At 46.9% G+C, this 288,358-nt stretch overlaps 2 protein-coding genes and 1 pseudogene across 13 annotated transcripts; 2 read left to right on the plus strand and 1 right to left on the minus strand.

The window, feature by feature from the left end:
- The first annotated feature begins 48,074 nt into the window (after nucleotides 1-48,074).
- Nucleotides 48,075-198,827, plus strand: BLK (BLK proto-oncogene, Src family tyrosine kinase). 12 transcript variants are annotated; one of them, XM_043542111.1, is made up of 14 exons: nucleotides 48,075-48,378; nucleotides 130,856-131,060; nucleotides 155,917-156,034; nucleotides 157,916-157,964; nucleotides 164,742-164,835; nucleotides 166,204-166,302; nucleotides 168,030-168,133; nucleotides 182,017-182,166; nucleotides 182,906-183,058; nucleotides 186,367-186,546; nucleotides 187,070-187,146; nucleotides 192,985-193,135; nucleotides 196,507-196,638; nucleotides 198,033-198,827. In XM_043542111.1, the coding sequence occupies exons 3-14, from the start codon at nucleotides 155,918-155,920 to the stop codon at nucleotides 198,239-198,241; spliced, it is 1,515 nt and encodes a 504-aa protein (XP_043398046.1). In that variant the 5' UTR covers nucleotides 48,075-48,378; nucleotides 130,856-131,060; nucleotide 155,917; the 3' UTR covers nucleotides 198,242-198,827. The 12 variants fall into 12 exon arrangements, with proteins under 12 accessions (XP_043398046.1, XP_043398039.1, XP_043398042.1 ...); XM_043542104.1 differs by having other exon boundaries at nucleotides 48,151-48,378; nucleotides 164,739-164,835; XM_043542107.1 differs by lacking the exon at nucleotides 48,075-48,378 and adding an exon at nucleotides 130,213-130,708 and having other exon boundaries at nucleotides 130,843-131,060.
- Nucleotides 70,290-104,021, minus strand: FAM167A (family with sequence similarity 167 member A). Its single transcript, XM_037893861.2, has 3 exons — nucleotides 103,538-104,021; nucleotides 87,021-87,575; nucleotides 70,290-74,320 (listed from the first exon to the last, which is right to left on the minus strand). Exons 2-3 carry the CDS (start codon nucleotides 87,390-87,392, stop codon nucleotides 74,057-74,059), a joined length of 636 nt encoding a protein of 211 aa, XP_037749789.1. The 5' UTR covers nucleotides 87,393-87,575; nucleotides 103,538-104,021; the 3' UTR covers nucleotides 70,290-74,056.
- LOC114018227 lies at nucleotides 112,944-118,595 on the plus strand (annotated as a pseudogene).
- Nucleotides 198,828-288,358: the final 89,531 nt, after the last annotated feature.

Raw genomic sequence — 288,358 nt, forward strand, 5'->3', positions numbered from 1 at the left:
GAAAAAGTTTTTCCTAATATCCAACCTAAATCTCCCCCACAGCTTAGTTTAGGGTGTGACGTTCCTCTGGTGTTATCTGGACCAGCGATCTGCTAGGTCACTCCAATCCTTGACTCTGGGAGCCAGCCTTACCCTGCTCTTCTGTGAGAAACCCCACTCCCGGCCCGTTCACGCACAGCCTCTGCATGTAAGCTGCTCCTTGGATTGTGCAACCGAATAGCACTAGCCAATATCTCCGGTCCCAAACACAACCCTAGGAACCTTCATCTTGCAGTGTCCAATTATGCCCGCTGGACACTGCAAGCTTATATGAGTTTGTCAATTTAACAAAAAAATTGATATGTTATCCCAAGGGGAGTCTCTGTCATGCTTCAAACCAAATGCGCTGCTTCAGGTAGAATAAACAAACAGATTTATTAACTACAAAGATAGATTTTAAGTGATTATAAGTCAAAGCATAACAAGTCAGATTCAGTCAAATGAAATAAAAGCAAGGGAAATATTACAATTACTTTAGAATATCATTGAGCTATTGCCCATGAGTCCACCTATCATGCCAGGAAAGTGCCTGAGACTTGGACCTTCTCTCTAAATGCAATTAAGGACTGGCAGAGTACCCCCACTCCTGAACATATTGGAGCTATGATGCCTCCTGCTCCAGAATTGAAGCAAGATGATGAACCATGCCAAGAAATGGAAGCAGGACCTGACAATGGACTAGTGATAAATCGTGAATGTCAGTTTATGTATAATAATATATAGGGTCAAATGATACCTGTAGTAGTGAATTTAACCAGTTTTACATTACCGTAGCAGCTCTGTCTTGCAAAATGTGTGCATTTCTATATGCAAATGCTAGCAAAAGTGGTGCAGAAGTTCAGACAATCAGTAGGTGGAGTCAAACTGGAGGAAATTTGGTGGCCTGAGAAGGGAAAGAGTAAGGGAAAGAGAGAGAAAAGAGATGTAGGAACAGTACTAGTTGGGGTGTTGGGAACATCAGCATGGAATCATATGGATGTCACAGTATTGTGGGAGGAAAACCAAAAAAAATGAGAAATCAATCACGGAACTTGTTAACAAAGTTAAATAAGCAACAGAATGAGGATATAGGAGAGGTTTTAAAGGGTGTTCAGGATGTGAGGATAACAAAACAGCTGTGTAGGGAATTGTAAGCAGCAATCAATGAAATGGGAAAACTCATGAACAATCCTAATGTAAGCAGAATCTGAATGAGCTCTCCACTGACATGTAGTGGTGAGCTATGGAAAAAGACTTCAGAAGCTGATCTTGTTTGCATGGACACACCCACCCTGCCTAGGTGCTCAGCATGATGGGATTGCTTGCCCAAATGATCACTTGTGGCTGGTGTTGGATCCCCAGTCTCCATGTTACTGGGGCAGGAGTAATAAAGCGTTGTTATCCTTGTTGTGTGAACCAAGGGCAGCAGAATGGTACCTTGCATACCCCGATGGAGGGACTCACCCTCAACTGAATGGAACTTGCTAGGCAGGGGATGTGGGTTGAGAGCTGGATATGGCTTGAGAGCGGGTGGGGATAGGTACTTGTACCTGGTGGTGTGGGTCATGTCATGTCATGTTTAAGGGTCTTAGACACCATTTGACCCTTCCTTTCTCCATGGTATAATAAAAAAGCTAGTTTAGACTCAACTGAGAGTCTTGTTACATGCTGCAGAGCTGAATCACGGATACCTAATACTTAGACCTACTTTGGGACAGTGTCTCTATAACAAGAGACTGCCCAGTGTGCACCAGCAGTGAGGCTCCCCCACTAACAGCTGCAATCATGGAGAGCTGTATTAAGTGTGGGGGGCCTGAAGACATCTTGGCGAGTGGCCACCTGACAGAGAGGCACAGCAAGTGGCCAGCAGGGTGGCTGGCGGAGAAGCATGGCAAGTGGCCAGCAGGGTGGCTGGTGGAGAGACGTGGCAAGCGGCCAGCAGAGAAGCTGGTGGAGAGGGCCAGAGCAGAGCCCCACAGAGGTGTGGCAATCAGCCTTTGGGGTGATGAGCGAGTGCCCCAGCAGTGCAGCATGTAAGGTGCCTCCACACAGGGTGGGAGGTGAACTCTGCAGCTGAACCTCTGAACTCTGGGGCTGCACTAACCAAGCACAGCAACTGTGAGTACAGAGAAGGGACAGACACGTTAAAGGGACTTTTGGGTTACTGGACTTAAGAACCTGAGGGGGAAAGGACACTGCCCAACTTACTTGGGGGTGGGTCTTTTGCTCATGGTTTGTGTTTATGAACTCTAGTTGCGGTGTTTTCCCAAATTAATGCTGAGTTACTTCCCTCCTTTTATTAAAAGGTTTTGCTACACTCAGACTCTGTGCTTGTGAGAGGGGAAGTATTGCCTCTCAGAAGCACCCAGGGAGTGGTGTGTAATTGTCCCAAGTCACTGGTTGGGGCTTGAGCTGGTTTTGTGTTGTATTGTTGAAAAGGAACCCTAGATACTGAACCTGGCCCTTGTTGCTGCTAGCTCCACCCTGGCTCCACCTGGCCGAAGGGTTACACTAATATAGCAAAGGTGAATTACCTGTTTGTGGTATGGCAGCTTCCTGATTCAGAAGCTACTGGTAGGACTAAAGGAAATTCAAGGCAGGGAAATGCCTGGATTCATAACCAATAAGATGCTTGGACAATGGACAAAAATAAGAGTAGATTGGTGCAGAGCACTGCTCATGGCTCTATTATGCTGGTAAAAGGTGCAAGCTTGATGAAATATGGATCCTTCCTAGCAGTACCAGGACTAAGTGGGTCAATGAGAGTGTATAGTATCCAGGCATGTTGGACCCTAGCATCATGGGTTATATTTTAAAGGACTGTGTCACTCATCCTCCGATCATGGTAAGGATGGGGGTGGGGAGAGGGGGAATGTCTGGAGAGCCCCAGATACTTCACGTTGGTCCAAGAGGCATGGCACCTGGCTACGTCATTGTGACTGCTGCAAAGTGCATTACTGGCATGTGGGTTCACCTTGGATGAATAAAACCCAAAATTGCACAGTACGGCTGAGGCAATGGGGGCAAAGTCAAGCCAAAGCTGCAAAGGCTGGAGAAGGCAAATATTGGGTAACCTCATGGATCGGACACTTCCAATATGGGACGCAAACATGCAATTGTGACTGGCCAATGTTCTGTTTAGTTCTAAGAACGGTTATCCAAATAGGGGATGAGGTAATTTTTCCAATTCCCCAGCATGTGATCCACAGTGTATTAGTTGATGCCTTTCTCACTGGCACTGCCCAAGACTCTGTGGGACAGCTAAGCCGAGTCATGCCACCATTGCATTTAAATGTGCAGGCTTTAATGAGCAGACACCCAGAACATTTGTTGACCTTAAAACAGGAGAGTCAAAATACTCAACGTGACCTAAATACAATGGGAAATGCTCCTGGTGGGGGTTAGTGTACAATATTGGGGAACATCCCTGGCTACGCATGATATCAGTGGGCTTTGTAATTGTGCAAGCCGTACTAGTAGTGGTAAGTGCATTGATTTGGAAGGTTAGGAGCTTGGCGAGGCAGTGGGAAAGACAAGAGATGTACATGAAATACAGGCATCCATGAAGCTTTAGAAAGGATCCTATGGCTTTATGGTGGGGAGCTGGGAGCAAAGGCATATTGAGGGCCCATAGACACCTGCTCTGAAGTTTTAGAGTCTGTTCTGATAATGTTTAACAGCGTAAACATAAGTAGGACTGCGTGTGCGTCAGAAATTGCTGAGTATCATGTTTGTGAGGAAAAGAGAAGATGATGTAACTAAAAAGCTAGAAAAGACCAGTCTGAATTAACATTAAATCTGTCCTGACGGAGGAGAGTTAACAGGGAAATGAGAGACCAACGTACATATATGAAAAGATTAAAAAGTTATCACTAAGTGTGTGTAACAAAAGGAGGTAGAAGCTGCCTTGTCCGGTGCTGGAGGCGACTGCGATGAGATCGTCCTGATGAGCTTCCTACTTGTAAGTAACTGATCAACACTTGCTGAGTCTTTTGCCTTAAAGATCTGTTAGACCCATCTCAGTGCAGCAGTTTTAACCCGTAATTGTTTGGTTTCATCTCTAATGGAATCTCTTATGGGAGTGACCACTAAGGGGCACTCTGCCCCCGCATGTGGGATCATCCGAGCTGGTTCAGGAATAGTGAAGGTGGTGAGGAGTGCGCCATGCCTTCAGAGAGCGCACCATGTAGCTTGATGATCCAGAGATCACTGAGTAACCAAGACCCCCCTCTCCAGTGCTAGTTCTTTCATCCTCTGACCAGAGAACACTCCTTGATCCAGGTGGCCTCTTGTGGCTGGTTTGGCAGCCAAAAGCATTTTCCCTGCCAGGACTCTCCTTTTGGACAGATACAATAATACATAGATCTTCCCTGGTGCCTTTCATTGGAGGATCTCAAAGCACGTTGCATTTGTTGATTAACTCTTCTGCAGAATCCTTACAGGAAAAGACCTATAGAATTTGAATAGGGATGAATCCAGTAGCATTCTGTTGAAATTCCACAGCATCCTGTGAGATAAAGTAGTGTGTGGTGTCTGATAGGTTTTTTAATTATTCTGGAGCTGGGATATACAGCCATTCTCTTACGTCCCATAGGGTGGAGGAGGAAGGACTTGGAAAGGGGCCTTCGGTATCTTAGATGGATAGAGAAACTCCGTAAGGCTTCCTTTGCAGAGCTCTCCATCGCGATGAAGGGAGCTATGAAATTCTGATGCTTTTGTTTTCTGTCCGCTGCACCTGTAAACGTTTCTAAGAATACTGCCCGGCTACAGAAACAGCAGCTTCATTGTTGGTAGAAGTGACATGTGCCCCGCACTGTCTCCTGCAGGCTCGACTTCCATTCTTTCTCTTCCTGAATCTACAAGAAAAGCCATGTGAGGCGCACGGCTTGCTCTTCTGTGCATGGGAAACAGCACCCGCGCATTGGCCTTTGGGAGGAAAGGATTCAGGAATGGAGGACCAGGGGTGTCGACTCCCAACCCTGCCCTCCCTTGGGGATCCCAGGGATCTGTGGGGAAGGACAGCCCCGCCCCAAGGGAGGGGATTGCCTGACCTGGGCCCCTATTGGCTGCTCTTGCACTATTCACCCCTTCGGCAGGAATTCCCCTGCTGTCACCGATGCTTTCAGAGAGGAGTGTGCTGGTCGGGGTGGCTGATGCATGCTTCTGGGAAGGAGCCACTGCATCCTAATCACACAGAGTGCCAGGGGATGACAAGTTTCATGGGACCCTCCCCCCCCAGAGCATGGGGAAATGTTCTTTTGCTTCCACTCCTGCCATTCCCACCCCCTTTCACTTCTACCTCTCGCCATGCAGAGCAGCACAGTGTCCCTCCCAGGCCCGCAGTTCACTCTGGGAAGCATGAACGACTGAGTTTCCAGCAGCACACACCTCCAGTCTAGATCTCCCGGCAGGCCTGAATGTACGGGCCTGTCTCCCTGTCAAAATCAATACAGCACAGGGAATTGTCTCGTGGACCCAAGTGGCAGACTGGCAGTTGCAGGAGTTCCAGGAATGCTTTTATGTCACTTTCCAGCAGAAAAGGAATCTCAAGGTTGGATTCCTGACTGGGGAAATGGAGCTCAGCTCTATGAGAGGCAAAAATTGCAAACAAGTCCCTGGCCAGCTAATCATTTTGGGCCAGAGATGAGCCTTCCTGCATGTCATAGGCTCTTTGGGCAGAGACTTCCTCCCCTGTGTTTGTACAGTGCCGAGCACAGTGGGGCCCTGATCTTGGTTGGGTCCTAGATTAATAAACCTGATTAATAATAATGTCCTGGATGGCACAAACTAGGAGATTCCTTATCAGAGGAGAGGAACAGCCAAGGTCCCAGCAAACTGTCAACATTTCTCTACTCACCAACATTTCTGATAGCATAATCAATGTTGCCAACTTTTATGGAAGTCATGGGGGATCTGGTGTTTGTGTTAAAGTCCCAGCTGCTGGAGTCTCAAGATTATGTGAGAATCTTGACTTTCTTTTTTTTTTAAGTAAGGTTTCAACCCCCATCATTGCAGAGAAAAGATGGAAAAACAATTATAAACCCTAAATGCTCAAATATCTGAAGGCAAATAAAAAGAAACCTAAATTTATTATTTTTTAAAATCTCATGATTTTGGGGGCATGATGACTCGTGATTTTTGAATGGGCGGTGGTGCTGGCTGTTTGTAAATACTGGGATTACATTATAATCCCACACATACAGCGGATCAACAGTTTTCAAATTTTGATGAAATGTTCAATCCATGGTTTCTGCTCAGGGTCTTCTACAGAGCAGCTCATCACCCTGGTATCCAAGAACTGTTTGATTAGATGGGATCAAGGAGGGGATTGACGGTATTTTCATTCCTCAGGTTTAGAAAAGGATCACATCTGTGTTTATTCCAAAATGGGAATGCATTTTTTAAATAAAAAATATGCATTTTTGAATTTTTCCTACCTCCCTTTGGCTTCCCTTTTCCCACACTGTGCCCAATTCCCCACCTGCTTTCTCTAGTTTGCCACTGAAAAAAGGAGCCAGAAGGAAGGAAGGGAAAAACAATAAACCAAACAAAGCAACTAAATTTTTCCATTTTTTCTAATTTTTACTAAAAAGAAAACAAATTTTTTTTTTAATTCTTGGGGTGAAAATTTACAACTTTGAAAAAAGGCTCTTTTTAAAACTCTTCTCTTCCCCCGAAAAAGAACGGTTTGTTTGAAAAGTTTGCACCACTTCGGTGCGAGATGCAAAAGGCTGATGAACTCTCACAGTGACCAAGTTTACTTTGGCAGAGTCCAACCCGCCCAATTATTTTTGGAATTGAGATGAAATTAGTTCAGCCATGGCAGGGCAAGAAGAGGTGCTGGCAGCTGGCTAGAGCCATGTCTGACTTCTGGCTGGCAACCCAAGCTTAACCTGTTACTGTGCACTGAGCAAAGCAGGTGAGTCCCAGCCCATCCCACAGAGCAGCTGGGATCTCCGAGATAGACAAGAACATGTGGGAGGCTGTATTAAACATCTACGAGTTTGCCGAAAGACAGGAGTGTTTCTAGGAATTGGCTTGCTGTGAATTTCTCTGTAGGAGAATGGCCCAACCCACTCCAATCTACAGCAGGGATTTTGAATTTAAAGTGCTAACAAAGTTGCAGATGAGTTGGAATGTACATGGCCCCTTGGCTTCCTTCTCCCATTCCCATTCCTGCTTTCATCCATGCTGACCCCTACACACAGAACGATCTGCCCACACCCCAGCCACTACCCTGGCCTTATGAAGAGCTCTCCTAAAATGTTACCTCTTTCGAGAGTGCCTCCAGGAAATGACTTCACCTCCCCCCCGCCATCCTTAAGATAACACAGCCACCATGACATTTGCTTGCCTAGACTGAGTAGCCTGACTGCTGTGGCCTACCCCCCTTTTATTTGATTAGCTTCACTTCTGCAAATGAAGTGTAAAAATATAATTAGGAAGGCCAAAAAAGAATTTGAAGAACAGCTAGCCAAAGACTCAAAAAGTAATAGCAAAAAAAGATTTTAAGTACATCAGAAGCAGGAAGCCATTCTTTTTAGGTGACAAATCTGAGAAATTGTCCCAGATTGAGGTGTCCTTAGAGGAGGTCTTGGAACAAATTGATAAACTAAACAGTAATAAGTCCCCAGGACCTGATGGTATTCACCCAAGAGTTTTGAAGGAACTCAAATGTGAAATTGCAGGACTCCTAACTGTAGTCTGTAACCTATCATTTAAATCAGCTTCTGTACCAAATGACTGGAGGATAGCTAATGTGACGCCAGTTTTTAAAAAGGGCTCCAGAGGCAACCCTGGCAATTACAAGGCTGTAAGCCTGACTTCAGTACCAGGCAAACTGGTTGAAACTATAGCAAAGAACAAAATTGTCAGACACATAGATGAACATAATTTGGTGGGGAATAGTCAACATGGTTTTTGTAAAGGGAAGTCATGACTCACCAATCTACTAGAATTCTTTGAGTGGGTCAACAAGCATGTGGACAAGGGGGATCCCATAGATATAGTGTATTTAGATTTTCAGAAAGCCTTTGGCAAGGTCCCTCACCAAAGGCTCTTAAGCAAAGTAAGCTGACATGGGATAAGAGGGAAGATTCTCTCATGGATTGGTAACAGGTTACAAGATTGGAAACAAAGGGTAGGAATAAATGGTCAGTTTTCAAAATGGAGAGAGGTAAATAGTGGTGTCCCCCAGGGGTCTGTACTGGGCCCAGTCCTATTCGACATATTCATAAATTATTTGGAAAAGGGGTAAATAGTGAGGTGGCAAAATTTGCAGATGAAACAAAACTACTCAAGTTAGTTAAGTCCCAGGCAGACTGAGAAGAGCTACAAAAGGATCTCTCAAAACTGGGTGACTGGGCAACAAAATGGCCGATGAAATTCAATGTTGATAAATGCAAAGTAATGCACATTGGAAAACATAATCCCAACTATACATATAAAATGATGGGGTCTAAATTAGCTGTGACCACTCAAGAAAGAGATCTTGGAGTCATTGTGGATTTTCTCTGAAAACATCCACTCAATGTGCAACGACTGCCAAAAAAGTGAACAGAATGTTGGAAATCATTAAGAAAGGGATAGATAATAAGACAGAAAATATCATATTGCCCCTGTATAAATCCATGGTACGCCCACATCTTGAATACTGCGTGCAGTGGTCGCCCCATCTCAAAAAAGATATATTGGAATTGGAAAAGGTTCAGAAAAGGACAACAAAAATGATTAGGGGTATAGAACGGCTTTTGTATGCGGAGGGATGAATAAGACTGGGACTTTTCAGATTGGAAAAGAGATGACTAAGGGGGGATATGATAGAGGTCTATAAAATCATGAGTGGTGTGGAGAAAGTAAATAAGGAAGTGTCATTTGCTCCTTCTCATAACACAAGAACTAGGGGTCACCAAATGAAATTAATAGGCAGCAGGTTCTAAACAAACAAAAGGAAGTATTTCTTCACACAATGCACAGTCAACCTGTGGAATTCTTTGCCAGAGGATGTTGTGAAGGCCGAGACTATAACAGGATTCAAAAAAGAACTAGATAAATTCATAGAGGATAGGTCCACCAATGGTTATTAGCCAGGATGGGCAGGGATGGTGTCTCTGGCCTCTGTTTGCCAGAAGCTGGGAATGGGTGACAGGGGATGGATCACTTGATGATTACCTGTTCTGTTCATTCCCTCTGAGGCACCTGGCTTTGGCCACTGTTGGAAGACAGGATACTGGGCTAGATGGACCTTTGGTCTGACCCAGTTTGCCCGCTCTTATGTTCTTGTGTCAGGTCTAAAATTTCCACTGTGAGCTGTTCAGGGCAGGGACTTCAACTCCTGCTTCTTCCATAAAGCACTCAGCTCACCAGTGGTGTTGTACAGAGAATAACAGGCTGAACTTTGGTCACCCCTGGCTTTAGAAACAACTCTGTGGTGAATAAGGGAACAGGTTCATTCCCATTAATGGTGCTAGTTGAGGGAAGAAAGAGACATAAGATGAAGGAAAGGAAGATAATTATCTACCTTGATTGCAAGATACGTTATTTTCAATCATTTTTATTACAATAGCAGCCAGAAGCCCCAGCAGAGATCAGAGCCCCATCATGCTGGGTTCTGTACTGAGCTGCTGAAAGAGAGTCTCTGCCCAGAGGAGTTTGCAATCTGCACAGACAAATGGACACCCTGGAAGTGATGCAACATAGTAACCACTCCTCCCGGATGTCTCAAAAACGCCTGCAGTAACGTAACCCCGAGGCCAGCGTGCACTGACCTCTCTGGGCCTGAGCCCCAGAGGTTGCCTCCAGCTACATTGGCTGGGTCTTTGGCTCAAGGGGTGGCAACTCCTGCTTTCAGCTCTGCAGCTCTCTGGTTCTATCCTTGGTGGGGGCCCCAATGACATTAACTCTTTCAGTGTTCGCCAGGATATCGCCTCCCTTGTTAAACTCAGGCACATTAACACCCAAGGTGTTTCTGCGGCGGAGCTGGCCGTGTAATCTCCAGCTCAGCTAGACATCCCTGTGCTGGCTCTGATCAACCTAGTGCACAAAAGGTAGCAGTGTGGCTGTGGGGGAGGTGAGAGGGGCTGGCAACCTACCGAGGCAGCTAGCCCATCTCACCGTCCGGGCAGCCGAGGCTATGCTGCTATTTTTAGCACTCTAGATCTGGCGTGGGTGTGTCTACCCGAGTGGAAAATTACACCTCTGTTTAGACACCCTACAGAACCCAACAGGGCCTAATTACAAACCTTAGTAAAGGACAAGGCAGACTCTGGGCCTGCTGAGAGGTTTGTTCTACCTCCTAGCCAGTTGGCTCTCTGTTAACGTGCTATGAAAGTGATGGGATCTTGTATGACGGGTTCGTCCCGGCTGGTGTCCTTGCTAACTTGTCAGGCCGTGGCAAAGTCCCCGTCTGGATGTGTGAGGACTTTCCCAGGAACGGGACTAATCTGAACCCTGTCCCTATGCAGGCATGTCGGTGGGGTATCGGTTGTCAGACATGACCTCAGCATTCTTCCCGCTGCTGTTTGTGATGGGTGGCTTTTGGCCTTGTCGGGGAGCCAGTCCTCTTCAACCCAGTGACTTCACTTGGCTTGGGATTCCTGTCCCTGTCTTTCCTTTGACATCTGGCCATTCAGAGGTTAGCTGGTGCAATGGGCTTGGGAGGGGAGCTCTAATCATCTGGCCAACCCCTGCACGCACAGAACTCACGTGCAGCGATCCAAGCACTTTGTGTATGGCATTGCAGCACTAAAGGTCACTGAATATTTCATTTGTTTGCTGGGCAATGATGTCACCTGCTGGCAGCACAGAGTTTAAATCAAAGCCAAAATTATATCTTCCCCTAGTAGAAGCTCAGTGGTGTTGTGAACGGACTGTTTGCTCAAGATAGTAGTGAGGTCACATTGACACCCATATCATCAGTGGTAGGTGAGGCAACCTTGCCCTCTGGAAACTTTCCAAGAGTCCCTCCGGCTGCAGGTGATGAGGGACAGCATGCTAACTTGTGCGAAAGGGAGGATTTCATGCCTTTCCTTTGCGTCTCTATTAACTGTTCTTTGCACCAACGCTGTTGTGAAAATACCATGTGCCCTTCCCCATCTAATAGGCAGAGTTTCTGCATGAGCACGACTGGGCAGCCAGAGGGATTAGGGCAGCAGGCATCTGGACACTTGATTAGTACGACAGCACATACAGGCCCCAGTCAAGATCAGGGCCCCATTGTGAAGGTGCGGTATATACTCATAGCAAGAGGACATCCATACCTCAGAGAGCTTACAATCTAAGTAGGCAAAGGGTTGAAGAAAGGAAGGATGATTGTCCCCATTGTACAGAGGGGGAACTGAGACACAGAGGCTGGGATTAAGAGCCTAACAAAATTAGGTGCCCAACTCCCACTGAAATTCAATAGGAGTTGGGTGCATAACGTCTCAGGTCCTTTGGAAATCCCAGCCAGAGAGATTAAGTGAATTGTCCAAGGTTACACAGGGAGTCTGTGGCAGAGCCAAAGCTTAAACCCAGGTCCACCAAGTGCTTTAACTACAGGAAGTAAATGGTTTGGCCTTGCTATCAACCCAGTAGAAACCCTCTTGTTTGTCTGCCAGCATTTTTTGTTGGACTTTGGAAGAGACTGTATGATCTTTGCTTAGATTGTATCTTTGGGGGGCAAAGGCTGTCTTTGTTATAAATGTGTGCAGTGTCCGGCATAAAAAGGTCTTTAGCTGCTACCTCAATACAAATTGCATTATTAAGTTTGAATTTAATTTTTATTTGAAAAAAAAATTAAGAGTGCCTTGTATTTTTTATCCAGTTTTAGCAGCTACAGCAAAATATGTCTACCGTACCCTTCAGTGCATTTAAGAATCAGTCTTTCATTATACAGATACATATCTGGTTCATAATTGTTAAAAATCATCAAGTGCTTTAAGAATCCATTGGTATTTAATTAGCACAGAATTAGCATTTCAGTCAGATGTGCTGTGCGTTTGAGGTTTAGTTGGACAGCTAGTGTCTATCATTGAAGTGCCCATGGATTATTAAAAGCATGCTTATTTATAGTTAATAATTCCATTTGAGATACATGTTCATTGAGACAAATCCTCTCATCAATATTCAGTCGGGCTCTTCATGTGGTTTTCGTATCTTTGGTGCCAGGTTGTAGAAAAAGCAAAACTCTGAATAAATAGAGCACCCAGGACAATTAATCTTGCAAAACACTTTCAGTCACTGTGTATAGGACAAGGGGTTGTGCATCTGGGTTCAGTTCCTGAGTCCGTTACAGATTGCCTGAGAGACTTCCCCAAGATCTTACACTCTCTCTGTGCCTCACTTCCCCATCTGTACAATGGGGGTAATATTCCTTTCACCCACCCTTTGTCTGTCTTGTCTATTTAGACTTCAATATGTGTGGGCCTGGGATTGTCTTACAATATATCTGAACTGTACCCAATATAATAGGGTCTGGATTGTCACTGGGGCTTTTAGGGGTTACTGGAATAGAAGTAATTTTAAAAGAAAGCACAATTATCTTTTAAAGAGGATAAAGTAAAGCTTGTAAATTGCTAGTGGCTAAGTAACTGCAAGTGACCATATGACATATGGGCTGTGTCTGCCATTTCTGTTAGTATTTGGAAACAGTCTACACACACACACACACACACACACACACTCAAGATTAGGTGCATTTCATAGAATCATAAAAGATTAGGGTTGGAAGAGACCTCAGGAGGTCATCTAGTCCAATCCCCAGCTCAAAGCAGGACCAACACCAACTAAATCATCCCAGCCAGGGCTTTGTCAAGCCGGGCCTTAAATACCACTAAGGATGGAGATTCCACCACCTTCCCATTTTAATTGGTCAAGACCTTTTGGACAAAACCTATCCATTCAAAAGTGGTTTTATTCTTTAAAATGAAGGGGTTTTTTTGGAAAAAAAAAAAGTTGATATAATTTTAGGGTTGTGGGTTTTTTTAATTTCATGCCTTTATTTTAAAAAAATTCAATATTTATATAAAAATGTTAAAGATTTACCAAAAACTGGGTTCAGTGGGTGAAAACTTTCAATAACCATTTTGATTTAAAAAAAAAAAAAACCACCTGAAAAAAAGGTATTACAAGATTTAGTGAACATTTTTTAAAGAGCAAAGTGAGCCTGTTTCCAACCCTTTGAAATGAAAGCAACTTTAACCAGTGTTTTGGGGGGGAAAAATCTTACCAGCTTTAGCTTTAATAAAATAAAGATCTAATACAGATTTGTTTCCAGAGGTGTTTTAGACCCGGCCAAAGTATTTGCCTCATGCTTTGTCGAGTGCCTCATGCATCTTTTTAGTTGTGGTTGTGTCCTAGCCAGTTGTTACATTTTCAGTGATCTCAGTGCCTGGGCCACCTGGGCACTGATTTAAATTACCTCTTCATGCACAGCCCATACAAATGACACCTCAGTCACTTTAAGCCACTCCTGTGAGCCACTACAGAGTGTGTTTCCTCCCCGGCACTGGGCAGAGGGATCTCTGCTGAAGTGGAAAGAGTTTAATTTAAGGCATGACTTGCTTTCTTCCAGGAAGTCATTTCCAATTAATTAATTACAGCATCCTTTGGTTTCAAGGTGGATGATCATACGCTTGGCACTGCCAACGAGCTGTGTGTGTGTAGCCTGGCCTCTGACGGATTCTGGCTCAGGCATTCCGAAAGCAGTTTTAGAGCCATAGGGAGTCAGGTATAGGGCAAGTGATGCTCAGTCGGGGGGTGGGGGGTTAAGCAGAAAGCTTGATGTGGCTGAGGAAAGAAGGTCTTGTAATTAAGATATGGATTCAAGTGTGGATTTGATTCCAGCTGCAGAGTTCCTGTGTGACCTTGGGCGCGTCACTTAATCTCTCTGCAATTCAGTTCCCCGGTTGCAAAACAGGAACTATTACTACCCCCTTCTCCTCCTTCTTTTCTGAGACTGATCTCTTTGGAAGAGGGACTGTCCCACTGTATGTACAGCACCAAACACAATGGGGTCTCTAGGTGCTACCGTGCTACAAGTCAAAAACAACCAAAACTTGGTTGGAACAGGGATCCAAGAATCAGGAGACTCCTAGATTCACATCCATCTCTGCAACTAACTCACAGTGTGGCCTTGTATAAGTCCCTGAACTTCCTTACCTTAGTTTCTCCACCTAGAAAATCGGGGTAATAATTCCCTAGCTCACAGAGATGCTGTGAGGCTTAATTTTTGGTAAAAGTCCTTTGAGATCCCGGGATATAAAGTGACTCCACACCATTAGCAGAGGGTTTTTTTAATTTAAGCAGGATCTGCTAGAGAGGAGAAGTGTGTATGGCAGATTGTGTATCTTATACACACACCCCTTTGTGCAGTAGGGCAGAGTTTCTTTTCAAGATACCATCAGACACCTTGGACAGGGCCCAGACTGTGCAGTTTCACTTTCTGTTAGCAAAGCCCTGTTATTACCAGACCCCCTCAGCCAGCCTGTGGTGACTTTGTAGCCAAAGGTTTTATAATCAGAGGTTTCTCCGGGAAGGAGAGCCCTGGGCAGGGCACCCGCTGGCAAGGCCCTTTTTGAAACATAGCTGTTTAATACCTTCTGATTTATGTTTTTAATGTGTCACGTGCCCCCTGTAGCCCAGATTTGGGGGGCAGGGAGTGCATTATATGACAGCTGTTTGATAATACTGAGCAACAGTTTTCAACAGTGTCTTCCCCGCCCTCACCCCAAGAGAATTGGCTTTTTTTTTTTTTTGGTGGAAACTGAGACATGTTCCTTCCCTCCCTGCTCTCCCGCAAGACTTTGACAGAAAACAATGAAAATGTTAACAAACCGGGAAGAGAGCTTTTTAATTTACCCAAAATCAGGCTTTGATGACCCCTTGGATTAAGAAAATTACAGAAAAATTGAAAGTAATAAAAATGAAAAATGGGTTTATTTTGAAACTGGTTTTTGATAAAGACGGCTTCTCATTTTCCATCCAGCCTTGCTGCTTGGTTTCCTTTTTTTATATTTGCAACCCCCTGTTAGCAACCTGGCCCTGTGGGTGTACAATTAATCCCTCCATCTCTCAGCTGCCTCCATCACTGTACAGGCATCGGTGCGTCCCTCCTACCTTGTGAGCAGGAAATATTATAACAAACTAGCTGCGTGCGCCAGTATCCCAGTCAGAAGCGGGTATTGAGTCCAGTGGTCCTCCTGCTTTAGGAAGAGATTTTCAGGGCCAGATCTGCAGCTGGGGTAAATTGTTATCGCTCCTCGAGGTACAACATTTACATATTGATGTAAATTTACATACATTTCCATGAGCTGAAGATCTGATCCTCGGTATCACAAAAGGCAGTTTGAAACCCAATGGAGATTAGGCGGCTCACTGAAGTTTGTGCCTTTGAAAAACCTCCCTCATCTGTTAGTTGGAGGTCGGCCGTTCTACTGACTGGTCTGAGTCACTCCGGAGAGGTGACTGCAGGCACTACGCCAGTGTGTTACTCCTCATAAATCCATGAGGATCTGTAGTAGATTGACAGCCGTAGAAGAAGAGAGGAAGGGAAGCAGAGGGTGTAATCAATTCCAAATATATCAAATACTTTATATTGTGTCTCACCAAATCTTCCCAGAAAAAAACTAAATCAAGCTGGATTTGACCGGAGCATGGCCATGAAGACTGAAATGCGGCTGAGAGAGTAAACAGAGAGCAATGGTTACCAGCAGTGTATCAAACTGGGGGGGAGAGTTACTGGGAGGTAGCACAAGTATAGTGTTGTTTTGGGTTTTATTTAAAGGGACACCATCCATACGAAATCTAGTCAATTAAAAAAATATATTTAAGCTGTTTTGGGTCCTGCACCTGTCCTCAAATCCCCTCCCAGTTTGTAGTCTTACCATCACATTTAATTAGAGAGAGGGTGGTTTGGGCATGAAACCTGGGTTCAGTTCCCTGATCTGCCACAGACTGTGTGTGGGCCCTTGGGCCAGTCAGTTACTGTCTGTGTCTTGCTTCCCCATCTGGAGTATGGTGAGGATAAATAGAGCTTGTGAAGCTCTTTGAGATCCATTGATGAAGAGTGATCCACAGGAGGTAGGTAATATTATTACTTAATTGTTTCTCTCCCTTGTTGACTATGTAGGGGAAAGAGGCAAACTGACTATTCACAGAGTAAACAAACAACCGAAAGTGTCTCCCCACCCCCACCCTCTGTAACTGCTTTCAATTCTAGCAATCTCGGGTGTTACTCTGAACAATAAGAGGAAATTTCAGACATAAGGGCCAGATGCTGCTTGTTTGAGGTTAGTTGATATCATCCTTTCATACCTTCATGAAGGGATCTGGAAGATAGGTAGCTATTTGTGCTATTAATAAAAAGCAGATCTCTGTCCCCACCTGCTGGGAACTTCCGAATGTCAGAGCTCTTCAAAATTCCACTAACCAGCTGGGCAGAACATTGGGGGACGCAGCTTGTTTCAAGATTCTTTCCTGTGCTCGTTGCTGCTGCTGCTTCTGGTCCTCCCCTGGTTTTTAACCACATCCATAGTTCAAGGGTTCCATCTCTGTCCACCTGCCTCTAGGGCTTCCTTCCTTTCACCCCGCTGCACTCTAAAGGGTAGATTCTCAGCTTGGGTAAATCAGTGTAGCTCCATTGACTTCAGAAGAGTTATACTGATTGACACCCGTCAAGGAGCTGATCTCAGCTACTTCACTGCACTATCTCCTATAGCCAGTAGCTAATTCATCTATCCTAAGGATCATAGGCTCTTTCTCTGCCAGCCATGCCATCCTTCTCTAAAGCGTGGTGTGTAAGTTCTTTGGAGCAGGGACCACATTGCTGGTCTGTACGTGTCCTAGCACTCATCTGGGGCACTGTAGTAACACTCACTATAGTGGCGGGAGGGATAGCTCAGTGGTTTGAGCATTGGCCTGCCAAACCCAGCATTGTGAGTTTAATCCTTGAGGGGGCCATTTAGGGACGTGGGGCAAAAATTGGGGATTGGTCCTGCTTTGAGCAGGGGGTTGGACTAGATGACCTCCTGAGGACTCTTCCAACCCTGATATTCTATTTTGACAAGTTTCAGAGTAGCAGCCGTGTTAGTCTGTATCCGCAAAAAGAACAGGAGTACTTGTGGCACCTTAGAGACTAACATATTTATTAGAGCATAAGCTTTTGTGGGCTACAGTCCACTTCATCGGATGCACAGAATGGAACATATAGTAAGAAGATATATATATACATACCGAGAAGGTGGAAGTTGCCATACAAACTGTAAGAGGCTAATTAATTAATTCTATGATAACCCTAATACCCCCTGTGACGGGTTGACGCCCCCAGGGTGCATCTGGGAGCCGTGAGAACCTCTGCACCCCTCTAACCACCCAGCAGGGCTGGCCCTGCTCACACTGCTTTGTTGGAGACACATAGCCAGCCTCTCCAGGCCCTGTTGTCACCCAACACGACAGCAGGTGGCGCCACACACCCAACTGAGTTATCTGAGTGCTTTACCTAAGCCACTCAAAGAAAGACAGGCAATTTCCCACCTCCTAAGGCTCGCACTCCCCACTAGAGTATAAGCCCAGAATTATACCATCTTGCACTGCACAGGGATCTGTACAAAGTAAGCTCATTAATAAAGTTCACCTTCCCTTCAATGTGGGAAAGATATGCAACAGCCTTTGCTCACAGAGCTGAGATTTTCCTCAGACACTTCACTTATCTCATTAGACTGACCTAACACTTGGTAAAGCAACCCACATCCTTTCATGTATTTATACCTGCTCCTGTATCTTTTACTTCATACATCTGATGAAGTGGGTTCTAGCCCACGAAAGCTTATGCCCAAATAAATTTATTAGCCTCTAAGGTGCCACAAGGACTCCTTGTTGTTTTTGCTGATACAGACTAACACGGCTACCCCTCTGAAACCTGTCACCATTCAAGTCAATGGAATTTTTGTCCCACTTTGTCCCATGTTTTTAGCTCTTTATTAACGGTATCACTGTGGTTGGTGCAAGAGCTTTCTCCACTTCAGCCCCCATAGAGCTACAGAAAGGTTGTTTCAGACTGTCTCATTACCAGCCTGTCTCGCATCACTTTCTCCCTTCATCTCTCGCCCTCCAGCGTTTGGCTCCACGAGTGAGCGATGTAACTTTGCAAAGCATCTGGGCCACAGTTTGTTCGGAAGATGCTAGAGACAGTGAATTATGGGTGAGGGTCTCAAAAGTGCTCAACATAGATCAGACTATGCGCCCATTAAATGGCAGTTTAACCATCGGCATCAGTGACAGCATAATTAGGCCAACACCTCGCACTTTTGAGACACCGTTCTCAAGTATAGGAGTATGCCGGACAGACTGCAAGCATATAACAATCCATACTCAGTGATACTGTAATAAATGGAAGTATTCTGGGATTCTTCCAGGTTCTGAGGCACGTTATCTATCTACAGCCACGCATTACGGACACAATTCAAAGGCATTGTGTTGCGGTATTTGTATATTAGTGTTCTGAAGAGCAGGGGGAAATGGAGACAGACACTTTGGCCCTGATTCCCAGATGGTGTAAGTTAGAACTGGTCCATCCGCTTTAGTGGAGCTGTGCTGTTTTCATAGAATCATACACCGACTGAGTACCCAGCTCTGAGCGTTTTGTTGCGTATCTGAGCAGTGCATGCTGCAACAACTCAGTTGCCGAGAACACGCAAGTAGTCACAGCTGGAGGCAATAAAAGCATGTGGATAATTGCAGCAGATAATTATAGGTGTCTGCAGCCGCTGATCTGTGGTGGGCATTTGAGGTAACACACAGCAGCCACGTCTTTGGATTGCTTCTTCGGTCAAACTCGAGCTGCTCAGAAAAGTGATGTCTCTGAACCACATTTGCAGCAGGTATATGGGAAGCCAAGAAGCTTTCCTTACAGCCACTTTTCCAGAAAGAGACAGCGCTGTGTAGTAGACATGGGACTGGTCTGGGAGTCAGGAGACTTGGGTCCTATCCCCAGCTTCTGTGTGAGCTCAGGCAAATCACTTTCTCTATGCCTGTTTCTCCATCTGTCTTTCTGTTTAGACTGTAAACTCCTAGAGGCAGGGATGTGTCTGTACAGTGCTTGTCTCAACGGGGCCCCAATCTCTCTTGGGCTCCCCAATCTGAACGTCACAGCCCTTTTCCACCTCAGCACAATCTCCCCACAGTTTCTCCATACTCTTTTCCCCTCAGAGGGCTCATGGGAATCTCTCCTACCTTTGAAATGTCTTGGGAGGGCTGGTGCAAGTGGCCCTCTGATCTTGGTCATGGCTGCTATTTTTATGTTTTAGAGTAGCACCAGAACAGGCGTGTGATAAGAGCGCCTTAGTCGCTGTGCCTCAGTTTCCCCTCCTCCATCTCCAGCCACTTCAGTCTCCTGCTTTTTGTTAGGCACATTCCAGTACTTTAAGGATTTTTGCCCTCCATCCAAAGTCCTACTTCCCGGGGATGGTCCAGATAATACTCAGTCCTAGCTCAGTGCAGGGGACTGGACTTGATGACCTGTTGAGGTCCCTTTTAGTCCTACACTTCTATGATCCCCCTTCCAGAGGGAAGCAAGAGATCCAACAAAACTAACAATCATCCAGCAACCAAATACTAGGGTTTCATCCCAATTCTGCGCACACGAGACCACCCCTCACATCAGGGGGCTTTCACATATCCTTCCTCAGTGGGCCTGTAGAAGAACCCGGGCCCTCCTCTCCTCAGGGTTCCAGTCCAGGGATCCTGCAGCAAGCAACAAAGATCCCCCACACTCAACCCATTCTTTCATCTCCCTGACCTGCTTCCAATCAAGCAATTTCCGTAGGTCTCACCCACAGGCCCTCCTATACTCTGTCTCTCAGCTTCTGCCCTGGGACCCGCTGCAGAGAGCCTCCTAATGCTTTGACATCATCCGGCTCTACTGCATGAGAGCTTTCCTGCACATACTCCCTAACCTGTATCCCTTTCAGGTCGCTCCCCTTCTGCTATGCAGGTCCCTCATCCAGGAAGCCATCACCTTGGGACGCAGTGAACTAGGTGCTGGTGGGGCCGAGCCCAACCCCAGTAAACAGGAGAGTAACACAACCAACCATAAACCCTCCTACACAGGGATCAAGCCAGATTCCTCCCTTGCATACGCTCTACTGGATTCACTAGTGTTACACCAGAGGGTCAATCTGGCTCATTTTGCTTTCTGTCTTCTGGCTAGTTACACCGTTTCTTTGATAGAGACAGAGGAATGCACTTTGGGACTCGATACTTTTTCTGCCTGTGCTTTGGCCCCCCCTGGTGGTCAATGGCGAAATGTTTTATGGTTCCAGAATGAAGAGAGCCCATAGTTGTACTTAGGAGTAGGAGGACTCTGCCCTGAGCAGCACGAGTGGTCAGTGTCATGCACAGGTATCTCAGGGTTTCACGGCACAACTACTGTGGATGAACATATGGTCTGAATAGCAATGCTGTCAGCAAAGGTAATGTAAGCGTGGGGTCTTACCCCTCCGGAATCTTTTCATCGGTTCGTGTATTTAACTTGTTTCTTTCACAAACAACTCAATGATGGAGAGAATCTGAAAAAACAAACACAAGGGACAAGGCCTGGCTTCAAAGTCCAGATCCGAGAGATTAAGATCTCCTGGGCCACATCGGGTCAGTACAAGATTGGCCTCTCCAGCATGTTCTTCATTTTTTGTACCATTCAGTTGCACATGAATTGAGCACTTGGAGTTACATCACTTCCCCCGGGAGGTTATCCCGCTGTCAGAGACCTCGCTGCTAGGAAATATTTCCTCACAACTTGCTCCTGCTCTTGTTCCTGATAAGTACTATACAATTTTACTACTGTCTGTGGCCCGAATAGCCCTTTGCTCCATTCCGGCCCTGTGACAGGGCCATGATTTAAAATCCCAGTAAACTCGGGCTCTAAGGTTAGTGTAAAATAGCATCAGAGATCAGGGAGTACAATCCTACCCGCTTCGGTGCCTTTCCATAGGATCTCTGGGTTTCCTGGATACCGGCTAATAATTGTATCAAGGCAGGCCAAATAAGTATTGGGAATTATAACATACAAGAGAGGTACCCACTCCTGGTTGGCCAGTTCATTTGCATGACCCCTAGCCCTCCACCACCAAGCTGGTTGCAGGTTCCTGCATTGATTTGCTTCCTCCTTGAGCTCAGAGAAAAATGGGCCAGGGATAAATTGACCCCAGATAGGTCAGTCTCTAGGGGAGTAATCTGTAACCCAAGATACATGCAGTAAAATCCTGCCCCACTGCAGTCAATGGCAGTGGCATAAAGGGGGCCAGGATTCCATCTCGGTTGTTTTAATCTGACCATTTACTCGCGATTGCATCTGTGTCAGTGCTATTTTAATAGCACTTGGGAGGGAACCACAGGAGGTAATGTTCCTAGCTAGTGTGAGAGCCAATCACTTGTTTGGGAGCTCTCTCTGCAATGGATCAGACCCAAACACCCCGACCCTTAGGAAAGTTCAAGTCCAGATTAGGAGCTTGGCCCTGGAATTTGGGCTGGTGCCCATTGTGACATTCTACACCTTGGGGGAGTGCCCTGTAACCCCCATATTCCTCATTTATATATAATTGTGACCTTGCATGTAAAGCAGGCCATGTGAGCTATCGGGGAAAGGTTATGATCTGCTGAAAGTCACTGTTCTACTTAAATATGTATATCACTAATGCATATGAAGTTATGAGAATCGTGCTGTATGGGTTTTCACTCAAATACGCTCAGGGTTTGGGAAGCACCCAGATACTAGCTCTTCAAAGACAATGACAAGGGAGGTAACCAATGCCTGGATGGGTGCTGAACAGACATCACCAGCCATTGTCCAGCAGAGGAGTTACAATTCAATGACTCACATGCATAAGACCACACAAGGGGAATTGGTCAACCTTGCCTGGTGACTCAGCAATGCCCACCAGACATGGCTGGACCTGTGTTCTCCAAGCACATGGACTAAGGGTATAAAACTGAACACAGGGGCCCACTGCTTTGCCTCTTCCTACCCCCACCTATGCTGCAAGCAACAAAGACATTCAGAAGACTGAAGACTCCAACAGAGGGGACTGGCCCAGGTTTCAAGGGTGAAACCTGTGTACTATGAACTGCAATATCCAGTGGGGTGAGAAAAACTGCTTAATTTAGATGTTGCCCAGTCCAATAGGGTTGAGAGTTCAAACTGTGTGCTTATATTTTGTGGGGTTTTTTGGTAACTAACTCTGACTTTTTGCCTATCACTTATAATCACTTAAAATCTATCTTTTGTAGTCAATACATTTGTTTAACTGTTTATTTTTACCAGTGAGTTTGCCTAAAGTGTGGTAAATCTGCCCAGGTTTACAAGGCCAGTGTATATCCACTTTCCATTGGTGAAGTGGTGAATGAATTAATAAACTTGCACTGCTCGTCTTGAGCAGGGCAAGATGGTATATTCCTCAGGTCCAAGGCTGGGAGCTGGGGGATTCAGACGGGCGTCTTTCTCTGTCTGATTCATGAGTGGCTCTGAGAGCGTTCATGCAATCTAGGTGGGTGCGGGGCTCCACATGTGGTTGTGCTGAGTGATAACAGCCCCTGGAGGAGTTTGCTGCTGGTCGCTAGCAAGGCATTGTGTGAGTCAGCCCAGGCTGGAGAGTTAAGGGGGCACAGTGGTCCCACAGTCCCAGGCTGCACCCTGGGGATCCCCTCACACCCATTTCTGTTCCTCACCTTGAACAAGTCTCCTTCCCAGGCATTAAGCTGGATATTTAAAAAGAAAACTGCCAGCAGAGGGCCCTAGAGTCTCAATTTTGGGGATCTGTCACAGGAGCCTTGTCTGGGTCAGTCATTGAACTCCGGCTCCTAGATAGAGCAGAGGATTAGTTTTAGGGGTTTTTAAGTGGAACAAAAGGCTTTGACTTAAGCATAATATGGATCATTTCAAAACTCTTTCATCCCTGCCTGCATGAGGAAATAGCTCTTTAGGACAGGGACTGTGTCGCACTGTGTGTTGTACAGCGCCTGGCACAATAGAGCAACAATCTTCAGTGGGGCCTCTAGATGCTACTAAAATGCGGATGATAATGTTTGCTTTTGTGTGTGTGTGAGAGAGAGAGAGAGAGAGTTGCATCTTGCTTGTAGGTAGCTTCAGATTGACTTTTGAGACTTGCATTCAACTTGCTTGTCTTTTCCATATTAATAAAATAGCAGATAGTGCCACTTATTGCACTTTGCTGAGGTCAGTGCTTGCAAATGCCCCTTTCCAAATGCCCCAGCAATGAAGGAAAACATCCAAGAACTAATGGAAGCCTCAGTTTGATGCTGTTCCTTCTTGGCTGTTGCATATTTAATATGGACACCGGATTTTCAGCTTCCAGTTTTTCACTTGTCTGATCCCTCTGAATTTAAAACAAACTAGGAAAGGTGTGGTGGTCTCATCACAACCCTGGTGGGCATTAACATAGATGCCAAGGTATTTCTATGGGGCCATCAAGGTGCATGGTGCTTCCCAGACCAAGAAAATAAGTCACTGCCCCAAGAAACTCACAATCCAACTTAAAATAGGATGGCAGAAGGCATGAAGAGAATGGGAGGTGGGAGCGAATGGGGCTTGGTGGCTTGGCTGGAATTTAGAGGATAAGCTGGGGAGCCAAAAGGTAGGAGAGGGCTAATTTACGTAGGACTTTGAAGGCAAGGACAAGGAGCTTGAATATGGCTCCATGGGGCTCTCTGCAGACACAGGGATCCACACAGAGAGAAACGTGCGGGATTTGGGGCTACGTAAAACCAGGACAATAAGAGGACTTGGCATAGAGAGGGAGTGGGGTCTGGGTAGGACTAAGGCGTGGGAAATAGGACTACACGATCACGTGGCAGGGGGCTGGCCTGCACAGTGTGTTGGTTATGCTCATATTTGTTTAGTTTTGAATATGGATTTAATTGAAGGTCCTGGGAAATGAACTTGCCTGATGCCAAGGGTCAGATAACATGGACCCATGAGCTCTTTGCCAGCCCTGCTGTACATACTACTAGCACCACAGGTGTTAGAAGAAAAGGACACTTGCTTTTCAGGATGGCAAACAAGAAACAGCTGAGCGCCTCCGAGTCAGAGCATGGCCTAATGCAGAAGTTCCCCTTTGGCCTGGACAGTTTGCCAATATTTCCATCAGGAAGAGAAATAGGTGACACGAGTCAGGTATGTTCTTGGTGTTATCTTGTTTATTTGCAAAACAAGAGCACGCAGTCGAAACAAACAACAGCAGGTGGTTTCCTTGCGCAGACATCCCCAAGCCTGCTGCTCCAGGCAGCTCTGTGCCCAAAGAGCTCTGTCCATCTGCTTCCTCTCAGGGTCACGCTCACCCCCACTTCTCCTGGTTTTCTGCCACCAGCACACCGTGCCTACAACCAGTCTCCTGGATGCTGTGTATGCAACCAAGGAAACCGCTGTCACCCTATTTGGGCTAGCTGCAGCCTGCTATGTAATCTATTGCCTTGGGCCATCACCCCATTGTCTGCCGCTGTTCTGACCGAAGAAAGGGTCTGTGAAGAGGAACACTCACCAGCCATGCTGCCTAGTGATCAGGCCAGAATGTGGCAGGTTGTCTTCTGGGTATTCCCCTTCAGAATCTTCCCACCTAGGTTCCCCATCAAGGGATAGAATTCTGTCACTGTCCCCTTTCGAGGGCCTGGTAGGGGAGCCTAGGCCCACCCTCTGCACTGGGCTCCAATCCGGGGCCCAATGGCAGGCAGCTAAGACCTGCATCTTGGGGAGCTATGTAGCTACCTCCCTAGATTGCTTTCCACCAGACCAACCCCCTTCCTACAGGAGAAAGTAAAGAACCAAACACAAAATTAAAGTTTCTGCCCTTCAGAAGGCACCAGTCCCTCCTTTTCAGGCTTGGTCTGCTCAGTATCTCCAAGCCTCAGGTAACAAGAGCTCCTGGAGTGCTCCTTCCTGAGAAGGCAGGGCCCTTCCACTGCCTCCATCCCTCTGAGCCACTCTTCTTCCCTGTTTAAGTTCCCACACATGCTTTGCAGGTGTGGCCGGGCAGGACCACCTGGGCCCAGAGCTGCTCCTTAACCCCTTCTTCTCCAGTGTGGTGTTTGTATACCCCATCACAGAGTCTTGATTGCTCCTTCCATGGAGCCTGAGTGAGCTTGGCACCCGTGGGTTTTAATAACAATATTGTACATAAGGGAACAATTTTGCACTGGCAACGGACTAGTCGTACAAGGAGGTCTCAACCTTTCTAGAACAACTGTCGTTCTGTGAGGCCTGTGGAGGGACAGTAAGAGAAGGAGAATGAAAGGTGCGGGCACAAAATAGAAAGACAGAGCTATGTCCTGTGTGTTCACAAAATGTTCTCCCACCCATAACACCAGCACGGAATAGCCCGGCTGAGTTGTAGCAGGCTGATTGTGCTGACTGTGAGATGTTCATGGAGGGTCGCTCTGCTCACTATAATTTCTTCTCAATTATTGATGCAGCTTATGCATTATTCTATAATTAGCTTGCCATACCTTTCCGCAAAGGCCCTCGCTGGGAACAAGTTCTCAGTAGCTCTTCTCCGGCTCGATATGTAAATCAGCAGGGAAGAGGGGTTGTTGATGGAAGGGAACATCTGCTGAAAGTAGGCTCTGGAGAAAAAAAAACAAACAAATCCTGCAAAGTTTCTAAAGATTTCAACCTCATGGATGCCTTTGAAACTCCTGGGAGGGTGAGGAAGGGCTTAGGATACTTTGTTCATTGACAAAAGACAGACTGTGCTCAAAAGCATCATGTCTAAGAGGCAAAGGGGTCCAGTGGAAGGGTGGGCTAGTGGATAGTGCATGAGGCTGGGACTCAGGAGAACTCAGTTCAGCTCCTGGCTGTGCATCCTGCCTGCTAGGTGCCCTCCAAACAGAAAAGAAAGACATCTCTGCTCCAAGGAGCTCTCAGTCTAAAGACAAATAAATGGAGAATGTCCCTCCTCTTTGGTCCGGATTGTGCGCTCTTTACCCACACGGGGAAGTGGCTACCCGAATGGTCCCAGTAATAGCCTTTGAGACCAGAAGAGGGTGATACAATTATCTCCTGCACAACGCATGCCAGAGAGCCTTACTCGGTAACTTCTGCAGCGAGCCCATTGTTACTGTTTGAGCAATCACATCTCTTTTAGAACCTTGATGTAAAGACTTTGCATCCAGTTGTTCCAATGATCATTTCCCCTCATGGTTTAAATGTTTGCACCTTATGTCTAGTCTGAATTAGTCTAGTTTCAGCCTCCTGCCACTGGAGCTTGTGAAGTCTTTGCCTTCTAGATTAAAGGGCCATGTGCTATCAGAGCTCTCCACCTGGGTAGGTGCTACTCAGAGATCACCACTGAGTCACCTCTTAAGCTTCTCTTCAATAAGTGAAACAAATTGAAATCAATGGCACTGATACGTTCATTGTGGAGCAAGGAGTCTTGCAGCTCCCCCCCACCCCACCCCACCGTGTATCACCAGTTGAGAGTTGAGCTTGGGGTATGGGGGAGGCTATAAACATAGGAGTTAAAGACAGCCCTGTGGGCTCAGTGGCTGATCCAAGCAGGACCGAGAGAGATGTCTGCTGTGAGGGCTGGGTCCCTGAACCTGTGCCACTTTGGATACAGGCTTCAGATTTCTCTTTCCCCAACAACTAGGGACCCATAAGCTATTAACCCAAGAACTGCTCCCTGCAGAGATCCCCAGTTTGGGGAATGTGGTGTTTACCTACCATGCCACTGCCCAGCCTGGACCACCAGAAAGGTTAGTTTTCTCAGGTCTTTTTTTAACACTATGCCCCTGGCTGACAGGGGTCTGAAGTGTTGGACAGGACTGGGATGCTGCCATTCTTCTTGAGCTCTGAAGAGTCCCTGTGATACACACTACATATTATGACCATCTTATGAAGACTGAGAAACCATCTCTGAAAGATTGAGGGAAGGTGTTTAGCTGCATGTGAACCTAGAGAGACGAGGTGGGCAAGGTTACAGTGGCGGATTAGCCACTGGGCCCATGGAGCCCGTGCCTAGGGGTCCCAGCCAACAGGGGGACCCCCAGCTTCCACTGCCCAGCGGAGCGGCTGGGGGGAAGCCCTGGCATCCCACAATTCCATCCCTGGAAGCCCTCCCAATGCCCTCAACCCCATCCCAACAGGAGCTGCAGGACGGGGAAAGCTCCCCGTGCCCCCTTCCTCCTTCCCTAGCAGAGGAACCCCCCAGTGCACAGAAGAAGCCACAGGGCATCAGGGGAAGCTCCCACGCCCGACTCCGCTCTCTGGCAGAAGCACCAGATGGGAGGGGCAGGAGAAGCCCCAGTGCCCCGACCCTGGTCCCCTGCAGAAGTGCGGGGGTGGTGGGGGAAGCTCCAGCACCTGGACCCTTGCTGCGGCCCTGGGACTGTAGGAGCTCTCACTCCCCACTGTGGCCCTGGGACCATGGCGCGGGGACAGAGCTTCTCCAGTCTTAGGGCCGCAGTGGGGGCAGGGGAAAAAGGAGCCAATGGGTTGCGGGGCGGGTGGAACGGGGCGGGCCCCTAGGTGGAACAGGGGTGGGACCCCTGAGAAAGTGCAGAAAGGGGTGCTTGCTCTGGACCAGGGCCCTGGGAAACCTTAATCCGCCTCTGGCGTGATCTTTTATTGGACCAATAATGAACGAATATCTTTTATTCGTCACCTTGTCTCTCTCACCAACAGAAATTAGTCCAATCAAAGATATTACCTCAGCCACCTTGTCTCTCTAATATCCTGGGGCCAACATGGCTACCACAACACTGCATGCATGTCGGAACCCGGTAACCGCAACAAAAGAGACCGTGTGTCAGGAGCACCGGTAGGCTGACTGTCTAATAGCTTTTATTTGAAAGTTACTCAGAACCCCAGAAAGTTACCTCAGAACTATTTCCACTGCTTTGTGTGTATTACATATTTTTCACTAAGAAACCATGGTACTCTCTGAAGCTTACTGTGAACTAGTAACACCTACTTAAATATAATAACTCTGAGGGTTAATATATATATAGTAAGTCTGTGTAATTAGCACACACAGGAGCAGAAAGTCAAGAGGAAACCCAGCAAGGGATGCAAGCTTATTGAAGCCTACAAAAAAACCAACATGGAAATCCTGTGCCAGTGACATCAATGGAAAGGAACAAAGTACAGCCAGTAACGTTAAGCGGGGATCTGAAGAATATAGCTTCTCTGTTGTGCTGATCTCCCAAGGAATAGGATGAGCTATGGGGAGGTTAAGGAACAGAATAAAAGATAGCTCTGAAATGTTATAACCGCCCTCCTGGGTAGTGGGGGGAGTGAATCTGCTATGTGGTGAAAAGCCTGGGGCACACGCTGTCTGTGTGGAAAAAATATACCTTGCCCCAAGAGACGATTAGAACAAAAGCAGCAGCTCAAAGGCCCTCCTGATTCCAGGAGCATTAAGTGGGGGTTTCATAGAGAGAGGAACATCCTTCTGAGCCCTGCCCAGGGATGGAAACATGCAGCTTTGCACTATCGACTCCTCACAGCGTGACTGTTCAGCGTCTCGTGAACAGCCCCGCCTGGAGACTTCCGAACAGAGTCTGGGAACCAGTCCACGGCTGACATCTGTTGGCAGAGACGGGGGCCCAATCCTGCAAGAGGCAGAGCACCCTCAGCTCTCACCCGCTTCAACAGGACTGTTGAACCTCTCTGTGGATCAGGTCCCAAAGCGGTAACCAACGAGTGAATGCAGGAAATGACCACTATTTTTAGAGTATTTACGTACTTTCCAGCAGGGCCTGATGCTCAGTGAATTTCCGTGCTTGGAGCACAGATGGAGGAGGGGCGTATGGGGGAGAAGTGGCTTCATGCCCCCTTTGCACTGTCTGTATTCGGGGGCTGTACAGGGACCTGTCCAGCCCTGGTGTATGTGAGAAGAGCCTCAGGGCTGCTCTACCCTGTGTGCAGCTTCTCATGCTGCTCTGGGAGCCAGGGAAGAGTTGAAGCACAGCGCATACCAGCCGCAGCCTCGACAAGCCCCCTCCGCCTGATCTACACTGCGGCTGGCAGCAGGCGAAGGGAAATCCCTTTCACTTGCTCCACACCAGCTGCAGAGCCCCCCTGCCCAGGCAGTAATCTCAGGCAGCTGCTTCTGCCCCCTTTAAGACACCTCACTCTGCCCCAGTGCTGAAGCATTAAACACCCTGGGTGCTAAGTACTAAATGGGGGAAGAATCCATAACGGGCCAATGGAAGATGTGTCAGTCTGTGCAAGGGATATTAGAATGAGATCTTGGTTGTTAAATACTCTGCAAACCTGCCAGGCCTGTTTGGGAACCTAGTTCCACAATTAAGCAGTTATATCTGAAATCAAAACACAAACCGGAGCTGAGCTGGTTTGTGTCTCAGGGCAGGGGCTGGGTCTGTTCTGTGTTTCTGCACGTGCTGCCAGCAATCAGCGAGTGCTAAATAAAGTGGGATTAGGGTGTTTGAAACAAGGACAGTGGCATGAGAACACAGCACTTTTCCTAAAAAGTTTCTCTCTGGATCAGAGGAGGGGAGCAAGGGCTCTATGTGTATGTATGTGCTAAGTACAGAGTGGAAGGATGGTCCAGTGGTTAGAGCCCAAGCCTAGGGATTGGGTACTACACCACAGACTTTCTGCGTTACCTGGGACAAATTGCTTAGCATCCATGTGTCTAGGCTGTAAAAGAGGGATAATACTTCTATACCTTATCCAGGGAGCTCAGATCCTCTGGTAATATGGACCCTACGGGTACCTAGGAAAGATGATCTGGATAGAAGATTAGGGTATTTCTTCTCTTTGGCACAAGAACTTTCATTACCAAATGCCTCCCAGCATTATATGCACAGACATATATTAAATGTGTAATGAAGTACTTAATTCATAGCACTTTCACTATTAAAATTATATATATATATGCATGAATCACTGAAAGCCCATATTGTTGCACAGATGTAATTTATGAAGTCTTACGTGTTTAAAAAAAGCTGAAAGTGGGGGTGGGGGGCAGTTCTTGTTTCCGTGTGCTGTGTTCCAGTGAGCAATGTTCCCCAACGTTTGTGCACAGAGCTGCCCCCCGGCTGCAGGCGTGAACTCCTCTTTGTCACCCTGTGGAGTTGTTCCTCCCTCCTTTATCTGATTAATTGTCACATTGCAGCTGCCACGGAGCCTCTGGACTCCAGCACGCCAGAGGGTTGTCACGGGGACTGGAGCTGGTGACATTCGGAACAAACGGAACTCCCAGCCAGGCTTGTTGCTGTTTCCATCACTTCACACTGACTCAACAGCCATTCTAGGCTGTTTGGGATTATCTTGTGTGTGTGTGTGCTGTGCTGTGCTGTGCTGGGAGAGATATGTGGGTTTGTGCTGGGGGTGAATGAGGCCCGTGTGCTGTGGTGAGGGGCTGTGTGTGTTGGGGATTGTCGGGTGCTGTTTGTGGTGTTGTCGGGGTAGTTTTGAAGAACTGTGCCAGTTGGACCAAATAATCCACTATCTCTGCAGTCTCCCTCATACAACCAATGAAATTGTTGCATGCAGATTGGCTGTAGAGTACGGGCATTGATTGGCTGAGCTACTTCTGTCACAATGATCCAGGAGGCTTGGCATGGCATAGATACATGCAATACTGTCACATGGGTGTAATTTGTACAGACCTAATGGCTGAGAACTGAAAAATTGGACAGTAACAGACCATGAATCCCAGTGATAATTGAACCTGGTCATATTCTGAACAAAAGGAGCTCTCAATCCTGCTTGTAACTGTTTCCATCCCTTCACACTGACTCAACAGACGTTCTAGGCTCCAGAGCAACAATCCTGGAATCTTATAATACCGATTTATTAGGTAAATGAAAAACCACGAAATTCCGTGACTGCTTGGACAAACTTGGCCCCCAGTTTGGAGTCTGCAATATAATCCCAAACCACTGGGAAACCATCTTGTGTTTCCTTGCAAATTTGCACAACCCTACTGCTCGCTGTATGTTAGAAATTACATACAACAAGGCATTTGGTTACCTGGATGCCCTCAGGCCTGATGCATCACCATAATAAATGCCTTTAACTGTTGGTGTCAAGTTCAACTGTCCTTCTATAACACATCTTTTGACTGCACATGTGGAGACCCCACAGGTTCCTAATGGGGATGGAGCCTGGGAGTTTCAGCACCGAAAGCACAAGCTCCTACATCTTGAGCTAACAAAGTTTCCTGATCAGTTGTTGCTGAATGGTGAGTTCTTACCCTCCCTGAGGCCTGGCACTAAAAGAGAAATGTCTGCATGCACTAAGGCACTGATTTAGAAAACCATCGCAGCTCAGCACTGAAAAACATCTGCTTAGCTTTAAGTACATGGTTTAGGCACTTTCCTGAATAGGATCGGACTGAAGTATGTGCTTAAGTCTTTCTAGAGCCAGAGACTTTCTAGAGCTGTCTACACTGTAAAGTTGTACCGCTTTAACTGTACTGCTCTAGTGAAAGTGATACAGCCCTGGGTCTGCCCCAATGTGGTCACAGCTATAGGAGTCTAAAAGTACTTTATAAAGGTATAGATGTTACCCTATGGGAAGGGGGATAACTATACCAGTATAAGGCACCCTTATACCAGGTATAACTTCATTCACTGTAGGGGTTATAGTGGTATAACTATGTCTGTTTAAAAACAAAGCTGTCACCCTAGAGAGGAAGTGTCTAGTAGATAGAGTGCTGCCCTGGGACACCAGATCTATTCCTGGGTCTGCCACTGGCCTGCTGATGATATTGGATAAGTCACTTTCTCTCTCTGTACCTCAGTTTCCCCCATGTGGAAAATGGGGATAATGATCCTGACCATCTTTGTAAAGTGGTTTGAAATTAACTAGCATTAATCTCTACTATTCACTATTATCGCTACTATTTTCAAATGTAACCCAGATAAGTCAGCATAGCATACTTTCCCCGTGACACAAGCTAGTCCTGAGGAACAGAACGTCCGCAGGAGTTCAATTCCCAGCTGAGGTGCTAATCTGTAATAGGGCTGTGGCTGGGTGCACACGCTGCCGGCTGTGATCTAGCCGTTCCAGGGCTGCGGGTGTTTCCTCTTGCAGCAAAGGTTGGATCTCCACCGACAACCCCCGTGTCTGTGTCTGTGGTCACAATTTGCTATTCACTCTTGATTTCATCAAGTGTACTTTGCTTAGAGACACGGGTTCATGCTTCAGAGTTGGGAACTGGATCCTGAATCACACCAAAATTTGGCTCATCCCGTATAAAGAGAGGTGGCCACTTGTAACATTTGGATCTGGTCAGGAAAATTCCAGGGTCTGGATCTGGATCGGGTTTTCAAACGTCCCCAAAGTTCTGTCATTAGGATCTAAGGTCAGGATCCCCATCTCTAGGTCTGCTATCTATTTTTGGAACAAATGACGAATGAAGCCTGAGCTGCATTGATACAGAAGAGAGCTGGGAAGTTACAACAGTCTTCAGCCAGTGATTCTTTCTTCCACCATGCCGGCTTTTATATTAACATCCTTTCTGCATCCATTTAATGAATCTTATGTTCACAAGGTCCTTGAGCGACAGATGCATTACTTTAGCTCTAATGCTGGAATAGGAATCTTTATGGCCTGTATATGAATTGGGTACTATCCCTCTAAATAGTTTGCAGACCCTCTAAGGGTGCTCACTGGGTTCTGTGTCTCAGAAGCAGTCTGTATGTGGAGCTAGACCTTGCCTGTTGTTAGTATGTAGTTAATAAACATGGTTATTTGGACCCCTCTGTGCCCATGTGGTTTCTTTATAGCCGTGATACTCAGACCTCAGTGGCAATCAACGTTACCCAGAAGAACCACAGTAATGTGAATTTATTGTCGATTTACTCTCTCTCTCTCTGTATATAAAACATTATTCTCACAGCAAAATGACTGAGCAAGTATTATTATTTTATCAACTACAGTTGGTTAATAACACAGTAAAAGCATCCTGATTGGTCAATAATTAAATGACACCATATTTTAATATTGTGCTGCAAAGAGCCGCGGTAGACCCATTAAAGAGCCGCCTGCGGCTCGCAAGCCTCAGTCAGAGTATCACGGCTTTATATTATGTATGTTGTAAGAGCCAAAGGCCCAAGCCACCTATCGTGGGTATTTTTATGACCCCTGTAACAGGGTAATTGGCCCTTGAAAGAAATTGGGTTCAGGACCAATAAAGAGAGCGCATCAGCGAAGGGCCGCCCCTGAGGAAGGCAGTGGTCAGATGTCCCTGGTTAAGTAGATGTCCCTGAAAGCAAAAAGCAGTTGGAGATCACCTACAGAGGATGCTGTGAAGGCCAAGACCATAACAGGGTTCAAAAAAGAACTAGTTAAGTTCACAGAGGACAGGTCCATCAATGACTATTAGCCAGGATGGACAGGAATGGTGTCCCTAGCCTCTGTTTTCCAGAAGCTGGGAATGAGTGAGCGGGGATGGATCACTTGATGATGACCTGTTCTGTTCATTCCCTCTGGGGCACCTGGCACTGGCCACTGTCGGAAGACAGGATACTGGGCTAGATGGACCCTTGATCTGACCCGGTAGGGCCATTCTTATGTACAAACTTCCCCAAGCAAGACAGCCATGGCTGGAGAGGACTAAGGCTGACAGCAGCAGAGGGAGATGCCTGCTGGTTCTGTGAGCCGGATAGCTGAAGCTGGAGGAATGATGGAGAATTTAGCCCATTGGTGTCTCTGGGCAAGAGCTGGAGCTGTACCTGGGAAGGAAAGAGGGTGGAGAAGCACCCCAGCTAGAGGGACTGGGGTGAGCCGTGGTGAGAGATGCTTGAGCTGTATCTCAGGTTCTAAGTAGGGTGGGTCAGAGACACTGAAGCTGTACAGGAGAGCTGGGGCATGATGAGAGATGCTGGAGCTGCACTTGGGGTGCTGGGATTTCAGTGTATTGTTCAGTCTGTGGTGGGGAATTCTGGACTTTGGCCGTGGGATTCTTGGTAGTGAATGAACCTCACCAAGGGCTGCTTATATTCAGAAAGTTTGTGCGGAGTTACTGGGGATTCCAGGAGAAAGTAAGGGTATGTCTACACTACGAACTTAGGTCGAATTTATAGAAGTCGGTTTTTTAGAAATCGGTTTTATATATTCGACTGTGTGTGTCCCCACAGAAAATGCTCTAAGTGCATTAAGTGCATTAACTCGGCGGAGTGCTTCCACAGTACTGAGGCAAGCGTCGACTTCCGGAGTGTTGCATTGTGGGTAGCTATCCCACAGTTCCCGCAGTCTCCGGAAACGAGATTCAAAAGTTTGCGGTTCTTTTCCTGTCTACCTGGCCAGTGCATCTGAGTTGAGAGTGCTGTCCAGAGCGGTCACAACAGAGCACTCTGGGATAGCTCCCGGAGGCCAATACCATCGAATTGTGTCCACAGTACCCCAAATTCGACCCGGCAAGGCCGATTTAAGCGCTAATCCACTTGTCAGGGGTGGAGTAAGGAAATCGATTTTAAGAGCCCTTTAAGTCGAAAAAAAGGGCTTCATCGTGTGGACGGGTGCAGGTTTACATCGATTTAACGCTGCTAAATTCGACCTAAAGTCCTAGTGTAGACCAGGGCTAAGGCAGGTGCACTCGTCATGCTGTGGCCTGCTGCAGGAGGGTGCTCCATCTTACGACATGATAGTGGAGAATGTGGGCAGGCGATTGGCCCTGGGGAAGAGGGAAATGCGAGCGCTTGGAAGAGAGAAAATGAGGCAGGGGGCTGCTTGAAGCGCCATCCTGGAGCCACAAGGGGGGGCCCTTAAGGTGGCTGCACTAACACAATTCTCCCAACATCCTGGTGTCTCCCATTTGGGGGAGAGAGAGGCACGGAGAGACCAGATTTTCAAAGCTATTTAGGTATCTAAAGATGATGGTATTGGTGCCTAATGCGATTCTTAAAAGTGAAAGCAATGGGAGTTGAGCACATTTGAAAATCCCACTCGGGCCAGATAGTTTCAAATGTATTTAGGCACCTAAATCCCTTTAAAGTCTGGCCCTACGTGCCTCCCTTCATGTTTAGGCATCTTCCTTTTTAGGCACACTTGGAAAAATCTGGTCCTCCGTCCCTTGCCACGGGTCACGCAGGAAGTCTGCACAGAGTGGGGAATTGAACCCAGGCCATCCTTCCTCCCCTCCTGTGACCCCCTTCAACAGTTTTAACTCCACTTGGTTCAAGAGTCAGACACTTAGGAGAGGAATGTAGAAGTTCAGCTTCGGGGGCCATGGGAAGCCCCTGTAAATAAATACCGTGTGGTTAGAAAGTGCAATAGGCTGCATCAAAACTGTTCCCTGTTCCCCAACACCCACATGCCCCGGCAAGCTAATTAGGCTGCCCAAAGCCCTTAAACATCCCCTGACGGCCCAAAGGCCCTGAGCAAGGCCAGTGTGACACGCTGCAGAGCCGTTTCGGGGCCCGCCTTTGTGGCAGCTTCCCTTGAAGTCGGCTGACTGGCCCCTCCGCTTGTGGCAGCTCAAAGGTTTCTTCGAGCACCTCAGTTGCTTCTCTTCTTGCAGCTGCCATAATTAGCTGCGTATGTAATAACCCCATTAGGGAAGCGTGGGTTGGCCTCTGAAGAGCCCTGATTACTGGTCCCCCCCATAACTCAGACGTCATGTTTCCTGAAGGTCAATGGAATCTATACAAGCTGGGGTCACATTTAAGAGACCGGGCTTACGCATGTGGAGAGCAAAGTGTGGTTTCACTAAGACGTGAGAGGCATTCCCACTTCCTGTCCTGGGTGTGCCAGGGCAGACGTCTCACTAAACCATCTCTCTGCTCACCGGAGAGCTGCGTGGCGCCTTATTTGCCAAGGAATTAGTGCCTTTTGTCCTGTATGGCATGTAGCTATCACACGTTGGTCAAGAAACAACAAAAGTAAAAGCTCCATCAGAGAGTGAGAGTGCGTGCGTGTGTGTGTGTGTGTGTAAAATTAAAGGTCTCCCCGTGTCCTGTTATTAGTTGTATTGTGGTATCACTTGGACCAGGACCCCATTGTGCAAGGTGCTGTACAAACACACAACAAAAAGACAGCTCCTGATCCAAATCTAAGCTTGATTGGAGCTTCCAATCTAAGTAGATGCATCCACCACAGGGTTAAATTCTGCTTTTGATTACTCCCCATATAACCCTGCTGTCTTTTTCTAGTTCCGTGTTGGCACCTCTATGGCCCTAATCACGTAGAATCTGAGCCGCTCACAACCACTAAGGGCTTTTGTTCTCACAGTACCCTGTGAAGTAGGGAAAGCCGGTGGGGTGATGGGGCAGTGAAGACAGAAATGGGCCCAGTGCAGCAAATCCGTTGGTCATAAGGCACGTGATGGGGACTTGAGAGATCTGGTTCAGTTCCGGTCTCTATCCCAGATGGTCTGTACATGTCATGTAAATATCTCCATGCCTCTATTTCCCACCTGGAAAGGGGTGCTGTAGGCACTTCTGTCCCTCCCAGGTGTGCTGTGAGAATAAATGGAGGGGGCGAGAGGTCCTCAGATATTACAGTGGAATAAGCAGAGCGGAAGGATTTCATGAAATCACAGGCAGCGGAAATTATTGCGTACTTGGTGAGAAGCCCAGAGGTGACCCTGAGGAAATGACGTATGGGAAAAACCAGCTGGGTCCTATCTCGCGCGAGCGTCACTTTGCGACCTGCGGCACTCCAGAAATGTCGTGCTCTGGGGGAGCTGGTGCTGCATGTTGGCATCCTGCTGGCGTACGTTCACGTTTACTGCCAGCATCTTTGCAAATGAAACTTGGACCCGTTTCCTGGGGATGTGGGGGAGCTGGACGGGAGGGTGCCAGCCCCTCCCTGGGTTAGATCCTGCTTCCACTGAGGGCAATGGCAAAGCTTCCATTGATCTCAGCGGTGTAAGATCGGGTCCCATGTGCACAAGGAGGGACAGAGTGGTACATGGATGGGCAAGCCCTGCATGGGGGACCAATCCCACCTTGGCCAGTGCCCTCCCAGAGTCCCCAGCTGTGTCAGTGAGGATCGGGAAGTGTTCTCTAGTGGTTGGAAGACAGGGCTAGTTGCTGTCACTCATGAGGTCTCTTCCCAGCTCTGTCACACGCCTGCTATGGGCAAGTCACGTCACCTCGCTGTGCCTCAGTTTACTCCCCGGAGAAGCACTGAGCTCCCCTGGCCATTGTGAGGTTCCATGCATGCAAATCTGAGAAGCTGAATTTCCCAGGGGGTTCCTCATGCCACCCTCACAGCTCCAGTCACCCAGCAGCTGTCCTGCGTGCTTACAGCCTGGAATGAGCAGACAGTTGCGGCAGTGTTTACTTTCCAGTTCTGGGAAGGAAGGGCCTGATCCTTCCCTTACGCTCTTTTGTTTAGCATGGAAATCCGGGATGTTATTAATGCAAAGCCAATGGAAGCAAATAAGGTTTGCAGTCAAGACAGCGTCTCTGAGCTGTGACCTTCCCGGCGTGCTTTCCTGTCCCGGCTCTTCACCCTGTCGCACTGTAGGGCTGACTGGCAGCCATTTGTTTGCTCCGTCTGTAGGACAAACGGAGAGCCACTGGTCTCAGAGACCTCGTGCATTTCTTGGCTCCAGATGCTGGCGGTTTGCATGGCAACCTGAAGCAGCAGCTCATTTTCCTAAGAGACGCAGCCAGAAATCGATCCAGGAAGTGAGGCAGGGTAAATGCTCCGAGGCTGAGTGTGTCTCGCTGGGGAATGATCTGGGTGTGGCCGCTTCTGCTAAGGCAGCAACACTGAGGCCATGTCTCCACTACGGGGAATGTAACAGCATAGTTACAGTGCCCTACCCCGTAAGGGGTTTTCTGTCGCTGTGGAAACTCCACCTCCCCAAGCGAGAGGGTAGCTAGGTCGACCGAAGCATTCTTCAATCAGCCTACCTGGGTCTACAGCAGGGGATAGGTCGACGTAGCTCTGGTGCCTGGGGTGTGTGTATGTGTGTGTGAATTATTCACACCGTGGAGTGCTGTAGTTATGTTCAGTGTAGACCTGGCCTGTGATTTATCTAAGGGCGGGTCCACACTAAAAATGACACCAGCATAGGTGTGAAAAAAACCACACACCAGACCAACACCGCTATGGCAACAGGACCCGAAGTGTAGACACAGCTATGCCAACAGAAGCTAAGGTGGTTCAGGGAGGCGGTGTTCCTAGCCTGGGAGAAAAACCCCTCCTGCCGATTGTAGCCTGCGTCTACACTCTGCCAGCAGAGCCTCCGGCGTGTAGACCAGCCTGAATAACACCAGGGTATCAAACTCCTATGGAAATCATCTTTGAAAAGCCCTTGTTCCTCTCACCCCTGGGCAAGCTTGGCCTGAGAAATGTAGCTCAATGGCAGTACAGTTCTGAGTTGGGTTTTGTTTCTATTATCCTGCAGACCCAATAATGTTTTTCAGGACTTAAACCAAGGGCAGCAGCTAATATTCATATTTGCTAAACGAAGAAGGTAAACCAAGAAAGGGGAGATGTGCACAAGGCACCTGTGCATACAAGTAACACACCTTACTTGTTTGTTTTTTTTTAATAGCGTGACAAGCTGCACAAGTATAATCAAGGACAAACCCCTCCCATGGCTGGAGGGCTAGGTCTGATCTGTGCAGGGCAGGGCTTGAGCTCCTTTCTCACAAGTATCTTTTTCATACCAATTTATCTCATGTTCATATTAGCCCTCGATGCCCAGGGCTGGATTCTCCAATCACACCAGTTTTATACCTTGTGTAATTGAGCTGATTTCAATGGAGCTACTCCTGATTCTCACCACTGTGAGGGGAGAATCAGGTCCTTATTACCTATCTATGGGACGTAAATGGCCTCTGTTACCATAGGATCCGAGCTGCTCCCAACAATCTTGGGAGGCAGGGCAGTGTTGTTATCCCCATTTTACAGAGGGGAAACTGAGGCACAGAGAGGCTGAATAATTTGCATTAGGTCACTCGGGAAATCTGTTGCGAATCAGGGAATCGAACCCATGTCTCCTAAGTCCCAGGCTAGCCTGACCATTGCACCCTCCTTCTTCTGCTATGGAATGAGCTCTGTTAACTATGGGGCTCTCACGTGTCAAAGTGAAAGGACGCCACACCTAATAAACAGCCCCTGTTTGAAGTGACCCCTTTGAAATATCCCCTGTGGTTTCCAATGCAACTCTGTTCAACCTTTCGTTAAAGACCAACCTTTATGAGGGAATCGGTTTTTGCTGGTCCCGTGGGTGGCTGCTCAGCAGAGGCCGGTGGCATCTGAAAGCTGACGGATGTCACTTGACATACAAAGGTTTCCTCAGCGTCGATTTGCAGCTGCAGGTAAATGTGATTAAAGTCTCTGCTTCCAAACAAGGTAGTCAAAACCAGGCCTGTCTGGCCAGACAATGTCCTTTGCTCCCAACAGGTTACACTGTATAGGGCAGCACCTAGGCAGTCCAACCTAATTCTCTGCCAGAGGTTTTGCCTGGTTTTTCTCAGCCGTTTGCACTGCAGTCAAGTCACTCCCTAGCAGTTTGTCTCCCTCTCTGTCTTGATCATATAACAGAGCAATAATGTTAAGTTTGTGACATCAAAATAATTTCCACAGCAACAGGCTATGATGTCATAAGCAATGGATTCACTAATGTTTATAAGCCAGAGTGTGGCCTTCACTTGATGTGTGAAGTTCTCTAAGAAATTTGTGGTCACTTACAACTTCACAGTTGTTGCCATGCTGCATTTCATGATCACAGAGACAGTGGGAAACTGAATTCAGATCCTCCTGCTCCACAGATCCAGGTCCGGATTACGGGGGTTATGGAGAATCTCCATGAGCTGTCAGTGGTATAGGGGCTAAGACACATGAGTATGTTCAGATTCCATCCATTAGGGGGCAGTAATATTCCCTTCCACCCCCACACATACACTGACTACCCAGTTAATTACAGTATTACCATCATTCTGAGACTTAAGGAAGCTCAATCAGAAAAGATTGAGACGTGCCTTGTTTACAGTATCTAAATACCTTAATGGGGAAAAAAGTATCCAGTGCTCTGATCTAGCAGAGAAAGGCAGAACAAGAACCAATGGGTGGAAGCTGGAGCCAGACAAATTCCAATGAGAAATAAGGTTTAATGTTTGTATTTAACCCCTGGAATAAATGGAAACAAGGAAATGGTGGCGTCTCCATTTCTGAATAGCTTCAGATCAGGACGAGGCACCTTTGTGGAAGATTGGCTTTAGTTAAATACAAGTTACTGGGCGCAATGCAGGGGTAAATGGGTACCATTTAATAGCCTATGCTGGCCAGGAGGTCAGACTAGATGATCTAATGATCCTTTCTTGTCTTAAACTCTATGGGTACATCTATACCGCAAAAAAACCCAAAACCCACAGCCGTGAGGCTCAGAGCCTGGGTCAATGGAGTCAGGCTTGCAGGGCTCACACTATGGGGCTAAAAATAGTCATGGAGCTGTTCCCACTTGGGATGGAGCTGAGGTTCGGAAGCCAAGCAGGAACAGCTACACTGCTAGCCCAAGCCAGTTGACCTGAGCTCGGAGACTCGCAGCCATGTCTGGTTGGTTGATTTGCAGTATAGATGTACTCTGTGAATCTAACTTCGGGGCAGGGTCTGGCAGAAGGAGAAGTTGGTCTGAGCTGGAGAAAGCCCTTACTGAAACATGAATGTTATCAATAAGAGCAAAGGCAATGTCTTGATTCATGGGCCAAGCTCATTTCTTTTTATATAACTATTTTCCCCCTTCCGCCTATCCCCAGCTTTGGTCCAAGGCATTTGACTAGCTAGACCAGAAGATGGGCACATTTAAACTATGCTAATAAACACATATATCAATTAACATTGCCGGCCAGAAAGGAGTTCAAGGGTGGGTGCCCTGGAAAGGTCTGTATGGCTCTTAGTTTGCAACTGAATTCAGACAGTGTGTTTCCTTATTCTATACACATCAATTCCTTGCTGCAGCCATGCGCCCTTAGAAAAACCCTGTTGTCTTTCGTGCTCCATCGGCTTTACTGGCTCTGTACTATTTCAGTCACATTCTCCTTTCAGCTCTTCCTTGCTCCGAGCCATCAGTCCCTGGTCCTAGAATTTCTCCCAAACCCCAGTGCATTAGTTCCCTCCTTGAACTCACCTCCTGTACAGCCGAGCAAAGGCTGCCTCAATGCTCTTCACTGGAAGAAATTGACCCTTTTATCCCCAGTCCAGCTCCCTGTGAATTAGAACAAAAGGAAGGGAACGTAGAGAGGTGCAGGATCTTTCCAAAGGACTGAGCGGCTCCTTTTGTCTAACATGGCAATCTGGGGGCATGTGAATGGGGTTTATTGAAACAGAGCAGTCGGGAATATTGGACATCATCTGCCCCTGGTGGGAATGGTAACAGGCTCAGGCTCAGGCCCAGGCCCATAGGAACAGTCAGACTGGGGCAGATCACCTGTCTATCCAGTCCTCTCTCCTGTTTTCCGGAGAGGCCCATAGCTAAGGTGGCCAATAGGAAAAATAAGGACCCCTGTCACTCTCCACCTATTGAAGACCCCTTTCCTTTTCTCCTGGGTTGGTTCTATTGGCATGGGCCTCCTTAGAAATGCTGCTGTCCCTGGGGCTGGAGCGAACGGCTTCCCAGAGCAGAGGGAGTGTTATGAGCGTAAATGGAAAGACCTCCGTGTTCCATGGCTGGGCTGTGGATTTCTGGTTCGATTGATGAGAAACAGGACAGGCCGGGGAAAAAAGCAGGGTGTTTGTTCACTTTACTCATCAGAGCTTATGCTTCCGACAGGGGTGAAACTCCCATATAATGCCCCAGGCCAGGTAAGAAATCCTGCCTAACGGAGATTTGAAAACAAATCTTCCAGATCCCGAAAGGCAGATCAGTTCACGCCTTCAGTCATGAGGCTTGGTTTCTCCTGCCCGTCTTATTATTTGCCCCCAGCCTGCAAACGTTGAACGTCCATGACATTACCCAGATCTTTTCAAACTGTAGCTGCAGCATGTTTCTTGCCACAAGTGGGGGATACACCAAATTAAAAAATTCTTCTTCCTGTTGGACCAGATTTTCAGCTGGGATAAACCAGCATAGCTTCAGCGCAGTCAATGGAGTGATGCCGCTGAGGATCTGACCTGGTCCTTCTATGTGTATTGCTCTTATTTCTGAGTAAGTACCTAAGAAGCAGGATAAAGAGAAGAGACCGATGATGGATTTTCACTATGGGTGAAATTCACCCCAGTGCAGAGAGCCAGCTCAGGGTGCAGATACCACTTCAATCCCAGTTACTTCCTGGATGGGGTGAACTGTGATCACCAGCACTGGAAGCCAACACAAACAAACACCAAATGTCCCACACACTGCATTTCACCCTTGTTTCAAAATAGCCAAATTGTCAGTTGGCAGAGTGGCTCGTCTTTCATATTAGGATCTGCTTTCACAGGTGTCTGTCCTGCTGAGGAAAGTATTCAGGAAGCCATCTGGTGAATCTGAGCGGAGTCAAAATGATTCATATTTCCATGGTGCATAATCCACTCAGATGCTCCTAAGCTAAGTTTCTAGATCAGGGGGTCACAGCTATTTCAGGCATCTGTGTCACTGTGCCGATGACTGCTTACATTTAAGGGGATACCTCCTCTGTTGAGGCCCCAGGTGGTTGTTTAAAAAATAAGTTAGAAACATATTTATTTAAAAAAATAACTGAGCATAAGACTAATGCCCTGATTTCTTTGCCAGCTGTTTTGGTGGTTTTCAGAGACTACATGATGGCTGCTGAATATCTCCTTCCAGGATGAACAACTGGACCATCTATAATAACTAGCACTTGCGCTCTATGGAGGTCTCCAAGCACAGTGATGTTGTCTCTATTTTACAGATGGGGAAACCAAGGCACAGAGCAATTAAGTGGCATGATCAAGAGCATAAACAGAGTCATTGGTGGAGCTCGGAATAGACCTAGGAGTCCTGACTCTTAGGCCCTGGCCCCATTTACTCTACCACACAGCCTCCTCTCTGCCACCTCTCTTCTGAGAATATCAGTACTTTCATCCATCCAAACCATTTGGAAGCCGGGAAGCACAGAGCTGGGACCAGAACTAAGGAGTCTCAGCCCCTCCTTTCCTACACTCACTCTTCACCTCTGCCTTTTGCTAATGGCCAGCGCTTGTCAAAGCTTGTTAAACAGATGAGGTCTTTGTCCATAGCAGCCTCATCTACTCTCCTTCAGAAACTTCCTTCTGCTTCGCGGCTAGATCAAGTAGAAAGCCGAAGGACAGGCTCACCACTTTTTTGTTTATTTTTTATTTTTTTCCCCCTGGAAAAATCTGAGGGTAGAGGTGGGTGTGGAGTGGCACTGAATAAAAAGGGCAAATTATTCCCTCCCAATGAAATTTGTCAAAAAAATCCTCCATCTCCCAAAGTTGTTCCAGCAGCTACCTCTGTCAGATTTATCTCCACAGGCCCTCTGTGATAATTGGCCCCCTTTGTTAGAATACATGGTTAGTGCTTTGTTTGTTCCTTTCACAGGCATCTTCAAGTTAATGATGCCCAAAGCCCAGCTGTTTACATAGCGCTCTGTTGTGCATGACCCTTTCCAGGTAAGATCTCTGCCCTGAGGATCTTGCAGTCTCATTGATACTGGTTCTATAACATCGCATCATACTTCAAAGGGGAGGCAAAATAAGGGGTGAGGAGTAAAGCTCTTGAATTATTGGGAAGCTCAGTTGAAGCCATTTGAGATGGCAAGTCATGGTAATGGCTTGGCTTCTTTTCATGAATTCATTGCTTGTATTTTGAATGAAAATCTTTGGGTGAATGAAAATCCCATTACATAGTTTGAATGAAAATCTTCGAGGTTGAGATTTTCAGTGCTGCCTTTGGGATCTGGACTCACGTTTTAATGGGACTTTCATTCACTCAAAGATTTTTCCTTCAAAATATAAGCAATGAATTCTTTAGCGGCAGTCCCCTCGTGAAGTCTTGAGATGCGCATAGCGTCCGTTGACCGCTTGCTGGGATGTCTTGAGCTGCTGAGCTTCTGGGCCTCAGGACAAAAGTTGCTGTCCTGGGGCTCTCCGCTCTCTGCAGGTCTGTCACACAGGATAATCTTTGACCTCAGAGGCGTCAGGGTATTAACTGAGAGCTGGACTGTGTGGGACTTTCTTACACCCAGAGGAGGGAACTGGTGTATCTTCATCACTTTTCTTCATGCTGCTGAAATGACAGCGTGGGTGCCTCAAGTCCTCGGTCCGGGCATTGGACTGCAGCAGTGTAAGCTCACCCACCACCAGGCCTGGACCTGACCTGCAGGGACTGCTTCTAGAGGGGAGAAAGCAATTTGCTCTCCAGGCCTGTCTGGTCCTTAGTCTCTCTGGTGACCTAGATCATGCCCTTAGGCGCAACCCCTTTGGGGCACCATTCCCACCCTGCCCCCTTCATTCTTGAAGTGGGAAGTGAGTCACCCCAGCCATTGAAAGGATGCTACCATTCTGCCTGGCCAAGCATTTGGTCTAGAAAATTGGAGGGGAGCCAAGGTTCCACCTACAGCCCATTCCTCCCTCAGTTGCTCTGCGGGAGGGATATCTGCAGAACAGGGGCTGAGCTCCACCCCAGACCCAGGCAGGTCCTGCTTCGGGGAGTGAGGAGGCCTCGTTCCCCTGGTTGAGAACAAGAAGAGCACAGTCTAGCTCTGATGGAACTGTCTAGGAAGCAGTGAGTGCACGCTTGAACCTGCTTTTTGGGATGTTCATGTTCACACACTTGGGACCAAACAGAGACCACAGCCTTGTCTACACTGGGATTTCAGCCACCGATGTAGCTTAGTAAGCTTCGGGCCCTGCGGTGTATCAGTAAACGGTGTGTCTACAGTAGGGGCTTGGAACAGCACAGCTACACCAGTGAGTGGAAACCCTGGCGAAAGGTCATTCCACTTCACGGAGGGGTTTGTTAGCTCAAAATCAGGTTTATGTGAGTTTGGGATGACAGTAAACGCTTCCAAATTCTCCATAAAAAGGTGCAGAGCGCACGGCAGACTGCTGGGGGCCTGCCCTAGAGCCACGCACCCTGCGAGCCCAAGCTATCCTGGAGCCATGAGCTTTGGAGCTGGGACTTCCAGGGCTCCCAGCTCCCCATTAGTCCACTAGGCAGACTAAGGAGCTGGGAGCCTGGAATCTCTGGGACCCAAGGCTGCCAAGGAGCGACAAGACTGGGAGTCAGGGCTTCCAGGCTCCCCATCAGCCTGCGTAGTGGGCTGCTGAGGAAGTGGGCCAGCTGGCTGGAAACCAGACAGGTTTCCCAGCAAGCAGGTTTCCTACCTGAGCTCCACTGGAGCCTTTTCAAAATTGAACCATCTCGGTGAAATGTTGCCATTTTGATGAATTTGCAAATTCCAATGAAAAACAATGCGTCATCGGTATTTTTCTGACCAGCTCGGTCCAGGGTGGACAGGGCCTAGAACTCATTCCACACAGGGTACACTCCAAAGAGCCATCAGAAAGGAAGGATGTTGAGCCACATTTGTTGCATGTTTGCCCGTGACCTAGAGAATCTTTCCCCTTTACCACTCCATCCAATTATCCTTCCAGTTCGTGCTTCGATTGCTTTAAAGCTGGGCTGTCATGCTTGGAAGAATCTGTGGTGATCCATGTTTAAATACTAACCCTTGGGGGAATAATATCACTTTTCAGCAAGAGATCAGCTCAGAAATGCAGGTTTTACCTTTCAAAAACCACTTTAATATATAATGGGCCCTGGTTCACATTGGGTGCAGCCTCTGTCTTTTTTCATCTTCATGGATAAAAAGAGAAGGTGTTGGAGCTCTTTTCAGAAAGGATCAAGTCCTGCCTCTTCTTCAAAGGAGCCACTGGGGCTCACGATCCTTTGCAGCATCTTCATGTTCATCAGACATAAAGTTAACAAAAGAGCCAGCTACCAAATCTGCTTTGCATGCAGCTTTTATTGCAGAGCAGAATTTCATTTAAGTTAGTTTCTTTTGAATGTCTGGGAAATTTTGCTAATCTGGTTAAGATAACTCTGGCGGTGTCTTAGCAACTGGAAGTTACCAGGCTTTAAGATGGTGCATATTTCCTTTGCACCAATCTGAGTTCAATAGAGTTTTTGAACTCTCATTCTGTGGTGGAGCTTTGGATGATAGCTGCTTTCTGTAGGTTGGAAGTTGAGTTGATTCAGTCCAAGCAGACAATGCTCCTAAAAGGGGAGGGAAACTGGCCTTTTAATGGTCAATGACTCTTATTAGATTCCATATTGTGGAAGTATGTAAAGCCTGATCCCTTGAAGTGCTGGACAACATCGGCTCCTGTTGGCTTCAGTGGACGGTGAGGTGACTCAGCACACTGCAGGATTGCACCCTTGGCATGGAGGAAGTCACTGAGTTCAAGTAATTTGCAAGATTCAAAAAAGGGATTGGACATTTATAGCAAGAATATCTTGAGCAGTGGTGGGCAACCTGCAGTTTGTGGGCCGCACATGGCCTGTCAGGGTAATCGGCTGGCGGGCCACAAGAGAGTTTGTTTACATCGATCGTCCACAGATACAGCTGCCCGCAGCTCCCAGTGGCCGCGGTTTGCCATTCCCGGCCAATGGGAGCAGGGGCTAGAGGTGATGGGGGGGAGTGGAGGGATGAGCCCGGGGACTGTAGCCTTGCACCCGGGACCTCGGGCCAGAGGACGCAGCAGGGGCCAGGAGCACTAGGTGTGTATGTGGGAGGGGGGGTAAGCCCAGTGCCAGCACTGGCACCCACCGTCTCATGGCTGGGGCCCCGGCCAGAGCTCACAGCCCAGTGGCCAGGGGCCTGCTACCACCATCTTGTGCCCGCCGCCATCTTGTGCCCACCGCCGAAACCCAGGGCCAGAGGACGCAGCGGGGGACAGGGGTGATGGGTGGGGGATGGTGACCCCGGGCTGGCACCCGCTGCTGCACAGCTGGGGCTGGATCCCGTGGCCCTGCAGCTGGAGCCTGGGGGTGGAGCCCAAACCCTGCGTCCTTCATGCAGTGTGACCTCACTCGCACCATACATGCAAGGTCACGCTGCAAGGAGGATGCCATTTTACGGAAATGGAAACTGAAGCACGGAGTGATTAAACAAGCACAAGGCCACGCAGCCAATAGGAACGGAAATTAGAACTCTTCCAGCCATTGGATTGGTTTATACTTTTTTCAGTTAGAATTGAATGGGCTCTTTTCTAATTAAAGAGCCCATTATTAAATAGCCATTTCTCAGGTAGGTATTTAGAGACTGGAATCAAGTCACCACTTTCTCTTTGTTAAGCTAAATAGACCAGGTCATGGACCAGGACATTGTGCTAGGTGCTGTACAAACACAAAACAAAAAGATGGTCCCTGCCCCACAGAGCTTACACTGTAAATAGAAGCCATGAGACGACAGATGGATACAGACAGACGGGGGAGTACAAGGAAATAATGGGATAATATTGGTCAGCATCATAGACTCAGCACATCAGCAGCTGAGCTGTTGTCATGTTTATCCCCATTTTACATACTTACTTGCTGCGGACTTTACATAGGGCCTGATCCTGAAGTCAATGAAAAGGCTCTCAAGGGCTTTGGGTCAGGCCTATAAAGAACAACAATTAATAATTAGTAAAGACCTTAGCTCTAAGAGCCGTTAAATAATGAAGGTGTGATGCAAGATTGCTATCATTTTTATATTTATTACTTTTCTATATTTATTCCATATTTCTGCGGAGGGAGGACAGACTGGATGATCTAACCGGTTGCATGGGGTGGGGGAGCGGGTTTGTGTGTGTGTCCCTCTCCTGGTTCTATGGTGCAAGAAAACTTAAGGTAGGGTGACCAGATGTCCTGAGTTTATAAGGACAGTCCCGATATTCAGGGCTTTTTCTTATGTAGATGCCTATTACCCCCCACCCTCTGTCCTGATTTTTCACACTTTCTCTCTGGTCACCCTAACTGAAGGACAAAATCAATTTGACTGTTTGGGGCAAAGGAAATGAGTCTCCCAAATCAAGCAGAGACTTTCTGTGACCCCAAGGCTATGTCAGCACTGCCAGAGCTGCTCAGCGAGGGGCTGCTGGCAATGTTATTCTGAACAGAGACCAGAGGAGGAACATTTGCATATGTTTCAAACGAGTGACCTTATCTTTCTCTTGCAGATGAGGAAGTTCCAGAGAAGAAACTGAACTGGATGGAACAACTGTCAGTGAGCTGGGTGAGATGAGCTGCGGGGGAGTGGGGAGAAGCAAATCTGGAGGAAAAAAAACTAAGTGGGTGAAATCCACCCCTGCGGAGAGGATCTGCATCTGTGCACCGCATTGTGTCCCACGCAAGTCCTCAAAATAGGGTGGAAATGATGCCTTTAATGGTGCATTGGGCTGGTCCTTTGCATTTATCCCAGTGGGAGAACATCTGGCAAGCATGTATATGCACATCTACCACCTGTCATCTACAGAGCTCAAAGCACTTTCTGAAGGTGGGTCTGTTATAATCCCATTTTACAGATAGGAGTAATGGGGCCCACATAGCTGAAGCAATTTATCCAGCATCACACAGTACATGAACACCAGAAAGATTGGGTGGGTAACAGGTGAAACAACTCTTTATTGTTCTCAAGACTGTTTTCTCTGTAATGATTTTGTCCCAAGTAAATGTGCCATGCTTAGCAAAATTATTTTATATATATATAATTTCAGTGAACAATATTAATGTTTATTTTAAGCCTTTACAAATGTTATTGATTTAAATTGTCATGGTTGCGGAACATTATGGGAAGGTGTTGGACAATAATTTAATAACAGCAGATGCTGAGATACAAAAAAGTTAAAGGTTTCAGAGAAGCAGCCGTGTTAGTCAGTATTCGCAGAAAGAAAAGGAGGACTTGTGGCACCTTAGAGACTAACAAATTTATTTGAGCATAAGCTTTCGATGAAGTGAGCTGTAGCTCACAAAAGCTTACGCTCAAATAAATTTGTTAGTCTCTAAGGTGCCACAAGTCCTCCTTTTCTTTCTGAAAAAAGCTAAAGCTTTCTAAATTGTTAAACCAGAAATTATCAACACCACCTGTCAAAACAGACAAAGTAAATACTCTTAAATCAACCAGTCCCATCTGTTTTTACTATTTGTTCACTAGCTATGTATTCATTTGCTACCGTTTCTAACAAGCCTAACTGAAAAGGCGAAATCATTGGATTTTGGCTCTAATAATTCTCAGTCCACATTTTTTGTACTGTGCCTGTCCGTACATTTTGAGTATTATTGATGGAAATATTTTTTGGTTGGTTTGTGTGTGTGTGGTGAAATTGACATTTACCAATACAAAATCTAATCCTTCCAAATCTACCTATGTGCAAGCCTGCCCTATCAGGTGCCACCCATCTTCCACATGGAGACCTGGGGCCCTTTAGAGTTCTTCAAACCATTCCAGCAGGATCTGTCCCCCTAGTGTCATGTCAATTCTTGGTGTCAGGGAGCATGATTCCCCCTCTATCCAGCTGTCCACTTTATACAGTTCTCAGATCTTTGTCTGTGTGGCCTCTTGAATCCAGTCTAATCAAGTTTTTGAAATTTCCACCCACAAGGGTGGAACTTCTGCAGACTGATTTTCCTGTCTCCAGATTTGCATTTGTTACCCCCTAGAGATGTTAGTTCCTGGTAGTTCTATGCCTCAGGTGACTTCCTCTCAATCACTCCACTTGTCTTGTTTCAAGAAAGAAGTTAACCCCTTCACTCCCACCAGGTAACACTACTAAAGTGAGGGGGGAAATTGAATCACACATATTCTTTCATCAAAATAAGTCCGAAGTTTCCCAGTTCTTAACATCAGGGCGTTACAACCAATGTACCGGTTAGAGTCCAGTTCGGATAATTACTCTGCCTCCCTAAATTCCCCAGTTTGAAACAGCTGTTCTTTAAATCCTGTCCCAAGCCATTGTGTAGCGCTGTTGTGAATTAAGGCACCTCTGTGATGTCCTGTCCCTTTAAACGTTTGGGCACTCATTCCCCTCTCCCCAGTGCAAAGCTTCATTTTTGTGTTAGTTTCTACCATGCTGCCAGCAGAATAACGTCTCCCCAGCAAACAGCTGCGTTTCTTACTCCCTCTGTGTCTGTCTATCTCCTTCCCTGCTGGGTCCTCTTATAACAACCTCCCTCTCTCTGACCTTCCTTTCCTGGGAGCGTTGCTGATGGACATTGCAATGTGACAGCTGGGCTGCAGGGTGGAGTTTGCAGATTTCTGAGACTGCCGTGTGTCCTGTAGTATAACGCACAGACATTGCAGTTGCAACTGGAGAGCCTGGCCCAAACCCCGTTGAAATCAATGGGCTTTTTTTTCCCTTGACTTCAGTGGGCCTTGGCTCAGGTCCATGCTGAGCAACAGAGCAGATAAGTGAGGCATACACGTGCTCTGTGCTGCGTAAGAGAAGCCAGATGCAGAGAAAAGACAATGGTGCCGTAGTACCTTTGGACCGTGGCACAGCACACCGCAAAAAACGACCTGCAGAGGTGATCTCTCAAGGCCAGGTCCTGCACCCACTGACCTCTGGGATAAAACTCCCCTTGCCTTTGAAAGGAGCAGCCTGATTGTGTGGGAGACTGTGTCATTATACAGGGGACATAATTGCCACCTGAATGATTGCCTGGCACTGGCAGGAGCGGTGACTGTCTGCAGGAGTCAGACCTACCTGAATAACAGGTCAAACCTGCGAAGGTGCCGTGGGCCTAGGATGTCTGGTCTAAGGCTTGGCAAAGAGCTGAGAGGTGCAGAGAATTGACGGGGGTTGCACATTGAGAAGGAAATATACTTTAAGAGCTAGCTCCCAGCAATAGAGCACGCACCCTCAAAGGGGACCCGAATTCCCAGCATACAAACCCTCCCCACTCTCTCCCCTGCTACAGTCTCCAGTTATTTCTCATGTCTATCTGTTGATTTTCCTTTGCACCAGCCCTCTAGAGAGGTGGCCTGGTCTCTAGCGAGTGAGGGCATAGCAGGCAGAGTTCTAATTTCCATTCCGACTGGATGCGTGGCCTTGTGCTTGTTTAATCACTCTGTGCCTCAGTTTCCATTTCTGTAACATGATGGTACAAGTATTAGTCAGCTCCCTCGCAGGGCTGCTCTGGGAGATGAAATAGTTTGTCTTTGGTAATTGTTTGGCTCTGGATACAGATTTTTGAATCGTTGGAAACATGCCTTTAGTTCAGTGGTTCCCAAACTTGTTCCACCACTTGTACAGGGAAAGCCCCTGGCGGGCCAGGCCGGTTTGTTTACCTGCCGCGTCCGCCGTTTCGACCGATTGCGGCTCCCAGTGGCCGTGGTTCGCTGGTCCAGGCCAATGGGAGCTGCTGGAAGCAGCGAGGGCCGAGGGACGTATTAATTTATTGCAGTAGTGCCTAGAGGATGCAGTCTGAGATCAGAATCCCATTGTGCTAGGCACTGTACACTTATAACACCCAGACAGGCCCTGCTCCAAAGAGCTGCCAGGCTCAGTATAAGATGAGAAGCAACAGCCAAGCACAAAGGGGTCTTGATCTATTGCACAGGGCTTCTAGGCACTAGGGTAATATGAAAAAATAACTATAACAAGTGGATACAACAAACAGACTGAGGGTTGCAAGGTAACAGTGTGGCAATGATGATCCATTTCACAGCTGCATTTGGAAAATGTGGATCTGATTCTGGATTTGGATTGAGTGTCCTTGTACCCGCTGAGAGTCCAGGCATGTTCAGATCTGAAGTCTGGGTTCATGCCCCTCTGTATTTACTCTAAAAAGACAATAAAAACAAAGATGTGATAGTTAGGCTTGGCAGGATTCAATTTTTAAAATACTTTTATTGGCTAATATTGATGTTGATTTTTAAGATATTTTTTATTTGTGTCCATTGATATTTTCATAGTTATGGGAAATTATGGAGAAGGGGGGTCAGACAATGGGGGGCCAGACAGTGATTATTTAATGACAGTAGATATTGAGAAGTGAAAAGGGAAAGTTTTATAACCATGAAAACGCAAGTTGACACCATCACCTATCCAAAGATCCAAAGTAAATATCCTTAAATCAAACTCTAGATGTTCTCAAGCAGCGTTTTTCTTTCTTTGCCGTTGGTACATTTCGATTAATATCGATGGAACATTTTTTCCTCAGTTTGTGTGTGTGCGGAGAAATCAGTGTTTACTGACATTTACCGATTAAGTCTAATCCTTCCAAGCCTAGTTATCGTTACACACACAGAGAGTAGGGGCCTTAGATACATTTAATTGCACAGAAGAATAGCCTCAGACTGAAGTCTTTTTATGTGTCCGAGGCCAATTAATACTTTTTGGCAGGTCCTTAATAAATTATAATCCCTTTATTCCAGCGCATGAAGCGTCAAGTCCTTTCATCACTGATTACCTTTCCTCATGCTTGATCTTGGCACTGTCTGCTGTATAATCAGCTGGCACCCCCTTCCAGCTGTCATTCCCTCTGCCAGTCATCCACTGTCTCCAGACGCCAAGCAAGCCCCCCACAGCATGGTCAGCTGGCAGGAGTCTGGGAATGAGAAGCCCTTGTGTTACCAAGCCTACCCTCTGACTGGCACTGCTGCCACCTGCATGTATCCCCCCGCAACCCCTCGGGCCTCTCTTTCTTGCCAGGTTTATGTGCTCCTTTTGCGTGCCATCAGCCTTTGGAAACGAGCAGGGGAAGTATCCGTTTATATGACACCCTCCCATTCTCTGGCTGGAGCAGCCTGGCACCCTCATTCACCTTAGTCAAGGGCTTGGTCCAAAGCCTGTTGACATCAGCTTCTGCTTTGCCTCAAGTGTCAATGGTGATGTTTTGAAAAATAGGTTATTATCCCAGGGTTCGGCCCTGTCTTCACTGGGCAGCAAACTGCTGCCCCAACGTGATCGATAGTAACAACCACAAGGGCGATAGCTAAACGTGTTTCTGCCAGATCCAGACTGGAGCGCGGTAGAGATGAGTCTGTGGTTTCTCACTACATTTCTCTGCCATGGAGGGGATATCAGATATCATGCTACCCTGCAGCAAACATACAGGACCTGATCCCCCTCATTCGCACCAGAAATGCCTTTGAATTCAATGATTTCTGATTTACAGCTGTGTAAGTGAAAAGAGATTCAGCCCAAAGTGTATAGTAACCGCCCTCCATTGCCTCAAACTAATAACACAATGTCTTGTGTACCCCATTCCCTGCAATGATGGGTGCAGAATTTCAGAAGGGGTTAATACAGCACTTAAGAGTTTGTGTGGGAAACAGGCCCAGACATCAGCTGGGCTCTGCATGACGTAGCGTGGCCTGATGGACAGGCCATTAGGACACACCTAAAGGGCATCCCAGCCATCACCAACTTGCGCCCCCTGCTGGTGGGGTTTTCATAGTCAGCGCTTTCAAGGCTGTGAGGAGCCATTGGGACCCAGTCTGACGTCCTGCTTAACGCAGGCTGCAGGATTCCTCCTGGTGACCCCTGTGGCAAGCCCAGGAGCGGGTGGCTGCATTGCGGCCGTGGTTCCCAGCGTTTTTACTGAGGCCAACTGAGTTCTGTCTTTTTTTGCAACGCACTCAGGGTCTGAATTCGTGAGGGGGAGGGACTCGCTGCACATCATGCCGCAGCAACATCTCCTGACCCATGGGACTGGGCCCAGCTCCCTGCTCCAGGCCTTGCGACCCGGCGCACGGCCTCCCAGTGCCACTCAGGTTTGGCCCAGCCACCCCTCCATCGGGACGTCATGAGTGAGTGGTGCCGGGAGCCTGGGAGCCAGGTCACAATGCCCCGAGCAGGGAGTTGGGCCCAGCTCCACGGGGCAGGAGCCTATCTACAACCTTCCACCATTGTAAAGCAGAGGTCCCCAAACTGTGGAGTGCACATCCCTAGGGGGTGCAGAGGACCGTTTGGGGAGGCACGGCTGGGGCCCAAACCAGCCCCAACAGGGGGTGGGGAGGAAGCGCCATCCAGCACTGCTCCTGGCCCTGGCTCTGGCTGCTGGCCCCAGCTGCCAGCCCTACATCCAGGGCCCCGGCTCCTGGCCTCAGCTCCCGGCCGGGGCTCTGCTCCCAGCCCTGCCCCGAGCTGTGGCCACAGCCTCGGCCCCCTTACCCCTGTTCGCGTCACTCCTCCACCCCTCCTGGAACCACAGCCTCACTCCAGGCCCTGGCTGGTGGGGGTTGCGTACAGGGTTATGGGGAGGCACCACCCTGAAAAGTTTGGGGGCCACTGCTATAAACTGACATCCAGGCTTGATGGCTGATGCTCCTTCTTTGTGTTCATGTCCCCTCTCTGCTACTCCTCTGCAGCTTGAATTCTTGTTGCCAGATAAGATGGATGGAAGATATAATGGATCATTGGTGCACCTCGGTCCTGCCTATTCTCTGTCTGTGGCACACAGTAGTTTAGTGTCCTGAGGGCTGTAATACTTTCATCTAAGCCAGGTGATTGGTCTCAATCCTGGGGGCCCTTGGTGGGGTTTAGTGGTCTGTGATATGCAGGAGGTCAGACTAGCCCCTTCTGGCCTCCAATTCTATGACTGCCTAACCCCACCAGCAGGAGGGGAAGTGTTACATAGTGGTTGGAGCACTGGACTGGGCGTCAGGAGTTCTCGGTTGTATTTCAGGGTCCTGATACTGACACATTGTGTGTCCTTGGGGAAGTCACTTCATTTTTCCCTGCCTTGGTTTTCCCCTGTAAAATGGGGATAATTCATAACTACCACACAGGGGATGTGAATCTCCGTCCTTAGAGGTTGTTAAGGCCCAGCTTGACAAAGACCTGGCTGGGATGATTTAGTTGGGGTTGGTCCTGCTTTGAGCAGGGGATTGGACTAGACGACCCCCTGAGGTCTCTTCCAACCCTAATCTTCTATGATTCTATCCCATTGACTTCACTGGCCATCGGACTGGCCCCGAAGAGCAAGGTGTCGTTGCTGGGTGTGTGTACCCCTGCAGCGCACAGTGGCTGCGGCTAATCAGAAGGCCGGTTTCACCATGCACAGCAGCGGCTAATTGCCATGCAGCGCGGCTCCTCTCTGGCTGATGCCTCCATGCTTCATCATCAGACAATGTGACTTGCATGACGGGGTGTGGAGAGTGTTCCGGAGACACCACGGACCACATCTGCAAGCGTGTGCGCCGATGCTGAGAGACAGGAGAGAAGCAAGTGAACCGGCCCTGAAGGGCCGGTGTCTCCTGGAGTGGAGACCGGGTCCCTGGCCTTCTTATTCCTTTGTTTATTGTGCCCTGGCTCGCGCTGGCTCTGTGAGCCGGTGTGTCTCTCAGGCCCACAGGCTGATGTAATCATAGTGAGCCAGGGCAAAGGCATGAATTCTCCACAAGTGCGACTCCCATTTGGTTCTAACTCTCACGCTCCATCCCACACGCCAGACAGAGATGGGACGCAGCTGAGTAGCAGGAAATCCATGGCAACCAGACTGACAGCCCCTGAGCTGTGTCTCACTCCCTTGCCCCCCCTTTATTTGCTGCTGGCACCTCTCTGAAATTCTCTCTTTTTGTCTGGTTCGCAGATTTTAAAGGGAGCAACTTTGTTCTTCCCATAATGCATCTCTCCCCAAGGCAGCACCTACTGTGGCTGGGGAAGCATGAGGGAGATTCAGCCCTCTCTGGAGGAGAGATTTAGGGGCTTTGCCCTTTAAGAGACACCTTCACGCCTTGCCCTCCGCTGTCCAACATGCAGAGAAACCCTAGCTAAAGTGCAGAGCCTAATACTTATGAGCAACCCTACGAGTGCAAACCGGATGCACACAACAAAGCATGCAATGACAAATCAGTGTGTTCTCCCCAGGTCTCCCAGGCAACCTTACAACAAAACAGTGTGCTCAGCCCAGTGCTCACAAGAAACCCTCACAATAACGAACCCAACGCCACGCTCTCGCCATCAACTCTGCTACTACAAACCGGCACACCTCCTGGAGGGGAAAACAACACCGATGGGAAACAGACGTCAGTTCCAAGTAGCTTTCCAGGGAAGACGCAGGGTGGGTAAATATCCTAAAACATGCTGACTCTGCCCTTTGTCGTTGAACTAGTCCAGATGCAAAAATCCCTCCCTCTCCCCCAGGAACAGAATCCTAAATCAGGAAAGAAACTGAAACCCTTGTGGAAGTTGAAGCCAGCAAAAATGGCTCCACTGCAACGTATTAAAACCCCAGCTCTTTGAACACATTGGCCACAATCGCTGCCTCTCCCAGGGTGAGAAATTGGGGCTGTGTTGACACTAATCACCGTGTGACACTGGCAGATGAGGTGCTAGCTCACGCCAAGACCCTTAGGTCTCAACCGAACACTGAGGGCTTGTCTAGACTTATGTTTTATAGCGCTCTAACTTGCTGGCACCGGGGTGTGAAAAATCACCACCCCCCCCCCGAGGGCAGCAAGTTTGAGCGCTTTAAAGCGCTAGTGTAGATGGGCTCGGAGCTATTCCCCTCATGGAGATGGATTACCGGGAGCGCTGGGAGAGCTCTCCCCTAGCGCTTGCGCGTGACCACACTCACACTTCAAAGCACTCCGGCAGCAGTGCTTTGAGGTTTCTAGCGTAGACGTAGCCTGACAAATACATAGCTGGAACCAGTCTGGGTCACCTGTGTGTTAGTATGGTTAAAACCGGTATTCGTGTTATAAAAATGTGCTTAGTGTTTAGAGTTTATGGAATGTTTGAAAATTGCTGCCTGCCTCAATCTCACTGATAACATCTCTATCGCATGCTGTAAAGTTATATTTAAGTGTTTGCTCTGTAACTCACCAGTGGGCAGAGAAGCATTACCACGTGTGAAATACTAGTTTACAGCAGGAGGTGTTATTTCCTGGTCCACAAAAGAAGAACCATCAACATCAGAGCAAGCATTGTGGAACATCAAAAGACTAAGTTTCAGAGTAGCAGCCGTGTTAGTCTGTATTCGCAAAAAGAAAAGGAGTACTTGTGGCACCTTAGAGACTAACCAATTTATTTGAGCATAAGCTTTCGTGAGCTACAGCTCACTTCATCGGATGTAGATGTAGGGCTTTGTGGATTGCACCCCCAGCTTCCCCATGAAGAGGAGATGTGCAACTGAATTCCTCCCAACACCTGGGGGAGTGAAATTAACAGGTGGGCAGTGCTTCATTTGTAATGAAAGATGCCGGGGTGCAAGCCTTTTCTTTACATTCATAACTGACGCGGGAAGCCCAGAGGTGCCTGGGCTAGGAACTGCCAAACCTAGAGGTGCCGGGGCTCAGCCCTGGCAAGCCCTGGCACAAATTAAGCGCTGGATGTAGGGTATGGTATTGTTCTCCTCACCAAAAACACTCCTTGAAGTCAGCGGAACCATGTACCTTGGGTCTGATCCAAAAGCACTCGAGAGGAAGCCTGGGAACTGGGAACTAGCACGCTAGTCTGGGAATTGACCTTGGGTCCATTCTCTGTCCACCACAGACTTCCTGTGTCATCGTGGGCAAGTCACGCAGGCTCTCTGGGCCCCAGGACCCCATCTGTCCAATAACAGCTCTGCCCTTTGTCCCTGGGGTGTTGTGAGGATAAATACCTAGAAGGCTTTGAGGTGCTCAGATGCCATGGTGATGGGGGCCCAAATGAATACCTAAAATTGGTACAGTCAGGTGCTTTGAGCCTGTGACTTGTCCCATTGATGTCACTGAGGCTACTCCTGTTTCAGTGAAATATGTACTTAAGGACTGTTCTGGCTTGGGGCCATTGAGAGGAGGATGAGAGTTCTGTGTGAATAACAAGAGCTGGGTTTGGCCCTGGGCTGAGGGACAAAACCTGCTTTCCGGTTAGGTTTGAGGGCTGTAGACAGCATCTGCCTGTGGGAAAGGAAAACAAGCCCCCCCTCCCTTTTCGCAGAGAAGGAGAAAAGCAATTGATTGTAATTAACAGACTCCAGAGGATCAGGATCCTGCAGGAAGGCAGGAGAAGACAGCGCACATCGTGTGCCACTCACACATTGAAGCAAGCCGAGTTCAGAGGGACACTGGGGGCTGACCTGTGATGGCATCTCTCACACCCTAGACTTGAAATATGTATCTGCTGTTGAAAGGGCAACTGATTTGTGTTGGCTGTGATTCTGGAGGCATGGCGGAAGACAGAGAATATCATGCTGGTTAGAGCAAAGCAATAAAAACTCCCTGGGTTCCATTCCCCCAGCTCTGCAACTGATGCACTGTGCCATTCACCTAATTTCTCTGTGCCTCAGTGTCCCCACCTGTAAAATGGATGCCCCAAAAGCTAGCTATGAAGCACAGTGAACTACTCTTTGTAAAGTGCCTTGAGGCCTTCACATGAATGGTGCTCTAGAAGGGCAAGGTGTCTTTATTGGTGCGTAGCTTCTAGATGAGGGCGATCCACAGCAGGGCAGAAGAACTAAAAGGAGAAATGTCCTTTACATGCCGCAGTGCCAGAAGGACCACATTCCCAGTTCTCCCTTCCTCCAATGACGTTCTCAAACCAGACCCAATCCTGCTTCCATTGCAGTCCATGGAATGTGCACAGCGGGAGATGCAGTAATGTGCACAGTGCATTAGCTCTAGCCAGAGTGGTGCTTCTGATCAGCCATGCCCTGGGCCTGAAGCCAGCTAACGTCCTCTTACTGTGGCTGTCTGCTTACGTCCCGCATACAGCCGGATCCCTGTAACATTACTATATCTGATATGGGGTATATGCCGTTAGAGGCCATTGTTGGGGAATTGCCGCCACAAGATACCCTCCCCAAAGCCCTTGGCACCCTCCCAAACCCATAAGTCTCCCTAGTGAACAATACACAGGAGTAGGTAAATCATGAGCTGCTCAAAACCTCCTTGGCTGTGTGCCCAGGGGCCTGGTAATCTATTGGCTATCGTGTATGTTCTCCGCTGCCCCCTACTGGATAGAATCAGAACTGCTCCATTGTGTGTCATAGGCCCTATGCTGCTAATGAGGATTGGAGGTGCTATGGAGGTGCACGTTAGTGGAAGGAGATGTTTTCCTTGGTCTGTTTGAGCTCTTTGTGATGACCGTGCTGGCGAGAGCTGGGCTATTGATGAATACTCTGTATGAATGTGGTTTGTTTCCCAAGGGCAGCTAAAACCTGGTTGTGGGTCGTTCCCAAAAAGCTCTGCTGTTTCCTTAATTTAGAGTCAGTCCCCCCCCACACACACACACACACTAACAGCTGTTTTCCTTTTGTCTTTGCCCAGTTAGGGACCTAGACGTGCCGGGTTCCATAAGAGAAGGAATTATTCCGCATTCTGCTCCCAGAATGAGGGCATCAAGGTCATTCGCTGCCCAACAGAGCCCTGAGCATGGCTGCCCGTCTGCAATGCTGTGTGGCTCTGCGTCTGCTGCTGCCCTGGGAGCCTGGAGGGAACTTTTCATTTTTGTGCCTGTAGAAAGGATTTACATGACCCAGCACCTGGGGCTTGATCCTGTACCTGCTTAAATCAATGATAAAGCTCCCGTTGATTTCAGTTAGGATCCTGATCCACCTATTCAAGGCTTTTCCTTCTCTGTGCCAATGACCCATCCTGGTAAATAATTCTTTTTCTTCCAACGAGTTAGGGTGCTCATATTTTATTATCAAGAAAACCAATGCCTTGGATGCAACAAGAGGGCTCTGAAATCCTTGCTCGGTGCATACTGTGTAATAACCCCCTGGGACAATACAAGGAATGCCAATGACCTACCCAGCTGCCAGATCCTGCCAAACCTACTCACATAAAGGTGAAAGGACCCTGAAATTATATCTGTACTGTAAAGAGAGCAGTAATCTCTTTGGGGTAGAGACTGTCTTTTTGGTCTGTGTTTGTACAGCACCTAGCACAATGGGTCCTGGTCCAGGATTGGATGGATGGTCTCAGGGAAATGAATAGGACTTTGATCTGGAAGCACCAGCCTCATCTGTCTGAGCTAGCGGGCAGGTTCTATAGCTCAGAAGCACGAGCAGATTCATAAGCTTCTATATGCAGTCTAGCCAGCAGTGGGTACCAAGAACCAGCCTGTGCCAGCATGGCGTCATTGGGCAGTGAGTAGTGTGGGCACAGTTACAAGCATGCTTTATGTGTGCAGCTGTCTACATCAGCTCTCAGCAGGCATCATCATTAACCTCTATCACTATTTAGGGCTAAATGCATCTCTACACTCCGGCTGCTTTGGTGATGCAAAGTAGAGCTAGGTTTACACCTGATTTGCATCATCAGATCGGTGTAAAGCAACCGGCTTCTACCAGTGAATCTGGCCCACTAGATGTTTTCTTAGTTGAAAGCACCATTCCGCAGATATCACCGGGTGGTGCTGTTACACATAATCTTCCAAATTATTTTTCTTAGTATGCGAGCAAATGTTCAGTCTTGGGTAGACATCTCACATGCTGTTGTTTTGATATGCAAGGGTCTGCGTAGAGGTGGTGGCCCTTTGGAATGGGAGCTGAGTGAACAGCAGGAAAGTTTGCTTACTCTCCGCCTTGTGCCTGGGTAGAGTCAATTCTTGTCCAGAGTGTCTCTCTGGGAACCATGCACTGATGCTGGGCTGAGATTCCTGCAAGAAGGGATTGTCCTGCATGTTGTTTGTGGCCACCTCTGTTCCAGGAGTGGTTTATATGTGCAAATTAAACAGATTACACACAGAATATACCTAGACTCCATATCACCGATTTCTTCTCCACTGGAAGAAGGCCCCAAACATCTGCTACTGCTTGGCACAAGGGCAACATTGGGGTCAGAACAGGACACTGGCATTGCAAGAAGGAGCGACAGCAACATGAGCTAACAGGCTAACTGGGTCGGGAGCAGCCTGTGCTAAGAGATAGGAGTGCTCTTTCCATCTCCTCTAGGATTCTGAAAAGATCAGGTACTTTGTTAGGTTCTCTGTCCCCAGCAATGTTAGCACAGAGGGTATTGAGCCTTATCAGGGTGCAAGGTGACAGCGGGTGAGGAATTCTGTGACACAGGCCTCCTGCTGGTTGTGAGAACGCAGAGTGCAAGGACACCACCAGTCAGGAATATAATAGGTAGAGGTCCTTGGCTGAGAGTCTTGCTGTGACCGGGCTCCCAGTGGGGGCCAGCTGTGGTCAGTCAATTAGGGTGAACTGCAAAGAATGGGGCAGACAATCCCCCAAAAGTTGGTGGATATTCCAATACTTAGATTTACCAAACCAGCATAAAACAGCTTCTTTTTTACCTTACTGGTTATTCAGAAGTCCAAACAACACAGTTCCCTTAAAGTGAGCCAGCCTCCATCCAGGTACCTAAGTCAAATATGATGATTTCTGAAAATCATTTCATCATATAAAAGAAAAGTTTCTAGCAATCCCAAAGGATTGGGCACATCACCTCCCAGGTTAATGAGTATTTCAGATCTTACCCAAATACACACTACAGCTAATTCTTATTAACTGAACTAAAATTTATTAAAAAACAAAAGAGAGAGAGAATGGTTAAAAGATCAATATACATACTGACATGAACTCAGTTCATTGAGATTCAGATTCATAGCAGAGATGGTGAGCTTTGTAGTTGCAAAGAGTTCTTTCAGAAATAGTCCAATGTTTATATTTCATGGCGATCCAGTCAGTCCTTATGGCCTAAGCTTCCCCTGTATGAAGCCTCAGGAAGAGCTGAGATGAACAGGATCAGAACCCAAGGATCTTTTATACAATTTCATGCCCTCTTTGACAAGTTGGAGTTCCTCAGGGAACAAAAGATAGTTAGGATGACTCTGAAAGAGGTCCATCACTGGTACCTAGCTATACAAATTAACATTAGGCCATTTGCGTGTTCCTCCATCATTCACAGTACATTTAAAAGACAGATGAATATTGAGATATCCCATGTTTACAATTCATTTAAATGCTAGGATGTTCTTTTAATCACTGAATTATCAGAATACAGCATAGAGAGGGACTGTTGATTACATTTTCTACCCTACTCATACATATATAAATAGATAAAAACACAGCCCTTACCTCCCCACATATCTTTAAGGGTCGAATTCAAGTTGTTTATTTTGCAGGATGTTTAATCCTTTCTAGCCATGCATCACACTTGCAAAGTGTGTTTTAGGGAAGAAGGCTCCAGGGGAGGAAAATGGAGACCCAAACCATGGCAGGCATGTCACTGAGCCAGGTATGTCCAATACCTGAGATGAGTTTTAGGAATCTGACATCCTCCTGATCAGAGAGCAACGGGTTTGCATCTTCCAAACTTGTGAAAGGGTTATTGCTTTAGTCTGCAGATATACTGCCTGGCTTACGTACCTTAGAGCAGTGGAGCTGTGGGGCATGTACCACTGGTAGCATGGGAGCTTTGAGCAGGTGGTAAGTGGCTGGTTTAAAATAGAGCTGGTTGAAAAATGGCATGAAATTATCACCAAAAATTTGACCCTTTTTATTTGTTAGAATAGGTGTAAAATTTTCAAAAAAACCCCTAAATGGTTTAGGAGCCTAAATGACATTTTTAAAAATGACTCGGGCACTTGAGAGCCTACGGTACATCTACACGGCAGAAAAAGCCCCACGGCAGTGAGTTTCAGATCCCGGGTCCACAGACTCAGGCTTGCAGGGCTCTTGCTACGGTGCTAAAAATACCTGTGTGGACGTTCACGCTTGGGCTGGAGCGCAGGCTCCGAGACCCACCCCGCTTGCCAGGCTTCAAAGCCCGAGTGTGAACGTCTAACTGACTATTTTCAGTCTGTGTAGACATACCCTAAGTCTGATGAGGATTTAGGACCTAGATCCTGAAAGGGTCTTAGGTGCCCAACTCCCATGGGAGTTAAGCATCTAAATACCTGTGAGGCTCGGGGCCCCAGTGCCTGAACCCCTTTTGAAAATGGGACACAGGTGCCTGCATCCCTGAGGCGTTTCTGAAAATGGTTCCTTTGCTCCAGTGGGTAGTGTCTCAATCCAATGTAACTGCACTGATTAGAATTACAACAGCAAGTGCTCCTGAGCCATAGGGGTGGGACCCTAGGTCTTCAAGTCTGAGGACTGCTGGCTCAGATTGAGCGGGGATTGGGGGGAGGGGGCTCCCCAGGAACCTATCCTTGAAACAAAGCACTATGCCAACTCTGTCCACATATCTATTCAAGTGACACCATCATAGGACCCAACCACATCAGCCATGCCATCAGGGGCTCGTTCACCTGCACATCTACCAATGTGATATATGCCATCGTGTGCCAGCAATGCCCCTCTGCCATGGACATTGGCCAAACTGGACAGTCTCTACGCAAAAGAATAAACGGACACAAATCTGACATCAGGAATCAGAACATTCAAAAACCAGTCAGAGAACACTTCAACCTCTCTGGCCACTCAGTAACAGACTTAAAGGTGGCAATTTTGCAACAGAAAAGCTTCAAAAACAGACTCCAACGAGAAGCTGCTGAGCTTGAATTAATACAATCCCATTAACTTAGGTTTGAACAGAGACTGGGAATGGCTGGGTCATTACACTAATTGAATCTATGGCCCCATGTTAAGTATCCTCACACCTTCGTACCAACTGTCCGAAATGGGCCATCTTGATTATCACTTCAAAAGTTTTTTTTCCCCTGCTGATAATAGCTCCTCTTTATTAATTAGCCTCTCACAGTTGGTATGGGTACTTCCACCTTTTCATGTTCTCTGTATGTATAAATATCTTCTTGCTATATGTTCCATTCTATGCATCCGATGAAGTGAGCTGTAGCCCACAAAAGCTTATGCTCAAATAAATTTGTTAGTCTCTAAGGTGCTGTTCTTTTAGCTTTACCCCAGTTGATTCTGGACTCTGCCCACTGTTCTCATTTGGGAGGAGGCTCAAATGGAACCTGGAGAAGGTCTCATTGGTTTTTTGGCTGGCGCGGTTGGATCGTGTTTTGGATTGTGAGCTGCCTCCAGGCTTGTTGGGAAGGGTGCGCTAGAAACATGCAGAGTTATTTATTAGTCATTGTTATTCCTCAGCTAGTCACCCTGTGCCTGGCAGAGAAACTACAGTGACGTCAGGCCCAGATTGCCAAGGAACCCAGTCGCAGGGGAATGTGGCTGAGTTTAACTGCGGCCAATTGCCAGCCCCAGGCCCTGAGGAGGGAAGGCAGGAGCCAGGCAATGGAAATGCTATGGGGCCTGATCCTGCACGCTGCTGAGAAGGGCCTGGAGGGGCTGATCGCTCACAAAACTAGGGTGGTCAGGTGCCTGGTTTTTGACCAGAAAGTCAGATCTACTGACAGGACACCCAAAACCCAGTTACTGCAAGCAGGGGAGGCAGGGAGGCACCGGGTCATCATCCTCTCCAGGCCCTACTCAGCTGGGGCCACCTCCTACCGTGGTCGGGTGGCTGCAGCTCCCAGTGCCAGCTCCATAGGCAAGTCCCTCCTGACCCGGGCGGCAGGGAAGGAAGAGGAGTGGATTGGGGTGGAGCCTCAGGGAAAGAGGCAAGGCAGGGGCAGGGGCTTGGGGGAAGAGGTGGGGCAGGGGCAGGGCTTTGCAGGGAATAGGCGGGGCAGGGGAGGTTCCAGCACTCCTGCTGGAGTGTCCAGTTTTTAAATATGACCAAGTTGGCAACTCTCTTCACAACTCCCCTGGACGTCTATGGGAGCTAGGGTGCTGAGCACCTCCAGAAATTGCTCAGGGCCTTGCAGCATGGAGAGATAAACTGCTCTCGGACTGCAGGCCCAGAAGACCGAAAGGTCTAAACGAAGCCCCTTTTGCTAGTCTTTCTCGAGCTCCACCTTCAGGATCTTGACTCATTGACCTTCCTCTAAAGTCCAAGCCTGGAGTTAGCCCCTCCCACCCCTGCCCCCGGTTTTTATGCCTTGTCACAGCGGGGAAATCTCAGGGGGAATCTTAATTGTTCACCCATTTGGCCACAAGTGCTGAACCAGTCAGCTCTTTGCAGGAGGAGGAAAGGAAGCGATCGGCTTCAGGCCAGGTTGAGGTCTAGTTGGACTTTTGCTAGAGCAACACAAAAGCATTAGCAACCAGGGCCGACCAGCCAGCCCTCCGCTCTGATGGACTGTGGGCTCCAGGGTGGCTGCAGACAACTTTTGTGCCTGCAAACAGCCCTTTGTGTGGGCAGATGGGCATTTGGGCTCCCTGCTGCCCAGTCAGCCTGTGCAGATTTGGCCCCAAGTTAACTACTAACCACACAAGTACCCACATGCAAGGCAGCTCTGCATAGTGTTCTGAGAACAGGATTGGTAGTCAGGGCTCCAGTGCTACAAAAGTGACTGGTGATTTGGGGTGTGCAACATGAGACCCTGATTTTGGAAGGGTGGGGGCTCCAGACTCTAAAGTGTCTCAACTTGGGCCCCCAAAATCACTAGTTGTTTTTGATACATGTTGGCTCATAGCCTCAGCTCTGGATCCATGTCTGGAATGGGGTTTGCGACTCACACCTTACTCCACACCGGCCCTAATCTACAAACCAGATCCAAGCAGGCCCAGTGACGGCTAGATTTCATCTCCACTTGAGCGCTCTGAAATAGAGACACCCAAATCACTTCTGAAAATCGAGGCCAGGGATGCTGGCACACAAAGTCTGGCCATGTGGCTGATTAGCTGTGGAACCTGGGGCCAATCGCTTAGCCTTTCTGTAGCTCATTTCCCATATCTGCCAAAGGAGGACCATGGTATTTACCTGCTTTGCAAAGGGGTCGCGAAGATCAATTAGCTGATCTTTGTAAATCTGTGCTAAGTATTATTAATAGCAATTACCTCTGGGTATACAGCAGTGCTCCTAATGGAAGACTCCTTTGCAATATGTTTTCCATTTAATAGGCTCAGGACTATTCAGACAGAAATCTAAAGCTGTGTGGGGCAGGGCCATCCTTAGGATTCATGGGGCCCTATGACATATTGTTAAACTGGTGCCTCTATGTCCGACGGCAGCCCGGGTTCGCATGTGTATTTTAGATAAGGGTGGTCTTTTGAAGGATTTATTTAAAAAACTATATGTCCAAAGATCCAAGCATTTAAGGCTAAAGATGAATCCTCAGATTGTGCATCTAAAAATCTATGCAAGGATTTTTTAGAGATGTGATTTTATAATCGTCAGCAACACACTAATGAAATATTTCTAAAGCAAATTTTAAACTAAGGTCCTGTAAACTGACATGTTCTGATTAAATATTACAATCATGCACAACTTTTTTTGTCAGTAAATTCAGAAACTGACAGTATATACCTGGGGGCTGGCAAATGCCTGTTAAATGGCTTCATTACCACTTGAAGAAAAGGAGTACTTGTGGCACCTTAGAGACTAACAAATTTATTTGAGCATAAGCTTTCGTGAGCTACAGCTCACTTCATCGGATGAAATAAATATTCTCAAATAAATTGGTTAGTCTCTAAGGTGCCACAAGTACTCCTTTTCTTTTTGCGATTACCACTTGAATGGCTCTTTAACAGGTTCAGTGTTGTGCTAATAGGTCTGGCAGGCTGGAGGCTTTTTCACTTTTAAGTACTAGATCCCCTGCAGAGGAAGACTCACCAGGCTACAGCAGCCAGCTGCAGTGGGAGCCTGTAGGAACGGTCAGAACAGGGATAGGAAGAGGCGGAAGGGTGGACACTAAGACCCAGGTGGACCCTATGCCTGGGCCAGTGCATAGGTTTTGGGCTGGACAGACAGGCCTTTACACTTTGCGTGCTGCTCCAAAGAGAAATCAGCTTCCCTGGAAGTTCACTGATGGTGGCAGGTCGTGATACATGCAGCCAGGGAAATGGTGTATGGGTTCGTTTTCTATGTACTGCACCTTTACAATCCAAGGAATCGGCTGGAAGCGGCTGGCATTTTGTGCTCTGCTCCAGTGTAGCATGTTACAGAGGGGAGAAACATACACTGTGCTCTCTCAAGCAGACTTCACTTTGGTTCTTTTCTTTCATTATGTTTTCTCTTATCTAAAATAAAACCCATTGAGTGTATACCTTCTCACTGTGAGCCAAAAACCCAATAGCGAGGAGGATACTCAGTGTTTGGGTCTGTTATTATTCAGACAACAATAGAAGCAGCATGGCTTGATGCCTGACATGCCTTAGGGGATGCCATGTATAGCTTCAGCAAGGAAGTAACAGTTTTAACTCTCAATTTCCTGGCTTTTTCTGTTTAAATGAGATCCATACACTGTCTTTTCGTCATGATCTTTTTATTTCAGTTCACTTGTCATAGCGGTAATATAGAAACAATAGCGGAAACCATGAAAATACAAATCACTCATTGCTCATGTAAATAGCACTTTGTATTGCCACAAAGTTAAGAATTAGATGCTTCCCTTAGGAAAAAAACAAAGAAACCTTTAACAGATGTTGTACTAAGTCTGCAGGCCTCTGGGGCTGGATCCACACCAGCAAATGTGGCAGTCCCGTCATAGGCCAGTCCTGCTCCTATAGGAGTTTTGCCATTGCCTTCAGTGAGAGATCAACAGGATTAGGCCCTGCTGCAGGTGCTAAGGCTGTTTTTTGTTCACGGGGCCTTGTGTGAAGATTTGTGACGGTTTTTGTGCATGTGGATTCGCTCTCCCTGAGTTTCACAGTGCACTTCGGGTCTGAACAAACTCAGAAACCTCAGAGCAAAACTCAGCAGAGACCCACTGCATTTCAGCTGCTTTTGCAGCAAAGCCATTTGAAACCACAGCCACTTGGCTTGAAAGAGCCACGAACCATTTGTTGCACTTGGTCTGGATTCTGAGTGTGGGGTGTGACGTGACACCCAGGGAGCTGCACATGGCTGTGTGGTTTTTTTTAACCAAAGTCTGGCATTGGTCTGCTTTACAGAAGCTACTACCACAGGACTATTGCAGTCCATATCATACACATGTGGCACAACTGGCCATGGAGTGTGACTACTTCAAGTCAAGGAACTGAGACACTTCCTTCTTCTCAGAACAAAAAAGGCACCAGTCAACTCTGCAGATGATTATTTGGGCCAGATCCTCAGCTGGCATAAAGCCATCTATTTACCTTAGGCACTTATAGGTACCCATTGCACCTCGCAATCTTTTAATGCATTTCTACTTACAACAGCCCTGTGAGGCAGCGAAGTGCTGCTATGCCCATTGTACAGATGGGGAACTGAGGCACAGAGACTTGCCCAAGGCCATACAGGAAATCTGTGGTGGAGCAGGGAGTTGACCCCAGGTTTCCCAAGGCCCAGCCTAGCACCCAACCACTGGACCATCCTGCCCTCCTTCAAGGAAGCTGCAGTGTTTCACACCAGTGAAGGATCTGGCCCTTTGTCTGCAAAATCCCATTCCCCTACCCCCACCAGATATGTAAATGTTGTTGTTGTTGCTATAGACAGCTGTTCTGTTAAGTGTCTGGACCCACTATTCTTTTGCTGGTGAGTAACAACAACAAACTGTGACCGATTTTGTCTTGTTTCCTTTACAGCTGCTTCCCACCCACACAAAACCCACCCCTTCATTTTCACCCTGTTTATAGCCTCCGTGCTCAAGTCCACAAGGCAGGCAGCTGCTGGTGAAGGCTCTTGGCTAGCATGGTGATGTGCATGGTGTACAAATCTAGACACAGGGACAGATTACACTGAAGACCTTGCACAGTGCTTGTGTGTTGCATCCCTCGTTAGTGCCTGGTCCCCACAAAGAATAGCAGCCTACTAGTGCTACTTGCTGATGGACACACTTCTGTTGCTCAACTGGTAGAGCTCAGTGCTGAAAGTCACAGGTTCAGTTCTTGCTGATGACAGAAGCTGGAGGATCGTCATACTTGCATTGAGATGGCTGAGGATCCTTCAGAGCCTATCCATATCCCCCCGGCTGGAGGTGTAGCTGTTGAGTAACGTGCTACACCAGCCAGTGAGCGATCAGGGGCAGGAATCAAGCTTGACATCATTTTTTATTTTACAAAAATGTGCATTTTGACTAACAGCTGGCAATTCTGAGCATTCCATCTCTAATAAATACAATGATTCATTTCTTAAACCCCCATCTTTGAAATGTCTCACCCCAGCTACCCTGATCTGATTATTATTATACTTACACTAACTTTTCACAGTGACTGAGTGAGTCCTTGATGGCTCAGAAATGAGATCCATCTATTCCCGTCTTAAAAGACTGTCCATTGTGATAAATCCAATCTGGGTGTCTTTAGTTACGTAATAACCAGTCACTCATGTCCCATTCCTTCTGTTAGTCAGATGCACCTACCTCCTTCCTGAAACTGATTGGATTTTTTTCATCAAAGCGTTTTTTCAGTGCAAACTCGCTTTTAGATCCAAATGAAAACATTCATTTTTGGTTGACATTTTCTGGGTTTTGGTAAAAAAAAAAAATTGTTTTTAAGTACCTTTTTTGTCTTTTGGCAAAAAATTTGACTGCAAATATTTCTGAAAGCCAACAATATTTCATTTTTGGTTTTTCATTGAAAAAAAAACAATTCTACAGGATTTTTTGGAAAATAAGCATTTTTCAAAATTTCCTGCAAAAATACGGTAATTGGTATTTGGATCAGTTCTACTCCCATCCCTGTGTTAAAAAAATCAAGGTCCTGACTCATATTGGTTAGCACATGCACAGCTGTCTATTGAATTTAAAGGGACGATGTACATGAGTAAGTGCTCATCAGTGTAACGGTTACACAATGTACTCCAAGTATGCTACGGTAGTGGTCCAAAACCAGAGTATTGCTAGGCACAGTGTTGCCTAGTGAATAGCGTATCACGCTAGCACTCAGGAGCCCTGCGTTCTAATCTCAGCTCTGCTATTAGCCTGCTGGGTGACCGAGGGCAAGTCATTGGACCACTCGGTGCCTCAGTTTCCCCATCTGTAAAATAGGGATAATTATAGAACTGTAAGGCTGGAAGGGACCTCAAGAAGTCATTGCAACACTGGCGTACCAGGTGCCAGCTCTATGCCAAGGCCCCCACATCTCAGCTGAATGCTGGCAAATACATAGCTAGAATCAGTCTGTTGAAAGTATTAAAATAAGTATTAGAATGGTAAGAATGTGTTTAGACTTTATTGAATGCTTGCGAGTCAATGCATGCATTAATCTCACATATAACCTCTGTATCCTATATTGTAAGGTAATATCTAGTGGTTCTCAACCTGCGGCCCAATCAGCACACAGCTGCGGACCATGTGACATCCTCAGGGCCATACAGGGAACATTGGATGGGCCCACATAACACATTGTGGGCCACATATGCTGCCCACAATGGTAAATAGGTTGAGAACCACTGAAAGCAGTTGTATTATGAGTCCCTGTGAAAATGACTGTGTAAATTATCAGACAGGAAAGACATTAATTGGCATGAAGGGCTGATCTTCAGCAGAAGGTGTTACATCCTTCCCAGAAGGCAAGGACCATCGATACCAGATGAAGCACTGTAGGACAGTGCAACTGGAATTTCCCTACATGCAGTCAACAGGAGGACAAAAAACTTCTTTGTCCTGCTGTCCTCCATGTGAAGAAGAGTCATGCAAGTGGATTCCTCCCATCAACTGAGTTTGCAACTCAGAGTACATGGCAGTAGGGGGATGAAAACCACAAACCAAAGGAATTTAGTATTTCTATGCTGCTTGGACTCTGGGGGGCACAGTGTTTCTAGGCATAAGTGAGAGATCCCCAGTTGCTTAGCCTGGGTTAGCCCTAAAAGACATACAGAGCTTGCCGATTATAGAAGCTCCTATTACCTTTTGCAATTTAAGATTGTAACTCATTTGTGTATCTATGTTTACTTGCTTTAACCTTGTAAATAACTCTCTGGTTTCCTTTTCTTATTTAATTAATCTTTAGTTAGTTTGTTATAGGATTGGCTACAAGCATTGTCTTTGGTGTGAGAGCTAGGGTGCAAGTGACCTGGGGTAAGTGACTGATCCGTTGGGACTGAGAGTAACCTGAATATTGCTGTGCTCCTTGGTGTAAGGGACCATCTATCACAAAGGTATGCTCACCTGGTTGGTGAGACAGATCAGAATACCCAATGGGACTGTCTGTGACTCCACGCTAAGGGTGCTGTAGTGCCAGAGGAGTTTACCCATGGTAATTGGCTGTGAAATCTAAGTGTAGATCTGGAGTTTGTGTCTTGGTTACTAACAGTCTGGCCTGAGGCAGGTACCCATGGTCTTGAGCACTGCAGGCAGCAATACGTCTAATCCATCCCTCCTCACTGAGGCAGGGTTAAGTAAACCTAGACGATCCCTGACAGATGTTTGTCTTAAAAACCTCCAGGGACAGGGATTCTACACCCTCCTGTAGTAACCCATTCCTCTACTTAACTCTCCTTATATAAGTTATATTTAGAAAGTTTTTTCTCGTATCTAACCTAAATCCCCCTTGTTTCAGTGAAGCCCATTACTTCTTCTCCTCCCCTTGGTGGACATTGGAGCCCAACCGATCACCGTCCTCTTTATAACAGCCTTTAACGTGTTTTAAAATTATCAATCCTCTCTCAGTCTTCTCAAGGCTAGACATGTCAGGTTTTTTTAACCTTTCATCAGAGGTCAGGTTTTCTCAATCTTTTATTGCTTTTGTTGCTCTCCTCTAGATTCTCTCCAATTTGTCCACATCTTTCTACAAGTGCGGCACCCAAAACTGGACACAGTACTCCAGATGAGGCCTCACCAGTGCTGAGTAGAGTGGGACAGCTACCTCCCAGGTCTTACTTATGACACTCCTGTTAATACACCTCAGAATGATATTAGCCTTTTTCACAATTGCATCACATTGTTGGCTCATATTTAATCTGTGATCCATTATAACCCCCAGATCCTTTTCAGCAGTACTATGACCTAGCCAGTTATTCACTATTTTGTAGTTGTGCATTTGATTTTACCTTTCTAAGTGAAGTACTGTACACTTGTCTTTATTGAATTTCTTCTTGTTGATTTCAGACCAATTCTCTAAGTTATCGAGGTTATTTTGAATTCTAATCTTCAAAGTGCAGTAATCCATCCCAGTTTGGTGTCACCTGCAAATTTTACAAGTGTAATCTTCACTCCATCATCCAAATCATTAATTAAAATATTTAATAGCACCAGACCTAGGACAGACCCCTGCAGGACCCCACTAGACACATCCCCCAGCAAACCATTGATAACCCACTTGCCCTAGTAGTTTCATCTAGATGGCATTTCCCTAGTTTGCTTATGAGAATATCATATGGGACTGTGTCAAAAGCCTTTTGAAGTCAAGATATATCACATCTACCGCTTTCCCCCATATCAACCAGGCCAGTAAGCCTCTCAAAGAATGAAATTAGGTTGGTTTGGCATGATTTGTTCTTGACAAATCCATGCTGGTTATTCCTTATAACACTATTATCCTCTAGGTGCTTACTAATGATGGTCTGATAATTTGTTCCCGTGCCTTTCTGGGTATTGATAACGAAACTGACCTCCTTTGTAAATTGCTTTGAGATCTGCTCATCAAAAGCACTGCTAAGAGCTGGGTATTACTGTTACTGTCGTAATCAGCCATTGCTACAGAACACTGCAGTACTGGACCAGCGCTGTAGGATACTGTCGATACTTTAATCAAGACTGAATGTTAGCAGTGGTCACGCACCCATGACAGACCTCCTGACCGGTTTCTGGGAGATTAATACCCCATGCATAAGAGGTGGCTAACTGGCATGCCTTACTGCAATAAGGATCGGTTAATGACCTCCAGTGACAATCTTGAGCCACTGCTCACTCTGAAAGCTATTGTAGTTTCCGATTAAATGATATGGACACCCTGGAGCTACTAAAGCCCAAATCATTCAAGGGAAGGAAAAAACTAAACCGAAAAGACTTCACTGCCCTGTCATTCCTTTCTAGGTCCCTGTGGATTCTGATGGGCTTATACACATTATAAAATTTGCGATCAAAGACGTGCAGGTGCCTCTGTCTGCGCCCTCTGCCATTCACCAGAAGAGCTTCCTCCAAGCCGACGCTCGGGAAACTGATTTGTGAAGCTGATCTCGCAGGTAGGGAAGAGCACAGCTGGCCTGGTGTGACGAGTAATGCAACTTAGGGACAGAAGTTCCTTTACGCTTGTGAAGAATGGAGGGCATTGCCCCAGAGATCTGTGTTCGGTGAAGGCTTAGAAGGGACGGAAGCAGAGCCTTGAAACAATCCTGATACAATATAGACTGATGGCTCTGTTTGGCAGTAAATGGTCACTCTCTGTGTTGCTGAGCACACGCTCACACCACAGATCAACAGCAGACTTGGCAATAGCTCTCTTTCTTGTAGTAATTTTACAGTAATTCTTACTATTGTGGTCACTAGGAAACATATCTGTTTTCCTCTTTACATTTCCTTCTTTTATTTGGATACGGCTAGCCTGGCACGCTGGAGGCTGATCCTGGGGAGTGTTGGCCGAGGCCCACCTGATGCCAGTGGGATGGGGATGTGGGCCATCACAGTGCTGGTCTATTGCCCTATGTTTCTTAGTCCGTTTGGGGGATAACCGAGCCGCCTTGTACGGCTGTTGTAGAGAAAACAAGTTAAGAATGAAATCCAGAACATTTGCAGCCCTGATCATATCCTCCAGGGGGCACAGACCAGCCTGAATCGCTGTATAAATGTATATGATGTCCATAGTTACCATTCACAGCGAAGGCACAAGTCAGGACAAGCCCAGCTTCTCTGCCGTTCTTTTGGGATTGTGCACGACATAAACCCACTATAACTCATCCCTTGGAAGCACGGCTGCCATTGGAAATCAGCTTTCTAATCAAGACAGCAACTCTCAGCCCCTCCAGACAGAGGAGTATCATTGGTTTTTAGAGGAGCCATGGTTTCTGGCCCCAGGCGGATGAAAGGGGTTTTGCTTTGGTGCATGGCTGTACTTGTAACCTTCCCTTTGATTTCCAAGCACCTGGGAGATCCAGTGGCCTCCTGCTGCCTCGCAGATCCTTCTGGCACGCCACTGTCTTTTACAATTACTTACGGATGAGGAGGAGGAGGTGGGATTGCACTTGCAAAGGAGCAGACTAAACTGCAGGTGTTAGCCTCAGAGGCTCTTCCTGGTTCCTGATGGTTCTAATACCCCAGCTTGTCTGTAGGCTTCTCCATACTGTGTCAGGGCTGAGATCTACCGGCACCACCTGGAGGCAAGGGCAGCTGTGGGATCTACCGCATTTTACCTCTTCCCCTCTGCGTCCTCTTTGAGTCTTCAGCTCTGGCAGTTCAGTGGAGGGATCCCTCTGTCTGCACCTCCGCTCCCCCAGGGGTGCTCCCTCCCGTGCCCCCCTCCCCGCTCTAGCACAGCGAGAACCTGCGGGAGTTGATGTTCATCTTGGTGACGCCGATGAGCTTGAGGGGTGCGGAGAGGCTGAAGGCGCTCATGAGCGGGAAGTCGCAGAAGAGGTCGGCGAGCTCGTCCCGCTCCTCCAGCTCGTAGGTGGCGTCGTTGAGCATGCGCCGGTGCAGGTGGCAAGTCTGCTCGATCTTCAGCTTGTTGATGTCGCTGCGCAGCCGCATGAGCTGCCGTGCCAGTTGCTGGTCCTGCAGGCGCATTTCTGTCTGAAACACAGAGACGGGGGGGCGGCAATCAGTCACCACAGCACTCGGGATTCATAGAATATCATGGTTGGAAGGGACCTCAGGAGGTCATCTAGTCCAACCCCCTGCTCAAAGCAGGACCAATCCCCAACTAAATCATCCCAGCCAGGGCTTGTCAAGCCTGACCTTAAAAACTTCTAAGGAAGGAGATTTTACCACCTCCCTAGCTAACGCATTCCAGTGTTTCACCACCCTCTTGGTGAAAAAGTTTTTCCTAATATCCAACCTAAACCTCCCCCACTGCAACTTGAGACCATTACTCCTTGTCCTGTCCTCTTCTACCACTGAGAATAGTCTAGAACCATCCTCTCTGGAACCACCTCTCAGGTAGTTGAAAGTAGCTATCAAATCCCCCCTCATTCTTCTCTTCTGCAGACTAAACAATCCCAGTTCCCTCAGCCTCTCCTCATAAGTCATGTGTTCCAGACCCCTAATCATTTTTGTTGCCCTTCGCTGGACTCTCTCCAATTTATCCACATCCTTCTTGTAGTGTGGGGCCCAAAACTGGACACAGTACTCCAGATGAGGCCTCACCAATGTCGAATAGAGGGGAACGATCACATCCCTCGATCTGCTCGCTATGCCCCTACTTATACATCCCAAAATGCCATTGGCCTTCTTGGCAACAAGGGCACACTGCTGACTCATATCCAGCTTCTCGTCCACTGTCACCCCTAGGTCCTTTTCCGCAGAACTGCTGCCTAGCCATTCGGTCCCTAGTCTGTAGCGGTGCATTGGGTTCTTCCGTCCTAAGTGCAGGACCCTGCACTTATCCTTATTGAACCTCATCAGATTTCTTTTGGCCCAATCCTCCACTTTGTCTAGGTCCCTCTGTATCCTATCCCTGCCCTCCAGCGTATCTACCACTCCTCCTAGTTTAGTATCATCCGCAAATTTGCTGAGGGTGCAATCCACACCATCCTCCAGATCATTTATGAAGATATTGAACAAAACCGGCCCCAGGACTGACCCCTGGGGCACTCCACTTGACAGCGGCTGCCAACTAGACATGGAGCCATTGATCACTACCCGTTGAGCCCGACAATCTAGCCAACTTTCTACCCACCTTATAGTGCATTCATCCAGCTCATACTTCTTTAACTTGCTGACAAGAATACTGTGGGAGACCGTGTCAAAAGCTTTGCTAAAGTCAAGAAACAATACATCCACTGCTTTCCCTTCATCCACAGAACCAGTAATCTCATCATAGAAGGTGATTAGATAAGTCAGGCATGACCTTCCCTTGGTGAATCCATGCTGACTGTTCCTGATCACTTTCCTCTCATGTAAGTGCTTCAGGATTGATTCTTTGAGGACCTGCTCCATGATTTTTCCGGGGACTGAGGTTTCACCCAGCTTCCCTCTCCCTTTAGCTGAGGGCACTTTAATTTATCTCGGAGTGAGCAGCACTTAAGAGAAACAGCAATTATAGATGAGGAAAGAATTCTCAGGGAATTGTTCCCACCGCCCTGGGTCAGATCGCCTGCTGGCGTAAATCAGCCTAACTCCATGGAGTTAGGCTGATATACACCAGCTCAGGGTCTGGTGCATTACATTCACCAGGGGCTTGTCCCACCCGGTTTTAAGTGGCTCCTGCAATGGGGCTGCCCATGGGAGATGCTGTTCTGCATTATAGTAGATCTCACTGCTTAGAAGTTGTTTCCTGATATCTAGCCTTGAAAGGTGGCAGATTCAAAAAGCATAAAAGGAAATGCCCTTTCACCCAACACATTATTAGGCTGTGGAACTCATTGCCACTGGATCTCATGGGCCAAAAGATTAGCAAGATTCGAAGAGGGATTGGACATTATACGGAGAATAAGAATAGCCAGCGTTAGATTAATAAATACCAAGAAAATAAAGAGCTTTGGAAGGGAAATAAAAACCTCAGGCTCTGGGGCTTAGGCCAGCCTGTGACTATTGCAGACCAGGCTGAGATTGAATGTGGAGAGCAAATTGTGTCACACCTGCCAGTTGTGGGATTCTCACACCTTCCTTCGAACTGTCTTGTACTGGCCACTGCTGGAGACAGGATACTGGACTAGAGGGAACCTGCATCTGATCCAGTCTGGCCATTCCAAAGTTCCTAAATGTTGCTTTAAGAACATACGAACGGCCATACTGGGTCAGACCAAAGGTCCATCCAGCCCAGTATCCTGTCTACCGACAGTGGCCAGTGCCAGGTGCCCCAGAAGGAGTGAACCTAACAAGTAATGATCAAGTGATCTCTCTCCTGCCATCCATCTCCACCCTCTGACAAACAGAGGCTAGGCTTTCATCAGTTTCAGTCTGCTTCTCCGACCTGGTACCTCCTAACCAACCCCGCTCTCTTTCTGGGGCTTGCCCTCTTCAAATACGTGTAGATGGCTTTCATTTTCCAACCTGGGGCCTGCTCCCAATCCCACTGGAGTTAGTGGAAAGACTCCCATTGATGTCAATAGGTTTTGGATCAGGCCCTTGGTGGTTTTCTGGCCAAGCCAGAGCACATTCAGCCACACTCTGACACCGATCTAGCTCTTTTCATCTTTTCCCATAAGTCAGCTCCTCCACCCCCTTTATGATTTTTGTCGCCTTTCTCTGGGCTCCCTCCAGTTTGAGCCTGTATCTGTTCCTGAGCTGCTCAGAAACAGACACAGAGCATCAGGCTAATCCCTGCCCTGTGGGCTTTTGCTGCAGAGGGGCTGGAGGGCACCCTGGGGGAATGCCCGTGAGGCAGGGGGCACAAAGTCTGCTCATGTGGCTCAATGCATTCCTCCCACGCACAGAGACAAGGGGCGATAGAAGGTGGCAGGGACAGTGGCCAGGGCAGTCCTATGTCCCAGCAGTTCAGTTCTGAAAAGTCCTCACAGGGCCATTGCAACAGGACCGTGAGTTAGGGGGTTGCCCCAGCTTGTATCAGGGGCCGAACTAGCCCCTGGCAGGCCCTGAGCAGGAGAAGCACAAGCTGCTTCCTCTCTGTCTCTGCACAGGCAATGTTGCAGGGGAAAGACCCTGCTGCCTTGCCCAGGGATGGTCTCAGTGCAGGCCTGGGGGTGGAACCACTGCCTTGCAGGACCAGGGACTGGGAGTGTGGCCTGGTTCTATCCCTGCCATTTTGTGGGACCTTGGGTAAGTCGCTGAGCAACTCTGGGCCTCAGTTTCCCCTCCTGTCAGTCCTCTGCCTCCCTGGGGTGCTGTGAGGCCTTGTGCTCGATAGGTGTGCTCAGGGCTGATGTAAACACAATTAGGATTAATCAGGGGCAGGTTTCTCTCACTGCAGTGGTGACAGATGGATGGCCGAGCCTGCCAGGCCCTGGCAAAATGTGCCCGAATGCCCTAAGAACATGGTGAAAACCTTGGATCCTCATCTCAGTGGCTGGGGGAGGACTGAGTCACGGTTACGCAATTACACCAGGCTCAGAGGCAGCTTATTTGTAGCACTGTCAGCATTTGTGATGTCATTCCTTTCTCTTCCCCACACAACCGCCACCCCCCCGAGCAAAACGGAGCCTTACAAAGTATTGATGTTGTTGAAATGTTTCCATTTCTGGGGGAAGTTTTCTGACTTTTCTGCAGGCGTTTTTATCGTTTTAACCAAAGAGGCTGGCAAAATGGCTGCCGAAAGTTTCTGTTTATTAAGGATGTCGACAACCATTTTGATTGCGTTTTCGCTACTGTTTTCGGTTAATGGTCTAAAAAAAAAATGCTTTAAAAAAGTCACAGAAATGTTGAAATAACAGAAGAGGGGTCCTTGACATGAACTCCACTTGGACAGTTCCAATTGTGTCACGAAACTAGCTTTTCCTTTTCTGGAACCCACTCTGGCCTTTCTGACAAGGCGCTGATACGCTGTTAGGGCACCCTGACGTTTTCACACAAGCCAAAATACCAAGATGGCAGATGGTGCTCACAGCTCTAATCTCAGACTTTCCTCTCCCCTTCCTGCCCGCCCCATGGCGACAGCTGAGGTTTTAACAAGGCGAGCCATGAATACTATTCTCAGCTCTGCTGGGCAAGTCACTGTCATTCTCTTTGCCAGTTCCAACACCTTGCACTTTGAGATCTCCGCATGCAAAGGGCTCTGAGTGTGCTAAGCAGCATTATCATCCCCACAGGCTAAATCACAAAGAGAGAGAGACAACGCACCAGAAACAGGAGCTGCAGTGACTGATGGTAGCAACATTTTCCCAGGGAGATAAAGCTCTCCTCCAGCTTTGTTCGCTTCTGTGGCGGGTGGGGTTAGGGGCTGGGTGGGAAGTTGCTTCTCTTTCGGCTGAGCTCCGTTAAGAAGAGCTGCCTTTTTCCTTCCAGAAAATACATAAAGGAAAAAGAAACAAAGCTTTGTGATGGCTGACAAAAGGATTATCAGCACAATGGAGCAATGACGCTGGAGACTCTGCCCATCTCTGATTGGGATCTGACGTTCAGAGTTTTGCTTCTTGAGAACTAACATGCATCTTGTGTGGTAACAACTCCTTCGGGGTGTTTACACATTTGAGGCATGTATTTGTGGTGACTGGGCTATGGGTGGAATCCATGAGGCCATGTTCCACTCATGGGGAGTTGGCTTGAGATACACAAAGGAAAACCAGGCATCACCAAAGGCTTGTTCAGTCTAAAATAACCATCACCACAATGGAACTATGGCAATTTACAGCAGTGTGAATCTGCCTCTATATAGCTCACTTCCCTGATGTGACGATTTTCAGGGGTGCTGAGCACCCACAGATCCCATGAACTTCAACTGCAGTTCTGGGTGCTCAGTAGCTCTGAGAATCAGACCCCCTGCCCTCCGCACTTACAGAGCACCTTTCCCTGGAGGATCTCAAATCTCTCTGAGACCAATTGATCGCTCCCTCCCCATGAATGCGAGGGGCTATGTATTGGAGCTGTTCCCATTTTACAGAGGGGCAAACCATGGTGCAGCAACATTGGAATTGCTGATCTCTGAGCCATCTAGGCAGTTCACTTGTTACTGATGGGAGACCGGACCAGATCTGCAGAGGAAGGTTAAGTGACTTGTCCAAGATCACCCAGCAGAGCTTGGGGCAGAAACCAGAAATCCTAACTGTGGCTCTGCTATTCTAGTTCCTAGTTGACAGTAATGGAAACACCTAATCCCAGTTTGACAGAAGGCACTGTAAATTATGAATGACCTCCGTTATAAAGGGACACTGTCAGGTAGACAGAGTTCTACACAACTTACTGGAAAGAGTGGACAAGGCTATTGTTTGTGTCAGTGGCCACAGTTGTTTTTCAATTTAAACATTCCCCTGCTGGGCCAGCAACACAACTGTAACACGTGGCTCAACTTCATCTGACCTGGACAATGAAACCAATCATAAATACACAGGTAAACAGCCCAGCTGTGTGAAGAACAAACAACTGACAGCATGATTGGTGAACAGTCAATTGGATATTCCAGAATCCAGTTCAGAAGTGGCTGGTAAGAAATCTCTTTCAATATGATTTCTGTTTTGAACAGATCCATTTACATTTAAAAAGGCAGGAGAGCAGAACACCCCAACTGAACCCTGTCATATAATCAGAGGGGTGTGGATCCTATTTTATCATGGAAATCTGGAAATTAGAGGCGGAAAAGACCAGCTAGCACAACTAGTGCCTGGTCCTACTTCTGTTGAAGTCAAAACTCCCGTTGACTTCAACAGTGCAAGACTGAGCCCTGAATTCCTGCCCCTGCCAATGCAGGATTATTCCTTAGTGTCGATTTATTCGCATTTTAAGGAGAATTTGCTCTCCTCTTTCCTACTTGCTCAGTTTTCAACAAGGGACGCAGAAATGCCCCATTGGTTTTGTCCCATTCTGAGACAACAGAAGGTATGCGTCCCAGCTATTGGAGCTAAGGAGAGTGATCTCTTTAGATAAGCTATTACCAGCAGGAGAGTGGGGTGGGGGGAGAGAAAACCTTTTGTAGTGATAAACACCCATTTTTTCATGGTCTGTGTGTATAAAAACATCTTCTGTATTTTCCACAGTATGCATCCGATGAAGTGAGCTGTAGCTCATGAAAGCTTATGCTCAAATAAATTGGTTAGTCTCTAAGGTGCCAGAAGTCCTCCTTTTCTTTTAGCTATTGGTATATAACCTCCATTTTCATGTGGCGCAGCAGTGAAGTCTCAGTACCTCCTTCCTAACCAAAGGGATGCATCCTGCTCACCCTCAGCAGCCCAGAAGGCCCTTTATCAGATATTTACAGTGGAGAGCACATTATAGTAGAGAGTTTCATGGACCTACCTCTCTTTCCATTCCCATCCATGCAGATCACTCCCCTCTCAGTGCAACCCCATAATAGTCCTGTCCATCTAGATAAGGTACTTATAAAGTCTCCATTACGGTAGTATCTGAGCACTTTGCAATCCTTAATGTAAGTGCTATAAGCTCAGTGTACAGATGGGGAACTGAAGCACAGAGAGTCTGAGCTTGTCTACACAGGGTAGGGGCTGGGGGCAGGGGGTGGGAATGAGTCCACCTTAACTTTAGTTAGTGCGCACTCCAATGACTTGTGTCCATACAACACAAGGAATACAGTGTACTAACAGGCCAGTCAATCCATGTTCTGTACTCTGCTTTGAAAGCGGATTAAGTTCCTTGTTACAGCGTCCCACATTCTAAGTTAGTGTCCTAATCACTGCACTGTCCTTCCTCTCTGCTTTTAATGATAGTCAGTACTTCTGTGGGACAGTAATATTAGGAAAATATTTCATTTGTTTTTAACCTCTTTCCATGGCATACACCTGATAGAAAGAAAAAGAAACCAGCACCATAGGAGCAGCCAGCTCTCTGCACACCACCAGCAAGGGCCCCTTGGACCATCATTTGGGAGCCTGTGCCCCTCGCTTCAGTGGAGCTAAGGAGGGGGAAGAGCACAGAAAAGCTGCCCCAGGGAACTCCTGTGTTCCATAGGGTGATATTTCCCAGCATCTCTCTCTGTTGCAATGCAGATCAGGGCAGTGGGAGGAGAATGGTCCTGGCCAATCAGGCTGCAGCTGGCTGACTGAGTTAGAATTGAGAAACACTGGTGGGGCAGCGGATGGAAGTTGCATTGCAACGGTCCATGCTGTCATAAAGAGAGAGCTTTGCTCGCCCGGGCTGCCAGTCCGGCATCTCTCAGTAAATCCAATCTCAGAAAAGCCAAAGGACTCCTCCCCATCCCCCCACAACACCAGCACAATCTGCAATGAGGTGCACGTCAACAGTGCTCCTGCTCGAGCTTCTTCTTCCGAATTCAGTTTAGTGCCCATTTAGCTCATTTTGGGAGCAGAGGCTGGGATAAAAATAGGCCCATTTGGAAACCTGTTGCAGAGTAACAGAGCTTTTGATGTGGATGAGAAATTGATCTGAAGTGGAGACACCAAGGATCACTAAGGTTTAGATACCATTACTGCCTTTTTAATTAGGACCTGAGCCAGTGCCCACTGAAGTCAATGGGAAGACTCTCAATGACTTCACTAGGAGTCGGATCTACCTTAGTAAATCTGACCATTCACACCAACTATATTCACAGTAGAGCTGGGTGAAAATTTTTTGGACTAAGCTTAAGTTTGCCGAAAAATGCAGATTTGGGTTGCCTGAAAAGTGTCGCAAATTCGTCTCAAATTTTCCAAAGCGTTTGGATGGCAAAACAAAGCAAAACAATTTCCAATGAAATCAAAATGTTTCATTTCAACATTTTCACTTTTTTTTCTTCCATTTTCTTTTCCACGCTGCCACACCCTCCATGCCAACCAGCTTTACTGCAGGACAGGACCTGGCTCCCTTCGTCTGTCTGAACCTGTTGGCCGATCCATGAAAACAACTAAATATTAAGGGTCAAAGTCCATTACTTCAGTCAGAGCTAACCACATCTGTGAGCAGAACTTGAATCTGTGGTGAGGACAGATGTTGGGCCTTCCACCCTCAGGACACTGATTAATTTACTCTGCTTCGTAAATACCAAGAAAAGCCAATGTTGCAATGTTACTTAGGCCATGTCTACACTACAAAATTAAGTCAACCTAACTTATGTCAGCATACAGCTGCCGCAGTAATTACATTGCTTGTGTATGTCTAAACTTTACTCCTTGTGTCAGTGAGCATCCTCATCAGCAGCGCTCGTTTCAATTGTACTGTCAGTGTGGGGCATTGTGGGAAGGCTCCTGAAAGCCAGTAACAGTTGACGTAAGCAACACAGTGTCTACGCTGAGACTGTGTCGACCCAACTACTTTGATCTTGCCTCTACTCCGCTCGTGGAGGTGAAGTTATTAAATCGGTGTTGCTGGACAGTTACATCGGCGGGAACAAAATATAAGTGTAGACATTTCCATAGGCAGATCGACGTAAGCTGCCTTGCGCTGACCTAACTCTAGTGTAGACCACGCCTTATTTTCTATGGGCCCACTCCTTAAGACTTTACTCCCATTGACTTAACTGCTGGTTTTCATTGAGCGGGGAATTTAGGGATTTACTCTACGATATTAAAAGACCTTTAACCTGATTTGAATACTCAGAGCTGGTCAGAACTCTTCACCTAGCACAAAAATCAAACATGGGAATAATTTCCAGGGCTCGAGCATGCTGGGACTGAAAGTTGTTCAACCCCTCGAGAAGCTTGTAGTGTGCTGAGCTGCACAATCTGCAGTTACAGCTGCAAAACGGGCCTTGGGAGGGAATTTGCATTCCGGACTCTATCTGACTTTAAAGGCCAGATGGTCAACTGGTGTCAATCGGTGCAACTCCATTGACTTCAGCAGAGCTGTACTAATAATGTACACTAGCTGAGGGGCTGGCCCTAATGTGTTATCACGTGATTCTCAGTGAGTGCTATCTCTTCCTGGACCACTGGAGCTGGAGACCATGAACGTTTCCCCTAGATTTGCAATAAGGTCTTGGATTTGCCCCTTTGGCCTCTCTGATTGGACCTGTGGCCTTGAGGAGTCAAACTTGCTCCTTTTGAGGAGCTGAAGGATGTGCCTTATGTCCCTGGAAGAAATTATGTGCTCTAGGTTTGCAGCAAGGGCTTAGCTCTAAACTAGAGCTTTAATTTTATATCTGGGGACTTTTAATTGACCCGTTTCTTGGCTGGGTGTCCCCACATGCTTGTGCCTTTGACCCCTCAAGGGTTAGATGAGCACCACCTGCTCTAACGTTACTTCCACGGAAGGCCGCTCTGGCTAGCACAGAATGCAGATGGCCACTCTGTTGCTCAGGGCAGACTGGCGAAAGCCAATTAGACTGCTGCTCTGTACTCTGCTGCCAGGTCAGTTCCAGAAGGTAGTTAGGATGCTGGTTATGCCCTAAATTATCCGTGTCCCGAGTTCCTCAGAGGTTGCCTCTCGTGTGATGCCCTATTGCTGCACCTGCATTCAGCTGGAGTGGCTGTCCCGGGATGGAGCTCACGGAATTCCCAGCTCCCTTTCTCTGTGCATATAACACAGGCCAGAAATACTTATCGCTCACCTGGTAGCACGCCAAGGCCCACGGGGAAGGGTGTTGGATGGCGTGCCAAGCTCCCCAGGGCAAGATGTTGTCAGTGGCAGGCCCTCTTTGCTTGGTATTTGCTCCTGCTAGAAGTACAGGTAAACCCAAGCCTAGCCACATCTGGAGGCAAATTGTACCCTGAGAGTTGCAAGTGTAACGCCCATTCACTGGGCTGCAACTGAGGCAGAATTTGACCTGTAAGATGAAATCCTAGCCCCACCAAAGTCCATGGTTGCTTTGCCATTGATTTCAGTGGGGCCAGGATTTCATCCTTAGAGCACAGTATAAGATGGGTATTTTGTTTGTTAGGGCATTTTGCTAACTTCAAGCCTTGATACGCTCTAACAGTCTGCTGGCAGCTGTTCCCCATCTGTGGTCCATTCTAGGTGGGGATGAAGTGGTGTGGTGAGCCAAAAACATGCTCTTTGTTTCAGGTAAATTCTTTTAAATTATGTTAGATGCAGTCAGATCCAGTGACGAGTGTCTTGTCAGTGCCCATGGATATCATTAGGAGAGTGGGACATGTAGATAGGTCTTGTTCTTTTTATTTGATCTTTCTCTGTTTATTTACCACTTTTATCTTTCATCACATTGTGTGCGTCCATCCCCAAACCCAAGCCCCAGATCGGAACTGCACAGCGGGGCTCAAAATAAATCTCTACCTGTGTAAAAGGCAGAATCCAAAGTCCAGATGCAAATCCTCTTGAACTTGGGGCTTGGAAAACGAAACTTACACCTTGCCATCATCACTGGGCCTGTTCAGATCTGTTTTTCAGATGAAGGCCATTGGGGAGTGAGGTTTGAGTCATAAACCCAAATTCGACATGGATCCTAATCTGAGGCAATGTGCCAAGATTTTCTAACATGACTAGTGATTTTGGGGGGCCCAACTTGAGACACCTTAAAGAGGCTGATTTTCAGAAAAGGGCCACGCACCTGCACTCTGAAAATCAGACCCCTGGCAAGTGTATCAAGCTGGACACCCAAAAACTGAGACAACCAAAATCACACATCACTTTTACAAATAATTTATATACAGGTAAACCAGTGCTGGGCAAATGCAGTAAAATGTATGTGTGAATATTCTTGTGAATGAAACTCATTAAGTCATGTTTATTCATTTATTTGTCAATATTTGGGTGGCGAAAATTTTAGTCACAAGATTTTTTTTCTTGTGGAAAGCAAAGCAGTCGTGCAAATAAATATTCACAAGCACACTCACACCCAAAGTGCTCTCACCGCCATTTAGAAGAGACATGATTATTACTGCAAATCTGGCAAACAATTATGAATGTTGGCAGAGTGTTCACAAGCAAACAAGGAACCTTTTCCTTTTATAATGCCTAGGATGTCCATTCAGGCAACAGGAATAAAACAATGTGACTCAGGTGAACAGTCACATGGCATGAATAATAGAGAATAAATACTCATTGTGACAATGAGGAATGGATTGTTGGATGGTTAGAGCACTGGAGTCTTGATAGACTTGGGGTTAAGCCTCTGCTGTGCCACAGACTTCCCATGTGACCTTGGGCAAGTCACTTAGCCTCTCTGCGCTTCTGTTCCCCCATCTGTAAAATGGGGATAACAACATTGCCCTACAGGGGTGTTGTGAAGATAAATACATTGAATGTTATCACACCCTCAGATACTAGAGTAATGGGACCATAAAAAACCCAGAGACAGAGAGACTATCTCATGAGGCTGACATCTTTTCTCACAACCAGTTTGTTGGAATAGCCAATCCCTGTGTACGAATTGTCACCTGGTCACCTGTAATTTGCAAATAGGCAAAACAAAAATAAAAGAGGCTTCCGTTCATCAAAGGGATTGTTTGCTGTGTAGAGTTTTCCCACCTTAATAGAACCCAGTGGCAGCCCAGATGCTTGGATTCAGCTCCAGGTACGACCTCCTAAATAATGCTATCACACAACCTTGCTGTCCCCAAACCGCCCCCTGCTCCTACCAGAGAAAGAAAACCCCCCAAAATTGTTCATTGCTGTAACGAGTGAGCCCCAAAGACAGAATGTACCAGACCAGTGGTTCCCAAACTTTTTTCCACCAAGGATCCATTTGCCATCTGACTAAATTCCCCAGGCCCGTTTCGTTTTTTATACATAGATTTCATGTTCTTATTATTCTCTTTGTTGGGTTAGTTATTATTTGATCCTTGCTGAGTTCATAGTCTCTTTCAATAGTAGATACATATTTCTTCTTAATGCTTCCACATTTTAACCACGGATCCATTTTTGTCTACAAATTCACGGTCCATTTTGGTCAATTTCATGGTCAGAGGATTTTTTAAAATGGTACATTTCATGGTTTCAGGTATTTAAAGTTGAAATTTCACAGTGTTGCAATTGTAGGGGTCCTGACCCAAAAAGGAGTCGAGGAGGGTTGCAAGGTTATTGCAGGGTGTGGGTTGCGGTACTGCTACCCTTACTTCTGCGCTGCTGCTGGCAGGGTGCTGCCTTCAGAGCTGGGTGCCCGGCCACCAGCCGCTGCTCTCCGGCCACCCGGCTCTGAAGGCAGCGCAGAAGTAAGGGTGGCAATACTGTGCCCGCCCTAAAATAATCTTGTGACCCCCCCCCCACCCCGCAACTCCCTTTTGGGTGAGGACCCCCAATTTGAGAAACGCTGGTCTCCCTGTGAAATCTGTATAGCATAGGGACAAGCACACAAAAGACCCGATTTCATGGGGGAGACCAGATTTCACGGTCTGTGAATTTGGTAGGGCCCTACACATCACCCTTATTTTCACTTTAACTGAAACTATATTTGTGGTGTAGTCATGGACAGGCAGGTCCTAGTACTACTGGAATGCCCCCACCAGCGTGAGCTCTCCTGTACCATGTGTGTGAGGTCACGAAGTGCAAGGACACCATTTTATTCTCAAAATGGCCTGCTCCACACAGTGTGACCTTGCACAAGAAGATGGTGTCCTCTGCACAGGGTGACCTTACATGTATGGTGAGACCGCACTGTGGAGAGGACGCCATTTTGAGAACAAGATGGTGTCCCCCTTGTGGTAAAAGTGTCATAACACTGTACCAGCGCATTCCAGCCCCACTGCAGTACTCTGGCTCAAGGGGCGGACCCCCACATAACCCATGGCAGACCCCACTTTGGGAACCACTGGACTAGACAGTCACTTTAATCTTCTCTTTTAAGACCATTATTTATCTTGGAAAGGAAACCACTTACCAGTTCCTTCCTGAGCCAATTCAGAGCTTCCTCAATGCTTTCAAAACCACTTAGTTTCCCTGAAGTAAGAGTCACCTTCTCCTGGGAAGAACTCCCTTTGAGATGCACCTGCACCTTTCTTAAAGGGATGACTTCCTCTGTGGCCTTTTTCTCTTCTTTAACCTCTTCCCCCGCAGAGGGCTTGGGGCTCTTCCATGTCTGGTCCTCAAGTTTGGCTTTCCACTCCAAGTAGGAAGGGCGCCTGGTCTCCAGTCTCAGTTTCTCTGTCAGAGCCTTCAGGCTTCTCAGGTGGTCATGTGGGGGTGTGGCATTCTCAGAGGAGGCATCTGGACTGTCCACCACCTCTTCTATTTGGATTCTGGGCAACGACATCCTCTTCTGTAGTAAAATGTTATAGAGGTTGATTGTAAAGTTAAGGGCAACAGCAAAACTCAGGGAATCCTTCTGAGAACAGCTTCCATCTGCTGACTTGATGCACAAAAGCAAGCTCTCATAAGCCTGCCAGCCACATCAGCTGGTTCTCCGCTCCGGCGTCACTTTAATTACGGAAAACACCTAAAAATAACAAATGATTGTTTTAACTGCAAGGAAAAAAAAGGAAATGACAGCTGAGTGACAGCTCCTCCTAAAACCTGGCTGGAATGCAGCATGTGAAAGCACGTTATAAACCACTGTGCAAAGCTCTTCCTGGGTTATGTTACTTCACTACAGATTTCTGACGGTTTTCTTAGGCAAGAATTAACAAGCTCTAACTTTTAGAGAAACTTTTGTCATGCAGATCTCTCAATCCTTAAGCTTCAGGCCATAATGAGGTCAGGAAGAAAGCCTAGTCCCCCTCTAGTGATAGCATAGCATTGCATAACTAGATGCATTCTGGAGGTTTTACACCTTCCTCTGAAACATCCAGCATTGGCCATTGGTGAAGTGAGGCTCTCGATCAAACAGGCTCAGATGAAGTAAAAACTCAGACTTCCAGTCAGAATTCAAGCCAAAGGGGGTTGGGAAATGTTTGATTAAAATTTTTTGTTCCAGCCCAGTTTTTCAGACCTTAATGTTTCAGATACAAAGGATTAGGTCTGTTCAAGCATTTGAACTTTTGGTCCCAAGCCATAATATTCAGATCTATCTCCTCATTGCCGAAGATCGGGAGGAGGGGACAGAGTTTGGCCTGTTATAGATAAAAGGGGTGACTGTGACATAAATATCCAGACTGGGATTCAGACCCCAAATCTTTCCAAAGTTCAGTGTGTTTGGACCTGGGGTTGTGGGCTCCTTGTCTTCTCTGACATAAACACAGAGCAATCTGTATATTGAAAAACAGAACAAGACCTAAAACCCTACCAAAACAAAACACTCCACTGCACCCTCTTCTCCCCTTGGGAGGAGGCGGAGAGAGCAAACAACACATGACAGCTATTAATCACGTCACTTAATGAACGTACGGTGATGGGCACGGTATAAGGGCAGCTGTAGAATAGAACAGTATTGGGAACAAACCTTTAAACTTTGAAATTTCACATACCTCCACTCTGCTCACACACCTCTTCGTCTGAGACTAACCCTGCACCGCTGGCACCTTTCACGTGAGGCTATTAGCATGTTTTACAGACATCATTGCTCTGAGGTAGGCCAGTTTTATTAGTCAGCTGAGATGGCAGTGGATTAAGATGTGGGTTCTATTCTCACTGACTCCCTGTAGCCATATCACTTCCCCTGTTTTGCCTCAGCTTACCCATCTGTAAAATGGAGATAAATGAGGCTGACATGTGAGATCTAAGCACTACTATTGTTACATGGAACGGGGTGATGTTAGGCCCAGATAAGTTAAGTGACTTTCTCAAGGTCATGCGCTAGGTCTGTGGCTGAGCTAGGAATAGATCCAAAGGACTAAAAACACAAAACAAAAATACGTACTGCTGGGTTGGTAGCATGCCCAGAAAGAACTGCCAGTGGATATCCAGCCTTCTAGCTGAATACACTAAATGTTGTAATCTGAGTGATTCAGTCATTCTTCTGCCTGCTATTCACGCCCACGAGGGCCCCTGTAATTTTGAAATTAAGACCACAATTACTCCTCACAAATCTTTTCAGCGAAGATTCAATTTAAAATAAACACCAGCAGGCAGCAAGGTTTGCCCCACCGTTGTGTGTCGGCAGGGAAACCGACTGGGAAGCTGATAATATACACACAGACAGTCTGTGAGTGGAGAGCTATTCAAGCGACAGGATCGTTCCTGCTCCCCAAATTCATGGGAGCTATCTTGGGAGCAGGATGAGGCTGCAAAGCTAGAGTCGATTCAAGCTCGCAGCTCTCGCTGCGGCTCGTCTGGATGTCTGATGGAAGCATCAGAGGCTGGCTGTTAGGATCCATGCATGCTGCTGAGGAAGGGTGAGTTAGTGGCTAAAGCAGGGCGGTAGGCGATCTGGGTCCAGCTGCCAGCTCTTCCACAGAGTCTCTGTGTGATCTTGGTTAAGTCACTCTCTCTGGTCGAGATCTTCAAAGGTATCTAAACACCCAACTCCCATTGAAATCAACAAGAATGAGGTGCCTATCTACCTTTGAGGATGTGGGCCTCTGCGATGCAGTTCCCTAGGTGTGAAATGAGGATATAAATACTTATAATTATTTGGATTATGGTAGCGCCTTGCCCTGCCCCCTTTGTGGTCGGTGCTCTACAAATTCTTTTGTCTGTCTTGTCTATTTAGGTTGGATAAACTATTCAGAGCAGGGATTGTCCCTCACTGTGTCTGTATGTGGCTAGTACAATAGGATCCTGAAACTACCCTTACCAACTGTCCCTGCACTGGTATTCCCCAGTGGGGAAATGACACTTTCTCTCCTTGTCACAGGTCCCTGGCTCAGGATTTTTTCTGCATTGAAAGACAAACCACTGCCATTGCGAGCCTCGAACCTGTCGCCACTCTCGCCCCAAGCGAAAATAGGCAATTTTCACCATGAAACCTCCCAGGCCGCCCTGTCTCAAAACGTGCAAATAGATTTTTCTTTTGAACAGCAAAGTGTCTTATCCCTCCCACCCTTTCCAAATTCAGCGCTGACAAAAGGGATTTTGTTCCCGCTTCCCCCCGAGGTACATTCACTGGGGGGTCAGAAAGCTAATGCGGAAAGTCATAAGCATGTAAAAAAGTGTGTGGAGTTCTAAGAGAACCAGTTTCGTAACCCTAACCCTAATTTGCTCCCAGCCTCTGGCTAGGATAAACAGAGATCCATCATATCTGAAATCTGGGACCTAAGTTATGTTCAGCCCTTTGCGCTGCCTTCTGCACGGGAGTCAATGCCACCCTCTAAGCTTGTGCACTTCATCAGTGCGATACGGTATATACTCCAGCTCCGGCATAATATATATCCAATATCCATGGCAACATGCGACCCGTTGTATAGGTAAGAAGGAACAGTAACTAGTACACATTATTTATAGCGAATTATTGAAAAGGCTCTGCCTGGAGAGAATGACTTGGTTTGCTTGGTTACTGCTGACAGGTGAAAAGAACAGGAGGACTTGTGGAACCTTCGAGACTAACAAATTTATTTGAGCAAAAGCTTTCGTGAGCTACAGCCCACTTCATCGGATGCATTCAGTGGAAAATACAGTGGGGAGATTTATATACATAGAGAACATGAAACAATGGGTGTTACCATACACACTGTAAGGAGAGTGATCGGGTAAGGTGAGCTATTACCAGCAGGAGAGCGGGGGTGGGGGTGGGGGAGAAATCTTTTGTAGTGATAATCAAGGTGGGCCATTTCCAGCAGTTGACAAGAACATCTGAGGAACAGTGGGGGGGGGGGGGAGGGGGGAATAAACATGGGGAAATAGTTTTACTTTGTGTGATGACCCATCCACTCCCAGTCTCTATTCAAGCCTAAGTTAATTGTATCCAGTTTGCAAATTAATTCCAATTCAGCAGTCTCTCGTTGGAGTCTGTTTTTGAAGTTTTTTTGTTGAAGAATTGCAACTTTTAGGTCTGTAATCGAGTGACCAAAGAGATTGAAGTGTTCTCCGACTGGTTTTTTAATGTTATAATTCTTGACATCTGATTTGTGTCCATTTATTCCTTTACGTAGAGACTGTCCAGTTTGACCAGTGTACATGGCAGAGGGGCATTGCTGGCACATGATGGCCTCCCTGGCCCATAAGTGAGTATGGCTCGAGCCAGCATTCCTTGTGCGCCCATTGAAATCAATGGGCCTTTGCAATGAGCAGATAATGCTCTGGTTTTCTGTTCTTGCAACGGGTTAAGAAGAGGGCATTTCATGAAATATGAAGAGAGCGGAGACTCACTTGGCTGATTTTTAGAACAGATAAGAAAACAAATCATGTTATTGCAATGCATGATTCAGCCTGTGGAGCCCATTGCCACATGATATTACTGAGAAAATAGTAAACTCTGAACAGACTTGGACATTTGTGAAACCGATAACTATAGCAACTGCAGTAAAAGCAGCTAGGGTAACAATATTCAAGTGCTTTCAATACTCATGACATAGTGTGTAAGCTAATTGCCCCCTGGGAACAGGAAGATATTCCCTGCCCCCAACCATGGCATTGCACTACACGATGAGATGCATCGTGGGGGTTTTATACTTCCTCTGAAGCATCTGGCATTGGTCACTATTGAAAACAAAATGGTAATCTACTGTAGTTGGGCCATTGATCTGTTCCAGTAAGCATGGCTATTCCTATGTTTCTAACTGTACAGTGACAGCTTTAGCCTTTGAATATTGTTACCCTAGCTGCTTTTACTGTCCAAGTCAGTTTCACATTTGCCTCAGTAATATCATGTGGCAGTGGGTTCCACAGGCTAACTCACACACTGCATTAACATGGTTTTGATAATGATATTAATTAGTCATTTGCAACCTAATTCCTGAACCTCTGCAGGAAAGCGATGCGCTCAAGTCCTTAATATAACTCTGGAGAGATGTCAGGAGAAGCTTCCATCCTGTAGAATGACTCAGCTTCCCTCTTGCCTTCATGTCTAGAGCATAGAGGGAGGAGGGATTTGGGGGATGTGGAACCTTCCACTTGCTTTGTCAAAGCCCATTTGGCTGACAGGTAATAATAACATTGCCATTATGAGTCAATCAGGGGCTGATGAAAGGAAATGGAAGGCGTTGAGCCACGAATGACTCCATATTAAACAGTGCAGTCCATGGCCTTTTACACTGCTGTATAATGGAAGGGGCATTTTAAATGACCTACTTTAACATCAACCCTTTCCCCACCCGACAGCTGCCCCGTGGCTTACGCGACGTGGCCCACACCTTGTCTTATTTGTCCGTAGAGCACTACGCCTGGCAAGGCATTTTGCACCAATCGCTCCCAGTGACTTCAGTGGGCATTCAGCACCATGGGAGGTCGAGCGTCAAGGAATCAACAGGTTAATTTTATTGGGTTGGATTTTTTGGAGGAAAAAAGAAGGACACAGAACTGAGATTTGGTTAATATTCTGTATCAAATGGAGTGATGTGCAAAGAGCAAAGTATCCCTTTCATTTCATTATGTTAGATGGACAGTACATTATGCTATTTCCCTGTATTGTTCTGAATGAGCAGCAAGTGATTCTAATAGCCTTTATTAGTCTACTCATTTATTCTTTATTCTATATATCAAGCTGCAAAACCCTAGACTTCCCTGGCCCGAAGAAAGGACTTACATAGCTCCTTTACTGAAGAGCTCTCCAAGTTGCCTAGTGGACTGTGCACTGGACTGGCCCCCAGGAGACCAGTCGTCTATTCCCAACCTTGAGCAAGGCACTTCACCTTCGTTCGCCCCTCTTTAAAATACTGGTAGTGATACTGACCTCTGCTGCAATGTGCTAGCCTGGTATCATTAGCAATAAAAAATAGGGGTGATCTATGCACAAATAGCAAACAATGTGAACGTAAACTGATTTCAGTGTAAAAAGAAAAGGAGTACTTGTGGCACCTTAGAGACTAACCAATTTATTTGAGCATAAGCTTTTGTGAGCTACAGCTCACTTCATCGGATGCATACTGTGGAAACTGCAGAAGACATTATATACACAGAGACCATGAAACAATACCTCCTCCCACCCCACTCTCCTGCTGGTAATAGCTTATCTAAAGTGATCACTCTCCTTACAATGTGTATGATAATCAAGTTGGGCCATTTCCAGCACAAATCCAGGTTTTCTCACCCTCCGCCCCCCCACATACAAACTCACTCTCCTGCTGGTAATAGCCCATCCAAAGTAACCACTCTCTTTACTGCATCCGATGAAGTGAGCTGTAACTCATGAAAGCTCATGCTCAAATAAATTGGTTAGTCTCTAAGGTGCCACAAGTACTCCTTTTCTTTTTGCGAATACAGACTAACACGGCTGTTACTCTGAAAGCTCTCTTTACAATGTGTATGATAATCAGGTTGGGCCATTTCCAGCACAAATCCAGGTTTTCTCACCCCCCCCCCCCCCTTTTCCAAAAACCACACACACAAACTCACTCTCCTGCTGGTAATAGCTTATCCAAAGTGACCACTCTCCTTACAATGTGTATGAAAATCAAGGTGGGCCATTTCCAGCACAAATCCAGGTTTTCTCACCCCCTCCCCCCCCAAAAACACACACACAAACTCTCTCTCCTGCTGGTAATAGCTTATCCAAAGTGACCACTCTCCCTACAATGTGCATGATAATCAAGGTGGGCCATTCCCAGCACAAATCCAGGTCTTCTCCTTTTCTTTTTGCGAATACAGACTAACACGGCTGGGTTACTCTGAAACCTGATTTCAGTGTGAGGCTATGTAGGGACACTCTGATTTCAGAATCAAAGAGGCTACAGTCAATTGTTTTAACCAACGTCAATTTTTGCTACTTTTATTCTGAAATAAGTGACTCTCCTCCCCCGTCTCTCTCTCCTGCAGATTTGCACCAAAGTACCTAAGTAGGTTTTAGGAACCTGACTGAGTTCAACTGGTGTAAGTCTGTGTGTAAACCAGACTTCCAGGCCGGATCCTGGTGAGAAAAGCAAAATCCATCTGAATGATTATGATGATTTATGGTTTGTATTGTGGTGGCGCCTAGAAGCCTCGGTCGTGGACCAGGACCCTATTGTGCTAGGCACAAGGCAAGCACAGAACAAAAAGATGCTCCCTACCCTGAAGAATTTAATGGGTCTTGTTCAACATGAGGACCATCGAGGATGGAAATTTTAGCTGCCACTGGCCGGGTTACCTGGGCAATCATTCTGTGGCCACTGATACACTCAATAGCAGGAGTTGCAACATGACCCAGGCCCATGGGAGGCTCATATAGGAGACATTGGGAGGCTAAGCCTCCCCAAAAAGGGATGGCCATGCAGGGGGGAAATGCTGTGGATGCGACGTGGGACACCCCTCTGAAGGCAGCCGGAAGCAAAACTCCAGAGAAGTCGGGGGACCCACACTCTGCCCTTAGCAACTGCGGTTACAGAGTTGGGAGGCATTGCTCACTAAGCTGCTCTGATGATCCAGCCAGAACTTACGTCGCCTCTGGCCATGATCCAGCCAGGCCTTTGGATTCATGAGGAAGTATCTGTTCTCTCCACGAAAGCACCAGGCAAAATAATTTCAGGGAACAGGCATAGAATCATAGGGTTAGAAGAGACTGCTCGTGGATGTCCATCTAATGGACTTTGATCTCTGCTGCATGGCTTACAATGAATGGGGAACCTGGGCCTCTCAGCTGGAGGAATAAAACATTGCACTGGTGCTGAGAGTCCCGCCTGCCCACTGAAGCCAATGGGAGCAGAGGGTGCTCAGCACTTCTGGCCCCAAACCCATGGGAGTTCCATGCGAACAGCTCTCATGGCCAGTAGCAAGGGACACCCATGTAATGGAGGGGCTGCTGCTAAGGGGGCCCACCTACTCCCCTTTCACCCTGTCCTGTGTATGCTGAATTCCCGCCTCTCCATCGATAAGCCATGCCTGCTCGGTGTGGCTCTCTGTCCCCCTCTAGTGGTAGCTAGGCCAACTAGCAATTGATGAGCCTGCCACAGCCTTGGCCAAGTTAGTTGAGACAGTAGAAGCTCATACATTAAGATCTAGAGGTCCTGGTTTTGATCCCTGCTGCCGACAACTCCAACCAGGCGTGTCAGAGTTACATATGTAGGATCAGTGGAGAAGCCAGCTGGGCACTTCTGTGCCTGCTGATTCCCTGCCCTCTGCAGGTTCACACTGTGCCCAAAGAGCAGCGTACAGACAGGAGAGCAAAGACATAATCCCTGCTACAGGATGCAGAGGGTAGATGGGGAGGCAGGATGAGGGTGACCAATAGAACAGGGCGCAGTTATTTATGGCTGTTATGTAAATATCTTGCTGGTTCTTGTGGGTGTATTGACTTTAATTGTACAGATAAGAAGGTTAGGCAGAGGAGCTTCCAATTACAGCCGAAAGAGCTGGAAAATGGGGTGTGGGCATGCTTCTCTCCAGCAGCATACAGGGAGGTGGGGTAATTAGACACAACGGCAGCAGCAATGTTAATTATGTGCATTGCAGTAGCACCTGGAGGCATGAAATGAGATGAGATCCCCATCATGCCGGATACTGTGCAGACAATCACTGCTCTGAAGAGCCCAGAATCTAAATTGGAAGACAGACAAAGGGCTGATTATTAGTCCCATTTTGCAAATGAGGAACTGAGAGCAAGTGACTTGGCCAAGCTCACACAAGGAGAGCCAGGGAACTGAACCCAGATCTCCTGGGTTTTAGTGCTTTGCTTTAACCACAAGGTGATTCTTTCCCAGGATCCCTGAGTGCAGCCCTTCTCTTCTTACATGAGTAGCACCTTCCCACTGATGTCAATGAGACTACTCAGGTGAGTAAGTGTAACACACACTCCTCCTGGGTGTGGTATTGTGTCCCATCTAGCGGCACTGAGATCACTTAGGGCACATCTTCACTGGCAACGTTAAAGCGCTGCCGGCTTGTGTAGTCGCAGCAGAGCACTGGGAGAGAGCTCTCCCCGCGCTCTAAAAAACCCACCTCCGTGAGGGGCGTAGCTACCAGCGCTGCTGCACTGTCTACACGGGCGCGTTTTTTCACACCCCTGAGCGCAAAAGTTGCAGCGCTGTAAAGTGCCAGTGTAGACAAGCCCTTAGAGAAGGAGAGAAAATGAGCTGGCTCTACAGCTCTAGCTAGCAGCCAGCTGGCTTTTAGCTCACGCGGTAGAGGCTCATGCACTGAGCTCCAGAGGTCCCCAGTTCAATCCTGCCTGCCGATGACTGAAGTCTGTTGGCCTTACATAAGGGCTGCAGGATAGGTCCCAATGGCTAGATATGGCAAGTTTCACAGTACTCATGATGATAAGGGGGCACCAGTCATAAAGAGATGATCCCTGATTCAAATCATTTACAATCTAAATATAAGACACGTCCACGTGGAAGATGATAAGCATCTGGAGGCAGGACAGTCCCTTTGTTACAGCCTCTTGCGAGGCATTGAGCAGAGGTGGCTGGAAAACAGATTTTCTGTCTGGCAAAAAAAACCCTGAAAATTCAAAAATAAATAAATAATAGGGACAAACAGCTAAAATGTGAATATTGTTCATGAAACAACATTCTGAACGAAAATTCACGTTGGCTCAATCAAGCCTTTTATTTGGATACATTCAAAACGTTTCCTTTTTTTTCCCCAACTTTTTTTAACATAAAATAAAGTCGATTTCTAACCCGCAGGTTGTTTTGATGGGAAACACCCCAACGTTTCATTCTGCAAATGTCGAAGTGGGACACTGAGGCATTTTTGGAACTCCCCCCCCCCCCCCCCCCCCTTTTTTTTTTTTTTCCAAAAAGAAATTTCACAGACACTCATGAAAAAATTTTCAGTTTCGTCAAAGCGGCGTGACCGTTTCCGGCAGCAACCTGTTTGTCTGAAAATTTTCCAGCCAGCTCTGATGTCAACTTCTCAGGTCTTGTTGAAGATGCTCAGAGCGCCGGGTGCTCTGCACCTGGCAGAATCGAGCACTGAAGGGAGCAGTTTTCTATCCCTCCTGAGCCTTAGGTTTGTATTGAACAATATACGGATTCATCTCCTGCCAAAGGAGGGGGAAGCAGTTGCTTTGCTCTCTCTAGGGTGACTTACTTCCTGGGTATGTTTGGGGAGGGTGAGGAGAGCTATTGCTTGCTGCTGTCACCAGCTGATCTGCTGGGAGCCGGGAAGCAATGGCTGGTTGCGCTGCACAATCGGCAGTGAGTTTGCTGTGGGGCTGGCAGAGAGGAGCTCGCAAACGTTGCCATAGAGATTAGAAGAGGGCAGGAGGCTGGCTCCACTCTCCCTGTGACCGTTAACAAGCAGCTTTTCCCCTGCATTCATATGCCAGCCGGTTCTTGGTGGAACCGCATCACAGGTGCGCGGTGGGCAGGGTGCAGATGGTACCGATGCTGGGAACAATGGCTCGCCCTTTTGGCCTGTGGTTTCCAGTCAGGGATGGGATGCTGATACTCTTGGGTTGAATAGTCCCTTACTCCACAAGTGGCCAATCAATGGGGCTGCTCGTGGAGGAAGATTTCCCTCCGCATGAGGAAGGGGTATCAGAATTCGGTGGCTTTGGGTTAGCAATAGGCACACATTTTGGGAATTGTGTTGCACGGATCTATCTCAGTGCACTTATACCCCCAAACATATGCAGCATTGGTGGGACAAAGAGCGGGTGGATAAATAATAGTCCTTGCAGAATGGACGTTAGAGACTGAAAAGACCTATTAGGTCATATGTCCATCCCCAGGGCTCTGTGGAGGATTGCTCTCCCTGCATTACATTAGAGCATGTGAATGTCTGATCTATTACTGTATCATTCGCCATATGTCCCTGCCACACAGATCCATTTCCCTACTGTCCTTCAATAGCCTGGAACAACCTTCAGTCTCAAGAATCAAGAAGGAAAAAAACCGTGTTTAAGACTAGTCTCTCTGTGGGCCTGATCCCAAGTCCGTCAATGTGATTGGGAGTTTTCCCATTGACTTCAGCATGTGTTGGATCGGGGGTAGGTGTGTAGGGAATACGATATAAATACATGCAGCGGTACAGCTTAAAGGACTGATTGGATTGAGTTTCACCTGGCGGCATGACTCATGGGTAGCAAAGCCATGAATGCATTATGCAGGTCACTGTGGAGCAAACCTTTATACTGTAGGACCACTATCCATCATCATGTATTCCTCCGACACGCTCTCAGGCTATGTCTACACTTACGTGAGTATGTAGAGTCCAGACACTGCATGCCCCCCGTAGCATGGGTATAAACAGCAGTGTATATGGTGTGGCACTGCCTAGGTGAGTCCAGACACCCCAGAACCTTAGGGTATGTACCCGGCATGGCTCCCTACACCCCCAAGCAGCGCCTTCTCTGCCTACATTGCTATTTTTAGCAGTATCGTGTCCTGCTGCCTCCCTGCCGCCAGAGCCTTTCCCCGCTGCCTCTCCCCCTCCCACCCCGCCCCCACCAGAGCCTTTCACCGCCATGCATAGTGACACAATGCAGTGTGGACTCAGCCTGCTTTGCACTGCGGCGTGTAGCTACACGTACCCTACACACCACTGCCAGTGTAGACAAGGCTACAGACACACGCTTACGCAGACCGGCTGATTCTGAACCCGTTTCGTTACGGAACAAATACGTTCAAGAAAAAACACTTTGGGACCGTTTTAGAGAATTTTACGTTTTTTACTGGGACCAGTTCTTGAACCTGTACTGGCTTAGTGCCCAGAGGGCATCACCGCTGCAGGTGCAGACAGGCATAGCTCCCCCATGAGTGCAACTGCACAGGGCAGAGAGGGAGGTATACAAGGCCTCACATCTGAGCTAAAATAACTTTGCTGAACCCCAAATATCACGATTTTAAAGTCTGGCTGTTTCCCCAAAAGTCTGTGATCATACTTCTTGCCTCTCGCCCTTTGGCTGTTTAGTCTGTCAGCTCTTCAGCTCAGGACCGTTTCTTAGGATGTGTTTGTACAGCGCCTAGCGCCATGGGGTCCCAACCTGGATTTGAACCTGGAGGTACGATTGTAATACCACTAGTGCCACCACTAATACAATGACACATAAACACATCCGCTGGCTGCTGATGCTAACTGGAACAGCAGTGAAATAGTTAACACTGAGTTATCACCAGCGTTCCCACCATTGTTCCTTCTGCACGGTAATAAAACCTGATCGTGCAGTCCCATGTTCCAGCACCAGCCGTTGGCTGCGTATGGGTTGCTCTGGACTCCTCCCAGCTCATAAACATATTGTCTTTCCTATGGTAGCCCTGGCAGCTGAGGGAGAACATTCCCACCCTAGGCTCGCATTGAATTGCGTCCTTTACATTCCAGGCGCAAGCAAATGAAGTCAATGGAGAGACTCCCACTGATTTCAACAGGTTTTGGATCAGGCCCTCAGTCTGGTTCCCAGACTCTGCGAGGTGAGTAGGAAGAGCTGAGCTTTTTTCACCTCCTGGTACCTGTAATTAGGCGATGCGTCCTGGCCCTTTCCTTTGTTGCTTCTCTCAAATAATGATCAGGAAGATCCAGAGAGGGGAGACGTGGGGACCGGCTGACCGATCGCTCGCTGGTTTGCAGGGGAAATGAAACCAATTCACCAGACTTCAGAAAAAGAGCAAAACTGTGATGAAAAGGGATTCAGGGAAAAGGCAGGGGACCAGCCCTGTCAAACACACCCGGCCAGCAGCACTGCATCCCCCAGTCATCCCTGACGGAGAGAATTCAGTACAACCGACCTAGCATTGCCTTGTGAATTCCTTGTGCGTCTCTTCATCTTTCTTCCGGGGTAAGGCTGTTCACCCAGAGAGGCCCTAAAGATTACAAACTAGGATTTTCCCGAGCATCTCTCTGAGCATACAGTACACCCAGGCTTCCTGAATCAGTGCTGGGCCTGATCCTGAGCAACCGTGGCTCCCCCTGGCCTCACAATCCGCGGGGATCAATGAAAGTTTTGATCCCTACATTTTAAATCTCAGTGGTCAGTATTAGGGCTCAACTGTATAAACACAGAGGTAGGCAGGGTCCCCACAAGCAAAGACGCTATTCACCCCCGCCCCTTGTCAACCTCAAATAATTCCCCACACTTCCCAGGTGTGCACAGCCCGAGTTGTGGGCGGGAGGTGGGGAGGGGAAATCCTGGCCCCACTGAAGTTTTGCTATTGATTTCAATGGAACCTGGATTTCTCCCAAAGCATTTAATTCTGACTTCTTCCTCGGAGCCCAGTTTCCAGCTTTTTGCCTACCGTATGAGCCCATCCGCAGCCAACTGCAACTGGTCCTCACCTCCTGTTATGCACAAACCCAGCCAGGGTCTGACCAGTACCCTTGTGGGAAAGAGAAGCAGAGTTCTGTAACTGCCCTGACTGGACCTAAAGAATTTTCAGAAGCACTCAGGCAACAGAATAAGCAGCCACACAGCCCAGGGAGCCGAGCCCGTTGGGTGCAGATCCCTTCTGAAAACACAGGCACTGCTGGATGCCAGGCACTTTGCGAATCCGGCCCTTGTGTAGCTGCCTAAATAGGAGCTGAGCTCTACTGAAAATTGGGCCCCAGGGTAAGTGCAGAGCACTTGGAAGCCTGGCCCCGAGCTCTTTTGAACATGCTGGTCCCAAGGGCTCGGTTGTGGCCTTGGCCACAGCCTTGCACCATCAGTGGGGACTCCTGGTAGGACTCTCGCCCTACCACCCCAAAGAAGGGAGAGTAATTAGCCATTGGAACCGCTTGCCCAGGGTCGTGGCCCACTGAGGTCGTTACATGGGGATTGGATGGCGTTCTCAGAGATATGCCCCAGCAAGGCAACGCATTTGGGGCAGGAATTACCCAGTGGAATCCTCTAGGAGGTGTGTCTAGGATGATCACAACGGGCCCCTCTGGCCTTGAAATCTAGGAAGCTGTGAATCCATCCCGGAGTGCTTCAATGCAAAGGGGCAGTGTGGACGTGAGCCCTGCTCTACACTGCTCCCCCCCACCCTGCCCGCTTTAGGATGGTTTGTGCCCTGGCAGTGCCAGCAGGGAGGGAGCAGCCCCTGCTCCACAAAGGGCAAGAATGGTGATCCTCGCCTGAGAACACAAATGGGGTGAGGGCAGGCTCCTTGTGCCCAGCTGCACATAGGTCAGACACAGCTTGGTGCCAAAGGTCCCAAGGGCACCTGGGCTTGTGCCCTTCCCTGCCTCTCCGCTGGCTGCTGCCCTTCACTCCAGAACCAGCTGCATTTCACTGGGGCTGTATGAACAGAGGCAACAAAGTGCTTAGGGATCCTTCGGCAAGACAGTTGGCCTGTGTAAATGTAAAGCGTTCTGTCTCCTTCTGGGATGAATGAAAAATACTTCTCTCCCTGGGAGCCATGGGGAGTGAGTTAACTCCTTACATACAGGAGGGAATTTAGCCTGGAGAGGGGTTTTTTGTAGAAGCTCTTTACTCCTTTCAGGGCTTGATCCTGTGAACTTCTGAGCACCCTGCACATCCATTGAAGTTTCCAGGAGTGGAGGCAGCTCATGGCAGCTCCCCGCCGCTTGCAATATTGGGCTCCAAGTTCCTTTTAAAACAGACCAGGTACAGGGGGGTCAGTATCCATTGTCTGCCATAGCTATTGTTCCAGACTCTCTGTCTCATCCAGTTCCATGCCTTCTGATGTGAGCCATACAAACACACAGCTGATTCATTTCTTTACCAGGCGTTCACCAAAATTGTCAATCGATCCACGATTGTTTAAAGATGAATTGACAGCTAACTGCCCCTGAAAGATTCCAGGTCTGGAATGCATCCAATGAAGTGAGCAGTAACTCACGAAAGCTTATGCTCAAATAAATTGGTTAGTCTCTAAGGTGCCACAAGTCCTCCTTTTCTTTTTGCAGGTCTGCTAATACCAAAGGGTCAGGCTCCTCTTTCCTAGACTCAGTTTCTCTGCTATGTTTGAAAAACTCGGGTGGCTGAGAGTTGATTATGAGCAGAACGCAGCTACGAAATGGGTTTATAATGACCACAGGACAAGAGGTAATATTTAAATGTGCATTAGCAGGCAGCCCTGCTTTCGCAGAGAGATGAGAAATGTTAACTCTTCGAACACCATCCAACACCACATTTTAAAACTATGGTACTTAAAGAAACAAATCACTGGACTGTACTTACAGCAGAATCTCCCTAACTTCTATTGACGACTGGGAGCTCCACTGAACTTTGTAAATTAGCAACTCCATGAGCAAACAAAGCAAAGATAACCCATCACCAGGTGGACCAGGGTTTATTTACTGGAAAGGAGCAGTTTAGTTGTATTCATGTTAATAATGTTGTAATCGCAGTAAATATACTGTTGTATATTTCATAAGGGCAGGGAAGTCTTAATAATAAGAGTGCTTGCTGCTCTGGAATCTTTACTGAGAAGTAGTTAGAGATCCCCTTAGTAATTTACGTGTGTATCAATTATACGGTGCGTGGATTGGCGGTGTTCTGCTGTGCTATGATTCAAGAAACCCAAAGCTTGTGGAAAATGCTTTGCAGGAGTTCTGGATTTTTTCCCACTGTTAGAACAGACTGTATGGGCCATATCCTCAGCTGGTGTAAATCAGTAGAGTTCTGGTGGAGCTGATTTGCTCCAGCTGAGGTTCTAACACCGTGTCTGACTCAAAGACGGAATGACAATAACTAACCCTGAAAACACCATCCCCCAGGGCAGCCCATCCTGCCTACACCTAGCACCCCAACATTCACTTGCACAGGGTCGGGCTGTGAGCCACAGATGATTTTCCCTTACATGGCCCAGACTCTGCTCAGTTCCACCGGTGTCTGTCTAGGGATTTTTCTATTGACTTTGGCCAAGTTCCCCCCCCCCCCACACACACATCCCGTTTACAGCCATGTAACTGAGAAGGGAATCCGTTCCTGTACAGGCTAGCTGGGAGTCTAACTGAATGTCCTTGATGAGGGTTGGCGGGGGGGGGGGGGGGGAGTGGGGGATGCAGCAGCCACTTTGGGCCAAATTCTGCTCAGATCTAAACCCTGCCACAAGCTCATTCAAATCAACAGCACTGCCCAGGGTGTAGTCCCTGAATGGATTTTGGCAAGCCATAAAAAGTGTGCATTCCCGGGGACATAAGATGTAGGGTGACCAGATGTCCCGATTTTATAGGGACAGTCCCGATATTTGGGGCTTTTTCTTATATAGGCTCCTATTACCCCCCACCCCCGTCCCGATTTTTCACATTTGCTGTCTGGTCACCCTAGTAAGGTGCCCCGCTGGAGCACATGAGCACACCTGATAATGCCCTTTCCTGGACTATGCTGGGGTTAGTATGGACAGCTCCCAGCAAGGGGATCTCCACTCGACCTCCACCCAGTTCCCGGGCTCGGTACCACTGTCTTACCCTTGCCCATATTACCAGGGACAAAAAAGACCCATGAGGCCATCTCATCAAGCCTCCTGCTAGTGCCTCTTTTATTGATGCTTCGCTCCATCGTCTGGGTGACACTACGGTTTACTACGGCCCACGTTAGGAAGCAAATAAAGGAATCGAACTTACCGGGGGCTGAGTGACAATTACTATGCCAGAGACATGCTGTCTTGCTCTGTCACTCCTTCTGCCTCTGGTTTGCAACTTGGGGTTTGCAAAGCTCAGTCAGTGGACCCATCAGGTTTCTGTCTCGCTCTTGTCTCTGTCTTGCTGCTGAAATTTCTGTGTGTGTGTGTGTGTGTGTGTGTGTGTTTTAAGGGATTTTTTTGTCGGTGGTTGCGTCAGGCCTGTTGCCTGGATACAGGCGAGCTATTCCAGTTGGAGCTTTTCAGTCCAGATTTTCTGTCACCCTCCCATTCACACCACTGAGCCCTGGACCCTACCTCCCACCAAGTAATAACCCTGAAGAGAGCTGAAAGGGAGCAGGAGCTGGGCTGGGTCCTAAACACCCCCAGGTTCAGCTCGCTGGGGTAAGGAGCAAAGGAGGGCTGGGTGCATGAGAAGTGAAGTCAGTGCAGCTGACAAAGCATCTGGGTTGATGGCACTTACCCTTGTCGTCGGGGATGGCAGGCCAAGATGTCTGAGATGTAATAAACCAGATGCCTGAGATGTAATTAAAAACAACAGGAGGCCGGAGTATTTCAGAATGTGGCAACGGCTCTTGTATGAAGACTCCCTGGCATGAAGCAATTCGGGAGCCACCCCAGGGTATTCTTATTTAGGACAATTACCAGCTGTGGTTTGAAGAGCACAGCTTTTGCTTATTGGTTCCCCGATTATGCTGCTTGCACGGGGACCACAGAGCAGTCATGGGGGGCCTATGGGAGGAGCTTTGAAAGCCCTTTGTTCCGATCCAGATCCTGAGAGCTACTGAGCACCTCCTGAGTGGGGCTGAGCTCTCAACGACTAGGTAGGGAGGTAGAGAGGTATGTGGGTGAAAACATGTTTCTGTTATCAGACTTATGACACCATCTGGCCCTGTCTACACTAGCCAATGAAACAGTGTTATGTGCTTTTCTAACAACAACCCCCCTTTGTGTTTAAACATTTCTTATTGGAAAGGTGCTAAGATTGTTTCAAATCTCAGGGCTGGTCTACAATGGAAGCTTACATTGGCACAGCTACATCTCTGCAGCGTGTGAAAAATCCACCCCCCTGGGAGACATCGCTATGCCGATCCCGGTGTAGACAGTGATAGGTTGACGGAAGAACTCTTACCTCTTACCTCTCAGGGAGGGGGATTAACGACGCTGACGGGAGAACCCCGCCCGTCATTGTGGAGCGCGTCTACACTGAAGTGCTACAGAGGTGCAGCCGCAGCCCTGCCACCGCAGTGTTTTACACGTACCCGTAGCCTCAGAGCCTGAAAGAGAACCTGGATGGCCAGAAGCTATCTCAGCCCTGATTCACCAAAGTCCTATGCCTTGGGATGGAGTTAAACACTGGGTTTAGGTGAGTAAAGAGCAGTGGCTGCCAGGTGTCAGGCTGACTTTAATCCCTTTCTAGCAATGTTAAAGTTTAACCCTTTGGAGGCTGAGGCTCTGTATTTACCTACACTTGTAAAGCACTTTTCGCCTTTGTATCTAAGTGCTGTGTTTGTCTTTAAAACACACTGTGGCATGCAGTGTTGTGGTAGCCATGTTGGTCCCAGGATATTAGAGAGACAAGGCGGGTGAGGTCAAATCTTCTATTGGAACAACTTCTGTTGGGGAGAGAGACCAGCTTTCGCGTGTGAGCGCTGTGTAAGCTCAAAAGTTTGTTTATCTCGCCAATAAAAGATATTCCCTCCCCCGCCTTGTCTCTTTAAAACACATTGAGCATTCAGCTTTTGTTTGTCTGGCAGTTTGGAAGTTGCTAGTGCTCTGAAGGGTTAAACCCTTTCATTCCCCTTCCCCACTTTCACATACTGCTCTTAAGCTTTTGTGAGAGAAATGCATGACCTCCCCCTTTGTATAGGTCAGGGGGGAAAATGTCTCCCGCTCTAGGTTTCTTTGCCTTCCCCTCTCTGCTGCACACCAGGGCCATTCACATGGCATACATACAGCAGCGAGAACTCATCTCCTCCTTCTCCCACAGGACAGCCCCCTATTTAAGAGGAGAATCTCCTGTAGCTGTTAGCAGAGTGGGGCTTATGACACACTGCTGAGCAGTGCTGATACCAATCAAGAAAAAGCTGTGGCATGTAACACACCAGCCAGTTCTTTACAATCAATGGATTACGACTGGGATTTTTAAAGGAACTGAAGGGAGCAGGGAGCCTCCTTTGAAAATCACAGTTTAAGGATGGGATTGTCAAAAAGCAGCTAGGCAATTTACAGAGTGTCTCTTTGTTCTGTATTTGTACAGCGCCTTGCACAAGCGGGTCCTGCTTCATGACTGGGGCACTCCCACGATAATAATAAATAACAATAATGGTCATAATAGACTAATCGTACACCATAAATGTCCAAGGCATAGATGAAGCTAACAGCTGGCAAACAGCCCACGGGGCAGAAATATTTTCACATAAAGTGACTGTCAGTCCAGATAACAAACACATTTGAAAAAAATCAAAGTTTATTTGTGGATAATTCGCAAATAAGTGGGGGTGGGAGAGCAAAACTTGTCAACTTAATTATTTGCTGCAAGCAGTTTGCCCTGCTCTACCGCTTGAGAAATTCTGATTCCATCTAGCAGAGGGCAGGGTTGCAAATTCACCAACCCGCCCAGTCCAGTCCAGTGTTAAAAATGGCTCCTCCCCAAGGGGTATGTCTGATTTGAGTTTAATGTTCTAGTGATTTAAGACTTCACTCAGGTTTATGAGGTCACCAGACCCCCCTGAAATGAAGGGCAGCCATGCTTCTACGTATAGTCGGGTGCCAAGAGGGAGGGATTAGATTATCATGTATATTAACTAATGCAAAAAAAATCACATAATTTGGATGTAGCTTTGAAAACATTCAGTGTGGATGCATAAAAAGTATATGATCTGGAGTTTGTGTTTGAAAATAAACCTGCATGTTTCTCCCATATCTTTCCCACCCCACCGCTCAGTAATCACACCACTTATTTGACCCAATCTGCTTGCCTGTCCAGCACCGTATTAGATTTCTTGGTCTCTGGCTCCTGTGCATTACCAATGGTGGGAGTCATCTTCCAGCAATGTCCCTGTCAATGCATCATTGCCTAGTACTTATCAAGGGCTTTCTCAAGCAACACACTGAAAACTTGGTTGCTAGGTCCATCGTACTGGACTGGCTTATTGTGGGTTTGCCAATCCACGTGAAGTGAACTGGAGTTGTGCAGAGTTGCTGTCTGCCGTTTCTCAGACCAGGTGCTCTGGATCGATTGGTTGCGTGGAACCCAGGTTGGCTGCACATAGGGTGCCAGCAGGTGTATGCCATCTGCACTGTGAAGGTGGAGATTTTCAGAGCTGTGTAGGAGATTTAAAGGCACAGCTCTAGGCACCTGTGAAAATCTCAGTCTTAAATTACTGGGGCGAAATTTCTTGAGAGGAAGAGCAGGGCTTTTTTGTTGTTCTTCATCAGGAGGGTGTTTTGGTGACTGCTGTGGAGAGGAAGGATGGTTCAGTGGTTTGAGTGCTGGCCTAGGACTCCTGAGACGCGGTTTCACTGCCCTGCTTGGCTGCAGGTTCCCCATTTGACAAGGCAAAGTCTCTCTGTTTGCCACCTATAAAACAGAGAGAGCCGCGCTTCCCTCCCTCACCAGCGCGGTGTAAGGTTAAATGCACCAGGTACTCTGGTAAGGGAGCTGTCGACAGTGTGCCCTTGTTGCCAAGAAGGCCAATGGCATTTTGGGATATATACGTAGGGGCATTGCCAGCAGATCGAGGGACGTGATCGTTCCCCTCTATTCGACATTGGTGAGGCCTCATCTGGAGTACTGTGTCCAGTTTTGGGCCCCACACTACAAGAAGGATGTGGAAAAATTGGAAAGTGTCCAGCGGACGGCAACAAAAAAGATTAGGGGACCGGAACACATGACTTATGAGGAGAGGCTGAGGGAACTGGGATTGTTTAGTCTACAGAAGAGAAGAGTGAGGGGAGATTTGATCGCTGCTTTCAACTACCTGAAAGGGGGTTCCAAAGAGGATGGCTCTAGACTGTTCTCAGTGGTAGCAGATGACAGAACGAGGAGTAATGGTCTCAAGTTACAGTGGGGGAGGTTTAGGTTGGATATTAGGAAAAACTTTTTCACTAGGAGGGTGGTGAAACACTGGAATGCGTTACCTAGGGAGGTGGTGGAATCTCCTTCCTTAGATATTTTTAAGGTCAGGCTTGACAAAGCCCTGGCTGGGATGATTTAATTGGGGATTGGTGCTGCTTTGAGCAGGGGATTGGACTAGATGACCTCCTGAGGTCCCTTCCAACCCTGATATTCTATGATTCTATGATTCTATGACCTCCATTTTTTATTAACATCTTAATTCTTCCTGCCTGAGGATCTCAAAACACTTTGCAAACATAAATGAATTTAGTCTCCCAACATTGCTGTGAGATAGTTAACACCTCCGCTTGACAGACGGGGAAACTGAGGCACAGAGGGATTAAGTGATTGACCCAGCATCACACAGCAAGTAAGTATCTGAACCAAGATTAGATCCCAGGGGTGAAATCCTGCTCCACTGGCAAAATTCCTATTGACTTCCATGGGGCTGGGATTTCAACCCAGGTCTTCTAATGCCATTATGCTCTTTGTTAATACGGCCGTTATTATTGTATGTTGTTGTGTAGAGAGCATTGTAAGTGTCCCGGGTGTTTTACAGAGGCATAAAATATGAAGGGACGTGATGCCCACCCGAAAGTCTAACTTGGGCAGATCTGATACATGGGGTGAAGGTTCAAAGGTGGGCGCTTGCAAGCATGCCTGCTAGCAGCAGATTCTTGCTGGCAGGCTTCAGGGAAAAATACCCTTCAAGAAGGGATTGGAAGGGAATGGTGAGTGCTTGGTATACATAATAATAATAATTAATAATTAATAATAATATCTAGGCCTTGTAGAGCACTTTATATCTGTAGATCTCAATGCACTTTATGAAGAAGGTCAGTACCATTATCCTCCTTTTACAATTGGGGAAACTGAGGCAAAAGCCAAGAAGGGATTTGCCCGAGATTACCTAGCAAACCAGGGAATTGAACCCGACTCTCCAGAAGCCCAGCCACTAGGCCACATTGGCTCCCCTCCCCAGGTTTCTCCAACATTGCATTCAACAAGGAACCAGGGCCAGAGTGGGAAAGGAAGACAACCCTTTCCAACTGTACAAGGAGGGTTGTAATGAGCAAGCAGAGGTGTAAGCGGAGCGAAATGAGAGTGAGGTGGGGAGGTGGAGTCATGCAAAGTGAGGACAGCTCTTTCTATCATGCATGGCTTTGTTTACATTAAAGTTGCTCTGAACCCAGGTGAACTGGATGCTGGTTAATTCAATTTAGCTAACACCTTTGTAGTCGTTAGTCTGGACTTTCACCAAGTTCTCCCAGGTTTTTGGCTTCCCAAACACATGTGACCTGGACTAAACAATTGGGGAGGGGCCGGACCATACTCACAAATGTGTTAGCTAAGTCAGTTGACAATAATTAACTTGAGCTAAAAATTGGGTGACTGGATGTCCCGATTTTATAGGGACAGTCCTGATTTGGGGGGCTTTTTCTTATATAGGCACCTATTACCCTCCATCCCCTCCCGATTTTTTACACTTGCTATCTGGTCACCCTAGGGCAACCATGCCCTATAACTAACACTATACTATACTTTACTATAGTAAAGATGTGAGCTGTAGCCCAAAGAGTTTTTATGTTAGTGAGCATAGCCTGTGGAACAGCATGGCTATAGTCTCTGTGCCTCAGTTTCCCCCCTGTGAAAGGAGGCTGAGAATTCTTTGCTTCACAGGGGCGCTGCGAGGATAAATTCAGTACTGTTTGTAAAGTGCTTTGAGATCCTCTGATCAGGTGTAAAATTCATTCTTTCCTACTCTTCCATGCAGCTGTTGCCCTTCGATGCAACATTATAAAACAATAATTACAAAATGCATGTTAGGCCCCAGTCCTGCACTGAGTTCCAGACAGGTGGGCCCAGGAGGAAGACCTGCAAGTTACATAAGAAAGGCACTGAGACCCCTGCACATTTGAATGGCATGTCGCTGAGTTTAAAGGTTAATAAGAAATTCTGTTCTAACCAGCAAATAAATGACTCATTTACTTGCACAGTAAAATCAATACACACACAAACAAAGGCTGAAGAACTGTGTTACCACAATAATGGAGCCTGCGCTGACCCCCTGTTCATATTCTATTCATATTTGTGTTACTGATTTCAACTCAGCACATTCAAAGTTGCCAGGAATACACAGCATGACTGAGAGCCTGTTCCAAAGCCCATTCAAAGTCACCAGTAGGACTGCCATTGACTTCAATAGGCTTGGGACCAGGCCCTACGTCAGTAACTAAATCGCTTTAGTACAAAAAAGAACCATTGATGGCCCAATCTTGATGCTTATTTATCCGTCAGTCATTGCTTTTATGGAGCACTCGCCCTACAGAATGCATCTCAGCGCAATGTACTGTGCGCCAAATTATGTCTAGTCCAGTGTGAATGCGCAAAAGGAGGAGGGGGCTGGGCATATGTGACATCTGCACTCCCCTCCTGGCATGTAGATACACACATAGGCCAGGTCTATGCTAAAAAATTAGGTTGATCCATCTGTGTCAGTCAGGGGTGTGAAAAATTCACATCTGTAGTTAAGCCAACCTAACCCCTGTGTAGATGGCCCTAAGGTGGCAGAAGAATTCTTCTGCCAACCTATCTACCACCTCTGGGGAGAACCTCTCACCAATTTCTGCTGGTGAGAGAGACAAGCTTTCGAGCCACGCAAAGGGCTTGGCTACACTTGCGAGTTACAGCTCAGTAAAGGAGTCCCGGGCTCACTCCCCGTCCACACTGGCAAGGCATGTAGAGCGCTCGGACTCCGCGGCTGGTCTGCTCCTGGTACTCCACCTCGGCGAGTGGAATAACGTTTGCTGCACCCCCGCTGGAGCGCCGCGGTACCAGTGTGAACGAGGTGTTGCATTTCTGCGCTCTGATCACTCTCCGGAAACGTCCCATAATCCCCTTAAGTCAAATGGCCACTCTTGTCATTTTTTTTGAATCGCTGCAGGAATGCGGATGTGCCCTTTGAAAGCTCCGTTTCTGACAGCCGGCTGCTTATCTGCTCCGAGACAAAGCAGCCATTAGTGTGGAATGCTGTGTGTGAAAGAGAGAGGTGGGGGCGGGAGGGGGGTGTGCTGTTGTCTGAATTTACAAGACAGCATACTGACATGCTCTCAGCCCCCCAAAAACCCACTCTCTCTCTCTCTCCCCCCACATACTCACAACACACTCCCTGTCACACTCCACCCCATCCCACCTCACCCCCATTTGAAAAGCACATTGCAGCCACTTGCATGCTGGGATAGCTGCCCATAATGCACCACTCCCAATGCCGCTGCAAGTGCCGCAAATGTGGCCACACCAGTGCGCTTGTTCCTGTCAGTGTGGACAGGCTGCAGCGCTTTCCCTACTGCGCTCTCCGAAGGCTGGTTTAACTCAAAGCACTCTACATCTGCAAGTGTAGCCATGCCCAAAAGCTCTTCTCCAGGTCTGCGAGAGGTACTCAGAGTGTCACAGCTAAATACAAGGTGGAACAGATAGTTTATCACAAGTAGTTAGCACATATTTGAAGGGACCATTCAAGGCGAAGTGGCCCATTAACACTCCTGCAGTCATAGGCCAGACAGGGGGGTTAGTGGGTTACTTTTTGTAGGATAACAGTTAGGTCACCTGAAGATCAAACTTGCTTCACCCACAGAGTTTCTTTCATCTGAATTGTTGTGTGGGTGTGGGCAAATCACTAAACTGCTCCATGCCTTAGTTTCCCTATCTGTCACGAGGGGATGATGGTACTTACCCAGCGCTTGGAAATCTTAGAATAAAAAGTACAGCTCAAGGACAAACTTTTTTTAATGATCACAAATCTATTCTTACAGCCGATGCTTCAGAAGAAGGTTTAGGTTTCCCATAATGCACCTCACGGTGCTGCAATAGACTTGGGCAATGCCACTCTATTGCTATCCCTGAGCACGAGCCGGTTCATTTTCTGACAGGGGGCCCTGACAGTTGTGTTAGGGGATCTGCAAGGCGATAAACTCATGCGTCACCAGCCCAGCCTCACTGATCCTGGAGGGTTCCCTTCTGTGAGAAGCTGAGTGCCCTCAGCTCCCCTTGTAGTCAGGAAGAGCTGAGAGTTACCCCGCCTGAATACAGTCAGTATCGGCTCAATCCTGCTATGACACTGAGCACCTCTTGTAAACTGCAGGATGTACTCAGCGCCCAGACTGGATTGAGCCCTTATATGCTAGTGCAGTCTGGTATTCAGGGGCTCACGCTAACTCACTGGTGGAGCGTCATGTTTCGCTAGCCTGCTAAATGACCTCATTACCAAATCATATCTCCAAATACCCGGGGGCATTCACTGACATTTTAAAGTAATAAGAGTGCAACATCCAGTCCATTCTCCAGCAGAATGAAGGAGGAAGTGTTATAAATGCCAGCTAGATGGGGAAATAATTATCGAATGATAGAATCACGGAAGGGTAGGACTGGAAGGGACCTCGAGAGGTCATCTAGTCAAGTCCCCTGCACCCAAGGCAGGACTACATAATAACTAGACCATTCCTAACAGGTGTTTGTCTCACCTGTTCTTAAAATCCTCCTCAGTCTCCCTAGGCAATTTGTTCCAGTGCTTAGCCACCCTGACAGTTAAGTCTACACTATATACTTACTTTGGTATAATTATGTCACTCACAGGTGTGAAAAATACACATCCCTAAGCAACACAGTTATGCCAACTTTAACCTCCTGTGTAGACAGTGCTATGTCGGTGGGATTAGGAGCGCCGGAACCTCGGTAGAATTGTGGTGGGCGTGAGGACCCACCCCTCTCTGTGGCCTGGCCCCCTGCTCCTCCTCTTCCCCCCAGGCCCCACCCCCTTGAAGCTTGAAGCTGGAGCCAGGCAATGGTAAGAGCTGCCCAGGGAACCCGGTGAAATTCACTCCTATGCAAAGGCCCTGCACAAGGCCTGTGTGCCTCTTAAGCCCAAATTTCAGGGGTAAGAGGAAGTATGGGCCAGTGGCTTGATCACTGGCCTGGGTTCAAGTGCCTGCTCTACTACAGACTCCCTTGTAGAAGTCACCCTGTCTTTCTGTGCCTTGGTCCCCCATCTTCAAGATGGAGATGAGAGCACTGTCCTACTACCGCACAGAGGTGTTGTGAGAATAAATCCATTACAGATTGCAAGATGCTATGGTAATGGGATAAGAACATCTGTAAGATGCATCTGATGAAGTGGGTATTCACAGACGAAAGCTTATGGTCCAATACGTCTGTTAGTCTATAAGGTGCCACAGGACTCTTTGCCGCTTTTACAGATCCAGACTAACACAGCTACCCCTCTGATTCTGTACAGGAGTGACTTTCATATAGAACACCAATGGGTCTATTTCAGTGGATTCACTGGCTTCTAGATAAAGTTGAGTTTCAAATTCCAGGGTGTCACCACTGTTCCAGTTGTTCATAGCTCTTCCAAACAAATACCTTTTGGGGTGAAATTCTCCGTGCTTTGTCTCAGTCCCAAGGTGAATGGCTCTGGGAAGTTTGAGCAAACTCCGTTCAGCTATTGTTGAGTTATTCCAGCGTGTGGGTGGTGGAAAATCCTCTAGAGTATGTTCTGATTAGGGATTTTAACTCAAGAATGGCCGAACCTAGTAAGTTTGGGTAAAATTGTGACTTGGGCTGCACACCCATCCAGGGGCATGAGAGGAAGTAAGACTCCCTTATACTGCTGAGTGAACTACCTGGATCTTGGATCTGGCAAGTGGCATGTGGGTGACGCACCCCCATGACTCCTCCCGCAGAGCAAGTGGACAGGAAGTAGGTGGAGCCCAGGCTCCCCTTCTCTGGTGTACCGCCCAGTGAGCAGCACTGCTCACTCCGAGCAAGGAGGAAGCAGGGAAGGGGAGGTGCCTGTGTTACCTCAATCTGCCCAGGCATTGGAGTGCAACGGTTGCATACAGCCACCGTGCACCCCACAAGGAGCTGCAGGCTCAAAGCGTGTGAAGTGCTTTAAGACCCTGGAATGTGAAGTATGAAACATTGTTGCTAGTCAGCCAGAAAATATGGCAGTAGGGGGAAGCAAATCTGTAGCTAATGCAGACAGTAGTTGTCACACAGCCAGCTAAGGGAATATATATATATGTCACCTGGCTGTGTCACCTCCCAACAGCTGAGTGACTGTACGATACAGCTGAGGCGCTTGTGGAAATGAAATCCCTGACGGAGGCCGCAAGGGCTTTGCCATCCCCAGAGATGCTGGACGGTGAGAGGTTCTAGCAAGAGTCCTACGAAAGCAAAGACACACGCTGGTAACTATAATTCCCTGGGAACAAATCGTGTGAGGGAGATGTGCAATTTCATTCATTCTAAATACAGAGCATCCAGTGGAGCGCTGTAAAGGCATATGAAGGTGATGTGTCACCTCTCAAATACTCGGAAAGCTCAGGGCCTGCCCATGTCCCCACTGGAGTCAGGGGGACTTTTGCTGTTGGGAGCAGAATGAAGCCCTTAGAGAGCTTTGTGAGTTGGATGCAGGATTGCTACAAGGGCCCCCAGCAGTGTAAAAGGAAGAGCCAGTTCAGAGATGAACGTAGAGAGGTTCCATCCCAAAGCCAGCGAGGGACAGTTCTCCACTGTCCCCCATCCTTGTGCTGTCACTGACCCCTGCACAAAACGAATGCAAAGTGGGTGACCGGGTTGCTTTTCAGACCCCCTTGGCACTGGAGTGACTGCAGGAGGAGCAAGGCAGTGGAGAACCAGGGTTCACTGCTCTTCTCGGGAGCAATGTACTTAGTTCTGAGGGACAGCATGGCCTATGTGGCAATAGTGAGCAGGAGGGGGTAGTGTGAACTGTACTCATTTCTTTACCTTACAGGCTGGCTAGCTGCCTGGTGCTTTAAAGGGCTGAATTCGGGGATCTGTGAATGTTCTGGCTGGGAGTAGGAACTGGTGGTAGCCAAGTATTTCTTGGGTGCAACCTTGTGTAGTTACAAAGAATGTACAAAGTCCTGGGTCTCTGACCACATAAGGAACCACCTTACCAGCCCCCATAAACTCATTTAGTCAACACCAGACTCGAAAGCTCACTCTAGCTTTTTCCAGAGTCACGCAGGGTGTGTCTACACTGCAATAAAACACCTGTGGCTGGTCTGTGTCCATGGACATGAGCTCACAGGGATCAGCCTGTGGGGCTATTAACCTGCAGTGAAGCTGTCTGGGCTCCCTCGCGGGGTCCTAGAGCATGGGCTCCAGCCTGAGCCCGGATGTCTGCACTGCAGTTGTCCAGCCCTGCAGCCTGAGTCCCGGACACCCTCATCAGCTGAGGTGGCCAGCCACTGCAGTGTAGACACAGGGCAGGTCTACCCTCCAAACACCGCATTGGCACAACTTCATCAATGCAACTGCACCGGTGCAGCTCTTTGATGAAGATGCTCTAAGCTGACGGGAGAGCACTCTCCCATCAGTTTAGGCAGTAGCTATGTCGGCAGGAGACACGCTCCCTCTCTCTACACGAGGAGTTAAGGTTGGCATAACTGCGTTGCTCAGGGGGGTGGATTTTTCACACCCCTGAGCGACGTAGTTATACCAAAGTAAATGTGTAGTGTAGACCCGGCCAAGCTCTTTATGGTAACAGGCTCCTGCTTGGCTTTTTCGTACCTCTTTTCCGCTGCTTCTCTCTGTTCTTGTGTGTCACCTCAGCGTGTGGGTTCGCTCACGCTCCCACACCCAAAACATGACAGTACTCAGCCCAAAAGCTCCTGGGACAGTTCACACACACACCTTTTGTTTTAGGTGGGGATTATGTTTGCAGGAATGTTAACTGAAGGGTGAATTCTCACCTCCAAACCTCAATGGGGTTTTAACCCAGCCTATAAAAATACCCCCTCACTTCAGATTCTTTCATCATCCAGAGGAGGTCTGGAAATGGTGACACTCAGTCGACCCTATAGCAATAACTTTTCAACTATCCAGATGTCTTCACATCACCAACCCAAGATGGTGGCGCCCAGGTGATTTGCAATGTCACTGTGGCCCCACTGTGGGGAGCATGGGGTCCGGGGAGGACACGGTGGGAGCTGGCAGCTGGGCAAGCTGCAGAAGCTGTGGCTGATGGTGCAGGAGTTCGTGCAGGTGGCAGGGAGCCACCCTCCTCCCCCCCATCGGGGGACGGGGCAGGAAGAGCCACCGCGAGGTGAGGAAGGAAAAGTGCAGGCTGAAGTGGAACTGCCAGGAGCTGGGCAAGACAGGGGCTCGCCGGGATGAGTAGCTGGATAGGGGCCCAGGGAGATGTCCCTGCTCTGCTGCAGTTCTGGCCTCGTCACCCCCTGGAGACCAGCACCGGCAGCTCCCCAAGGAGAAAGCTAAGTGGCTCTTCCAGCAGGGACCCTCTGCCACGGCCTCTGCACAGAAACAGGCCTTGCTGGTGGCCAATGTGGAGAAGGGGATCCGGCAGCTGGAGCAATGTCTGGGGCTCAGCAAGCACAGGAAGGGGGGCATCTCCTTGGCGCTGCAGAGCTTTACCCAGGATGGGATGGGCTATGTGCTGGGGGCCCTGGGGCCTGAGACCACCCTCTCCAGCCTCTATGAGGAGAGCAGCAAGGAGGATCTAGATCCAAAGAGGAAATGGATGCAGATGAAGGGCACCTAGATCTGAATGAGGGGAAGATGAGAAGGAGGATATAGATATGGAGTCACTAGATGCTGATAGGAGGGCGAGATAGACGGGGAGGAGGAAGATGAGGAGAGGGAGTTAGACAGGGTTGAGGAGATGAGGATATAAGACACTTTAGAAACATCAGAGGTGTGGAAAGGAACTGGGAGCATGAGAAGAAAGGAAGCAGAAATCTTTCCATGTCCCCAGAGGTTGGTGGCACCTATAAACCCAACAAAGCCAAGACCTCCAGAGAGGAGATGAGTCTTTGCCATAGGGCTACGAAGTATGTTCCCCCTCCAGTGAGAACAGCTGATGAGACAGTGGATGAAAAGAAAAAAAGAAGGAAGAACTGGGAAGATTGAAGAATACAGTGAAAGGTCTAATTAGCAGGTTGAGTGAACCAAATTTGGCTTCCATAAGTGGACAGTTGGAAGAGATATACATGACTAACAGTAGCAAGGACAGGAATAAATGCTAACAGATGTTCTTATGAATGCTTGTGTTACTGCAGTCATGATGGCTGCTAGCTAGATGGATGATGGACTGTGTCATTTGGGACAGCATTCTTCACCATCCCGTGGGAACTGAGGCTGGTGCTCACTTTTTGGAAGCTGTAGTGAGGAAATTTGATGAATTCTATCAGAGTGATGCTGAAAGGAAAGAGCGGGATAACCTGTTTGCCCTGATTGGCCATCTGTATAAGTTTCACGTAGTGCATTTGCTGCTGATCTCTAATATTCTGAAGATGCTCGTTAGCAGTTTTACAGAACAGGACTTTGAACTGATTCAGCTCCTCCTGAAAAACATGAGTTTTTCCTTGAGAAAAGACGATGCTTTGGCCCTGAAGGAGCTGGCCCAGAACAAAGCACACGCTGTGGGGAAGAAATTTCAGGACCAGTCTAGGGTTCACTTCATACTACTATGCTGGCACTAAAAAACAATGATATGCCAAAAATCTCAGGTTACAACTCTGAGCCAGTTGAGACGCTGGGCAAGCGGCAGAGAACACGGATCCACCACAGTGGTTCTGGAAGAGAAACTCAACTTTGGGTGTCATTGGAATCTCCCCTCAGTGCTGACTGGGTTGGCCATTAGTGGATAGGAGGATCATCCTAGAGTGGCGTACCAAGGACTGGTAGTACCAACAGCAAGTCTCAGCACAAACTGCCTGTAGGAAAGATGAGTTCAAAGACTCTGGAGCTTGCTCATAAGCAGAGAATGAACACGGACATCAGGAGAAATATTTTTTGTGTCTTGATGAGTAGTGTGGACTTGTTGGATGCATCTGAAAAACTTTTGAAACTTGGACTGAAAGATCAGCAAGAGAGAGAGAGATGGTTCATGGTCTCATAGACGGCTGCCTGCAGAAGAAGACATATAACCCCTTTTATGCATATTAGGCTAACAAGTGTTGTGAATATGATAGAAGATTTCAGACGACATTCCAGTTCAATACATGGGACAAAATCCAAGATTTGGGAAACCTGTTGGCTACCAATTTCTTTAACCTGGTTTCTCTGTTGGCTCACTTGCTAAAGACAAAATCATTCTCTCTATCGGTCTTCAAGGTCCTGGGTGCCAACGCACCGAGCACAATTGTAGTTGAATTCAGTGAACTAGATAAATCCAAAGTCCACTTCTTGCAGTAAGTGTTATATATGCTATTAATAAAAACAGACTTGGAAGAGTTTACCATCATTTTTGGAAGGTTAACTGGCAACCCAAAATTAGGAATGTAGCGTGAAGGTTTGAAGCTTTTCCTTTCCCACTTTTTCCTGAAGAATGTAAAGCATACAAAAGCACTGAACAAGCCATCTTACTAAAAGAAAGAATTGAACTAGTGAGAAGGACTTTGCAAGACAAAGAATACAGATTAAACTAGAGTTTTAGTCTTCAAATAAACTTGCAGTGAAAATTAAGGACTTTAGGAACGCACAAAAGCTGACCTTGACAATATTTTTCACAGACCAAAGACTTGAGATGCTTAGCAGAACTGTAATACTGCAAAGGACCCCTTGTTTTGGGATTATGTAGCATTGTATACACCCAAAACATGGTTACAAGTTTGGGAGAAAATAGAAACATAGAAAAATAAAACCTGGAAGTAGGAAAAAAGTACAGATCTTTATACATTGTTGTTCATTGTTTTAAAAAGTATTGTCTTCCCCATCGACCTCCACTCTGTATACCTCATGTTGCCAATTATCATCAGGGAAGATAGCTAAGTTTCCTTTAAAGTTTAGTTAATTCCACTTATCAGTCAGCAAGTGGTAGATTTCAGCAACCCCAAGCTTCTAGCCTTCCTAATTCCTGCAAGCTCCTGGGTTAAGACTGAGGTTGATACTCAGAGCTGTTCACTGTTTTACAGGTATTATTTTAAATAAAACACAATTGTGTTTCTATGCTTACTCTGACCTATAATAGTATAAGATTTTAACTGGAAAGCTTTTTAATAGCACGAGCATATTGTTAGTTGTAAAACAGGCCTCTAGATGGTGCAGTCACTGGTAAGGTTCGTAACTATTCCCCATTTTTAAATAAAATTCAGTTTATTGACTCAGAAAAAAAGCCCAACCGAAAATAATTGTATTCCCTCCCAATTTTCTTTGAGGCTTGTCTCTGCCGTTTCCTTTTATCTGCGAGAGAAGAGCCCCTTTCAAACAGCCCCTGAGGAAAGCCTATTGTTTCCGTGGAATTTGCTGGCTGAGCCAGACACTGCCCATTCTGTTCAAATGGGGGCAGGGGAAGAAGGGCTCATTGCTGTCACAACTTTCCAAGCCTCAGCGCCCACAGTTACAGTGTCAGATTTGGGGGGCAGCCATGCTGAAATCCTATCCCCCTTATATTGCCTGAGAAGGTCCTTATGGATAACTTGAGGTTTAGTCCTGGGAGCCAACTGTATCCTGTACACCACTTTGGTTAGTTGAGTCCATGCTGAGTAGTGTCCCTCCCAAGGTATATACAACGTAGGGGTCCTTCCCTCCTTTCTCCTAGGACTGTGGAACAAGACCAGGTTCCCTCTTTTAAATGTTTCCTCACGTGACTATATGTCATAGAGCAGGGGTGGCCACCCTGCAGCTCCCGAGACACATGCAGCTCTTTTACAGTTAAAGTGCGGCTTGCAGAGCTCCCCCACGTTCGCCACCTACCAGACTTGTGGGGGGAGCTCTGGGCTTCTGCCCTGCAGCAGGGTGGTGGGGCTGGGGGCGTCTGCCAGAGACGACTGGTACCTGCTGAGGGGGGGGGGGGGGCTCCACAATTTAAAGGCCCATCCCCCCAACAGCTTGAGTCACATCCCTTCTGGCACGCCCCCCTTTACCCTCAACAGCCCCTTCCTGCAGCTCCCCAGTGTTAGTGTAACACTGACAGACAGCGGGTGGGATCGAACCTGGGACCTCTGGAGCTTAGTGCATGAGCCTCTACCGCATGAGCTAAAAGCCAACTGGCTGCTAGCTAGGGCTGTAGAGCCGACTCAATTAACTCTCTCTAAGTGGTCTTGGTGCCACTTAGGGTGACCAAGTGTGAAAAATCAGATGGGAGTAGGGGGTAATAGGAGCTTATATAAAAAAAGACCCAAAAATTGGGACTGTCCCTATAAAATCGGGACATCTGGTCACCCTAGTGTCACTAGCTGGGCCAGAACACCACCCCCAGGAAGTGTGCGGGTTACATTAGCACTGCATAGAGAGGCAGCCGCAAACAGCTGGGAGCTGCAGAGAGGGGCCGCTGCTTTAGCTCTGCCTGGAGAGACAGCAGCAAAAGCAGCGACTCTCCCTGCGGCTCCCAACTGTTTGCCGCTGCCTCTCCCCACAGCACATGTTGCCTCTGGCTTCTGCCCAGAGGGGAGGGGGGTCTTGGAGCTTCAGTCCTACGAGGCGCGCCTGCAGGGGCTTGGGGGTTCGACAGAAGCAGGGCTGAAGTCCTGGCAGGTGCGCCCTGGCTCTCATATGTCAGAAGATTGTCGTATGCAGCTTGGAGGGTCAGTACATTTGGCTACCCTTGAGTCTCTGCATTGTATCAGAGGCTAGCCTCACATTTTCCCTAGCAAAACGCTGAACTTTTTCCAGTTTTCATGGAAGGGTTTCTCCATAGTCCAAGTGCCTCTGTCCCTCTTCAGGAACTCCATACGAGAGGCTTGCTGGGGTCCTTAGCTAGTGCCCGAACATAGAATCATAGAATCATAGAATATCAGGGTTGGAAGGGACCCCAGAAGGTCATCTAGTCCAACCCCCTGCTCGAAGCAGGACCAATTCCCAGTTAAATCATCCCAGCCAGGGCTTTGTCAAGCCTGACCTTAAAAACCTCTAAGGAAGGAGATTCTACCACCTCCCTAGGTAACGCATTCCAGTGTTTCACCACCCTCTTAGTGAAAAAGTTTTTCCTAATATCCAATCTAAACCTCCCCCATTGCAACTTGAGACCATTACTCCTTGTTCTGTCATCTGCTACCATTGAGAACAGTCTAGAGCCATCCTCTTTGGAACCCCCTTTCAGGTAGTTGAAAGCAGCTATCAAATCCCCCCTCATTCTTCTCTTCTGCAGACTAAACAATCCCAGCTCCCTCAGCCTCTCCTCATAAATCATGTGCTCTAGACCCCTAATCATTTTTGTTGCCCTTCGCTGGACTCTCTCCAATTTATCCACATCCTTCTTGTAGTGTGGGGCCCAAAACTGGACACAGTACTCCAGATGAGGCCTCACCAGTGTCGAATAGAGGGGAACGATCACGTCCCTCGATCTGCTCGCTATGCCCCTACTTATACATCCCAAAATGCCATTGGCCTTCTTGGCAACAAGGGCACACTGCTGACTCATATCCAGCTTCTTGTCCTCTGTCACCCCTAGGTCCTTTTCCGCAGAACTGCTGCCTAGCCATTCGGTCCCTAGTCTGTAGCGGTGCATTGGATTCTTCCATCCTAAGTGCAGGACCCTGCACTTATCCTTATTGAACCTCATCAGATTTCTTTTGGCCCAATCCTCCAATTTGTCTAGGTCCTTCTGTATCCTATCCCTCCCCTCCAGCGTATCTACCACTCCTCCCAGTTTAGTATCATCCGCAAATTTGCTGAGAGTGCAATCCACACCGTCCTCCAGATCATTTATGAAGATATTGAACAAAACCGGCCCCAGGACCGACCCCTGGGGCACTCCACTTGACACCGGCTGCCAACTAGACATGGAGCCATTGATCACTACCCTTTGAGCCCGACAATCTAGCCAGCTTTCTACCCACCTTATAGTGCATTCATCCAGCCCATACTTCCTTAACTTGCTGACAAGAAGACCGTGGGAGACCGTGTCAAAAGCTTTGCTAAAGTCAAGAAACAATACATCCACTGCTTTCCCTTCATCCACAGAACCAGTAATCTCATCATAAAAGGCGATTAGATTAGTCAGGCATGACCTTCCCTTGGTGAATCCATGCTGACTGTTCCTGATCACTTTCCTCTAATGTAAGTGCTTCAGGATTGATTCTTTGAGGACCTGCTCCATGATTTTTCCAGGGACTGAGGTGAGGCTGACTGGCCTGTAGTTCCCAGGATCCTCCTTCTTCCCTTTTTTAAAGATTGGCACTACATTAGCCTTTTTCCAGTCATCCGGGACTTCCCCCGTTCGCCACGAGTTTTCAAAGATAATGGCCAAGGGCTCTGCAATCACAGCCGCCAATTCCTTCAGCACTCTCGGATGCAACTCGTCCAGCCCCATGGACTTGTGCACGTCCAGCTTTTCTAAATAGTCCCTAACCACCTCTATCTCCACAGAGGGCTGGCCATCTCTTCCCCATTTTGTGATGCCCAGCGCAGCAGTCTGGGAGCTGACCTTGTTAGTGAAAACAGAGGCAAAAAAAGCATTGAGTACATTAGCTTTTTCCACATCCTCTGTCACTAGGTTGCCTCCCTCATTCAGTAAGGGGCCCACACTTTCCTTGGCTTTCTTCTTGTTGCCAACATACCTGAAGAAACCCTTCTTGTTACTCTTGACATCTCTTGCTAGCTGCAGCTCCAGGTGCGATTTGGCCCTCCTGATATCTTTCCTACATGCCCAAGCAATATTTTTATACTCTTCCCTGGTCATATGTCCAACCTTCCACTTCTTGTAAGCTTCTTTTTTATGTTTAAGATCCGCTAGGATTTCACCATTAAGCCAAGCTGGTCGCCTGCCATATTTACTATTCTTTCGACTCATCGGGATGGTTTGTCCCTGTAACATCAACAGGGATTCCTTGAAATACAGCCAGCTCTCCTGGACTCCCTTCCCCTTCATGTTAGTCCCCCAGGGGATCCTGGCCATCTGTTCCCTGAGGGAGTCGAAGTCTGCTTTCCTGAAGTCCAGGGTCCGTATCCTGCTGCTTACCTTTCTTCCCTGTGTCAGGATCCTGAACTCAACCAACTCATGGTCACTGCCTCCCAGATTCCCATCCACTTTTGCTTCCCCCACTAATTCTACCCGGTTTGTGAGCAGCAGGTCAAGAAAAGCGCCCCCCCTAGTTGGCTCCCCTAGCACTTGCGCCAGGAAATTGTCCCCTACGCTTTCCAAAAACTTCCTGGATTGTCTATGCACTGCTGTATTGCTCTCCCAGCAGATATGAGGAAAATTAAAGTCACCCATGAGAATCAGGGCATGCGATCTAGTAGCTTCCGTGAGTTGCCGGAAGAAAGCCTCATCCACCTCATCCCCCTGGTCCGGTGGTCTATAGCAGACTCCCACCACTACATCACTCTTGTTGCACACACTTCTAAACTTAATCCAGAGACACTCAGGTTTTTCCACAGTTTCGTACCGGAGCTCTGAGCAGTCATACTGCTCCCTTACATACAGTGCTACTCCCCCACCTTTTCTGCCCTGCCTGTCCTTCCTGAACAGTTTATAACCATCCATGACAGTACTCCAGTCATGTGAGTTATCCCACCAAGTCTCTGTTATTCCAATCACGTCATAGTTCCTTGACATCACCAGGACCTCCAGTTCTCCCTGCTTGTTTCCAAGGCTTTGTGCATTTGTATATAAGCACTTGAGATAACCTGTTGATCGCCCCTCATTCCCAGTATGAGGCAGGAGCCCTCCCCTCACAGACATTCCTGCCTGTGCTTCCTCCCGGTATCCCGCTTTCCCACTTACCTCAGGGCTTTGGTCTCCTTCCCCCGGTGAACCTAGTTTAAAGCTCTCCTCACTAGGTTAGCCAGCCTGCTGGCAAAGATGCTCTTCCCTCTCTTCGTAAGATGGAGCCCGTCTCTGCCCAGCACTCCTCCTTCATGGAACACCATCCCATGGTCAAAGAATCCAAAGCCTTCTCTCCAACACCACCTGCGTAGCCAACATGAGGCGTGCGGGGGTATATTTTGTGCTCGGAAAGGCACCTCTTTTCGGAACCACTCACATATCTTTGGGTTCAGTTTCAAAGTGGCCACCTTCAGTTTACCACCGACCATTTGTACATTTTTTTAGTTCCTGCTCAAATGGTTTAGCAAAAGCACCAGGATATCATCTCGGTGTAACAGCCAGGCTGAGAGGGGCATTGCATATCACACCCTCTCCATTCGTCTCTCAAATGTGGCTGGTGCATTGCACAAGTCAAAAGACATCTCTTAAACTGCCCCAAGCCTGGTCCTGTTGGGAAAGCAGGTTTTTCACTTCCACTTGCCAAAACCCACTTTTAAGATCCAGTGTGGAAAACCAGATGAAACCTATTATAGCATCCAGGGTATCATCTATTTGTGGTAATGGACAATAATCATTTAGGTGCCTTCATTTAATGTTCTACAGTTCCCACAGAACCTGGCGCTGCCATCCCTCTTCTTGGCCAGAGCTCTGGGTGAGAATCACGGGCTGGTTGAAGGCTGAGTTATGCCTTCCTGATACATTTCCTCAATGGCTGATAGTGCCTCTTCCCTGTTTGCTACTGGCAACTGGTGAGGTGGCTGTTAAATGGGTTGGCTTCCCCCAGTATCAGTCGACTGCTGGACCAGTGCAGTACAGCCTATGACTCTGTTAGGTCAGGAAAACATCTCCTGATTGCTAACCAGAAAGCGTCTCAGGCTGGTCGGCTGTTCCCCATTTAGGCGAACAGCATTGCACCGGAAGAAGACCAGTAGAAACTCTGGGAGCTCACCTTCCCTCCCACTCAACCTTTCCTCTTCTAGTTTTCTTCTAGACTGGTATTTAACTCAACCACTAATTCACATTTTGCAAGGGCAGCCCTCCCCCCCCTTTTTTTTTTACTATTCTCTGCTTGTCAGAAAGGTTCTGCAAATGAACAGCGATCAGTTCTCGTTTCAGATCCACAAGAGCGCTAGCAACTAAGATTTCCCTGAGTGCCTGAGTCTCGGACTAGTTTCAATCACTCCCTAGGTGTCCCTTGCTGGAAAGCCATCACAGCACGTAGCTGTTATAATGGTTTCTACCCTCAGGGGCAGGACAACTTCCTGACTGCAAACCAATTGCCTACAAACCATTCCTCTTGCTTGGGCCATGTCTTTAAAGGGAATTTCCACAGACTGAATTTGTCAGACATTTTTCCTGACATTGATTACACAGTTGTTCGCCCTAATGAAATCCAAGCCAATTATTAGTTCATCCACTCTTTCAGCCACCCAGATGTCTTGCTCACATTTCAGAAACTCAGTTTTCTCCAGTCTTTGGACAGGTGCCCTTCCCCAAGTCACTATCTGCATTTGAGACCAGTTAAGTGGCTCAGTTTTGGATTCACTTTTCCCTAGCCTGTTTAGCGTGTACAGTCTAATAACTGTCATGTCTGAGCCCATGTCACACAAAACAGATCCTGATACACACTCAGTAGCCAGACTCCCATTACTGTTGTGGAACCACTCAGATCTAAACAAACCTGTGGGACTGAAACATGTACCTCCAAATGTTTCCCCCTCAACTTGGGGTTCCCCCCATTTTCTGAACTGGGAGGGAGGCTTTCACTAGGGGCTTGCAACGGTCTCTCTTGGCCTGCCTTAAATTTATAACAATCATCCTTTTCGTGGCCAATTTTTTCACGGTACCAGCGGAAAAGGAACTGGGTATTATAGTGGATCACACATCGACAATGTAACACTGTTGCAAAAAAACCACAAACATCATTCTAAGATGTATTTGCAGGAGTGTTGTAAGCAAAACACAAAACGTAATTCTTCCACTCTACTCAGCACTGATAAGGCCTCAACTGGAATATGGTGTCCAGTTCTGGGCACCACACTTCTGGAAAGATGTGGACAAATTGGAGAAAGTCCAGAGAAGAGCGACGAAAATGATTAAAGGTCTAGAAAACACAACCTATGAGGGAGGATTGAAAAAATTGGGTTTGTTTAGTGTGGAGAACAGAATGCGAAGGGGGCATTTAGTCTTCAAGTATGTAAAAGGTTGTTATAAAAAGGAGGGTGATAAATTGTTCTCCTTATTCGCTGAGAACAGAACAAGAAGTAATGGGCTTAAATTGCAGTAAGGCAGATTTAGATTTAGACATTAGGAAAAACTTGCTAACTGTAAAGGTAGTTAAGCACTGGAACAAATTACGTAGGGAGGTTGTGGAATTTCCATCACTGGAGGTTTTAAGAATAGATTAGACAAACACCTGTCAGGGATGGTCTAGATAATACTCGGTCCTGCCTCAGTGCAGGTGACTGGACTAGATGAGCGACCGAGGTCCCTTCCAGTCTTACATTTCTATGATTTAATTGAACTGTTTCCTTTAATTTTGGCATTATTGCCAATTTCCCTTGTTTTGCAAACCAAATGTATCATTTGTGCCAATCGTTCAGTACAGTCCCGGGCCAGATTCGAATCCCTTCTTTCATCACACATACTGAACACGGAGCTGTACTTACAGGACTCGTGGTGATCAGCCTCCACCTTCCTCACTCGCAGCTGCTTCCTCTTCTGGTGCACTGCTGCAAGAAAAGATCCAAGTTCTACACCCACAGCAATGGGAGGAGTTCTCCTGTCAGCGTAGGTAACCCTCTCCCGTTGCCGAAGGTAGTGTCTTCACGTCAGCGCTACAGCAGGGCAGCGGTGCCACTGCAGTGTTTTAAGTGTAGACGCACCCTGAGCTGGCTATGATTTTGAACTGAGACAAAGGGAGTTTTTCTCTCAATGCTTTTATATTATTTGAGTTGGGACAGCCCGACCTCTCCCCTCTGGGCCCCTAGAAAACTGTTGTAAGTGTCCCATCTTATCCAAGTCCTCTGGCTCTCTCTCAATTCCTTATCCAGATGGCTGCTTTCCACTGTGGGCCGTGACCCCTTGATTTCCTTCTGTAGCTGAGGTTTTAGCTCAGGGGTGGCCAGCCTGAGCTTGAGAAGGAGCCAGAATTTACCAATGTACATTGCCAAAGAGCCACAATAATACATCAGCAGCTCCCCATCAGCTCCCCTTTACCCTGCTCCCAGAGCCTCCCGTCCGGCAGCCATTTTACCATTCCAGTCTAGCTGTGCTGCTGTGGGGTTTCCCAGGCTTTCCGGGCACTTTGTAGTTGTTGCTCCAACAGGGATCTCATCTCAGTCTGGAAGTCCCTGAGGCCTTTTTGGGAAACCTCCAGTTCTTGTTCTAGGTTTGGCTTAAATCCTTTTGCAGTCTCCAGCTCCTGCTTTAAAGCCTGCTGGCTACTTTGGTTTTCTTAAGGCACCTCCTTTGTTTGTTCCATCTTGGTCCCAAAAGAATCCCCATTCCCATGCCCTCTCCTTGGAAACTAAATCCCACAGCAAGCATTAATGATGCCCCTATTTGACCCGAGTGGCTAGTCAGCGTTTGGGGCTGTGTGGGTGTCCCAGTTGGGGGTAGAAATTAGTCGGAGCCAGGTATTTCTTTCATACAGTCTTGTTTCATTTGCAAAGAACTGTGTCTCTGAACACAGAAGGAACCAAGAACAAAAAGGAGCAGTTTCTGAGCTGACCAGCCACTCAAATCCTTTTAGCCAACAACAGACCCAAAAGCTCTCTAGCTTTTTCTTCCAGGGTCAGCCAGACTGTGGTTACAGGCTCCTGCTTGGCTTTGCTTGCCTTTTTTCGGGCAGGTCTACATTTAAAACCAAGGGCGCCGGAACACTTTTAATAGTGGGGGAGCTGCGCCCCATCCTTATTCCTGTCCGCGTCCCCTGTCGCCCCCTAGAGCTGGGGCCAGGACCAGGGCCGTGGCTCCGGGGGCCGGAGGGTGGATAGGGGTAAGGAGGCTGAGGCTGGGGCCACAGCTGGGGACAGGGCCGGAGCCAAAAGTGGAGTCCTGGGTGCAGGGAGGCAGCCGGGACCCCAGGTGCGGGGCCAGGAGCAGGGCCCCGCATAAAACCTGGGGGTGCTGCCGCACCCCTGGCTCCCGCACCTATGCTTAAAACGCTGCACCGGTGCAGCTGCCCTGCTGCAGTGCTTCAGTGAAGACGCTGCTATGCCAATGGGAGAGCTTCTCCTGTCAGTGTAGTTAATCCACCTCCGTGAAAGGCAGTATGTCCACTTCTCCTGTCAGCTTCTCCTATCAACTTAGCCCTGTCTATGCTGGAGGTTAGGTCAGTATAACTGTATTGCTCAGGGGGGTGGATTTTTCACACCCCTGAATGATGTAGTTAGATCAATGTAAGTTTATAGTGTAGACCTGGGCTTCCTCTTCCTCTCTCTCTGTTCTTCCTATGACCTTCATATCTGTGTGTTCTCTCACACTCCCACCCAGAACAATGCTCAGCCTTTAACGCAACCCATTACAGGTTTCATCCAGCGCATAACAATATTTAATAGCTTGTCTAGTTCAATACTCCAGCAAGGGGGCTTCCGTCAGATCCTTTGTGAAAATGAGAAGAAAGCGGTATGGGAAAATAATTTCAGCCCATCTTTGTTATAGGATAGAGAGGGATGGTGGGCAGGGCAAGATGCTGTGGTTTAGGCTTTGGAAATTAAAAGAAGAGTGGCCAATCTGATTCCACACCAAGAAGGATCATGAGGGCAGGAGCAATTTAGAGGTTAGAACACAGAGCAGGGAGTTAGGAGTTCTGTGTCCCATGAATGCCACTGACTAGCTGTGTGGCCTTGGGCAAGTCACTTATCCCCTCCCTGCCACAGTTTCCCCATTGACAGAGGGATAATAAATTGTCGGCACAATCCAAAATACAACGTTGCCCAATGTTCCACGATTGTACTATGCAGGGTCATGTCCCTGGTATAACATCACTGAGCTCAACGGGGTTAGTTACCAGCTGGATTTCATCCATTTAGTTTAGGGCAGGACTATAGTGTCTCTTGCTGAGTTCTTTTATCTCGATCCTCTTCAGCTTCCGTCTGATATTTTATCAGTGGTGTGGGGGTTGCTAAATAGCCTCTTAGACTGGATTGCCTGGTGCTTAAATGTCAATACACTCCGCCTCTCACAAACCACTTCTAATACAGCAATAAATCCAGGGAGCTGGGGGCCCTCCACCAAGAATGCCCTATATCCCTAACCCCCAAAGACCGGGGAGACCTTCTTGCGTTTAAAGGAACAGATCAAAGAAAACAGAACATCTCCGCCACATTTCCATGGCTGCATTCCCCATAGTAGGCAGGTTTCAGGGCATATATGGCTTTCTGGATTAATACCAGTCCCCTGAATTACAAACAGCAGAGCAGTCTGGAGCACAAATGTAACAGGTTCACTCAGGGCTGCCTTGTCCTGGCGGGAAGGGGTCTCCATGGGGAGCGCTAACTAGAGGACAATACGATGATCCAGCATAGAGGTGACCAAAGGAGAGTGTAGTAAGGAGGTCATGTGACACGCACAAGCGCTGACCTCAGTGCCCTGGCCCCCCCCGTCCCCTGATATGGGTCAGGGTTGTGCCCCTGTCACATGGTAGGCGTCAGCATTCCAGAGAGGCCCCCTTCCACGAGAAAGAGACGCTCCCATCTGTGTTTAGCCAGGAGACAGTGTGCTTTTAGCCAGCATTGCTACCTGGGATTGCAGGGGCAGAAAGCGGCCCAAACCATGCTCCTAGATAGCAAACCCCTTTGACAAAAGGTTGGCACATGCTTCTATGGAGGGAGGTGACAAAATTCATCACGGCCTCCACCAGCATCACCTCTGTCTCGGCTGATGAAGCTCCAGCCAGCTTGCCTTCATCCACGCCCAGTTTAAAAGGCATTAAAGTCAGTGGAAAGATTCCCTGGCTTTGCTGGGTTTTGGCTCATGCCCCGGGTGAGAAGGGGGGAAAGGCACCATCTGGATCCGATGAAAACAGGGGTCAGCTGTAGAGCTGAATGAAATTTTTCAACTGCTAATTTTTCCTGTTGGAAATTCAGATTTGGGACAATTGAACTGTTTCACAAATTCATGTCGATTCTGGCAAAGTGTGTAGGTCCGTAAAAACCAAAACCAAATTCAATGTTTGAAAAGATTTCAATGTTTTGTTTTGACATTTTCTAAACAAACCATTTCACTTTTTCCATTCAAAATGACTCTTGATTTCGATACTGATTTTATTTAAGAAAACTTGGAAAACTTAAATGACTCAAAATCAGACATTTCGTTTGACCAGAAATGAATCCCCCTGCAATTTTTCTGCATTGCCAGTGAACTGAAAAAATCAATTATTTGCCCAGCTCTTGTCAACAGAGGTGGGTTTCTGGGTTTGAAACCTCAATGAAGATGGTTGGGTTGAAGTGTCACTTCAATATGGCACTACACCGCCCTAGATATACAATAATCTGGGAATTCAGCTCCGTGTCCACACAGCCCCATTCATAGCAATAACACGCACAGAAGTACCACAAACTAAGGGGCACAATGCCGCCATGAGCTCTGTGTGGACACACTCTTGTTCCAGCACAGAACACTGTTGATTTCCATAGAGCTCCAGGAGGGGGCACAGGGCTCTGCCCATGCAAAGCTGATTGCAGTATCAAGGCCTAATTGTACAAAAGGTAGGAAAGCTCACATGACAAATGCAAATCCTCACACTCCCCAGCGATAGGGACAGACTGGGCAGAGTCTGAATTACCACCTTCTGCACGTCCCATCCCCAGCTGCTCTCCTGTCTCTCAGTCTAATCCTTACCTCATCTCTGAAATGCAGCCAGCTCTGGCATGGAACATAACTGTTATTTAAACATGCACATCAGCTGTACCTCAGTCCCAAACAGAAAGTGAACTAGAAAACAGGGCAATAACCTAGATGAATACACAGGGGGAATTTTAGTTAGGCAGGATGTATAATCATTGGCATTGGAATCTGGCCAGAGGTAAATCCTCTCTCATGTTCAATTTACCCAGTACATAGCTCAGTTCCCCCCCGGCTGGCCAGAGGGCACTTACTTGTGAGCCATTATGTAGAATCCCAAAGGCACCTAGCCAAAAAATTTCTGGGCTTGATTCTTCTCTCATTGGTATACCTATCTGACGCCCTTGAGCGGAGTTACATTCGAATTGCATCAGAGTGCGTTAGAAGGGGAGCAGGCACTATTTGCACCCGGGTACTGCTTTTCACGTAGCCTGGTGAGTCTTTGCGGGGTGTGGGGGGGTGTGGGAAGAGCACTAATGAGCTGGTCACTGTTCTAACATTAGCTTGGCGTGCGTGGGGTGGCTGTGCTACCAGCCCCTAATTACTATAAGTGTAACAAACCAGCTAGATTTGTCATTCAGCTGCTCTCGGCAGGAAACCACTAACAGCAGTCAACTGACAGAGCCAAGAAGAATTGGGGTTTCTCTCGGTGTGTGTTTTAAGAATCAAAACTTATCAAGACGGGCTTATGTTCCTCAACACACACCCTGCAAAGGAGCTTTTCACCCTGGAGGATGACTAGAAGTTAAAGAACTATGCTGTAGTCCGATCAAGAGACACACCAAGGTAAGTGCCTGCTTTTCCATTAGCCCCACTTTTCCATTAGCCCCACTTTATCGTGAGGATTATTCTTTCATTGGTTGCATAGTACCCCGACTACCTGCCTTATTACAAAAATATTATATGGACTAAACAACCTCTTGAGAACCCTTCCAGCCCTACGTTTCTGTGATTCTGTGCTTTGCGGGGGGTCAGATCCTCAGCTGATGTAAACTGGCATATCTCCACTGACTTCAATGGAATGATGCTAATTCACACCACTTGAGGATCTGGTCCATTAATATTCAGTGCCGAGGGGCCAGGTGGTTAAGGTATTTAGGTGCCTGAAGAGGCAGATAGGCACCTAGTGACACTTTCCAAAGTGCCCAAGGGAGTTAGACACTTAACTCCCATTGAGTTGAGCAAGGTTGCTCATTAATTAATGTTGAGCTGGAAATTTGCTGGGTAGCTAACGGCAATCTGATTTATTTATCGGGGTTCTATTGCAGTTAACTGTCAAAATCCAGTCTGGCAACTTCCCTCTTGGGCATTGGTCACCTTCTTTTTCCTGAAAGAATTAAATACATTGAAACATAAAGGTATGATTAGCTGCTTCTCCGTGTGTTTTTTGTGAAATCAGGGCCCAATCCTGAAGTTAATGGGAGTTGCAGGACCGGGTGCTTAATAGATAAATTATGCTTGATGTATTGATCTCCTGAAGGACTGTGTGTGGTTCAAACCAAAGCCTTAAACCTCCATCATGGCATGACGGGCAGAGAAGACACTGTAAGAAGAGAGCACTTCTAAAATGACCTGTCTCCGCTTTGCCCCACAGTGGGTTATGTGATTCAGTGACATTTCTCTCCTCTTGGGAAATATTTTCCACTTTCTCATTTATTTTTTAATTTAAACCCTGAACTTTGTAGCTCATTATTTAACCTGGGTAAGGCAGACAAAGGGTGCAATTTAATTGGGGATGGAGCTTCTGGGATGCTGGTGATCTCAAACAGAGTGAGCTGGGGTGTAATTGCTTCACTCCCAGAAGACTTCATCACCCACACACCTGGGATCTTCTGTCTAAACCTCTCTAGCTTTCAGTTGTCTGTTCCCCAAATCTTCAAATTCTCTAAGGAAGAGCTCTAACTTGCAGCCCCGTGACCTTATGGGTGTGTTTGATTTCAGTTGGCATTCTGTGCATTGAGTGCATTGCCTGGTTGCAATATTGAGCCCTGTGTTTGTATCTCAACCATTCATGCCATGGGCGTCGGCCCAGATCCTCAAAGATATTTAGGTTCCTAACTCCCATTGAAATCAACATACCCCTGTCCAAAATACAGAGCAGCTAGGGGAGTTTAGCACCTCAATATCTTTGAGGAGCTGGCTGTGTGCCATAACACTTACAAACGAAGGGCAAATTTTTCCTCTCCAATCTGCACTAGGAGTCAGGACTCCTGGGTTCTTTTACATCCATCTCTGCCACTGACTCTTTGTGCCACCTTGAACAAGCTGCTTAATCTCTCTGTGCCTCATCTGTGAAATGGGACTATTTACACCTACTTCCCAGGGTTGCTGTGAGGCTTAATCAATTAAAAATCATAAAGGGCTTTGAGTTCTTCAGATTAGAGATGCAGTATGCGTGAAAAGTGTTATCCTGATCTGCATGGATTCCTAGTGCACACTCAACACTCCCTGTGTACACTGACCTCTCAGAGCTACTGTGTATATTGGACAGAAGTATGTTGCAATAAATTAGCAAGAAAAATGGACAGTTGCACAGAAATAAAGGCAACCTGGTTAATACTGGATCTACATTTGCAAATGCCATGATACCAGCTGAAATAGTTGAGTCAGAGTATTAAATGACTTTAACAGAAGGGTTTGCATGGACCTTTGAGGGCTGCAGACCCCGGCTGGAGGGTATCTGATTGTAGCAATCACAGATTTTTAGTAGGATCCTGATGAGTTTATTTCAGTGCCATGACACAGGCTTCAAAATGGCTCGTAAATGGTGTCAGTTCTCGTTTTATTCGGCAAAAACAAGATTTTGCTGTGCATGGGTTAAGGAAGCTCAAAATCTGAGCCTCGAGACTCTAAGGGGCAAAAAAATCAAAAATATTTGGACCAAAATTCTCAACTTGAGACATTGCTAGTCTTTTAATTTTTATCTGCAGCTCCCACTGAGTTCTGCTGGAGTCGGGGGCTGCTCACCATCTCTGAAAATCAAGCCCATGGTGTCTTCAACTGAGCACCCAAAATCACTGGCAGCTTTTTGAAAACTTGGGCCATGCCGTCCATTTCAGACGGGGATCTGGGCTCCCTTGTTTTCGACTGTGGAGCTCTTCCTTCACCCAAGAGGTTTTTTTTAAGTCCCCCACGGTGCCCACAAAAATGTTCCTGTTCGTAGGTCCACGGAATTCCTGGGTTTGTATTTAGCAAAGGATAGTGTAAGAAAGGAGGCTCCCTCCCCCAGCCCGGTACCTCATGACGGCTTTTGAAAGGTGTACAACCACTGTTAAAAATCACCATGGAGTTAAAAGGAGCCCAAGTCGTACAGTGATGAGCAAGGTAGGAATGCATGGATACTACACTACTGCACGGTTCTTTGCAAATTGTTTAACAAAACTTCCTCGTCTTTTTCTTGTTCCATTTCTCTCTCAAAATAAAAAGATGTTTCAGAAGGACACTTTCCCTTTCCTTTTTTACATCTCACGAGACAGAAGAAAGGCACATTTATTGCTCAAGGATCACTTAGGCTGTGATCCTGCAGTTCACTCCGGAGTGGATCCTATTCCCCATTGATACCAATAAGGCTCTGGGCAGCCATCGGTGTCTACTTGCTTGTATAAATGTGCAAGATCAGGGTCCTAGAGCTAAATCCTGCTCCAGTTGATGGCAATGTCTAAACTCCCATTCATTGACATCCGTGCTGGGCAATCAGACCTTTATTTAATGCTCCCAGCATTTCTCGTCAATGTCTCAAATCTGTGTCCGGCTGTAGGAGCAGTAAAAATTAGAGCTAGTTAGCATGAGATGAAATTAGCATCTAAAGCAGTGGTGGGCAACCTGCAGCCCGCGAGGGCCCATCAGGGTAATCCGCTGGCAGGAGGCAAGACAGTTTGTTTACATTGACTGTCCGCAGGCACGGCCACCCTCAGCTCCCAGGGGCCACGGTTCGTTGTTCCCGGCCAATGGGAGCTGCGGGAAGTGGCCTGAGCCGCAGGTTGCCCACCACTGATCTACAGAGATGTACATGTAACTTCCACTGCCCTTGACAAAAGATTACGGTCTCTGATTATCATTATTAAGTATGGTGGAGATAGCAACCATCCCTCGATATGCAGCTCTGAGCCATGGATTAATGAACGTCCCTAAATGCGGATTGATGGGATACTAGTGGGCTTGAGCAGTAACATCTAACCCCCATAAACAGGAATAGCAACCCAATTCTGTACCTTTCATTCTCTGCACACAGAAGTGCCGTGCTGGAAAGACAGTGCTCAACCTCCCAGCCGGCCCACTGCATGGAATGTAAGACGCAGGAGAGCTGACCAAAGAACAAAAAGCAATGGTTTGGGACTGATTTCTGTGCCGACTGATGTGGGGGAAAGAACAGTGAATAACTGATTTGTCTGACCATGACCATGGCTGGTTGACGAATTAAAAGCTTTATTAATGAATAATGTATTTGCTAATTGATTAGGAAGTTTCATGGACTAATCTGTTTGTATTCTTCATCCCACTGCACTATTCCAGTTAAGGGTCCCTGCGGCTCCCCCACTACCGTGTTATTGCAGCACTAACCCATTGAGCACATGCTTACAGGCCACTCAGCACACAAAAGGCAGCCCTGCAACTTGAGACAATACCTCTCCAACTGTCGAGACCCAAACTGGGGTAATGGGCAAAATGAGGGACAACAAAATTGTTCACGCAGGAAAGTTCAAATGCAGTAGGATTCCTTCCACCAGCGCATATAGCTCTCTCTCCAGCAATGATTACGGGTGTCTGGTGCAAATAATTTTCAACAAGAAAAGTAAGGGACACCTGATTTGTGTGGAAATTTGGAGGTAATCTTGGGACAAGAGGAATGATATCCCTCAAAATAGGATACTCAGGAGGGGGGGTGCTTAAGAAATGGGCCATGGGCAATAGTAAAAGCTAGATGAGATATATGGGGAAATCAAAGGCATATGAGATATGTATGAACGGAAGGATTGAGAATAAAGCTATGCTAGATTAACAGAGAAACTTGAGTAAAAGATATATCTTGTTTTCTGTCTCGTCTTTTCTCTTTTTTCTATCATATATTTCACTGTCAGTGAATGAGAAGTATTGAAAGAGAAATGTCCGTCTTCAAATGGGACAACATAATACAAATAAAACTGATTGGGAAATTGTTTTTTCCTGTGAAACATTTTGAAAAAAAAAAAACACTACTTTTGACAAACACTGTTTTCCATTTTTGTGGATATTTTTAGTTTAAATTTTCGGAGTTATCAATGGGGAAAAAAATCAGTTTTTGGTAAACACTGAAAATATTTTGGTTTTGACTGAAAACCGGAAAACAAAATCTGTGGAAATGGACGTTTCACAAAAATTTTACTTTGTCAAAAAAAAGTTTTGATAAGAGTTTTTTTTTATTAGTTCTAAATAATAGAAGAGAAAAGTAATAGCCAGAGTGTCCTGAATTTACAAGACAGGTTTGAGTGAGGTAGGGCTAGATGCTGGAAATTCTGGGCCTGATCTGAACTGTGCGTTACTCCAGTTTTATGCCTGTGTAAATCCACTGATACTGCACCACTGAAGGTAATGGGAGTTTTGATATTGACCTCAAAGGGAGAAGGATCAAGACCTAAGAGATGTTTCCGTGGTAAATAAGATAAATTTACAATACCATAAAACTGGAATAGCCCCATAGGGAATCAGGCTTATAGTCTGCATTACTTTGCTGTAAATAAGTGAATTTCGATAGCACACAACCTTGGGCCCTGGTCTCATGCCTTGTACACCCAGACTCCCCGCTGATTTCAGTAGGATGTTGTTGATATCAAGATTGCAGGGTCTGCCCCAATTTGGTTCAGTGTCTTTCATGTAAATTGAATCCTGATAAGAGAAATAATTAAATGACATTTAGATGAGGAATAATAGCAGAGGGAGAGAGAAACAAAGAGCTCTGGGCAAGGGAGATACATATGTTCAGATGAGAATTAGAAAGGTGGAGACTTGTGGGAGCAGACAGAGAAAAGCATTCCAAGGACCTTAGAAATTCCCTTACTCAGATCCTGCCAAGTCACTGATCCTAGTTGAGAGGGAAATGTTAATCTGATTGAGACTTTGATATATTTCTTGACCCCATTAAAACTGTTCAGGAACCAATTTATTTTTTGGAAGTGGGATCCAATTCCATTTAAATGATCATCTCTTGTGTGGGAATATCAGTGAAATGGAGACTTGAAGAGGAAAAACAAATTCCTGATCGGTCTTTTCATATGTGCATAATTGCCTAACTCATTCAACCCTGTCTCAGCTGCCTTTTCCTCAGGTATAGCAAAAATACTACAGCTGTAGGGCCAGTCCTTAGCACCTCATGAGTCAGATCCTCAGCTGGCCTAAATCAGCATAGCTCCATTAACTTCAGTGGAGCTGAGATGATCTATACCGGCTGAGCATCTGGCCTCCTCTATATTCAGGCTTACCTTCAGCTGATGGGAACTACAGATGAGTCTAGCCCCAAACCCCAGAACTGAACACACCAAAACTTTGGGGAAGTTTGGATTCAGTTCTGAGTTTCACAAGTCAGGCTTCTCCCTGGATACAGCCCAGCGTGACCTGGTAAACTCTCATGGTCCTCCTAGAGCTGTGGGAGGGAAAACCGCAATGCTTGTGAGGAAACAATCATGAGTCAAGTCCTCAGCTGCGTCTAAATGGCCCAGCTCATGTAAAGCGGCACGGTTTGGCGGATTACGCCAATTTACATCCGCTGAAAATCTAGCTGCAGTTTTTGTGCAGCCAGAAAAAAGGTGGTTGAGGGAGGAGGGAGGGTAAAAGACATCATCATCTCCACAGAAAGCATTCTTCTCCCCTCCCCTGCCCCATATCTGAGGAAAATTTCCATATATGGTTTCCAAAATTGTCTACTGCTCCCATATACCCGAAACTCCCTCCCAGTTCACATTGGCCAGCCACTATCCTCTCTTCAGTCAACCCCCTCCTCGGCGCTCCTTTCTTCTGTGACGTCCATGAGGAGTCGATAATAAGCCATCATCATAAGTCATTTTAAAAAATACTTTGTCGGGCCATCTAGAAGTGGGCGTGACGGAACGGAACAACCCCGTCACCGTGTTTCTACAGACCTGCAGATGATGACGCGAAGAGGCGGATGGGTAAATAATGATGAGACCAGGGCACTCAGAGTTGCACAAGGGATAGCTTGGTAAGCTGGGTCCATTCGAACAAAATGAGTTTTAGTACGTGCAGTTAGACACGTAGGAACAAAGAACACCGGGCCAAGCCTCTGGAAATGGGGCCAGTATCCTGGAAAGCACTGACTGTGAAAAGGAGTTGAGGGTCATAATGGGCAAACCATTGCCAGCGCAATGCCATGGCATGTGGAGCTAGTGTGATCCTGGGATGTATAAGCAGGGGAGCAGCGAGTAGAGCTGGGTTTTTTGGTTTGCTGGCAGTGCCAGGAAAAAAAACTGGTTTGGTTTGGCCCGACGTGAAACTGAAATTTTTCGGAATTTTCAGCAAATCAGAAAAGTCACCAAACGTTTCCTTCTGGGTCAACAGAAACGTGGCAGTGCCTTGAAATGAAACGTTTCATTGAATTTCTGTGCAGCTTTTTTTAAAATAAAAGCAAAGGAAATGATGGGCTAGATTCACCAAGCGGCTGGAAGGGGAGGTGGTGCCATGATTGTCCCCTTTTTCAGGCAGGGGCCCAGTGGTTAAGGCCCTCACCTGGCATGTGAGGTACTTGAACCCAGGGTTCCCTCTCAAGGGCTGTGGAGTGCCCTAACAACAGGCTATGGCTAGACTTGGCAGAATTCCATTTTTAATCTTTCCTAATTTCGATCGATGCTGATGTTTATTTTTAAGCATTTTTTCTGCATTGATCTATTTAAATGTTCACAGTTGCAAGAAATTATGGGAGGTCAGACAATGGTGGGGTGTCAGACCATCATTATTCATTGATAATAGATACTGAGGTTCCAAAAGGTGCAGCTTAGAGCCATGAAAACACAAATTGTCAACATCACACGTCAACATCTACAAAGTCAATGTCCTTCGATCGATCTCTAATGGAAGTCCTCAAGCAGCATTTTCCTTATTTTGCCTATCTGCACATTTTGATAATTGACTGGAAATACTTTTTCATCCGTTGGGGTGTGTGTGATGAGATCAACGTTTATCGACATTGACTGATAAAAATCTCATCTTTCCAAACCTCACTATCGGGTATCCGGGTGTGGGACTCTTTCAGTTTCTCCTTTTGACACTGTTTCACTTTGCATAAAATACCCAAATAGTAACCGGGCCAGGAGATGTGAGTCCCAAGTCCATGCTCCAATGATTATTTAATTATTTATGGGATGGGGTAACTAGGTGAAATTTAATGGGCTGTTATACGCAAGAGGTCACATTGGATGATCTAATTGGCTCTTCTGACCTTAAATTCTGCTCATCATCTTCCTACACCCTACCCACTCCCTCCTTGTTGCATGGAGTCTACAGCTGAATTGTCTGCCAATCACAGCAGGTCAGGAGGTTGCGACCCTTTCTTTCCACCACAGACCTCATTGCTATGATTCATGCCTGTGTCACCCCCAAGGATGATTGCCATGTGCTCTGCTTCGGGCTACGTCCCTACATCCATTCGGAAGCTGAAGTTGGGGCAGAATGAGACAGCCTGCTTGCTAAATGGGATCTCTTGCCATGAGCTGGGTGCTTGCAGGACTCAGGCTGGAGTTTAAGGTGTTGGTACCAAGTACCAGCCCTTAAAGCACTAAATAACCTGGGCCATAACAAGAGACACTGTCTCTCTCTTTGAGAGTTCTCCCCATACATGAGACCAGTAGAGGCACCCAAGTTGGAGTTCCCCTGGTTATAAGAGAGGCAGCTGTAGGCTGTCATTCTCTGTGAGGGCCCTGGAACTCCCTCCTGCCTGTCCTGAAATAGCCTCAGTCTAGCTTGTTGGGAGGAGGTGTTCCCTGAGGAGTAAGATTTATTATTATTAATATGACAGCAGCCCCAGAAGCCACAACCGAGATCAGGGCCCCATTATGCTCTGCCATGTACAGCCATCAGAAGCGGCACTCCCTACTCTAAACAGACCAAGCGTGGGAGGCGAGACAGAGGCGTTGAAATTATGTGACATGTCCAAGATCCCCCAGGGACAGTTAGGCAGAGGACCCAGCACTCCTGACTCCGACGTGAGTGGTCTTGGCACTAGACCATGCTGCATTCATGACCGCGGTTCCCTAGCACCCCATGTTCTCGCAGCCTTCTAGCAGTGGGAGCTCTTAAAATATTTCTGCTCGCTTGAGAGGTTTTTGCCAGTTCCAGTGGGTTTTCTCATTTTAAGTATAGAGAGCTTGTCTCAAAACAGAAGAAAGTTTTTGAGTGGACTTTCTACTCATTTCCCAGACCTACTGAGCGGACTTGGGTTGATACTAGACTATTTATACCTCTCAGCTGTATCTAGTCACAGCGACTCTGTCCTACCTAAGCAGTGGAGAATAAGTTCTGAAGAAGCAACTTCCCTTTTCATAGGAGTAGGAAGTGAAGCTGTGGTGAGAGCAGAGAGCTCAGGGGCTTTCTCTGGCTGTGGAGGAGACCCACGCCCACCCCCGCCCTGGGTGAATCTTGTCTTGTGTTCAAGTGAAGCACCTTTTGTTGGTTTATCCTGAAACTGCATCCCCGGCTTCAGCTAAGTGGAACCGATAAAATGAAAGTTCAGGAGGAAGAAGTTCAGCAAATGCCTACCCGCAGGGCTTCCTCATTTAGCTGTCTCCTGGGCATGCAGACATCATGGTGTGAATGTTAAACCATGAGGGTAATTAACCACTGGGACAATTTACCAAGGGTCATGGTGGATTCTCCTCAGTTGGAATCCTGTGGCCTGTGTTATACAGGAAGTCAGACTAGATTACTACAATGGTCCCTTCTGGCCGTGGGATCTATGAAACACTTGAGCCTGTACATGGCTGTGCTTGGGGAAACCCCTGCTACATCGGGGTCAATGAGGCCCCAGGCAGCCCCCAGGCATCCACCCACATGTGGTCAGTTGCAGAAACAGGGCCATACTTTCCATGAGTGTTAGTAAAAGTAACACACGCGTGGGGGGATTAGCCCACCTGGGCCCCACCCTGCAACTGCATCCAGAGAGCAGCCCTTTGTGCCCATGCAGAGCCCCATTGACTTCCGCGGGTTTCCCCACGGGAAGGGGTCCACCCACGCAGAGCTACTTGCAGAATCAATGCCTCAGTGACTTGCATAGATTGAATTTTCGTGAAGGGCCTGATGAAAACTGACACCTCCTTCCTTTTATACTGTCTCATAATCCAGGAACCGGGGTCGCTCAGTTAAAAGGAAACAGTTCTTTTTGCAGCCTATAGGCAAAGCCCAGCAGGTTTTATTAAATAATCATAACAGCTACTTCTTACAGAGTGCTTTTCATCAGTACACCTCAAAGTGGTAAATGTCATTGTCAAATTTAACAGAAGGGTAAACCAAGGCACAGAGAGGGGAAATGACTTATCCAAGATCACCCACCTGGCCAATGGCAGAGCTGGGATTAGAACAGAGGTCTTCTGAGCACCACTCCTGTGCGTTATCCCCTAGGACATACTGCCTCCCCAAATACTGTAGCTGAATTAGTTTATGGCTAATTAGAGCTGGTCGACATTTTTGGAACAAATTTTCATTGAAAATGGTCTTTTTATCAAAATGTGCGAATTATTGCAAGACCAGCTTAGTATAACCAAGTTAATGTTTCCCCCCCCAAATGTTTTCTTTTTCAACATTTTTCTGTGGAAAGTTTTGCCGAAAAAGATTAGCCCGTTTCTTTACTTCCAAATATATTTTCACTGAGTTGTTTGTGGGTTTTCATGCAATGGAAACACAGCTACTCAACTCTCCACGACAAAGAGGAAGAGAATCTAAAATAGGTGCAGTGAGCGTCAGATGCGCTAAACAAAAGGTGCAACACCCAATCTGGAGTCTCCGCTGACTTCACTGAACCTTTGAGCTTAGTAAGGACTTCATGGGTTGGCTCAATGGGCAGGGCTGGAGGGTAGGAACCACGGTTGTCTGCTCTGCAAATCCACCCTCCATGGCTGCCCTCGGGGGACAGAGTGGGAGGGTGGAGTACAGCAGTCTTTAGCCCCCATCGAGTCACCTCTTCCCCCAACCTGCAGAATCCTAGGGCTTGGTGCATGATTTTGCCAAGGTCTTTAGTCCCTGGATAACTGGACACTTTGTTTTTATTATCCCAGCAGACAGCAAAACCTGGGAAGAGATAACAGTTTGCAAAGCTGCCTCTCAAACCATCTTTTCTCCCCCTCCTGCTGGATGTGCACAGAAGAGGGGGGCTGCAGGAAGGGTGCTCTTCTTGGCATTCATGCCCTTCCCCAGGTTTGAGATAACTCAGGCCTTCAGGGCAGGCATCGGGCCCAGCTATTTGCTTAGCCCTTGGGGGTGCAGGGACCAAGGTGGTTTGTTTGGGGGAAGATGGAGCATATATAGCAGCTGTCAGGGAATGGTGGCTGGGTGGGTCTGGTTGTGTTGTCCGAGTCGTTGTTTGGGACTGATGGTGTTGCACAGGATTTGTCAAAGTGCTTAGGTCCCAGGATGGGGGATTTCTGCCCACGCGAAAGGACCAGAACCTTCACTGATGTAAACTGGTGTAGCTCCATGGCTGGTGATTTACACCAGCTGAGAGTCTGGCCCCAAGGGGCCTGGCAGGACATGATGCTTTGAACTTCTGGGTTCTTTCAAGCCAGGTCCTTTTATTGCCACTCTGGGGAGGTGGCGAACGGCATCTACAGTCCTTTGTCTCCTTATGCCTGGTAGGCACTTTCCACTCCTAAAGAGAACTCCTCTGAGCTGTTGGGTCCTGCTGTGTCTTTGTTCGCCTTGTCTTGTTTGGGACTGGGGAGGTGGTGTCACGCACTGTGGGGTAAATTGTGGCTGCCCCTGAGTGGATGTTCCCGGATGGACAGGTACTCTTCCCCATCCCAACATCTCAGTAAAAGAGGCAGCCAGAACTCACTGCACCCCTGAGCCAGCCACTACACCTGGGAGTCATCCTTGTCCAAAGGGGGTGTGGCCAGACAATAGGGGGCATGGCCAAGGCACTGAACCACATAGCCCACTTGCTGGCTTGCAAAGATAGGCATGGACAAGAGCACACACTGTTGTTTACCTTAAGCCAGGGGTTCTCAAACTGGGGGTCAGGACCCCTCAGGGGGTCGTGAGGTTATTACTTGGGGGGGGAGGAGGTTCGCAAGTTGTCAGCCTCTACCCCAAACCCTGTTTTCCCTCCAGCATTTATAATGGTGTTAAATATATTAAAAAGTGTTTTTAATTTATAAGGGGGTCGCACTCAGAGACTTGCTATGGGAAAGGGGTCACCAGTACAAAAGTTTGAGAACCACTGCCTTAAGTGATGCAAATACTGCCCCCTGGGGCATTCTGCTTGTATCTCCCCCTTTGCTGGGGCACTTCCCCCTCCCCCTCCCTCCATCCCCTGCACAGCCGCATAGAGCAGGGCAAATGCACAATCTAACCCTTTGTTTGGAAAGCACAGAGTAAATACGAAATTAATTGATGATGTTAATTAGCAATAAATAGACGATAAAAAATAAAACCTACATCCCTGGAGGTACAATCTAGAGTAAATAAAGCTCCAAGGACCTGCTGAGCTTGCCCGTGAAAAGTCTCTTACTGCTCAGCAAAGCAGCTGGCAGGATTCAGCCAGTTGCTGTTCTCTGTGAAATCAGCAATTTTTCCTGCAGACAGGGGTTTTGATTAGCAAACAACCACACCGGCGGCAAACAGAGATTTTTCTACTTCTGGAGAGAAAGAGTTTATTTTCCCCTCCCTTCTCATAAAGCTTTTGCATCTGCTCCTCCTGGAGCCCCTAACCCCTCGAACATGCGGTCTATCATCCCAGCCGGCTTCCTGCTAGAAGGCACCACCTTTTGAAGCAGGCTTTAATGAACCAGTGGATCTGTTTTTTGCTGGCTGGATTCACCTGCTGGAGCGAGAAAGCTGGAAGACTCTGAGAGACAGGTGATTCCGAACCAGCCTTTGTTTGGATGGAAGTAACAAGCCGGCTTGATGTGATTTGAGAGATCCCAAATTAACCCAAATCGCAGTTACTCCATTCATGCACTTGGAGCACAGGTTAAGGTGGCTTTGAAGCATTATTTTTCTCCCTGGGTTATGGATCCATGCAGGAGCCTGTCCGGCCCCAGGTGTAAATCAGAGAAGCCTCTGGGCTGCTCTGACTGACCCACTGCTTCTCATGGAGCCTGGGAGGCAGGGAATAGCCCTAGTGTGGTGCATTCAACCACTCCCCCGATCTGCCCCAGAGTTGGGAACAGGGGCACCACAGAGCCCTCCTTATGCCAGCTCTACCCTCTGCGCAGGGGGGCTCAGTTCTACCTTCTCGGGGTATATCTACAGAGTCAAGCCAAAGTTCCCCCCATCCAATGGCTCACTGGGCTGACCCAGGTAAGCCGCATCTGTTTTATACGGTGCACAATGGTGTGATGTGGTCGGCATCACCTCTGCCCGTCCTTGATTGCCTGAACCCAGTACCCATTCTGCAGCTGGGGGAACCAGAGTCAGCCTTTCAGTGTGAGGTCGAGCAAGACTCAACCCCACAACCTTTAGGACTGTGATCAAGCACCTCAACGACTCAGCCCCCAAGAGGCAGTATAGTTATGCTGTAATATAAACCCAGGTGTGGGGGACCTGGGCTTGTGGACTCGGTGTTTCCAAGCTTATGCTTGAGTGTCCACACTGCCCTGCAAAGCTGGGTTTACCATTGCTGGACCTGGGTCCCACAGCAGTGCTAGCATGTCTGCACTGCACCACACAGACCTTCTGACTCAGGTCTGCAGTTCAAACTGGATCCACGCTGCAAAATGACAGGGCTTGGGCCGGAGTCACAGCAGGAGTCAGGGTCTGGCCCGCCCACCTCACAGAGTCATAGGATCCGGCTCCTGAGAGCTCGCTGACCCGCGTCAGACCGATCTTTGTGTGGAGCAAAAGGGGGCTTGGGCCCAAAGCTGAGTCAGAGCCCGGGCTTAATATGAAATGTCGACACTCACTTTACGAGCCCTTGCACTGCCAGAATGACATAAAGAGGCCTATATGAAACTGCAGATCAGGCCCAATATCTTTATATGGCAAAGGGGAGACTGGATAGGATCAGAGCATCACGAATAGGATAGGACCAGTTCTCAAGCAGGCTAGCATGTATGTTTGCATCTGCAGCACATGCTAGCTGGGGGTCACCCTGCTCCTTTGCAAAGGACCAAGCAGTCGTGTTCTGGGCTATCCTGCAGGAGCAGGACAGCACCACTCCATTTGCCCTGCACCCAGCCTGGCTCCTACCAGTCGGGGCAGCAATTGGCTTAAGGAGCCGCCATTAACGGTGACGAACTGGCAGCTTTTTGGAGACATCCAGCAGAGCTGGAGCCCTGTTTAGAACTAATTCCCTGTTCCCAAACATCCCCAGGGCTCCTGTAAAACCGGGGGTGGATTTCCCCAGGCTACCCCCCAGGAACATTTGCTGGCCAATATTGCAGCATTAGGAAAGCAAAGCAGATGCCAATGCCTGTGAGATGGGAAAGTTTAAATTAGGCCCTGACCACATCAGCCACTGCATCCTGCTACAGGAAGATAGTCACGCACTCCACCTTCTCTGCCTTAGCTAGACCTTGTCTCTGATGGGGACTGTTTATAGTATAGTACGGTTGCATTATCTTACATCTCTTTCTTGCCTTAACCTAGGTAACTAATCATTTAGCAACTCAAAAAACCAGCGAGGGGATGGAAGCCAGTTACGTTATATCTGAATAACTGTAAATAAGTAGGGTTTTCTTTTTCAGAGGCAGAAGATAAAAATATAGGGCAGGATTCCCCGGTATGCTGCAGCTACTTTGCACTGCTCTAGTGATACAATGCATCCCGGGTTTAATGGGCTGGTTTTTCAGCTGCTTTGTGTTGTCCTACTCGTGCAAAAGAACTGGAGAGGACTGGTGAATCTGGCCCATAAAATGCAACCACACGGACAGCTCTGCAAACAACAAAAGAGACCTTGGAGTGTTTAATGCGGTGGGGGTCTGATTTACCACTGCACAATTTCACGAGAGTGAGGTAGACAGGTGAGCAGAGACCTCTGCTTTTTGGCTAAACTCTGTTTTATTGCTACCTTGTGATCCCAGACAACATCCCTTTGTCTCTTTCATCCACGTGTTTTGTGCTAGCTGGCACCTGGACTGTAAGCTCTGAGGGGCGAGGATTGTCTCCTTTGTCATTGGCCTGAACAATGCCTCGTGCAAGGGGGCCCAATCCTTGATCCTTGGACCCAAAAGCACTATTGGGACAGGAACAATATCATTGAATCATAGGGTCAAATTCACCACTATGCTCTGGTTGTGCAATGCACTAGTGAGTGTGTGTTACAGGTCCCCTCTGGGCCAATCCACGAGGATATACGTTGGTGCAGCCCCCAGATACAGAGTTTGGCTCTTTAGCTCAAACCGCTTACGCTTTTAGCCCCATTTCGGTCCCCAGTGTGTCGGTCCAGAGGGAGACTGTCCCAGTTGCTTTGCACTGCTCTGGAAGCTCCAAGCAGCTGGAGTGGACTCCTGAATCTAGCACACAGAAATCAGAGATGGAGAAGACCTATTAAGTTATTCTTCCTGTCCACCCTCATGGTTCTGTTGGAGCTGAGCTTGCTCACATTGAAGTCAAAGACAAAAACTTCAGTGCCCTTCAGTGGGAGCAGTAGAGTGTTTGTTCCTCTACAACAGTGGTTTTCAACCTTTTTTCAGTTGCAGACCCTAAAATTTTTTGAATGGAGGTGCACATCCCTTGGGAAATCTTAGACATAATCTGCAGACCTTCAGGGGTCCACAGACCACAGGTTGAAAACCACTGTTCTATGGTAATGAGAACCTTACATGGACCTCAGAAACATAGTATGTGTCTCCAGTCTCCATAGAATCATTGAATATTAGGATTGGTAGAGACCTCAGGAGGTCATCTAGTCCAATCCCCTGCTCAAAGCAGGACCAACACCAACTAAAACATCCCAGCCAGGGCTTTGTCAAGCCGGGCCTTAAAAACATCTAAGGAGGGAGATTCCACCACCTCCCTAGGTAACCCATTGCAGTGCTTGACCACCCTCCTGGTGAAATAGTGTTTCCTAATATCCAAGCTAGACTTCCTGCACTGCAACTTGAGACCATTGCTGCTTGTTCTGTCATTTGCCACCACTGACAACAGCCGAGCTCCATCCTCTTTGGAACCCCCCTTCAGGTAGTTGAAGGCTGCTATCAAATCCCCCCTCACTCTTCCCTTCTGCAGACTAAATAACCCCAGTTCCTTCAGCCTCACCTCGTAAGTCATGTGCCCCAGACCCTTAATCATGTTGTTGCCCTCCACTGGATTCTTTCCAATTTGTCCACATCCCTTCTGTAGTGGGCGGGGGGACCAAAACTAGACGTCATACTCCAGGTGTTGCCTCACCAGTGCTGAACAGAAGGGAATAATAACTTCCTTCGATCTGCTGGCAAGGCTCCTACTAATACAGCCCAATATGCCATTGGCCTTCTTGGCAACAAGGGCACACTGCTGACTCAGTTTCCAGTCTCATTTTAAAGTCATCAGCTGATTCAGTGGTTTAGCCACTTCCTTTCAACTTCCCACTTGAAGTTCTTGTACCAAAACACCAGCCTTACCGAAAACCAAGTGCTGACAAACAAGAAGGTGCAAAAGTCAATGCAGACAGTCCCACAAGCAACGGTCACTGTGGTGAATGGGGGTTACAGGAACATGCCACGGAGAGCGGGCAGATGAGCATGTTCCTGGTTGAGTGGTGGAGCAGCCCAAGACTGACCCATTATAAATAGATCTGGTTTTTACACAAAACTTTTTTGGGGCAAAAAATGCAGCTTTGTCGACACCGAAACATATTGTGAATTCGTGTCAGTTTTGCCAAATCGTTTCAGTCAGAAAAAAAAAAAACTAACAAAATTTTCAGAAAAAGTCAAAACATTTTGATTTTTCTGTTTGAAACAAGATTTCTTTTCAAAAATTCCTTTCATTTCATTTTTAAAAAGATCAAAAATGTTTTAAATGCTCAAAACTGATACAAAATTTGAACTGTTTTGTTTGACCCAAAACATTTTTTTTTTACTTTCGATTTACCAAAAATGTGTTCAATTCAACCTGAAACTCATTTTGGTTTTATTTTTTGAAATTGCTGGTGAGCTGAAAGATCCATTATTTGCCTAGCTCTCCTTGTGAGAAGTAGATTAGTTTCTTTAGTGTGGAAGTCATTGCCTGGACTTGAAGTCCAAGGCCAGCTCCATATTACAATGATGGACATTCAGAAACGCAATGGGATGAACCCCACAGTCCTGATTCAGTTGAATCGATGGGAGCTTTGCCTGAATAAAAACTTAGTAAGGACAAGGGTGGGGTTTTCAAAAGGGTCTAGCAGAGTTTGACGACGGCTATTGAAAGTTGGGTACCTAAGTCCCTTGCACTTTGGAAACTCTCACCGTTGAGGTTTTGGTCCCCAAATGGTTTGTGGGCTTTAACTACTTATGAAAGTGCTTTGTTTCCATTCTTGTCGTCATCAAGCTTGCTGTGCGATACATGTGTCTACAATGAGGGTTGGATCTTCAACTGGTATAAATCAGCGCGGCTTCATTGACCTTTATTTACCCTGTCCGTGTCTCCCCCCCCCCCCCCGATGTTTTTTCTAGAAGAACGGCTCTAGGAATTATTTTAGGGACGTTCTGTGGCCTGTGTTATACTGGAAGCCAGACTAGCTGATCAGAATGGTCCCTTTTAGCCGTGGAATCTAGAATCAGTGTGATCTGGCCCTGAGCATTTAGCCACCACATTAGCCATATCAGTGTAGACACCATTTTACATCAGCGCAGCATGATCAGTGCGTGCAGCTCACCCCACGGTAAGGTCAACTGGCGTCACTCACGGGGCTTTGTCCTGGCGCCTGAATGCCCAGCAGCAATAAGGCTTAAATGTCTGTCGGCTGGAAGAGGTATTTGAGGGCTAAATTAAATAGGCTTTTGTGTCTCTAAAAGTAACGCAGGCTTCCTTGCTGTGGGCAGAATTACGCTGTGCTGAGCTTCAGGAGGTGTGCCTCTCCTTCCGACCTCACTCCACCGACGTGTGCTGTAACATGGGCCTCAAAAGCTGCCGGGCGGGTGATACCTTTTGCAGCAAGAATGCCGCAGACATTTTATTTCATTTGGGCTGGGAATGAGATGGGATTCAAGGGCGAAAATCTGCACTGGTCAATGCACCAAGAGGTATACGCTCTTGCAATGGACGTCCATCCTTTTGGGTGCATCTACACTGTGATAAAAAACCCGCGGGAGCAAGTCTCAGAGCTCGGCTCAGCTGACTTGGACTCGCGGGGCACAGGCTGCAGGGCTATAAAATAACAGTGTAGATGTTAGGGTTAGGGCTGGAGCCTGGGCTCTGAGACCCTCCTCCCACATGGGGTCTGAGCCCCGTGAACCTGAGTCAGCTACCCCAGCCAGCTGCCATGGGTCTTTTATTGCAGTGTAGACATATCCTTTGTTACTCTGTGAAGCACATGGCATCTTTTGATGGTGCTGTATAAATAATCAGTGTGTCTGTAGCCTTTGTGTTTTTTCTGGCATACTGTAGGAGCCTGATCGTTGGGGTATATTAAAATCTGTGTTAAAATTGTAGACTGTCACTTTAAATTTTAGGGATTTTTGGCTGGGTGGGGGGGCGTCTAAAGGGAAGTGTGTTATCTGGGCCCTACCTAGTAGCATCAGTCAGTCAGCAGAGAGCCAGCCTAGTGTAAGGCCGGGTGAGTTGCACCTTTCTGTTTTGGGGAGTAGCCTGCTTTCTCTCTCTTTGTTTTGGGGGGTTTGTGTGTTCTGAATTCTAAAAAAATAAAGTCACGCTACATTACAACCTTCCAGGAAGAGTATTTATGGTTCTATCTAACAGCTCTATGTGTATGCCATGAACATAACAATCCCATGCAGTGCTGATTGCCCTCAACTCCCATGGACCTGAGTGGGTAGAAAATCTGTTATTTCAAACGAATTCTTTTGGCTCAAAACTGTCTGATGCCAAATTTTGGTTCTTTTGCAGAAAGCTTCCAAACTAAATGAAACTTTTCATTTCAGATTGCAATTTGTGTTTCATTTTTGGTTCCAAACACCAAAAACAGTTTGATTTTCAAAAATTTGTTTGTTATTGGTTTTTCACTTATTTACTTTCTGGAATGGGGTGGGGACAGGGGAAATAAGTGGAAAAGGGAAAGAAAGTAGAAAAAAAACATTTATTTGATATTATAGTGGTGGCAGAGTAACATTTTCTGCTGCCTATATAATTGCAATTAACTCAAGCAGTTAACTCAAAACAAATTAACTAGATTAAAAAATAGTTCTAATTAATTAGTTGTTAATTAATTAACTAGTCAGGTGATAGTCTGATAATTAATTAATTGACAGTGCATATAGATTGATTAATTGATTAATTGTGACTATTTTTAATCTAGTTAATTTGTTTTGCATTAACCACTTGAGTTAACAGTTAATTAATTAACTGCACTGTTAAACAAAAATGGAATACCAATTTAAATTTATTATAAATATTTTTGGATGTTTTTCTACATTTTCAAATATATTGATTTCAGTTACAACACAGAATACAAAGTGCACAGTGCTCACTTTATATTACAACAGTGCCAGGTGAACACCTGTTCTCATTTGCAGGTGAGATTGTAAATAAGAAGCGGGCAGCCTTATCTCCTGTAAATGTAAACAAACTTGTTTGTCTGTGCGATTGGCTGAACAAGAAGCAGGACTGAGTGGACTTGTAGGCACTACGTTTTATATTCTTTTGTTTTTGAGTGCAGTTATGTAAAAAAATCTACATTGTAAGTTGCACTTTCACGATAAAGAGATTGCACTACAGTACTTGTATGAGGTGAACTGAATTTTTTTTCCCTCTGTTTATCTTTTTTACAGTGCAAATATTTGTACTAAAAATAATCATATAAAGTGAGCACTGTACACTGTGTATTCTGTATTGTAACTGAAATCAATATATTTGAAAATGTAGAAAAACATCCAAAAATATTTATAAAAAATTTCAGTTGGTATTCTCTTATTAACAGTGTGATTAAAACTGCAATGAATTGCGAGTATTATTTTAATCTCATGATTCATTGCGATTATTTTTTAATCATTTGACAGCCGCAAATATTACTTTTTTCACACTTTTCCAGTGGAAGAAAAAATTAAAAGTATGGGAAAGTGGGTCTCCCTTGCCATTTCTCTCATTTTTTTAAAAAAAAAATTCAACTTTTTCAAGTGGGAAAAGGTAAATAAGAGGGCTGTCAATTAATCGCAGTCAACTCATGCCATTAACTCAAAACAAATTAACTCGATTAAAAATATTAATTGCAATTGATCGCAGTTTTAATTGCACTGTTAATAATAGAATACCAATTTAAATGTATTATAAATATTTTGGGTGTTTTTCTACAGCCCTAATCAATAAATCAGAATATTCCCTCCACACACACTATGTCTCATCTTTTTACCTCCTTCCCCTCTTTTTCAGCGGAAAATAAAGGGGAGAGAGATAAAAAATTGAGAGGGGAGCATTTTCCAGCTGTTTTGATACAAAACATCTCAAACCTCTCGCAAAATTTTTTTTTTCAAAATTAAAAAACTCAATTTTGCCAAAAACAATTTTTTGTGAAAAAAAATTTCAGTTCAACTCTATTTGTTGACCAAAAACCTAGTTTTTGTAAAAAATAAAATAAAATAAATTAAAAAAAATGAAAAGACATTTTGACCATCTTTGGCGGCTCAGCACCTCACAGGAGACCTGACAGATTCTCTCTTATCTATCTATCTGAGCGCTTTGCACAACAGTCATCTTCATGTAGGACTGGCATATCGGCAAATCAAGAGTATAAACAGAGTGTTTCCAGAATGTTTGAATCAGGTCAGAAATTGTAAATGCCTGCGGCTCTCGTCTTCTTACATCTCTTAAAAAGTAGGGCGGGATGATGAGCGGGGGAAAATTATTCGCAAATATTTCACAAATTCCAATTCTCATCTAGGAGGAGCCACATTTGTTCACTTTTTCTGCGTAGTTTTGTGAGAACCATTTCTAAATGTGAAACCTTCCTACGCCATCAGACAAACCAGGCGCTGCCATCTCTGTTTATCCTGGGGCCCTCTTTGCACCTCCTCTATGTTGTTAAGACCCATAAACTTTCCGTCTCCGAGTAGTGTTCAATGCAGCCATTTCTGTTTGGGGAGGAACTTATATTTGTGCAGATACACCTGGTTGCCTGCAATTCCACTTACTTTTGCCTGGATATCCTCCATGTTGAGTGGAAGGATGGTCTAGTGGTTAGGGCACTAAGCAAGGACATGGGAGACCTGGGTTTAATTCTGTACTTTGCCACAGACTTTATGTGTGATGTTGGACGAATAACTTAGTCTTTCTGTGCCTCAGTTCCCTGTCTGTAAAATGGGGATAATAACACTTGCTGTACCTCACAAAGGAGTGTTGAGGAGAAATACATTGAAAGATAGTGAGGTGCTCAGATGCCACAGGGGTGGAGACCATAGCTAGATACACACTTAGAATGAGGCTGAAGGTAGCTAGACAATCCGGAAGGAAAGTGAATGGTTTTAAGCCAAGCAAAAATAAGATCTATGATCCAACCAAAGATCAGCAGCAATGCCTCATGGCTTACTGGACCAGTAACATGACTTGAAGAGCAAATTCTGAATATCAAATACTCAAATGACCACATGTGGCAAGTAGTTCAACACACAGGCTGAAATGTATTTGCACAACGCATTCGACAACTTCAGATAATGAGCAAATTAATTACAATCATGATCCGTTCATGGACAATTCACAAGTGGGAAGAATGGGGCAAGTTCAATAAATAGATCACATTTGCTCCTAATAATCACCTAGCTCTGCTAAGCAGGGTCAGGCCCTGCCAATACTTGGATGAGAGACTGCCAAAGAAAGCCCAAGCTGCTGAAGGAAGTGGAGTAGGTGTCTGAGTAAGTGAAGCTTTCTCCTCTGAGTCAGTATTGAACCAATGTCCTTGGTGGCGTTAGGGGGCTTTGTACTGTCACACAGACCATCCAAAAACTCAGGTCCTGACTACCCGAGCGCATTGAAAGAATCCAAGTCACTTTTTGCAAGAGCAGGGCATCTTGCCAAAGGGGGGGAAGCTGGAAGCTCCGCCCCATCGGGCAAATTCTGTCTTTTAGATTTGGTGTACCTGAAACTCCCCTTCTTGCTGGAACTCATAGAATCATAGAAGATGAGGGTTGGAAGGGACCTCAGGAAGTCATCTAGTCCAACCCCCTGCTCAAAGCAGGACCAATCCCCAACTAAGTCAAGTCTGTATGCTGAGGCTTCCTGCTCTCAGTTGCCACCAGATTCCACCCCAGAGACGGCTGCATATCAGTGGCAAAGTGATTTCTATATATACACGGCTAGACTGTGCCACCCTCGTGCAAGTTGGTGAGCCATTCCTCACAGCAGGCCCTGTGAAGTCAACGGGAATTCGGTGCCGCCAGCTCTCGCGGTTTCATTGCAAGTAACGCCAATTGCGCCCTTCTCTGGGAGTGATGGGAAAAGCTCCCACCCTCTCAGGCATTTCAGCTCTGCCCAAGGGAACCCCCCTCTGATTCTCTGCCTTCAGCTTCCCCGCCTCCTGGGGGAAAGCAGCCAATCACGGCTGCAGCAGGAGGTGGGCAGAACTCTCCCCACCCCCCTGGGCTTTTTGGTAGGGGAGGGGGATTAGCCGGCACCATTCCCATGGGACAGAACGGGAGAGGAAGCCAAATGAGCCCAGCAGCTCAGGGTGGCTCTGCTTCCCCCTTTCCTCCTGCGATGAATGCGTCAGTCTGCTCTCTGCTCCTCTCCCCCCATCCCTTCAAATCCAGACCTGAGAACGTGGGGACGGGGGATTTGGTGCAGCAGCTCCGGCAGGCCTGGGAGACTGGGGTGAAGAACCCCAGAAGCAGGGATGTGCTGAGGCGGAAGGGGCAGCCGTGGGCAGTGTTGATGTGGGGCTGGGGGTGCATAATTGCAGCTGGGATGGGCAGATATGAGGTTGGGTGGGCACAGAGGTCATTACAGTTTTGGAGGTGAGGGGAAGCTGGTAGCGCCGCACAGTTGGGCACCATGTTCGGTAAATCTATGTGATTTGCTCTCAGCGGGGTCCCCCCACCAGAGCTCCTGGAGCAGGGCCCAAATCATCCATTTTGGGAGAGTGGGCAGCATGGTAATGTCCCACAGATGCTGGGTGGTGAGGGGAGCTCAAAGAGAAACCAAAACCACAGAGATGGCTTTTTGATACATGATTTTTGAGTCCGTCTACTGATTTTTTGGGGTCTGGCACATGACATTTGAATCATAGAATCATAGAATATCAGGGTTGGAAGGGACCTCAGGAGGTCATCTAGTCCAACCCCCTGCTCCAAGCAGGACCAACACCAACTAAATCAGAACTGTGGAGGTTGAACCTTGGAGGTTGGCAATCCTGGGGTGATTCATGGATAATGTGCTACTCAATTGGAGTCAGGGCATCAGAATCTGTCCTAAAACTGGTGGAGCTCTCTGGGAACCATGTGTATAAAAAGGACCGCACAGGTCAGCTTCTGATATCCTTACTCACGGAGAGCATAACTTACTCCTCAAGTTTCAGAGTAGCAGCCGTGTTAGTCTGTATCCGCAAAAAGAAAAGGAGTACTTGTGGCACCTTAGAGACTAGCAAATTTATTTGAGCACGAAAGCTTATGCTCAAATAAATTTGTTAGTCTCTAAGGTGCCACAAGTCCTCCTACTCCTCAAGTGTATCAGCATCTGACCCCACAAGTTCAGGACCATCATGTAACTAGAAACACTGCACGCTTTCTGTGCACCCTGGATTTCCATAGTTTATTGAGAAAAAAGAAAAGGAGTACTTGTGGCACCTTAGAGACTAACCAATGTATTGGAGCATAAGCTTTCGTGAGCTACAGCTCACTTCATCGGATGCTTCTTTTCCAATTTCACATGGAGAAGCTTTCATCTTCTGGTTAATCAGATGACTTGTCTGTTTTACCCTCTTCCTGTTGTTTCCATTGAAGAACTGATTAGCAGCTGCCAACGGGGAAACCAAAATCAGCTTGTAATTTACAGATGTTTTACCCTTCATAGTGTAACCCACTGGGGAGTGTGTGTTCCAGGTCACCCTCTGTGCCAATCCACACAGGCTATGAGTCATTAAAGCTTCCAGCTAGGGAGCTTTCTCTCAAGGTGCATCTCACGCTCTTATTTGTTCAATCCCCGGTGTGTCAGCCAAGAGGTCGGTCATCACATCAGCGCCATATCTGGGTATAATGCTAACCATCGGAAATAGAGGTGGATTCCCTGGGCGAAAGATCTTACAACCTAGGAGCCTGATGCTGCCACCCTGTCTCACGCCGAGTAGTCCTGCTGAGTGTGTGGGACTTGACAAGCTGCCTTGAGTTGCAGGCAGCAGTAGCTGCCCTGCCACCGAAGCAGACTCTCAGAGTCAGAGTTCATTTCCCGGCTTGTCCCCCTGGATCCAGGGTAAGGATTCAATCTGCTACTGATTTATACAAGTAGCAGAATCCTTCCTCTTCCATGCAGGATCAGCAAAAGGGGAACAAGCAAAGTCAGGGCAGCCCCCCGTTTCCCACTCCTGCTGCCCACCCATATGGGAGGGGGAGCAGCAGTCCTATAGAATCTATTCTCCCACCCCTGCAGGGGGCATAGTCCATGCAGGGTTGTAAAGGCATCTACGCGCCCTTATTCTCCTGCTTAGGCATGTAGGACAAGAGATGATTTTGCATTAAACTAAAAAATTAGAGCCGGTCGAAAAATGCCAATTTTTGCTGGCTTTTTTTTTCTTTCAAATATATATATAGGGAAGGGGAGGTGTTTAAAAACCTGTCACTGAAAAATCTTTGGGGTATCTGAAAAGTGAAACAATTTACTTCTCAGTAGAAATGTTTGGGTTTCCTAAACCTGATTTCTCCCCTCCCCCGCCCCCCATCATCGACAAAGCAGAAAATTTCGACCAAAGCAAAGAAGTAGGTTGTGGTCAGAAAGCCGTTTTTTGGCAAAGAATGTTTTGACACAAACATTTCAACCATCTCTATACAAAACCTCTGATACCTTCCAAACACTCGGCCCCAGAATGCCTGTATAGGCTTGGGCCACTGGAAAGCAAGGATGGTCCAGGGATTAGGGTGTTAGCCTCAGAGATGCATACCCAGTTCCCTTCTCTGCCACAGACTTCCTGTGTGACCTTAGACAAGTCACTCAGTTTTCCATCTGTAAGATGCAGAGAACAGTGCTTCTCAATCCTGCAGGCCTGCTGTGAGGCTCTCAGGTATTACAATAATGGGGGTCTTATAAGTACCTCTCACTCATCCCTGTGTTCCCATCTCCTACCATTTGTCCTTATCTTAGTTTGGGACCTGCTTACACCACCCTTACTTGTACTGCATAGGACCTGACTCCGTGAGTCGCCCCATCACGTGTTCATTTGTGTTCTCTCTCACAGCATGGGACTGTATGGGAGCAAACACCGCCAGTCCACGCCACAAAAGCAGTGTGAGGCTGCGAATAGGCAAAAACCTCAGGTATTCTCCAGGAAGAAACCTCCTCCACCCCTGCCCCCGGTAAGTAAGAGGCTTGTGACTTCCTTTCTGTGTCCTGTGATAACGTAGCCGTGGCGGCACAGATAGTTCTGAAATCAGCAGGGCAGCACTTGTGTTTGCCAGCGGTAACGTGAGCCCTCTAGTTCCCTTCAACTCAGGCCACCTCCTCTGTAAAGGTGAGGGAGGATGGACCAGTGGCTAGAGTGCTGCACTGGGCCTCAGGGACGTTGGTGCTATTTCTGGCTGAGCCTCAGACTTCCTCTATTCTGTGCCTCAGATCCCTATCTGTAAAATGGGGTTAATGCTCCCCTCCCTCACAGGGGTGGTGTGAGGATAAAACCTCTTCAGGACTGTGAGGTGCTCAGAGGCCCTGGAAGCATCTACATGGGTAGATTCTGTAGACCAGTGGTCATCACCCGGTCGATTGAGATTGACTGGTCGATCCTAGAGAATCTCCCAGTCGATCGCAATCTCCAGTGGTGCAGCGGGTCTGCCCCCGAAGCTCCCATTGGCCAGGAACGGGGAGCTGTGGCCAGTGGGAGCTGCAGGGGCGTTGCTTGCAGAGAGGGGCAGCGCACGGAACCACGTGCCCTCCACCTCCCGCCAGGGGCCGCGGGGCTGCACTGGTCCCTTCCAGGAGTGGTGTGGGGCCGGGGCAGGCAGGGAGCCTGCCTTAGCCTTGCTGCGCCGCTGACCAGGAACCTCCCAAGGTAAGTGCCGCCCGGTGGGCGGCCAGCACCCCAGCCCTGGGCCCCCTCCTGGAGCCAGCCCCCCTGCCCCCTCCTGCACCGCAACCCCCTACCCCAGCCCTGATCCCCCTCCCAGAGCCAACCCTGCACCCCCTCCTGCACCCCAACCCCCTGCTCCAGGTTTAGACCAGAGCCCCCTCCCACATTGCAAACCCCTCAGCTCCAGCCCAGAGCCTGCACCCTTTCCAAAACCCCAAACCCCTACCCCAGCCGAGTGAAAGTGAGTGAGGGTGGGGGAGAGTAAGCGACAGAGAGAGGTGGGATGGAATGAGTGGGGCAGGGCCTTGGGGAAGGGGCGGGGTGGACCCTGGGTTGCCCTTACATTCAGAAAGTGATCTGGGGCTTAAAAAGGTTGAAGACCACTGCTGTAGACACAAGAGGGGTTGAGACCAGATGGATGTCTGGCACAATCATTTGCTGACGCTGTGCATTATATCGAGGTGGAGAATGGACTGGATCTGGGAAGAATACAGCTAGCTAGGTGAATAACCACCCAGCCTTTGCTGTTTTCTGTTGTCTGGCTGAGAAAACCTGGAGAAATTCTAAATGACATAATTTTATCAAACGGAAAACTGAAGTGCAGAAGGATTAAACCCCTAAAACTTGGGGACTAAAGTTAGGCATCTAAAGTTAAATCTGTGTCTTTAAATAAATTTAAATTTAAATCAGGTGTAAATAATTAACCCTGATATTCATGAGCAAGGACATTCCATGAACCTCGAGACAATTATGGCAGTTTCCTGGTTTTCTGCCTGAAGTAATATTGCTTTGTAAATTTTTTCAGCAGGTTCATTGATTGCATCGTGCATCATTTAACAGAGATCTTGCAACAATGAACTGAATTACATAGCATGGCAACATTTGGAATCTAGTTAAGCAGGTAACTCCACTATGATCATCCAAATCAATTGAGAGGAGACCAGTGGTTATTTAAGGACATGAGCAAACAAGTTCTGAATGCATCATAGTAAAATATGCTAACACCATGAAAATACATAAAGAGCCTGTTCCAAAGCACATTTAAAGCAATAGAAAAACTCCCATTGGATTCAATGAGTTTAGGATCAGGCCGCGAGTGACTTTTGAGCCACAAAGCAGGTCCTTCCCCTAGTCCAGCAAAGTAACAAATGGACTTTTTTTGTTTCTCCCAAAGTTCAGACAACATATTAGTACCTCGCCTCTAAACCAACCATCAGAGCAAGGTAAGATTTTTACATTTAATCACTTTTCTGTTTCCTTCTCCTCCTCTGGGGTTCTTGCAAGACAATGTGCGGTGACTGGGTGAACCAGTTCTAATATCATCAATTCATTTGTGTTTTATTTTTTTACAATTTTCACACAGATGCACTGTTAGCTCCTTATTAGTACATCTAGACCTGGTCTCCATCTAAAACTTAGGCCGGCTTAGCTGCATGGCTCAGGGGTGGCAAAGTAGACAAATTGTTAGAAGGATTCGATGTAAATATTGGTAGTCGTCAATTTCTCTCTCTGCTCAACAGCCATAAGGGAAAACATGTTCTCTGTTAATTGGCCAAGTGGAGCAAGGTCTAGACACAGGGGGTTGAACCAGGGACCTCCAAAAATAAAATCATGAGTTGGTACAACTTGAGCTAAAGAGCTAATCTGCATTAACAATGGCTGTAATAGACTCATATCCTCTGTGGACAGGGCAGTGAGCAGGAGATGTAAGATACATTCAGTAGTCAGTTACACACACACACACAAATTGCGCTGATTTCAGTAACTCAGTTTAGTTAAATTGATGCTGGCCCTTCTGAAATAGGTTGAAGAGTGCTGTATATTGACTGCTTATATTTAATAAGGAATAAACTTCAACCAATGTAAGAGTGTCCACACAAAGGTGTTGCACTGGTAGAATTAAACTGGCAGATATTTTGTGTTTGAGCTGTGGAGCCTCATGGGAGTTGTAATTTGACTGCCTCGTGAGTCTTTCCCATGGAACGATTTTGCAGAAATTGCATTTTCTATAGGGGGAAAAGCACCATTTTGACAGAAAATTCCCAACCAGCTTTATTCTCAAGTCTGCAAAATCAGTCTGGAAATCTCAAATGCAGGCTTTTGAGGGGATTTGTCATCTCCTGTTTCCAGTCTAGCCAGAAACACAATGAGAACAGCTTCCCTCAGAAGTGGAGCTTTCACTTCTGCTTCCGGCCAAAAGGCAGAAGTACAAAGGTGCTCAGTGAAAATGAAAAATACTTCAGTGATATATTACAGGGACTTTTTCCATTCCATCTCAAAACACACACACACACACACACACACAACCAGAACGGCTTGGTTTGGGGTTGGGTTCAGTTCTAGTCTGGGGGGAAGGTTCAAAGAAACAGGGTGGTGAGGTTCTTATTTTTTCCAGACTGAGGAAGGATTTTCAAAAGTGCTCTTTTGCTACAACACAGTTTTATGAACAGTTTTGGAATAATTAATTTATTCCAGTAAGACAAGACAATTAATGTGAATTGACTGAGAAGCTCAAAATCTAGGCAGTTCAGCCATCAAAAAAGCCTAAGAAATAAAAGACCTGAGATGTGTTTTCTTCAGTATTGCCAACCTCACACATTCAAAAACCATGATTGGGGCCCCCCAGAATCATGAGAATTGCTTTAAAAATCACGAGGTGTTGTTGTTGTTGTTGTTGAAAGAATAAATGTTGGGTTCTTTTTCTTTACTTTCTGGTTTGTGAAACTTTAGGGTGAACTTGCTTCACACTTTCAATCTCTTCTCTGCAACCATGGTAGCTAAAAAATGACTTTTTTTTTAATGAAAGCTGAGATTCTTAGGTAGTCACTTGACTCCAGAGGCTGGAACTTTAAGAAAATTACCAAAAATCAATAGGATCCAGATAAAATCACAAGAATTGGCAGCACTGTACGGTGTATATTTCAATTAGGCCCATAGGCCCTATAGTTAGGGATTTTTAAAAATACAAACCTGTCTTCTTGTGGGTCTTTGCTCATTTCACACCCCATGGTTAAGTCCCCAGTGGTGACCATGAGGATTTGAAAGTTGGCATTCCCCAAAGGGCCTACATCTTCCCTGAGCTCTTGAGGGTGGGGATTGTCTTTTTATTCTGTTTGTACAGCACCTGGCACAATGGAGTCCTGATCTTGCATTTGGTAGGGGGAAGATATGGTGGTTTTGTAAAGGTGTTTGGTAAAGGGAATTCCCTTCTCCTCTGTCTTGCTATCCACATCACAGCCTGGATTTTTGGAGAACACTAGGGGTTTTTGAGCACCTTCATTTTGGGGTTGCCAACTGGGCCTGTTTTTTCATAGAGCAGGTGCTGAGTGATTTCTGAAAATCGTGGCCCCCCAAATCATTAGTCACTAATATAAAATATTTGTCCTAATGCTTGCACCACTAGACACATGGACTAAAGCATTGGGTGGGGAGGAGCTGTGTCCATTGGGAATTTTGGAAATACTGAAAAAATGAAAAGTGAAAATTTATGACCAACGTCTGAAAAACTTTCAACCTAAAACTAAAACATTTGTGACCAAAAATGTTCAGTTTTCTGAAGAAAAAAACAAAACAAAACAAAAAACCTGCAAAACAAACAAAAAGCCCACCCACGAATTTTGACACTTCCCATGAACATTTTCACCCAAATTTCCACAGAAAAAAAGTTTTGATGGAAAATGTTTGAGCAGCCTGAGAGGCCCCTGGCATTACATTACACCCAGTGGTAGCCTCAATGGAAGCTGTTGCATAAATAGGCCTCTGGTGTTTTTATGAAAGTGTTGTCTAACCCTGCTCTGAGCCCCTTACGGCCATGTCTTAAGGCCATCAGCTCTAGAGAACTGGGCCATTCCTAGCTGATCTGGGAGCACAGGACCAGAGAAAGCACAGACGGTTTAGTGTGCCCACACTAGCATTAGAATCATAGAATAGAAGATCAGGGTTGGAAGAGACCTCAGGCGGTCATCTAGTCCAACCCCCTGCTCAAAGCAGGACCAATCCCCAGCTAAATCATCCCAGCCAAGCCTTTGTCAAGCCTGACCTTCAAAATCTCTAAGGAAGGAGATTCCATCACCTCCCTAGGTAACCCATTGCAGTGCTTCACCACCCTCCTAGTGAAAAGGTTTTTCCTAATATCCAACCTAGACCTCCCCCACTGCAACTTGAGACCATTGCTCCTCGTTCTGTCATCTGCCACCACTGAGAACAGCCGAGCTCCGTCCTCTTTGGAACCCCCTTTCAGGTAGTTGAAGGCTGCTATCAAATCCCCCCTCATTCTTCTCTTCTTCAGACTAAATAATCCCAGTTCCCTCAGCCTCTCCTCATAAATCATGTGCTCCAGCCCCCTAATCATTTTTGTTGCCCTCGGCTGGACTCTTTCCAATTTTTCCACATCCTTCTTGTAGTGTGGGGCCCCAAACTGGACACAGAACTCTAGATGAGGCCTCACCAATGCCATTGCCAACTCACGTTCTGAACTGTGGCCCTTTTGCCCCACCTCCACCTAGCACTGTCGTAAAACATTTCGGGCACAATGCCCTCTGAGGAGCTATCCCACAGAACCCAGCCCAGCTCTCTGAAGCAATGGGTTCTGGGACATCTGTAACATCCACCAGTGCATGATGGGACAGCAGTGGGAGAACTGTTTGAACTAGTAGTCCCTAAACCTGTGCAGACTAAGGGAGCCCTTCTGAAAGCGAGGCTGACCCAAGCAGTCATTGGGCTGGAATTAAAGTATGCGGGTTGTTGTTGTTTTTATATTACAGCAGCGCCTAGTGGCCCTTCCCAAGGTCAGGGCTTCACTGTGCTAGGTGCTGTACAGAAGAGCTCATAAAGTGGTATTATCCCTTATTTTACAGTACTATACCACAAAGACCTGTGGTACTGATTCAGGGTTCGGGCTGTGGAACTGGGCTCAGGCTGTGGAGAGAAAATAGCAGTGCAGATATCCAGGGCTCTGAAACCTGGCAAAGGAGGAGGGTCTCAGAGCCCAGGCTCCAATCCTAGCTGGAACGTCTACACTGCTATTTTTAGCATCACAGCCCAAACCCCATGAGCCCGAGTCAGTTGACCCAAGCTCTGAGACTCGGCGCTACTGGGTCTTTTATTGCAGTGAAGATGTTCCCATAGGGCCTAATCCAAAAACCATTGCAGTCAGTGGAGAAACTGCCATTGACCAGGGTGGATAAAAATTGACCGGGCGGAGGGGGGGGCATGGATTTTTTTTTATTTAAATTGGATTTTGTTGATTTTGTTATTTAAATTATAATGTTTTTCTTCTTAAATGTTTCTTTTCTGTTTATAATGAAATATTAATTTAATACAAAATATGTTAGGACCTAAACTTATCATAATCTCTTAAAACACAAGGTGGGTGAGGTAATATCTTTTATTAGATGAACTTCTGTGGTGAAAGAGACCCGCTTTTGAGCTCAGATAGAAGAAGAGCTCCATGTGAGCTCAAAAGCTTGTCTTGAGTGATAAACACCCATTTTTTCATGGTCTGTGTGTATAAACACATCCTCACCGCATTTTCCACTTTTATGCATCTGATGAAGTGAGCTGTAACTCACGAAAGCTTATGCTCAAATAAATTGGTTAGTCTCTAAGGTGCCACAAGTACTCCTTTTCTTTTTGCGAATACAGACTAACACGGCTGCTACTCTGAAACCTGTCTTGAGTTGTAAATCAATATGGTTCAATGATGATATCCGTCAATGAGAATCCGCCTTTCTTTGGAGAATAATGGGCATTTGACCTCTCTTCTCCTCCCAATCTCATTATCACTAAACCAGGGATAAATATTAACTGCCTCTATGGCATGATGTGGGGGTTAGCACATTACCCTGTGTGACGTGCTCTGAGATCCTCAGATGGAAAGCGCCACAGTAATGCAAAACATTATGATGTTTCCAAGTTTTCGCTCTCACTGGAGCTGCTCCTACCCCATAACAGGAAGCCTCAAACTGACACACTTGAATCTGCCCAGTTGACCTTCAAGTTCCTCCCTACAAGCTGGAGGAGGCTTTGGTTTCCAGAGCCTGACTATTTCCCCCTTGGGTTATGCGACATTGCCAATAAATCTCAAACCAATAGCCAGGCCCGGCACACACAAAAACTCGTGTTGCTCTGGAGACGTATTATCTTTCAGTGAAAGGGGTAGTCTGGACTGCTTGCTGGTGGCATTATTTGAAAAGGTCAAAGAGAGAATGTGACTTGACTGTCTGTCTTGCGACGTTCTATATATAGAATATTTATCACCCCTGCTGCATTAATTAGGCTGTGCGCACACAAAGTCTTTCCACATCACATGGGTTTTTACTTAAGCTCCTAGTAGGGCTTGATTTGCCCCAGAATGTCAGGAAAGCAGAGGTCTTTTCTGCTTCAGTGGCTGTAACCAGACAGAGCACACGTGAATAGTTACATACTTGTTCAGAGAGATGCGGCCGTGCCGTAGACACAGGGCATGGAAATGTAGCCATGAAACAACACCGCCAAGTATTTCAGTGACAAAGGGTCCACACTGGAGTGGATTATTATGTTAGTCATACTCTGACAGTGTCCACAAAGTGCTGGGTGTGGCCAGCATTTAGAGTAAGATGCAGGGCCCGAGTCTACGTTTCATGGCGCCGCATTTACACTGGTGCAGCTCTGCTGGTGTAAAGTTGGTGTGTTGGGACAGAGAATCAGGCCTGGAGACTCTGCCCTGAAGCGTCTACAATCTCAGGACCTGATCCAAAGCTGATGGAAATCGAGAGGAGCCAGGAAGATGACTGCAACAGCACCAGTACTTTGAATGGTCTTGAGTGGGGAAAGGCCAGCAAGGAGGAAGCTGGAGTAGTTGAGGTCTGAGAGGAGAAATTTAGCTGAGTGGACTGAGAGGACAGGCTGGGTCTTAGGCGATGTCGACACTTCACAGAGACATGTAGAGCAGTGGTTCTCAAACTAGGGCCGCCGCTTGTGCAGGGAAAGCCCCTGGCGGGCCAGGCCGGTTTGTTTACCTGCTGCATCCGCAGGTTCGGCCGATCGCGGCTCCCACTGACCGCGGTTCGCCCCTCCAGGCCAGTGGGGGCTGCGGGAAGCGGTGTGGGCCGAGGGATGTGCTGGCCACCCTTCCTGAAGCCCCCATTGGCCTGGAGCGGAAAATCGCGGACAGTGGGAGCCGCGATCAGCTGAACCTGCAGACATGGCAGGTATAGAAAGCGGCCCGGCCCGCCAGGGGCTTTCCCTGAACAACAGTAGACAGTGAGGCACTGCTTAGGTGAGTAAAGACACACTAGAACCTTAGCGTATTTACCCTACATGGCTCTCTACATGCCCAAACAATGCCTCCCCCATCTCCACTTCTATTTTTAAGGGCAGCATCCCATTTCCTCCCTGTGCAGGAGCCTTTCCCCGATGCAGGGAAAGGCTCAGTAGCAGGGAAAGGCTCTGGCAGAGGGGAGCCTTTCACTGCTGCATATAGCGACACACCACAATGTGGACGCAGCCTGCTTTTCACGGTGGCTACTCGTACGCTACACACTGCTGCCAGTGTAGACAAGGCCTCAGAGAAGTTGTGTAGAAAGTAGCGACAAGATTTAAATGTGGCCTAGATGTGCGGGTCTAGAGAGATATTGAATTAAAAGGGAAGGCCCAGTATAAGTACTTGAGAAGATGGTGGTGTCATCCACTATGACCAAGGGCAGGGGATGGATTGGGGTTCACTAAAATCCATAAAGAAAAGGAGTACTTGTGGCACCTTAGAGACTAACCAATTTATTTGAGCATAAGCTTTCGTGAGCTACAGCTCACTTCATCCGATGAAGTGAGCTGTAGCTCACGAAAGCTTATGCTCAGATAAATTGGTTAGTCTCTAAGGTGCCACAAGTACTCCTTTTCTTTTTGCGAATACAGACTAACACGGCTGTTAATCTGAAACTAAAATCCATGCACCACATATTTAATTCCCCAGTCAAAGGCAGACCAGCTAAACCCAATAGTGTCACTGTGTCTTGCAGCAGATGAGGACTTTATGATTGTACTGTATGATTTCGCCTCCACAAGTGACCGCGACTTGGAGCTGACCAAGGGAGAGAAGCTTCAAATCCTATCTAGGTAAGTGATCCTCATCCACAGCACTTGCTGCTGAAAAAGCCTTTATAAAATACCGTGGGGCTGCAGAGATCTGGGTTCAGTGCTTGGCTGTGCCAGACTAACTCTGTGATCTTGGGAAGTCACTTGGTTCCCTCGCTGTAGAACAGGGATGATAACACATTTTGAGTCTATTGAGTTTAAAAGTTCTTTCAGACAGGGACTGTTGTTCACGTGTGTATGGACAGCACCAAGCGATGTGACTTTGCTGTGAGTTGATGCTCATACGCGCTAAAGTAGTATAAATAATGACTTGTTAGCTGTGTATACACCGTAGGCTGATCTTTGCCTTAAAAAGGATATGGGTTTGGTTTAGTTTGGGGTGGGACATTGTTTACATTGCTTTAAAAACTTTTGTGTGACCATAGTACCAGTGAAAGGCAACAGACTGACAGCCCTGAAACACATGCCATGTGTTAATCCAGATGAGAGCAGCATTGCAGGCTTGCCTTGCATTGCCCTACCATGTGACTTTCCACTCTCCCCCTCAGGGATCTGCAGTGAACGAGCTGTTTATTAAGTGTTAGTCCATGACCTCTCTGTGAGGCTGTCACAAATGGGGTTAGTGATGCTGGTGGATATTTCTGATTCAGACACCTGTCCCCTGGGCTGAGACCACTCAGCTGGTTACATGTGGGCTCTGAACATCCAGCGGATGAGAACAGCTTTCAGTTACTACCCTGGTAGTGCTGTGGTTTCTGAAGGCACTCAGAGTGGCCAAAGCAGAGAGCTGCCTAATGTAATAAAGGAAGCAGCAGTGAGGAGCAGATGGGGAATTGAAGACAATGCCCGGGTCTCTGGCTGGGAGCTTGGGACTGAAGGTGGGAAGTGAAAAACACCGACTTGTTCAGGGTTGAATAAACCAACGTCTTTAAAGGTTGCCTTTCTAGACTGCCTTCAAACTGGGGGTGGCCTATAGAAATGAGTGTCTGTGGGCCTGTCCACACTGCTGGGAGGTGTAATTCCCAGCTTGGGTAGACATACCTGCGCCAGTTCTGATCAAGCTAGTGTGCTAAAAATATCGGGGTGGCCCCGGCGGCATGGACCTCTGATCTCCGACCGGGTTGTACTTGGGCAGCTAGCCCAGCCCTGTGCTGCTGCAGGGACACTGCTATTTTTAGCACGCTAGCTTGATCACCTCCCAGCTGCAGTGTAGACATACCCTGTGGTGCTACTTGGTGAGTACAGGGTTACCTACATGGGAGAGGGCTTCAGAACGTGCCTCCTACTTTGTAAGGTTCATGAAGCCTCCAAATCCATAAGTCGTCTTAGGCGGGAGCCAGGCCAAAGCTCCTTTTGGTGTTCATGCTTCTTGTCCTGTTTGGTTTGTAGAGATGGGGACTGGTGGCTGGCAAAGTCTCTCACCACTGGAAAGAAGGGTTACGTCCCCAGTAACTTCGTCGCACAAATGGATGCCTTGGAAGTGGAAAAGTACGTGCATGAGCTTATATGAAACATAAACACTAATATCAGTGCTTTATATTTATAATAACCCCTCCCAGGGCTCTTATAAAAATAGGAGCAGGAAGGGCTGACAGTCCATCACCAAAATGCAGCCACAGCTGTGCTGGAAGGTGACAGCTGTTTCACAGCCCACCGTAATACTACACACCAGTTTAGGACAGGAAGTGGAGTTTAAAATGCAGAGTGTTTTAGGGGATGAGAATTTGGGGGGGAGGGATAGCTCAGTGGTTTGAGCATTAGCCTGCTAAACCCAGGGTTGTGAGTTCAATCCTTGAGGGGGCCATTTAGGGATCTGGGGCAAAAATTGGGGATTGGTCCTGGTTTGAGCAGGGGGTTGGACTAGATGACCTCCTGAGGTCCCTCCCAACCCTGATATTCTATGATTCAGAAGAGTAACAAAAACAGTGATACTATTCCCTATCTTTCTAATGGGAGGATTGAATTCCTAATATCTTCATATCCTTTAAATACCAGTGAATTGAAGGTCTCAGAGAAGGTGCAAATGGAGTTTCTAGTGTGGTAGAAAAGTAAAAGGCAGCATTCAATTTCAATTTGGAAGGAATTCAGTCTCTTAACATATCTGCAATCAGTAACTGCTTAAAAAGGATACACTCTGTAATATAATGCCATATGATTATTTAGTAGCTTTGGTCCCAACGAATTCCAAAGGAGACTACAGTGGGTACAGTTAAAAAAAAGGTCATTCCAGTTTAGGGTGACTAGATAGCAAGTGTGAAAAATCGGGATGGAGGTGTGGGGGGTAATAGGCACCTATATCGGATATACCAAGTATCGGGACTGTCCCTATAAAATTGGGACAGCTGGTCACCCTACTCCAGTTTCAGAGCGATTCCTGATTCCAGTGATGTGCTGTATATTTATAAAACAGGGAATACAAGTAGAACCAGCAATATCTCTAGAACTAAAATGAACTTTTTAAGTGTCTCCACTGAGGAAGAGCACTTGCATATACAGCCATCACTCCGCTCACCACTGAAAAACCTTTTCCTGGGGCAGAACATGACAGCTCTTTAACAGCCCAGCGCAATGTCACTTAGTAAGATAGAGAAGTGAAGACATGTCCAGCTGAACCTGCAAAAGAATATATACAGGCTTATCCCTGGGATATACATTCACACTGATATTTGGACGCAAAGTGGACAGAAATCTTATCCTAATCTCTTGAAAAATGTTGCATTAGGGGACTCTTCCCAACCTAAAACCATCCTGAAATGTAGTCAGTCTTAGACAGAGGAACATCCAACCTAGGACTGAAAGCGAGGGCTTGGGTTGGGTCCAGTCCCCTGCTATCACAGATAACCACCTCACCTAATCCTGTTCATCAACCTATCAGCTCCATCTTAAAACTAGTGAGGTTGTTTGCCCTCACCACCCCTGTAGGAAGGCTGTTCCAAAACCTCACTCCTCTGATGGTTAGAGAGCTTCTTCTAATTTCCAACCTGAATTTAGTCATGGCCAGTTTATCCCCAGTTTGTTGAAGTTTGTCCTTCAACTTAAATAGCTCTTCTCACTCCCCTGATGTATTTCTAAAGAGCAATCATGTCCCCTCATAGCTCCATTTTGCTAAGCTAAACACAACACTCAGCCTTTTAATGGCACGACAGTGAACAGCTGGGTAGCATTTGCCTCTTCTTGGAGCTCTTCATAACTATTTCATGACTTTTCTCCCTCAGATGGTTTTTTAAAGCTCTCAGTAGAAAAGATGCCGAACGGCTGTTGATGGCTCCTGGCAACAAAGTTGGGTCTTTCCTTGTACGAGAGAGTGAAACAAATAAAGGTAAGATTTGGGAGGTGGGTTGCCTCTGATTATTGCCGTTGCTGCACAAACCTCCAATGATTTCAGATTAGAACCCCCACAAATTTGGCTGCTTCTCCTATGGTTATACATTCTCAAAACCTACTGGAGCTGTACCAACCTAGACAGGTTAGATTGGATACAACATATCTGCAAAACTGGGCCCTACTTTCATGAGATCAGATTTTCTCACAAGATTTCTTGCATTTCCAGTTCCAGTGCCTGGGTGTGGGTGTGGAAATGATAGCTATCTGCAGAACAGCCCCTGTCATATTTTGTGCCAAAGATGTGGGAAGTTCAAGGGGAAGTGGTGCCAAAATTTTTCCATAGAATAGTTATTTTTCTCCGATGGAAATGGCTTTTTTGACAAAATGGACATTTTGTCAACATTTTTCATAGCACGTTTGGGTTTTCAACCAAAACTCAACACATTTTGAAGAACATTTTGATGAAAATAATTTCATTTTTGTGGAAATTTTTCACGGGGGGAAAAAATAATTTCCCTGCTACCTTTAATAGGGGGGAATTGATCCAAATGTTTCAGAGCCTCTGAAAGGCTTGATTCTGTGCATGGACATACGTTTGGGCCAGGGGAGAAAGGGTAATTCACGAGCTTTCTGAACTGATTCACCCATCCCTAGTTATTAATTTTCACATACACACTGATGCACAGGTGTTGAGGACTCAATCAGACATAGATGGAAGGGGGGAATCGCTGAAGTAAACAATTGTAACCCACACATGTCCTGGGTGTGGTGTTCTGTCCCCTCTAATGGAACTGAGCTACAGCCTTAACTAAGGGCCATGTAGCTTTTAGCTTATGCAATAGAGGCTCATGCATTTAGCTCCAGAGGTCCCAGGTTCGATCCCATCTGCCGCCAACTGCTGTCTGTCGGTGTTACATAATCTTTTGTGTGTATGTAACTGTTAAGATCTTGTTTCTTTGTGCTGCACTGTCAAAGGTTATGTCTCAAGGTTGCCCCTTTGGGATGAAGGCAGGCGTTCATACAGCATTCCCTGGGTGACAGCATTCCTGTGGGCCAGTCCTGGGGTACAGCCCTCCAACTGTACCTCTTAGCAAGTCCACCCTCTTCCAGAAGGGTATAAAACAGTCTAAATAAAAAGGCAAATCGTCCCAAGGCCCACAAGGAGCCAGACCCCTCCCTCACACAAAGGAGGGGAAGCTCTCTCTGTGGCTCCACAGGAAATCCCAGCTCCCAGTCTACTCCATGGATACAGGCCAAGCATTAGTCCTGGGGATGTCAATAAATGCAACAAACCAGCCTGCCTTCTTTTCTCAGGGGGCGCAGGCTAGCGGTGCTGCCAAGCTGTTCCTCTGCAAAGAGCCCCATGCCCTAGCCCTTGTCTACACTACAGATTAATTCAGTTTAATTTACGTCACTCAGGGATGTGAAAAATCCACACCCTGAGTGGCATAAGTTACACCCACTTAAGCACTATGTCGGCAGGAAAGCTTCTGCTGCCAACATACCTATCGCCTCTTGCAGAGGCAGGAGTTATTAAGCTGATGGGAGAGCTCTTTCCTGTCAACTTAAGAGCGTCTTCACCACAAGCGCTACAGCAGCCTGGTGCAGCTGCGCCTCTGGAAATGATGTAGTGTAGATGTAGCCCTAGTCTGGGAGCTCTAGCGCGGCTTGTTTCAGAGTGTAATCATAATTGGGCTGAGCACCTCCCCTTTAAGGGTCCACCCCCAGGCCTCACAAGCCATGCAGGTGCGGTGGGTTGGGTTGATTGTGACCACAGAGTTCTTTAAGCCCTTCTTGACTGGTGTGTGTGTGGGAGGCGGGGATGTTCTTTGCCCCTTCACATATGCCTTTACAATTTTAGGAAGTGTGCTGTCTGCAAAGTCCGGCAGCCATTTTGTATTCACTTCAGGGCAGAGGATTATCAGGAAGTAACAGACCGGGTTCTCCAAAGGGGACTTTGTTTTTGTTCTTTCTTGTTTTATGGTTCTTGCCTCCATCAGAGTAGAAGATGGGAGTATACTTGGTCACAGAGACAAGGTGGTTCAGTAGTTTAGGCTCTAGCCTAGGACGTGGGAGAGGTGATTCATGTCCTTGATCCACACAGACTGCCGGTGTTACTTTACACAAGTCATTTAGTTTCTCTGTGCTCCTCTGTTCCCCATCTGTAGAATGGGGACAACAGCATTTCCTTACCTCCCAGCGGTGTTGTGAGGCTACATTCATTAAAGATTGTGAGGCAGTCGGATAGTACAGTATTGGGGGCCATATAAGTATCTTAGATAGGCAGAAATTTGGAGTGTCCCCTGCAGTGGTATGAAAAGCTACTAACCTCTCCTCATTGAAATCCCTCCTCAATGCCCATTTCTACAATGTATTATGTATAAGAACCGCCACACTGGCTCAGACCAATGGTCCATCAAGCTCAATATCTTGTCTCTGACAGGGGCCAGTGTCAGAGGCTTCAAGGCAAGTTATTGGGTGAAACATCCCCTGTCGTCCAGTCCCAGCTTCTGGCATCCAGAGGTTTAGGGGCACCTGGAGTATGGGGTTCCGTCCCTGACCATCTTGGCTCAGAGCAGTTGATGGACCTGTGCTCTATGAACGTATCTAATTCTTTTTTGAGCCAGCTAATAAAAGCTTGGGGGAGGGGCAGCTGGCTTAGATTCTTGAATGTGATCGCTTCTTTCACCAACTTTCATGTGTTTCTCTTGTACCTTTGGCAAGGAAGCTCTTCAAAACAGGAACTGTCCCTTCCTCTGTGTGGCCAGTCCCTAGACATATTGTGGGCCCCACCATTACATACCAATAGTGTGGGTGACAAGCTCTTTTTCCAGCTCACAATACTGAGAGGAGCCTTCGTTGATTAGATGTGCCATTCTCAGGCAAAGAAGACCTTGCCTTGCTAAGCAGGGAGAGCAAGTTACTTGAGAAAAGGAGACTGAGCGGGGACCTGATAACAGTTTTCAGATACGTTAAGGGCTGTTATAAAGAGGACTGTGATCAATTGTTCTCCATGTCCACTGAAGATTGATCAAGAAATAGGCTTAATTTGCCGCAAGGGAGATTTAGGTTAGATATTAAGAAAAATGTCCTCACCGTAAGGGTGGTTAAGCTCTGGAACAGGCTTCCAAGGGAGTCTGTGGAATCCCCATCAATGGAGGTTTTTAAGAACAAGTTGGACAAACACCTGTCGGGGGTGGTCTAGGTCAGTGGTTTTCAACCTTTTTTCATATTTGGACCCTTGAAAAAAATTCAGATGGAGGTGTGGACCCCTTTGGAAATCTTAGACATAGTCTGTGGACCCCTAGAGGTCTGCGGACCACAGGTTGAAAACCACTGCCTTTGCGTGGGGGAGTGGACTAGATGACCTTTTGCAGTCCCTTCCCTTTCTATGATTCTATGTAACTGTCTCCAACAAGTAAGCCAAAGCCCCTGTGTTTGAAGCAGAGTGACAAACTTTTTTTCTAAACATAAAACCATGCCTTTCCCCACCCAGTGGGGACTTACTGAATTGGGTCTAGCCAGGTGGTTTCTTTGTACATAGATCTGTGACATCCAGAACTTCAGCCTTATTTAGGGCAAGTTCTGGGACAGGAAAATCTGAAAAAAAAACACTTCAGAGTTTCACCTCAGAGAGCCACTCAGTAACATCAGTATTGATTCTGCGGCTAGCAGGATGTGGTCCCTTGAAGCAAGCCAGGAATAGACTAGCTATGTAGCCACATGCCTCGATCACTGTTACTTCCGTCCTCTCTTGCCCACTCTTTCCTTTTGTTTTTTATACCCATTATTATAGAATCATAGGACTGTAACGGACTTGAGAGGTCATCTAGTCCAGTCCCCTGCTCTCATGGCAGGGCTAAGTATTATCTAGACCATCCCTGACAGATGTTTGTCTAACCAACTCTTAAAAATCTCCAATAATGGAGATTCCACAACCTCCCTAGGCAATGTATTCCAGTGCTTAATCACCCTGGAAGTTAGGTCCAACCTAAACCTCCTTTGCTGTAACTTAAGCCCATTGCTTCTTGTCCTATCCACAGATGTTAAGGAGAACAATTTTTCTTCCTCCTTCTTGTAGCAAACGTTTATGTACTTGAAAACTGTTATCATGTCCCCTCTCAGTCTTCTCTTCTCTGGACTAAACAAACCCAGTTTTTTTCAGTCTTCCCTCATAGGTCATGTTTTCTAGAACTTTAATCATTTTTGTTGATCTTCTCTGGACTTTCTCCAATTTGTCCACATCTTTCCTGAAATGTTGTGCCCAGAACTGGACATAATACTCCAGTTGAGGACTAATCAGTGTGGAGTAGAGCGGAAGAATTACTTCTCATGTGTTGCTTACAACTCCTGCTAATACATCCCAGAATGATGTTTACTTTTTTTGCAACAGTGTTACACTGTTGACTCATATTTAGCTTGTGATCCACAATGATCCCCAGATCCCTTTCTGCAGTACTCCTTCCTAGGCAGTCATTTCCCATTTTCTACGTGTGCAACTGATTGTTCCTTCCGAAGTGGAGTACTTTGCATTTGTCCTTAGAGAATTTCATCCTATTTACCTCAGACCATATCTCCAGTTTGTCCAGATTATTTTGAATTTTATTCCTATCCTCCAAAGCATTTGCAACCCCTCCTGGGTTGGTATCATCCGCAAACTTTATAAGTGTACGCTCTGTGCCGTTCTCTAAATCACTGAACAGAACCAGACCCAGAACTGATCCCTGCGGGACTCCACTCATTATGACCTTCCAGCTTGACTGTGAACCACTGGTAACTACTCTCTGGGAACAGTTGTCCAACCTTATGCCTTGATTTAAGCTGGGCCTTGCCTGGGTAACTGACTTCAGTGGGGCTCTGGAGTGGCTGTGACAGTCATATTCAGTGGGACTCCATGCAGACCCAGCAGTTCACCCTATGTTGTCAGATGAAGGGCTGGAAAGGGAGTGAGGTAGGGTTGCAAACCCTCCAGGATTGTCCTGGAGTCTCCAGGAATTAAAACTTAATCTTTAATTAAAGATTATGTCGTGTGATGAAAGCTCCAGGAATTCATCCAACCAAACTCAGTGAGGCAGTTCAGTGAAGCAACTCAGTGGGGCCATTTGCCCACACATATTCCTAGTCTCTATGGTATCTGTCATGAATATAAAGGGAAGGGTAAACAACTTTAAATCCCACCTCTGCCACCATGTCAAGGTTCCTTCCCCACTCTGAACTCTAGGGTACAGATGTGGGGACCTGCATGAAAAACCCCCTAAGCTTATTTTTACCAGCTTAGGTCAAAACTTCCCCAAGGTACAAACTATTTTACCTTTTGCCTTTGGACTTTATTGCTGCCACCACCAAGCGTCTCTAAACAAATATATAACAGGGAAAGAGCCCGCTTGGAAACGTCTTTGCCCCGCAAATCCTCCCAAACCCTACACCCCCTTTCCTGGGGAAGGCTTGATAAAAATCCTCATTCTAGCTAGATTTCTTACTAAATTCTAAGACTCATTCCGTTTCTGTTCCCGGCAAAAGCATCACACAGACAGAGTGAACCTTTGTTTCTCCCCCCTCCAGCTTTGAAAGAATCTTGTCTCCTCATTGGTCATTTTGGTCAGGTGCCAGCGAGGTTATCCTAGCTTCTTAACCCTTTTCAGGTGAAAGGGTTTTTCCTCTGGCCAGATGGGATTTAAAGGTGTTTACCCTTCCCTTTATATTTATGACACTATCTATGGCCTAGATTGTAAACACTTGGTGGCAGGGACCATTTCTTTCCATACATGTATACCATCTCTGGAACAGTGAGGGTCTGATCCTGATTGGGACCTGTGGCAAATAAATAATAATCAGGAATAAACTCTATATTTGTCAGTGCTGTGGAGAATGGGTGAATCTACCCCACATAGTATTTTCTGTCCCTGATTTGACTGATACAAGGGGTGGAAGTAGGATCTTGTGAGTAAAATATATGACTTGGACTCAGGAGACATCAAACATATGAACATAGGCGGGGTAAGGCTGGATCAGAGCCGAGGTCCATCATGTTCAGTACTGTGGTGAGAAGAAGTTGCCAAGAAAAGTGTGAGACATCTTGAAGAAGGTAGATGTGGCAGCATAATCTGTGTGGTTAGAAGTTTGGCTCTGTGTGTGTGTGTGTTCTCCCTGTGTGCTGCCCCAGTTCTGCGCAGGCAGCTGGCACAGCAGACCTCGAGTGAACCACCCAATGACCACAAGATCTGTTAAGGTACAAAGGCACCAGGCCAGGTTTATTGTTGACAAAGCACGGTAATAGCCCCGGCAGACTCTATGAGAATACTAAGACATGTATGTCCGTGACAGTGGACGCAGGTCTGTGTATGGCAGGACTTTCCATTCCCCCCTCGGCTGAACCAAAACACTCTCTCAGAGATACCTCTTTATACCTTGATGCAAACAAGTTACGTACTGCCCCTCTGACATAGTTAGTTACTGCCCCTGGACGTAGCTAGTTATCACCCATCACCTGGTACCCGGTGGTTCCATCAAAACATCTCTATTCATCACACTGTCATCCTGACCTTATCTTTTAGGAGGGTTCAGTATGTTCCTGTTATCCATGGGGAATGTTTTTGTACCATCCTTGATATCAGGATGTTCTGGTACCACCTGCTATCGGGATGTTCCGGTACTACTCTTCTGGAGTGTGTTTGTGGGAGTGCTCTGTGCCTAGCACTTCTTAGGAATGCGCGTTTCTGCAATATCAGCCCTGTTCTTGCCAGATTCGGTGAACTTGCAAGCAGGCAGAGCCTGAGGTTTGCTCAGAGCCAGACTTTTGCTCACTTTGCTTTATATCAGCAAAGCTTGCCCACTACTTTAGCTCAGGCCTCATACCGGGCCTCTAATACAAGGGCTTATATCTCAGGCTCTGTTCCTACTGCAGTCTGGTCCATGACAATTTCCTCCTAACTTGTAATAGTTGGTGATTATCTTATGCCTGAAAGTGTGAGCTTTTATCTTCATTCTGACGAAGCGAGCAGATCGAGGGACGTGATCGTTCCCCTCTATTCGACACTGGTGAGGCCTCATCTGGAGTACTGTGTCCAGTTTTGGGCCCCACACTACAAGAAGGATGTGGATAAATTGGAGAGAGTCCAGCGAAGGGCAACGAAAATGATTAGGGGTCTAGAGCACATGATTTATGAGGAGAGGCTGAGGGAGCTGGGATTGTTTAGTCTACAGAAGAGAAGAATGAGGGGGGATTTGATAGCTGCTTTCAACTACCTGAAAGGGGGTTCCAAAGAGGATGGCTCTAGACTGTTCTCAATGGTAGCAGATGACAGAACGAGGAGTAATGGTCTCAAGTTGCAATGGGGGAGGTTTAGATTGGATATTAGGAAAAACTTTTTCACTAAGAGGGTGGTGAAACACTGGAATGCGTTACCTAGGGAGGTGGTAGAATCTCCTTCCTTAGAGGTTTTTAAGGTCAGGCTTGACAAAGCCCTGGCTGGGATGATTTAACTGGGAATTGGTCCTGCTTCGAGCAGGGGGTTGGACTAGATGACCTTCTGGGGTCCCTTCCAACCCTGATATTCTATGATTCTATGATTCTATGACACACACTGTTATTTTGGTATTTGTTATTCTACCTCTGGCTGTTTTTATCCAGATAAGTGGTCAATCCCTCTTTTAATTTTACTAAGTTCTTGACTTCTGTTTGACTGCTGACTCTGCCACAGACTTCCTGAATCAAGCCACTTAATCTCTCTCAACCTTGGTTTCCCCATCTGTAAAAGGAGAAAAGCTGTCCCTCAAAGGGTGTTGTGAGGCTGAATTCACCAAGGTACAGCATCTTGGGATCCACAGACAGAAGTGCAAAGTATTACTATTAAAGCTATAAATTAATACACACTGGGCAGTGTGGTTGAATTCATGTTGCTCTTTGAACTTAAAGATCTTTTGTTCTTTATTTATATATTTATTTACTTCCACCTTCCATCAGCAAAGTTTATACTCCTGACCTTCAGCACTGGCTTCTACCTTTTGAGCTAAAGGAGTGACTTCATTAACTGGTAACAATAGTAGGCTGTTATCTGTGACTGGCGCAGCCACTAGATGGGGACACAGAACACAGAACTTTGCTAGTGTATTACATGTTCAGAATTCATCCTTACCATTGTAGTGAAGCAGGTATTTACAGTTCCAGTAATCTAATTTTGTCTATGATTGATTTTCTAAAGTCTTGTAATGCTGGCAATTTCCCTTTAAATTTAAATTTTATAGAAGACACTAGGGGTACCTTCAACAGCACAGTGAGGTGGGGCATTTGTCAAGACGACCTGATAAGCAGGTCACTAATGAAACAGATACCAGAGAGCAAATCTGCTTAAGCTGGAGGAAATAAACAAACCTTCCAAAAAATAATAATTGTACTGAAACTTGTGGAAACAGCTGTGCCTCACTAACCTCAGACTAACAGAAAATGAGCATCTCTCGGTTGTGGGGGGAAGGAAGAGTTTGCCCACAATATCTAGCTTTTTTGCTCAACATCACTAAAGTTTGAATGTTGGAAGGGCTAAGCAAATATTACCTGTGCAGTGACTGATCCCACTGAAACTGATGGGGTCTTTGGGTCTTTCTTAAGGCACCACTTGTAACTTTTGCTAAGGATGGGCAGACCCGTGCTGTGGGGCTACGCTGCTGTAATAAGCGCTGTTTTCTTGGCAGGACCATTCCAGGCACAATGAAGTAAAAATCCCATAAGAGAATCAGAAGTTTCCAGTCTAATTTTGCAGACTCAGTGGGCCAATTCTGATCTCAGTTACCCTGGTGTAATGCCACAGAAAGGAAGGCTAGACTTGTGGGCAAGGCACTGGTGTAGGACTTGTGAAATCTGGGTTAAGTTCCTAGGTTCTGCCACAGACTAACTGTGTGCCATTGGGCACATCATTTAATCTCCCTCTGCTTGGTTCCCTATCTGTAAAACAGGGATGATGCCTCACAGGGGTGTGTGAGAATGAATGCAATACAGCGTGGGAGGTTCTCAGATACTACAGGAATGGGGGTATATGAGGGTGGAGAGCCTGAGGCTAAGACAGCCCTGATTACAGAATGAGCCAAAACTAGGCTGAATCAGGTTTCAGAGTGGTAGCTGTGTTAGTCTCTATCAGCAAAAAGAACGAGGAGGACTTGTGGTACCTCAGAGACTAACAAATTTATTTGAGCATAAGCTTTCGTGGGCTACAGCCCACTTCATCGGATGCATGCAGTGGGAAATACAGTAGGAAGATATATATATATACACAGAGAGAACATGAAAAAATGGGTGTTGCCATATCCAGTATAATGAGAGTGATTAGTTAAGGTGGGCTATTATCAACAGGAGAAAAAAAACCTTTTGTAGTGATAATCAGGATGGTCCATTTCCAACAGTTGACAAGAAGGTGTGAGTAACAGTAGGGGGAAAAATAAGCATGGAGAAATAGTTTTACTACACAAAGGGACACTCTAGGGGCAGCTGCCTGATATTACATAGAAGTACCTAGTTCAGGGGTAGGCAAACTACAGCCCGCAGGCTGCTTCCAGCCCATCAGATCTTTCATTCCAGCCCTCGAGCTCCCGCCAGGGAGCAGGGACAGGGGCTTGCCCTGCTCTGCACATACCGTGGCTCCGCGTGGCTCCCGGAAGCAGCAGCATGGCGGGGATGTCTGCCCTCCAGCTTCTAGGCATAGGGACAACCAGGGAGCTTTGCACGCTGACCCCATTCCAAGCACTAGTTTTGCAGCTCCCATTGGCTGGGAACCGCGGACAATGGGAGCTGCAGGGGCTGTACCTGCGGAGGGGGCAGAGACGCCTGTCCATGCCTCCGCATAGGAGCCAGAGAGTGTCATGCTATGCTGCTGCTTCTGGAAGCTGTGGAGGTTGCACCTGCAGACAGGGCCGTGCGCAGAGCTGCCTGGCCACACCTCCACACAGGAGCTGGAGGGGGGACATGTCGCTGCTTCCAGGAGCTGCTTGAGGTAAGCGCTGCCCAGAGCCTGCACCCCTGACCTCCTCCTGTACCCCAACCCCCTGCCCCAGCTCTGATCCCCCTCCCACCTTCCAAATCCCTCCGTCACAGCCTGGAACTCCCTGCTGCACCCCAAATCCCTCATCCCCAGCCCCACCCCAGGGCCCGCACCCCCAGTTGGAGCCCTCACCCCCTCCCACACCCCAACCGCAAATTTCATGAGCATTCATGGCCCACCATACAATTTCCATACCCAGATGTGGCCCTCGGGCCAAAAAGTTTGCCCACCCCTGACCTAGATAGATGGTTCATATACTGACTTCAGTAGAGTTAGGCTGGATTGGGGCCTATGTGCATGAGATCAGAATTTTGTACAAAAGATTTGAATAGTTCAGAGAAGCATCTGCTTATCCTAACAGAATTGCCAGTCCACTCAGACAGGTCCATTGTTTCAAGATAGTCTTCATGATTTCGTCTCATTTTCTTGCTCACTTTTGCTTGCTCATTATGATGATGTGTATTTGTCTTGTGGCAGCACTCAGGGGACTTGAATGAGGGCCTCACTGTGCTGCAGGTTATACACCCATATAACAAAAAGACAGTCCCTGAGTTCAAAGTCTTGTCCTATGATGAACGGCAAGAGGTGGATACAACAAACAAATGGCAGGAGGGGTGAGGGAAACAAATAACAGTGAGATGATTATGGTTAGTCCCCACACAGAAATCATAACTAGCCCTTGGAAGAGTAAAATTCACCCCTTCCTTTTGGCCAGAGATCTCATGCACATAGTGACTGGAGGGTTGGTACCCCCTCAAATTCTTACTGCAGGGATGCATCTGCATGCTGGGATGTGTACACTGAATTATTGTTGTAGGGCTGATTGACCTAGCTGGCTGTACTCATTGGCTTATTAGTACAGTGTTCCTTATTAGTACTGAGCTCTGCATGCGGCTTCGTTATTGCGGAGGTGACTGTGAGTCATTGAAGCTACTAGTGTTGGGGATTTTGTGTCAATCTTTCATTGTTATTGTTGTTAAGAGAAGAGAGAATTAAAGCCTTCCAGCCTTAACACTTTCCCTTTCCACTAGTAGCAGGTGTCCGGCTCTGTTCTGTAATCAATCCTGAATGGGTAAATGACTTTGAAATGAACCAGACCCTGGCGGTCTCGTATTTCAGATGAACAGCTATGGAAACGATCGCGGAAAATCTTTTCTTCCGCTCCCCTGAAATAAACCGGAGCTGCTTAGGAAAAAAGAAGTGACATGATGAAGTTCAAGAAACAGACTAAACTCCCGTGCCAGCTGAAATGCATTTTACACTGCCCAAAACGATACAGCCATTCATTAACATAAATGGCAGGGTAAATATTAAGGCTAGCATTAGACAGCTGATTGATTTGTCTGTAGGACTGCTGGATTCTAATCATCAGGCAGAGCTCTTATTAGAGTGGATCACTTCATTGAGAAAAGCAAGTTAATCTCAAGCAAATGGAAGTGCTGGAGAAGAGGACACTTGGATAATCAGGATCTGGATTTCCACCAAGAGTCCCCTAGTTTTGCACTCCTCCATTTTTGGTTGGCCAACTTGAGGCCTCTTGGGGCTGATTTGCAGAGGTGCTGAGCACCATCGCTCCTATTCACATAATTGAGTCATTGATTTTAAGGCTACAAGGCCCATCAGATCACTGAGTCTGATCTCCTGCACAATGAACATCTCTTCCAGAAAGGCATCCAGTCTTGATCTGAAGATGGCAAGAGATAGAGAATCCACCACTGCCCTTCAGCGTTTGTTCCAGTGGCTAAGGGTCCAGTGGTTTTCAGTTAAAAGACTGATTGCTCGGCACACTCTGAAAATCAGACCCAAGTAGTCTCAGGCTGGTAATCCAAAAACAGAGGCATCCCAAAATTACTGGCCACTTTTGAAAGCATTGGCCCAAAGACCTCCCAAAGCCTGATTCCCCAGAAGCTGAAACTGCGTCAGGGTGAATATATCCAGAAGAATTTGATGTAAAAGACAAGCACAATTGGGCAGGATTGCCAGTCACTGGTGAGGAGAGACTCAGGGCTGCAGCAGGAATGGGTATTGCTGGAGACTGGGAACAAGGTGAGTTAGCAGAACAGTCAGAACAGGACTGGAATAGCAGGGAATGCTGCCAGTCAGGGCTCAGAGTTGCATTGCAATGCAAGACTGAACTAGCCGGTGGTATTGCAGCCCAGGACTGAAGTGCATTGACAGAGTTAGAATCATAGAATCATAGAAGATCAGGGTGGGAAGAGACCTCAGGAGGTCATCTAGTCCAACCCCCTGCTCAAAGCAGGACCAACACCAGTTATGGGGGCTCAAGACTGGAATAGCAAGGAATGTTGCATGGCGGGCGGGGGGGAGGGGGAAGAGGAATACTTCTACAGACAAGACAACCAACACTTCTTAACCATATTCATACTGACCCTCCACATTTTTTACTGACACAATACAAAATACAAAAAAGGCCAATAGGTCGGTATTACACATTTTTAAAAGTCCTCCCATGTCTGGGATACTACGATTTCAAAGCAATTTTGGGTGCACACGACTTCTGTTTATGGTCCTATATGACAGATTTTCTTCTATAGAATCCAGTCCTTCAAACATAAAAAAAATCACATAAATCCACATTAATCTGGCGTACTCCCAGTCCGGAAACATACTGCAGACAAAGGAAATAGTCTCTACACTGTTCTGCAAGTTTTACTGATGTACATTTTAAACTATCACTCCATAAATGTACTGGCTGCTGGCAACCCATATTGGACTGGACTATCAGGGAGTCGAGAAGGGCAGATTAGAGGTGTATTTTCAGATCTGCACAAAACCCCAAGATTTAAATAATAAGGATGTTGCATGTCAGGACCCAGGTGCTTTGCCAGCTACTGGGATGGTCATCACCAGGGTGATAACACTTCCTTGGCAATGTTTAATCATGTGATATCTTGGTGGGATCATGTTGTATCCTCATTATTATATGTCAACTCTATCACTTAGAAACGTCCCAGCTCCAAAGGGTGCGTCAGCACTGCAGCCAGGGGTGTGACGGCACCACGGGCTAGCCGCTCGCGTACATACCCAAGGTCCCAGGCGGGCTTGTACAGCCCATGCTGCTTCAGCTTCATTGCTGTTGTTATTCGAGCTGGCTAGACCAAAGCTAGGTTGAGTGTCTACCCATGCTGCAGTCACACCTCGGATTGCAGTGTAGACATACCCAAGGAGCATACAATCTACACAGACAGACAATGGGTAGGAGAAAGGAAGCATCAGATCCATTTTACAGATGGGGAACTGAGGCATAGAGAGAGACTAAGTGACTTGTCCAAGATCGCGAAGGGCGCTTGTGTTAGAGCCGGGAGCGGAAACCCATTCATGCCTTCATGACAAAACTAATCTTCATGGTGGAGTTTCAAAGAGAGCTGGGCCATTAGCATTCCGAGCAATGCAAGCCAAGGTTCCTAATGGCCATGAAATATCAGGCTCCTTAGTCTATGCTGATCGCTCGTAGGGGACAGGATAGAGTTCCATGACATCCGTTGCCCCCACAGACACACATGCTCGGAAGCCTCTAGTGTTGTCCATGGGGTTGCTGGACGTCATGGACCAAGAGCTAGATCCAGACTGGTAAATGCTATGTCCCTGTGAAATGTGGTCTGGCTGAAAGGACACGTGCCCAGATCTCACCAAGATGGAAGGTGGATGGGAGGCAGCAGTGTAGCTTGCCCTGCACCTGAATATTCCCAGCATAGATTCACCTGTCTGTGAGAGGGGCTATAGCCCATTGCAGACACAGGGCTACTGAAGGAAGACGAAAGCCATCAGGTCTGTCTCAGACCAGTGCCAGCCAGGCCAGTAAGTGTGGTTTCTTCTGCTTGTTCCCCAGATGCCTTTTCACTGTCCGTGAGAGACAGCAGCTCTGCTCAAGGTGACATCATCAAACACTACAGGATCCGCTCCTTAGACGGCGGGGGATACTACATCTCCCCCAGGATCACCTTTTCCTCGCTGCACCATCTAGTCCAGCATTACAGCAGTAAGCTGCCCTTGTCCCCGGACAGGGCTGTCTGTTGTAGCATTTGAGATGTACAGCTTGCTGGCATGAGGAGGCTGCATGGTCTGGTGCCTTATGGCCAGACGGGGGTTATCAATCAGTTGCATGCCCACTGAGCAGCGACTGCGTGGGGAGCAATACCCATAATAGGTGGCAGTGTAGGGAATGGGGAGGTGGACGCAGGGTGAGCATGAAACGCCTGCTCTAGCTAGTACTGGGTGGGGCTGCAGTGGAACGGAGATATACGAAGTGAGTCGGGCCCCTCCTGCGGGTCACTTCACCCACAGCTGTAAGCAAAGTGAACATCCCAAAGCAGAGGTGCGCACGAGCAAAACTGCCCCTTCCAGGGGCACAGCGAGCTCCCCGAGGCACTGCCAGGGCCACGGAGGTTCCACGGGGGAGGGGATGTGTGGAGAGACTGGATTCCGGAGAGAGGTGTTGTGGGGGCGGGTGGTGCAACCACTGTGATGCACTGGGGCATGAGCCGGCTGGGGAAAGGGCTGCACTAGGGGATCTGCCATTGCATGGGTCCTCCAGGCCATGCTCCTGGGGCGCTCAGAGCTCTGGGGCTGAAGCAGCCTGTGTGGAGTGGCCGTTCCACATGCTGAGGAGGAGGATAATTACCCTCTGCATGTCTCCAGCCCAGCGACTCAGGCTGGAGGTTGGGCGGGAGGGTTTGGCCCTTTACCGACGAGCTGACAGGTGTTCTCTCAATACACAGACAAAGGGGATGGTCTGTGCCAGAGGCTGACCACTCCGTGCGCATCCCTGACTCCCCAGAGGCCCTGGGCGCGGGACGAATGGGAAATCCCACGGGAGTCTCTCAAGCTTGTGAAGAAACTTGGTGCGGGACAGTTTGGAGAAGTCTGGATGGGTAAGTACAGCGCTCTCCAGGCCCAGCAGGGTCAGCCCCGGTCGCTACATGTGGCTCCCAGGAAAAGGGGAAACCTTGTTTTCTCAGAATTGTCACGAGTGCGGGGCCTTGCTAGGACCCAGCCCGCTGCTCATGGTGGGGGAGGGATGGGAATTATGCAGCCCTTTCAACTATGCTTCTTTAAGGCTGCATTGGGGCTTTAAAGCACAGCTCTTACCACAGGTGTAAGACAACTGCACCTGTGTTTCCCCTTAGTCTTTCAGCAAGGGCACCCACTCCCAAGCTTCTGCCCCCATCGCCGTTGCCTTTCCTGGGTGGAAACATCTCTGTCCCTCCGGACTGGGAAATGTCCACCCTGAAGAATTCCCTGCCTTCCCCGTGTTATTCCCAGCAAAAGACAGGCTGCCAAAACAGGTCTGCTTGCTTCCTTACCAGAGACTGATCGCAGAGTGTTTGTCAACAGTTGTAAGTTGCCACCCACCACTTCCTATCCAAGCCTATTTTATTCTTAAGGTAAAACCATTACAGAGAAAACACATTAAAACAATAAAAGAACCTATGTGTATGCTAATAAGCTTACCAGAGATCCCTCTGCTCTGTCCCAGCTGTCTCCAACATGGGTTCTGGCAGGAGAATCCTTCAAACCACCCAGAAAACATGTTCCTAATAGCCTCAGCCTAGAACTAGCACCCTCCTGAAAAGTTTAGTCTGCCCTTGATACAGTTTGGGGGTCTTTGATCTGGAATTTCCAGGAGCAGGTCATTTTTCTCCCCAAGGTGTAGCTTCAAAGGGCTTCCCAAGTACCTTCTAGGAATCCCACTTAACACATACTGTCCCAAACAGTTCTTTGAAGTTCCTAACATTTATATTACAGTCCTACAAAAACACACAAACAATTGCATGTTTAATACAATGGACTCCAAAGGTAGGAAACCTGATTCAATAAGGTTAAACCTAATTCAGTAAAGTTCATTCCAGATATTGCAGGAAATTGCCATCTGTTACAGCCCTGCTTGCAGGGCAGGGGTGAGTAGCAGGAGGCTGTGTGCTTTGAGGGACACTATACCTACCTAAGACACAGGGGCCATGATCCCCCTTCAGAGGATGCAGCTTGTGCTCCTACACATTACTGGTTAGCGTGGGGAGCAGCTGGAGCTTAACTCCTCCTTCTCTTTCGCCCCTTTGTGGTTGATTGCTCCCAGGAGAGTGCAGGGATTGCAGTTTTGGCCAGCACTGTGCAGAAGACTTGACTGCGTGTGCAAAGTCCCAGCTCCTTTAATTATGGATTCAGATACCACGGTGAGGGGCATAGCAAGATAGCTGAGAAATGGGATGACATGGCAAAGGAAATGAAGGCCGTATATGAGGAGAACATTTCCTAGCTGTGGGGGTCTGTTAAGTTGGGGAGCCGTCTCATGGGGAGTGGTGGGAGCCACATTATTCAAGTGGCTTAAAAGCAGACTACAGAAAGGTCCTGAGAAAATGTCACAGGGCAGGGGCAGAGGGATAGTTCAGTGGTTTGAGCATGAGACTGCTAAACCCAGCATTGCGAGTTTGATTCTTGAGGGGGCCATTTAGGGATCTGGGGCAAAAATTGGGGACTGGTTCCCCTTTGAGCAGGGGGTTGGACTAGATGACCTCCTGAGGTGTCCCTTCCAACCCTTGATATTCTGTGGTAATCTTTTTCTTTCTGAGCCATCCCAACATGCTATAAAAACTCCTCAGCCCACCTGTGCCACAACAACTGGGTTTCTGCATATAAAAGCCAGGGCCGGTGTTAGGGGGTAGCAAGCAGGGCAATTGCCCAGGACTCCACTCCACAGGGGCCCCCACGAAGCTACATTGCTCAGGCTTTGGCTTCAGCCCTGGGTGGTGGGCTCAGGGCCCCAGGCTTCAGCCCCACGTAATGGGGCTTTGGCTTTCTGCCCAGGGCCCTAGCGAGTCTAATGCCGGCCCTGCTTGGCAGCCCCCTTGAAACCTGACACCTGGTGGAGAACTGCTGCCATAGGGGATGATCCCACATTGCCAGGGGAAGGGGAGTGGACTGGAGGCCCTGGTCTGTCTCCTTCCCTTGGAACACTCATGATTCTGTAATACGTCATGTTTATCCAGGATGGTGGTGACATCCCTTCCATCCCTTCTCAGCTGTGGAACAGCCTTCAGGGCCCTGTGTGCTGTCAGGCACCTGATTGCCATCTGCCCTCAGCTTTACCACTTCTTGTTCCTCTCACCAGGAATTCAATAACCTCACACCACCCAACGCTTTACTGCTCAGCTCCTCCAGAGCAGAACCCACAAGGGCTCCTTCCCCCCACCCCCCATCCCCAGCATGGAAAAGGGAGCCACAGAAACATTGCCTGGGATCCCCTGCCTCTTCCATTCTGAGGATACCACCCTCTGGAATAGCCTCCAAACTCCTTCCAAGGTTACCTACTCCCCAGAGGCATGAATTCCTCTTACAGACTGGCTGAAAAGAGTGCTTATATGGGCCATCCTCTCCACCACTCCAGCACCCCCCACCAGTGCGCTGTGGTCTGTTTCCCCAGTTCCTAGTGTGTACCCAGCTGCCTCTACTCTCCACCACACCTTCCTGGAACCTCTACACAGTAGGGCTTCTTGCTGTTAGTTTTCTGTCTAAGGTAGATGACCCCCACCCCCATCACTGAAGATGGGACACTAGATGTGGAGGGCTCCAAGTAACTACAGAGAATTCTTTCCCAGGTATCTGCCTGGTGGGTCTTGCCCACATGCTCAGGGTTTTACTGATAGGGAAGAAATTTTCTCCCAGGTCAGATTGGCTGAGACCCTGGGGGGTTTTCTCCTTCCTCTGCACCATGTCTGCAGCATGGAGCATGGGTCGCTTGCAGGTTTAAACTAGTATAAATTGTGGATTCTCTGTAGCTTGAAGTCTTTAAACCATGATTTGAGGACTTCAGTGACTCAGCCAGAGGTTACAGGGTCTATTACAGGAGTGAGTGGGTGAGGTTCTGTGGCCTGCAATGTGCAGGAGGTCAGACTAGATGATCATGATGGTCTGTTCTGACCTTAAAGTCTGTGAAGTAACTGAGCATCTTGTAATCTTTAATGTATTTATTCTCATAACACTCCTGTGAGATAGGGAAGGCCTATTATCCCATTGTACAGGTGGGGAACTGCGCCACAGAGCTTCAGAGGTAGTGAGGCTCCAGACTTCCATTGACTTGCTCCTCACACAGGAAAGCTGCAGCCGAGAAAGGAACTGAACCTGTTTCTCCCATGTCCCGGGCTAGCACCTTAACCATTGGACCATCCTTTCTCTTTTGCTGCAGGCTATTATAAGAACAGTGTGAAGGTGGCTGTGAAGACCCTAAAGGAGGGCTCCATGCCTCCTGATGCCTTCCTGGCTGAGGCAAACTTGATGAAGATGCTCCAGCATGACAAACTGGTCCGGCTGCATGCAGTAGTCACCAAACAGCCAATCTACATTGTGACAGAGTACATGGCCAACGGTAAAGAGCCTCCCCGGGCTTTATTCATTAGACATTTTTGGCTGAGTTTCAAAGGTTAGGCCAGTGCTTAGGATTTGTGAAAATCCCATGCCTGCAACAGGTAATGTAGGGGACAATGCCCCAGGTGCTGACTTTCATTTTTCTGGGTGGGTGCTCCAGCCCTGCTCCGCCCTGAGGCTCCGCCCCCTCCCTAGGGCCCCACCTCTTCCCTCCCCTGAGCACACCCCACCCTCGCTCCACCCCCAGTGCTTCCTGCCTGCCACCAAACAGCTGATCAATGGGTGGCGTAAAGAATCCTATGGGCTTTGCAAAGAGCTCTGTACAAACTATGAAGCGAAGTGGGTGTTTTCACTCTGAGTCTGGTGCACTTGATAGAGGCAGTGAAGTTCCTGAGATCTTCCCAGAAGTAAAAAAAGCTGTAGACAGGTTGGATAACACTGGCTAGAGAAGGACGTGGACCTAATGTGCAACTTTCACTCAAATCATATCATCCAGAGAGCACTGTGTGTCTCCTCTCTTACAGGGTGCTTGTTGGATTTCTTGAAGACAGAGGATGGAAGCCAACTAAATCTCCCGAAACTCATTGACATGTCAGCCCAGGTCTGTAGTCAGAGACACCAGAATGAGTGTTTGAAAGACGGTGCAATGTTATCCAAGATGACATGTTTGCAGATGCAAAGGGGATACATATTATTGGAGAGGGTTCAGAGAAGAGCCATGAACATGATTAAAAGATTGGAAAATATTCCTTATAGTGGTGGACTCAAAGAGTTCAATCTATTTAGCTTATTCAAGAGAAGGTTCAGGGGTGACTTGATTACCATCTGTACATATTTATACTGGGAACTGAAATTTGATAATAAAGAGCTCTTCAATCTATCAGATAAAGGTATAACAGTAACCAATGGCTGGAAGTTGAGGTTAGATAAATTCAGACTAGAAATAATGTGCATTTTTTAACATTTTTGAGGGTAATTGCCCACTGGAGCAACTTACCAAGGGCTGGGGTGTAGATTCTCCATGACTGGTAATTTTTAAATCAAGACTGAATATTTTCTAAAAGCCTAGTAACAGTTATTGGACTTGAAGCAGGAATTAATTCAGGAAAGTTCTGTGGTCCGTGCTACGCAGGATGTCAGACTGGATGATCAAAATGTTCCCTTCTGGCCTTAGAATCTATGACTCTGTGAACTTCCAGATGTAATAGTCAGGGGTTCCTCCCTTCACCTGCAGTACCAATGGGAATGTCAGCCCATCATCAGCATCATCTGACACCTCACATGGGGGTCCTTTTCCTAGCACTCTGTGTAATACAGAAGGCAGAGTCTTTCCTGGCTTCGTGAGCAGAAAAGTCTTTTCTCTTTTCTCCAGACGGCCTTAGTAAGAGACGGTCCTGCTCTGGAGTGACAGTGATCTACCATGTGTAGGGACACAGGCAAGAAGAGAATCTGGTTTTCAGAGGTGCTGAGCACCTCCAGTTCTGGTTGACTTGATTGGGAGTAATGGATGCTCAGCCCCTCTGAAGATAAGGCAACATAAAGTAGGGGGATTAATATGCACTGAGATGCCTAATGTTAGGCAGCGCTTATTGTTGTAATATGACCACTGTGTCCTCCATCTGAGGATCTGGAGATGTTTTTTTGCAAACATTAACCAGTGTAGCTTCACAACTTCTTTGGAGGTACATAAGCACGTTAATAGGTTTCAGAGTAGCAGCCATGTTAGTCTGTATTCGCAAAAAGAAAAGGAGTACTTGTGGCACCTTAGAGACTAACAAATTTATTTGAGCATAAGCTTTCGTGAGCTACAGCTCACTTCATCAGATTATACAGGTGGAGAAACTCAGCTGCAGGGTCTTGCCCACGTTTACCCATAAAGCTGGGGATTTTCAGAAGCCCGCAACGCTGCTCCTGGTGGAATCAGTATGAGCTTTGTCATTGATTTCCACAGGAGAAGAGCTAGACTGGCATTGAGTATTTTAGAAAGCCGGACTGAGGAGCTATCCAAGGTCAGAGCTGAGATTAGAACCCAGTACTCTTGGCGCCCAATGCAATTCCTTAGCCACATGGCCACCATTCCTTTCTTTGGTGGTGATGAGCTAACTTGACAGTCATTTTCAGTTATGCTGTATTTAACAAGTCTCTTTTCCAAGGTACTGCAGAATCCAGCTACAATTCATATTTGTTTTTAAATGAATAAAATACCTGGAAATGTGTATTTCTGAGGAGGTGCTATCTGACATGGCAGAAGCATCTGCTTTTCATTTACCCAGAAGCAAAAATACTGAAATATCGTTAAGAAGCAGCCCTATTAGCTATTTTTATACCTTCCGTGAATGGTGTAACAGTTCTTTTCCTCTTCACTAGTGATAAAATCTGGTCTGCTGCCCTACCTTTGATATCCATAATAGCTTAAGGGGAGCAGCTGCAGACTCAGTCACTAGAAGTTGTTTCTGTTTTTTATAACTTGAAGGAAATAATCAGTGGTTAGTTTTAAATTCCTGAAGAGAAACACAACCGACCAAATTTATCCCTCAGGTAACTCCACTCACTTCAGTTGGGGGTTACACCAGGGAATTTGGCCCAATGAGTTTGTAGGGAAGAGAGAGAAAAATTCCATATCAGGAGCAGAGCTGAGCAAATAAATGATTTTTTTTTCAATTTGGCCACCGAATCAAAATATCGGGAGGCGGGGAAGGGGGAATTGTTGCTGGTAAACCCAAACCCAAACATTTTTGGTTTTTCTTACTGAAACAAACAAATGAAAAAAAAAATTATTTTTGGTTGAACAAAATGTTTTGTTTGACCAGAAATTTGGGATGGGGGTTCATTCTATTTTGTTTCTTTTCTGGATGTTTTTTACCCTTTGGTTTGTTTGTTTTCTTTGTTTTTTACAACTAAAGCTAGCTAAATTTCGAAAGGAAGTGTTGTTTCAAAACAAAAAGTTGAAATGGTTCATTCAGAAAAGGTCGAAACATTCCAACTTTTTCAGAAAAGAAAAAATCAGCCAAAGCTATCCATCAAATTTGACCCGAATTCACAAATAGTTTTGGTCGACCCGAAACTGAATTTTTCTACTAATAAACTAATAAACTATTAATCCAAAAAAATTCAGCCAGCTCTAATCTGGAGAGACTAAAGTGCAGCCCCTGGCATAGGTGCCAACTTTTGTGGGCTCCAGTGGGTGCTCAACCCCCACCCCCACCCCCAACCCCAACCCCACCCCAACCCCATCCCTGCCCCACCCCCATTCCAACCCCTTCCCCAAAGTCTCCACCCCAACTCTGCCCCCTCCCTGCCCCTGTTGGACCCCTTCTCCAAATCCCTGCCCCGGCCCTGCCTCTTCCCGGAGCGCACCACGTTCCCCCTCCTCCCAGCGCTTGCTGCCGCGAAACAGCTGTTTCACTGTGCCAAGCCCTGGGAGGGAGGCGGGAGATGTGGGGACATGGCGTGCTCAGGAGAGGAGGTGGAGCAAAGGCGAGCTGGGGCTAGGGGGCGGGGAGCTTCCGGTGGGTGCAGAGCACCCATCAATTTTTCCCCATGGGTGCTCCAGCCCCGGAGCACCCACGGAGTCGGTGCCTATGGCCCCAGGTCAAATGTGGGCTAGAGAATTCCACAGTGAAGCCATCAGCCACTGTTATCTTCACTGTGGTGGTGTGGACTGCAGTGACTCCAGGTCCCAGCATGCATTGTTTCATCCATGCTTGATCTCAGCAGAACACTTGTAAAGCACTTTGAGAGTCTGGGATGTCAAGACCTCCAGGCTGGACGACCTACGGCTAGATCCCTCCCTAAGCAAGTTCCTTCCCTTTCAAGACTCTCGCCAAACCTTGACTTGGAATTCGAAGAAGGAATCTTTTGTCCCTCCCCTTGCAAGCAGCAAGAGGCCCCGTCATCTAAAACTGCCCTCTAGTGAAAGGATTCTTAGTTTAACAACAGACCGTTGGGGCTCTCAGTAGCCCAGCCCAAAGGAATATGAGAGTGGCTTGTTCTAGCCAGTCCCCTCCAAAGAAACAAACAAATTGCCTGCAAATCAGCATATTTAGGCTGATCATCCTCCTACTCCTGGCCCAGCCACTTAGCATGGGAGTCAGGGGCCCTTTCCTGCAGTTGGAGCATCTGTCCAGCTGCCCTCAGAACCCCAGTGCTCTGGGCTCCAAGTGCTCCCAGTATTCTGGGCCCTTTGCAGAGGTGGCATTCAACCTACCTCTTAACTCTTTCCTTGCTGCATTAACTCTTTCCTTGCTGCCCAAAGGCATGGCACTAATACATGCCATTACACAAGCGTGTGTCTCTAAAGCACTTAGGGATGCTGCTGAAGGAATGCTTAGGGACGCTTCTGTGAAAATCCCACCTGAATGGGCAACTCCGTCTGTTTCTAGTCACAGGCCCTGTTCTCTGTTAAGCAGAGGAATCTCAAACTACTGAATCTTTGGTGTAATCTCCAAATAGAGGGAAGTAAGAGGCTTGCGCTGTTAGCCTCATAAATCCTCATTGAAGTTCCTACAGTCTGGTCCCTCCTATGGCCCATGTATAAAGCAGAGAATGTCCCCTGCCAGGCACAAGGGCTGACAAAACGCATTCCAATGGCTGGACTTGCTGTGTGTGTACCCAGCATAGCAGAGGCTGGTAGATTTTAAGCCCAGAAGGGACCATTATGATCATCTAGTCTGGCCTCTTGCATAGCACAGGCCAGAGGATTTCAGCACAGGCCACAGAATGCTGGGATCATGCAGCCTGAAGACAGTGAATCTATCACGTGCACCTAAAGGAGGCTTCAGCAAGCCAAGCCAGTGCAGGAGCTGCACGGGGATTTTTTGCATCCCTTCACGCTGCACACGCCTCTGCCATTGCAGGCCTGGTGCAGATCCTGAGCTGCCCGAACCCCAAGTGCTGGGCTTCAGTTAATCACTAGCTGTTTCTGGATGGGGGCTGATGTAAAGCCAGTCATGCTTTTTCACAACATATTTACTCGTGGTGTTTTGAATACATCATGTCCCAAGGTAACTTGACCCTTCAGATGCAATTTGCAGCCAATAGCATCAGCTGTAGTTAAAATTAGAAAGTGTTGGGTGTACCGAATTCATCCTGTGGTCAGTCTCACACACACACACTCGGATGCACACACATGCTGAAAGGAAACCATCGGTCTAGTGCTATCTCATTAACATCAGGACAGGAAGTGACATCAATTCTTCCATTTTCCACTGAGGCAAGCAGCACTCGAGCTTGAAGGGTGTTGATAGAGGGTGAAATACATATTTGGAAAGTACATGTTAGTATCCTGTTTAAAACCACATGTAAGCAAGAAGCTGATGAGAATCTTCGTGGGTGGAAAATTGTAATGCCCTAGCCTCAGGGCGTGTGAAAACCCAAACTGGTGCTCGGCCTTCTTTCCAGGGGTTATACTCATCCATCTATGGTCCTGATTAGTGTCTGGGCTAAATCTGAACCTGTCACTTTTCAAATCCCCCTTCAAAGCTCCCTGCTTCCGCAAAAGCCCCAAACCCTAAAACTTGCTAAATCTCTCTTATTTACAGGAGAGCTTATCGTGTGTTAGATGCTTCCCAAACACTGGTCCCTTGTTCTAAGGCATCTACAGAGACCAGGTGTCAGAAGCAAGGGAACAAAAACAATAATAAGCAAATTATATACAAGTTAGCTCAGTTCAGGGAGTGTTTCTACGAGGGACTTGAGCAGGGTCTGGGGCTTGGCTCAGAATGCTAACACATTCCCCTCATATTAATGCTCTAGGATACAGCTTCCATTGGTCTCTCAGTGAGTTATGGGTTTTATGCTTATCTATACTGCTTGGCTGCTCATGCAGGACCTTCATTGCCTCCTGAGTCATCCACAGTGTCAGGCACAAGCAAACAAAATACAAGTCCACACAGTACAGAAGAGGTGAATGGATAAGATTATTAATGATCATTTACTGTTGATCATCTTAAATTTAAAATACTGTGGCTGTGACTGAAAAACGGGAAGCATTTTTTTTATTTAATCTGCAATATTTTCAACTAAACTCCAAGATGTAGGGGATCAAAGATGGTCTTGTGTCTGAGCCTTGGAATCGGAAGAGCTGGACTCAGTCTCTGCTTCTCCCACAGATGTCCTGTGGCCGAGTCTCTTCATCTCTCTGTGCCTCATTTCCCCATCTGTAAAATGGCAAGAACAACTCTTCCTTTCTGCCACACTTTGTCTTGTCTAAACTCTTTGAGGCAGGGATTGTCTCTTACTATGTGTACATACAGCACTGAGCGCAGTCCGACCCTAATCTCAGTTGGAGCCGGTAGGTGCTACCATCATACATGGAATAATAGCACAATCTTGTGTCAGGGGGGACGGACAAGGTCTTTTCCATCTTTAATGTCTAGTGACCAGGAGACTTATTTGAATATTCTTGTGGTAAATGCTGTGTCCATCTCTGCTCTCCTAGGTTGCAGAAGGAATGGCATACATCGAGAGAATGAACTCTATCCACAGAGACCTGAGAGCAGCCAACATCCTCGTCTCAGAGACGCTCTGCTGTAAAGTTGCTGATTTTGGCCTGGCCAGGATAATAGAAAATGAGTACCTGGCTCAAGAAGGTAGGTTCCACTCATGGTGCTATAGGGAAGAACCTAGCTGAAGAAGTCCAGTTACATTTGCAGCTTGCATTTCTCCTTCACACAATTCCACATCCAAACAGAGGGAATTTAACGTAGGAGACTGTAACAGGGTTCAAAAAAGAACTAGATAAATTCATGGAGGATAGGTCCATCAATGGCTATTAGCCAGGATAGGCAGGGATGGTGTCCCTAGCCTCTGTTTGCCAGAAGCTGGGAATGGGTGACAGGGAATGGATCACTTGAGGATTACCTATTCTGTTCATTCCTCTGGGACACCTGGCATTGGCCACTGTCGGCAGACAGGATACTGGGCTAGATGGACCTTTGGTCTGACCCAGTATGGCTGTTTTTATGTTCTTATGGAGTAGAATACCATAGATAAAGGGGCATCCTATGGATTCATGCTAAAATCTCTGGCTCTGCTACTGGATAAACTCAACCTCCCTGATGCTAGGGGAAATACTGACCCCTGAACTGAGGTCTTTGTAGGGAAATGAACACTTGGCCTATATCTGCATACCGTAGTGATGCATATACAATGAAACAGTAAGAAATGGGCTTGAACTGCAAAATTTGGTGTGGATCCAGATTTCAAACACGGCCTCCATTCTGACTCAGGGTTTTGGTGTGGCCAGGTGTAAAAGCCAAGGACAGTTGACAAAATTTGGATTTTTAACTCCCATCCCCACACATTTGGAGACATAGCTGAGTAACGCTGTGGTTCTGTTAGTGGCTCTTGTGAGTGAGGGAGGGTCTCCATAAAAAGCTTTATGCAAAGAGCAACTTCTAGCTGGTTCAGCTCATATGAAGCTGCATTTTGAATCAACTGATAGAGCCAGTGCCCTGAACAAAGCTCCCAGTTTGGGTCTCTGCTAGGGTAATATGTGGGACTAATAGAATGTGGGCACCAAAGGGGCATTGAGCTTGGCGGTTCAATTCACTCATCTGTCTATCCACACCCGACTGGCACACAGCAAAATACAGTTTACTCGGCTATAGTATTCTTCAGCTACCGAGATGTTGGTTACAAGAGAGATTCATTCAACTTGCTATGAGGCTTTATAAAGTATACAGGAAACAAAAGAGACATTTTTTAAGTTTCATTCGGTCTCCCATAGAGCTGGCTGGAGCATGATGATTCCATTTGGTGAAGGATTTTGAGATTTCAAAATACACCTGTCTTTTGATTCGCAATGAAACACGAACATTTCAAAATCCCCCCGCCACAAAATGTTTCACTTCAACTGAAATATTTTGTGTTGGGTTTGATTTTTGATACTGTGCCCATTGTGTTTGGGTTTGCAGGATTTCAGGGAGGGATTTAAATAAAAATGTTATTTTCATCAAAATCATTAAAATATTTAGTTTATATTAGGGTTGTTTTGTCCTTAATAAAACCTGAATTGTGGGCTTATGCTGATCTGATGCTAGGAGAGACACAGAACCCTGAACTCAGGTTTTTCCAGGTAAATAAAGGTGGGACAGATTTGCAGGTATATTTTTAAAATTTACATACACCTCTACCCCGATATAACACTATCCTCGGGAGCCAAAAAATCTTACCACGTTATAGGTGAAACCGCGTTATATCGAACTTGCTTTGAGCCACCGGAGCGTGCAGCCCCGCCCCCCTGGAGCGCTGCTTTACCGCGTTATATCCGAATTTGTGTTATATCGGGTCGTGTTATATCTGGGTAGAGGTGTATATTTACATTTCTCCACACCCTCTGTAGCGCATTGGCTAAATACTGTGTCCCTCTCTAGTGGCTGATCTGCATAAAAGATAAAATCCTACTACCGCTGGCCTCTAAGGGAGTTACTACTTTACCTTAAGTGGCAGAGGCTTGTGTTTTTGTGCTAAAGGTCTTGGATTCTAGCATGGGCGGTGAGTGAAGCTTCTCCTTGGGGAGGCTAGTCCCCTGCCCTGCCTCTTCTGGCTGAGGCCACACACCCACTCACTGCCCTCAGCCCCCCCACCCCATGGCCCTGGCCAGGGCAGGGGGGCCTGAGATCTCAGGCCCAGCCGGGATCGAGCTCTCAGCCTCGGTTGGGACTGCAGCAGAGTTCTCTGCCCTGACTGGAGCTCCAGGCCTGGAGCACCGCCCCCATTCTGTCGCTTCCCTCGTGGCCCCGCCCCCATTCTGCCCACAGCCTCCTTCCAACCCCACTCTGCCTCTTCCCCCTGAGGCCGTGCCCCCTGCTTGCTCCCCCCTCGGCTGTGGCCCTGAGACCGGAAAAGCTTTGTGCCCCCACCGCAGCCCAAGCAAGAGCTCCTCCAACCTCAGGGCTGTGGCGGGGGGAGATTTTTCAGGGGGTCCAAATCCACCACTGTCCTCCGCCACGCCCCCGGTGGCAAGAGGTTTGGGGAGGCTAAGCCTCCATTATGTGCTGCCTATGGATTGTTGCCCCACTGATTACTCATGGTTGGGAGATCATTACAAAGATATTAATCGCTGTCTGAATGCACCGTGCCCTCCACTAATGGTTAGGCCATATAGAAGGTAAAAACCTACAAATGCTGTCAGTTTATAACATTATTCCTTTAGCACAAGTGGTTGCAGCCTGTGCTTTGGTCCTGAAAATCCTGGGTTCTATCTCTGAAATATTATTGTAGGAAGTGATACTTATGGCAAGTATTTTGAAAGCCAATATCTATTAAATCCATGGATAATACAAAAAAATGGTCTTCTAAGCCTTTGATCCTTTTAACTTTTCACTTTATTAGTAAAAAGAAAAGGAGTACTTGTGGCACCTTAGAGACTAACCAATTTATCTGAGCATAAATTGTAGCTCACAAAAGCTTATGCTCAAATAAATTGGTTAGTCTCTAAGGTGCCACAAGTACTCCTTTTCTTTTTGAGAATACAGACTAACACGGCTGTTACTCTGAAACTTGTCACTTTATTAGTGTAATTACAAGACGTTCTTTTCTTCTGTTGGCCATTGCTCATTCTCTGTAACGTTCATATCATGTATGTGTGGTTTGCATGCTACATGTGATTTATGATGCATTTGATGACCTTTTCATCTTAACTTGCACCTGCTTTTTAAGGTTATAGATCATTCATTGTTTTGTAAAGTAGAACCAGAGAGAGCAAAATAAAACTACACAGGCAAGGATGCCTTATAATGAAGGGAAAAGACAGGAACTGGTCCATCCTATGATACATCATCTTGATTCTGTTGTACTTTAAACAAAGACTGTATAAGCCCCAGGGAGCAATTGGCAGTACCCAACATCCAGATAAGACCTTCAGGAGACCAACACTCTTGAGCAGCCTGTGCAAAGCATGAATCCAGGAAGACGCTCCACATTAATGTCCTTTTTACAATTTATTTCTTCCTGACAGGTGCCAAATTCCCTATTAAATGGACAGCGCCAGAGGCAATTAACTTTGGGATTTTCACAATCAAATCTGACGTCTGGTCATTTGGGATTCTTCTAACAGAAATTATAACCTACGGCAGGACCCCTTATCCAGGTATGGTCCCTTGGGAATACAAACTTCCCTCCTGTTTACTCTGGAGTGCATCATGATTCCCGCTGAAACTGCTGCTCCAAAAGCTATGAGGACTATTGCTCAGGGGATCAGCCATGGGATATGGAGCCTTTTACCTTTGTAGTAGGTTACTTGCTTGACTCCTGCCGAGGCCCCGAGTCAGCAAAGCGCTTAAGCAGGTGCTTAAATTTAAGTGGATGGAACTGCTCAGTACTTGAGTGCTTTGCTGAATCAGGACCACAAAGTCATCGCAATGCGTAGGCTGTTTGGTGGCCTAGGTGGAACATGTTTGGTGGTTGCAATCCAGTTCCCACTGGGCAGCAATCTATGGCACAAAACCAGCCAGCTTAGCCTAGGTGTGTCCCTGCTGGCAAACTCTGTAGGGAAGCTAAGGGCTGGGACTGGTCCAGGAACCCAGATGGCTCTCTGGCTCCAAGGGATGGTGATGGAAGGTAAGTGCTGGGAATGGAGGGGGAAAGCTGCCGAGCTACCGCCCATGCTGGGTTTGTTGTGCAGCTGGAGAGGATGGCATTCTGTCAGGCTCTCTGTCTGGCATTGCTCCAAGAGCAGGAAGCTGGGTGGGGTTCTCTGTGACCATTCCTTGCTCTTTCATGCATCCATGCAGAGTTCCTCTGGGTAGCTTCCTCTGCCTCCTTGGAGCAGTGGGCTCTGTCCAGGGTTCTCTGCTCAGCATCCCCCTCTGGGGCCCTTATTTTGACCCTTTAACCACCCTCCCCTTCCTGGTTTGATTATTTTGTAGATCCTAGGGTTCTTTTGACTCCATCCCTCTGTTAAGGGGAGGTTCTTATTGGAGGTTTTATAGACAGACCTCCCTTTGGGGCCTCGGCCTGGCACACAGGGCTTCAACAGGCTAGGGTAAGTCCCGGAGGAGGACGCTGGACAGAGATGCTGGACTCAAGCGAGATTTAATCCAGCTAGCTCAGATACTGGCGCAGTGAAGTTGCAGCAGCCTGGGCTGTACACACCCACCTGGAACCTTGGGTAATTACTCAGGTGGCCAGCCCACCATTAAGCCCACACTGCCATGGCATCACTGCTCCAGGACCCGAGCTAGCGAGACTGAAGCTAGCTTGGGTGTGTATTGATGAGCGACAGTCACTCCCCTTGATTGCAGTGTAGATGTACCCTGCCTGTGAGTTTATTGAGGCAGCTCCTGTGCCTAATGCAATGATCTAGGAGCTACTGTCATGTCAATAATAACAAGTAGCCGGTGAGCTCTAGCCTGGGGCGTGAGGCCTGGCCTCAGCAGCTGCCATGACGCTCTGCAGCTTTAAAGCGGTGCTTTCCTCTCTTGGCACTTAGACCCCCATCTGTGGTGAACTCACACTCAGGTTTGGGGGTGTGTTTTGTTCTAGGCATGACCAACCCCGAGGTCATTCGGAACCTGGAGCGGGGCTATCGCATGCCATGCCCGGACGGTTGCCCCACAGAACTCTACAGCATCATAGTGAGGTGCTGGAGGAGCAAGCCAGAGGACAGGCCCACCTTTGAGTACCTGCAGTCCATCCTTGAGGATTTTTACACGGCGACGGAAAAGCAGTATGAGCCAGAGCCTCTGCTGTAGCCCAGAGCCTCGCCAACGCCCGTGGGACAGCGTTGGAAGAGACAGGCGACGGCATGGAGTGCTAGCTGGGGGAGATCCTCCACTGAGCCTTCTTCAGCCACTTTGCTTGGGTACCCCTTGGACATCTAATACAGGACTCCCCCCCCCTTGTTTGGTGTATGCAGATCAGCTCCGGATTGTGCTAGGAAATGATGCATTTTGGAGGCTTCTGAGGGGCTGGGGGTGGGACTTTGCAAGCCTATGGGGAGGCAAAGAGAAGCTTAATCAGAAGTTGGCAGAACTCATTCACCCTGTGCAAGGGAGTCCCAGCCCAGGGAGCCTGTATCCGCATCGCAGTGATTGGAGTCATAGTAGGGGCCAGTGGACTCCCTTGTAGGATAAGAGGCTGACTGGGCCCTGGAGACTGATGTACTCCCTGCCCCTGGAGCTGGGTTCTTCCTGTCAGGGGGTTGGCAGGGCCTCAAGGAGGAAGCTGGCCCTGTCTCTGTCAGTGCTGCACTGGTTTGGCGGGGGCCTTTAATGTCCAGGGCTGCCAGTCCATGCAGTGCCTATTGCCAGACAACAAATAAAGAACTTTGTTATCTGAGCACTCTTCTGCCTTCATTATTAAACTCTCATTTGGCATCATGATAATCATGTGACAATAGAATGTAAGAATGGCCATACTGGCTCAGACCAATGGTCCAGCTAACCCAGGATCCTGTCATCAACAGTGGCCAGTGCCAGGTGCTGCCGAGGGAATGAACAGAACAGGGTAATTATCGAGTGATCCATCCCCTGTCATCCACTCCCAGCTTCTGGCAGTCAGAGGTTCACGGACACCCAGAGAATGGGGTTGCATCCCTGATCATCTTGGCTAATAGCCATTGATGGACCTCTCCTCCAGGAACTTATCTAATTTTTTTTTAAACCCACTTACACTTTTGGCCTTCACAGCATTCCCTAGCAATGAGTTTTACAGGTTGACTGTGTGTTGTGTGAAGAAGTACTGCCTTCTGTTTGTTTTTAACCTGCTGCCTATTAATTTCATTGGGTGAGCCCTGGTTCTTGTGTTATGTGAGGGATAAAAAACACTTCCTTATTCACTTTCTCCACACCCGTCATGATTTTATAGACCTCTATCGTATCCCCCCTTAGTTGTTTCTTTCCTAAAATGAACGGTCCCATTCTTTTTAATCTCTCCTCATCTGGAAGCTGTTCCATACCCCTCATCATTTTTGTTTTCCTTCTCTGTACTTTTTCCAATTCTACTGTACCTTTTTTTGAGAAGGGGAAATTGGAACTGCACACAGTATTCAAGGCGTGGGCGTACTATGGATTTATATAGAGGCATTATATTTTCTGTCCTATTTTCTATACCTTTCCTAATGGTTCCTAACAGTCTGTTCGCTTTTTTGACTGCTGCTGCACACTGAGTGGATGTTCAATATCTTCATTAATGATCTGGAGGATGGTGTGGATTGCACCCTCAGCAAGTTTGCAGATGACACTAAACTGGGAGGAGAGGTAGTTACGCTGGAGGGTAGGGATAGGAAACAGAGGGACCTAGACAAATTAGAGGATTGAGCCAAAAGAAATCTGATGAGGGTCAACAAGGACAAGTGCAGAGTCCTGCACTTAGGATGGAAGAATCCCATGCACTGCTACAGACTGGGGACTGAACAGCTAGGCAGCAGTTCTGCGGAAAAGGACCTAGGGGTTACAGTGGATGAGAAGCTGGATATGAGTCAACAGGGTGCCCTTGTTGCCAAGAAGGCTAACAACATTTTGGGCTGTATAAGTAGGAGCATTGCCAGCAGATCGAGAGACATGATCATTCTCCTCTATTCGGCATTGGTGAGGCCTCATCTGGAGTACTGTGTCCAGTTTTGGGCCCCACACTACAAGAAGGATGTGGAAAAATTGGAAGGAGTCCAGCCGAGGGCAACAAAATGATTAGGGGGCTGGAGCACATGACTTATGAGGAGAGGCTGAGGGAACTGGGATTATTTAGTCTGCAGAACAGAAGAATGAGCTGGGATTTGATAGCTGCTTTCAACTACCTGAAAGGGGGTTCCAAAGAGGATGAATCTAGACTGTTCTCAGTGGTAGCAGATGACAGAATGAGGAGTAATGGTCTCAAGTTGCAGTGGGGGAGGTTTAGGTTGGATATTAGGAAAAACTTTTTCACCAAGAGGGTGGTGAAGCACTGGAATGGGTTACCTAGGGAGGTGGTAGAATCTCCTTCCTTAGAGGTTTTTAAGGTCAAGCTTGACAAAGCCCTGGCTGGGATGATTTAGTTGGGGATTGGTCCTGCTTTGAGCAGGGGGTTGGACTAGATGACCTCCTGAGCTCCCTTCCAACCCTGGTACTTTATGATTCTATGATATTTTCAGAGAACTATCCATGATGACTCCAAGATTTCTTTCTTGAATGGTAACAGCTAATTTAGATCCAATCCTTTTGTGTATATAGTTGGGATTATGTTTTCCAATGTGCATTACTTTGTACTTATCAACATTGAATTTCATTTGCCATTTTGTTGTCTGGTCACCCAGTTTTGTGAGATCTCTTTGTAAGTCTTCACAGTCAGCTTTGGACTTACCTATCTTGAGTAATATTTTATCATCAGGACATTTTCCACTTCTCTGGTCGCACCCTTTGCAGATCATTTATGAATATCTTGAATGGTACAGGTTTCAGAGTAGCAGTCATGTTAGTCTGTATTCGCAAAAAGAAAAAGAGTACTTGTGGCACCTTAGAGACTAACCAATTTATTTGAGCATAAGCTTTCGTGAGCTACAGCTCACTTCATTGGATGAAGTGAGCTGTAGGTCACGAAAATTTATGCTCAAATAAATTGGTTAGTCTCTAAGGTGCCACTAGTACTCCTTGAATAGTACAGGTTCCAGAACATATCCTTGGGGGACCCCAATATTTATCTCTCTCCATTGAGAAAACTGACTGTGTATTCCTACCTGTTGTTTCCTGTCTTTTAACCACTTACTGACCCATGAGAGGACCTTCCCTCTTATCCCATGACTTAGTTTGCATAAGAGTCTTTGGTGAGGGACCATGTCAAAGGCTTTCTGAAAGTTCAAGAATACTATATTGACTGGATCTTCCTTGTCCACATGCTTGTTGACCCCCCTCAGAGAATTCTAGTAGATCGGCGAGGCATGATTTCCCTTCACAAAAGCCGTGTTGACTCTTCCTCAACAAATTGCATTCATCTATGTGCCTGATTAATTTGTTCGTTAGTATAGTTTCAACCAGTTTGCCTGGTCCTGAAGTTAAGTTTGTCTGCCTGTCATTGCTAGGATCACCTCTAGAACCTTTTTAAAAAATATGGGTGTCACATTAGCTACCCTCCAACCATCTGGTGCAGAGGCTGAATTAAGCAATGGGTTGCATACCACAGTCAGTAGTTCTGCAATTTCATATTTGACTATTACACTTATCCTTAGTTTCTGCACCTGTCAGAGTAATGGGACTGATTTAACGTTCCTCCCACCCAGGGTTGCTGTGAGGAGTGTGTGCAGGATGAGTGCTGGGGATAAGGACTGTGCAAATCACTGATTTTTGGTTTTGAAGCCAAACCAAAAAAATCAAAGCTCATGTGTCTAAGTGTCGGCTGGCCGAGGCCCTACACTCACACCCTGTTGTCGAACGGGTTGACATTTTTCAAACATTCAAAACTTTGACTTTTTTTTCATTTAAAAACTTTAAAAAGTTGTAAATTATTTGCAGCATTTTTTGACCAGCTCTGCCATCTTTGAAAGGAAAGGTCCCATTTTCATATGAGGTGCATGGGACTTCTGCTGGTGCCTAGGGTCAAATCTGACCCCTCATGAGACGTTCCCTGCCCTGAAGAGCTTACAATCTCAAAGGCAGGCCCAGGGAAGCCGTGACGTGGGTAGGAAGGAGGGTTTAGTGCATAAAGCATTAGACTGGGACTCAGCAGACATGGGGTCAGCTCCTGGCTCAGACACAAGCTTCCTGTGTGACCCTGGGCAAGTCACTTTAGCTACACTGTGCCTTAGTTCCCCATCTACAAAATGGGGATGATACTAATTCATGAATGACTGTGATGTACTGGGATAATATGAACATAATAACATATGAATGGCCATACTGGGTCAAACCAAAGGCCCACATAGTCTTCCAACAGTGGCCAATGCCAGGTGCCCCAGAGGGAATGAACAGAACAGGTCATCCTCAAGTGATCCATCCCCTGTTGCCCATTCCATGGTGATGAGGGTCAGATAAGATCTTAGGTAGGGCCCTGAACAATACTGAGAAAGGAATAATGAAGCTAAGAATTAACATTTTATTCTTTCTCTTCAAGAGTGGGCTGACCCTCTGTGATCCTTTGGGCTCTGTCTGCTTTGCATATTATCTGCTTAATGATTTCCAGATCATAGACTTTAAAGTCTGGACTTTAAGGTCCAGATCCCCTAATATGGCCACATAGGCTTGGCATGGACGTGTTCACCCTGGATTCACAATTAGGCAGATGATTCCACATGGCAAGGTGACTTTGCAAACAGAAAGGCCCTGCAAATAAATAAATGACCTCCTGAGGTCCCTTCCAACCCTGATATTCTATGATTCTATGATAAATAAAGCAGCCCCAAGCACCACTGTTGGGAGGGCAGTGATGAGCTCATCTCATCAGGAATTCAGAATATGCTAAGGAGATTCCAATAGCTCTGCAACTAAAGACACAAAAACCTCCATCTAAGAGCTGGAAAGGTTGAGGGCAAGTTACTGTTCCAATTCTCCTGGTTTGGGTGAATGCGCTTGTTCAGTGCAAACTAATGCAACACTGTCATTATTATTACTAGTTTTGGTCTGATGCGAAATCAAAAAATTTTGAATTTTTTGGAGACCAAAAAAGTCGGGGGGGAAATGGTTGTGGGGGGGGAGGGTGTCGAATGAAATGTTTTGTTTCGTATTCAAGAGTTTTTGCCTTTTAAAAAAATTGAAGTGCATTTTGAAACAAAAAGTCATTTCCAGTCAAACAGCCCAAATGTTTTGTTTTGAAAACGTCGAAACAAAACCTTTTGACTTGTTTGGAATTTTTTGTTTGTTTGGGAATTTGACACACGTTCTCAAAATGTTTCGGTCGACATGAACCTGGAGGTTTGGAGAAAAAGGTTTCATCCAAAAACTTTCACCCAGGCCCACTCTAGGGGTGATGCAGTCATCTGTAAAAAGAAAAGGAGTACTTGTGGCACCTTAGAGACTAACCAATTTATTTGAGCATAAGCTTTCGTGAGCTACAGCTCACTGCATCCGATGAAGTGAGCTGTAGCTCATGAAAGCTTATGCTCAAATAAATTGGTTAGTCTCTAAGGTGCCACAAGTACTCCTTTTCTTTTTGCGAATACAGACTAACACGGCTGTCACCCTGAAAGCAGTCATCTGTGCTGATGATCCAGTAGAGGGCACCCTTCCCTCTGTCTTGATTCAAATGTTTAATAAACCAAGATCTTGACCACTTATTGTAACTGAACGTCCCATGATATTTTGTTAGTTTTGTGTCCATGCCAAATTTCAGATGGGTTGGTACATTCTGCCATCTTAAATATTCCCCTGAAGTTTCAATTTTCTTTACTTTCTCTCCTACCACCTAATTCAAGCTAGCATCCCTATTCAGCAAAGCATATATGTGCATGCTTAACTTTAAGCAAATGCTTAAGTGCTTTTCTAAACTGTGGCCCTACATTGTGGTGTGGGAGTGTTGTACGCTGTTAAATGGCTGTCATGTTCCACCCCAGAGGTGGCTGCATTGTAGCAGTAGCTGGCAAGCGGCACAATTCTTGTGAGCAGACAGCGTGGTTTGTAAAGAGCTGTGGCATGAAAGAAGCACACGGACTGTGGAGATGATGTAAATGACCGGTATTAAGCTGGCCCAGGAGTATTCTAAAGCAGACAGACATTCAAACACAGGTTTCAGAGTAGCAGCCGTGTTAGTCTGTATCTGCAAAAAGAACAGGAGAATTTGTGGCACCTTAGAGACTCACAAATGTATTTGAGCATAAGCTTTCATGGGCTACAGCCCACTGCATCGAATGCGTAGAATGGAACATATAGGAAGAAGAGACATATATACACATACAGTGCCAAAGAGGCTATTCCTCTGTATTCCCGCCAGGTGTCTCTCTCTCCTCACAAATCCCAGGCTGAGTAGCCACCTCTTGAAGCAAAGCCAGCCCTCGAGGCAGCGTATGGAGTGCAAAGGGCCTTCCATCCTTACTTTTTCTGAGCGCTTGCCGCTCCAGTTTGCTGAGTTGCCACAGCAAGAGATTCCCCAGCTGCAACTGCTGTGAGCCCCACCCGGCATCTGGAAACCAGGCCGTTTTCTTTCTGCCTTCAGCGTACGCCATCAGCAGGGCCGGCTCCAGGCGCCAGCTTTCCAAGCAGGTGCTTGGGGCGGCATTTAGAACGGGGCGGCAGTCCGCGTCCCGCGGCAGCTCCGCTGCTCTTCCCGCCGCGGCGGCTTTCGGGCGGCGACTGCTTGGGGCGGCGAAATTGGTCGAGCCACCCCTGGCCATCAGCCCGGAGAACAGTCCTGCAGCGTTGTGGGGGATGCGTGAGGTTGCGCTCCCCAAGCTGCTGTAGCCCTGCAGGGCAGAGAGGGTTAAAAACGTACTTTCGCTGTTAACCTAAGCAGCGACTCACAAACACAGAGGAAGCGCGTGCACCGGGCAAGAAACCAGCCACGGGAAGGGGTTCACATTTAAGGAGAATCGTCGCGTTAAAAAACATTGCAGACGTTCTATTCGAGGGGGGGCGGTCTGGGGCCCAGCGCTGGGAGCCATGTGGACTGTGATCACTGCTGTGCTGGGGGGGCGTGATTCCTCGGGTAGGTCTGGGCAAGTCGCTCCAGTTCAATGCCTCAGTTTCCGCGTGGATTATAATGCCAACCTGTGTGTCTGACAGGGTGTTTGCAGAGCTTAATCTGTTAATGCTGCTGTAGCAGAGTGCTTTGACTATGGAAGGCACTGAGTGTATTTTTAAAAGGGCCATGCAGGAGTTAGGACTTGGGAGATCTGGATTCAAGGCCTTGCCCCACCAGCGATTTCCTGGTGATGTCACTTTAGGCTCTGTGTGCCTCAGTTCCCCATCTGTACAATGGGGTGATAGCACTGCTCTACCTCACCGGGGGGGGGGGGGGGGGTTGTGGGGCTAAATACATGAAGGAGAGTTAGGTGCTCAGATGCTCAAGTAATGGAAGCCTGATAAATACCACAGACAGAAAAAGGACAAGATAAGAAAATGCTCCCTGGGCCAGATTCACCCCTGGTGCTATTACATTGTCCTCACTGCACTTACACCAGCGATAAATGCCACCCCTTATGTGCTATTTGGCCCATGGGACATGGTTGTAGGAAGCCGGACTTCTGCCTTACCACTTTATGGGCCAGATTCTGATGCCAGTTAAATGAGAGGTCACAGATTGAGGTGGATAGAACAACCAGCGGCACAGAGAGAGTGAATAGGAGGACCCAGTGAATGTTGTCTCTCCAGACAAGAACAAGGGAACATTCAATGAATATAAAGGTACGGCAGTCAATATGCAGCTAGTAAAAGGACATACTTTCATACACATACACACAGTGTTAACCAGCAGAACTCCCCACCACAATATATTCTTGAGGCAAAGAGCTCAGACGGTTTCAATGAAAGTTTAGCCTATGTGTGTATATATATATATATATATATGTAATGTATATAATGTATACATATATAACAAGAACATCTGCGCTTACATTCAGTTTAAATCCTCCTGTTTCAGGACATAAGCCATTCACTAATTGTCCACGGTCAGGAAGAAATGCCCCCCATGGTCATGTTAGTGTGTAATTCCAAGGACATTGTGATGCAGGTAGCATGTTCCAAATGGGCCAGCATCCCTAGTGGCTTGCAACCGTGTGACCTGTTGCTCTGCGTTGATGGCAGTGATTGCGAATGCCATGTGTTCCTTCTTCACAGATTATGATAAGGAAAAGCTCCCACGAATCTTCCACTTTTTTGTTAGGTTTCAGAGTTTTGTTACTGATTCAAATCTGTCTCCAGTGAGGCCTGAGACCCCTGCTGTCCTCACCAGCTGGTGGCCTCAGTCCTGTTCCCAGTGGATGGAGGATGGTAAGAGTCTCAGCAGAGACACCAAGGACTGAATGGGCCATGGAGACAGAAGGATGGAGCTGGGGAGGAGAGCCTGGAGCTGGCCTATACTGCAGGGGTGGGGCAATCATGTTCTCTCTCAGCCCTAGGAGATCCATCAGAGCAGCTTCCAGCCTTGTTCTCTCTGTGGGGGCAGGGAGAGAGACCAGCAGAGCTAGTCCATATCCCAGGGCCAAGCCTCACCCCCATCTCTAAACTCCAGTGGCACCTTCTGACCGTCTCCTCTGCTTTTCTCTTTTTCTCCCCCATGCTCAGCCCCAATTCCCTGGTGTGCGGTGGGCAGGGAAGAAAGAGATCTTGCTGTATTTAACCAGGGAGTGCTAAGTGGGAGTGAACAGCTGGGGCTCCAGGACACAGGAGAGGATGAGGACGAGGGTTCATATGCAACGAAAAGGCCCAGTGCCTACTATTTTCTGAGGCAGCTTTGGGGCCAGATTCACATCTGGTGTAAATCCATGCCGCTTTTTTAAACTCAATGGAGCTGAAGATCTAGCCCCACATGTCTGTCCCATTCCCACATCCTTTGTCTGTACAGTCTTGAGGGCAGGAACTGTGTTCAGAGCTTCATAGAGTTTAAGGTCAGAAAGGACCCTTACAACCCTCTAGTCTGACCTCCTGTAGCGCACAGGCCAGAGAATTTTGCCCCGTAATTCCTGCATCAAGCCCAGAACTTCTGAGCTCTTCCGTATGTCCTGTGAGGTGCTGGAGAAACCATAGGCAATAATAGCACCCAACTTTCTGGGCCGGGTTGTTTGAGGGAAGTTTGCATTGCCACTGGGGATAGATACTATACTTGCATTGGAGATAGAGAATACACTTCAAGCTCTGGAGCTGTCCACCCAGTAAGGAAAATCCACTTAATAATTACTTAGCTTGTCAGATCCACTTTAAATTAGACTATAAACTCTTTGGGGCAGCGACTGACTTTGTGTTCTGTGTTTGTACAGTGCCTAGCACAATGGGATTCTGGTCCGTGACTGGAGCGCCTAGGTATTCCGGCAACACAAATCATAATTAATTTTAAAAAGCTAGCACGTGAAGTCCCGATTCAGAAGTTCAGTGTGAGGATGGTCAGAAGACGCGAGATCTGGGAGCTGATTCTCTGTTTTAATTCGGACAAAGTAATCATTGTGCAAGGAAAACAGCTGCAAAGAATGACCAGTGTCCAACCTAACAAGTGTGGGCCATCGTTACCTTCTCTGCTATTCGTTTAGTCCCCTAGGTGGCGCTGGTTTGCCTTTCATGAGCTACTGCCATGGCAATGGCCCAAATGACCTATGCAATACAGGATGCCTCTGAGCTTGATCTACTGTTTCTGTTTTCTTGATCTACTGTTTCTACTGTTACTGAATACAGACTAAAAATAAATTCTTGCCCCTCTGAGCGGTTAAGCCCTTCTCTCCCCGCTACTCCCCCTGCAGTTCTCACAGGCCAAACTCAGGCCAGTGACGCAGTAAAAATAAAAGCCAGAATCTAATATTCACAGTTGTCCCATTTTGTTTTATAGCCTCAAAGCTCAGGCCCAGACAAAGTAAGCTGCAGTAGAGAGGAAGGATGATCCGGTGGTTCGGACACTAGCCTAGGACTTGGGGCATGTGCCCCAGCTTTGCCACAGGCTTCCTGTGTGACCTTGAGCGAGTCATTTAGAACCAGATCCTCAAAGGTAGTTAGGTGCCAAACTCTCACTGGTTTCAGTGGGATCTGGGTCTTAGTCTCCCTGTGCCTCAGTTATCGTGAACACAAGCTAAATATGAGTCAACAGTGTAACGCTGTCCCAAAAAAACCAAACGTCATTCTGGGATGTATTAGCAGGAGTGTTGTAAGCAAGACATGAGAAGTAATTCTTCCTCTCTACTCTGCACTGATTAGGCCTCAACTGGAGTATTGTGTCCAGTTCTGGGCGCCACATTTCAGGAAAGATGTGGGCAAATTGGAGAAAGTCCAGAGAAGAGCAACAAAAATGATTAAGGGTCTAGAAAACATGACCTATGAGGGAAGATTGAACAAATTGGGTTTGTTTAATCTGGAGAACGGAAGACCGAGAGGGGACATGATAAATGTTTTCAAGTACATAAAAGGTTGTTACAAGGAGGAGGGAGAAACATTGTTCTTCTTACCCTCTGAGGATAGGACAAGAAGCAATGGGCTTAAATTGCAGCAAAGGAGGTTTAGGTTGGACATTAGGAAAAACTTCCTAACTTCCCGGGTGGTTAAATAAATAATTGCCTAGGGAGATTGTGGGATCTCCATCACTGGAGATTTTTAAGAACAGGTTAGACAAACACCTGTCAGGGATGGTCTAGATAATATTTAGTCCTGCCATGAGTGCAGAGGACTGGATTAGATGACCTCTCGAGGTCCCTTCCAGTCCTATGATTCTATGATTTTATACAGCACACAGAGACATCTAATGGCTGGATAATGTACTACACATAAATATACCCGTGGCACTGCTGCTCATCATGATGCATTCATTCTACACAGTTTGCATATTATTGAACAGAAAAATGTGAATCATTTGTGCAGAAACAAACAGGAGTCAGATGTTGCAGCTAGGCATAGGAAGGAGCTGGGTAATTTTACGATCAATAAGAACATTTCTAGAGCTGGGTGATTGCCATAAAAAGGAGTTGTGTGTGTCCTTCGGAATATACACCATCAATTCCCTGCACTGGTATTTGCAGCTTTTGTATTTCCTTTACACAAACACTTGTGTGAACTGATTGTTTGCTCCCCGAGGGGTTCGTGGAAAAGAAACATGTCACAAGCACTCATCTGAGGGCATAGCACAGCCGTTTCCACACTGGGAGCCCAAGCTAGCTGAAGTCGGAAAAGCTCCCATTGGCTAATGGTGTGGGATTGGACTTTGGAAATGACAGTGGGATCAGCTTGAAATCTCTGTGTGGGTTTGAGCATTGAGGGTCACCCACCCACGAAACATGAACAATGTCATGTGACATTGGGGGGAGGGATAGCTCAGCGGTTTGAGCATTGGCCTGCTAAACCCAGGGTTGTGAGTTCAATCCTTGAGGGGGCCATTTTAGGGATCTGGGGCAAAAATTGGGGATTGGTCCTGCTTGAGCAGGGGGTTGGACTAGATGACCTCCTGAGGTCCCTTCCAACCCTGATATTCTATGATTCTATGACACAGGCCACGCCTACCCTAGAAGCGCTTTACCTGTGTAGCTATACTGATACGCTATACACACTCCTAATATGGATGCAGCTACACCAGCAACTTGTCTACCGGTGTGAACATCCATCGCCTGGTCCTGCTCGTACTAAGACTGGCAATAGCACAGCATGTACATGGAGGCCTGTGGACGATAGTTCAGTGTTTGGCTCTATTTCATACAATTCACACTCAAGTCCTTCCACCCCATGCCATCGCTGGCCCCAGTGCATAAAGAAATTCCCTCTGTTCAATGCTGGGGCATCCACAGATTGGATGGCATTGAAAACTTTCATGCTGGGAAAAGGTGCCCACGAAATGTCCTGGAAACTTTGCACCATAAGAATCTACAGACTTCAGGTTTGTCAGCTCTTGGGAATTCACCGAAATAGTGATCCCAGAACAGCTCCCTGTATGAATACAGAATAAGGGTGTCTAGACAAGGGCTTACACCAAAATGACTATTCTGGAGTAATTATTCCAGCATAGCTATGTTGGTGAATTCCCAAGTGCGGACAAGCCCCTAGGCTGGCATAAATCAGCACAGTCAGTGGGATTATGCTGATTTACACCAGTTGAGGATTTGATCTTTAATGTTTGAGGTTGTACGGGCAAGGGGGTGACTTCTGTAGCTGTATTTACACTGAGGAAGATCCCCAAAAATCACCCTGGTGACCATAGTGATCTGAGACAAAGGGTTTCTTCTGAGACAGTGTCTACACTGCGATTAGACACCCGTGGCTGGCCCATGCCTTATTTTTTATTGCATTTGTAGCCCATTTCCTTACTTTGATGCCCGATTTGCATGCCTGGTTTATCCCTGTCATAGAAGACGATACATTTGCATGCTAGGATCTGTAAATCTGTATTTATTCGTGCTAACAACAAAACCAGCACCCCGAGCCCAGCACACCCCGAGCCCGGCACCTCAGGAGGTCACCTAGGTTGCCTACCCCTAACTCCAGCCATGCATACACCCTCAGGCTGTAAGCCCACTGCAGCAGGGAGCGTGGCTCATTGGGGCGTTCCTGAGAAAGAAGTGTTGATCACAAAGGACTCTCCCTTCACCAGGATGCTCAGAATTTCTCAGGTCCAGGCTCAGCTTGTATGCACGCCGGTGGACACAGGATAGCCGCGTGAGACACGAAGGGGCTCCTCTGAACGTAGGGCAGTGTAACGGAGAGAGGCATGTGGCTCAGTGCTGGGTGAATGTACGGTGCTATACAAGGAATAATCGTCATCCCCCAATCTCAGCAGGGACAGGCCTGGTCAGAACCTACTGGAGAGCCCGCCCAGACAAACCCCAAACACTGCAGCCAGCCACTCTGAGGTGTCATTAGGTCTCATCTGTCCCTGCAAGGCTGAACGCCTGCTCAGCCCAGGGTGGGATCACAGGGCAGAGGAGAAAGTGCGGGAGCCTCTCCCGCCACGAGCGGGCCCAGACCCCAACCTAGCGCTCCCCAGAACTCTTGGCTGAGGGCTGCGCGCCTCAGTTTTGATTTATAACAAAGACATACAAGGAAGTGCAGGGCCTGGGCTCCAGGTGCCTTTGCCAGTGATTCCAAACGCAATGGAATTGGGGGCAGCTGCTCCTCACTCCACAGCCCCAGCGAGCTGCTGGGATGGGCACACGATCAGAGGAGAGAGCTGGGGAGGCTGTATGCACCATCCCCTCTCAGCATGGGGATAACTGCCAGGCATTAGATTGCCTGCCACTCTGACACAACCGATGGATGAGTCAGCAGCTGTGGTGAGGGGCTGCAGGGTGGATTTTCTGGCCTGTCTTCTGCGGGAGGTCATCTAGATGGTCATGACCAGGGAGCCTAGAAATCCATCAGCCTCAGAAAAAAATGCAGAAAAATGTGGCCTTTGTGTTTTTACAGAGAATCTTTAGTTTTTACATTTTGTGAAAAAATAAAACCCTATGCAGTGGAACCCCGATTAGCGGACCTAATTGGGACCAGGGCCAGATCGGACAGTCAAAAATTCAGCTAATCAGGAGAATGGGTGGCATTTGGCCTGTCAGCCCCATGTGGCAGGGCTCAGGCTGTCCGCTTAAAAATTGTAAATATATCAATAAAACATAGTGTTCAACTGATACCTATATATATTGTGGGTAGGGAAACTATAGATCAGCATTTCATTTTTGTCGCAGAAAAATTTTATGGCTTTTTATCAGAGAATTTTGGAGTTTTTTATCAAGGGAAAATTAGGATCCCTGGTCATGACGCTCCCTGTTGACCATGAGTCTATGACTTCCAACCTGCAGTGAGAGTTTTCTCTGGCAGGGAACCCATTCCCCGTCCTCCTACAGCTAGACTCACCCCTGCCTAGTGACCTTTGTCTTTGACTATCTCCGCGGCATTAACGCTTCCTGAGGCACCCCGGTGAATCTGAAAGACCCCCTGAAAGTGCAGCTGGCTTTGTAAATGAATCTTTGGGGGGCGCATTAGACCAAATTCTGCCCTGGTTTGCTTGGGCACAACGTTCCCTAAAGTCAATGGCATTTGTGCTTTCTTACACCAGAGCAGGATTTGGCCCGCAGGGTTTCATAGGCTAGAGCGTCAGAGGCTATCAAGCAGCACAGCCCCGTGGACTGCCTTGTATATATGGACAAAACTCTGTGGCAGTCTATGCCACTATGTTGATTGCCATCAGCACAGGGTCTATAGATATGTCCCTAGACTGGTCCATAGCTTCTTCACCAAGTTGCATTCAATCATTGTGCCCTTCACATTGCACGCTAGGTGGTCCTCAGCCCCACCGCATGGCCGCTTCCCCCTGATAACTCAAGGGTCTTAAAGGTCAGCTTCAGGTCAGCAGCTGAGCATGTATCAACCAGCCTAGACACGCTCCACTCCAGGAGTAGCTATGTTTAGGGCTAGTTACTCTCTGATCTTCAATAACCTGGCAGCAGCGTGTAAACACTGGGCTTGATGTGATAGCATCTTCAGTGCACAGTTCACGACCCCCTTTAGCATCCCCACGATATCAGTTCCTAAGAAGAACCCGCAAGGTGGAGACGCGGACAAAGATTTCCAGAGTTACCTATTGATCTGTGGCATTGATCTGTCTCTTCGGAGGCGTGGAGGTTAAAATGGGGTAGTCAGGACAGTGTGAAAGAATTAAAAATACCCTGTGTGCATTCATGTATGCACCCACATGTGCATGGGACAAGAGATTCAAATGGCACATTTTTGTACGCACACATGAAAAATAACTCCCTTACAAAGAACATGACAGCTGCAAAGCAGAGCGCTACAGCCCAGTCTTCAGTGGCATGATCACCCCTGATCACAGATGTTCCCTCAGCTGACCCCCGCCCTAGAGGATGCTCAGTGAATGAGGCAACTGTTCAATATTTGTTTGCCTGGTGGTTCAGGGAGTGGAATGCCGCTTCCTTCGCTGCCCGGCGCATCGGGGCCCTGGTCCCAAGCCCATTTGAGTCAATGGGATGATTCCCAGGACTACACTGAGCTTTGGAATAAGCTCTGAAGAAGGCAGGGCTCTGTTCACCTTTGTCCTCCCAGCCTCTCTCTGCCAGCTGCCTGTCACTGGTCCCTCAGCCTGTCCTGTCAGCCCTTGATCTAAGTCTGCAAGCTCCTCACAGAAAGATCTCTCACGTTATGCTCACCTGCAGAGTGAGGTGCAAACCAGCGGCAGTCCACCAAATGCGAAAATAACAAGCTGTCGGACTAATGTGCAGTGACCTCCACTATTCTCAGTCCCGGTTCCCCGGAAGCAGATACGCTGGAGGGTAGGGATAGGATACAGAGAGACCTAGACAAATTGGAGGATTGGGCCAAAAGAAATCTGATGAGGTTCAACAAGGACAAGTGCAGAGTCCTTCACTTAGGATGGAAGAATCCCATGCACCGCTACAGACTAGGGACCGAATGGCTCGGCAGCAGCTCTGCAGAAAAGGACCTAAGGGTTACAGTGGACGAGAAGCTGGATATGAGTCAACAGGGTGCCCTTGTTGCCAAGAAGGCTAACAACATTTTGGATGGTATAAGTAGGGGCATTGCCAGAAGATCGAGGGACGTGATCGTTCCCCTCTATTCGACACTGGTGAGGCCTCATCTGGAGTATTGTGTCCAGTTTTGGGCCCCACACTACAGGAAGGATGTGGAAAAATGGGAAAGAGTCCAGCGGAGGGCAACAAAAATGATTAGGGGGCTGGAACACATGACTTATGAGGAGAGGCTGAGGGAACTGGGGAAGTTTAGTCTACGGAAAAGAAGAATGAGGGGGGATTTGATAGCTGCTTTCAACTACCTGAAAGGGGATTCCAAAGAGGATGGCTCTAGACTGTTCTCAGTCGTAGCAGATGACAGAACGAGGAGTAATGGTCTCAAGTTGCAGTGGGGGAGATTTAGGTTGGATATTAGGAAAAACTTTTTCACTAGGAGCGTGGTGAAGCACTGCAGTGGGTTACCTAGGGACGTGGTGGAATCTCCTTCCTTTGAGGTTTTTAAGGTCAGGCTTGACAAAGCCCTGGCTGGGATGATTTAGTTGGGGATTGGTCCTGCTTTGAGCAGGGGATTGGACTAGATGGCCTCCTGAGCTCCCTTCCAACCCTGATATTCTGTGATTCTATGATTCTATGAAGTGAGTGAAGGAAACAAAAAACACACTCTGGTTGCCATTTGAATGCTCGGGACACTGAACCATTATTGTGTGCTGCCCATGTAATGCCAACAGACCCTGGTCGTTGGTGGGCGGGATCAAACCTGGGGCCTCTGGAACTTAGTGCATGAGCCTCTTCCGCATGAGCTAAAAGCCAACTGGCTGCTAAGCAGACTCCTTTTATAGTGGTCTCGGTGCCACTAACTAGGACAGGACACCACACCCAGGAGGTGTGTGGGTTACACCCACAGCACAGTCTTTCTGTGATGCAATAACTCCGGGCCTGATTCTCACTACTGCTGAGCATCCTTCTTTCCCATTGGCTCACTGAGGAGCAACGGGTGACAAACGCTACAGTCTTAGCTGCACTTGGTGGTGACTAGACACGAGAGAGGCAGTGTGGTGAGTGGATAAAGCACTTGAGTGGGACTCAAGTAACCTGGGTCCTCTTCCAAACTCTGCTTTATGACAAGTCACTTTGCCTGCGTTTAGACAGCAGGTACTATATCTGACCAGTGTCTAACTCAATAGGACGCTGATTTTGCTTGGGACTTTAAGTGTTACTGCAATACTCTCAATAACATGCAAGGCTCCTGGGTGGAGGCTGATGGCCTGAGGACTCTCCTGTCCTGTACGCTGGTATGATCCCATTCCTGGAGTCGCTCCCTGTTTACACCAACGTGAGTGCAGAATCAGGCCCTAGACGGGGCGTTCGACTCTCCTGGTGCTTTGGTTCAAAAGCTGGTTAGCTTTCACCTGGGAAGAGACCGGAAAATGAATGTAGGAGAAATCCGAGGGATCTTCCCCTAGCAAATGTGCAAGGTGAAGGTCATGGGATGCAGCCATCTGTGCATGGCGTTACCGAAGAATTCTCCCATCCGATCCCTCCCCCTCCTGCTCTTGGAACACTCCTGTGTGTCTTTGACACAAAACAAGCTGACTCCATCCCAAATATTTTTTTTAAAGTTCCCCAGAGCTCAAGGTAACAGCGGAGAGCAGCTGTGCTGGGTTCCCGTCTCCGCCCTCCCCTCCCCTCCGGCGAGAATGTTCTGTACCCAGCCGGCAGTAATGCCAGGAGGGATACAACCTGCGTCAGACGGCACCAGCTGAGGGGCCTTGACTTCTGCAGGGGAGTGAGAAGGACAGGCAGGAGCTGTGCGTTAAAATTAATATATGAGTCACAAACAACAACACTCAGTCACAAAACGCTCTGACCTGATTCTCCTCTTGCTAAAGACAGCTACGTGCTGCTGTAACTCATAGGAACCTAGCAATTGCTGTTCTGGGTCAGGTTTGGTATGTTGTCTCCAACAGTAACTGGCACCAGCTGCTTCAGAGAAAGGTTCCAGACTCCCTGGAATAAATGCCCCTGGGAGTGTTTCTTCCTGACCACCATTAGTTAGAGCTTGGAGCATGCCTTGGAGCATGAGGGTTTATATCCCTTCCAAAGCTCTGGCCTATTATTTTTAATCCTTACAATTATAACTCTGGATATTCTTATTATCCATATAAATGTTCAGTCTTTTTTTTAAACCCTCCAAGATCCAGACTCCCATGATATCTTGTGGCAATGAGTTCCATTGGCTAATAGTGCAGGGTGTGAAACTGTATTTCCTTTTACTTACTCCCACAGGACATTCATTGGCCTGAACTGGTTCTGATTTACAATAGAGTACAGGAGAGTAGGACCAGGCCTGTCTTTTCCATTGTCAATCCAGGAACATAACACAGGGTTGTTTTCTCCTGCATTGTAAGATAATGAAAAGACAACACAAATATTTCATCCTGAAGGCTCATTCCTCTGAACTGCTGAGAGCTCTCTGAGATGCAGAGTCCTCCACTGCTATTAAAGTCAGTGGGGGCCCTGCCTTAAAGGGCCACACCCACACAGAAATCCCAGGGAGGAGGAGGCTGCCTGCTCGGACCATATGCTCCCCACTGCAGTCTCTGGGAGTTGTGGGTGCTCAACACTTCTGAAAAATCATGCCCAAGATGTCCCAGGTTGCGCAGTCCAAAACAGGGGCCCATTCTGAAAATTCGGCTGCAGCGTGACTTGGCTTAGGTGACCAGGAGAACTCGTGTTAGGAGCAGGATGGGAACACTGGCATTCCTGGCTCTCTGGCCCACTTGCAGGGACCAGTCCATTAGGGAGTGCACAAAATCCCACCATGGAAATAGGATTGCTCTCCACAGATTGGCCAATGCTGAAACATACATTTTTGGGGCATCCGCCTCCCCATTTTCTCCCCTGTTGGCTTCTTCCTCCTATCACTCTTAGACCCTTGGTAGGAAGACAGGCCAGTGGGCCTTAGGCAAATAGCTTGCAGGCGACCCCGTTCTATGCAGTGCTTAAAGCAATACTGACATTGGGGAGGGAAAGCTCAGTGGTTTGAGCATTGGCCTGCTAAACCCAGGGTTGTGAGCTCAGTCCTTGAGAGGGTCATTTAGGGATCTGGTGCAAAAATTGGGGATTGGTCCTGCTTTGAGCAGGAGGTTGGCTAGATGACCTCCTGAGGTCCCTTCCAACCCTGATATTCTATGACATACTCCAGCTGGCGCTGAACCCAGCTGTCCTTGAATGAATGCATGGGGGGAAATAGAGGAGGAGCCCAAAGATTCCTTCCCCTGTGCCCTAAATTAAGCAAAACAAAGTGCTGGGCAAAGTGAATCATTCTAAATGCTGAATAATCTGGTTGATGTCCTTGCAGTTTAAAACATATAGCAATATATTGCACCCACATAGCCTCTTTCAGCCAAGGGTCTCAAAGGGTTGCTTCCCAAAGGAGCAGAAATACACTTTAACCGGTGCACACCATCCACGGGATGGTCATCGCTCGTGCCTTTCAACGTCCACATGCCTGAAGCTTGTCTACACTGGTAGTTCCACCGGCAGAGCTTCACAGAACCATGCTGGGAGAATGTGTGTCTTTGGCTCCCTCTACTGGCTGGTCCGAACAGCTTAACTCTGCTACAACGGCCAAGTAGGGGATTTAGGTCTTCCGGCTCAAGTGCCATAGAAATTCATGCTTTCACGGCAAAGAGTTCCAGGTTCAACCCCTATTGCTGGCTCAAGTAGGGTAGGCTATATTAGCAGTGGTGGGAAATTCATCAGAAAAAAGTCTAGTGTAGCTGCAGCCAAGTGGCCGTAATCTGAAGATGAGGAAAGGTGTCCACATCACTAATTAGATGCCACCGGCCTTTGGCCCTGAGTGCATCCATTCTCCTCTTCTTGACCACCACCGCAGCACACATAAGGGAGTGCACCTATTCCCATCACATCCTTGGGAGGCAAGGAAGTACTTCCTACCCCATTGTAGGGATAGGAAACTGAGGCACAGAGCGATGAAGAGACTTGCCCCAGGTCACAAAGAAAGTCTGTGGAAAAGGCAAAGGAGCAAATCTATATTTCCAGATTCCCAAGCCAGGATAGCCACAACACCCATCTTTCCTCCCACAGCACCATCCCTGGCAATCTCAGAGAGGTGAAGGACTGACCAGGCATGGAAATAGAACTACCTTCTCCCTGCTAGGGCTGGCCCCTCTGGGTCACATTTCTGGTAGGTCTGTGTGTTGGACCTGTCCCATGTATAAAGGACTGAAGTCCCTAGACTGGCCAGCCTGCCACCTTTAGTCAGCACTTGAAAAGAAAGGGCAGGGGCAGGCAGGGAAGAATGTTTATCCCATGACTCCTAAGGGACTCCACCACATTCCCCCCTGAAGACAGAGTTTGCTGGGTAAAGAAGTGGTCTGTAACATGTGCCAGATGGCATGCAGTTCCCTCTATCGAGGAGCATGCTCCATGCAGCAATCGGCGGGGGAGCTTTCTCAGCCCTTGAACTCCAAGCAGGTGGTGGTGTCCGAAGAGCACTTTGCAGCCAGGGTTCCCTTGCAGATCCTCAGCCCCGATGGCTCTGGTTTCTCCACCAAAACACCAGCTCTGCAGGGCCACCCACAAAGGACAGAGCAGATGTGGTGCCATGAGCTTTCCCCAACTTTGCACAGCTCCCACGATCCTCACGCTTGTTGTCCTAAAAGCCACAACACAGAATGTCGCAGCCAGACAGCTTGTGTCTGCCAGCATGTGACCGAACACTGGGTTTGGCCAGTTATCAGCTGCCCCACCTGCATGTGGCTGTTGCATCCCACCCACTCCATCTTTTGGGGATTCTCCCATTTGCACATGGATGATCCCATGTCCTGAAAGCCATTAAAGGAGTCCCAAATAAACCTCCTGGATTTACAGTGCTTGGAAGCAGCCTCGTCTAGTGAATAGGGTTTTATTTTTATTTATACTGATCTTGGGCAAGTCACTTCATCACTTTGTGTCTTGTAGGGACAACAATAATTTTGGCTAAGAGGGATATTGGAAGAAGTCAAGGGAAAGGCAAGGGGAGGATGTAACTGCTGGTCTTTCAGTGAAAATGAAGCAAGGCAAAGGAGCGGAGATGGTTTCTGCAACATGGAAATTTTGATTTGGGGAATTTCTTTTTCATTTGTTTTCCAACAGCAAAATGGAAAGAAAATACTTTGGTTTGTTGGACGGATCCCAGACATTTCGAGTCATACAGCGCATTGTCCTCTTGGAACGCTTTGCCTTATGGAGCCACTGGAAGACAAAGTGACTTGCCCGTAGGAAAGCCAGGAGCAAAGCAGAGACTTGAAACCAGGTCTTCCACATCTTCCAGGGCTAGTGCCCAAACCACTGGCCCATCCTTCTCTTCTACTTTGTCTTCAAAGCAAAGGAAAAAATATGACTCCCGACTCCCTATCCATCTCCCCACCCCATCTATTGGACCATGGAGCCCCACACTTAACTTATGTCTTTGAAAAATAAACGGGGCCAGATATAACAAGAAAAAGTGCTAATATGTAGAGCAGCAATTCCTCAGTTGTGCTCTACAAAGGAGCTTGGGACTTGTCTGTGGAGAGCTGGCTGATACTGGCTCGTCCCCTTTCCTTCCAGCTGTAAAGAAGCTAAAAATACATCCGTTCTTTCCCAAAGTTACTCCTCCACATAAATAAGGGTGATCATATTTTCAAAATAAAAACCTGGGACTTTTGTGGCCACATTTTTTAGGGATTCAAAATAGCCCACAAAAGGCAAGCGTACACTTTTTATTGTGCCCGCTGGTCTCAGGACTGCCAGCTCTTGAGTTGACCGCCACGCTGGCATATTTCTCAGGGCAGAGGATTTTTTCCAGTAACATAACATCTGAATGAGTTTTCTCATCGATCAGATGTCACTGACATTCACTCTGAGCAAAAAAACAGCTTTTACCGTGCTTGCTGTGAGCGGTGTCTGTACACTTCCTGGCACAGCTGACTCCCCACATGGGTTTTCCTTTTAGCTCTGAATGCAGTTCTGCAGGACACATGCAACTTCTGCTCGGTGCAGCAATATGTCCCGAACAGACAGATTGCTTTTATTATTATTATTTTTTGATTGATGCAATGAAAAAACAGGATGTTTCAGATGTCCTGAGAAGTCCCTGGGACATCACAGGAAAAAACAACACTCTGTCCAGGTAAAGACAGGCCGTATGGTCACTTATCTGTGCCGCATAGCCAACCCCAAGCTTTCAAAAAGCTCCCTCCACCCCCCACCAAAAATTACAATTGTCTTAAACATTAGAATATTTTAAAATGAAATATTTGGGGTTCAGTTTATTTTCCTTCTGCAATTTGAGCATTTAGAATTCATGTCTTCTCCACAATCATGGGGGTGTAGAAACTTTTATTTGGTAATGAAATCTGAGACTTTTGAGCAATCATGTCACTCCAGGAGTTGGGGCGTCAACAACAGCACCCCCAAACTGTGAGATAAAATCATGAGAGTCAGCAGCCAACCACCAGGAGGGAGAGGGTGCCGTCCATTTGTGAATGCAGGGAGAGGTGGGGTCACAAGACGATGTCTCCACAAAAGTTCTGATTCATAGAATCACAGAAGATGAGGGTTGGAAGGGACCTCAGGAGGTCATCTACTCCAACCCCCTGCTCAAAGCAGGACCAACACCAACTAAATCATCCCAGCCAGGGCTTTGTCAAACCAGGCCTTAAAAACCTCTAAGGAAGGAGATTCCACCACCTCCCTAGGTAACCCATTCCAGTGGCTTCACTTCCCTCCTAGTGAAATAGTGTTTCCTAATATCCAACCTAAACCACCCCCACTGCAACTTGAGACCATTGCTCCTTGTTCTGCCATACCCCTGTTCATCTCAAAGAGCAGACTATTTGACCTCATCAAGCCTCTTAAATACCGACTCTGGGTAGCATCTTACTCTACAAGTGGCCCCAGTGGAACCATTTCTGGAGTAAGGATACCTATTTAACTCACCCGTTCCCTGTCCTTTCCCAACTGTACCTGGCAGTGACCAGCAGCTCCGGCCCTACTGACCTCGGGTGCCTCTGATAGGGACCTTTTTTGGACCTCGTTTTCAAATGCGTTTGGCTCCCAAGGGTTAAAGACGCTCTTGGCTCCCGTTATATCCTTGCAGACTAATTTACATTGCAGGCCACAGTCAGTCACAGGAAGAGCACTGAACGCTGGAGTAACTGAACAAAATTATGCTGGCAAAAATGAAGAGGGGCTGCCAAGGAACAGGCTGGGGGTATCTGAGTGAGTCACAGAAGGGGAAGTCAGATGAAAGCAGGCTGTATGCTAAGGATGGGTCATCTAGTTTGGATACAGTATCCTTACCCTTGCATTCCCTGTGATCCTCTGTCCATTTTTAGATCTGGGACCTTTTATTAGAGGGTTGTTTTATATTTACTCCAAACACCACAGGGAAAACGATCGCAGGGAATTTACAGCCCTGCCACAACCCAGAGGCGCATGAAATGATAACAACCACATTAAGCATGGACGTAGCGCTTCAGATAAACGAGCCTCACAAAACCCCTGTGCAGTAGCTGAGTCGCTCTCCCGCCATTTTACAGATGAATCCACTGGGACTTGCCCAAGACTAAGGAGAGCCGGGGCTAGCACTGGGCTTAGAGGTCTGGCTCCTGGCTCCCGGTGCTGTGTTTAGACCGCTCGGTCTCATTGCCTCCACATCCAACTCGTTCCCCTGGCATTTCGAGCCTGGTTTCTCAAGCGCAGATGCCATTGAAATCATCACACCAGGCCAGTTTCTCAAAGGGATTTAGGGGCTTAAAGATGCAGATCGGGGCTTGGATGGGTTTTCGAAAATAGCTAAGCGGGTTAGACACCCAACGTCCAGTGAACTCAGTGGGAATTAGGTGCTTTTGAAAATCCCACTAGGCATTTAAGTCCCCCTGGAAATCTGGCCATCTGGGACAGAGGAGGAAGGGAAGGTTGGGAGGGAATACAGGCAGGGTTGATGGAGGTCATTAAAAAGTGACCTTTTCCTTTGGTAAATCCTCACTCACTGTCACTGTGGCACTAATCGATTGTGGCTCATTGCCTACCTAAAGGCTCTGCAGCTCATTTAGTGCAACATAATTACACGTTCTGGTGGCCTCCCCTATCTACCGCCTAACCGAGGGGATGTGTATTCCCAGCAGCACGGTGAGTTTAGAAATATTGGTTATCGGTGGCAAAGGGAGTAAGGGTAGCCTAGAGTTAAGGTTGCCTGACGCTTCCCATTGTAAGACCTTGGCGTCAGTTCCTTTGCCAGACGTGAACATTTTGGGCTCACATTTTCCATGTCGGGTGTGTGCCTCAGACTCCATTTTTGGGGAAACTTCCATTAAAATGGCTCGGCCATTTGCGGCCAGCGGGTTAAGGGAAAACGCATTGCTCTGCACACGTTAAAAAAACAAAAAATCATCTTGCCATTGTTTCACTGAGGAGCTCTAGTCCCGCTGTGTTTTGGAGCCGGGCCTTGAATTTTAGTTGTGGGGTCGTGTTGGTGCCAGGGATGTGCCTTTTGCAGTGCCTGTGAAAATCTGCCCATCTGTGGCCAATTTAGAAGCCTCTGAAATATTTCCGTTCTCACGTGCTCAGTAGAGCTCTCGTCAGAGGGGCAGTGAAATTCTCCGAGGACTCCACATGCACTGAGCACAATACAGCCCCTGCCCGATCTTTGTACCAGGGGTGGCCAACCTGTGGCTCTGGAAGCGGCTCTTCAGAAGTTATTATGCGGCTCCTTGTATAGGCTCCGACTCCAGGGCTGGAGCTACAGGTGCCAACTTTCCAATGGGCCAGGGGGTGCTCACAACTCAACCCCTGGCTCTGCCCCAGGCCCTGCCCCCACTCCGCCCCTTCCCGCCCCCTCCCCTGAGCCTGCCATGACCTCGCTCCTCCCTCCTCCCCCTCCGAGCCTCCTCATGCCACAAAACAGCTGATCGGGAGGTGTGGAGAGGGAGGGAGAAGTGCTGATCGGCGGGGCTGCCGGTGGGTGGGAGGGCCTGGGAGCGGGGTGGGGGAGCTGACAGGGGGCTGCTGATGTATTACTGTGACTCTTTGGCAATGTTCACTGGTAAATTCTGGCTCCTTCTCAGGCTCAGGTTGGCCACCCCTGCCTTGTACTAACCCGACTGTATGGGCACCATCCGCACAGAGCGACTGAGCATGCTCCATCCACCCCAGGTCTACGCAGAACTTTCCCTGAGTTGCCAGGGCTCCTGTGGTGCTGGGACACAGGGCAAGGGCAGGATTCGGGTGGTCGGAGGATACCAGCAGGGGAGGGGAGAGGGCCAGGAGTTGGGAAGATGGGGCTAGAAGAAGAAGGGGACAAAGAGAGACTAGGGTTTGCGGGAAGAAGACTCTGTGAACACTAGAGAACACTCCTCTCTAGTACATTAGTCCTGAATCTCAACATGCCTCTGCTGTCTATAAAAGAGCAGTGAAATCCACTAGCAAAGCGTTTGTCTCCAGCCCCTTCTAGTGGCAGAACCACACAGAAGATAACAGACTTCTACTGCTACCAGTCACTCTGTTAGCTCAAGCGGTAGAGGACAGTGCTGTGGTTCTAAAGATGCCAACTCTGCTTACGACCCATGTTGGGCATCAGTATGGAACCACATGAACTTTTTGTTCTTTCAGTTTACGGGTTTTTTTAAATGTAGGAAATGGCATTAAGAGCAAACAGTAGCAAAACAAAACTCACACACAAAGTCCCCTACACTAAAGGAATGTTAAGGTTGCAAAATCAAGAACTCAGAAGTTAGGAAATGCCACAGTTAAGCTTGTCTGTTTGTGCATATGCGTTATGGTACAGTTTTTAACGACATGGGTGCATATTATTTTTCCACAGGACACTTTGAACTCATGTTATTTTCCCCCCCAGGATCCCTGTCTTGTACAGTGCACAGGATGAATCTGCTCTAGGGGATGAATCAGGGCTGTACAGTGAAGGAGGCTGTTGTCGGCAGAACCCCTGCATGAGACGGGATGGCAGAAACAGAAAGATTGGTCTCATTAAGGCAATCGAATACTGCCCTGGAGAACTGGATTCTCTCCGTGTCTGTATCATAGAGCTCCTCTGTGGTGATGGGCAAGTCACTTCAACTAATTTTTTCACTGTTGTTCACTAATTGTGTGTCCCTCAGTTTCTGGGTACCCAAGCTGAGCCCCTGAGGTCGGATTTGCAGAAGTGCTGGGCGCCCACAGCTTTACCTGTCGTCAATGGGAGTGTGATTAAGTGCTGTATAATTAGACTTGGCAGAATTTGATTTTTTTATATAATTGCAATGGCTAATCTGTGTTTATTTTTAAGCATTTTTTATTTAAATTTTCACAGTTGCGGGGAATTATCAGGGCCCAGACAATAATTATTTAGTGCGCGGAGATGCTGAGATTCAAAACGTCACAAGCCTTTCAAACACAAAATGTCAACATCACATGTCAAACCATACAAATTAAATACCCTTCAATCAAACTCTAAGAAGTTCTCAAGCAGCACTGTTCTTACCTTCTCTATCTGCAAATTTCAGTTGTCGCCAATGGAAATCGGGTTTTGTCGGATTGTGTGTGAACTGTGAAATTGACATTCAGCAACATTTACCGATAAAAATCTAGACTTCCAAGTCTATGTATAATGTTTGGCACTTTGAAAAATCAGGGTCCCAGGCTGATCAGATTGGGGGACACTTGACAATTTTGGCTTTAATCTCGCTGCCTCCGTTCCCCGGATGTAAAATGGAGATAATAAAACCACCTCACCTCACAGTGCTGTTGTGAAGATAAAGTCACTAATGTCTGTAAGGAACTGAAATACTGCAATAAAAGCACAATCAAAAAGCCAACGAGGAAACGAATAATTAGTCAGTGCAGGGTTTGTATGGTGTGCAGGATATGATTTATGGGCCACACCTAGAATGCTGGTGATAAAGAGGATTATTGAATGAAGTGGGGCTCCTGTGGAATAAATAGGATTTGCTCATATAATTAAAGACTGTATCTTAATGCATACACACAAGGGGGTTGGATTAAGGTTGCATAGACCATCTTAATACTGCTCTTTCCTAACTTTTGGGGTGCTTGATTTTGCAATCTTCATGTTCTTTTAACATAATTATTTTCATGAAATAGTATTTATACTGAAAGAACAGGAGGACTTGTGGCACCTTAGAGACTAACAAATTTATTTGAGCATAAGCTTTCGTGAGCTACAGTTCACTTGTGAGCTGTAGCTCACGAAAGCTTATGCTCAAATAAATTTGTTAGTCTCTAAGGTGCAACAAGTCCTCCTTTTCTTTTTGCGGGTGCAGACTAACACGGCTGCGACTCTGAAACCTGTATTTATACTGAGAGGCACCACGGTTCAATGATTGCTCAGGTGCCAGTCAGGAATCAGGCCCTCTGCTAGACAGTGACCAAAGAAAGAACAGCAACACCGTCCCTGCCCCTGAGAGCTCACAATCTATTTTGACACTATGATACGGGTGAATAAAGAGGCTAAGGGGTAGGGTGGGCAGCAGGACAAGGCAGCAGCAGTTCTGCCAGAGTTTTCAAAAATCCTAAATGAGGCTCCAAAAAATCATGAGACATGTAAAAATGGTGAGATTTATTTTACACACTTTGGGATCTTTATATTTACCGTCCAGTGTTTGAGCCGTCAGGGTCCACGTTTTCAGGGTCTTCTCTGCAAGGGCTGGAAACGTCCTTCTTCTTGAGATGCTTCTGTGATGATCACATGACTCCAGAAGCCATGCAGAAAAACACCAAATAGTGCGAGAGTCAATAAACCGGTGAGAGTTGGCACGACTCTGACAGTGGCGATAGCAGGTGTGTTTGCACGTGTTAGTGATCAAAGTGTGCTCGGTCGTCACCATTGTTCATGCGCCCTGAGGCATTTCTACAGCTGGATGGAAACTGGGTTTTTTCATCTGCTGGCAAATGCTGCAAGTTTGGGGAGGAAAACCCAGTCTTCCAGAACAGAATGATTTGACAAAAAACAAAACCCAACCCCAGCTTTCCCTCAAAACTAAATGAAACACAAACAAACCTCAAACTGAACACTTTTGTTTCCAGTCATTTGAAACATTTCATTGCAATAAAATGGGAATGTTTCATTCTGTTTTTTGACTTTTAAAAATGTTGTATTCTAAAAGGTAAAAGTTGTAACAGAGAGTTGTTTCAAAATGAAAATCAGAATGATTTTTTCCATTCCCCCCTCCCCCATGGACTTTCATCAAAATCAGCATGTTTATGTGAAATGTTTTTTGTTTCAATGAGTTGGAATTTTCCATTGGAAAAACGTCCTGTCTGAAAATTTCTGTAATTTCTACATATAGTAATCTATTCCCTAGTTATACTGCAGGCTGGCCTTTGTGCAATGAGTGACCTGATGTATCCATGCACCCACAGAAGTTAAATCACAATCATAACACAAGAACTAGAAGTCAACAAATGAAATTAATAGGCAGCAGGTTTAAAACAAACAAAAGGAAGTATTTTTTCACACAACGCACAGTCAACCTGTGGAACTCCTTGCCAGAGGATGTTGTGAAGGCCAGGACTATAACAGGATTCAAAAAAGAACTAGATAAATTCATAGAGGATAGGTCCGTCAATGGCTATTAGCTAGGATGGGCAGGGATGGTGTCCCTAGCCTCTGTTTGCCGGAAGCTGGGAATGGACAACAGGGAATGGATCACTTGATGATGACCTGTTCTGTTCATTCCCTCCGGGGCACCTGGCACTGGCCACTCTTGGAAGGCAGGATACTGAGCTAGATGGACCTTTGATCTGACTCAGTATGGCCGTTCTTATGTTCTTGTGTTCTATATGTGTCTCGCTTGTAGGAGAAACTTAATTTACTGAGTTCAATTTTCTTGGGATAAAGGAATTTAATTTCTGTGCCAGTACTTGCCAAAATTATTGGTTAAACCTCACTCCCTTTGTCACAGACTGTGCTATCACTGTGGTGCCATTGTCCGCCAAACTTGTTCTTTTCACAATCCTATCAAAGCAAATCCTCCAGTCACTTTCCAGATGTCATAATAGCATGACAGCAAGTAAAGCAAACTGTGAACTGATGTGTGAACCTCCTTCTCATATCAGGAAGCAGTGGGTGTTTTTCTTTAATTTGATGCAGCTGCCATATGTCATACCACATGCCTAGTGCATATAAACATATGATATAATCTCATCCACGGGGATCTCTTCTGGCATCAGTTGTTTTACCCATTAGGTGTTCGCTAATTCCAGCATCCAGTCAAAGCAGCTCTATTCTAAGAGAGAATTCAAACAGTGATTCTGAGCGTGAAAATCTTACTACACCATTACCTAAATGCTAATACTATTGTGGTATCTTTACTTGCAGTATATTATTCAGCCATTAGATGTCCCTGGGTGTTGTACAGACTGTTCAAGATAGCATGTGGTCCACGGTAAACAGCAGAGACAATGCTGTAACTCAAGTGGTGTAGAAGCCTGTTGGTTTATGTCTGCATTATGTAGTTAGTTTCTTTAACAAAGACCACCCATTAAAGACTCTGATTCCATGTATGATGACGACGTGTCAGAGGTAGAGCAGGGGAAAACATTTTCAGCAAACGAACTGTTAGCCAAAAAATGAAGTTTCAGCCAACTATTCACAAATTCATTTCACATTTGCTGAACGGTTTCAATCAAACTGAAACTTTTTCACTTTTTCAGAGTTGCCAGCGAACTGAAAAATCTATTAAATAAATCTCACCAGAAGAGAACCTGAGAGAAACTGGTTGGCCCTGACTGCAAATGAAATGCCTCCAGGTTGCTCCCTAGCATTTCAACTAGAACTGGTTAGAAAACATTTTACCCTTGTGGAAATTTTTGACAAAATGATTTCATCAAAATTTCTATGGAAACGTTTGACTTTTTGGAAACAGCAAAAACAAAACTAAAAACCCCACAAAATATTTCAGCTGAGAACTGAAGCAGATTTGGAAATCCTGCCACAGCGCCTTATTCTCCCCTATAGGCCTGACTACATGTCCCATGATGCACCATAGTGTCCTTATTGATGAGAGGAGGTGGTACATGACAGGAGTCATAGGCCGTGGTGCATAATGGGAGATGCAGTTCCAGCTGAGGAGCTCGGTCCATAGTCACTAGCGCTATTCCCATTTCAGAATCAAAGTCTTGCCGTTTTCAGCCTAAATTTTGGGTTTTCAGTCAAACACTGACAATTCTCCAGTCCTTCAGTTTTCAATGAAAAATCAGAATGTTCTGGAGAAAGCAGACACTTCCGGTGAAAAACCTGCTTAGTGGGAACCCCCGTTTTCTGCCCAAAACCAGGGTTGACAGAAACGTTTTCAGCCAGTCCTAATTTCAGCTTTGACAGACATACGGAATGGCCCCAGTGGAAGCAGCCACCCAGGGAGAGTGTCGACGAGCCCACCAAACTCAGCTCATGCACTGCTGCGACTTGGACTCAAACAGAAGGACAATCAGACCCCAGATCCCTTTCCTGCTCTCCGGCCCCCATCTCTCCCGCCCCCCTCCCAACATACCTTGAAATGTAATTCGTTTGAAAGACTCTCATTAATTTTTTTGGTGGGGGGTGGAGGATATGAGTGTGCTCATAAATCTGGACGATGTGTATATCACTTTAATTGATGTCAAACTTTCAGCCTGACGTGCTTTATAAACCCCAGGGGGCTTTGATCTCCTCGTCTTTGCCTATAAATGTGAGGATTTGCAAAAACATTCCAAAACCAGCACCAAAATGTGTCTTTCACTGAGGTCCTTTGCTGCCACAGATAAGGGTAATAAGTGCAGAAACCCCGGGTATTAAGAAACGAGGCTTTGCAGTAACTTAGTCTGGGGTGAAGTGGCTGCAGGATATTAGATGCTAATGCTCCGCCTGTCAGTATTTCTCAATATTGTTTACATCCCAGAGATGTGGATAAAGGTAGCTGTCACTTCTGGCACCACCGTACCCCCGAGGAGATTACAGCGAACTGTGGCTGACATTGGCCAAGTTTGCTTTGACGGACAGCATGTCATGGCATGGTTACTGTCAGGGGCTCATGAGGGGGGGAGGGCCGGGAGGTATTTTTAGCTGAGGTGTCCACACGGCCCTCTGGCCTTCACAAAAGGCAGCTCGCGCAGGACTCGGTCCTACAAACACATGCACCTAGGCCATGGGGGAAGGCTGTCTAGTGGTTAGAGCTCTGGCTATGGCCTCAATCAGGGGATGCGTCATTCCTTGCTCTGTGTGACCTCAGGCAAGTCACTTAGGCTCGGATCCTCAAAGCTATTCAAATCAGTGAAAGTTAGGAGCCGAAATACCTTTGAGGATCTCTCTGTGCCTCAGTTTTCCATCTGTACAATGGGAATAACAACAGTTCCCGACCTTCCAGGGGTGTTGTGAGGGCAAATACGTCGAAGGCTGTGAGATGGTCGGCAGCTCCGGTAACGGGAGCTGTATAAGCACCTGGGAAGAGCTATTCTGCCGCACAGTATTAGCCCTATGCCCTCAATGGCATTGATCATGCGAGTAAAGTGAAGCACATGAGTAGGAGTTTGCAGGCTCAGGGCTTCAGTCTTGTGCCTATCGGGAAGCCAAAAGGCTACATTTGAAAAGAGCGCCAGCGAGGGGGAACCTGTGGAGCTGCCTAGGAGATTTGGACACTCCAGTCCCGTTAATTTCTGGGGGGAACTGGGCATCCAAATCCCATAGGGAACTTGGACAATTTCAACCAGAGAGAGTGCTTTGAAGCCATCTCTGGGTGGATTCTGGCAGCTTTGGTACAGCAAGCCTTGGCTTGTACCTAGCAGCTTCCATCTGAGGATCTCACCCCTTTCTTATAAAATCTGCCCATGGGGCAGATACAACACATTGTCCCTATTTTGCACAGGGGGAAACTGAGGTATGGTGAGATTAAAGGATTTGCCCAATGTTTCTCAGGAACTCTGTGGCACAGCTAGGAATTGTACCCAGGTCTCCCAACTCCCAGGCTGGTGCTTAGCCATAAGACGTCACTCGTACATCTTTAAAAGAAAAATGTAAAACAGTCCAATGACACAGTCTGAGCAGGGGTACAAGGCCTCATCCAAAGCCTGGTCAATGGGAGTCTCTTGGACTTTGGACTGGGCCCATAGCAGGTGAATTGTGCTGTAACATCCCCATGTTCACTGCGTTTGTCCGAGAACTTTTCCCTTTCTAGCTCCGTAGGTGTCACTCGCAGTTTGCAGGCCTCAGGATTTCAGAAAAGGTCCCAAACTTCTAGGGCCCTCTGCACCAAGCCCCAAGCTGTTTGAGACCAGCCCTTTTCTGAAAGAGAAACGACAGCTAGATGCTGTGCTCAGGGAGAGCCAACAGAAAAATGAGATTAAAAAAAGGAATGGGACATTTATATGGCTAACAAGGATGTCCAGAGTTACCATCATCAATGATAAACAATTTGGAAGGGCTCCTGAATCTCATGATTCAGGGCGTAAGCCAGTCTCTAACCATCAGAGATCAGGAGGAGGCCTAACACATGGGCACATCCCACATCTGCTAGCTGTGGGGTTCTTACACCTTCCTCTGAAGCATCTGGTGCTGCCCACTGTCGGAGGTGGGCCCCTGTCTAGAGGGCTCTTGGGGCTGGCCCAGCCTGGCAATGCCTATGTCCTAAGGTTGGCATTCTGGAACACTGGAAAGTTTCAAGGTTTTCGTTTTTGCTTGGACTGGCAGAGATCTGCACAACCCAAAACCGAGCATTGAACGAGCTCTGAGATCCCCACCCAGAAACTTAGCACAAGCACGCTTGAGTGGTGCACTGGGGAAGGGACAGGAGGGCGTGTGGTCCTTTATGATCCGTGATAACACCCTCACGATGGCTAGCTTCAAATCATTTTTAATTTGCTCATGCAAACCAGGCACCCCTCAGAGGTGGTAACCCTGGAGAATGAAGGTTTCCGCTTATCTCCGAAACGGCATGGACAGCAGCAGTGCAAAATCCCAACGCCACCCTGCCAGGGTTCAGGCTCCAGCAAAGATGCCAGCTGGATGGAGAATGGGTCACGCTTGTGAGGTGGGCAGTTCTCCAGTAAGACCACTCAGCTCATTCCATTGGTTTTAAAGCAGAAGGAACCAGTATGATCATCTAGTCTGATCTCCAATCATTTCACACTTGGTCCTTGTATAGTTCCTGGAAGGCAGTGGCCTAGTTTATCCCACCACACAGTGGGACTATATCCCATTATCTGTACAAGCTGCCCCAGCTTCCTTCATTATTTAATTTCATGTGAAGTTTTTTCTTCCCCCTCCCTGCACTACCCAGATCCTCCAGAAAGGAAAACAGGTTTTTTTCCCAGGTTGAAATAGCAGGTGAGACTAAATAATCGGCTAGATATTTATGCTCCTTTACCTTTCATGTCTTAGATTTGGGATGAGCACACAGATAGTCACTGACTCAAACAGCTTCACGGGTAGAGGCAAAGATGGAAGAAACCTCTGGATGCAAGCATGGACAGATCAGACAGTAATTGGCACAGTCCAGGATATTTATCTGGCCCCCCATTTATCTGCCCCCCCCTAGTATCTGAGCATCTTACAACTCCTCTTTGATGTAGGGAAGTGTTACTATCTCCAGTTTAAAGATGGGAGAGAGAGGCCCAGGACACTAAGTGACTTGCCAAAGATCCCACAGGAAGTTTGTAGCAGAGCAGAGAACTGAATCTAGGTCTCTGGAGTCCCAGGCTAGTGCCTTGCCGCTGGATTGCCCTTTGCATCCAATGTACATGCTCCAATCACAAGGACAGGCTACAGGAACTAGTCACCCCTGATGTTATTAATGTCAAAAGTGGGCTTGGTGCTTTCCAGACATGTCTCAAGAGATGGTCCCTGCCCAAAGGAGCTTAAAGTATTCCAGCCAAGGCTCTGCCCACCTGTACAGGGGTGGAGTTCGAGACATGCCCCCATGGCCATATCCTACTGTGCCTGCAGCAGAGATTCTGGGAAACTGCCCACTGATGGTGGGGGAGCATGTCTTACTTCCCCTCCTCACCCTGTGTGGTTGCATAGGTCAGGCTGAGATCTGGCCCGTTAAAACAACTACCTGTGGAGTAGGATATTACCAACCAGGAGTAAGGTTGGCAGAAAGGGCCCTTTGGCCACGGAGGGAAACTGAGGAATCAGTGAAATATCAGTGCACGGTTCAGTATTTAAGAAACTCAGCCAGCCCTGGGGCAGATGCTAAGAAAACGAAAGCATGGCCCTTGGTGTCCTTTTCACCCAGCTGTTCCCTTAAGCCCAGCTTTAAAAAAACACACCCCTCACTTCTGTTCCCACTTACATCTTCCTTTCAAGAACTGGAGTGAGTCTTAATAGGATATTCACAAGAGGTTTACTCTTCAGAAGCCTCCGTCCCGGCCCTGAATCTTGGCCGCCTGCCAGAGCAGAGCCAAGGATAACAAACCAGCCTTCGTTCAAGTATTCTGAGCCAATTAAAAAAGACAAATTAAGGCGGCCTTATCTTTTCCTCCTTTCTCTTCCCCACCCCCCCACCCCACCCGAGAGACAGTTCTCGGAGGAATGTTTCTCCTCTTGGATTGCTGCACCTCGCTGAACTCTTCAAGGTCTGTGATGGATGGAGGCTCTCTCACGCCCATTACGCTTCCGACGGCCCCAGAGATTCGAAATGGAGGGGGGAGGGGAGAAGACTTTTTATATAAAAAAATCCAGGCAATATAGTTTTACGACTAAACAACTCCCCCTACCCAGCCAGACCCAGCCCTGAGATCTGTGTAGCCTCAGACACTACAGAATGAAACAATCACAGCAAAAGTCACTCAAGTATTTTCCTGTCTGTGTTTTACATCTGTCATTCGCTACGTTTCCTGTGTGTTACGAACAGGAGCTCCATCACCGCCCGGATCAGCTGAGAGGAGTTTGAACACATGGCAGGGCATGGAAAGAAAAGGGGTCTATGGTAACTGGTCTATTTTCAGTACGCTCTGGGTTATTAAAGATACCGCACTGTCCTGAGCTAAACAAGATGAAGCATTCACAGGAGTTTCTCTAGACATGAGGAACAGTGAGCATAATAGTGATGAGATCAAGCAGCAAAATTTTGAGGCAGATTATGACCCTCGAGACACCAGAATATTTTGGGTTCTGGGGTTTTGGTTCAGGTTTTAATACTTGGAATTTATATGGCACCTTTTGACCACAGAGGAGTGAAGTGACTTGCCTACATTTATAAAGCAAACAGTGCAAAAGCTAGAAACACATCGCCAGAAGCCTGGATCCCGGTGCCTAGCTCCGGTCACCACCAACACTGCCTCTGTGTAGACAGGTGCTGTCCCGCCAGGCCTCATTTTCCCTGAGATTCAAAAAGTAACCCAGACCCAGAGTCTTTAAAATACTATTCCCCTCTCCTGGGGTCTAACTTACTAAACACCATCCAGCTTGCTAAAGAACCCCTTTTACACACACCACCTTCAGTTCAGGGTTTCACAGCCCCTTGGCTTGCAAACTGTTCTCCCTTTAAATTCAATTCCTCCTTTGTGGGGCCTGTGCACTCCTAGTCTGGGGTGGCTGGTAGATTCAGCCCACCGCAGGTTCAGCGGTTTCACAGCCTTCTTTCCTGGGGCTGCATCTTCTGCTTCCAGTCCTGGCCCGCCCAGCCTGTAGCTCACCCCTCAACTTTACACTCTCACAGTCCTCCCTCCTGGGACTGTGGCTTCCTAGTGCACAACTCACCCCTCAAGTTTAGGGGTTGCACAGCTAGCAGACTGGGGGGCTTCTTTTCCCAACAGGCCTTTTGAGTCATTTGCCCAGTCACCCTCGATCCTTCCCAGGTGGGTCTAATAACCCCAAACTCCTGGGAAAGAGGGGCGGAGCCTGGGCGCACACACTCTGCAAGGCTCCTGGTTCCAGGCCCTTAAAGGAGCAATAGCCTGGGTTTCCCCTCATACCATTGCCCTCCCTCACACTAACTATTCTCTGGGACCATCTTCCTCTCACCCAGTGATGGTTTTGCTTATTCTAGACCCTTGGAATGGGGTAACTGGCCTCTGACACTACCGCAAAGGGCCAGCAGCCCGGTACACGCTCCTATATTGATACTGTAGCTTTTCCATCTGGGTATACAATACACACACACTCTCCTCTGCAGGTCTGTGGGAACTCAGACTATCCTACCTCCCCCACAGCTTGCCCATCATTTCACTACTGTTCTAATAAGGAGTCGTGTGTCGTTAGTTTGTGTCTGCCTGTAATAAAATTCATTTGAGCATAAGCTTTCGTGAGCTACAGCTCACTTCATCGGATGCATACTGTGGAAAGTACTATACATGCATCCGATGAAGTGAGCTGTAGCTCACGAAAGCTTATGCTCAAATAAATTGGTTAGTCTCTAAGGTGCCACAAGTAACTCCTTTTCTTTTTGCGAATACAGACTAACACGGCTGCTACTCTGAAACCTGTAATAAAATTAAAAGCATCCCTGTACCAAATACCCCCTGGAGGACGGAAGAATGTAGCCGGCAGGTAGCCAGTGGCTAGTTTCTCTGCCGTTCTGCCTCTGTGCAGCGTTGAATGGGCGCAGTGGCCCTGCAAGTTGGCTGGTTTTCCCACTCGCCTGTGCTCTGGGGCTTCAGGAGACGAAATCAGAGAAGAGGGCTGCAGCCCTGAGGTCACCAGGCCCATCTGAAGTTGGAAGGCACGGTCTTGAGCTACTTGAATTTACTCTAGCAGAGACTGTGGCCCTCAGGCTTCACCCACCCACCCTTGGCAATAGCCCTGATGCGGCAGCCAGTGGCTAGCCATCAGTGCAGCTGCTCCGCTGCTGACCATTAACTAGAGATTAAGCTAAGCAGGGGTTTGCATCAGTTGAGCTAATGGGGGTTTGCCACTCTTTGGCCCTGTGCGGAATACAGAGGCCGATATACTGTATCTGGAAATATCAGGCCAGACTCATCACTACTCTGGCCCCTGGTCTACCCATTTGTACCTACTCAGAGTGAGTGTCAAATGCCATCAAGTCAGACGAGGGGGGTCTTCACCAGACCCGCTTTGCACAAGCATCCATAACGCCCCAGTTGAGAGCCAGGTTGATTAGCACCTGGCTCAGGCCCCTGCCTGCCAAAGGGGAGCCCTCCAGCGTCAATGGGGAAGCAGGCGGCAGACTGATTTTCTGTAAGGATGGTGCCAGTGATCCCAGGCACAATGGGCCACCTCGAGCACCCCCAGAATGAGACAGCCTCTTACTATGGTTATTAATAATACCTAGCTGTTGTCATCCACTGATCTCTAAGCACTTCACAATCCATTACCTGGTCCCCCTGGGGATACTGAGGCATGGAGTGGCACAGCCAAGTGCCCAAGGTCACCCAGCAGGCCAGTGGCAGAACTGGGGTAGAAGGCAGGTTTCGTGGGTCCCAAACCAGAGCTCTATCCACTAGGACACACTGCCTCTCTTATTTCTATCTCTCCCATTAGCGCACTAGGCACTATACAGACATATGCCTCGCATGTGCGCCATCCCAAAGAGCTTGGGATGGGATTTTCAAAAGCACGTCAGTGACGTAAGGACACCAGGCCCACGGACTTTCAGTGCAACTTATGCTCCTCAGCTGCTTAAGCACTTTTGACAAATCCAACAGTGACATTCCGGGGTACACGCCAGACCTGCGAGGGGCCACCCCTGCCCTGCAGTCTGGGGTGCCTGGCAATGCAATGCCTTGGCATCTACACAGATGACAGATCAAGGGGTCCTTGAACAGTTTCGTAGTTAGCAGAGAGTCTCACGAATGCCTCCCCTCCCATTCACACTCACAGGGTAACCCCATGGAAAAGACCCATGGGAACGCAGGACATGTGTCTGAATTGTCTTTAATGCCATTTAATAATGGGAAACAAGGAGGAGTCAGGCCCATATCACCAGCCAGCTGTCTGCTGACCCACAACAAGTGCTTTGGGAACCAGAGCCTCTGACGTAGACAAAGGAAGGGGGTGGACAGAATGCAACATCTGGCCCGTGACTACCCAGGGAAGTCAGCCTGTGTCTTATTATCATGATTGTTGCTATTTCCCATTTGTATTATCGTAGTGCCTGGGAGCTCCATGCACGGTCCAGCTCCATGTGATTTTGGCTTACAGCTTGGGTTTGGCTTTGCTTTTTTCTGTTCCCTATTTATTTGAGAGGAGGACTGGACCTGATTTGCCTTCCTGGAGAAAGGAAGAGTGACAAGATTTTGAATTTAGTTCTGGGGAAGGACACTAGATTAACAGCGCTTGGGACCTAGGGCTTCTATTTATCCAGAGAGCAGGTGTCTCTCTTGGGCAGCAACAGTGCAAACTTCGCCCTCCTCTGCGCCTCATCCCTGAGCAGGAGGGGGCCATCTGCCAAAGTTTTCCATTCTCCACCCCCCTAGAGCGGGGACCACAGGCATCAACTGCTGGGATGGTTTTTATGGCATAGACACTTGTCCACTAAGACCCAGACTAAAAGCATCATGCAGGCCAGTGGCTAGAGCATTGAACTAGGATTCAGTCCTTGGTCCCGCTGGGTGTTCACTGGCCTGCTGGGCGACCTTGAGCAAGTCGGTCACTGCTCCGTGCCTCAGTTTCCCCCTCTGTAAAAGAGGGATACTGCTCTCCTTTGAAAAGAGCTACGCATTGGTATTACTATTTCACAGAAGCCACTGAAGAGCAGTAGTACGGTAACAACTTTCAGCTCCTACTGTTTTCAACTGGAATCTTAAGAGTGACCTGGAGGTGAAAGGCTCCCTACTCCAGTCTCCTGAGCTATTCAGTCCTTACGTGGTAGCGTCTCTGTGTAGATTCTGAGATTGAGGTTACCTGGTGAAGAATACAGACCAAAGCAGGGTATATCCCCCTCAAGCAGAGCTGTGAATATACCTTTATGGGAAAGCCCTCTGGAAACCAGTAAGGTACTCTAGCCATTGCTCAATGGGGCCTGATTCTCCCCTCAGGCCAGTATAAACCAGGAGCAGCTCCATCAAGGTGTTACAGCGATGTAACACCTATAGAATTCTACAGCATATCATGCCTGCTGTAGCATTCGATAGGATGGTCCACTAAAGCGGTCAAAGGAACCCGTTCGTTATTAAATTCCCCGGGGGCGGGCAGGGAGAGAGTCCTCTCTTAGCACCGGTTCTGCGGGACTCGACAGTGGCCCAAACCAGAACCTTCCAGTTCTATTGTGCAGCATAACAACGGCCGAGAAAGTCTCATGCCCTTGAAAATGTGGTGTTCAAAAGGAAAGTTTAGTCTGAAATTCCACTCCTGTGACTCCTCTGCACGCTGAGGCCCGGCCTTGGAGACAGGGAGTGTATGTGGGCTGGCCCAGGCGAAAGAAACAGTGGGAGAGAAAGCAGGAAAGAAGAAAGAAAAAAGAAAGCAGGGGGGTGGGGTGGAGGAAAGATGAGGGATAAACATATCCTAGCTGATAAGCAATTGGGGTCAAGGCAGGAGGGGCTGGAAAATGCATTCGGGAGGATTTAATGATGAGCCTTTCTTTTTAAAATCATTTAGCGTATGAAGCAGTTATTATAGGGACTATTAATATTACTTACTTTACAGTCGTGGCTAGAGGCCCCAGCTGAGATCGGGGCCTCTGTGTGCAAGGCGCTGTACGGACATGTAGTAAGAGACACTTTTTACGCTAAGAACTACAGTCTAAATAGGCACAACAGACAAAGGAAGTGTTGTTCAACCCCATTTCACTGATGGGGAAGTGAGGGGCAAAGAAAGTAATGACCTGATGTGCAAAGCTTCTAGGATCCACAACTTCCATGGATGTCAATAGGAGCTTTCTGATCACTGGACCAGACACAACTTGCCCAAGCTCATAAAGGAAGCCGGTAGCAGTGCCTTAGCCACCAGACCTCCCTTCCACTTATAACCTGTCATCCAAGGATTTCAAATAGTAACCAAGCCTCAGCATGTCCCTGAGAGGGAGGAAAGTATTATATCCATTTTACAGCCTGGAATCAGAGGTCCATTTACAGACATGTCGTGTGCAGAACTTGAGTTGTATCCCTTTAAATAGTTCGTGAGGCCTTGAGTGGCACTCACCATGTTCTGTGTTTTCGAAGTCACCAGACCCCAACCAGAGTAGCAGTCTGAAAGACGGAGCTAGGCCTTCCCTGTTGTGTAGATTCAGTAAACGCTGTTATTTGGATCCTACTATAAAGAGCAAAAGTCACAAGAAGGGCAAAATGACTTCCTCGCCGCTACATTGCAAGGGCACAGATGAGCTGGGAAAAGGAGCCACTAATTTTGACTCTCAGCCCCCTAATTTAACCCCGAGGGGCGTGGCCCGACACTCATAGAAGTTCGCTTCCCTAGACGTCAATGGTGCAGGATCGGGGCCTGGACCACAGCACCTCCTTCTGAAGCACAGGGAGCGTGTTCTAAACGAATCACACCTGGCTGCGTCAATCCAGGACTCGATTCACACACTGGCAGCTGGGAGAGACCCCCACTGGGAGCTCCTTTGTACCCTGCTGCAGGAGAAAGGAGCACCCCCTGCTTTCTCTTGGTAGCTGTCTTGGGACATGATCTCGTTTTTTGCAGCAGGACTCTTTGAGTGATTGAAGGGAGGGTAATATGGTAAGTGGAGCTAAAGAAAGAGGGTCAGGCTTCCGGAAAGATTTACTTTAGTGTTGCACCAGGGGGCTTAGGGATGTAAGCTGATGGCCAGGCTGCCACTAGACAAACCCCCTCTCGGCATGTAACACTGCCCTCTATGCATAAAGACCCGTAAACATCTCTTTCCCACAACTCTGCCTGTCGCACTGCTTATTGAAGCACAGAGGACAGAATCTTGTCTTCCTGTGGTTTTTAAATAATGATCCTTTCCAGGTTCCAGCAAGAAAACAAAAGCAGAATCAGCCCTGACGAGCTGCCCACACTGAATCGCAATCCCCTTCAGTGATATTGTAACTCTGGCTTCAGTAATAAAATTGCAATAATACATTTCCTGGCTCAGAATCAGTTTCTTTGCTTCTGGCAAAAATTCCCACTCGTGTGCCTTCATCTCCCTGATTTTCTAAGTTGTTAAAGTTTCTCTAAGTATAAAACAATCCTGTGCACCTTTTTCCAGTGGAACAAATAGGGAATCACCTCTTCAAATCAAGTGAGCATGATCAATGTTCTGAAATGGCAGGAGGCTAGAATTCCGCTCTAAATACTATCTCCAATGTTTCTGTTAGTTCTGCTATTAAGGGATATCTTCCACTCATCCTTTCTTGCTGAGGGGAAGCCATCTAGAAACCCCATGAGCCTGGTAGGCAAAAAACCAAAACCAAAAACCAAAACAAACTCTTGGCCCCGCCCATAACTTCTCCTGTAAGCCACCCCACACCCACTTTTCATAGACCCATATATTTTAAGGCCACACAGGATCATTAGATCATTTAGGCTGATCTCCTATATATCACAGGCAATTAAATGTCACCCATTTACCCCTGTAGCAAGCCCAATAACTTGTGTTTGATTAAAGTATAACTTGTGTTTGGCTAAAGCAAATCTTCTGGAAAGAAAGCCAGTCTTGATTTCATAGATTCACAGATTGCAAGGCCAGAAGGAATCACTGTGATCATCTAGTCTGACCTCCTGTGTAACACAGGCCAGAGAATTTCCCCACAATAATTCCTAGAGCAGATCTTTCTGAAAAACATCCAATCTTGATTTAAAAATTGTCAGTGATGGAGACTCCACCATGATTTTTGGTAAATTGTTCCAATGGTTAATTACTCTCAGTGTTAAAAATGTATGCCTTATTTTCAGTCTGAATTTGTTCAACTGCAACTTCCAGCCATTGGATCGTGCTACATTGAAGAGCTCATTAATAAATATTTGTTCCCCATGTAGATCCTTATAGACTGTGATCAAGTCTCTCCTTAACCTTGTCTCTGTTAAACTAAATAGATTGAACTCTCTGAATCTCTCGCTCTAAGGCAGGTTTTCTAATCCCTTAGTCATTATCGCGGGTCTTCTCTGAACCCTCTCCAATCTATCAACATCCTTCTTGAATTGTCGGCACTGGGACATATTGCAGCAGGAGTCAAACCAGTCCCATAGACAGAGGTAAAATAAACTCTCAACTCCTAGTCAAGATCCCCCTGTTTATGCATCCCAGGATCATTAGCTGTTTTGGCCACAGCATCACATGGAGAGTTCACATTCATCTGAAGCTATCAAGAGATGGAGAATCCAGCACTTCCCTCAGTGGTTTGTTCCAATGGCTAATCACTCTCCCTGTTAAAAATTTGCGCCTGATTTCTAATTCAGATTTGACTGACTGCCGCTTGCAGCCATTGATTGACAAAGCCCTGGCTGGGATGATTTAGTTGGGGATTGGTCCTGCTTTGAGCAGGGGGTTGGACTAGATGACCTCCTGAGGTCCCTTCCAACCCTCATCTTCTATGATTCTGTGATTCTTGTTCTGCCTTTCTCCACTGTATAAAAGAGCCCTTTAGTACCTGGTATTTTCTCCCGATGGCGATACTTAGCCACTGTAATCAAGTCACCTCTCAATCTTTCTGATAAACTAAATAGACTGAGTTCTTTAAGTCTCCCACAATAAGGCTTTTTGTCAAGCCTACAATCATGTTTGTGGCTCTTTTCTGCACCTTCTCCAATTTTTCAACATCCTTTTTAAAATGCGGACAGCAGAACCGTACTTAATAGTCTAGTGCTGGGTTCCCCAGTGCCAAATACAGAGGTAACATTGTCTCCCTATTCAAACTATGCCAATCCTACTCATCACTAAAGATTAAGAAAACTTTGCTCGTTAATGTGTTTTACAGACCCTTCGTGCACTGGCTGAGGAACTAGTGGATCTAAAACTCCCAAGTTCCCATTTTGCATAGTTAGAGTTGGTTGGAAAATAGTATTTTTCCATGAAAAATGTCTTAAAAAATGAAATTTTGTCCATTTTTTCCCCTAAATTTTTCACTGATTTTTTTCCTCAAAAAAAACAGAAGTAGGAAAAATGTTGTTTTTCAGAAAAATCACCCTCCCTCACATTTTTCCATTTTCGGTTGTTTTTGAACATTTAACTTTTTTTAGTTCTCAATTTTCATTTCATTGTGGAAAAATTCAGAAGAATTAAAAATTTGCCACAAAAAATTCCATTTAGATAAAAAGCCATTTTCCATGAAAAATATTTTCAAATGCAAAACGCTGACCTGATCCATACACCGCACTCCAGCAAGAGCAGTACCTACGCCCAGAATTTCAAAACTCTCTCTGTTCTGGACTGAGCTCAAGACCTGATCTAACTCCGACAGGGCGTTAACAGGCCCCAGAGTGGGCTCTGAAACCCTGGATCCAAAAAGATCTGGTGTTTGGAAAATGTCTATCACAATCCAGATCTGGACCCTGCGGGTTTAACCCAGCAACTATCACACAGCACGGTGTACTCTTCGGCATTTCTCGTCACACCGACCCCCATGCAAGTGGTTATATTTTGTTTTGTTTATTGCTGAAACAGTTTCTCTCTGTCCTCTTCATCCCATCAAGATGAACCATTTGTCCTTTAGTGAGTCAGATAACTGGATTTCACAAGATCACAACCATGTCGTTCTCTGGTGGAATCTAACACTTCAGTAAAACAGAGAGCAATTTAGCTGTGTTTCCTTGCTTTAAAAAAATTCTCAGATGGAATTTTACATACAGTGATGAGCTTTAAAAGTTTCCTTTTACCAGCAAATAAGATATAACTGGTGGTATGATCAGGTATTCTCTATCCACAGCAGCATCTTCTTCCCCTTATCACATCAACTTATCACATCAAAACGTCATGCAAGCTTCCGCCATCTTCATCTGTCTGAAGCAGACTAAGGTCCACCTGCTTCCCCAAGCAGAGTAATCAGGAATCAGAAAAGACCTCTCACCCTTCCACTACTGTGGCTGGCTTTAGCGTCCATGCTGCAGTGGAAAGGTGGAACTTCTGAGCAACGTTCAGACCAAGGTGTAGGGCAGCACCGGAGAGACATTTTGCTCAAATTACAGGGCACATTAGGCAGCATCCCACTGGCTGAAAGCAATGCAGAACCCACAGGTTCACGCTAAACTTCCCTACATCAGCCAGCAAACTTTCCCAGATTCCAAGGCCAAAAAGGAATATTGTGATTCTCTAGTCCAGGGGTCGGCAACCTTTCAGAAGTGGTGTGCTGAGTCTTCATGTATTCACTCTAATTGAAGGTTTTGCGTGCCAGTCATACATTTGAACGTTTTCAGAAGGTCTCTTTCTATAAGTCTATAATATATAACTAAACTTTTGTTGTATGTAAAGTAAATAAGATTTTTTATATGTTTAAGAAGCTTCATTTAAAATTAAATTAAAATGCAGAGCCCCCCCGGACCGGTGGCCAGGACCCAGGCAGAGTGAGTACCACTGAAAACCAGCCTGCGTGCCGCCTTTAGCACGTGTGCCAGAGGTTGCCTGCCCCGGCTCTAGTCTGTCCTTCTGTATAACACAGGCCAGAGACCTGCCCCAAAGTAATTCCTAGACAAAAATGTCCAATCTTGACTTTCAAGTTGCCAGTGATGGAGAATCCACCGTGACCCTTAACAAATTGTTCCAATGGTTAATTACTCGCACTGGTTTTGGACCAGTCTTGTAATGCAGCCGCAAAACAGGTGAGTTTTCTTAAGTGAAAGGTTTCCCAGAGAACATTTAGCACAGCTCTGCTTGACATACAAGAACTAAGACCTCGGAGCTTGATTCTGTTCACCACTGATGTTGCGGGGGGCCAGATCCTCAGCTGGTGAAAATGGTGACGCTCCACGGAACTATGCCGATTTCTACCAGCTGAGGTTCTAGTAAAGGTAACAAAACTCCCTCTGATTCCAACAGAGCAGGATGGGGCCCACTGAATGCTGAATTATGGAGAACAGTTCAGGCTTCTGCGGGCACATTCTCAATAAACAAGAAGGAAAATGAGAAAATTGGTCCAAATAAAAAATGAGAGGGGGAAATGAGAGGCAAAGGGGAAAGGGAAACGTCTGATTTGTTAAGGGCTTGGTTTGCTTTTGTCTTCCTGACGGAGGAAGAGGATGGAAAGCCATCGAAGACGGAGACAGAAACATGTTTCCTGGTTTGGCTGGGGAGAAGATCAGATAGAAGCAGATAACAATGGAAATGATGACTGAGACAAAAGCCCAACTACTTGCAGTGCAGACAGAATGGCCGGTCCAGCCAACGGCTGGCTAGAAGTTTGAAAGGAAGCACTGAGTTCATTGAAGTCGTTACTGAGGGAGTTGTTATGTGCTCAGATCTTTGGGCCAGGTAAATATTTATGCTTACCCCAAACGCTGGCCACTAGACCCCGGGGTTCTCACCCTCTCTCCACACTGCTTTTTGCCCTTGGGCAACTCACTTCACATTTGGATTATAAATTCTTGGAGGATTTTCCCTCTGTGTTTTTACAGCACCTAGCACAATGGAGCCCTTGGCTGGGTTGGGGCTTCTAGGCACTACTCTGCTATAAATAATGAATCATAAATTCTGGCTCATGACTGGGTAGAAACCAGTTACTTGGTCTCTCCCCAATGTCTGTTTATCTCCACTTGTTTGTCTCTCATCATAGGTTCAGATGTTAAGTTATTTGTGGCAGGGACTGTCTTTTTCAATATATGTGTGTACAACGCCTGGCATAATAGACCCCTGATCCCTGACTGAGCACTCTGGGCATTTCCACAATACAAATAAATCATACTAAACAACACAGGCTTCCCAGGCCTGGGAAAAGTTTTGGCTTCCCTGTTGTAAGTCCGATGCACTCATAGGATGATTTAGTTTGGGATTGGTCCTGCTTTGATCAGGGGGTTGGATTAGATGACCTCCTGAGGTCCCTTCCAACCCTGATATTCTATGATGATTCTATGATAGCTGTGAATTGCTCAGAGATCACCAACTGACTCTGGTGAGAGGTGGTTTGGGGTTGTTTGTGAGTCTTCTCGTGCTTCCTAAGACCGGGTGAGGATGCTGAAGTGACTTTGGTATTCAATGAGCTAAGTCCACTCCCTAGGAGTTAAATTCACCACTGTGCAGAGAGCCAGTACCAGGGTTAGTGCTTGTCTGCCAGTATGAACTCTGCTAGTCCTGGGTTCAAAGTTTGAAATGAAACCAGCGAGTCTGGATTGCAGCTTTCTGGAGCCCCACGAGCTTCTCATCCACTCTCAGCATGAAGTGTTTGTTCTGGCTGGGTGTTAAACCAGTTTTTCAGGGGGTGGAATTTTAGGTGTTCATTTGTAACAAAATTGGAGCCAGCTGGCCACATGGTGAGATCTTCTGAATCGAACAAACTGAAAGCTGACACGGTAGCTGCTAAGCTACTGTAGTGATGGGTGTGGGACAGACAGATATCTTGTTACGTGTAACGCCGTGCCCCTGGAGAGGTCATCAACAGCCGGGATTGAACCTGGGTCTGCTGGATTGAAAACTTTGAAGGTCTACTGCTTGAGCTAAAAGACAGACTTTTCTTAGCCCAGACAGACAGTAACGTGTGCTGGTTGCAGTTTTATCTTCAACATACTGGGCTTGAGTGAACCTGAATGTGAAGTGAAACCCAGTCATAGTAGAACAGTGTGAACTGACTCCTGAAAATGTTCATTGTGATGTGTGAAAGCCCAGACGGGTACAATTTGTGCACTGGCATGAATACGTATCTGCATGCAATACGCTTATGATCATGTGTCCACATGAGGAGTCAGATTGGAAGCAACCTCATGGGCAACTTGAAACCAGTTTGTGGGCATGGCCATCAACCAATCATGGAGCAGAAACTATCTCATGTGACTCAGATGATCAACTACACTTTGCAAATTATCAACAGAGAATACTCAAAGCAATATTTGTGGCAAACAGTCCATGAGCCTCACACAGGCTGAAATACATTCATGTAAACCATTTCTGACACATCCAATACTGGCTAGGCGTGTCTTTGTCCCCCTCTAGTGGCTGAACCACATAAAGTGATTTGTAAGTCTGCTACAGCTCTCACGGTAATGGAGTTGGTCCCTTATCTGAAGTGCTAGGGACATATGCTTTTTGACCCAAAGATCCCAGATTCAATTCCCTAGATGATCCAACCAAAGTTATATTGAACAGCAAACAAGCTGGTTGGCAGATGGGATTGTAGAGCCCTTGGCCATTATCTTTGAAAACTCATGGCGATTGGGGGAGGTCCCGGACAACTGGAAAAAGGCTAATGTAGTGCCCATCTTTAAAAAAGGGAAGAAGGAGGATCCTGGGAACTACAGGCCAGTCAGCCTCACCTCAGTCCCTGGAAAAATCATGGAGCAGGTCCTCAAGGAATCAATTCTGAAGCACTTAGATGAGAGGAAAGTGATCAGGAACAGTCAGCATGGATTCACCAAGGGCAAGTCATGCCTGACTAATCTAATTGCCTTCTATGATGAGATAACTGGTTCTGTGGATGAAGGGAAAGCAGTGGACGTGATGTTCCTTGACTTTAGCAAAGCTTTTGACACAGTCTCTGACAGTATTCTTGCCAGTAAGCTAAAGAAGAATGGGCTGGATGAATGGACTATAAGTGGCTAGAAAGCTGGCTAGATTGTCAGGCTCAACAGGTAGTGATCAATGGCTCCATGTCTAGTTGGCAGCTGGTATCAAGTGGAGTGCCCCAAGGGTCATTCCTGGGGCCGGTTTTGTTCAATATCTTCATTAATGATCTGGAGGGATGGTGTGGATTGCACCCTCAGCAAGTTTGCAGATGACACTAAAGTGGGAGGAGAGGTAGATACACTGGAGGGTAGGGATAGAATACAGAGGGACCTAGACAAATTAGAGGATTGGGCCAAAAGAAATCTGATGAGGTTCAACAAGGACAATGCAGAGTCCTGCACTTAGGATAGAAGAATCCCATGCACTGCTACAGACTAGGGACCGAACGGCTAGGCAGCAGTTCTGCAGAAAAGGACCTAGAGGTTACGGTGGATGAGAAGCTGGATATGAGTCAACAGTGTGCCCTTGTTGCCAAGAAGTCCAATGGCATTTTGGGATGTATAAGTAGGGGCATTGCCAGCAGATCGAGGGAGGTGATCGTTCCCCTCTATTCGACATTGGTGAGGCCTCATCTGGAGTACTGTGTCCAGTTTTGGGCCCCACACTACAAGAAGGATGTGAAAAAATTGGAAAACATCCAGCGGAGGGCAACAAAAATGATTAGCAAAAAGAAAAGGAGTACTTGTGGCACCTTAGAGACTAACCAATTTATTTGAGCATAAGCTTTCATGAGCTACAGCTCACTTCAGCTGTAGCTCACGAAAGCTTATGCTCAAATAAATTGGTTAGTCTCTAAGGTGCCACGAGTACTCCTTTTCTTTTTGCGAATACAGACTAACACGGATGTTACTCTGAAAAATGATTAGGGGACTGGAACACATGACTTATGAGGAGACGCGGAAGAGAAGAGTGAGGGGGAATTTGATAGCTGCTTTCAACTACCTGAAAGGGGGTTCCAAAGAGGCTGGATCTAGACTGTTCTCAGTGGTAGCAGATGACACAACGAGGAGTAATGGACTCAAGTTGCAGTGGGAGAGGTTTAGGTTGGATATTAGGAAAAACTTTTTCACTAGGAGGGTGGTGAAGCACTGGAATGCGTTACCTAGGGAGGTGGTGGAATCTCCTTCCTTAGAAGTTTTTAAGGTCAGGCTTGACAAAGCCCTGGCTGGGATGATTTAGTTGGGGATTGGTCCTGCTTTGAGCAGGGGGTTGGACTAGATGACCTCCTGAGGTCCCTTCCAACCCTGATATTCGATGATTCTATGATTCTATGGTTAAAAATAGCTAGGACCCTTCAAAGATAATTTGCCAACAGAAATTTGTCCAATAAATTACTAGCTGCAAATAGTTCACTCAGCTTTGCTATTATCCCTTCAGCATTAACAGTACCCAAGCAGGGTTCCTATCTCATGAGAATCCTGATAAAACCTCCTCTTGCTCCTTCCCCTCCCCCATCAAATAAAAGCGAGCTGTCCTAATGCTAGGATGCAGAAACCACTTCCAAGCCAGGCATTACATCAACATTTCAGCTGATAAGGGGATGCACAATGGAGTGTTAGACTAATAGAAAAACACAACTCGGATAAGGCAGGCTCCTGATAGCCTGGGCTGATGTAAAATGCCATTGTCTCTCGTTCTGTCAGCTGAGTCACCAAGTGATAGGGAATTCCAGCAGCAACAGGCAATTTGGGGGTCAAAACGCAGGCTGCGGGTAGAGCAATCTAAGCAAAGACTCACCGACTTTAAGGCCAGAAGGGACCATCATGATCATCTACTCTGACCTCTTGCACATTGCAGGCCACAGAACCTCACCCACTCACTCCTGAAATAGACCCCTAACCTCTGGCCGAGTCACTGAAGTCCTCAGATCTTGATTTAAAGACTTCAAGTTACAGAGAATCCACCATTTACACTAGTTCAAACCAGCAAGTGACCCATGACCCACACTGCAAAGGAAGGCAAAAACACCCATGGTCCCTGCCAATCTGACCTGTGGAAAAATTCCTTCCCGACTCCAAATACGGAGATCCATTAGACTCTGAGCATGTGAGTCAGACCCATCACTCAGACATCTGGGAAAGAATTCTCTGTAGTAACTCAGAGTCCTCCCCATCTAGTGTCCCATCGCTAGTCATTGGAGATATTTGGTAATAGCAGTCACCAATGGGCCACATGCCATCATAGGCAACCTCTTCATACCATCCCCTCCATAAACTGATCCAGCCCAGTCTTAAAACAAGTTGTCGGTTTGTTTGTTTTTTGCCCACACTGCTCCCTGTGGAGAGATCCCCCTAGAGAAGGGGAACAACTGGGCATGCCCGTAGCAAATGAGGCACACATGGTGGTGTGGGAGGCCAGGCTTCTCCATTGCTATAGGTGTTGTAAGGCTAAAATTCTGTGCATTCAAATTCTGGAAGGCCAGAAAGGACCTTTATGGTCATCTTGTCTGATCTCCTGCATAGCACAAGCCATAGGATTTCACTCATCCACCCTGACTCCACCCTATTGTGTGCCTGGGGGGCTCCACCGTGTACCATGCCATACTCTTGTGAGATTCCCCTGCAGCCCTGCACGTACTGAATTTAGGGACCCTTCTTACGTTTGTAGAGAAGTGCTCCCACGCCACTCCCCTTCTCCATTCATTTTGGGATCCAGTTCAAAATTGATCTCCTTGCTTTGCAAGCCTTCTGTGGGCCTATCACTCCATCCGTCCTCATGGACATTGTCTCCTTCTTTCTCTTTCCTCCTGGTCTCTGGGCATCTAGCACCAGTCTCCTCTCTGCCCATTCCCACAATGAACATTGGTGCATAAAAATGTAAAAACATAAGAACGGCCATACTGGTTCGGACCAAAGGTCCGTCTAGCCCAGTATCCTGTCTTCTGACAGTGGCCAATGCCAGATCCTTCAAAGGGAATGAACAGACCAGGGCTGTCATCAAGTGATCCATCCTTTGCCGTCCAGTCCCAGCATATGGCAGTCAGAGGTCTAGGGAAACCCAGAGCATAAGGTTGCATCCCTGGCCATCTTGGCTAATAGCCATTGATTATCCTCCATGAACTTATCTAATTCTTTTTTGAATCCAGTTATACTTTTCACCTTCACAACATCCTCTGTCAAGGACTTCCTCAGGTTGACTGTGCGTTGTGTGAAGAAATACTTCCTTTTGTTTGTTTTAAACCTGATGCCTATTCATTTCATTGGGTGACCCCTGGCTTTTGTGTTACATGCAAGGACTTTCTCCTCCACAGTAGTTCCATCTTGTGTTGCCACATCTCTTTTCAAATCCCATCTGGAAACTTCTCTTTCCTCCCTTGCTTGTGCCTTTAAATCCCTCTATCCTGCCACTGTCGCTTAACTCTGTGAAGGGTTTGGGGATACAGTTTGCATGAATAATGCTGTACAAATTAATAACCCCATCCTGTGTCCATTGGGCTGCATTCCTATGGAATGCAAAGAATGCATGATCAGACCCTAACATTTTAGCCTCCAATTCTAAATGCCCTCAGTTTAGTGGGCAAGGAGGGCATCAGCTTAAAGCTTTACATCTATTTTTTTCCTAGAGGTGCCCTCTGTACCACCCCCACCTCTGATCCTGCCAGCAAGGGCTGAATATCCATTACAGCTGAGTTATCATGAGGCAAGCAAACTCCAAGTGACGCATCTAAAAGCTTTGGAGAAGCTAACATATTTTCTGAATCACACTGTCTCCAAATCTATTCCTCTCGGTATTCTCCCACTACTTATTAATTCTTATTATTAGAATTTGACAAATTCACCGAAGTTTAGGGCTTTATGTGGAGGGGAAGGATGGTTGTGTGGTTTAAGCACTACCTTGGGACACAGATAATCTGCATTCAACCCCTCTTTTTGCTCTGTGTTTCACATGGGGTCTTGGGTATCTAAGTTATCTGTGGCTCAGTTCCCCAGCTGATAAAATGAGGTTGATGATGATAATTCTGCCTTGCTTAGTGAGACGGTAAGTTCTTTGAGGTAAAGACCATCTCCTACTATGCATTTGTACAATGCCTAGCACATCAGGAGGCTGGTCTTTGTTGAGGCCTCTAGATGCTGCTTTAATACAGATGACAACACGGGGATCCATTCCAAGTGAAACTCCCTGGGCATGTACCTAGGTGGATGGGAACTGAAGAGGATGTTAACACAGTCTCCTGTGAATGGAAACCACTGAGCTCCACATCGAGCTCTGGTTATTTCCCCATGAGTAGAAAGCATTTCTAGTTGCCAACAGTTTGCTGCTTCATTTTCCCAGGTCCATCTAGACAAGGGCTCTGTGGCCTGTGCTGCCTTTGATCTGCTGTCACACAGCCCCGCTGACAAGGCTAATGCAAATAAGGAGAACTAGAGATTACGTGAAATGATGATGTCATTTTTCCATAGGAGTCAGAGGCACTGGCTTGGCTTTAAATAGTTTTTTAATGTAATTTTTACTTCCATTTGGCTGGGCGTGGGGGGGATTTTAGTGCCTGCCCAAATCCCAAGGAAAGGGCATGTTTACACTAGTCTGGTTCACAACATCTGCTTTCCCGGCAGATTTGTTTCCATGAGTAATATTTACATACATGATTCCAGTGCTTCCCACCAGAGACCTTGTCTGTGCCAGTCAGAGACCTCCCTGCTCTCCTTCCCCAGCCTAGCTCAGGGATGAACTCATCTACCCATAGTCCTGGGCCCCAGTGTTACTTCCTCTAGTTCGCCATCCATTTGTCTTTGCACTACCTCTGGTGGAACTTGGGCTGCTTCGAATCCTGTGGCACTCCAGCTTCTACAAGGCTGAGCTTTGGAGTAGCCCATACTCCGTGGTTACAGTATCCACCATTGAATGGGATGGGACATTACACATGGATCAGGCCACTGAGTTCAACATTAAGACAGGAAGGAAGTTGCGGTGGGGACCACTGAGCAAAAGGAAAGCAGCTCGTCTAATAAAGGGAGAAAAAACTGAGTTTCCAGTACTTGACAACTAGACGTGCCTGAAATTTTTCACATTTTTTGTTCATTGTAAAGTTGGGGTTGCACAAAACTGAACAATTTCACAGGAATACTTTGTTTTTCACAATTTTTTTCAATTAAAATGAATTTTGGAACTGGTTTCCGACTGTCTAAAGTTGGGAAACAGTCTGAAGGTGGCGGGAAAATAGGTTTACCTCCATTTTCTGTTTTCCAACTTCTGCCAGTCGGAATGCAGTAATGCCGTGTGTGAAATGGTGGGACATTTTTTCACACATTTTAACTGTTTTTATTAAACAATAAAAAACTGGTTTTTCCCCCCACGTTCCCACACTCTCTGACCATTTTCCAACTTTTGCCAGTAGGAAGATTGTAAAAAGGTGTGACAGTGGATTTCCCCCCCATTTTCTCAGCCTTTTTCCAGTTACGGGGGCGGGGGTGGGGGAGAGAAAAAGAAAATGTTTGGGGGCCCAAAACATTTAAAAAATTAACTTTCTATTTTAAACACTGGCCTGAAATCGCACCTGGAAATCTAAAATGTTTCCTCACTTTCCATAAGGCATTTTGAAATGACACATTTTTCATTTGGAAATTTCCTGTGGGAAATTCACATTTTTCCACCCCAAAGTTGCAACAGAGATCTTTTTCTCACAAAAAAAAAATCCCTGGGGGGGGGGAAAAATCCCGTTTTTAAAATTTCAACTGCGCGCCCACGATTTCAACGCCCTGCCGTGCAAATATCGGGAGGTGTTGCACTATTAGCTAGTCACCTGGCTGCAGAAATGTGTGAAATATTCAACTGAAGCCTGAAATGCCATTGGAATTGGCGCTGGAGTGAGTCTGACCCGTGTCCGTGACCTCCTGTGGCTCCACGGACATTTTGTTTGCAGCCTGGTGGACTGTGTTTGTGGCAATAGGCCCCTACAGAGCAAGCCATGAGGTCTCATCCAGGATGACAACTGCTACCAGCCCTGGTCCCCCGGGAATCCATACCAACCCATGTGCATGTACAGGAGCCCTCTGAACTCAAATCTGGCTTACAAATCTCAAAATGCTGGATAGATGGATGGTGACCTGAGTTTGTTGTACATCTTGTCTGTCCGCGACTGGCTAATGCATGGAGAGGATATTGAAGTCTATTACCATGGTAGCTCCTTTCACCCAGGTGAGTTCTTGGAGGTGAAGGGGCCAGGGGTCACTCCTCAAGTGGGGGTGTATATGATTCATGCAGCAGTCGTATCAGCCTGCAGATGTGGGTTTGTTCTGGTAGATAGATTTAAAGAGAGGGTAAAGTCCCGCCCCATTGAAGTCAATGGCAGAACTTCCATTGATTTCAGTGGGGCCAGGGCTTGACCTACCCCCCTTTAGGGTATAGTCAGCGTTTTTGGTGTGGGATATGGCACACAATTTACCAGCATTAGCAACAGGAAGAACAGCATCTAAGTGAAAAGGCAGAGTGTGTAAATTACCTGTGCTGGAATGCCACTCACACCCCTGCTCTGGCAGAAAAGTGTAACAGGCCCTTTAACGACCACAGATGTTGGTGGGTTTGTACAGAAAGTTTTCCATGAGAAAAGATTGTTCTGCACGATTAAAACTTCACCCCTCCTGGCAACCCGCGCTCTCTGAAACAGCCACGCTTTCCCAGATGATTCTGCACAACCTTTGAGTCAAGGCTGTTTGTTGGTGAGTCTGGCCCAAAGCGTCTGTCTCCCTGTGAGCCATTTCTCCAGTGAAATGACTAAGTCTGCTCGAACGCTCAAAAAGCCTGTTGATTTTTCTCTTGTTTTCCCCCCTGCCCACATGTGGGTTCTTCGAGCTGCCTTTTAAAGGCCAAACCCAGAGCCGAGCACCCACATGGAACCACTGGGGCTGCTTGCAAAGCTGTGGGCATGGTTCCACCAATCAAAGGCCAGCTTCCATTTCGGAGGGTGGGGGTGGGGTCTGGGCTGCGGGGGGGGCTGGACAGCCTGGCTGCAGCTTACAGTGGGCGCTCAGTGCTGCCTGATGGAAATGTTTAAATAAAAATAATGTAGCTGTAAAATACAATGGCGCTTTAATGAGAAAGTCAAACCAGCATCTGGTCTGAGTAGCCAGGCACAGGGCAGGAGGAGTGCGTCTGTTTAGCTGCAGATCATCCAGCTCCATGCACCCCCAACATGCCCCCCCTCTACCCTTTGTGCCACAAAACACGCCAGTTCCTCTGCTAAGGGTCCTCCCATGCGAAAAGGGCAGGATTTTGTTCCTTAACAGTGCCAATGTCAGTGTGGAGACCATGCTCCAGACAGCTCCCCTCCCTGCTAGGTGCCTGGTATTCCATAGGAAAGTCTGGTCGAACAGGGTACCTGACAATGTCTGGTCAGATCTACTGACTGGACACCCAAAGTCCAATTTCTGCGGGCGGGGGAAGTGGGGAGGTGCCTAGTCATCACCCGTGCCAGCCCTTATTCAGCCCGGGCCACCTCCTGCTGCATCGTGTGACTGTAGCTCCCAGCCCTGGCTCTGCAGGCGAGTCCCTTCTGACAGGGACAGGGAATGAGGGGGAAAGCAATGAGAGACGGAGGGAGGGGAAAAGAAGAGCAAACTGGGAGCGAAGCCTCAGGAAGAAGGGGCAGGGCAGGGGAGCGTTCTCTGGGGAAAGGAGGAGGCCCTGGACTGTGGGGTGGGGCCAAGGGGTTCAGGGTGTGGGAGGGGGCTTGAGGCTGGGGCAGGGGGTTGGGGTGTGGGAGGGGGTGAGGGCTCTGGCTGGGGGTGCAGCCTTTGGGGTGGGGGAGAGCTAGTTTTGTCACGGTATGGACTATCGCTCATGTGATATGTCCGTATTGTGATGGAGAATTTGTTTAAAAGAATATTTCAGGAGTGGTGGCAGTTTTAGATCCAAGGAACACAAAACTCCAACGACTAATGCAGCAAATTCCCATTTAGCGCCGCAGTACGGAGAGGCGGATTTCCCAGATCAGCGATGATGTTGCAAGCAAGATGCAAAACGATCTAAAGAATTCTCTAGATTCAGCCTGGCTGTCGATGAATCCACAGATATTCAAGATAAACCACAACAAGCGATATTTGTTCACTATGTTTCCGGGGATGTAATTGTGAAAGAAGAAATGTTGGACTTTGTGGGGCTAAAAGAAATAACGGGACATAAAGAACGCACTTGACAAAGCATTGACAAATGCCAATGGACCACTGGATAAACTTCTCAGTGTTGCAATGGATGGAGCACCTGCAATGGTGGGGGGAAAAGTAGGATTTTTGAAAAGCCATTCCAAATTTCCGGAGTTTCTCCCTGTTCACTGCATCGTCCATTGTGAGCGCCTCACAGGCAGATACTTCAAGTATGAAAATATTTTGAAAACAGTCCTGGAAATTGTCAATTTCACCCACTTGAATGGGAAGACTCATAGTTCAAAATTTCGTTGAAGAGCTGGATCTTGAAGACAAACCTAACGACATCTCTTTCTACTGTATTGTGAGGTGGTTATCAACCAGCAATGTCTTAAATAGGTTTGTGGAACCGTTGGAGCCTATCAGTGCTTTCCTTGAAGAAAAGGAAAAGTCCTGTCCACAACCGAAAGATGAGCAATGGATGCAGGATCTGATATTTTTCACTGATATTATGCAGCATCTGCAAACTCTCAATTTGGCACTCCAAGGGAAGGACAAGATTATTTCTGACCTTACTCAGTCTTCAGCTTCCAGAACAAGTTAAAACTTCTGCAAAGAGACATAGTATCAAGAGACTTCAACCACTTTCCCTATCTCAAGAGCAGGGTAAACACATTCCCTGAAGTAGAAGATCACAAACTCGAGGAATACAGAGGTAAATTACAAGGACTGCTTGATGACTTTCGAGACAGGTTTGAAGACTTGCAGAAGCTGAGATCCTGCTTCACCTTTCTTGTAGACCCATTCATGTTTGATATGATCAACAATGGCTGTCCGATTCCCAAAACCACTGTTACAGAAACATCTACTGTAGAAATGGAACTATTGGAACTCTAGGAAGAGCAGGCTCTAAAGATGATGCATAAATCACAGACTACAATCGAGTTCTGGAAGCAAATGCCAGGAATGAAGTATCCTCAACTCAAAAAGACTAGTGTTCAACTCATTTCAATTTTTGGAACAACATACTGCCGTGAATCGTTGTACTCCATGATGAAGTTCATAAAACCGAAACATCATGCAGTCCTTACAAATCAACATATGACCCAGCTGCTTTGTACTGCCTTGACAACGTATCAACCAGATTTCCAAAGACTTACGACCAGGATGGAAACCCCCAAAGCCTGTAGCTCTAGCAGTAATTAACTGTGATACAGTTAGTAGGATGTTAATATTTTTTTAAATGCATGTGTAAAGGTTGTTTGTGTTTTGCGGCTCTCGAACTTCTGAAGATTATTGTATGTGGCTCAGAAAGTTTGACCACCCCTGGTCTAGATAACACTTCACGCCATGAGTGCAGGACTAGATGACTTCTCAAGGTCCCTTCCAGTCCTACAACTCTATGATTCTATGTGTCCCAGGAAGAAAGTTGGTTTTCAGACCAGTTCTACTCATGGCCCCTGGAAAATGGCAGAGTGGAGAGACTGTGGGTACATAACCAACTGGGGAAAGCTTGTTACAAGTCCCCATCTGTGCTGATCCACAGAGGAGATGAGTTGTTCCTGCCCCGACCTAAAAAGCAGTGTCTATACCTGCTGTTCAAGCTTGAGTTATTAATTCTGGAGGCCCCTGGTTCAATCCCTGGTGTGTCGGTCGAAAGGGAAGCTGTCCTATATAGGGGTATTCCTGCTTCACTCCAGCTCCATTTGCTCCCCTTCCTACTGTCTCACAAGCCAGGGGTCTGCACCCTGTGGCCAGGGACCCTCCAAGGAGATTATGAACAGCAGTCCAGGGCCTCCCTAGTTGTGACCACCCTCCCCGACTCCCTAGTTGTGACCACCCTCCCCGACTCATAGTACTAAATGGGAGGAGGTCCCAACTCAATCCTGGCTATACAAGGGGAGGGGAAAAGGGGGTTCTGGGATGGAAACATCTGAGAACCTCTATCACAAGCAAAATAAGGGAGTAAGCAGGGAGCAGTCCTCTCCCCTGGCACCCCAGTGCGAGCCTGGCAGCTCTCAGCAGTATTGATCAGCGTGTGAAAGGCCGCTCGGCGAGCCCGTTGCTGAGAGACACAGGGCTGGAATTAATAACTGCTCCATCGGGGCCCTGTTTGTTCTCCTTGCCCAGAGCAAGAGGACTTTGGTCCCAGCTTATCAAGGAGCCAACGCTGAAAGCCCCAGGAATGCAGTCACAGGCAAATGTGCAGGTTCACACGACAGCTACTAACCAAACAGCTGCCCCACCCCTTAACCCTTTGCAAGTTAAAAGAGGGAAAATGAGGTGAACGTGGCCTAGCTTTGCCTGGATTCCAGCCCGCCGTAGTCCTGGCTCTTCAGGCGAAACACAGTTGTCTAGGGAGCTCCCTGCAGATGTCAGTTAATATATTCGGCCTCCCTGCTCTGCTTGCAATCGAGCTCTACATGGGGATTTTCAAAAGAGTCTAAAGGATTTAGGCACCCAAATTCCAGTGAATTTCAGTGAGAGCTGGGTGCCTAACCCCTTTCAGCCCCTTGGAAATCCCAGTGGTGGGCAATAGGGAGCTGTATGGGCAGGTGCGATGCGTTCTTTCTACCTTCTACTTTATTTGATGCAGATATTGCTTTCTAGATACTGTTTGTATTCATTTGATTATTATTTTCAAGCCCTCCCCAGTAAAGCCTAGAGGATCTACTCAAAATTATGTGCATTGTGCTAGGCACCATACATACACATAGTAAGGCTGTCTCTTCTCTGAAGAAGTTATCAACTAAATAGATGAGACAAAGGAAGTATATTATTACCACCCACATTGTATATCTGCAGACCTGAATACAGGAAGTCTACAGCAGGAATTGAACCTACAGCTCCTGAAGGCCAGTCCAGTGTCTCCACTACAAGACCAACCTCCTTCTCTTGTTCATAGCACAGGAGCAATCCATGCTGCTGAGCAGAGTGGATGTACCAGTGATTGTTTTAAGGTTGCTGGGTTCTTCTGGCTCAGCTATACATCAGGGCCTAGAGATGTGAGAGTGTCTCCCACAGATACCAACTCATGCTCCAGACACCCTGCAATTCAGAAACATTGTTCACAGGCTGGAACAATTTGTTGAACAAAGTCAGAGGGGCACCAATAGGTTGCTTTTAGATTTTCCCATTTTAGGAGACAACCTGGGCTAGTCTGTAACTGTTCTGTCTGATGTACATTGCACCCTCATTGCGCTAGATGCTTTACAGACAAGCACCAAGATAAGGTCCCTGCCCCACAGAGCTTTCTGATCAAGTAGACGGTGGACAGAAGCATGTGGAGAAGGGGATACAGCAAAAAGTAAAGAGAATGAGCTGTGGAGTTTAGCACATGACTTGAAGGGAGAATTAGGTCTTCATGGAATAAGTGTTGGACACAGTGGGTGGCATCGAAGAGCAGAGTCCAGAAGCTGCATGGAAGAAGGCCGGCAGAAGAAGGATACAAGACAGAAGGTTATTCATGCAACAAGGGTGGAGTAAAGGGGGTAAGAAGTGACACAGTATTATGAGCTACCACCTAAGTATGTGTGATTCCAATGGGAGAATCTACCTGGTAGATTAGGTCTACGTGGTATCTACCTGGTTTGATAGTAGATACACTTAAAAATCTTGTAGGAAAAAGCATAACAAGGACCAATCAATGGAAGCTGAAGCTAGATGAATACAGACTTAAAATAAGGTGTGTATTTTTAACAGCAAGGGTAATTAATCATTGGAACAAGCTCTCTAGGAAGGCGCAGTGGGTTCTCGCGGTCTTTAAATCAAGACTAGATGTCTTTCTAATAGATACAGACTAGCTCCATGAGACGTTATGGGCTTCATGCAGGAATCACTGGGTGAGGGTCTCTGGCCTGTGTTATGCAGGAGGTCAGACAAGATGATCATAAAGATGCCTTTAGGCCTTAAATAACATGAAGGCATCTGAAGGGAAAATTTAGCCTTTGGTATTTTATGTGCCTTGAGAAGGAGCTGGTTGCTGTAACTTTGTTCTGTTCCCTAGCCAGTGTAGGATAGGTTTTCACCTTGTACCATGGTCCAAAGAATCCCTCCCAAATACCCTTACCCCACTGCAACTTTCCCAGGAACAGTAAGGTCCAGAAAAGTCCAGCCATCCACTCCTGTCCACATAGCCAGCTCTGCCAGAAATGAAGCTGTTTCCTCATTCCATTTCCACTTATCCCTCACAAGGAGTAAACCCAGCCTCAGCCCTTTGTGATGAGACTTCGCTGAACTGCTTCATATTAGGTATGAAACAGTTTGCAACTCTGTCGCCATGCGCTGTAATCTTGTTAGAGCCCGCATGAAGCTTGAGTCTCTGCCGGAAGTCGGGTGGGAGAGCTCCGTTAAAAACCCAGCGGCTGTCAGGATCAGTACTGGTGACTCAGCAGAAAGCCCTCTTCATTCTGAATTAGTTCTGAGCTGATGCCACAACAAGTTATGAGTTATACGTGCAGTGCTGAAAGTGCCAGCTTTCAGACAAGATGTCAGATGGGAGCCGGGACCATGTATGAGCCTTGAAGATCGCATTTCAGCCTTATCAAAAGTGATGTTCTGTCCAAACTCCACCTGACATGATTACAGTTTGCCTATGTAAATTCCCACTATAATTTCAGAGAGATGAGGTGGGGGAGGTTGGTAATATCTTTGATTGGACCAACCTCTGTTGGTGAAAGAGACAAGCTTCTGCTCTGAAAAAGAGCTCTGAATGAGCTCGAAAGCTTGTCTGTTTCACCAACAGAAGTTTGTGCAATAAAAGATATCACCTTGTCCCTCTGATGTCCTGGGACCAACCTGGCTACAACAACACTCTATAAGTTCAGGTAGACAAGATATTCTCCACCTCCTGACATAAAATATTGGGCTGTTTTACTGTGCATTAAGCAGCTGTCACATTCCATCCCAATGGTGGGTGAAGTGATGCTTTGTGCAGTTTATGTAGCAGATTATGAAACATCGCTGGATCCTATGGGGGATAGAGAACCGTAAGTTTCTGGTTAAATACAACACTGTGTATTGTCACTGACATCTTATTTACATTTGGATCACATAGTTTTCGGCTGAAATTATAGCCAGAGACTATTTTAATCATAGAAATGTCGGGCTACGATTCTGTGTCTCAGCTGACATCAGAGATGTGTGTGCTAAGAAAGCATTTGAATGAAGAAGGAAGGCCAGGTCAGAGAAATGGCTTTTGCGTTCTTTGCTCTGATGTTCATACATATCCTGATTCCTAGGAGCTCCATCTCCTGCATGCTGTTGAGGTTGGTGGCTCCATGGTTCCAGCAGAGCCTAGATCAACATTTCTAAATGCGGTCACTGTGGCCGCATTCGGCCACCAGGGGCTTTTCTTGTGGCCAGAGCTTCCAGTGCAGTGACTGGGGTGAGGGGCACCAGCAGGGGGTGAGCTCTGCCCCCCTGTGGATCCACAAACACTAGAGAAGCAGGCAGCCATGGAGTTCCCCATCTTCCTGGGGACGATGAGGCTCGGACTTTGGGCCTCAGCCCTGGAGTGGTGGGCGGCAGACTCCGGTTGTGGGGCTTCAGGCTCTGGCCCTGGACCATGGCTGTGGGGGCGAGCCCTCAGCTTACCCCCCTTTCACATTGCCCCTGTCCCCCACTGTCTCCCTATCCATCTCCCCATCCAGGGCTTAATTTGTCCCCTGGCTTGCCAGGGCTGAGTAAGTCTGCTGTGAACAGTGATACATTTGTACATTTGCTAATATCACTTTTCACAGCCTCCCAGCTAGCTAGTAAGTCTGCTGCTGTGAAAAGTGATCTTAACAAACATACCAATGTTACTTTTCCCAGCCGCAGATTGACTAGTTAGCAAGACTTAAGGAGGGAAAAAAGAGCAAAAGAAACAAGCAGAAGAAAAACAAGAATGTGCAAAGCCACCTTATTTTTGTTTCTAGTCTGTTTAGGCCCAGTAAAGAATAGCGACAACTGGACATTATTTTTGTTGTTGAGTCTGCAAAAAAAAAAAAAAAAGGCCTCGATAAATTACGGTGATTTGGGCATGTATCTGTGCATATGTATTTGTTTTTCATTAAGTATTTTAGGAAAGGTTGGTGGCCGCACTCTGAGGCCACCAAAGAAGTGGTTGTGAGACCCCTGGCCTAGATGTCGTGGCAGATCACGGCTGGGCGTGTTCAGCTTGCCCTTTGGGCCCCTTTTTGTTGTTGTTTCCGTGGTTTTTCACCAAAGTCTGAAACACTGAAAAGAAAGGAAATTTCTTCAGATGTCATTTTTGTGTGGGTGAGTTTATTACTCTTCAGGCTTGCTAAGAGGGCAGTGGATCGATCAAGCACATTGTCCAGGACCCTCCAGGTCGACATTTTTGTTTCTAGGTTGGGAATACTCCCAAAGAATCGGATTGTTTATGCAAATGGCAGGGTGCTCTTGTGAGTAAGACACACGAACCTGGCTTCAATTCCCAGCCCTGACATAGCCTTTTTGTGTGACCCTGGGCAAGTCACTTAGGGCATGTCTACACAGCATTTTGGAGCGAGCAGGAGTCTCCCAGCTCTGGTCAACAGACTCGGCCTAGCACTCCAAAACCAGCTGTATAGACAGGCCTTTGAAGTTATGGCTCGGGCTTTGAAGCCTAGAGAATGGGTGGGCTTGAGACCCCGAGCTGCAGCTTCAGAGCCCTGTCTAGACTACTATTTCTAGAGCCCTGTCACAAGCCCTGCTAGCCCAAGTCTGTGGGCCGGGCTGGAGGCTTGCTCACTCCAAAACGCTGTGTAGAAAGACCCTCAGTCTCTCTGCCCCTGCTTCAAGAAAGCGCTTTCCTGAGTCAGGACCAATGACCTCAGTTTGCCCTCTGTAAAATGGCAATAATAACAAAACTCATCTTCTCACAGCTTTAGTCTGTCTTGTCTAATTGGATTGCAAATGTGATGGCCACCATCTTAGCGGATACATGGGGATCAAACTAGGGACCTTGAGAGCTAAAAGCCAGAGCTGCAGCTTGAGCTAAAGAGCACCCTAGCTCAGCTGCTCATAGACTCATGTGGATGAGCACAGAGAGGGACCTGTAAGACACACTCACCAGTGGATTACCTAAATTCTTGTAAACATGGATTATCACTTACTATGTGTCTGTGCAGCGTCAAGGACAATGGACTCCAGAGGCCTGTAAGGGTTATTGTAAAAGAAATAATAAAAGCGGACCCACACCTAAAGACTCTACCGCATCCAGTGGGTCCTGTTCCTCATTCCGCACAGGTCAGCGCACAGAGAGCGGAATCATGCAGATACATTACTAATGAATTCATTCAACTGACACCCAGCACACCAATATTAAAAAGAAGAAACGCCAGACGAGTTTGGACTGTGAAAAACTGCGAATCCCCACTCCAAAGAGAACAGCAGCGGTACGATTCAGGAGAGTCCCACAAAGAACCACTGAAGGAGAAAAAAACACCTTGGGCTTAGTCCTTGTCAAAGTCAGCATCGTTCTCAAAGGGTTAACCACATACCGGGCCTGCAGCTAGCTAGAAATAATGGGGTGTGATTGGTGCCGTGCAGAGCTGGAATTGATTTTCAGACTGGCAGCTCGAGAAGCCATCAGGCTGGGTCCCGCCCTGATTTCCTGGTAGCTCAGGGCCAGCAAGGTCAATAGAGCAGAAACACTTCTAAAGGGCCAATCTGTATTTGAATTATTTAAACAATGTAGTACAGCCAAGTTAAATGGAGCTTATCAAACGTTACACCTCTCGACGCGCAATCGGAGACGGCAGGATATTAACTGCTAAACACTCCACCACTGGCGTGGGAGAATGGAACAGACCTGGCACTTTAGGGAAGAAAGGAAGGTGTGAGGAAAAAAAATTGACCAATTTGTACAGAGGGGAGGAGCAGGCGTCTGTGGTTTATTTCAGCTTAACAAATAACTCATAGTGTTGTCATGTCTGGTCAGGGCATAGTTAAGGGATTCTCCATGGGGTGGGTGCCATTTTCTTTCTAGCCTACGGTGGAGACTAGCAACATCTGCATTACCCAGAAACCTTCAGAGAGAGAAGTCCAATGACCTAAGCAGAGCCCAGGGTCTGCGCTTCTATTCTTGGCTCTGCCGACTCTCTGTGTGATCTTGGACAAGTCCCTTTCTCTACTGCAGTGATTCTAGACCTTTGCTATCCCAGGAATTCCCCTCCCATTTAGCTAGGTGTGAGTGAGCACAGTCCCACCCATAGCAACATGGGAAGGGCAGGGGAGTTTACAAACCCCCTAGGCATGGGTTGAGAATGCTGCTTCAAATGCTTAAAACATGCCAGGGATTTTGACACAGTCCCACATGGCATTCTCATAAGCAAACCTGGGAAAGCAGTCTCCATGAAATTTCTGTAAGGTTGGTGCACAGCTGGTTCAAAGATCATACTCAAAAAGTAGTTAAACTGGGAGGACATATCTCATGGGGTCAGTCCGGGTCCAGTTCTATTTAATATTTTCCATAATGGCTTGGATAACGGAGTAGACAGCATGGTTATAAAAATCTGTAGATGTTGGGAGAGGTTGCAAGCACTTTGGAAGACAGGATTAGAATGCAAAATGACCTTCACAAATTGGAGAATGGGTCTGAAATCAGCAAGATGAAATATAATAAAGACAAGTGCAAAGTTCTGCACTTAGGAAGGAAAAATCAAATGCACAACTACACAATGGGGAATAACTGGCTAAGTGGTAGAACTGCTGAAAAGGATCTGGGGGTTAGAGTGGATCACACATGGGATACGAGCCAACAATGTGATGCCATTGTGAACAAAGGCTAATATCATTCTTGGGGTGAGGAAAGGTTAGAAAAACTGGGCATGTTTAGTCTTGAGAAAAGAAGACTCGGGGGGACTTAATAAGTCTTCAGCTATGTTAAGGGCTACTATAAAGAGCACTGTGATCAATTGTTCTCTACGTCTGCTGAAGGCAGGACAGGAAGGAATGGGCTTCATCTGCAGCAAGGGAGATTTAGGTGAGGTATTAGGAAAAACTTTCTAAATATAAGGACAGCTAAGCACTGGCATAGGCTTCCAAGGGAGGTTGTGGAATCCCCATCAATGGAGGTTTTTAAGAACATGTTGGACAAAGACCTGCCAGGGATGGTCCAGGTTTATTTGGTCCTGCCTTTGTGCAGGGAGTGGGCTAGATGACCTCTTGAGGTCCCTTCCAGACCTATGATCCTATGCCTATCACTGTGCTATCAGAGCATCTTCTAATAGCACCGTAAGTGATATGACTAGCACTGTTTACATACAATCCCTTCCTTCTTTCTCCTTCCAGGGGAAGTGTAGTTGGACAGGGTTTTTTTTTTTTTGCTTTTTGACATATGATATGCTATGCGATCATACTACTGTGTGCATGTCAAAGAGGTGCATTTGGCTAAGAAAGTGGGGTGATACATAGCCATCCTTAGAGAACAGTAAGAGGAGAAACAAAGACATAGAGAAGTAAAATGATTTCTCCAAGATCAGTAGCAGAACCAGGACTAAGCCTCCGAAGTCCCAGCATGGTACACTGCATACTTCATCACATTGCCTTGATTAACTTACGCACTGAGAGGGGATAAGAATTCCCACTGGTTGATGCATTCAATTAGAAATGTGCAAATATTTTCACAAAGAAAAGTAATGGGTTTGCACCGTTATCCATGGAGTCAGATTATTTATGGTTTACGAGCAATCAGATAACCACCAGCTTATTCCAAGTGTCCATGAATCCTGGAATCGCTATGAATTTTTAAAAACAGGTATTCATCTGAAAACTTCTACTGAAAGCATGTCAGCTATTAGTGTCTACATGTTATTCCAGGTTTCAGAGTAACAGCCGTGTTAGTCTGTATTCGCAAAAAGAAAAGGAGTACTTGTGGCATCTTAGAGACTAACCAATTTGTTTGAGCATAAGCTTTTGTGAGCATCGGATGCATCCGATGAAGTGAGCTGTAGCTCACGAAAGCTTATGCTCAAATAAATTGGTTAGTCTCTAAGGTGCCACAAGTCCTCCTTTTCTTTTTACCTGTTATTCCGTTTCAGTCATCCAATCAGGGAACTGAAGTAAGACCATTTCATTGAGGTGATTAGTCATATGCCATGAATCATGAATAGTTTCCAGCGAATAGCTGAATTTAATGAACAACTCACAGACTGACATGTTTCACACTAGCTTTCAGACAAATACAGACAATAAATATGTGTGTAGTCATGAAGTTCAACCAGGACTAAAAATAACACAGTACAGATGTGTTGTGAGGATAAGTCACTTAATGCTTGGAAAATTATGGGCAGATGAAACAGCTCGGTGCTGAACATGCTTGTTCTTTGGGCTATAGAAAAAGGATACCATTTTCTATATGGAGTATCTTTTTCTGTATCCTGTTGGTTATGTTTTTTGCCTGCTTATTAGGGGATTTTTTTTTATGTTCTTGTGAATTTCATGATGATCAAAGATTCTGGATCAACAGCCCTGCAGACTGAAGTCCTAAGTATGCCCCCAAAATAAGAATAAGTAAAGCAGCAACACAACTGACCGGCATTGGCCTACCAATATGCCTACGTAGGTCTTTCCACTATCAAAGCGCAGAAAACTCTTCCTCGCAGTTCTCCCAAAGAAATGTATCTGTATTGTTTAAAATGGAAGCTTTCATTGTTATTGGGGCATCACTGTAGGGACAGATAAATTAATTCAGATAAGATCAAAAAGATTTTTGTTAGTTCTGTTCACTTTTTCACCATTATAAGACGAAAGGTCATTAGGCAACATTGAATTATGAATATATGTCTTACAGTAGCACAGAGACCCCAGCCAAGATCAGAGCCCCACTGTGCTAGGAGATGTACATAAAAGTAGGAAGAGACAGTCCCTACCCTGAAGAGTGTCCAGTCCAAATAGATGAGACAGAGAAAGGATGAGAGACAGAATGTATTGTTAATGCTATGTTATAGAGTGGGAACAGAGAGAAATTAAGTAACTTGCCGAAGGTCACACAGGTTGAACTCAGCTGTCATGAGCCTTTGTCCATTGCTTTAACAAGACCATCCTTCTAGGTCTGGGTTTGCATTTCCAACACTCCTAAAGTTTAGGCTTTTGTTTCAGGTAGATCTGGTTGTAAAAATATTTCATGGAACCATTTTCCTTTGGAAAATGCACTTCTGTCAACATCAAAACAGTTTGTGAGATCATGTTGATTTTGCTGAAATTTCAGTTGGGAGGGGAAAAATAGTTCTGATGATTATCAAAATGTCCCATTTTGACATGTTTGGAACAAAACATTTAAATTTTTCATTTTGGAATGGCTTTTCATCTCGAAATTTTTAAAAATGTTGTTTTCTATAATAATGTGAAATAAAGTCAAAATCAAAATGAAAACATTTCTGTTTTTTCAAAATGAAACCTTTTGATCAATCCAAAGTGAAAATGTGTTCTGAATTTTCCTTGGAGGTGAATTTAAAAATGTAAGCGTTTTGTTCCAGTTTGAAACAAAGCCAAATTTCAAAATCTCTAAATCATTCAAAAACTGGAATTGCCATCCTTTGGACAACTCTATTTCAGGCTTGTCTTTACCACAAAACCAAGTGATTTAGGTAAATATCCGTAAAGTTTAACCACATCCCAAACTCTGGATATTCAACAGTACATTACAGGTCCAGACAAGATGTGACATCAATTATCATTTGTATATTTCCATGTACATAAGAACATAAGAATTGCCATACTGGGTCAGACCAAAGGTCCATCTAGCCCCGTATCTTGTTTTCTGACAGTGGCCAATGCCAGATGCCCCAGAGGGAATGAACAGAACAGGTAATCACCAAGTGATCCATCCCCTGTCACCCATTCCTAGCTTCTGGCGAACAGAGGATAGGGACACCATCCCTGCCCATCCTGGCCCATCTCCGTCATGAATTTATCTAGCTCTTTTTTGAACTCTGTTATAGACTTGGCCTTCACAACTTCTTCTGGCAAAGAGTTTTACAGGTTGACTGTGCATTGTATGAAGAAATACTTCCTTTTGTTTGTTTTAAACCTGCTGCCTATTAATTTCATTGGGTGACCTGTAGCTCTTGTGTTATGAGAAGGAGTAAATATTTCCTTCCTTATTTACCTTCTCCACACCACTCATGATTTTATAGACCTCTATCATATCCCCCCCTTAGTCATCTCTTTTCCAAGCTGAAAAGTCCCAGTCTTATTAATCTCTCTTCATATGGAAGCTGTTCCATACCCCTAATAGTTTTTGTTGCCTTTTTCTAAACGTTTTCCAATTCCAACATATCTTTTTTGAGCTGGGGCGACCACATCCGCATGCAGTATTCAAGATGTGGGCGTACCATGGATTTATATAGGGCAATATGATATTTTCTGAAAGGAAGGAGTCCTTTGCTTTTTCAGTCTGGATGCCTGATATTTGTTCCACCTTGAAAACATAACGTCCTGCTACAGTATGTAAAGAGGACCAGCACCAGCAGCCCGTGTGATTACACACTGGTTTCCCACCTGATGGCTTCCAGCGTGGAGCGGGATACTCATGACACCCAGAAAACTCAGGGTTTGTAAACTCCTTGTTGAGCCTTTGTGCTGCAAGGTTACCCATTATCTGAGCTTGCAAAGGGCTTGTGAAGTTCTGGCAAAGCTCCAAGTATGTTTGGGAGCTTCACTGTAACCTAGGGCTGCAGAACTCCCACATTTGACATTTCCATGTACTGTACACTACTATGCTGCCACCGAAACCAATATGTGATTATAACACCAGTTTCAAACATGAAAGCTGCCAGCTTGGGGCTTCCAAAAGCCTTAACAAGGAGGAATTCTCAGAAATCTGTCTGCCTTCCCCAGAGCAGCTGGTTCCATAGTAGAACATCTCAGTAGGGACATCTAGGGGAAGAGGGGGTTATATGCACATGTGATGGCTCCAGCAAAGGAGGGCTCCAACATAAGTTATATCACCAGGGAGGTCCCAGCTGCACAAGAAAGAGTCTCTCCTTTCCCTCTAAAAGAACCAGGGGGAATTTCATCTCACTCACCTAAAGCCAGAATAAACAGGCTTTAGGTAGGTAAAGGATGAGATGCCCATATTTATTACCATTCCTCAGCACCAGCCCTACATTCACCAGCTCTCCTCCCATCTCTGCTGCTGCCTCACTGCGTAACCTTGAAGTCACTTCACCTACCTTCTGAACTTCACTGCCCTGCATTACAGTAGTATCTGAGCACCTCACAGCAGTGCCCTGTGCGGCAGGGCAGTGCTACTATCTCTCTTTCACAGTTGGGCAACTACAGAGGGGCTAAGTGGGTACAGAGGGGCTAAGTGACTTGACCAAGGTTGCACAGGAAGTCTGTGGCAGAGCAGAGAGTCAACCCCAAGGTCTCTCAGGTCCATAGACAAATGCCCTAACCGCTGGCCCAGCCTTCCTTTCTGTGCCTTACTTTATCCTTCAGCAAAATAAGGGATACAACACTTACCTACCTCAATTAACAGAGTGGCTTGAAAACTGCTAGGTATTTTCTGTGAATGTTTGCAAATTAAATGACAATTTTTTGTTTCATTTGAACTTTTTCATGGGATTTTTCCGTTATTGGACAGAACAAAGCCTGGGGAAAAAAACAGTTTTCAGAAACTGGAAAAAAAAGGTTCTGTTTTTTGAAGGGGTTTGTTTTCCCCTTTCTCCTCCTTCCCCCTGGAAAGTGGAGGAAAGGGAAACAAAGGAGAGAAAGAAGAAAACAAAGCAAAACAAAAAGTTTGGATTCTTCATTTTTTGCCAAAAAACCCCAAACTATTTCCACCAAAATGACCATTTTTGTTTTGGTCAAAAAGCCAATGTTTCAACTGGAATTGAAAAAAAAAAGATGCTTCGAGGAAAAAACGTCACTCAGCTCTGTTAATTCCTCAGTGCCTGCAGAGAGGCAGCCGCTTCCTAAATGAAAGCAGTGATCGAAGTGCAAAATGTTATTATTAGCAGGCTGTGTTTATAGCCTCGGAGGCATATTATCTCCCTTGCAGTCCATCAATACAACTGCACGGGTTGACCACACCTACATAAACATGGATTTAATCATCCAGCAGGATGTAGCCCGGCTGCAATCCAGGTTTTGGTGCATTTTGGATTAAAAGGAAAAAAATTAAGGGCTTTTCTAAATATCATTTTTCTGGCGTCAGTTGGGAACCCTGGGGTCACAGCAAAGCCCTGGCTTCAAACAACTGTTGTTAGCATGATCCTGTTTACTCCAAGTGTCTGCCGAGGCTTTGACTCTGTGCTATTAATACTAAATAAATAATTTTCACAGGAGCTTATTTTCACCTCCTTTGCCAAAAAAGAAATCCAGTCAGACACAGAAGCCACATGTGCGAACAGCAGGGAAAGAGAGAGAGGGTCATGGGAGATTATTTTTTACTGCTAAATGACACGTAAAAGGCTGCTGAGGAATACAGCAGAGACGAGCCAGAATTGGCTGCCGTAGCAGTCATTGATACTTTACTTCATGCTGGCTAACACGGGATGGAACGCTACTCACACGGCGTGAGTTACACTTTGGTGGCTCCTCGCCGTATTGCAGCTAACGGAGATTCAGAGCACAAAGGTTTGTGGCCTGCAGTAAAGTTGGCTTAGGTGGTGGGAGCGACAGCCTGAGATCACAACTCAGTGGCTGCTGATGCACTGGGACTGCAGCTTCCCACACCAGCCCTATTGGTGTCTGGTACTATGTGATCTCCCTGGGCTGGCTGTCTCCCCCTGTCATCTCTTGTGTTATACTTAGTTCTCTAGGATCAGGGCCACTGTATATATGGACAGCACCTAGCACACTGGGCTCCTGGTTGCTGACGGGGGCCACGGGCTGAGACCATAATACAGCTGAATAGTAATAATTCATACCCATTGAGAATGGTTAATTCTGATGACTCACTGGAGGAGGGGTGTAACACGTGGACGCCAGGTCTGCGAAGAGTTAGACACCATCCAGCTTGGTACACACTGGCGACTCTGCATGTGGAGTCGTGATTTCCCGTTACAAATTTACAATGGCTCTTGAGAGTCTAATTTATAAACCCCAGCTATGCGATGTGCTGGTGCCCCATCCCCTCCCCTCCCCTTTGTCTCTAGCAGATTTGTATGCCTGTCTTTGGGCTTGAACCTGAGACACGCCCAGCATTCACAATTCCCATTGACTCCTTTCAGGATCAAGACTAGGTCTGCACAACAGAGTTAGGTCGACGTACGCTGCCTTGTGTCTACCTAGCTGTGGAAGTGTCTTCCCTTAAATTTGGCTCCTGCCCATGTAAGTGCCTCTCTATGCCAATTTAGTAACACCATCTCCCTGCGCAGTGTAGAGTCACGGTCGATGTAATTCGGTCGACGCAGCGCCAGACAACCACTGTCACTGGCTTTCAGGAGCCGTTCCGCAATGCCCCACACTGGCAATGTAGTCCATATAAGTGCTCCTGGTGAGGACACGCACTGCAGACACAGGTTTCAGAGTAACAGCCGTGTTAGTCTGTATTCGCAAAAAGAAAAGGAGGACTTGTGGCACCTTAGAGACTAACCAATTTATTTGAGCATAAGCTTTCGTGAGCTACAGCTCACTTCATCGGATGCATACTGTGGAAAGTGTAGAAGATCTTTTTATACACACAAAGCATGAAAAAATACCTCCCCCCACCCCACTCTCCTGCTGGTAATAGCTTATCTAAAGTGATCACTCTCCTTACAATGTGTATGATAATCAAGTTGGGCCATTTCCAGCACAAATCCAGGTTTTCTCCCCCCCGCCCACCCTCACACACGCACACAAACCCACTCTCCTGCAGACACACACGTCATTTAATAACTGCGGTGGCTGGATGCCAACGTAAGTTAGGTGGACATAATTTTGTAGTGTAGACATGACCCAAGAACATGTTGTCACCTATGTTGATAAATCTGATAGTCAGTTGCTTGACTATGCTTTGGTTCATTATGAAATATATTCAAGAAACCAAGTAACCAATGTCAGTCAAGTTTATTGCTGTAAGCCAATAATATATATAGTTCAGGGAAAAGGTTCTGTACAATACCAGTCTCCGGGAAGCTGTCTTATGCAGAGTTGTTATGTTCACTTTGCACAGAAGGTGCGGTCCCAAACTCACACCCCTAAAGCCATCGTTTTATACCCCACCTGTGTAGAAGCAAAAGGTGTATATGTCATATGAAACTAGATTTAACTCATCAGGTTTCTGCCTTGTTTTCCTGGTACCATGGTGTACCCGGTGTCTCTTTGTTCTGACCACATGCATTCCAGGTACCAAGGGGCATGAAGGCTCCTCCTAGGTTTGTACCAAGGTAGAACAATCGTATGTCTTGTCCTCTTCCTCTTCCTACCAGCCTGTGAGAATAACTCCCTGCCTGTTGCTAGAGTAAAATAATCATATGTCCTGATCCTGGCAGTTTTCCTATCTACTTAAGCCAAAGTTTACTGCAGCTAAACCAAGGTGTTATGGGATACTTCGCATAAGTGAACAGGATTATCATAAAGGCATAGACCAATTTAGGTTATATAACTGCTACAATATTTGTACATAATCCTATTTGTGTTTAATGCATACTAATGTATGTATGGTGCAGATAATTCATAATATATGCATGGTAGCCAGCATATATTAGTCAACACCTAGGATACCACTTTGATTTTTCAGGAGCCATTCAATCCCCTTAAACAAAAGAAAGAGACCTTAGGTGTAAAGTACTGGTTCCCCTTTTGACCTTAGCAGTTATCCAATATTCAGGGTTTTGAGTGCTGTTTCTATCAGACAGAGAAATCAATGATAGAGTCAGGTATTTCTTTGGTGCAATGCTGTTTATTTACAGAGAATGTACACAAAGTCCTATCTCCCTGAACACAGTAGGAATCAAATAGTAGGAGACAGTTTATTTGCTTACAGTTCAAAGTCTCTTTCAAGCCAGCACTCTGCCCAAAAGCTCTCCATGAGGGCTTTCTCAAGGTCACATTACAAATGTTCCTCTGGCTGTCTATGCGGCTTTCTCTGTATGATCCTGTGGTCTTTCTGCCCTCTCTCTTTTCTCTCTCTCTCTCTCTCTCTCTCTCTCTCTCTCTCTCTCTCACACGCCCTTCCATCAAACAACACCCAGGCCCCTGTGCTTGCATTCAGATCTCAGAGAAAGCCCCTCAGCCTGCACACACAGTTCAACTCATACTCCACCCTTGCATGTGACCTGTGTTTTGGGTGGTGGCTTCTATTCTTTCAGCTATCTATTCCATAGAGGAGCTTATTTGCTTTTCATATTTATCCTGCATGAAGGGCAGCTGTAACACCCCCCAGCTCCACTGAGGTTTCACCCAACTCCCAACATAACAGTACTATCAGCTTGAATTTAATATCAGTCCAAACAACTTCAGGTACTTCACAAACTGCAGCCCCATGCTACCTCCTCAATTTTCCTGCCCACCCAGACCCCACTGGTGATATTAGGAGAGGGAAGGACATGACAGACCTCTAGGGAACAGTTTACTCCAGCTTTGCAGCGCAGAAGAGCAAAAGGTCAAGAAATAATTGGAGACAATTCTTGTTCATCGTGTTCCTAACAGAGGCCAATTAGTTACTTGATCTTTCTCTCTGCAATTATTACAGCGTATACTGTATTTACACACCTACAGAGCAACACACACACACACACATCAGGTTCTTCTGTTACTTGATCATCCCTTTGCTTTTTCACAAGACTCTCCGCCCCGTCAGAATCCCCCTTTTGCACAAAACAACCTAGGTGTGTCAAGATTACCAGTTCTCTGCACTTCCATCACCAGCCCCTGGAACTTATTGTTGTTATTAGTGTGCATTTCCACGTACACTTCATATTTTGGTCCCAGTAGAAAACCATAGCAATGTCCTCCTTGTGAAAACGCTGACACTAGCAGCTTCCTGGTACTACACCACAGCGCTGTGTTAAGTTCATGTCTATTACTGGACAGATTGACAGCCAGGCAGGAACTACAGTGACAGAAAATATTGTCTATGCTAAAGAAACTGACCTGAATCACGTTTGTGCTGGTCCCCCATGTCTCCCATCGACATCACGGCTAGGGCTTTGATTTGCTGCGACTCTGTGTTATGCTCTTGTTGAAGTCATTCTGCTTTCTTCACATTTACAGGAAGACCTGAGGTTTTGCCCCTTTTGCTATTGGATGTGCCTGCTTGAAATTTTCCAGATTTTAAAATCTGGACTACATTTTTCCACAGAATTTTGAATTAAAAAAAAAAAAAAGTGGGGACGAGGTGGGAGGAAATGTTGTAACATTTCCCTCTCTCCATTTTATGGCCAGCTATAAATCTGGCCAAAGTATTTCAAATTTCAGCCAAGGCAGTATGGTCCTGAGCCGAAACATTAAAACAATTCGGGGTAGATGAAAGCTATGCAAATTGGATCTAATTAATAATAAAGGAGAGATAGGCCTGAACCAAACCCCAAAGACGAACACCCTGCCCCTCAAACTGAACCTGGATTAAACTTCCAGATCAGAATAACCCCCATACCAAGGGGAATCTGAAAGCCAGATCAGAATTTGGCCTCAAATAAGACTATCATTCCTAATATAATTTTAGGCTTGTCTAGATGGGGACATCCAGGAAAATTAATCCAAATTAAGGCCATTTTCATTCTGAATTTAGGGTGTTCAGAAAGGGGTTTAGTGCAGTTTAACTAATCCACTTAAAATTCACTCCTTCGCTTAATTCAGATTAATTTTCCTGAACTTGCCCATGTAGACAAACCCTTTGTGTTTTGAAGCAATATTGAGCTGTGCTGGAACGTATAGTTGTTTTCACATGTTCCCTCTGGCAGAACCACAACCGGAAGTTTATTTGTACTGCAATCACTACAGCATATATTTGAACAACAGGGCACCCATTATTCCAGAGGCAACACCCATTTAGAGATCAGAATGTGATCTCATGCTTGCTTTTGTTTTCTGTTTTCCCCCCACCAACGCTGCTCATGAATTGGCAGCCCTGGAAACTGAAGACTTGTGACTGGCCACAGAACAAGGCCCACCCAGTATGGGTCCCCCTCCAACTGCCAGAGCCATATCCTGGTGGAACCCACTTCTGGGGGTGAGAGAGTCCCTAGAGGCCTACATTTTCAAAAGCGATAATGATTTAGAGGGCAACTCGGGACACCTGAAAGGTCACCTGTCCTCTGAAAATCAGGCCCCTTTCATGTGCCTACAGCTGGGCACCCCCAGAACGGAAGCACCCAAAATCACCGGTGGCTTTTGAAAATGTTGGCCTCTCTGCTCATTCAATCATTAGCCTCAGTGCTGAGACTGCCAGCAAGTGGCCCAGGAAGCTTTTAGCCTGATACAAAGCAACGGAATAAAATCAGACTCCGATTGTGCCATCGGTCTGCATATGTGGCCCCCGTGCCCCTATGCAGCCCCATTGAGATCAGTGGAACTCCACACAGGCATCCGGATTGGCCTGCACAACTGCAGACCCTGATATGAATCAATCCTGCACTAGCAGGGAGATGGACTGGGTGACCTAGGAGTTCTTTTCCATACTGGAGGCTATGGATATGTCTACACTGCAATAAAACACCTACAACTGGCCTGCAGCAGCTGACTTGGGCTGGCAGGGCTCGGGCTATGGGGCTATAACATTGCAGTGTAGACATTCGGGCTCGGGCGAGCCCAGGCTCTGGGACCCGGCGAGGAGGGCTGAGCCCCACGAGCCCAAGTCAGCGGATGTGGGCCAGCCACGGGTGTTATATTGCAGTGTAGACGTACCCAATAATGAGTCTGTGTCATCCAACAAGATTACATTTATAAATGACTGCAGGTCATAAACAAATTTTCATTGCCCCTCCTCTATTTTTTCTACTTTTCCTGTGGGGAGGGGGGAATACCACAGTCATTTTCTTTCTTTTTTTAAATATCTTTCTAGAAATCTGGAAACATAGAAAGATGTTAACTTTTTTAGACTGTAATCTCTTTGGGCCAAGCACTCTCTCTTCCTATGTTCATACAGTGCCAAGCCAAGTGAGGGCCTGCTCTCGTTAGGGCCCCTAGGAGCTATCACAATATACACAGGTTTCCGAGTAGCAGCCGTGTTAGTCTGTATTCGCAAAAAGAACAGGAGGACTTGCGGCACCTTAGAGACTAACCAATTTATTTGAGCATAAGCTTTCGTGAGCTACAGCTCACTGCATCGGATGCAACATGATGCAACAGCTGTAGCTCACGAAAGCTTATGCTCAAATAAATAAATAAATAAATAAATAAATAAATAAATAAATGTGTTAGGCTCTAAGGTGCCACTAGTACTCCCTTTCTTTTCACAATATACATAATAAGCCATACTAAAGGGCTATCTATCTCCCCGCCGCCCCCCCCCCCCCCCCGGACTGGCAATGGTGTTCAAGGACTTCAAGGTCAGAGAGAAAGTTTTAATAAACCCGATTTAAAGGAAAGCTCCAGTTGTGGGTGGTTCTCCGAACCAAACCTCCAAACTCCGGGAAAAAATTGCCCTGTCCGAGGTGGAATTCCCTTTGCTGGAATGATTTAGTCGAGGCACAGACGTCACCTCGGAATGCAGGAGGTGGACGGGAGGGATCCAAGGGGCTTTTTCTAGCTCTGACCGTGGAGACTCTGTGAAAACTGAGCTTTTCTGCCTCACCAAGTGCTCTCAGCCTGACTCTGGTTTATTAGCGTCACCATCTCCCAATAAACACGATAAGAGAATCTTACTAGCCCACGCAATGAAGTCCTGACGCAGCGTCTCTGACGCTGCCGTCTAAAGCCCACTCACCCGAGCATGCTTTTCCAGCCCCAGGAGGACATCGTGAAGATTGGGCCTGTCCCTTGTAGTTTATTTTTAGGTAAGCATCAGAATTAAGACCGCTTTTGCTGACCCTCTTTTTTTCAGCAGGCCTAGCCTAAACACGCGTCTTAAGAAAGAGCCTTTTTATTGCCAAGACAACGTGTGATAAGGGAAGATCGTTTGTCTGCAGAAAATTACTTCAGTTGGGTTCAAAAAGTGGTCCCAAGAGTCTGATTCCAGCCCAGACTCAGCCCCTAATGAACATTAAGGAATTATAGTTTCCTGATAAGCGACTTTCCTATTTAGTTTTTATTTCATAGCAATAGTCACAGCTCGAAGATAAGGGGAACATGCATTTTGTTTAACTACTCTCTTTGCTCCTTGGTTGGAAGCTTAAAATGAATGGGTGTCCATCGAATCCTTTTGTGATTTACATGAATACCTGATTCCTCCGATAAGGGAAAGTGTAAGTCAACACAGTTCTGTTGTAATTGGGTGTTACCTGTTTAGATACTGAACTGTTATCTCAGGATCACTCCACAGGCTCTGCTGAACTTTACCTTCCCTCACTAGGTGAAAGCAGATTGACCCCTGGTTCTGCTTTGGCCCAAAAGAATCACAGCAAGCTAAATAGAAGTGTGGAAGAACTCTTTCTCTTAAAGCTGCAGGGAGGAAGAGAATTTCTCTTGTGTTTGCTAAGAATCCTCATTTATTTCGATCAACATAACTAACCCTGACCAAACTACTTATGGATTACCCATTCAAAATATGTTACAGTTTACAATATGTATCAATTTAATGCTTGTAGTATAAACACCGGGCATTGGCCACTGTTGGAAGACAGGATACTGGGCTAGATGGACCCTTGATCTGACCCAATGTGGCCGTTCTTATGTTCTTCATCCTTATTACTGTTGTTTATTATTACAGCAGCACCGAAGACCCTCAGAAAAGGTCCGGGCCTCTTTACAGCTGTTGTACATACACATAGCAAGAGACAGCGCCTGCTCCAAAGGGTTTATAATCTACATCGACACAGCAATAGTATCATAGAATCATAGAATCATAGAATCTCAGGGTTGGAAGGGACCTCAGGAGGTCATCTAGTCCCACCCCCTGCTCAAAGCAGGACCAATCCCCAATTAAATCATCCCAGCCAGGATCCACAGACAGATGCAGAAACCAAGCAGGGTAGCGACAAAAAGTTAGCAATCCAATCCACATTCTCCCAGCTCCATGCTCCGTCAACCGGACCATGCTGCCTTTCGTACATAGCTAGCACCATAAGCGTCATTCATTATATTCCACTTAATCTCAGATGAACATTGGACACCAAGAAGTCAAAAAAGAATGTCGCTGGAAACAAAATGGAAAAAATACTAGAAAATTAACACCCGATCCTGGGAGCTTTGCATGCCCGAGGATTGCAGGACAGGGCTGTAAATTGCTGACTAAAGTGACTTTCTTATGTAAGACAAATGAAGATCTCAACCAGCACATTCTTTCCCTCTGCATGTTATTGACAACGCAGCTGTGCCTAGGTGCTTGAAAGGAGGGGCTCAGGAACAGTGCATAAGGACAGGTGACTTCTAGTCACTTGTAGCCACAAGATCCTTTCTGTCTTCCTCATAAATTTTCTTTTCAGGCATGCTCCCTGCTCCAAGGTGCTCAGCATCCAAATCAGATATTAATGGCCCCCTCATCCTCTCGGGCTTTCAGAACACTCTCCCAAACAGCCATCAAGTTTCAGAGAAAAGGGAACTGAGCGGAGACCGGCTAAGGCTATGTCTACACTACTGCCTCTGTCGGCAAAACTTATGTCACTCAGGGGTGTGAATATTCCACCCCCCTGAGCGACATAAGTTACACCGACATAAGCACTAGTGGGCACAGCTGCTCTCCTGCTTATGCTGCTCGCAGGGCCATTTTTTTAATGCTGATGAGAGAGCTCTCGCCAGTGTCTTCACCAGACACGCTGCAGAGGCACAGATGTACATGTAGACATGGCCTGAGAACCAAAAGGTAACACAGGCTAGAAACAGCCTGGCCCAGCAGCCAGGGCACTGAACTGGGACTCTCTGTACCTGGATTCTGTCCCTGGCTCTGCTGAGTTACCTTAGACCACTCATTGAACCTGATTCCCCTCCCACCCTTTGTCTGTCTGGATTGTAAGCTCTTTTATGGGTCTTTTCTATAAGCAATGATCATCTATCCGTGGGATTGCAAATGTATCCTCCTGCAGTCCTTGAAGAACAATGGCACTGAACTGCATCCAGGTACTAACAATCAGGGGTCCCATCAACACAACTGATTACTCACAGCCAGAAACCTCACTGATAGTTTTAGAACTCCAGACTCTGCTCCTCCATCTGAGCAACAGTTATTAGGAGAAGCTTAGAGACACACACACACACACAGGAGCCAGAGAGTTCCCTCTTCTCCTGAGCTACTCCTCCACCCAGACCTTCCCTGGGAGAGCCCCGGTCAGCCAAGCAGCCAGCACCGGTGGTGAATCTTACAGAGCTGAAGAGTAAGGGTACGTCTACACTGCAAAGAGAAACCCGTGACATTAAGTCTCAGAGCCCAGATCAATTGACTTGGGCTTGCAGAGCTTGAGCTGAGGGCTAAAAATAGCAGTCGAGACATTCCCATTTCAGCTGGAGCCTGAGTCTGTCCCCCCTCGCTGGGTTTCAGAGCCCCAGCTCCAGTCTGAGCCCACACATCTACACGGCTATTTGTAGTCCCGTGAGCCCACGTCAACTGAGCCCAGCCCTCAGACTCAGTGCCGAGGGTTTTTCTTTGCAGTGTAGACATACCCTAAGTGTCAGACAAGTCTGGGGGAGACAGGTTTTCGATATCCTCTCCTCCTCTGTACCCACGAGAAGTCTCCTGCCGCAGTGGCTCCCAGGGTAGCTCCTGTCTCCCCCACTCCTTCCCTGGGGCGTCAGCTCAGCAAAGCACTTGCAAGCACACGGTTACCTTTAAGCATGTGCTTGAGTCTGTATCTGTTCTGCAAGTGCTTGTATCTGTGGCTTAAGCATGGGCGGTGGGTATCTCAGGCCAGGGGAGGCTGAGCCTCCCCAAACAGCCAGGCATGGCCCCTCCACACTCCATCCCAAGCTCCCTCCTGCTTCCCGCTCTTCCCCCGTGGCCCAGGCTGGGGGTGGGACTGGAGCTAGGGCGGGCCAGCCTGCAGCCCAGGACTTGGGGGGACTCAGGGTGGCTGAGACGGGTGCTCGGGCAGCCCAGTGCTGGGGCCACCTGCCCAGTGCTCTGGGGCTGGGGGCACTTGGGTGGCCTAGGGCTGGAGCGGGGAGGCCAGCAGCCAGAGTGCAGGGCTCGGGGCTCCAACAGGGGAGGGAGTGCTGGGGAAGGGGGGCAGGAGGGGCAGGGGAGGGGCGGGACCTCGGGCAGAAGGGGCGGGGCTGGGGCTACCCTCCCACAACGGGAGGTTGACACGCCACCCATGTGCTTAAGCATGTGCTTAAGTCTTGCTGAACTTCGCTGAATCAGAGCCTATAGCAAAAAGAACTGATCGCTCTCGAGACTCATATGGAGCCCATCCTCACGGTATCTGGGTGCATCCTTTATTGCCATGTCTAGCTGTAGCAGGGACCATCCCATGCATCTTAACCATCCACATGTCTCCTGGATTGCTCTACCAGCCTTGAAGGTCATATGTCTCCTGGACAGGTACGAATATCGTCCGCTGGGACAGGCCCCACATGAGCCGCATTACCGAGGCCTCGGGGTGGAAAAAGCAGCCCTGCATTTGCTTGGTTTTGTGGGCTTAAGACATTCCCTTGGCTGACACACTGTTCAAAGGCAGGGATTTTGTGATGGTCTATATATACTTTGGTCCTGGAGCTGTATATATTAACTACATGAGGGCTGAGGTTTAAGAGGATCTTTTCTGGCTTAGTCTAATGCTCTTGTAAGATAGTTTCTTCCACACAAAGTGAAATCCTGGCTGAATTAATGAACCACTTTCCTCTTATCTCTTTTCCCTGTTATCTCATTCCAAGGGAAAGGCTGGGAGCTGGGAGCGAGCCAGGGCGCACCACTTTAGAGCTCTCCTTCCCACCAGCCCTCGCTTCAGGATCCAAGAGTCAGGCAGATTTGTTGTAAAGGAGTGTGTAGCTTTCCCTCTGAGCATCCAGGGAGACCAGCAAAGGGAAAACGACAAGGCAAGGGCCATTTGTTGCTTTCCAGGGCTATGTCAGGGTGCACTCCTACACTCCTTGTGCACCCTCATGTCCTGGTGGCTTTAGTGGGTGCTAGGGTGGCCAGGTGCCTGGTTTTCGACTGGAAAGTCCAGTAAAAAAGGGGACAAGACAGTGTCCAGTCAGCTCTACTGAGCGGACACCCAAAGTCCGGTTACTGTGAGTGGTGAAGGCAGGGTCCAGTGATCCATCCCCTGTTTTCCAGTCCCAGCTTCTGGCAGTTAAAGGTTTAGAGATACCCAGAGCATGGGATGTGCCCCTGACCATCTTGACTACTAGCCATTGATGGACCGATCCTCCAAGAACTTTATCTAATTCTTTTTTGAACCCAGTTATACTTTCTGGCCTTCACAACATCCTCTGGCAATGAGTTCTATAGGCCGACTGTGCATTGTGTGAAGAATACTTCCTTATGCTTGTTATAAACCTGCTGCCTATTCATTTCATTAGGTGACCCCTGGTTCTTATGTTATGTGAAGGAATAAATAACATGTCCTCATTAACTTTCTCCACCCCATTCATGATTTTATAGACCTCTAGCACATTCCCCCTTAGTCATCTCTTTTCTAAACTAAACAATCCCAGTCTTTGTCATCTCTCCTGGAATGGAAGCTGTTGTATCCCCCTAATCATTTTTGTTGCCCTTCTCTGTACATTTTCCAATTCTAGTATAATTTTTTTGAGATGGGGCGACCAGAACTGCGCACAGTATTCGAGGTGTGGGTGTACCGTGGATTTATATAGTGGAATTATGATATTTTCTATCTTATTACGTATCCCTTTCCTAATGGTTCCTAACATTCTGTTAGCTTTTTTTGACTGTCACTGCATATTGAACAGAGGTTTTCAGAGAGCTGTTTATGAAGACTCCAAGATCTCTTTCTTGAGGGATAACAGCTAATTTAGACTCCATCATTTTGTATGTGTAGTTGGGATTATGTTTTCCCAAGTGTATTACTCTGCATTTATTGACACTGAATTTCATCTATCATTGTGTTGTCCAATCACCCAGTTTAGTGAGATCTCTTCGTAGTCAGCTTTGGACTTAACTGTCTTGAGTAATTTTGTACAGTCTGGAAACTTTACCATTTCACTATGTACCCTCTTTTCCAGATCATTTATCAATATCTTGAACAGCACTGGTCCCACTACCGACCCTTGGGAGGCCCCACTTTCCTTTGTGAAAACTGACCATTTATTCTTACGCTTTGTTTTCTGCCTTTTAACCAGTTACTGATCCATGAGACGACCTTCCCTCTTATCCCATGACTGCTTACTTTACTTAAGAGCCTTTGGTGAGGAACTTTGTCAAAGGCTTTGTGGAGGTCCAAGTACACTATATCCACTGGATTACCCATGCCCACATGCTTGTTGACACCCTTAAAGAATTCTAATAGATTGGTGAGACATGATTTCCCTCTTGGCATAACTATAATAAATGCAATCATTAGTAGTAACAGCAAATGCTGAGTAAGGAATGCACGTAGCCTTAACCTTGTTTAATAACAAGCTTGTAGAACTGATCAATGAAATTGTTTTTAATTGTTCACTTTATTAATATAACTTCATAAGCAAAGTTTTATGAATGAAACAACATTCATTCATAAAACCGGTTACCCCAATAACTGGCTAATTGAGTTTCACTTTCAATCCAATCCCTGCTTAAATCGCTGAAACTTACACTGTTTCAACATTGTAACTTCTGTTCACTGTTTGCCATTCCTTACACTTGTCCATATTGTAAATCAAACTCCATTTTAACTTGTCGCAAACTCCATTTTAAAATGTTCCCTCCATTTTGTGAAAGCTTGCTGCAACCTTCATTTTTGCAAATCCCTGCTGTAATCTTATTAGTTTAGTTTAGATGTGTGAATGAGGTATGTAAGGATGATGGAATCAACCTCCAGCCCCAGCCTGTCCTGATGAAATAAAGTGTAAACACCAACAGCTGAAGATGCAGACAACAGCCCTGACAAAGCAAGAGGAGTCCACCCTCAAAAGAAAAGAACAAAAGTACAACTGAAGAAACATCAAAGCCAGGTCCCAGGCTGAAAGTCATGTCTGCAATTGACGGGTGATCAGTCAGACCGAACCCAGAGGCAGCGTGACACAGCAAGACCGATAGACTCTGGATTCAAACTCAACCCTACAAAAAGGATGGGGGAGATGGAAGACTTTGGAGGGTAACATTGTGCTGCCAACATGGAAGGGCATCGGTGCATGCCCAACAGAGACCCAGCTCTTCCTTGTGCCCGGCTTTCCTGGCCAGTTAGCCGCCACAAGCTACGAACCCAGGCCACAAACTCAAGCTACATTCAGGACTGGTAACTATACAGCAGCTGCAAAACCTGTGTGTGTGTATGAACGAACGTGTGAATGTATGAAATGTTATAGCTATAACTGACGGCCTACTATGATTCTTTTCGTATTCACAATAAATGTGACATTTTGTCTTATCCCCTTTAGTAAGATCCTGCTGGTTTTTATTTTATTGGTATAACAAGCTGACCTATAGTTCCCTGATGTTTCTTTAGTCAGATTTTATACATGTCATTAGCTAACTCATTTTGTCAGTCCTTTTTTACAGCACACAGGCTGCTGGTTATTACTTCTACATTCCGTGGTACATTGCTATGTTAACTATGCCAAGCACTGGATTGGTGGGATTTCACACTTTAATGGAGTTTCTTTCTTTGGTATTGGTATGATCGGTCATTATTATGGTATTACCTGTTACTTCCCCAAACTAAAGAATGTATTTCTTAAAGAAATATACCGCACTGAACCTGGGATGTACATTTTTTCCTTATGCACCTTTCTTTTTGTGTTATATCCTCTAATAAATTATGGGATCTTTTTTAAGGCTGAAAAAAGGCACTCAAGGCGCGTCTTCATTCGAAAGTTTTACTGCTTTAGCTACACAGATATAGATAAAGCAGCAAAACCCCCACCGTGCATGTACATTAATACCAGTACAAAGGTGCTTTGACTGGTATAGCTTATTCTGATTCAAGAAGAGAAATAAGTTATGTTATTGTAAGGCACTTTTATACCAGTATAACTGCATCCACACTAGGGGTTATATTAGTGTAACTATATCTACGCTTGGAAGGATTAGATTTTTATTGAGAAAAGTTGGTAAACGTCAATTTTCACCGTACACACATAAACTGACGAAAAACCATTCCTGGTGATAATAATAAAAATTAGAAAATGCTGCTTGAAAACTTATTAGAGTTTGATTTTAGGATATGTACTTTGTATATATTGATGTGATGCTGACAATATGTGTTCTCGTGGTTACAAAGCTTTATCTTTATGAATCTCAACATCTGACATTAACTAGTTGTTGTCTGACCCTCTTCATTATCTGACGCCCCGTAACTTTCCACAACTGTGACAATTTAAATTGACAAAAATTGAAAAAAAAAAATGCTTAAAAATAAATAATATTATCCATTGAAATGATAAAAACATGAAAATCAAATTCTGCCAAGCCTAACTATATCGGGAGAAGAATCACACCCTGAGCTGACATAATTACACCTGTCTAACTTTCTAATGTAGACCAGGCCTAAGGTAAACAATGGTCAAGGAACAAATGTCATTCCAAAGTGCTTGAGAATGTTCAATAGCCAGACTGGTGTAAATCAGTGCACTTTTAGTGGCTTTAATGAAGTGATGCCCATTTACACCACCAGAGGACCAAGCCCAATGTTACTTTTCAATTTCAAAAATAATTTCAATATAGATTTCTTTAATATTTTGAGCTGATTTTAAAAGACAATACAACTCTGAAGTTGGAAGCCGACCTGTTTTATCACATCTCTTTTATTACTCAGCCTAGCTGGAACGTAATTTATTTTTGATGAAGTGAATTAATCTGCTGGTGGAAATGGCTCTTTTCGTGCCCTAATTTAAAATAAAATCAGCGTGACTTTTCCTGATTTTTCTCAGGGTGGGAAGTTTGCAGAACTACTGAGATGCTCTCCACACTTGTGGGTTATTTATTTGGTTTTCATTCTTTCGATGCCCAAAGACAAAAAATGCCCTCTTCAGGAGCCCCAGGCACCCGGGCTGCCGTCTTAAGAACAAACCTCCATCCTCCAGGAAAATGACAGCGCAGGGTATTACTGCAGTCTGATCACACCCAGGTGGTTTTTTCTTATCTGCTGTAACCAAAATGTAGGGCCCAGCCCTGCAAATACTTACATTCACTAGTAATTTACTCATGTGGGTAGCAGGACCATGGACTCTAGTAGTGGTTAGGGCTCTAGCGGTGGATTTGGGACACCTGGGTTCACTTCCCTGCTCTACTACAAACTTCCTGTGTGTTCTGACAGAACAAGGAGCAGTGGTCTCAAGTTGCAGTGGGGGAGGTTTAGGTTGGATATTAGGAAAAACTTTTTCACTAGGAGGGTGGTGAAGCACTGGAATGCATTACCTAGGGAGGTGGTGGAATCTCCTTCCTTAGAGGTTTTTAAGGTCAGGCTTGACAAAGCCCTGGCTGGGATGATTTAGGTGGGGATTGGTCCTGCTTTGAGCAGGGGGTTGGACTAGATGACCTCCTGAGGTCCCTTCCAACCCTGATATTCTATGATTCTAATTCTCTGTGCCTCAATCCCTGTAAAATAGGGATAATAGCATTGCTTATTGCCCTGCGGGGGAGAGGGGTTGAGAATAAAACATATTAAAGATTATGAGGTGCTCAGATACTACAGTAATGGAGGTCAGGGAGGTACCATAGATAGAGAGAGAACTCCTGGGCGAAAAGACGTGTGTTCACAAGGTCAGCGTCCTAAATTGACAATAAAAAAAAGAAGCTATTTTACTAAGGGCCAAATTCTGCCACCCTGACTCGTGCCAAGTAGCACCTTGCTCCCAGAGTAATCCCATTGAAATCAAGGCAAACAGAGCCGCTCTTAGATTACCTAATTTGAAGAAAGGTGGTAGAATCTGATGGGAAGGTATCATCACTCCTCTGTGATTGGTCACAGGTGTCCAGGCCAGGGCCTTGCAAATCAGTTTCTCGGGGGGGTGGAGAAATCAGGGATATAGAGTCTGGATGTGTTCTACATGCAATATGTCTTATTTACACACACACACACACACACCAGTCCTGGAACAGATGTGGTCTAATAGCACACAGGGCAATTCCTTCTCCCAAGAATCTCAGCCCAACACCAATACCCAGTTCCCAGAGAGATACTCTGCATCGAGAATCAACTCTAATCACAGACCATGATGGACAGCAAACTCTCCTGCTGCTTGCAGAGCTGCCTGAGCCCTAAGTGCTGGAACTAGGGGTGCTGGGGGTGCTGCCGCACCCCCTGGCTTGAAGTTGTTTCCATCATATACATGGTTTACAGTTTGGTTCAATGGCTCTCAGCACCACCACTATACACGTAGCTCCAGCACCCTGGCCTGTACACACATCCTTGCATAACAAACTAACAAGAGCATATGTCTTCCCCCGATTGAACATTTGCCTGCACACTAAGAAAAAGAACTTGGACGATTATGCAGAGCAGCGCCACGTGGTGATACCTGCCTGTATTAAGCAAAGAGTCCATTGTTGCAAACCTTTACACGCTCGGGCTGTCCCAGTAGGGTATGTCTACCCTGCGATTAAACACTCATAGCTGGCCCAGGGGCTCATGAGGCCCAGGCTGTGGGGGCTATACCATCGCAGTGTAGACATTTGGTCCCAGAGCCCAGGCTCCAGCCCAGTCCCGGACATCCACACTGCAGTTTTATCGCCCTGCAGCCGAAGCCCCACGAGCCCAAGTTAGCTGACACGGGCGGGCCAGAGGGAGTGTTTAATTGCAGTGTAGACAAGAGATGACAGCGACAGGTGTCCTGGATCAGCCCCAAATCCAGTTCAGCACAAAGCCCTACTGAATGTTAGTGAATGTGTTTTTTGTATAACGCTATGACCCGAGGACCTGCTCTGTGTAAGCTCAAAAGCTCGTCTCCCTCACCAACAGGAGTTGGTCCGATAACAGATATTACCTCACCCGCCTTGTCTGTGAACATATAAGGCAGACAAGTTGATTTTACATTGTCACTGCCCAGCTTTCCCATGAAGTAACATCTCCCATAAAACCTCAATGCCTGCTGTACTAAGGGGAAAATTTAAATCAATGACCATTACGGAAAATAATACCACAATTAGAACTTAGCAGCAACAGACCTTTGGGCATTCAGTATTTGCTTGTAAAATCCGCTACACAGCAGAAGCCATTGGCTTTCTTCCTAGCCATGCATCCTTACAAACAGCAACCTCAGAACAATAAAGCAAAGAAACCAAGACACCCCCCAGACACACAATTATCATGCGCATAAGCCAGTGGGGCCATTCAACCTTAGGCATTCAAACGTTTTCAGTCAGTGCCCTTCCTCCTCCTCCAAATAAATACAGATACAGTGGAATAAAAATCATGACTTTTTACCGAAATAATAAACTTGGGGTTCTTTATTTGCCTTTGGTCCTGGAGCCTTTAGGGCTCACATTTCTTTGCAACCATGAGCTAGAAAGTTAGTTCTTTTAAAATGAAAGCTGAGATTCTCACATCAACACATGAATCCAGGAGCAGGGGCTTCAAGAAAACTCTACCAAGAGATTCACAATAAAAATCACAAGAGCTAGCCATGCTGAATTCTGTTCAGGCTTAAAATCTCTTCCTTCCTTCCTTTCTTCCTTCTTATTAAACAGAAGCAACAGACATTCAGACTGGTTGGAAAATGAAAACAGATTCATGAACATTTTGGTGAAATTTCATTCTGGTTCTTTGTTGAACTTTTCTGCCCAGCTCTAACAGCAGACAAAACTCCCCTTTGCTGACCCTTTCTTTTGGAGAGCACTGAAATCAGTCTGAAGATGCACAGTCCCTGTAAAAACAGTATTTGGTGATTCGTCTAACCATATTTTGGGTCAAAACTTGTTCCTGTTGAAGCCAAGGGTAAAACTCCTTTTGACTGCAATGGTTCAGGGCCTATTTTTCCTAGCCCAAAGTGGGACCATGCAATCAATGAATAGGTTATTAAAATACCAGCAATTGCTTGTCTGCCAGTGAACTTTAGGGGAAACATGGTGCTTCCCAAATGCTCCCAGTCACAGATTCCATTTCCTGCCTGAAAAGGAGCCCGGTGTATCTCGGAAGCTTGTCTCTTACACTAACAGAAGTTGGCCCAATAAAAGATTACCTTGCCCACCTGATGAATGCATCCGATGAAGTGAGCTGTAGCTCACGAAAGCTTATGCTCAAATAAATTGGTTAGTCTCTAAGGTGCCACCAGCACTCCTTCTCTTTTTGCGAATACAGACTAACACGGCTGTTACTCTGAAACTTGCCCACTTCGAATAGTCAATACATATTTAAACTGTCCTTCACTGCTTGATTCAGCAAGTTACTTTAAGCACATAAGTAGCCCCATTAAAATCAGGGAGGGTCTTTCCAATGTCTTCAGTGGGAATTGGATCATGCCCATTAAACCTTTACCTGTCCTTAGCAATAATCCTGGTTTCACGAGAGTTACACTTTAGATTTTAATCCTATGGTTTGTGAACTCTGACGCTTTAACAAGAAATTAATAAATTACAGATAGGTAGCTGCTGATCCCCCCCCCCCCCCCCATTGATTATTTCTTTTTATTTGAAACCCCATACCTGAGGTTTCTGATCTAATCAGGATGGATTGCTTTCTGCAATCCAATCACAGTGAAGTTTGGGCTGGGGAAGGGGGTGTTTTTATAACACCTTGATGTGAACATTTAAATGTGTGAATGTTGCCGGCTAATGATATAAATGCAGTGGCTCTTTGAAGAGCTTTGAATTTAACAGTGAGTGGACCTCAGTCTATGGACTTAATTCGGATCTAAAGCCTGATCTACAGTAGGAAATTAGGTCGATATGACTGCATCACTCAGGAGTATGGAAAATGCTCAGTGTAGACCGCCCAAGGTTGACAGGAGAATTTGCCCGTCAACCTAACTTCCACCTCTCAGAGCAGTGGGTTACCTACACTGACAGGTGTAGGTGGTGTCTACACACTGAAGTTGTACAGCGGAGCAGCTGCACCACTGCAACGTTTTAAGTGTAGACAAGCCCTGAATTACACCAGCGTAAATCAGGAGCAAGTCAGGGGAGCTAGCTGATGTAAAAGCAGGGCGAGAGGAGAAAAAGAGCTTGTCTACAGACAACCTTCAGAGTAACAGCCGTGTTAGTCTGTATTCGCAAAAAGAAAAGGAGGACTTGTGGCACCTTAGAGACTAACCAATTTATTTGAGCATAAGCTTTCGTGAGCCACAGCTCACTTCATCGGATGCATACTGTGGAAAATACAAAGATCTTTTTATACACACAAAGCATGAAAAAATGGGTGTTTACCACTACAAAGGTTTTCTCTCCCCCCACCACACTCTCCTGCTGGTAATAGCTTATCTAAAGTGATCACTCTCCTTACAATGTGTATGATAATCAAGTTGGGCCATTTCCAGCACAAATCCAGGTTTTCTCCTCCCCCCCTCCCCAAACCCACTCTCTTGTACACAAGTACTCCTTTTCTTTTTACAGACAACCTGTCACTGCAATAATAACATGGGTTTTCATTCACACAACTTTCGGTCTTTCGACATGAGTCTGCATGTGGGCACCTATTCTGGATTAAGAACGTCCCATTTGTATTTTAACTTGTTTGTACCACTCTTCTCTGCCCTGCCCCCGCCCCCTTTTACAGCCTTTTCTGTGGGAGGGCATGACAAAGCTGGGTTGTAACAGGGTGGAGGAGTGCTCCCTGCTCTCCGGCAAATAAGGCGCTAACTACCTCTCAGCTTCCCTGTCCCCTATGCGCAGATAGGTGCTCAGAGTGGTAGTTTGGGAGATTGGAGATGGGGGTGGAATGCTGAGGGCTAGCTTGATGCTTTGGGGAAGGTTGGACCCCACCCAAGCAGGGATCATAAAACTGGGCTCAATCACAACCTGGGGAGTTTTGGATTGGGAGTCACTTACTTTATGAGCAGCACTGGCTCTCAGGGGAAAGACCCTGCTGATTGCAACCAGGTTGTCTTCTTCCTGCTGAGTAATCCCACCAGTTCACACAAGTGAACTCTGACTGGAATTTGGAGCTTGTGAAGAAGAAGAAGAAGAAGAAGAAGAAGAAGAAGAAGAAGAAATTACAAAACCTAAAACCATCAGAAATGTTCCCATAATGTATTTTTTCCAATGGAAACAGCGTTGGATAGATATCAATATGGAAATAAATAGGGCTATATTGCCCTGCAGTATTGCAAATCAAACACTGGGCTTTGTGCTAATGCAGCAAGGATCTGCAACTAAACATGACCAGACCAGGCTATAAGCATTAGTGAAACAGACTCTGTTTATAGGTTTCAGAGTAGCAGCCGTGTTAGTCTGTATTCGCAAAAAGAAAAGGAGGACTTGTGGCACCTTAGAGACTAACCAATTTATCTGGTTAGTCTCTAAGGTGCCACAAGTACTCCTTTTCTTTAGACTCTGTTTATAGTGTCTAAACCGATAGACGTTCAGAAAAGATTGTAAGCAAACAGCATCAGCAGTAGAGCTGGGTGGGGCCTGGATTTTCCGTTTCATGGGGAAATCCACCATTTCTAAAAAAAAATTCACAGTGAAAACAATTTTTTAACGTTTCCTACAAAATGAAATCCTCCCTGCCCCCACCCCCACCACCAAGAAGCAAAAAAATTGTTCAGGTCCATCCGAACATTTCATTTTGATAAAACGGAAACATTTTGTTCTGATTTGACTTTTTCACATTTTCTGTTGTACAATAGAAAATTGTAAATGTACATTAAAAGTCATTTTGAAACAGAAAGCAAAACATTCCATTGAATGCTCCATTTCTTTTTTACAAAACAAAATCAACAGCTTTCTGTGAAACCACTTTCGAACAATCAGCATTCTCCAAGAGAGAAACATTTTACTGGAAAATTTCTGACCAGCTCTAACCAATAGTGAAAAAAGTTAAGATCAAAAGAACAAAACAAAGATCAAAAAGCAAACAAAGTAAACAAACATCAACAGTGTAAAGTAAATTCATTTCTTACATTTATGTCTATTAATAATCTATGGTGTCAATGCAATTTTTCCAACTCTTGCCATTTTATCACAAGTCC

This window comes from Chelonia mydas, chromosome 3 (assembly GCF_015237465.2).
Source record: "Chelonia mydas isolate rCheMyd1 chromosome 3, rCheMyd1.pri.v2, whole genome shotgun sequence".
Taxonomy (NCBI): Eukaryota; Metazoa; Chordata; order Testudines; family Cheloniidae; genus Chelonia; species Chelonia mydas.

Coding starts and splice junctions, on each gene's coding strand:
- FAM167A (XM_037893861.2), bottom strand. CDS start 87,392: ATGTCGTTGCCCAGAATCCAAATAGAAGAGGTGGTGGACAGTCCAGAT. Junction 74,321..87,020: donor ATTGGCTCAGGAAGGAACTG/GTAAGTGGTTTC, acceptor TCTGTGTTTCAG/ACAGAAATGCGCCTGCAGGA.
- BLK (XM_043542104.1), top strand. CDS start 155,918: ATGGGACTGTATGGGAGCAAACACCGCCAGTCCACGCCACAAAAGCAG. Junction 182,167..182,905: donor TCTAGTCCAGCATTACAGCA/GTAAGCTGCCCT, acceptor CTCAATACACAG/ACAAAGGGGATGGTCTGTGC. Junction 187,147..192,984: donor TCATTGACATGTCAGCCCAG/GTCTGTAGTCAG, acceptor CTGCTCTCCTAG/GTTGCAGAAGGAATGGCATA.